The sequence below is a fragment of the Enhydra lutris genome, unplaced genomic scaffold (genome assembly GCF_002288905.1).
Source record: "Enhydra lutris kenyoni isolate GAN:26980312 unplaced genomic scaffold, ASM228890v2 scaffoldscaffold30, whole genome shotgun sequence".
NCBI lineage: Eukaryota > Metazoa > Chordata > Mammalia > Carnivora > Mustelidae > Enhydra > Enhydra lutris.
In genome coordinates this window covers 12,614,297-12,902,654 of record NW_019154114.1, presented here as the reverse complement: position 1 = coordinate 12,902,654, position 288,358 = coordinate 12,614,297, and the positions used below count along the sequence as shown (strand labels likewise).

At 45.2% G+C, this 288,358-nt stretch overlaps 1 protein-coding gene across 2 annotated transcripts; it reads left to right on the top strand.

Annotated features, from left to right (window-relative positions):
• Window positions 1–140,196: 140,196 nt before the first annotated feature.
• LOC111152950 (ADAM metallopeptidase with thrombospondin type 1 motif 18) lies at window positions 140,197–276,531 on the top strand. 2 transcript variants are annotated; one of them, XM_022511698.1, is made up of 23 exons: window positions 140,197–140,286; window positions 140,382–140,472; window positions 143,293–143,609; window positions 200,650–200,932; window positions 203,073–203,266; window positions 203,532–203,615; window positions 205,192–205,351; window positions 206,912–207,017; window positions 208,990–209,127; window positions 211,282–211,435; window positions 218,797–218,892; window positions 223,289–223,437; window positions 229,628–229,800; window positions 233,693–233,823; window positions 234,622–234,745; window positions 235,676–235,920; window positions 256,498–256,639; window positions 259,073–259,199; window positions 262,361–262,565; window positions 265,855–266,040; window positions 267,420–267,632; window positions 270,628–270,775; window positions 276,416–276,531. In XM_022511698.1, exons 1-23 carry the CDS (start codon window positions 140,197–140,199, stop codon window positions 276,529–276,531), a joined length of 3,672 nt encoding a protein of 1,223 aa, XP_022367406.1. The 2 variants fall into 2 exon arrangements, with proteins under 2 accessions (XP_022367406.1, XP_022367407.1); XM_022511699.1 differs by lacking the exons at window positions 140,197–140,286; window positions 140,382–140,472; window positions 143,293–143,609 and having other exon boundaries at window positions 200,702–200,936.
• Window positions 276,532–288,358: the final 11,827 nt, after the last annotated feature.

Sequence of the window (288,358 nt, the reverse complement as noted above, 5' to 3'; positions counted from 1 at the left end):
TAATAATTAACAAACAACCACTGCTCTTTGTATAGTAAACACTGCACTAAATGCCCTTTGGTGGGTATGGCTGGTATCAAGTGTGGACACAGTGTCATGGACAAAACCGTTCCAATTGCTACGTAGAATGGAGAATGGCAACTCTTCCCCCAATGCCATCACACCGCGACCTCTTCTAGAAGCACACAGTTCAGCAGCACTTGGAACTCGTGGCGGAAGGCAGCATTTCATTTTCATTGCTGACTGAAATTTTTAGTGAACATTAAAGATTAATGATGCCAGTGTCTTTAAGTCAATAAGAAGAAAAGGCCAGGACTCTGAAACATTTATAAACAGTATAAGGCTTTGTACTACGCAAATGGCCACAGACAGGGAAAGCTAATACCAACGCGGTAAAAGCCAAGGGCTAACCTTTCATGGCGTGTCTGGTGCTGAGCTCCCAGCATTTGATGGATGACTACCTCGTGCCAGGAGGTCACCGTGGATTGGCGGGGGCTTTCATGTGGTCGGGCAGCTGCGGGCAATCTGCGCATACGGATTACCCAGCGGAGGGAAACTTCGATGTGTGCAGGCAGCACCACGTTTGGAGGGGGCAGTCAGAAAAGAGAGAAACATCGAGAACCAGTGTACGTCCTGGGTGAAGTCTTTGTGGGATTTTCGACTTGATGGAATCAGCTCCTTGGCTTTTGATGTCTGCTCGAAGTGAGATCATTCTGTGTCTGGTCTGATAATTACGTGATGGGTGTGAAGCTTCACTGTACATTATTCCTGTCATCATCATAAGTCATCTGAGGTGGGCCCTTTTGCTGCCTTCTCCCTTTACGAAGAGGCTCAGAGAAGCCCAGTGGTTTGTCCAGGGCGGCAGAGCGGGTCGAGTGGCTGAGCTGGGACTTGAACTAAGTTCTGCCTGATTCCAAAGCTTGCATTGTCATGTAGCTGAAAGTGAGTCCTGGCTTTAGGTGAATATAAAGCTTACTGCTTTCTCATATAGGACTATTGCCTTTTTTGAGGGGGTGGGGGAGGCCATTGGTGTAGGACAGGGTGTGTCTCTTGACTCTGAAATCCGAAAAGGGCCACATATTAACCTCTATTTCCCTTCCGCTTTTGGCTTAGTACCCCCAGTTGGATCAGAAATCCATGGAATGAGTTTCCCTTCATTGTTTTTGAGAAGGAAATGCCTGCTGAACTTTGACAACAGTGTTCACGGTTGCCAGAGACCCTCAATTTATTATTCCTCTCTCAGGAGTCCTATGTAAGTTTCCTTTGAAAAGTGTCTCCTCATCAATATTAATAATCCCTTGATGCCGTGCTCATTTGTGTTGGTCAGCACGCCTTCGTGCGTATGAGCTAATTCCACCCTGAAATTTTTATGGGAAGCTGTCTACACATTAAGCACCATGTTGAGTGCAGAGAATATCAAAAGAGTTGTCTCCCCTAACTTGATTTTCTGCAGTAGACCAAATACTGTCTCCAAAATACACGCAATTCTGTGCCTCTGCATAACGTGCTGTCCCCATCCTTCATGACCTCCATGTCCTCTCTTCTCCTCTGTCAAGGTGCTCAAGGTGACAGGCCCTGAAACACGACTTGCTCATTTTTTTCTCCAAACTTTGGCTGATGTTCCATCTCGTCTTGATCTACTTTGCTGCCCCTTCTATATTTCCTCAAATCCAAGGTCCCATCTCGTCTCCGCGATGGCACTTCCTCGCGAACCAGATGACCTTGTCCTGTTCTGCACCGCATTGTCCGTGTTGCTGCCATCTTCTGTTTGGTACTTGGAGGATGGGGCTGTTGGATGCTAACACGCTTCTCCTCCCGTCTCTGCAGTTGGTTTCACGGCATATCTATGATAAGGGAAGGGAAAGACCCTTGATAGGTACTGTAAATAAATACATTAAATTTTATTCAACATGTACAGTATTTGCTGGAAGGAACACTTGGAATAATGCAGAGACCTGTGCCAGATTTAACATCAAAATATGTATTGTTTAGCCAGAAAAATGTTGCTGCATGCATGAAAGAATTTTAAAACCTCAATTGCCAATATCTAAATATTGGGAGATTTGACACAACAGACTGGACCTCTGGCTTCACTTGAAAAATCAGAAGTTCTGACAACACTCGGCTTATTTTTTGGGTCATGACCATCAGCTGAGGTTGAGAAGCGAGGGCCCCCAAGCCATGAGCCTCATACTCCCCATTCTCCCGCAGCCCCCACTATGGCCTGTCCATCACCTCCTGGATATGGAGGTTGATGAACATGAGTTTGACATTCGTCGACTGGGCATCCTGATGACTTCTTACACTGTTAAAATGAAGGTGAAGTATTTCTTGTTAACTCTGACTCTGTCTAAAGGGGAAGAAAAAGCCTGAAAGGGCTGTGTGTTTGAAGAAAAATGAGAGGGAGCAATATTATTATTACCGTCATTATTATTTTGGCAGAGTGCAAAATAGGAGTGTGGGTTTCACAGACAAAGGGTGTTTATGTAGAAACAGAAACTAAACAAACCAAGTCGCTGTCAGGGAATAAAGCTGTCTCACTCCACTCTCTGCCAGCTGGCCCTGGAAGGCTCTTGTGGGGGAGCAGGAAAGGCCTGCGGGTGGGCCGGGCCCGGCTCCTGGCCTGGCCAGGTTACTGGGGTGTGACCTTGAGTCGGTTGTGTCTGATCGACTCTTCCTCTCCACGAAACTGGAATGATGTCTGCAGAGGGGTGTGTAGAGACCCGCAGTGCAGTGTGTGAGGACACATTTGTGTCTGTTCTGGGCAGCCTTCTGCTACAACAGTGTGTCAGCTGTCCCTGCCTGGGGCTTAAGGAATGCCCACTGAATGGGTGAATGCCACCTACAAAGCACCTAGCACCAGACTTGGCTCGCAGAACGCCATTAGCGAATGTTAACCTGTTCCTAAGGAATGACTCATGCTTGCCAAGAAAGGCAAAGACTGGTCTCTTTCTTCCTAGTACCTCAGTCTGCCTCATGGCCAACAAGGAATACTGATCGGTGTGATGAATAGAAAATGTCTAGGAATCGGTCATTCGGCAATCCTAAAGAGCGTGGCCGCAGCTACACCAGCCTACCATTTTGGTTTGACTCCTTTTTTCTGGGATGAAAGGATTGGTCTGATGTGCCATGTGGTATAGGTCTACTTTATTTCCCTTTTTATGGTTCTGGGAGATGGTTAATGGAGGGTAGTTTCTTCTCAAAAATGTTTATTTCCCTGGATGAAGGTCCTTCTCATATTCCCAGCTGGCCTTCACCTCCCCCTACACCTTAGGGATAACTTCCCAGCAGGCAGTGGTGCTCTAGGTGACGCGGTAGCTGTCACAGGCATCTCTAGTGATGGAGGTCCCGAGTGGGCAGGTTAACCACAGAGTCACGGGGTTTATTATTAAATCCAAGCACCAGTCTTCTTTAGTGCTGGGGAGCTGGACTCGAGCAACATGTCCAGGCCACCTGTTGCCCTCTTGGCTTTTCTTGGTGTGTCTTTTCTTACTTGACATTAATAAGTGGCCTTTGAAATAAAGGTTTCGTTACCATATTAGTGAAAGGGAGAAGAGTGAGTTAAGGTCTGCCTCAATGGTTCATGCTTCTCACACTACACATGTATCAACTTCTGTAACGGTCTGATGCTTGTTATTAACCTTTCCAGTGCTCTCAAGTTCTTCGTGCACTTTGACTTTGATCTTTGGAGTTTGAGGCCCAATGGAGGCCACTGGGATGAGGCCTGTGGGGTGCCAGGCTTTGTGTTGGGAACGCTTGCAAATGATGACTTGTTGATTCATGCAAGTTGCATAGTTCCTTGCTTATAATGGCTACTGATAACTTCTCCAAAACAACTTTGGGTTCTCCTCTGTGCTTTGGTCGCTAGTCAGTTTTTTTTATCTCCCAGGAAAACATATTGCAGACTCTTAGGGACTGTGATGATGGGCTCGCTGGAACATTTAGTCTCTTAAAGATGAGTAGTTGTTCTTTTGTTTTATACAGTCCTTCTTGAGGTAGGTGGTAATGGTGGTGGTGGTGGTTTGTGCCGGTTCTGTGGTCAGGATATCTGTGAGGCATTAATTGACTATTTGCCATGAGTTTTGTACCATGCAAGGCTTCCTGGAGGCAGGGCGAAAATGGTGATGTGGGCACATAGTAGGTGGTCAATAAAAATGTGTTAAATTAAGCCTTTAGTTTCTGTTCTTTGATTGATAGACATTTTAAAATAATATGCTTTATAAAAGTTGTGACAACAATGTATGTTCCTCGTGGATCATCAGGCATATATAAGAATGTAATCACTTACTCAATCAACAACTATGAGTTGAACACTTACTACTTTCCAGGCTGTGTGCCAGGCACCAGGGATCTAACACTGAACAATAAACACAGTCTCTTGTGGTGTTTATATCCTTCTGGGGAGAAACACAAAATAATTCTAAGTAAAAATTTTATCTCTTTGTCCCCTTGTCTTAGCCTAAGGGCCACCAAAGAAAAACAGAACAAAAACAAGTGGTCGAGATAGACCACGACGTCCCCCCCACACCTCCCCTCAAGTAACTGCTGCTAGTACGTTGGTGCACTTCCATTTGGTGATCTGTCTTGCATTTTGTGTGAGGGAACATATACCAACATCTGGATTCCATTTTGTTTCATTTTATTTCAATTAATGACCCATGTTAGGTTGTCGAACAAGGTAGATGTGCGAGCACCAACCCGTGTCTTCATGCTTTCCGAGATTACAGGAGGCAGCGTTTCCAGCGAGACACCTTTGGCCCTCTCAACTCCCCCTCATTCCTCAAGCCCGCTATCCCAGAAGAAAGCCTGGCTTGGGCCCAGCGCACCTGGGACAGGCAACCTGGGGCAGCAGGGCTGAGCCCGGCCGTGCAAACGTGCCCTCCCCCACTGTCCTGATCTCCAGATTGAGGGCCTGCCATGGCTGTTTTCAGCTGAAATAGCATGAAAAATGAGTTCTTGTGGTGTTTTCAATATAAATAGTGGAGATGCCACAGGAATTCGAGCACTCAAGGGATGTGCTTTCTTACAGGGCTTCGTACGTCCTGAGAAGACCCTGGAGTCCCGCCTCAGCACGGGCGCTGCCGCCTCAGAGGAGGGAGCGGCTGGCATTGTCCCCGGGCTGGGAGTGTCCCCCCAGGGGGAGGGCTCTGTCCAGTGCCGCCAGCCCAGAGCGCCGGGGCTGCCCAGGCTGAGACCGTGAGCTCTGGAACAGCAGGCAGGAGACGTTTTCTGTAAAGAGCCAGACAGTAACTACTTGACACATTATGGACTTTATGGTCGCTGTCCTACTACTGAGCTCTGCTGTCCTAGCGTGGAGGCAGCCAGAGAGGGTATGCAAGCAAATGGGCATTTCACTTTGTGTTCCAGTAAACTTCATTTATTAAAAAACTGGGCAACATGCCAGATTGAGCCTGTGTGCCTGTTGGCTGTCACCTCCCCTGAGCCAAAGAGCCTGGGATCCCCCCAGGCTTCCTGCTGGGATGGTAGGTGCCTGTTCCAACTTTCGCATGGGTTCAGTGGCGTCAGTAAGAGCACTCCCATGTGGTTCTTACGGGTCTCCGCAGAACAGAGTAAGAAGGGCTCCATCCAGATCCAGTCTTCCCCTTGCTGTGTCCCATCTCTCTCTCTCTGGGGGGCTCTGGCCTCTGGGTGCATTACTTCTTCCAGTTGCTAGAGCTTTGACTCATTCTCCTCTTCCGGATGCAAGTCTTCTCACTCCTACACATGGGAGTCTTACTAAGTAAAGGCCAGCCGGTCCCTACGCTTTTCCCTGATTTCTTTCCTGCAGATTGTTATTCACTCACGTCTGTGTCTTCCCTTTCCCAGCCCTGGATGTGTGCTTCTGAATGGCCCCATTCCTTGTTCCTGCTTGAGCTGTTCAGTCATCAGACACAGGATGGAAACCGTCCATTTCCATCCAACTCAAGGTACTGTCAGCACGCATCTTAATTAGCATCTTAAAGACCAAAGGCCCTTTGAGGTCGGTCTGTCCTGGTACCCCAGAGCCTGGCATTTGGCTTGGCATGAAACACATCCTCAACAATGTGTTTTATAACGAGAGGAAGGCATTTAAATCCTTTTTCTTACGCGACTTTCCAGTCCTCACTGTTTTTGTCCCGCCGCCTTGCATGTAGTAGGCATCAAATTAACACACGGTGGTCAAGTTCTACCTCCATCTCATTTACTCAGTCTGTAGTAACGTTTCTTTGCTTGCAGAACCTGGTTGCCAATTGAGATCTTTACCTTTCACTGTGATGCTGATGGAAGGGCTGGACTTCTGGTTCAGAAGGACGTTCTACCCTGCGATGGCAGGACTCTGTGGGGTGGGGTGCGTGGAGGGTATGGATGGTGGCAAGGAGTCCAGAGTTCCCTCTGGGTGGCCCATGAAGCCAGACGGGCTGACGGTCCCTCCCACCAGTGCAGTCTAAATTATTTACATTCCCCAGGCAGGACACCAGACTTCTACAATCAGACTTGACTGCTCTGTTTCCCCTCCGGCTGACCTGAGGGCTTTTATGGATTTCAGAAAAGGGCATCATGCTTGGAATCAGTGAGCCTTGGGTTTGAACCCCAGTTTTGTGGTTTTGTATGATTACTTTATCGTCTGGGATCTCAGTCTCCCCTTCTGTGATATGGGAGGAATAAAAATACCTGTGTTATATAGATCTGTTGTTGAGGAAACAGCCCACCAGCCGAAAAAGCACACAAATAGAAGTGGGTTACCACACGTAAAGTGCAGTGGCTGGCATACACTAGGAGATCAATAAATGCACGCCGTTTTTCCTTTTTCTTTGTCTTGTTCACTAGGGTTTTGGATTCCTCCTAATCCTGCCCCTGGGGACATGCTTTGGGGGACACTGGCTTTATAGGAGAAGAAATAAAAGTTGGATGAGCCTTCAGTCCAGGGCTGGCAACCTTGGCACTGTCCACATTGGATCCAGTTCATTCTTTATTGTGGGGGCTGCCCTGTATGTTGCAGGATATTTAGCAGCTCCCCTGGCCTGACCCAGCTGATGGCTGTAGCATCTGCCCCCAACCCCCCGCCTCAACTACTAACAAAATCTTGTGCAGACATTGTCAGGGGTTCCCTGAGGGTAGAGCTGTCCCCCTTTGAGAACTACTGGACTAATGAACCAAAGGTCCCTAGCCAGTATAGGGGACAGAGGAGCCTGGAAAGGGAGGGGCGCCCTTAGAAGGTGACCTCCTTGCTCCTTCTCAAGGGAGATGTTCTCTGTGGGGTCCAAGTGCTAAAGGGAGCAGAGGGGCAGAGAGAAACAGGATCTTCAGACTCAGGTCTACACAGCCAACAGGTGCTATGTTTCCGGTCCCCCTGAGGGCAGTTACCACCTACCTAACCAGGAGCCTAGGAGCAGTGACTGGGCATTACTGCCCTCCGGTACACCTCACTGGTGTCCTGCTTGTGCTTTTGTCCCCCCCAATCCATTCTCCACACAGCGGCCTTAGTGATGACTGTAGGAGGCAGGTCTGATCATGTTTGTCCTTCAAAAGCTTCCCTGGGTTTCCACAGCCAGATCATAGGGCTCCTTTCTCTCCCATGATCCGCCAAGCTCCTTTCTGCCTCAGGGACTTTGCACTCACTGTCCCCTCTGTCTGGCTTTTTTTTTTTTTTTTTTTCACACATGAGCCCTTCCTACACTCAGCTCTCAGCTTAAATGTCTGTTCTTCAGGAAGAATATTCTATCCCAAACTCCCTTATCCCCAATAGGCATAGCTCCCTGCGTTTTTTTCTTTTATAGCACTTACGTGTTGGAATTATTTGGTTTGCCTAAGTTTCTCTTTCTTTCACAGGACAGACAGGTTCTGGGGCTTCATGAAGCTCCCAGTTTCATTGATTTCTGAATCCTTCACATTTACCCCAGTGCCTATCACGAAATAGTTAAGTGACCCATGTTTGCTGGATGAATGAATGAGTTTCACTCCCCTAATCTCACAGTGTTATCAAAATAACCTCCTGAAACTCAGAGACTTTGAGCAATTTAGCCATTTTTATGGTCAAAATTATAGCCTCATCAAACATGTTTCAGCTTACCAGATTTATGAAAACATACATTTACTTGGTCTGGGGAGGTCTAGTAAGGTTACTCTCTACCAGCATTTAGAGTGAGTAGAAGCACATCTGTTCTTTTTACATGTATATGTGTGTGTTTGTGCTCACGTATTTGATTGTTTTTTCTTTTAATCCCTGAACAAGCTGTGAAATTCCACTGCAGTTATAAAACTAGAAACTAATATAACATGGATGCTACTACTATTTGTAATAATACTACTTAATATGTGACTAGTGCTTTGCACTGAGAGGAATTCTGGGGTAGTGGCAGAAGACGACTTCCATTAGAATCTGCCCCCCCTCCCCCAGAACCATTGGATCAGAAACTGGGATGAGGCCTGGGAATGTTCATTTGTAACCAACCTCCCAAGAGATTGTGATGCTCCCACCCCCCAAAGCTTTAGGGTCCCTGCCCCATTGGGGAGGGTATACGCTTCGGGTTCATAGCTGAGTTTGTGGCCCCTCCAACCGCAGCCCAAAAGCTTGCTAGGTGTGTGATGAAGAAGAAGTTAGGCTGAGCTGCCTCTGGCCTCCCTGGAAAATCATAAGGACAAAATACAATTTTTTTCAGAGCACCCACTAAGTGTCAAGCACTTGGGTAAGCGCTTCTCATTGGTGATCTCAGTGCACATTTCTATAAACTTCCAAAGGAGGGCATCATTTCGCTTTTCGTCACAGGGTTCTGCCATGAGGAATATTAAGCCCATTTTGTAGATTAGGAAACAGAGGCTTGTGGAATCACTTCTTCACGGGTGACGCAGACCCCTAGCTGCTAGCTCTTGGGGTCATGTCCGGCGTTTGGCAGCATGTGGAGGATTTTGCCTGCTGATCTTCTCAGGAGACCGCTGTGCCTCATTCCCCCCGCCAGACCTTATTCAGTATTAATGTCCAGGATTCCGTTCAAGGATAACACAGAGAAGAATCTAATCAGATTACAACAGGACGATCTCAGCTGTGAAACCGGTGCCAACTTTCCAACACGGCGGGCCGGAAATGAGTCTGGACTCCTTTGCCACCTCTAGAAACAAAGACACTTAGAGTGATCATGAAGTGAAGGGATCTTCATTGTGTGTCCGGGGGTGGGGGTCCAGCTCCACTGTATGGTAACCGTCTTGATATCCCTTACCCCCAACCCAGTTTTCTTTTGGCTAACACCAAGGTGGGACCATTTGCCACCAATGTAAATATCTTTTCCGTGCCCCCGCTCCATGCAGGAAATAGCTGCTAGGGAGGGCGAAGGCAAAGGTCAGCTCGTGTCGCCTGAACTGCACTCAAGTACCTCTCGCCTTCCTGGGCCAATTAGCTGAAAGGGTTTGCAGGTTTCCCCAAGTGGAGCTGATCCCAGTCACTAATGGAGATGCTTCAGGAAACAGAGGCTGAAATGAATTGATGGAAGTGGGCAGCGCTTTCCTTAAGTTACTGGCTTTGCTGGAAAAGTCTGTTCAGGAAATTTATGGGCATTATTTTATAAATGTTTCTTTGACCCTAGACTTCCTTGCACTCATTGTGAAAACACCCAATTGGTGAAATGGGGTGATTATCTGAGCAATACAGGGTAACATGATGCGTGGTCATAAATAAAACCCAAACACTTGCACAAAGGCATGGGCGGGTTTCCTTCGAACTTCAGAACTGCTGAAGACTCTATCCCCAGTCGTCACGGTGGTGTGGACGTAGGGACCATAACTAGAAGTGGTCATTGGCTGGTGACACAGAGGAAAGTTTACCAACTCACTTTGCTTTTCCAAAAGGCTGGATACTTTGCCCAGGGTGGCACAGTTGGGATTTGTGACTGGAGTCTTCTGGCCTCTAAAGCCATGTTCTTTGCATCTTATCATAGATTCGCTGAACGGGAGCCCAGAGTTTCTTTCTCCACTCCCCCCACTTAGGATTTCCTTTCTGCCTTGTTTCATCAATATAGCTACGCTTCAGAGAATCTGCTGTATGTTCCAAGCCTGTTTCCATGAAAGGTGATTTTGTATCTTAGATCTCAGAATGGTCAAGGGGTGTTAGTGGTTCCGAGGCCCAGAGACCGGATATTTCTACACGGTTTCCTGCGGCAAATAGACTGAGAGCAACTCAGTGTGGCCTTTGGCTTTTCCCTGTCATTTGGCTTAGTTTAGGGTTACTTTCCTTGATGTAAGTTAACATACTTTGAAGTTTGAGGATTTCAGGCGCTAATTCTCAGCCGTAATTCTTAAGGGTAGGAAATGGGACAAAAGGATTAGAGGCAAGAAAACGCATTGATCTCTTTAGAACGCCAAGAAATGGCTATTTTCCTTCTAAATTGCCCTTTCGGCCTTTTTGGAAACTCCTTGTTACCCCTGCAGGCTCCCAGGAGCCCTAAGTGGTAAGCTGATTAGAACCCGTCAGGTTTAAATGGCCCTAGGATAGCATGCATGTTCCGGAGGTTGCTGTATGATGGTTGGCCACCAGGTGGCGACCTCTCCAAGGGAACGGAGACCAAAATGCGGTTGGTAAGCAAAGATTGTTCTCTAAATGTTTATTGGGCGGTTCCCACAGGCTTGGCCCCGTGCTGAACCCCGGAAAGGTTTCACCTCTGCCTTCAGGGAGCTTACCAAATAACCGCCTTCAGAAGTCCCTTGAATTAGACCATTTCTCAGCCTCTCGGTTCAAGTCAGTCTTTATGTTCCTTTTGTCCGAGTCCTTGAAAGGAAGAGTACCATGTAGGACAGACAGAAAAGAAATGTCCTTGAATCCTGCCACATGCCAGGGACTGAGCCAGGTGCTTCACACACATAATTCTCGCGTGAACCTGCGAGGACAGTGGTGACTGCCGCGCTGCACCAAAAGGGAAGCCGGACGAACGTTTTAGTATTTGGAACTCCAATACCGCGGAGCTAGTAAGGAGTAGAGGTGGCATCTGCTGCCGTAGCCTTTCCACTCCTCATCCTGTCTCACCAAGGGAGACTCAGGGAACACATTATTCCCGAGAAGTGGTCCCCAAATAGAAATGGCCACAGAAGCCTTTAGATATTTTCATGGATGTCACATCCTTGGGAGGTAGTTGTGAAGGAAGACTGAATTTTTGGAGGCAGGCCTCGGCCCTGGAACGGTGATGCCAAGGGAGCCAGACTGTGTCCTACACACTTTCCTTTGAGCAAAGGGATCCTATGATACTCTTTTATGCTTCGGCAGTAGGTTGGCTCCAAGTGTAGCGTTTATGTATTTTATCCTTCCTCGTTCATTTTATCTATTTTATAAAAGATTTTATTTTAGTTATTTATTTGAAAGTGGGAGAGAGAGCACACTAAGCATGGGTGGGGGGGGAGGGGCAGAAGGAAAGGAAGCAGAGAACCCAACTGGGGACTCGATCCCAGGACTCTGGGATCATGACCTGAGCTGAAGGCAGACACCTGATGACTGAGCCACCCAGGCGCCCCAGTTTCATCTAACTTTATTCTGTTTTATGTGTCCATGTGCACATAATGTAGTCTGAAGCTAGTGGGATGTATATGGACGTGGATCTAGATCACGTCCCTCCCGGACTGTAAGCTAACCAAGGGTGGGGTCCTGAATGCGTTTGATATTACCACACGTCCATTTGGGCCTTTATATGCCAATGGTAATTCTTTGAATTGTTTCTTATGCAAATCTATTTCCCTTCCCCCTCCCCCTTTTCAAAAAATCTTATTGTGGTAAGAATACAAGTCGTAAGTGTAGGATATATTATTGTTGACTCCCGGTAAAGCTCTTACAGGAATACATGGGGAAAGACAGATGGCATTGATCTTGGCAGTGAGTTCATGGATAGGACACCAAGGGCACAGGCAACAAGGAACGAAAATAGACAAGGGGCTATTTGACAGTGGGGCTGCATCAGACTGAAAAGCTTCTGCCCAGAGGAGGACACAGTCAAGAGAGTGAGAAGGCAACCTATGGAATGGGAGAAAACACTTGCAAAGCATATATCTGATCAGGGATTGTCTCCAGAATAAGTCAACCATTTCTTGCCCTCAACGTCTGAAAATACCGCTGCGGGGAAATGGAATAGGGCATCCGAGCCGGTGAAGCTGAGATGCCCCCAGAGCAGACCCTGGGGTGAGGACTCCTGGTCGAGGCAAGGCTCTCAGGGAGGTCATGAAGAGCAGGACAGGGCAGAGGACGGTGCCAGAGAAGACTGCAAGTTCCAGCAGAGTCCCACAGAGGGGAGCATCAGCCTGATTGCATCAGCGAACCTGGAACGTAGCTGAGTCTAAGAAACGGGGGCGAGGGAGGTGCGGATTTCCTACCGCTGCACCTGTCAGCTGTAAGCGTGTTAAAAGCCATCCGCGGGAGGATGGGAGTGGGCATAAATTCCGGGGAACCTGTGGCTCCCCGGGTCTGTGAGCAAAGTCAGCTCCACTGGAAGCTACAGTCAGCCTCTTAGGATCTCCTGTGGCTGGCGGTGTCCTAAGTACACAGAAGCCAGGGTGCACACCTGAAGCCCAAAGACACGAGGAGGGCTGTCAGCACTGTGATCTGTGCTGGTACGCTCTTAGCACCGAGGTGTTTCTGTGGATGGTCTCCCATTGTCACAGAGGCCCGTGATTTTGCTGTAGTGTCGCACAGCTGGACTCCAGCCACTAGCGTGGTGAGTTGGCGAGGCACTAGCTCACTCCTGAAACTGATGAATGCGAACCCCTTCTTTCCTGACCTGCAGTCAGTTTAAGAGTCAAACTCCATTGCTGACGTGAACATCCTTTCTCCCTCTCCATCTGTCTCTGGATGGCAAGAGGAGCCATCTGTCAGCGGCCCTGCTAGGATCAGAGTCCTCTGATTAGCCGCCAGACCACGCCCGCCACAGGGAGAGAACCACCATGCCCCAGAGGCGTAGGGGGGATGGTGACATTAACGACAAACATTAATGACAAACACCCCCCAAAGCTCATAGGTAAGAAGCAGGTGGGGCTCTCTGGCCCACTCTGTGCCGAGGCGGACCCCGTCACAGGCTGGTGCGTGGGCCGGGGACTTGGATCTCAGATGCTGCAGTTGGATGTCAGCTTTCCTGGTCACCCGTAGCCTCTAGGATTTGCAGCTTCAGATCTCTGCCTTTCCGTCATTCCTATAGGGGCTTCCAGACTTGGCCATAGCTGAGGTTGAGCAGCAGGTGTCTGGGAGCCAGACCAGAATCCTGCGGAAAACCATGAGCCACCACCGTTCAGGAAATCCTAGGTAATGCAGTGCCGGGCTGTGCTGGGGGAGGCTGCAAATTACATTTGGGGAAACCAGTGAAGCGTCCTGAGGCAGCTGCTGCCCATCATGCTGGGATGCCCCAGCGTCCAGGAGGAGCTGTTCTTCCAATGTCCTGGTCCGCTCTGCATTCTCAAGGTCACTGCTATGGGAAATACTCACAGGCCGTAGGACACCAGAAAAGTGCTGATGTCCTCGGGACAAGCACTTTAGAGGAGATAATTAGAGCTCCCTGTTCTCGTTTTGACACCCCCAGATGAAGGCTTGCATTCAGCCTGGATTGCTTAAAGCTGTAGCAGCCTCCCACTGCCTGATGAAAGCTCCTTCCAGGTGTGGACAGTCCGAGGAGCGCGGTAGGCGGGAGGATCGAGGGCTGCGTTTCCTGGCCTGTTTTCCTTGACTGACTGGCGGCAGTTTGCACTCAGCTGTCTCGAAAACAAGTGCTGATTGCCTGCGCTTCATCAGCCGACGTTGCAGTAACAGGAGGCGGCCCTAGGCTTCGTCAAGTGATTAGAGAGTCAAGTGCGGCTTGTGGACTTGGGGCCCCGACCCTGCTCTTTCCCAGTTTGGGAAGGGGATGCAGTCAAGAATCCAGTGCAGGGGCGCCTGGGTGGCTCAGTGGGTTAAAGCCTCTGCCTTTGGCTCAGGTCATGATCCCAGAGTCCTGGGATCGAGCCCCGCATCGGGCTCTCTGCTCCGTGGAGAGCCTGCTTCCTCCTCTATCTCTGCCTGCCTCTCTGCCTATTTGTGATCTCTCTCTGTCAAATAAATGAATAAAATGTTAAAAAAAAAAAAAAAGAATCCAGCGCAGTTTGGGATTTTGGAGTCTTTTAAGGTGGCGGTACTAAAACGCGGAGAGTATTGAAGGATTTGAGGCTCTCGGGGACCAGTCACAGGGGCAAACTCCTATACCTGCAGGAGAATTGAGGGGTGGGGCCGGAGCACTGAGGACCCTTGCTGTAAGCATCCCGGAATGGCTCCTGTGGAGAAGTGATGCTGGGGCCCAGAGACGTTGAGAACTGGAGGTAACTGTTTGCAGAGAAGGTGGGCAGGTCTAACAGGAGACGGACATGACCAAGGTGGTGAGCCTGGCCCCAGCCTGAGATGTTTGGGGAGTGGAGAGGAGCCCAGTGTGGCTAGAGGGTAATGCTTAGGGGGGCATGTGGGGAGCTATTGCTGGGAAGTCAGGAAGGGATGACCTTGCTGCTCACAGAAAGGAGTTTTATTTTCTCCCTGTGGTCCCAGGAAGTCACTGAAGAGTTTTAAGCAAGAGGATAACATATAGCCCTTCCCTCATCTTGGGTGGTATTGCCCTGGGATGGCAGAAGCCCCTCTCTGACCACGTCTTTGGAGTCTGCTTTGAGACTGGTGCCTTTCTGTGGCTACGGTTGACTGGCTCCTGACTCTTATCTGCTCCAGAGGAAGGGGCTTCCCTTGTAGCATCTCCTCCGTGAAGGAACAGCCCCGTTGCCCATGACAACTGCAGCCTTCCCATTGTCAGCACATGCCAAGATGGCGCCTCTGGTCCATCAGGATGACTCTGTGCTCTAGGCTTGCCTGCTCCCCCAGACTCCAGAACTGTGTGTGTCCTAGGCTACCTTTTAGTTCTTGGAGTCTTATCCCAGGCTGGGTATCCTTCCAGCAGGAATATGGAACCATTCCTCAGTGGAAAATCTGTGACTCCTAGTCTTCTTACTCATGTAGTAGTTCATACAAGGACAGTTAAGCATTTACATGAATTATTTCACTTAGTTCTCACACTGACCCCATCTGTTATCCTCCTTTTCCAAGTGAACTCAGGCTGGGAAAATGTGAGTAGATCAGGGCAAGGGGCCACTTCATGGCAGAGTAGAATTCAAACCCACATTCAGATCCTAAGCTCTTGGCCACTCTGTTGTATCATCTCATCTAGAGATCGATGCCGAGGCTCAGGCTTTCTTACTTCCTGCACAAACATTTAGCATCCCCCAGGGCCATGCCTAGCTCCACACCAGTCAAATCCTCTACCCTTCATATTCCAGATCTCTGGGTTCTCAGCACCGTTGTGAGAACATGTTGAACACCTCCTTGCCGTCTGGGGTCACAGCCCTCCTTCCCTTTCAAAGAAGTAGCAGTTTGAGTCTTAGAAACAAATGGGACCCTCTGGTTTAGGACGATTTGTTCACTTTCAATGTGACAATCTCTCAGGGTCAAGAGCAAGAGGAAAATGGAAAATCAGAGGAATTAGCAAATTGATGTCTTAGGTCCACCTGGAGGTGAGCCATAATTTGTGAATTAAGTTTACATCACTTAGATCACTTTACATACAAGCAGCTCAATCTTAGAAATTACCGGTGTTTATTTGCACAGATGCAGTAGAGAGAAACATTTCCACAGGGTCATGTTAGCCCAGCTGATGGAGTGATAAGGAAAGCCACGCCATCTGCCGACAGCCCAGCCTCAGTACTTGTAGGATCACTGTTAACCGCGTTTATGATAATATGAGAGGAAACGGATCATTTTGGTTTCTTCGCCATTCAAGCTCTAATTTATATTTTAAACCAAATGTGGGCCCCCTTTTTTTCTGCCTGGAGTCTCCTTATATGTCCCTGGACCTTCCCGTTTATATTTACTTCCAGGAACACTTGCCGATCTGAGCTGTTTATGTCTCTTGGGATGTTGGACTTACATCATGGTGTATGATGTCCCATCTGATAGAGAAGGCTTGTTAGGCCCCTTTTGCAACTGACGGAAGAGGAAGTATTAGCAAATGTGTAACAGAGATGCTGAGAGAAGGAGTTAGCCTGAATGCTAATTTCATTGGAGATAGACCGCAAACCCATCATTTCCATAGTCTTTGTAAACAGGGAAGGGAATCCATGCAGTTCCTCATACTGTCTGCATCTGTAGAGGGTGGGCAGGGCAGAGAGGGGTTAGGTCCTGAGCAGAATCATGGGATGCTTCCTTCTGAGCTGGCCAGGGGGGAAGTACACTGCCCTGGGAGCTGGATTCTCATCCTAATGCCTCTTTTTTCTGGCAGTGTGACTTTGGCCATTCTCCCATCCCCCTCAGCCTTGGTAACATGAGGTGAATAGTCTCTTGAGTTGGGATGATGTGCCAGATACTGCCTTTTGTACCTGGGCATGATGATAAGATTGAATTCAAGGACCACATTGTCCAGTAGAAGGACTGCTGTGTATCCCAGATCAGTGAGCAAGAATCACAAGTAAAGAGGTGATTTCAGTATCTCTCACCAGTGTGCATGGGAGGGAAGGGAGAGGCAGCTAGCTCTTTAGCCTAAAGGCTGAAGGAAGAATAAAGTGATAAAAAGTGCTTTATAAAGACCCTCTAACTAGAGCTGAAACTTGGACACTTCGTGGTTTTATAAAGACATATTGGTCAGGATAGGCTGCTTTATGATGCAGTAATAAAAACAATTCAGTGGCTTTACATAATAAAAGTTTGATTTATTTTTTTCCCCTGACACTCCCATCCAATTAGTGGGAGTGATGGCTTTGTCCACTGGAGTTCTTCAGAGACCAACCCGATGAAGGCTCCGTGGGATCTGTTCTCCATGGCAGGAGATAGGGCTGTGTGCTGACTCTTGAAGCTTCAGTCTGTAGAACACACTCACTTCTACTCATACGTTCTTCGTTGGCCAAAGCAAGTCACATGACCATGCCTAATTTCAAAGGAGTCCAAGGAGGGTGATCCCACCATGTGCCTAGAACATGGAGAGAGACGAGAAATTTGGGAAGACCTCTAAAGTCTTTAGATATCTTCTGTAGAAATACTGCTAGCCTGCTTGAGTCAGAAAGTGAATTTTGCTGGGTTTTCTGAAATCATTTAGTAACATAGCTATAAATATTACTTAAGGCTCAGTAATACCATTCCTAGGTGTGTGTGTATGTGTATATATTCCCAAGAAGTTCTTCCCTAGATTTTCTAGAATGAACACCAAGGCACTCTTTGATTCAGTAAGGAACTGGGAGATCTTTCATTTTCCTGGAGATAGAGCCTGGATTAATTAAAACATGGCAGGTATGCATGATGGAGTACTGTGGTGGGCAGGAAAATACTCTTCCCTACCACTGCCTCTCCCTCTCCCCCCCCCCCCCAGCCCACATTCTAATCCCTGGAAGCTCTGAACACATTACATGGCAAAGGGGGATTTAGGTTGCGCAGGGTGAGTTTGTTAATCATCTGATGTTAAAGTAGCTTATTTTGGATTATCCAGGTGGGCACAGTGTAATCCCCAAAAGTCTTTAGGTGCGGAGGGAGGAGATGGGAGAATCCATGTCAGGTTGATATGATTTGAGACTTGAGCTGTCATTGCCTTGAAGATGGGCCACAAGCTAAGGGACAAGGAAGTGTCCTCTAGAGCTGGAAAAGACAGATTGTCCTCTAGAGCTACGGAGGCTAGAGAACAGATTCGTGCCCGGTATCTTGTCTTTAGCCTGGTCAGACCCATTCCCGACCTCTGACCTCCACAACTGTAAGATAATAAATAGATATTAAGCCCCTACGTTTGTGACAATCTCCTGTAGTAGTCAAGTCACTGTGCAGCATTCTAAATGAAGTCATTCGATGTATAATGTGTGGATTTTATAAAAATTCTGATCGAGGAAAGTAGGAAACAGGATATGATTTTGAACACAAAACCCTCAGTGGGAATTAAGCACACAGGCATATACGTATACATAAAACATAATTTATAAGGTCATGAGCATATTGAAGGCTACATATTAAATATAGTATGGTTCGTGGGGGAGAGATTGGGAGTAGAAATCAGGGGTAAATGGAAGAAAACTAAAAGGACAGAGGCTCTGTCATGGACCAAGGAGGAGAGAGTGGGCTCAAGTGAGCAGTGGGGTTGAACATAGACCTTTACATTTCTATCTCAGGGGTTAGATGCTTTGAGTTACAGGACTTTTCAGATGCTGTGACTCACTCTCAACTTGGAGGGGCACTTTGAACTAGCGGCAAGTCTGGATTTTGGAATACCAAGCGTGGCCTGAGAAGTTTGATAAATAAGTTTGTTTCTGCTGCTCTGGGGCCTGGTGCAGCGCCTGGCGTCCACTAGGCCTTTTGGAAACCACTGCAGTGTGGCTACATTCGCGACTGAGCGAGGAAATGAGCCGAGTGACTGAGTGAACTTCTGAATCCAGCCCGAGCTAAGACGTGGTGTTGATGATTAGATACAGTTGCCTAATTTAACAATCCGAGCCAAGCCCCACCAAGCACCCGCTGGGTGTTGGACACAGAGTTCTGTGTTGGGGATTGAGGGGAAAAAAAGTGTGCAATCCGCTTTATGTCTTCAAGTGGCCGTTTAAAGTGTATATAGGTGACATCTTCCACACAGGAAACGTCACGGTCCAAGCCTCCGATGAAGAACAAAGTGGCCGGTAGTGAAGTAGGGACGATAAAGAACTTTCTGGATGTACTTCACTGTAGCAGCTGTTTGAATTGCTCACCTGGAGTATTTGAGTTAATGTTCAGCTCAAGGAAACCCTCTCCGTCTCACCCGCCGGTCTTTGAAGGCCGGGGCGAAGCGGAACCGGGACGATGACAGAGGGCACTTGAGAGTCTGAGGTGGGAGGAAGGAGAGGTGACTTGGCTGGTGTGGCGCTGGAAAGGCAGGAGGCCTCTGAGGAAAATGAGGGCTAGGCTTGCCCTGCCTCTCCCCGGGCCTGGCCTGGAGGCCGTGCCGCTGAGGCAGGGAGCAGGCGGCCAGCTCGGCCACGCTGGCCGGCCCCCGTCCTCCTCACCAGTCGGCCTCCGTCAGGCCGTTCTGACGAGCCCGGCCGCCTGGTTCGTTTTCCTCTTGGAAAGAATTGGGGGAAGTTGAGGGGCTTAGAGATAAGGAGGCCAATCTGTTACCTTGGCCACGGCTCCTGGCAGGTCCCGTCCAGGATTTCCCTGGGCCATGTGAGCGCTGGGGGAGAGGAGAGGTCAGGCGTGGGCTGGCTGGGGACTGGGCTCTCCAAGGCAACCCTATCTCTGAAGGAAGAGAGAAAGCCCTCTGGTGCTCGGCCAAGCCCGTCACTTGCGGTCAGTCATCGGGACTTAGACACTCTTTCCATTTGGGGGGGCGGGGGACAGATGACTGTAAAGAAACCACTGGTTCTTCAACTCACTTACGGAGCACCTTGTGGTAGACTGGTCTAAGGTTTTAAAATAAGCACAAACCAAACCAAAAAACAAGTATTTGCTATTTCGCTAAAATCAGCTCCCCCCCTCACCCCCTCCCCTGTCAGTCCTCCCATTCACTAGGTCTACCTCTTTCTCCTGAGAAATCTCTGTTTTCATTCTCTAAATCACTGGTTCTTAACTAATGAGGCAAGTTTGCGCCTCCAGGGGACATTGGGCAGTGTCCGGATTCATTTGGGGTTGTCACAACTGGGAGGTGCTGTTGGCATCTAGTCGGTGGGGACCAGCCGTGCTGCTAGATGTCCTGCAAGGTGCAGGCCAGCCCCACCCCCACCAAAGAATTATCTGGCCCCAAATATCAAATATCTCACTCCTCTTCCAGACCCAGATCCCACGTTGTTCCTGTTGCCTCATTGCGTTTGGCACCATGGCTCAAAGCGTGGGCATGTTGAGTTTAAGGGACAGTGAGCCTGCGTCCCTCCGAGGGGTACGTAGAGAAAAACAGAAGCAATGAAAGCAGACATGGGATTCGCTCTCTTTTGTCAGGAGCATTAATGAGCGCCCAGTGTATTGTTCTAGTTAACCCTCAAAAGAGATCTCTGATGGAAGTACGTCATGGTCTCCTTTTTACAGATGAGGAAAGTAGAACACACAGAAAATAGACTCTTGCTCAAGGTCGTCGCACTTGGAGCTGGATTTGGATCCACGTTTAGTCCTGGGCCTTTGTGGTGGTCGCCTTGGTGGTCTGCCCTCCCTCTGCACCACCCTTCCCCCACCTTCTCTGGGTTCTACCCCAAATTGAAATTTCCAACCTGGAAAAAGGACTTCTGTCTTACTTCTCTCTCGTTGGGACCACGCTTCAGAGTGGCAGCTCGTTCTCTCCTGCGGGAGCCTTCCCTATCTCCTGTGATCTTCACCCGCCCCCTTTGCCCTCACCCTCTCCAGTAGGTGTCTGTGCTCCATCTGTGAGCATTTTAAATCCAGAGGCGACCTTTGAAGTCCTAGGCCAGGAGATTCTGCAGGAGCGCCTGTCAGAGTCCAGAGCTTTGGGGGGATAAATTATCTCGGGGCCTCTCCTAGGAATGTACTGAGTCAGACTCTAACAAGGGATAAGTGCTGGTCTTGAAGGATGCCTGCCGCCAACCTAATGATCTGTTAGCAGAAAGGGAAACTGAGGCCCAGAGAGGGGAAATGAGCTGAGACCAGCCCTCAGGTTTCCTGATGGCCACTTCAGGTCTCACTGTGCATCTTGAGGCTCCTTGATCCCTAGGTCTCTGCCCTAGTTGCAGATAGAAAAGAAGCTAAGGAAACATTTCCTGGCTGAGTGATACAAAAGAAAAAAAAAGAAAAGGCCTTACACAAAAACATTTTTGTCATATTTGTCTTCTTCTGGCCCCACCCCCACCCTGAGTCCTGCAAGTGTTAGCATTTCTCGCGGGTCACGTTCTCCAGTACATAGGTCATCATCTGAAACGTCATTTTCCCGTTTTCTCCTGCAATGAAAGCAAGACACGTCTCTCACCACTCCTGAAAAATGTTTATTTTCAATCTTTTTGAAATCTTTCAGCTTCCCGAGGCTCATTAAGATGCAAGGAAAATACGTAGCCTTTATTGGCTGCCTTCTGCATGTCAGGGATTGTGCCTAGATCTTCTAATGCCCAATTTCCGATCCGAGCAACTACCCTGTAGCCCAGACCTTTCGTCCTGGTGAGAGTGAGACTCGGGCCGAAATAACTCACCTGACGTCACCCAGCCGGTAAATTCAAGAGGCGGGTAGTAGGTCTGACAACAAAGCCTTGTGGGTTGCCCATGCTGGTTCTTCGCATCATACCAAATTCAGGAGATTGAAGTCATGCTGGTGACGGCCAGATTTCCCCCCACTCCGTGCTCTGACCGTGACTCCAGTCTTCACATCTGGTGCACCTGCTCTGCTTGATCGTTTTCTGAAAGCAGGTGTGTGTATCAGCCAGCAGGTAGCCAGGAAAACAGAAACAGTCCAGGACTTTCGAACGGAGGTGAGACAGTAGAGGGAACGCTTCCACGGCTGATGAGCAGCAGCTCTGGGCCCTCCAGGCCTGGAGGAGTGACACACAGGTGCCGTCCCCAGAGCTGAGACCCAGGGCTGTCCAGCAGGAGTGGGCGCTGTAGCAGAGATTGACGGGAACCGGCAGTGCGGTGGAGACGGACCCAGATTTCTGCCTTCACTGCTGTGATCACCTCTTCCGCCAGTGCCTCGAATTGGCTAAACCCATCCAGGAGCCAGAGGTAGTGGGACAAGGAAGTGTGTTTTCCTAAAATACAGAGGCAAGTAGGAGACAGTGGGGCAAGGAGAGAAGAGACGAGGCAAATCACCAAGTAAGCAAGAACAACGAAGCTTTCCCCTCATCCCTCAGCAGAACAGAAGCAAACTCTGAAGCCAGAGTGTTAGCGGACTTCGTCTGAATCCTGGCCTTGCCATTTCTGTAGACGGCTCCTGAGCCCTCTGACTCCGGGTGGCTCCATCTTGAATAAAGGAGGAAGAGGGAATGCGCCGTCACAGCATGAGTAGGAGGAGAGAGATGTCAAGAGCAAAGCTCAGTTCCTAACACAAAATGGGCCACAGCAAGCAGAAACTATTTTTATTGCCTTTTGGAAAAATCTGGAAAATGGGGACTTGACCACAGTGTTCGCAAGGAGACTGGGTGTTGCCGGGAGCATGTCCTCTCACCGTGCGGGGACAGTGGTAATGACGAGCCCTTCTCTTCCTCTATAGACAAGCTCAGCAGACCTTCGAAAGCAGGGCTCCAAATCCTATTCAAGGAATTTTATTGCTTCTTTCCCCTGTGTTTTCTGCCACCTTCTCTCCCAAAACACACACATACGCACACACACACCCCCCCCGACACACTTATCCACACATTTTAAATTTAAGCCCTGGTAGATGTTGAATCCCGTACACTCACTGTACCTGAGTTATTTCACTGACACCTTAAGTTGCCCACTTTTCCTTCTGGGGCTGCGGGGAAGTCTAACTCCAAGCTCGCGGAGGAGGGAACTTCCTGAAGCTGTAATTCAGACGCTCATGCTGTCTGCCCCGGAGAGACACAGACAGTCTGACCTGCTGGGGAGGTCACCCCAAGCGTGAGTTTCTCGAGGACGGGTGTTCTTGTCCAAGAACAATACTCTCGCTCGTGACCCCGGTTTATGGTAAAGATGGAAATGATTCATTAGCGCTTTGCACAGGCGCGCTCTGGATGGCTCAGGCAACCGGGGGCATTTCAGCGCAGCTCGGTTCCCACAGAAAAGCCTCCGAAGGCTGTTTGTTCAGGCTCCCTGCTTGAAAGCCCTCTTTTGAACAGAGGTGCTTGTCCTTTCTCGGGAAAGGATGAGATGTTGTTTCTGCAAAGCAACAAGGTCAGAAAATAGAAAGGTAGCGCTGTTAACACTGGAATTCACGGAGGCTTGTGAAGGTCACCCGGCAGCCTGAGCCCCTGGTAGAAGTCGCCTCAGATTTGGAACTCTGCCTGCCAGCACGTCGCAGAACCTGGATTTGGGTGCAAATCTGAATCAGTCATTGACGCACTTGTTAATTAATTCAGTAAATATTTAGTGAGTGCGTCCTGTGTGCTGGTGTATTTTAGGGGCTAGGGCTGGAACAGCGGACAACAACCAAAAAACCCCCACCTTGGCCCTGCTAAGTGGGGAGACAAACGATACACAGGTGAAAGCTTACAGCATTTCATACATTTGATGTTTTTAAGTCTTAAGAAAAAAAAAAACCTCACTCGAGCAGAGAGGGAGCTGGAATTTTAGACCCGGTGGGCTCTGCGACAGGATGTAAAGACTTGGAGTGGGTGAGCGGAGGGTGGCTGGGGGGGGGGGGGGTCGGGGGGAAGGAGGGCAGGTCTGGTCGAGGGAGCCCCTGTGCACAAGTCCTGAGGGGGAGCGTGCCTGGGCTTGAGGAGACCGGTGGGCCCAGATTGTGTCTCTTCCTAAAATGCCCCATTCAAAACCGTTGGCGTGTTGTCCATTTACTCAACAGAAGATTTTAACCACCTACGCTGTGCTTGCTGTTGTGGACGGAGGCTGTTAAGAATCTTGCATGGCACAGTACAACTGGGGAAAAAACATCAGACTGGAGGGATTCTGAATTATTTAGCCAGTAGGTACCGGGAATAAGCAGAGAGTCAGTAAGTAGATGCTGCCCCAGCGGATGCCGTGTCAGGACATGCAGATATCCGTGCTACAAGTCGGTGGCAAATCTTGCTTTCTAGGGCCCAAGATGGAGGAGAAGCAAGAGCCCAGCATGCTTACGCTTAAAGAAGCTGGGGCGGAATTAGGGCCCCGGGACGTGCGCAGATAGAGCCCGGCAGCAGGAGCCAGCAACCTGTAAATAAAGCGGGGCCGGATGTCTCCGTCTTCCTTCTGCCCCCAGACGTCTTCCTGGCCTCTAGGGGCTGGCAAAGACACAAACAGGGAACCAAAAAGGAGCTTTTCTAGAGCAGCCCACAGCAGACCTGGGAGGTGGATGCCTCGAGCTTAGCTGGGCTTAGCGTTATGCTAAGATCCACTCACTGAGAAACGGCTGACGGTTTTGTAGACTTTTCCCCTGAGGCGAGTTAGGGCTGCATCTGGCACCCAGCTCCCAAGCACGGACCCCCTGCTGTGTTGGCCTGTGAGTTGAGTTCCAGGGGATCAAGACCCCAAACGCAGTTTTCCACGGAAGGGGGAGCTCCTTGTGGATTGTGACCAGCCCCAAGCCGCTGAACTTTCTGCAGCTGCTTCTGGGCTCACTGTGTGAGATGGATGGGCCGCCCCGGTGACTTCGTCTGTTTTCCTTTCTCCTCTCAACGAACCGCACCATCTCCTGCCGCTAACAGTGTTAAGGGCATTGCCGCGAGGGACTTAAAAAGTACGGATAAATATAAACAGTAAAAGCTAATTAACTAGGGGCACCTAGGTGGCTCAGTGGGTTAAAGCCTCTGCCTTCAGCTTAGGTCATGGTCCCGGGGGTCCTGGGATCGAGCCCCGCATCGGGCTCTCTGCTCAGCGGGGCGCCTGCTTCCCTTCCTCTCTCTCTGCCTGCCTCTCTGCCTGCTTGTGATCTCTGTCAAATAAATAAATAAAATCTTTAAAAAAAATTTTAAAGCTAATTAACTAGAGGCATGAATTTGAAAGAGAGTATATGTTTGTGTGTGTGTGTGTTTAAGTTCATCTGGGAAGTTTCTGGACCCCTAGGACAGAAGCCTGGATTTACAAGCATGAAGCTGTGCAAAGCTTCTCTGGATTGACCTTGCCTTTCTTTTCCCATCTTCTGTTTTCTTCCGGGACGTAAACATACACCCGCTTCTCCGAGCCCACAGAAATCCTGACTTGTCTCCAGTTCCAAGGGGGTAAAAGGACCTGCTAGAGCATAATGAGCACTGAAGAGGGGCTGCTGGCTGGGAGGTGACGTTGGGCACTGCCCGCCTGTGGGGAGGGGAGGGGAGCCCCATGGAACAGAGGGGTCACTTGGGATTCCCATTCGCAGTAGTGCTGTGTCCCATTCACAGTAGTGCTATGAGCTCCACCCAGAGCCCCTTTAGCCGATAAGTGGACCCTTCCCCCAGCTCATGGCTCTCATCTGTCCCCTTCTCTGGAGAATTTCCTTCCACTGGTAAGAACCGCCTCACCCGGGAAGCGACACTCAAAGGGCAACAGCCCACAGCTGATGGCCGACAGATACAGGAGCACCACAGCCCGCTCCCCTTGCTTCAAGAAAGACGGCCGGTGGTGTCATTCGTGCCCCAGAGCCTCCTTGGGCCAGGCTCTGGCTGGAACTCACCTGAGATCATGTGCTTATTCATTCCTTTCCTTCCTTTCCTGCCTCCCTCTATCCTTGCGGTTTCTCCTGAGGAGCATTCCCTCAGTAAACGGCACGTACTCAGATCTGTCTTGGGATCTGCTTATAGGGGACCCAACCTCAGTGGTCATCTGTATTAGCCGTATTGCTCTGGATGTAGGATCTCTCCTGAGGGTGCATTTGAGACATTGGCCAGAGCACTGGGGATCTGAAAGCAGGACGCAGGCTGGGGGGCCCTTTGGAGGGCTGTTGGCTCGTGACTGGCTCGTCCGTGCTGGCTGTGGACAAGAGATTTCACCCCTTGCCCTTGGACTTCACCATGGGCCCCGTGCGTGTTCCCCATGAGGTGGTGGTTGGCTCCCTGTGGATGGCGTGATGTAAGGGGGACACTGCCATGTTGGTTCTGCCCTCACTGAGGGAGGCAGACACAGGCATTTCGGCAATAGCATCTTGATGACACAAGTCAGCCCTATTCGTGATCAGAGGGAGCTACTCAAAGCCACAAACACCAGCGGGGAAGTGAGGCTCCTTGGAAGCCATCTTGGAACCTGGCTCTGCATTGGGAGACGGAATCCTCATGGTCTTGAGCTGTGCGCCCCTCCTTCTGGCTTCCTATGTATTTTCTGACAGTAAGCTTTTCTCTTCTTCCCGCTACAAAATGGACATCTTAAGTCCTAGTCCGGGGGACTCTGAAACTGTTGGTCTCAACCAGCAGGCTCACCTGACGTCTCCATCTTGACTGAAAGAAGCAATGGCATGAACCGGACGTTGTGTTTCAGAGGCTCTGCAAATGTGTCCTCACTCTAAACACCTTTTATTGGGGGTCATAGTGCTGCCCACACTAACTGTGAAACCTTATCCTCCCCTCAGGCTGCTCCGCTCGGGAACATTCAGTTTAGGCAATATTAAGTGACTGAGAGATAAGTCATGCCGGACCGAGAAGTGGGAAGCTTGGGCCAGGAGCTGTACTTCTGTTTTAGATACGCATCCAACGTACAGATACAGAGGAATGCTGCTAATTTATTGTGAAATAGATAGAACTCATTTTCCTATCGCCTTATCATTTTCTTCTCTTACAGGAATCTAGGGAAAAGGTTGCAAGAAAAATCCTATTAGAAATCTGTGCGAGTGGAGATGGGGTCTCTAGCATTGCAGTTTGGTGAGAATTCTGAGTTTTCAGCACATGCAGTCTGTGTGGGTTTGGTTGATACTGGGGGCATCGATCCTTAATTTCCTCCCTGCCTCCCCTCAAGGTCAGTCTCTTCCAGCCCCTTCTTTCTGATTTGACAGGGAAAGTTGTTGAGTTGTAGAACACAGGGCTTTAGGGTTAGGCACACCTAGGCTTAAATCCTTTCGTGTACCTGCTGTGTGATCTTGGGCAAGTAAGTGAACCTCTCTGAGCTTCACCTCCCAGAGTGGTTTGGAGGGTTGAATGTGGTTCCACCCGTGTTAGCCATGCTTGGCGCAGTGCCTGGTTAGGGACCATGCTTGAGGAGTAGAAGTTGCTGGATTTAGTCTCCATCGCCCATACCAGCTTTCTCAGCCACTTCTGGTGGCCCAGATCACAACGGCTGCACATCAGGGTAGAGCAGGGCTCCCTGACACCCTTGGAGCATTTTCACTTTGCTCTCAGCTGGGCCCTCTGTGCCTCATGTTGGCCTTGGCTCCTGCTGGCTCACAAGGGCTGAGGGTTGTTGGCCTCATCCCTGACTCATCCCAACTCTGAGAGCAGAGCTGGCGTTTCAATCGCCTGAAATTAGCCATGCCGACATGGATATACACCAGTGCCCTACAGGGCAGAGCTCCTCCCTTACTAAAGAGCCACTTACTAAAGATTTACCAGCCCATGTCTTCCCAGGGCTGTGTCTTCATGTGATAATCTGAATTACTGGTCTGCTTTGCTACCCCCGCCCCCAAAACTTTCTAAATGCCTCTTTAACCATCTCTTCTCTTTTTTCCTCTCCTCTGAGCCACTCCAATAGCTATTTTTTCCAGATGGCCACTCTCTTTCCCTCCATTTCTTTCCTTCCCCATGTCAGAAGAGTTTTCCAAAAGCACTGGTTTCATCACGCCCAGAGAGGCCTGCTCACGGTCCTTCTGTAGCATCTGTGCTGTGCTGATGGCATGTGCTCGATTTCCCAGAGCGGGATTTTCTTTTCTTTTCTTTTCTTATTTTTTTGAGAGACAGAGACAGAGAGAGCTAGTGGCAGGGAAGGGCGGAGGGAGCGAGAGAATCTCAAGCACGCTTGACACCCAGTCCAGAGCCCAATGTGGGGCTCCATTTTATGACTTGGAGATCGTGACCTGAGCCGAAATCAAGAGTTAGATGCTAACCAAGCCACCCAGGTGCCCCAGAAGTGGGATTTTAAATCTGCTCCACTCTTTCCCCTGGACAGACCCAGCGCCCAGTGGTTGCAGGGCTCTATATGGAAAGAGCGTGGGCTCTAACACAAGGAAGAACTTTGAATTCCAACTCCACCACCTTCCAGCTAGGTGGCCTTGGGAAACTTTCTTCCCATAGGGTTGCTGCGGGGTTATCGTGTTAATGAATGGACGGGTCTAAGAACAGTGACCGGTACACAGTAAGCACTCAGTAAGTGTTAGGTGTTTATTGTCCTTCTTCACCAACGTGCATCCTCCTCTTGAACCTGCCCGAGTTCTTCCCATTCCATGTAAAGGTCATACTCCGTCAGACCTGGTGCCGCACCTGTGGACCTCAGGGAAGGCATTCTGAGGAAGTGACCTAGGAATGGCGAGAACTGAAGAGTGTGGACATTATCCGGATGGACAAGGAAGAGGGATGGTAGGAATTGGATTGTTCTAGAGAAAGAAACAAGCAGGTGGGGGGGGGCGGCTGGTGCTTGGAAGCATCGTGACAGTACAGAGGAGCTGAGAAGAGTTCACTGTGGCTGAAATACAGTCTTGAGGCTGAGAAGATGAAGGAGACTAGGCTGAGGCTGGGTGTTTCAAAGCTGAGACGTTATCCTGAGGGCCGTGGGCATTGAGCAGAAGAATGACTTTATTTGATCTCCGTGCTATGTTGCTACATTTGCTTCTGTTACCCGTAGTCATCTCCCTAAATAAAACATCATATATCTGAGTCTTAATCTCTCCCTCTTGAAAATAAGGTAATAAGTTCACAGTTTTGCTGAGAAAACTACAGGAAATAATGTGTGGGAAAGCATATTGTGAACCTTTAAAGCTGTCTACACATGAGGGGATAATTATTAATTTTGGATGGAGGCGGTGGCCTCGTGTGTTTTGCTCTGCTGGAAAAAGCTGAGTCCACGTCCTAGCATTCCCACTACTTGGGAAAGCCGCTTAACTCTCAGATGCTGAAATCACTACTTCCACTGCACAGATGAGGGTAACACCTAATACAGAAGGTTCTAATGGAGTGTTTACAGCGTGTGATTTTAGGACGCACAGTAGTGTTTAATGAACGGTAACCTTGACGCACACACATGCACCCACATCTATGCTCCCACTTACTTCCCTCACCTCAGGACAAAACCCATGTCAGCATCTTAAAAAACAAAACAAAGAATAGCTCGTATAGGACTGGGCAGATAGTGGTAAATTATGTCTTTAATGTTAAACTAGGCAGTGAGATAATGATTGTCTCTCCTATTGTGTTTGGCGTTAGATCAGCTAAGTCCAAGCCCTGACCTCAGGTCATTTTCCCTCACCTGCAATGAATGCACACACCTGTGCCCCCTCCCACATATCAGACTTCTTGATCCATTCGTATTTGGAGTAATGGTTCATATTCCTTAAAATATGCATATAAGTTTCGGATTCCTTAATGTATACCACTGTTCTGAGAGCAAATAGAGGCTCATCATGGTCTTTATCCCTGGTCTTTTGATAATCAGCAACACTGGATCTGTGGCATAATTTCAGGCAGCAATGAAACACGCTCTGAGGTTTGAGATACAAGGATAAGGCATTCTGACGTTTGCAAAATGTTATCCAAGCTTTCCCGGGACCCAGGGAATTGCTGATAATTTTAGCACTTCTTCCTTTATTGTTAGGGGTTTTCCATTAAATTACACATACAATTTGGCACACATGTGTGTAGAATATATGGTTTTCATTTTCCGGGACTAGATAAGGCCAGAGCACAAGAGAGTAATTAAAAACAAAGGGCTAGAGCAATTCCTCTTCCCACATTAGCTGTAGGAGCAGCTTTGCACATCGGTCTTCAGTCTGTGCTCATTCACGTAATTTGGAAACACAATCACCCTCTCCTTATAGGTGGGGTACCACAGAGAAGATGGAGGAGAACTGCAGGGCCATGGATTTCTTATGTTGCTGGGAACAAGGGTCTTCGGAAAGAATAATCAGATTTGTCTGTTTACAAGCTTCCAGTATGGTTGCAAGTGTGACATTTCTTTCTTTCTTTTTTTTTTTTTTAAGATTTTATTTATTTATTTGAGAGAGAGAGACAGACAGAATGAGAGAGAGAGAGAGAGAGAGAGCATGAGAGGAAAGAGGTCAGTGGGAAAGGCAGACTCCCTGCCAAGCAGGGAGCCCGATGTGGGACTCGATCCTGGGACTCCAGGATCATGACCTGAGCTGAAGGCAGTCGCTTAACCAACTGAGTCACCCAGGTGACCCCAAGTGTGACATTTCTTAATTGTGGATTTCCATGGTATGAGCCTTTATGTTGGAAATCTGGCATTATTTAAACATTGACGAGCCTCATGCATGCCTTTGAGAGTACCTTCCAGATTTTTATCCATGAGTTAGCCCAGCTGCTGCAAAGCCTTCCAAGTACTACGCAGAGGCTCACTCTGTCCTATCTACAGTTCATTGACAGGCAGTGTTGATGCCAGGGTGGCCTGGGAGGTTGGGTTAAGTGGAAGTACTTACAGACCAGGGTCTCCCAATCACTGTCTTCTGCTGTGATCCCCACCCACCTGATGGTGACATAACCTAAGGACCTGGTCCTGCCCTCCTAACCTCCTGTTCTTCCTCCCTCCCTTCTGACATTGACTATGGGGAGCAAAACTTAGTGTCTCTAGGTGCAGAGATGATCCTTATGTCCTAGTGCTTCTCTTCTCTTGGAGCCATGCATAATTATCACAATTTGATTGTGGGCCTCTTGGAATCCAGCACTGCAGAAAGGGAGAGGGATTATTTTATGCTGAAGGGATTCGAAAACCCCTAATGGGAGAAGTAGGCTTTAGGAAGGACCTTGCATAACACAGTGACACAAGAAATGTAAAGGTATTTCACCAAAGAAGAGATGCGACTAGTTGGAGAATCTGGGTAGAAGTTCTACTTCAGGAGCAAAGGGAAGATAATATACATAAACTGTTACATTTTATATATCAACTGGCAAAGAGTCTTTTTTCTTCAATGCAGTTCCCCAGGGCTGGCTAGAATGAAATAATATGACCACATTTGGATGTTGGAGAGCGTCTGCTATGTCAGCCCTTCCGTTTTCAGTAATCTATCTGAAAGGTTAGGAAAAAAAAAAAGATGACCATATTTATTAATTAAATTATTAATTACCAACAAAGAAAATGGAAAATGATCTCAGTTACCCACGACCAGGGGATGATTTGGTGACTGTGTAGCTCTCCTAAGTGACACCTGTGAAGAGTTCATAATAATATAGCAAAATTCTTGGGAAATGCTACGTGGACAACTTAGGAGAAAATGTTTATACATATGTATGATCCAAACTGTTGTGCAAAGATGCGCACAATAAAGCATGAAGGAAATACACCAACGTGCCTCCAAGGGTTATTATCCTCAGTGTTTAATATTGACGCAGCATGGTTGGGAGTTGGATGGGGTGGTGCTTCAGGGGCAGAGAGGGAGCTGTGTGAAAGGAAATTCAGGGAGCTCTCATCTCGGGCCGCCCAATAGATACAGATCTTATTTAGAATGATTTTTGATGACTCAGATTTCTACCACCAAAGCCCATTTCAAGATTTTTTTGGTAGCAAAAGTGACAAGCTTCAGCTGAGCCCAGCAAACTGGGCATGGCACGCCTTGATCAATAAATGGTGGTTTCAGGTACAGGAAACAAGACCCGCCTTGTGCTGCCCTCCCTGGGCCGGGGACAGGGATTTGAATGATAAAAGCCGCCTGTGGAGAAGAACACAGCTCACAGGATGAGTTTGCCTCCCCACAACTACAGCTCGCAAACCCAAGAATATATCTGGAAAAAAATCACCCGTGATTTAAGACAAAGGGAAACCAAAGCCACATTTTCTCCTGCTACTTACCTTTTTCCTCCTTAATGGAGTGGGAAGAGTAGGACACCTCGTTCTGGGACTGACTCCCTTATCTGCTCACTGCATGACCCTGGCCAAGGGTCTCCTCGGTGTTCCCATCTATAAAATGTGCTGGAGTCAACTGCCGACAGCCGGCCATGGGGCCCGAGCCAGCTTCACTTAAGAGTGAAATTTCTCAAGGATGAATACGAGACCACAAAAATCCATGTATGTTTATGTTTATCCTAATCTAACATAACAACCACCAAGGAGAATTTGCACAGCAGTGGGATGCAATATAATCAAATTTCGCCCTGTGTCTAGTCCTATTGGAGAAATACGGGGTAGTCCACTGATCTACAAGGGACCTTTCTGTCCAGCACGCCTGCACCTCTGAGGTTTAATGTCTCACTTAGTCCCCTTTGAGCTCTGCACTTTGGAGACAGGCATCCAGATCCAAAGTTTTGTTTTTTGTTTTTTAGGGTTTTGTTTTGGTTTTGTTTTTGCAGCCATTGTGGCAAGCAGGAAAACAGTCCACATAGCTGTCTTTCTTCTCTAGACCAGGATCTCAGTAAAACATCCTGTGCATTTTAGACAAAGCAAGTGGTGTTTCCCCAACTATCCAGGATCTGGGGGTAGAGTAGGGGGATCTAGAATCTATTACCATGTACAGTCCCAACCCTATTTCTGTCATCCTCAAACCAAGGGCCCAGTTAAGATTTTTACTGGTAAGAAAGCTGTTAGTGCTAATACTAATAATATGTAATGAGTACCATATTCCATATTAGAAATATAAGTACTACCGCTAATGTTAGGTGACTCAGTAAGGCATTTTATTTAATTAATTTATTTATTTTTAGATTTTAATTATTTATTTGACAGAGATCACAAGTAGGCAGAGAGACTGGCAGAGAGAGAGGAGGAAGCAGGCTCCCCACTGAGCAGAAAGCCCGATGCAGGGCTCCTGGGATCATGACCCAAGCCGAAGGCAGAGAGGCTTTAACCCACTGAGCCACACAGGTGCCCCTGAATAAGGCATTTTAGAAGCAAGTCACTGAAACTTCCGTGGGCAGCCAACAGAAATATGTGGGCTAACTCATAGGACTGAAGGAGGAATTGGACAATCAATTCTGTAAGCACAGGGACTGGGAATTTTTGTAGGATGAGATAGCAGGAAGTAATCAACAGTTTCTTTGGGGTAACATGATTAATATGAATTATCTCCGTGCATTCAGTTTGATTTAAGTTGTCAGGAGGGAAAGTATACAGTGCTAGCTGGGTTTTCAGAGTGATTGTGCAGGAGAGGAAACACAGATTTCTACTTCTTCTGACAGCCTGTGTGACCCCCTGCCAGAGGATCTGCACTACCACTTTATGTAAATTATTCCTAATCTTTAGCACTGACTTTCAAAGATGCATTCATGTATATTTTCTGCAAAGCCCTCTAAGGTTCAGAGAGGTTAAGTAACTTGCACAGGGTCACATAGGAGAGCTCCTGCAACTGAAACCCAGGTCATTCTGATTCCAGCTGGCAATCCTGGGCTGCTCTCCATGGTTCTCATTCATCAGAAAATGATCCGATCTCTCTTTGGTTAATTCACAGTTTGTATTCTATGAAACCTGATGATCGTTCTCAGAAGCAAGAAATTCAATATGACTGCAAGTCTCTATGCCTGCCCACCAAACTCCTCCCTTTGCTGTGCCTAGCCCTTACTCCCTTTCATTCTAGAAACGGCCCAGCATCATACTGTATGTCCATTTATTTGCATTGTGTCTGATTCCCTCCTTGAATCGATGTCCTACAAGAGCAGGGGCTTTGCAGCCGTAGTTTTTTGTTTTTTGTTTTTTAAGATTTATTTATTTATTTATTTTGGAGAGAGAATTGGGCAGAAGGGCAGAGGGGGAAGGAGAGACAAACTCAAGCCGACTCTGTGCTGAGCTTGGAACCGGACATGGGGCTCAGTCTGATGATGCCAAGATCGCGACCTGAGCTGGAAGCAAGAGTCAGATGCCTGGCCAGCTGTGCCACCCAGGCGCCCTGCACCTGCAGTTTCTAACAGAGGCACTTCATAAATAGATCTTGAAGGAGTGAATGCACCTGGTAGGTGCAGGCCAGGGAGCGAATTTAGCTCCTCCCCTTGTGCGGTAACTAATTTGAAGTCTGTCCCGCAGTCCGGCTCTTCCTCCTACTTCCCTATTTCCAGTCGGTTCTCCATCCTTGCGATTAATCAGACAGACCTCAGTCTTGCTGGGTGTCCTTTGGGTTTCTGTCTGTTATTTTTTTATTTTATTTTTTTTTAAAGATTTTATTTTTTTATTTGACAGAGAGAGAGATCACAAGTAGGCAGAGAGGCAGGCAGGGAGAGAGAGAGGAGGAAGCAGGCTCCCCAATGAGCAGAGAGCCCTATATGGGCTCGATCCCAGGACCCTGGGATCACGACCTGAGCCGAAGGCAGAGGCTTTAACCCACTGAGCCACCCAGGTGCCCCTCTGTCTGTTCTTTAAGCCAAATGTCCATGCCTGTGGCCACCTGAGGGGGTCATCAATTGCATAAAATGGAGCTAATGGGACACACTACTCACAGTCTCATTTCTCAACCTCTTTTCCTTACCCTTTCTCCTATGGCGGAGTGTGATGGTCCTGGCAATAGACCTCACTGATCAGTCTTCGAAGTCTGTATTTGCTTCACTCTTCAGACTTAAAACTCGGCACCATCGTCCCACCAGGGACCTTGGTTCTTCCGCTTCATGTGGATGGCCATTCTGGCCTCCCGTGCTGGTGACATCACCTGTGGAGTGTGAAGGCGAGGGCCCCCTCCTCAGTCAACAGGCCTCCAGGACCCCAAAGTCGTGTGCAGCCCCATACTACAAGTACACCCCCATTTACCTGATCCTCTGAGTAGAAGTCAGAAATATCCCACTCACGTCCTCTCAAGACCCAAGTTCTGCCATCTTCATCCTGCCAGATCTCACCATCTTTCCAGTCCCAGGGCAGCTATGGTTCAGGTCTCCATTATGTGTCATCTGACCTACTCCGCCTTCATCCTTCCTCAGCTCCCTGCACCCAGGCACAGGGAGGACTAGAGGTCTTTGAGCAGGGAGCCTCAGACTGATTGCTCTGGGTGTAGAAGGTCCCTCAAGTAGCCCCGGTAGGACATTCGGAGGCCCTTCTTCTGCTGGAGCCAACTGCTTTTCACGTGTCTCCCTGTACCCCACAGTCTAGCCACACTGAGCCACAGTAGTTCCTCTTCTCCTTTGCTCTGATTTTTTTTATTTCAAAGGGAAAATATGAATAAAGAACTTCTCATACTGCCATTCCCTACCCTCTGAAATCTTACCCATATTTCAGGATCCAGCTCACTGCCACATTTTCCATAGGGCCTTCCCTCATCTCTGTGGTCAGAGTGGGTCTCTCTCTCTCTCTGGGCTCCTATTACATTCTGCTACCCGTAGAAGACAAACAGCAGCCGCCTTGTATCATGGCTGGCATCCGTCTGCCGCGCTAGATCAGCGACTCTCAAGCGGGATCCTTCCATCGCGTGAAAAAGAATCACCCGGGAGAGAGGGCTCCTGCAAAAATGCATATTCCTCAGCGCTACACCTCGCGGTGACTGGCACTTAATTTACTCCTGTTCTTTCCAGAAACAGCATCCTAACTTCCCTGTGAGAGAATTTCTCCCCTCCCTTCCCATTTGTATCAGTCTCGATGGGATAATTGTGGAAGGTGCTTTGCCCTCTCTCACTGAAGGATAAGCAGGTGACTCATTCTCTGCTCTCCCTCTCCCTGGCATTCTGAATTTGGAGGACCGAAAGGACAGAAAATTGTTCCCTGAAGATTTATGCATGAGTTTCCCCAATCTAAAACACCCACTGCTTTTCTGGCCAAATTAAACTTACAAAGGAAAGTGTTGGGGGAATCTGTGATACGTGATGTCATGGAGACCTATAGCATCGCATCTAATGGAAGAAAAGCTAAACATCTGGGCCTCAGGCCAGCGACTGTAGTCAGGTTTGGTTGCTTCCAACTTAAGAAGTAAGAGGTAGAATCACTGAACCAGTGTGTAAGAACCAAAAGATATGCATTTTCTTTTCAGAACATCCAATTCTTTCTTTTAAATAAACTTAATGTTTTGGAGTAGTTTAGGTGGATAAAAAAGTTGTGAAGGTTGTGGAGGGTTCCTTATACTCCACACCATCAACCCCATTGTTAACATTCTGCTTCTCCAATACTTCCTGCACCTGTGGTTCATTTATCAAAACCAAGAACCCAACGTGGGTACCTCACTGTTAACTCAGTTCCAGACTGGGGATTTCACTGGTTTTTCCGCTTCTGCCCTCTTTCTTTTCCGGGATGCAGTCCAGGCTACCAAATTGCCGTGTCCCCTGGTCTCCTTTGGCCTGTGACACTTCCTTAGCCCTTCCCTGTTGTCCATGACCTTGGCAGTGTTGAGTCACACGGGCCGGAGTCCCCCGTCTCTCCCAGTGATTTTGAAGCCACATTGGACTCGGGGCATCTTGGCGACACAGTGCATGTCTACCCTGTCACTGGGAGGTGTTGTGAGTCCAGTGTATGCCTGGCCTGGGCAAGAGCTCTGTGGTCACCACGGATGTCCTGAGCACTGTGGCCTGTGCCCCCTGTGTTGGACACCAGGCCTCGCCTGTCCCTGTGATCCACGCGCTGTCCCTTGGAGAAGTGCCCACCATCCTGCAGAGTTGAATGCGTTGGACTCCAGTTGGGTTTTCGAACAGAAGGAGTCCCGTAATGACAAAGGAGACCTCTAATTGCCATCACCTGACCATGTTGGACATCTCAGACTTTATTCACAAAGGCGCCACCCGGCAGCTCAAACCCACAAACAGAAAGGAGGGAAAGGGGACTCTGGGGCTCTCTCGTCAGAGCCGGGAAGACAGGCTGTTGCTCTGGGCATGTTTATAAATTTCCAAATATTTCAGATGCTTTTGCGCCCCTGCTTCTTCTGGTTCAGCGGGCAGGGGGAATGCACGAGGGGGACGGAGCTTCATCTCGCCGAGCCGCTGTTGGATTATGGGTGCGCCGTGTGCTGCCAAAGGCGGGGGGTGGGGAGGGCTGCCACCGCTGTGTCACCCCGTCCAGCTGACCAGACTCAATGCCAACACTGAAAACAACGACAAAAGCAGTTGTCGAGCCTGGCTGAGTGCATCTTCGTACTCTGTCAAGTGCGTCCCAGACATCAAGGTCTCATGCGGAGGCTCTTCTGAAAAGCAGATGATGTTAGCTCTGTCCTACCAGTGAGGAGCAAACGGGGACAGAATAAAGCCTTCGGAGGCCAAGGAGAACGCTCCAGACCAGGCAGAGCTGGCAGGGGAACTCAAATCTGTACGGTACAAGTCCCCTCTTGTGTGGCTTTTCACAGACCCCAGAAGCCACCTGCCTTCTTTTCCAGGTATCCGTGCACACATGCATTCACTATCTCTGGTTATTTCACTATTAAATAAACAAAATCAGTATCTTTGCAGTTATTTCCAACAATTCAATACACTTCAGACTCAGCCTTCTCTGGTACAGCCTTCTTCCAGATTTCGTTCCGTGAGACAACTGTGTTAAAAGCCCGTCGGGGGGCGTCTCAGAAAGGCCCATTCCTGGACCCCAGTGCAGCAGTCAGACCTCTGGAACCAGAGCTCGGGGCGCGGCTGGCGGGCTCCAACAGACCCACAGTTGACATAGATTCGTCCCGAAGTTGGCAAAGCTCTGCCGTGGGGGGAGTGCATGGGGCTAGGAAGCGCGGCTGACGTGGGTAGCTTTTTATTCAGTTAACCTTGGACAAACCGGAGCCTCCACTGTAAAAGGGGGAAAAAAATAGGGGTGCTTTCTCACTTCGCACAGTTGCTGTTAGGATTAGAAACAAAAACATGGGTGTGAGCCCGCTGTCCCCGGGGAAGGAAGCATCTCGAAGTTAAAATGCAGGAGAGGGAAGTCCAGGTGGGGACAGCATGATGCCGGCATGCTGTGTTTCTCCGCTGACACCAGAAGGCACGTGCAGTTTTGCACACCCTCGCAGAGCGCAAGGGGATTGAAATCAGTGGAGGGATGTGTGCTGCAGGAGAGCATTGATGGGAGGACCGAAGAGCTCGGGGCTGGGGAGGGCGATAGTGTCCAGCACAACCTCCGGACCAGGGTTTCTGAGCCTCGGGACTGTGTGGTCTCTGTGGTCGGGGAGCTGCCCTGAGCACGTTGGGAAGTTCCGCTGCATCCGTGGCTTCCCCCGTCCAGATGCCAGCAGCATCCACCCCCCTGGTCGTGACAACCAAAAATGTCTGCAGACATTGCCAAGTGTCCCCTGGAGGGCAGAACTGCCTGTGTCGGAGCACGGCTCCTCAGGAGGGAGGTGGAACTGGTTCAAATCCTGGCTCTCCCAGTTCACCATGTGTATGATCCCGGGCAGCGCAATGCATCTCCTGGAGCCCCGGTTTTCTGAGCTATAAAATGCAGGGGAGGGAGTCATACTCCAAGTCTGCACTCCACGGGATTGTTGTAAGAATGGCACGAGAAGGGGCGCCTGGGTGGCTCAGTGGGTTAAGCTGCTGCCTTCAGCTCAGGTCATGGTCTCAGGGTCCTGGGATCAAGTCCCGCATCAGGTTCTCTGCTCAGCGGGGAGCCTGCTTCCTCCTCTCTCTCTGCCTACTTGTGATCTCTCTGTCTGTCAAATAAATAAATAAATAAAATCTTTAAAAAAAAAAGAATGGCACAAGAAACTATCTCAAGAGTGGAACACTGTATGTTAACTCACTGGGATTAAAATAAAATCTTAAAAACATAAAAAGAGAGTGTAGCAAAATTTTTGGCTCTGTGATGTGTGTGTGTATGTTTTAATAAATCCTGGAATTTTGCCAGACTTTCAAAATTTGAAATACATACTCCTCTTTTCCCTCCTTTGTGCAGAAAGGGGTTTTCAAAATGCTGAGAATTCTTGAGTTTCAAAGTCATGAGCCGAGAACGTTGTCACTGGGGCAGGGGCAGCGACAGTCGTTGGAGCTGAATCAGAGACGTTCTTTTGCCCCCAGAATCCGACCGCTTTCGGCGCACGGACACACCATGTTCTCCAGAACGTTGCCATTTTGGACCTAGCGGCCGCCAACATTTTTCTTTAGGCTGCAAGTGAAAATCATTCATCTCTTCTCAATGTGAACTTGGTCGTTGGACGCACAGGCCAAGCTGAGCCCGAGGACGCATTTGGGTTAGCTCTCCCCTGGTCCGGCTGTTTGAACACGGAGTCTGCCGATGGCTGATCTTTCAAGAGGACGAGGGGTTTTTAACATTTGGGACAAATTAACCCGTTTGACAAAAGCAAAACAGTTCCCCCTTTTAAGATGAAGTGCTCCTTAAGTGCCTGTACAGTTTCCAGCCCAGACCGGACACTTCGCCCTGTCTGCGCCGAAAGGGACACTGGACCCCGATGTGTGAGCAGATAATCAGACGCGGTTCTCCCGTGGGCCTGACTCTGCAGAGTTGAGTGATTAGGCCCCCAAACAATGTCGGTGGAGCCTGAACTTGGCCTGAACCCGAGGCTTCCCGCCTTGCCTGCCGTGGCTGCGGACGACTTTGGTGTGCACCCCCCCCGCCCCCCGCCACTGTTCCACCTCCAGTCATTTGGAATACCTTCTCTTCTGTTGCTTCTCCCTCAACAATAACCATAATATACAGCTCGATACATGCCTGGCACGGGCCCAGTTTTCATGAATACTATCCATAACCCATGTCCTTCCCTCGAGAACCCCTCCTGTATCTCTAGGGAATGCCCTGTCCTGCTACAGGTGAAGTAAACATCATGGGGCCCAAGCGGATGGACATCTACTTCCCTCAATGACACTGGTTTCCTGTAGTGGCAGGAACATCTCTGGGTTGCCCACCCTTTGATTAAATACCTCCGGAGACATGGAGCTCATTACCTTACAAAATGATGTGTTCCCTTGTGGGACATTGTCAGTTCCTGTTCTCCACGAAAGGGGCCTGGTTATGCCCTTCCTAGCACTCGTCAACATCTACAGCTAGTAATACATTTCTCTGTTCATTCACTGCCTGTCTGGATCCCTGCCCCCAGTAGATGCAGGCTCGACGAGGACAGGGAACTTTCTGATCGAGTGCGTGTTTGGATCCTCTCCTGTTCTCCTTGAGTATGAGCTGAATCGCAAGATGAATCAGTGAATTCAAGGGTTTACTGCTGGAGCCAGCAGATCTCCTGGGGGGACAGAGTTTCTGTCTATAGTCATATATCAGCCCTAGCATTAGCTTGGGGGCCAAAACTGGGTCCGGTGGGAAGAACACAGATTGAGGAGTGAGAGAAATCTGTGTTAAAAATCCCACCTTTCGGGGCACCTGGGTGGCTCAGTGGGTTAAAGCCTCTGCCTTCAGCTCAGGTCATGATCCCAGGGTTCTGGGATGGAGTCCCACATCAGGCTCTCTGATCAGCAGGGAGCCTGCTTCCCCCCCCCCCCCACCGCCTGCCTCTCTGCCTGCTTGTTGTGATCTCTGTCTGTCAAATAAATAAATAAAATCTTTAAAAAAAAAAAAATCCCACCTTTCCCCCTTGCAAGGGTCTTAGGCAGTTCATGTTCCTGAGCTGTAATTGCTACAATTGCTCCAATTAGTGAAATAGTTTGATTCCAGGACAGTACCTAAATCACATGTTGTTGTAAAGATGGAAGAAGATTTTCCTAAAGTGCTTAGCAGTGCCTGGGACACAGTAGGTGTTTGGTAAATAGAATTTGAATGGCATAGAGAAGGCCTGATGGTTATCACCAGGGTGGCTAGGATAGGCACCCATGGGCGCTGAGGGAGTGGCATGTCCATCTTCCAGAGATGAACAGACCGAGATGACCTGTGTACTCCTTCTTTAAAGCCATTTTAACAGAGCAGGAATCTTCTGATGGGGTAGCATCTGGACCTCAGTGCTCTCTGGCCAATGGTCCCACTTAATTTATAGTATAATTGATTTCTTTTTAAGATTTTATTTATTTATTTGACAGAGATCACAAGTAGGCAGAGAGGCAGGCAGGGCGGGGGGGGGGGGCGGAGCAGTCTCCCTGCTGAGCAGAGAGCCCAATGTGGGGCTCGATCCCAGGACCCAGAGATCATGACCTGAGCCGAAGGCAGAGGCTTAACCCACTGAGCCACCCAGGTGCCCTATAGTATAATAGATTTCAAATGTACGTTTTTTTCCCTTTCTCTCCAACTTATGCCTGCCTGGACTTTTAAACCGCTTATTCCCCCAAATATTCCCAGGTCCTGGATGCTATACAAACACAGCACGCACACATGCACACACTTACGCGTGCACATGAGCACAAACACACAGACACACACACACCCCACTCTTCAGGCATTTGTCTGTCACTGCCCTAAATTGAGAACAAATCACAGTCAGTTTCAATCTCCCAATTTAATAAACACCAGATTCCCCAAATGTCAGAGAGTCTAGTCTTTTGCGAAGCCTTTAACTTGTGGCTCATATTTGAGACTCAGGAAAAAAGTGGTAAGTGACATGGGGTTGTGGGAGCAGATGGGTTACTCACTAGGCCAGGAATGCGAGGACAAGCGGTTTGGGGCCAATCTCTTCATGCAGCTAGACCATGTACAGGCCTTCTGGTCTCTGTGGACCTTGCCAGGTGTCTTAAATTCCAATTAGGATGTCCCGGACTTCTGGTTTACAACGAGCAGCTAGCTGCTGAGCAACAAGGATTTGCTTCACGAAGATGTTTCCAGAGTGGAAGACCTTCCAATTCGTGGGATGTCAGCTTTCCATGGCCCAGGCAAACCTCATCTGTGTCCTCATTTTGCAAATTACATGGCAATTTTGACCACGGCTTGTACCCTACTGAAGCTCTGCCCCTTTTTATTAGCGTTGATGTTGTTTGCAGGAAGACCTTTTGAAGTAATGAGGTTACAGGAAAGGGCCTAGGACCAGGAGCTGATCCTAGGTCTTGATCTTCCATAAACCTTTTATAAGTTTTTCACTTCCTATCTTGGGACCTTTCTTCCTCATCCATGAGCTAAGGAAGGCTTTAGGTCGGTTGCTTTAAAACCGCGGTCTGTGCTGTTTGGGGAGTTGTGAAGGAAATTACACTTGTACCGTTTTCTCACCAGAGCAACCTCACTGTGGTAGCCTGATTAACAGCCCCCGGGGATGGCCACATCCAACGCCTGGGACCTATGAATGCGTTTCCTTACATGGCAAAAGGGACTTTGCAGGTGTGATGAAGTTAAGGGTCTTGAGATGGGGGTTATCCTGGATTATCCTGGTGCATTCAGTGTAATCACAAGGCCCCTTGTAAGAAGGAGGCTGGGGAGTCAGGGGAGGCAGGGATGGGTGGGGGGAGAAGTAGGGAGGAGGAGGAGAGGCAGGGAGGAGGAGATGCTATGCTGCTGGCTTTGAAGACAGAGGAAGGGGCCATGCCAAGGACTTGGGTGGCCACCAGAAGCTGGAAACAAAGCAAAGGAATAGATTCTGTCCTAGAGCCGTTAGAGAGGAATGACTCCTGCTGACTCCTTGGCTTAAGGATGTGTGATCGCTAGATAACAAATTTGTATTGTTTTCAGCTACAGTGTTTGCATAATTTATTGTAGAAGCAATAGGAAACAAATGCACCCGAGTTATTGACTTACACATTGGGATTTCACCAAGGATTTTCTCTGAGGTGGGAATCTCAGTGTTTGAAATGTTTGAAAGTCATGGGACAGCTGAACCCTGAAGTTCATCTCAGCTTGAAACCACTGTGTCCTTAGCTGTCGAGGGCCAACTCTGGGGACAAAGACGTGAATTCTTGAAGTCTACGTGGGGACACTGTTCTTCAGTGGTCAAAATGATTTGTCACCTCCTTCTCCATGGTCAGGCCAGCTGTGCCTTGGGATCTTCTCTTCTCCAATCAGCCAACCCTTCAGGGTGTGGGGAGAACCTTTTGCTCTACCAGGATGCCCTCCCTGAGAGGATAATGGAAGCAGCGATTTCCTCTCCTCTTCAGACATTTCCTGAGACAGTGCCAAGAAGCAGCTCCTCTTTCAGGATAACCTCTCCGATAACTCTAGCAAGTTCTCTGCATGAGTGCAAACCACATGTGGTAATACCTGTGCTGGTCCTGCTCTAGAGGCTCAGTGACTATTTTTGGAATAAACGAATAAAACGAATAAAAGATCGGCCCTGGTGGGAATGTAAAATGGTACAGCCACTTTGAAGCGTGGCTTGGCAGTTTGTTACCGAAGTAAACTTAGCCTTACCATTGGATCCAGCAGTCACGCTCCTTGGCGTTAACCCAAGTGTATTGAAATCTTGTGTTCACATAAAACTTGAACAGGGGTGTGTATAGCAGCTTTGTGCATAATTGCCAAAATTAATAACCAGCCATAATGTCTTTCAGAAGGGGAATGGGTGAGGAAACAGGTACATCCAGATCAGGGAATATTATTCAGTGCTAAAGAGAAATGGACTATCAGGCTGTAATAAGATGCAAATGCATAGTACAGAGCGAGATAAGCCAATCTGGAAAGGCTACATACGATAGGGTTCCAACTCCATGACATTCTGGAAAAAGGCAGAATCGTGGAGACAGGAAAGATCAGTGGTTTTTAAGGATCGGAAGAAGGAGGGAGGAACAGGCAGAGCCCAGAGAAGTTTTAGAACAGTGAAATTTACTCCGCGTGATTCTAGAATGGTAGATACAGGTCATTATACATTGGTCCAGACCCAAAGAAGGGACAACGCCAAGGGTGAACCCTAGTGTAAACTATGACTTTAGATGCTCTTGATGTGTCTGTGTGGGTTCATTGATCATTACTCTGTGCCGTGCTGGTGGGGGATATTGGTAGGTGGGGGGCTGTGCATGTGGGGAGACGGGGTGGTATGTGGGAAATTTCTGTACTTCCTGCTCAGTATTTCTGTGAACTCAAAACTGCTCTAAAAAGTAAATCTAGGGGCACCTGGGTGGCTCAGTTGGTTAAGCATCTGCTTTTGGCTCAGGTCGTGATCCCCGGGGTCCTGAGGGTCCCCACCTCAGGCTCCCTGCCCAGCAGGGAGTTTCCTTCTCCCTCTCCCCCTGTGCTCACTCATTCTCTCGCGCGCGCTCTCTCTCTCTCTCTCAAGTAAATAAAAATATTCAAAAAAAGGGGGGGAGGGGAACCTGAAGATTTTAACCCATCATTTATGGAGCAGTTTAAATTCAGCTGTCTTAATGTGTAGAGATTTGTAAATAAATTATTTAAAAGAAATTCAGAAAACACAAAAATAACCAAGAGTCACCAGAATTGGCCGTGTTAAATTAATCCTGCCTTCCTTGTCTCAGGATACGGCTGTTAGAAATGCTACAGCTCTCAGATAGCTGGTTTTCAGCAAGGCGTATGATAGTCTTTGAGGAAATCAGAAAAACCTGGGGAGATTTATACATTGAGCCCCAGTGTTGATAGCCAAAATCAGGTTGACGGGCCATAGATAACTGGAGGTGTGTGGTCAGCCGAGGGAGAAAGCACTTGGCTAGAGCGTGGCAGAAGGGAACGGAACCTCCGATGGGATTTTGGAATAGTTGGGCTTCTGATCTGCCCTCCACTCCTAAGGGTCTATGATCCTATATAAATAAATATTTAATCCGGGTACCAGAATTGTCAGGAAAAAAAAAAAAAAAAAGAACTTGACTCTCACAACAGCCCAGTTCTTTAGTCTTTTAGGACTTTGTTAGCTTAATTCCGGCCAGTTATTTTATTTTTTTTAAATAGCTTTCATGAATCTAATTCAAAACACATTGAGAAGTCAAACCTTCGCTGGGTTTGAGAATGTAACTAATAAAAAGGCAAATACATCAAGGTTGCCAAACACTGCAAAAGAGAAGTATATGACACCAACTCTAATGTGAGAAATTGTAGAGCCTTATTTTTGTTCTCCTTTTGATAGGAAACATAAGGGTTGTTTCATACTCTTGGAGAAAGGCCCTCACGATACTTAGCAATGACTTAAAAAATATCATTGTTATCAAATGAGAAGACCCTTCACATCATGGCAACGATCGAGGTATAATCCAGGCATGGCCCTTTTCTCTGGGGAGCTCCATGCAAGGCTGTGCCTCTCAAGTTTAGTAGCCTTTGGCAGCCACAGAAACCTCAAATCCGTCTGAAAAACCAAAACCTCACGTCGCCGTCCCTAAGGCGATGCCGTGGTCATGCAGGTGGCCTCAGAAAAGCAGTCACGAGGACCAGGGTCGGCCTCTGGGCAAGGAGCCTCTTCTAAGCCTTCCTCGTCTGCGGCCCCAGCCAGGGCACTGTGTTTGGAATGGACAGCCAAACCCATGCCTTCTGATCAGAAGACCTTTGTGGAAACCTAGCAGACAGAGAATCCTCCTGCCCATTCCCTTTGCAGAGTGATGAGTGGTTTTGCCAAGTGAGCACGGCTCCTCTCATTTGTCCTAAGCGGGATCCATTAAGCGTATTTGAAGTATCTCTTATTTTAAAACTCTAGGGGTATAGATTTCAGTGTCCTTCTTATACCTAGTATGCAGCAAGATGTGTTCGGTCACATTTCCTGGGTGAATTTCATGGCGTTCATGACCTTCCTGGGAGGGTCTTCCTCTTCATCCGGCCAAATCCGGCACATTCCTCAGACCTCAGCACTGCCATCAGCTCTCTCCCCTCCTCACCACATCCACACCTAATGCTCTAGGGACACCACGGGTCTCTCCGTTTTAAAGCACAGAGTTTCAGTTTGTTATTGGCCTGGGTGGTTACTGATCAGTGACCATCACTTCAGTTTAGCTGTAACTGACGTGAGGGCTTCTGGCTTTTTGCATGTTTTATCTCTAACACGTTTCATGGTTTTTAATGTATTCTGGAAACTCAATAAACCTTTGTTAACTGTATCAGTATACAAATGAAGGAATTTCCTCCACTCAGTGCCCTCAGTTGGTAGATGCACACCTCTCTGGGCTTCGGTTTTGTTCCATGACCATCTGGATCAGAATACATATACTTCCTTCCTTGTAGGGTTTTTGTTAGAATCGTAGGAAGTACCGAGGGTTCCTGGGTGGCTCAGTCGGTTAAGTGTCTGGCTCTTGGTTTCAGCTCCAGTCATGATTTCAGGGTCTAGAGATCAAGGCCCTTGTGGGGCTCCCCGCTCAACGGGGTGTCTGCTGGAGATTCTCGCTCTCCTTCTGCCCCTCCCCCACTCTCTCTCACTGGTGCTCATGCTCTCTCTCTCAAATAAATAAAATCCAAAAAAAAAAAAAAAGAGAGAGAATCATATGAAATACTGCAAAGCCTTCAGCACACTGTAGAAACTCCAATATTTGCTGAAATAAATGGCTGCATTTGAAAACATTTAGCAGCGTCTCACGTTTGTGATGTACCTTACATCATATATTTTCTCTTCACCCAGAAAAACATCTCATCCTGGATCTTTCTTTCCCTTTTCCCACTACACCTTCACCACTTGATACTTTTTCCCAAGGCCTCCATCTCTTGTGAAGAACAGACTTACAGTCTGCTGACAATAACTTGCATTTGCTCATTTCCTGTAAGTTTATAAATTGCTTAGCAGCACTATTCATACATTCCACTTAATAGCTATGGATTAAAAAAACGTATTCATATAATAGAGTATCGTACGACAAGGAGAACAAGTGATGGAAGCTTCTCATGAACGTGGTCGAGTCCAATAAACATCACATTGAGTGAAAGAGAGGATACCAAAAGATACATATGACATAATCCCATTCGCGTACAGTACGAAAGGCATAATTATTTCTTGGTACTATTATCGGGACTGTGGTTACCCTTGATGGGAGAAGGTATTGGGAGAAGGCAAATGGAGCTTCCGGGTCATGCCCTGTTTCTTGAGCTGGGTGCTGGTCACGCAGGTGTACTCAGTGTGGGGAAATTCACAAATGTATGATTCTGAAGGCACATTCTTCTCTGTGTGTACTTTACCTCCATAGAGAGTTCTGAATTGCTGTTCCATACATGATTTAATCCCATTTTTGCCCCAACTCTGTGAGCTCAACGGGGCAAGTATTTTTTTTTTAATTTTATTTATTTATTTGACAGAGAGAGAGAGAGAGAGAGATCACAAGTAGGCAGAGAGGCAGGCAGAGAGAGGAGGAAGCAGGCTCACTGCTGAGCAGAGAGCCCGATGCGGGGCTCGATCCCAGGACCCCGAGATCATGACCTGAGCTGAAGGCAGAGGCTTAACCCACTGAGCCACCCAGGTGCCCCCGGGGCAGGTATTTTTTAATTCCATTTTGGAGAAGAGGAGAATGACACCTGGAGAGTAGACACTTACATGATGCTCGCACCTGTCCCATGGGTTATAGTGGAGATTGGAACCCAGGTGTTCTTAGCCTAGAACTCTCTTATGCCACCATATGATCCTCAGCAGGTGACAGAATACTCTTTAAATGTGCACACCTCCCAGAAGCCCATAAGGAATGGTGGGAGAGGTGGCAAACTTAGGTGACTGCTGAGAGTGTAATCTTGGATTATGGAAGCTTTTGGATATGCCCCAAAGCCCACCATGTTGGTGGCCACCTGCTTGGCTGTTCCCCATTTCCAGTTGAAAGACAGTAGAGAGGTCTTCATAATGGAGAGCTCTCCTCCTTACACTACTTCCCACATGAGCTGCTGATGGCTACGTAGGGAGATTCAAATGCGTTCCAAAGACTGAGGCAATGACTTTGAGGACATGTGCAGAATATGATAGTGCTGAGCAGATGTTAAGCAGCTGGAACACTCTCTAGCATATCCAGTCAGGTCCCAGATGAACTGATTCTCTATGTTCTTCTCTTCAGCACCCCACGTGCTAATCCTTGTAATGGGAAGGCGGAATTCTGGCTCGCACCTCATCACAAAGGGCTTAATGGAGGAGAAGAGATTTTTGCAGGGGTCTTTAAAGACGCAAGGGGCTTGGTGGTTGATGGGAGCAAAAAGGTTCCAGATGTAAGTACACTACAGGAGTGGTCCAAGTTACGGGAAAACTGGCTACAGGATTCCATGGGCTCAGAAGACACATAAAGAGAGAAAATGCTTCTAAAGAGAGAAAATGTTTGAATCTCAGGAGATTTTATTTTAAGGGGCAGAGCTTGAGTCTGTCAGCTCCAGGGCCAGAACCCAAGGCTCTAAACTTCTAGACCAGTGTGTTCTGCTTTAATCATCTGCTGTGTGACCTTAAGTAAGTCATTCCACTTCTCTGAGCAGGAATATAGTCCTTGATTAGAGCTTGTGGTTATGCCCCCGCTGGAGTTTGACAGTGCATCCTAGCAACCAAAGCCTGTTTGTGGATAAAGAACAAAAAAACAAGTTTGAGGGATCATAAAAATATGTTCCATTGAAGGAAAAATGAACATTCCACACTTTCTTCTACAAAAACAACGGACACATACCTCAAAATATTTGACAGAGCACATCTAAATAGACTTTTTATTAAAGATAAATGCAGAGCATTCTTTTGACTCCCTTTTTTAAGGAATTGAGATGATTTTTATTTGCTTTTGTATTGTTTGATTTTCTTACTATTTTCTAAAGTTGCATTGTGTCATGGGACTCAACTTGGACCCATTTCCATGTTGGCTTTGTTGAAGAGCAATATTTTTTTTGAAAATTGAGGTTTCCTGAAATCTGGTTTTATTTTCCCAATAAAAGCATAATACTCCGTATTTCGATTTTCTCTTCTTATATATCTTTTCCTTCTTCATGGATATTAATAAAAAATTCCCTATGTGATAAAGGAAAATGTGCTTTTGCCTCTTGCAGAAGTTCACTAATCAGAGTTCATATTCCTTTCACACAAATATTCTGACCTGCCAGGTTTTCAACGTTGTTAGAGCGGTCCAGCACACACTTGTGGTCATTCGTCTTATATTTTGAGTAGGATGCCTTAGCTGTCATCCTGAAGGCCCACGTATCTCAAAGGTTATGTTTTTACCTCTGGATGGCTTCAATCAGTGTGATAGACACAGAGCACTGGCTGTTGAAAGTGGGTTCTCTTCTGGTAGACGGCTGCTTATTTTGGCTTCGTCTCTCTTGCAATCTCATATTTTATCAAGTGCATAATTTCCTATCAGCTTCAGACACCAGAGTCACCAGCTGAGAAAAAGTTGGGAGGGCAGCCTTTGACAGTGGTAAATTTGATTGTGCTTTAAAAAACCCCCACCAGCACCCGCCATATGCTGCCATCCGAAGGAAGACTTATTTCATGGTCTCAACTTTACGGCCTGAGATTTCAACATGACATGAGTGATGTGGAAGGGAAGTACGTTTGGATGATAAGATGAGGATAATTTGTACGGGGAAATTATTTGCAATTGTGATAAATAATCCCTGGCTCATCGTAACAGAAAAGCTCAACCCTTGAACTGAATTATATATATTTGTGTCTCATAAACAAGGAGGAAAATACATTTTTTAAACTGCTGTGTTTGCAAAGTCCTTTCTTTCCAAGGCACCCTCATTAATAATCATAAAGGAGCACATTTCCAAGCTCAGAATCACATTAATCTCCCTCCACGTGACCTGATCATGCACTTTGGGGAGAATGGATGGGATGCAGTTGCCTTCGTGTATCCTATGTGTTTTTTCCTTGTATTCTTGGGATAGCTGGGAAATATGGAGTGGGGGAGACCAACAGGGGGAAAAAACAGTAAGATAAAAAATGAACCTTTCAAGAAAATTGGACATTTTCTGGTTAATCACTGAAGCAATGATAGACTGATGAAACGAGTGGCTTTTTTTCTTTTCCTTCCTACATTCAGGGAAGGTGGAAAGGGAATAATGTTTCTGTTCGTACTCGTGAACCTTACCATCCTATCTGGAAAAGTTGATAGGGAGACTTCACAGGACTTTTCTTTTGAAAGTGTGTGCTTATAAATGTTGCAGAGTTGGATTTTCTAAGAGAGGGAGGTTATCCAAGGGTTGAGGAGCAGGGGGATAACTATATGCAAGAAAGAATGTGAGGATTCCTCGAGAAGGTGATAGGAATGGCACTGGGGAAAGAGAAGGGATGAAGCAGAGGGAAGAGAAGATAAACAATCAAGATTGACTTGTGTCTCCCTTCAAGGCTGCTTTCTGGAAGAGGCTGTACCTCCAGATGATGAGTGAATGATACCTGTGGAGGTTGAACAGTAAGTGTGGAACCTTGAGAGAAACAAGGATTTACCAAGCTTAAACGTGCAGTCAACGGAGGGGTCTGCTGAGAAGAAAGTCTTTTTCTGTTGGTACCGCCATGCTGGGCTACTTAGGGATGGCCAGTATTCAATGGTGGCCTGGGTGACCTAGCCAAAGCAGCAATGGCAGTAATGGAAACCCTTACAATAGGTCAAAATCAGGTCCCAAATTCAACCTCTTGGGACCCTGAGTTCAACCACTGAATTCAACCTCCATATTTATCAGAGGCAGAAAATGAATCCTAGAAAGACTAATCCCCATTCATCCAGTGGAAGAAGGGGGTACAAGGCCACTGAAGCAACTTCAAAATAATGCACAGTGATAGGAGGAGAGAACCAGGAAGGTCAGATAACATCCTGACACCTCATGGGTTTTCAGGAGGATCAAATGAGATCAGTGAATGGAATCCCTTAGCACACGATCAAGCTTCTTACTTCTGTCAGCTCTTCAGTAAGCTCATCCCATGTGTGTTTGTTAAGCATTTGCAACTGTTGTATAATGTGTTCTGAGAGACCCTAATATCTGTCCCTAGAACTCTTATTTCTGGAAACTTACGGTGACCTGCTCACAGGTAGAATTCTATAGTCGGACAAGAAGGAAAGATGACTGTGGCTTGGTCTACAAAAGAACACAGTCGGGCTTCATAGGGAGAGCTTACCTCTGGTTTCAAGGCCAAGGGAAGTAAGGGAACTGAGAGAGGAGAGGGGATTAGAATCTAACCCTGAAGAGTTGCTAAGGTTTGGCCAGAATCCAGAATCCTAGGACTAGAAGAAAGTGTGAGAACTCTAGTTTCGTCTACACAACCACGGGAAGTTCCTGGGCTTCATCGCCCCAGGGATTATCTGCTTGAGCTCCCACGGAAGTCTTTCTTGCCTTCTCTTATCCTCAACTCCACCGACTAAGCTATGATGGTCTTCTTCTCCTGGGAAGACAGAGCTCAGGGACATTCAGTGACCTGCTGGGGGTGCCCAGTCAGTACGGTTATGCTCAGCCACTTTGCAGCTGGGCAATTTACCTAACGGCACCGAGCCTCAGTTTCCTGGTGTGTAAAGTGGGGATCATAACTAGACATCCCACACAGAGTTATCATGAAATCTCAACCAGAGCCACCAGACAGTGCAGTGAAAGTGTCAGGTGTGTTTAGGACTTGCCAAGTGTTGTGTTTTCAGTGTCAAGGGAGAGAGAGGAAAAGACACACAGACGGGGGCTGAGGGGACACATGGCCCTGAGGAGGGAAGAAAGGAGGAGTCAGGATCACGTGCTGGGGCTGGGGGTCCAGTGTTGCCGGTTGCCCACAGTGATGAACTTACACTTCTCCGTCAGTTTTGCTCTGTCTGTCGGCCTCAGCGCTGTCGATATCTGGGGCTGGATAAATTCCTTTCCTCCACGTGGATGTCAGGGTGGGGGTTCTCCCATGCATTGTACGATATTTAGCACCGCGACTGGCTTCTAGCTTTCTGATGCCCACGGTGCCTTCCCCCAAACTCTTGCCCATCAAAACGTCTGCAGATGTTGCTGAGTGTCCTTCAGGGGAACAGACCTCACGCTGGCCCAGCAGCTGCCCGTGCTCCCCTGTGAGGGTCCTGGCACAGATGTTGGTGACAGCTCACAGTGGAGAAGTCCTCACAGAACTTCCCGGGGAATATATAACAACCCGCCCACAACCGTCTTTTCCTTCCTTAATACCCATGATTGTACCGTGTTTCTTCTTCAGTTTTCAGCTCTGGGAATCTGTCTTTTCTTACTCGCCAAAGCCACAGCTCAGAGCAACCATGAGAAAATCATTAACACCATCTGTCTGTCCCGAAGCCGTCGGACCATCGCAAGGTGTACGTGTCCCGAGTACAGTGTGAACTTACTCTGTGACCCCAGTTAAAGACAGCATGGTTTATGTTTTTTACTGTAAGAATTTCGTGGGGAATATTTTTCTTCATTTTGTTTTCTTTTCCAGCTGTTAGAAAAACTAACATTCTTTGTCTTCATGTCCTGCTGCTCTTCTCTCTCCATCATTTAAAATAATCACAGGAATTTCAGTGAGGGGCTGGGGAGGTCTTAAAGAGGTCTCCTAGTTTAAGCCAGGTCTGTGTGGCTATTGAGTACGGTCTAGCCCCTGGGGGACGGGGCTGTGCCCTTCAGGGTCCCGGATGTGCCTCTTAGTGGGAAGAAAAAAACATGGATCTACATTTGGGGAGGAGCTGGAGGGCTTTGGTATTAAGTAAGCATCTAGCTAAGTATCTCACCCCATTGTCTCACCAAACCCTCACAAACACGTTCATGAAATGGGAATGATAGTAATTGCTCTGTAGAGAACATGAGTGGGGCTCAGACAGAGGCTCACTGATCCCGTGTCTCAGTCTGTAATCCCAGCTGGGATTCAGGCCCAGGCTCTCTGCTGCCGCAGCTCTGTGTCCTTCCAGGCAATGAACAAGACCTCCACGGCGAGGGGGACTGGTGTGTTAGGATTTTCCTTGACTATTAATACCATGTATAGCCTCTGTAGATGCTGTCCAGGAGGGCCAGGCAGGGAGTTTGGCTAAATCACAAGAGGCCTGCCGATGACCAGGCAGGCAGGTCAAACCTTGCCTCATCTTGACTGACTGCTCATACCTCAGCTCCAGGACGAACTGATAATAAATCAGTATTGGTTCTAATAAAGGAGCAGCCAGGGAAAGTGCAGGGACAGACAGAAAATCAAGGGACAGGGATTCACATCCAAGTCTTTGTGGCTCTGAACAAGTTATCTCTTAGTTTTTTCATTTTTGGAAGGGGAATAATGATCCCAATTCACAGGCTGGGAGAGGAGCTGGAACAAACGAGATGGTCCATAACTGGTTCCTGTCTTCTTCTGCTCTACCTTGTTGTTGTTCTCGGGCCCTGACATGGGCTTCTCCACCTGCTTCTCCACACCTGTGGGCTTGGACCTGTGCTTGGACCTTGGCCTTGAAGGCAGGGACGATGCATCCCTTCTTCCTTGCATTAGCACCACAAGCTGGGGTCCTGCCAATTCCTGGGGATGATTCCATGAAGCAGGGCTCTTTTCCCGTGACACACCGGACCTTCCACACTTTGTCCATTTCCAAGTCGGGGGGACCCTCACTCCCCCCAGGTCAGCCACTCAGCCAGGCTTCTCTGCACGCTCTCCTTCCCTTTGCTTCCCATCTGGAACAGCCTCATCTCTCTGCTTGGTGGGCTCCCCATGACCACCATATTGTTTTCTCCTTCTTGGGACTTGCGATAGGCAAAGAAGTACTGACCACTGCTTGTTTTTCTTTTTCTTGTATTTATACATATTTGAATGAACAAACCTTTCTTTTATTGTTGTTGTTTTGTTTAGTGATAGTCACTGCAGACAACAGAGGAGAAATTATGTCTCCTAATGCAAACATGTTGTAGGTAGGATATGACCAAGAAACACTTCCAACTTACTTTGATTTAATACAGAAAAGACTTCCACAGGGGCGCATTGTTTCTCCAGGCACTGTTCAAAGCGCCCGACCTACTTTAACTCATGTAATTCTCCAGTTCTTCTATACATAGCTGTCCAATTTTCCCAGCATCATTTATTAAAGAAAGGCAAGGAGGCAGGTTCTTTTAAGATCTCAGTTACGTAGATGAGGAAACAGGTGTAAGAGGTAAAATAACTTGTCTGAGGCCACACCACTAGGAAGTGACATCCAAGTCTGTGATCTTAACCACTGTGCGTGTTTGATCCTTGGGAAGATAGCTCTAAGGAAAGTCTTTCATTGGCATAAAATCCATTAATTTATTACCAGACATAAAATATGACTTCGCTGCTTATTAAAAAGGATAAAATTGCATGAAACTGAGGCCTGGCCCGTATTATCCTATTTCTTTAAAAAAAAAAAAAAGTGTACTTCTTGAGGGGTCTGCCCCAGCTCTGAGAACTTGTACCAGGGGAACAGTTAGAATTTGCAAGACCACCCTTGAAGGTCCCTTTAGCTCTGTGTGTCTGGGGGAGGAAATTAAGGCAGCTCCTCCTAATGGGCTCATTGAGTTGTTTCCCTTTTCATGGGGCTTGGAATGGAAGCCGAGGACTCCCGGTCCTGTCTCCACATCTCCCCCAAACATACACATTAAAAAACAGCCCCTGCTCTCCCCATTTATTCCCGTACTCTTCCTCCTCTGTTCTACCTGCACCATCCTGGCAAAACAGGTCCAGGATTTTGTCTGCTGATTTTGCTGGTCAGTCCTTTAACAAGATCTCCAAATAACTCCTGAATAAATTCTATAATAATTGAACAGTTACCTATTTAAAAATGAAATTATAAAATGTTGATTTTTACTTTAAAAGATATATGCTCCTTTTAAGTGTTTGGGAGGAAAAAAAAAAAAAGAGTCCTAAGAGGAGAATGAAAACGGACTATGACCAATCAGAAGTATTATTCACTGTTAACCTTTGGGAATCTTTTTCTCCCCAGGATTGATCTCCTTCTTCCTCTCGCCATACATATGTGTTGTGCACTTACACAATTTGATTGCTATCCCAGTGTATAATTTAGTTTGAATCCTGCTTTTTTTAATCCAACTTTTAATCAATAACACTGTTCCCATTTCATTAAATAGTCTCTTAAAGCAGCCTCAGATGACTACCTGATCGAATGAGCCACAGTTTTTAACCTATTGTTCTCCTTGTTCGGTGTCTAGCTTATTTCCAATGTTTATGCCAAAATAATAAACATTTTTCTATATATGTCTCTGTCTGAGTTTTTTCCTCTTTCTTCGTCTGTGTGAATATTTTTACTAGTACAGAGAAAGATGTAAGTTTAATTTTCTTAGGATAGATTTGGGAAAAATCACTGGGGAAAGCAAGGGACATGTGTTTTTGTGGTTTTTTTTCTGAAGGATTTCATGCATATTATAAAATTATTTTCTAGATAATTTGTACCAATTTTCATTCCCATGAGAAGAGAATTAGAGTATCTGTTCCATTTCTCCTTTGCCAAAAATGTTTGACTTTTAAAAGCTTGGTTTATTTGATAAGGAAAAAAGAAAATCTCATTTCAGTTTTCATTTTCTAAAAATTCCTGGTAAGGCTAGCCATTTATTCATATCATTAGTCACTTTTTATTTTTATCTTAAGGTGTTATTTAAAGGGTTTTTATTGTTGTTATTGTTTTTATTGGACACTTGTATGTCTAATTTGAAATGTACACTTTTTTTAATCAAATTTTTCCATTGGAATTTTTTTCCCTTGGGATTTTGAGGCTTTTCTTATAAATTTTTATGAAAATATTTCACTTACTTATTTTTAAGTTTTACTTACTAATTTTTTTTTTTACTTACTAATTTTTAGCACACATGTTTCTTGATAGGAAGTACTGCCAATGGTGTCTCATAGTGAATTCAAAAATACTTAGGCCTAAGCACATCTTGGTGAAATCTAGAAACAAGTAATTTTTTTGTTGTCTTTTTGAAAATACTGTAAGTTGGATATGGTACCTTCTCTGCAGATACTCCCATATGTCTCAGAAAATATGTCTCATATTGTCTCTGTGTCTTTTCAGTTGGTTTTCTTAGAGATTTTCTTAATGTTTCTGCAGACTTTTCTAGGGTGCTCCTTTTTTTTTTTTTTTTCTTTTTTGGTCTGTCTTATGGATATTATAGGTTTTCAGATCTCTTTAAGACATTAATAAAAATTTGCCTTTAAAATGGTCTTCTGTGCCCTGCATTATCTCTCTTTTCTCCAGGGTCATTTCTTTTTTATTTATCATATCTTCTCTAGATTTCAATACTAGACAATCTCCTCCACTGTGTAATGATTGATATTTAACATTGAACTAGGATTCTGTGTATCAGGGTAGGGTTTGTGGAAGGTGGGCTTTGCATTTGGGGAACCAGAAGACAGTGAGTGGCCGTCACACTGGGGAGTACAATATGCTATGAAGTGAACAAAGTTAAGGTGAGGTGGATGACGTCTGCAGATAGAATTTAAACAAACATCCCTTCCTATCCCAGCTGCTCCTCCATTTTTATCCCGTATCTTATCTTACTCCACTTCTCAGTAGTACCCGTATTTACAAGTCCCCCAGACTCCACAGGGCTCCATTTGACCAACAAACTCCCTCCTCCACGGAAGCCTCATTCACACACCTGGGCTGGGACTTCTCTCACGCTGTGTGGCAAGTGTTTCTGGAGCCTGGACTCAGAGCATTCAGCCTCCGCTAGTGTCCACTCTGGCTGCAGCTGCTGGTTCACGTGGGTTTGGACTCACTTCACACTGATAGTAACTTGCATCAAGCATAGAGAGCGTGAATCCCACGTTTTGTCCCAGAGTTTCTCTGTTAAAACGTGCCCCTCGTGAATCAAGCACGAGAAGCGTATGAGTTTATGGACATTTATGTCTCCACGACAGCCTCAAGCAGCGGGGCAATGGAAGTGAATGGGCTGGTACTACTCTCAGTCAGTCCTTGGGTGCACAGCTCGTTTGGTACCAGCCTCAGAAGATTTGGGTGAGACTGAGCTTCAGCTTCCCGTAGCGGTGGCCTTGGTAATGTCACTAATACATTCTTCCGTTGGCCTTTCATCTTTCTCTCTCTGTCTCTCTTTGGTTCCTCACTACTGTTCCCTGGATTTCAATCTACCTCAAGTCCTCTTTCAGTTTGACTTTCAGGAGAACCCAAGATTCCTCAATAATGACCCTTCTATCTTCTTTCTTGGTTTTTGTGTGTTTGCTGAGGACCCGCTCCCATTCTCTCCAGGATGGGGGGATTACATTTAGTGAGCACATGCGCTATCATTCTGATATGAACTCAGTAAGGAGTTTTGTGTTATTGAATCTATTGACCTCTCTCCCTGCATTTTAAAAATTGCTCTTGAGTTTAGGGTATGCATTGCTGTAAACTTTTCAAGGGTGGGATTTATGTCAGTTTCTATAGAGAAAGCAAATATATAATTTATTGTGCCTGATTCAGAAAGTTTGTTGAATAAATAAACATACTCACAATGCCCGTCAGCCGAAGACTACTAGAGATTCATCTGCAGTTGAACAAAATAGGATTTATTAACTGGCTAATAGGGAGAAAAACATGTATCATTGGAAATGGTGGGTTTTCTCAAGAAGAGGGTATTCAGAAGGACTCATTACAGGCTTGTGTTAGGTGATCGTGGGGAGGGCCCTAGGAAGTGGAGTTTTGCTCTCGACTGAATGCTGTCAGGATGTAAAAGGTAATTCTATGATTAGATATCATAATAATTTCTGTCTAGAAGGCAGGTGGAATAAAACATAGCTCATGCTGTAATTGGTAAAGAAGTAGTGGTTTAGATTTGACTTGGTCTTTAGCGAATGAATGAATATTATTATTATTATCATTTTTTTGTTTGAACAATATGTTTTTTGTTTTGTTTTGTTTTTGTTTTTGTTTTTGTTTTTGCACTGGCTCAGTCTTGATTATTGAGTGGACTTGTCTCTGTCTTGCTCCATCATGGTATTTTCCCCAGTACCGGTGCCCTGTGAAATTATCTGTGCTCAACAGGGATTCATGACAATCTGCCTTCAAGTGCCAGAAAGTTCTTACTGACAGTAAGGTGTGCCTGATAGTGCCAGCTCCCTCCCCAGCAGTCAGGAGCTGCCTTTCTCTTTCTCAGCCTTTGTGAAAGTTCTTTGTCAAGTAATAATGTGACAAAATTTCCATGCAAGTTTGTTGGGGCCATTGTATATGACTGATATGAACAGGTTTTGAACTCCAGTTCTGCCACTTGCTAATGTAGTTTCTTAATGATATTAAGCTCTATTAGCCCATTCTGTCACATGGGCAGGGTGATAGTGATCCTCAGAGAATCTTGTACAAGGAAGTAATTGGTAGAATAAGCACCTGTACGACTAGCTGACCCCAATAGGCACACCCACAGTGGACTTCTCTTCCCAACCTTTCCTCTCCCAGTTTCGGTAAGAACAGTCTCCTGAGAAATCATTGTCCTTAAAGGATCTCCCTGCCCCTGAATGGCTATGAATACATCCCTCTCAAAAAAAAAAAACAAAAAACAAAACCTCAAATAAATACACTTTCCTGCCCACCTTCTCCACCACTTTTCTTCATCTTCCTCTAGGTCATGCTCATGTGGCTAGTTTTCACTCTGACACATAGTTGGAAAGCAGAGATCTTGTTTTTTTTCTCCTAACTGAGATTTGTATTACATATGAAATGTTTTGGATCTTTCCCCCCCTTTTCTTTAGAAAGCTGGTAATAATTAATCCTGTTGTACTTGCAACAATGGAAAACTTGGTAGACATTTTAGAAGCCACAAGAACCCAAACACAATCTGAGGTGTTCTCTCGAAATACTGTCCTCGTGACCATAATGTGTTATATTTAACTTTAAGCATCAACTTCTTTGGCATAGTTTTCAGTAATTAAAGAAATACAGAAGAGTTTAGAAAAATGGGTGTGGTCCTGCAGTTGGGTGATGGAATTTATGAGCAAAGTTCACACAGTCACCAAATTTGCTCTGACGCTTTTCGCCTGCCCTAGAAGTGGACCCCGGGCAAGGATTTGTCAGCACTTTATATGGAGGAAGAGAGAAATACCAGTAGGGAACGGACAGTTGAGACAGGAAAGAGAAGATCGCGAATAAAGCCAGCGTTATCAAGCCTCTGACCACTGACTTTTAGTCTTGCTGGACTCAGTGGAGAATACACGCCTCTGTGTGGCTCTCCTGAGACACAGTCAGCCAGGAGGGCATCCATTCACTAACTCCCCCAGGTCCTTGGTCTAGGGATGTCCCTGAGGGAACTCATTTCCCAGCACTTACCGGAGGGCATTTCCAGGTGGGCCGGGACCATGGGCTCCAGCAGCCAGAGCAGATTCTCAGGCAGAAGCCAGCGAGTATTGAAGTAGTCAGAGTGAGGACATAGGGTTGGGTACTAATTGCTACAACGCTGAACACAAATTGAAATTTGAGTTCGATACAACTTAACAGAAGTGTCCTATTTTTAAAGGCAAATAGCTTTGGAAGGCACATTTTCAGAGTGAGAAAGGTCAATGAGGTTAGCGAGCAAGAGCTAGGATGTGAAGTCAGTCGGGCTTGTTGGAGGCTGCATTGCTTGACTTCTTTGGGTTCTGGTTCCCTTCGGAGGTCATAGCCAATGTCAAGTGCAGGTACCTGCCACACCCGGGATGGAGTAAGATACTTGGGAGACATTCAAGGAACTGTCACTTATCTTTTGCTATCTTCTCCGTAAAGGAAGTTCATTCGGCCCCACTTGCTTTCAGAAGTGGGTCAGGAGAAAATCAAAAGAGAAGAAGTTTGAGACAACAGTTTCACCTTCATTGGCCGTGATTGTTCAGCAGCCGGCTGCTCCCCGGGTGCTGCGGAGAAGACATCTGGGTCACGGGAGTTGTTTTGGGGAGCCCCTATTGCCAGCTGCCATGGGTAGAATCTAGTCATTGTGTAGGACTTTCCCTGTTCTCTCATGGCTTCTGATTCTTGAAAAAAGAGATACTCTTGGACCCACTGACTGCTCTGATTGGGTGGCCTCAGTCCTTTCAAACACACCGAACCTAGAAAAACTTTGACCTCTCTTGGTCTTTGCTCATGTTTACTGGTGGGTGGTCCCCCCTTTCCTTTCCCTGTGACTCGGTTGAGAGATCGAGTCTTAGAGCCACGGACGTGTTCTCTGACAGCTGCTCCCACCACCACCTCCAGTGTGACTGTGACTGTGATGATGGTGACTATTATTGCTACTGCTACTGCTGTTACTATCATACTGTTGCTATTTTTTTCCATTTTATTTTATTTTATTTCTTTTCCGTGTTCCAGGATTCATACTATTGCTATTTTAATGCTGCTGCTGTCGCTGTTACTATTAAGTCCTACTAGTGCCCCTGCTTCCAGGCCACCTCTAATTGCTGTTGTCCTTCAGTGCGGCCGGCACAGTGGCTAGCAGGAGACATATATTCTAGATAACACGTACACATTGTTTGCCTGCTTACAATGTTGATCCTCACAACATCGTGAAGCAGGCCCCCCGTTTTTGCCCCATTTTCCAGATGAAGATCTTAAGACCGAGAGAAGGGAACTAACTTGTCCACCAGCAAGAACGGGTAAATTCCAGAAGCATCAGAATTTGATTTTTGATCTGCTCAATACCATGCTTTGCTCTCCGTCTTTGAACACGCGCTCTCGTATTTCCTGCTCTTTGCAGAAGGCCAGGCTGTGTGCGTGCAAGGCCGGAGGGCGGGGTCTGCCGAGACGGGTCACCGTGGGGGTGATTCTACGCAATTCAGCCCCCATTAATGGAGGAACGTGGTAACTGGGATGGAAGGACCACATGACCGACGAGGATGGAAGCGTGCCACACTCTGTATTCTCTTCAACAAAGAACCTCTCTGAGCCTCAGCTTTCCAGATCTGTCATGCGGAACGTTTGGGGTATTACACCTAACTTCCACAGTAGCTCTGAGGACCGGAAGGATGATCTCTTTGTGAAAGCCTTCTGTAAATTATAAATATATTCAATCATAAGCAGTCATTCTAATAAATTTTGAGGCTGCGTGATGATTAGACAAAAAATGTTAAACAAAGCTCATAAATAAAGGCAATTAAGCAGTAGTTTATTTTTTTTTTTTTGCTCTTTTTTTTTTTTAAGATTTATTTATTTATTTATTTGAGAGAGAGACAGTGAGAGAGAGCATGAGCGAGGCGAAGGTCAGAGGGAGAAGCAGACTCCCCCTGGAGCTGGGAGCCCGATGCGGGACTCGATCCCAGGACTCCGGGATCATGACCTGAGCCGAAGGCAGTCATCCAACCAACTGAGCCACCCAGGCGTCCCTTAAGCAGTAGTTTAAAACAAATTTCTTTATTTTTCTACTTTGCTTCTTGTACAAAGGGCAGTCATCACATGAAAAATATGTAGGGAAACAGTCATTTGATGTTGCTGGCGGTCCTGGGCAGTGTGGGGATGGCTGAGTGGGGCAGAAAATATGCCCATCTTCCTTTCTAATTCCTGGCCTCTCTCCTGCCTCATCTTACCCACAGCAATGCCTGAGGGGTGGGGTTGCCTAGTTTCATCCAACACCATCCTGCTGGCTTCTTTTGCCCAGTGGGAGAGAAGGAGGCTCAGGGGCAAGGCTTCTGACTCTTTCCTTTCCCAGACCTCCTGTGTTGAAGAATTTTGGAGCTTCAGAAAGATAGTGTGGAGTGAGAGAGCTCCTAGTGTTTCTGGCACTTCTCACAAATTAATCCTTATTTATAGAATGAATGAATGAATGAATGGCTCGTGGCTTCTTTCTTTAAGAAGAGATGTAATTATCCCTCCCTTCCAATATTAAGCAACCTTATATTAGCCGATTAAATACACATGTGGTATCCGAAGAATACATAATGTAATCATTTATTTCTAATTCAGATCCCATCTTCTAGTCTGTACAGAATCTATGACAGGAACGGCCCCTGGATGTTCTTCAACTTGTCTCAGCTCAACTGCACCTTTAATGGCTGTGGGTTAGATGACACGGACTCTCCTCACCTGGGAACTCTTTTCCCATGGTCAGTGGAGGAGCTCTTTTTCTGGAAAGTTCCAACTTCTCTCTCTTCCTTTTCCCTCCCTGACCACTTAGATCATTTAGCCCCCTTTTTTCCCTGTTACCAGAGTCTTCTCTTCTAGGTGGGTTGTCCATCATTCTGTTCCAGTTTGGACAGAGCTGGGTTGGGGTGGAAGATGAGGCCTATACATCCTCTTCGTCACACACAGGCTCCAATCAGATTGCTTAGACTGACCTCCATTAAACACGCCTCTTTTTCCTTTTTGGACCTAAAGAATCATTTATTTGCTTCTGTCTCACTTATTTGCACCGCCTTCTCCACTACTCCTAGAGCCTAGATTTCATCTAGTGAAAGATGCATATGGAAGCTTGAAGAAGTGTAGTGATGAGGGCATAGTAAGTATTAGAAAATTATTTGCTTGATGAAAAAATAACAAGTGTACATGACATCTGAGTAGTGGAGACTCAGAACTTCAGTCATTTCCATGAAGAGAAGGAAGCTTTCTATCCCCTGGGAGGGCCTTTCTTCATCAGCCTGTTATTTCAATAATATTTGAGTGATTTCCTATTTTGATGAATTCAAGTCATGTTTGAACAAAATGAAGAAGTGACTTAAACTTTCTTAGAATGATTGGACACGTCACTCTTTCCAGGACAGTGTAATTTCTGATAGACATGGATGGTGTTAGGTCATAGAGCATATTTTGAGATTTCAATTCAGTTCCCTGATTTTTCATCTAAAGAAAGTGCCTTGTTATTGGGCATAGTTTGGCCACCATCAAAATGCATTTTATAGAGCTCAGAGGCTGAAACTTGTCCCAGAGTGAATTGACAACGACCTGACCCAGACACAGTGGACCAAGGTGTCTATTATGCCTAGCCCCGAGATCCCTCTCAGATGTTTTTCCTTTGTGGTAGGAACATAGGCCCAGATTTTTCACCATTAAGTTTTGTGGCATGTATTTTCCAGGTTCTGGTTAAATATGGATGCTGGTGAGAACTCACTGTCTCCCCAGACATCCTGGACTATTAGTCCTTGCTAATAGTGATTATGGTGGTAAGACCACAATAACTACCACTTATTTCATGCCTTCTTACGTGTCACGCCTGTCCTAAACATTTTGCTTTTATTAAGTGATTTACACACTGAGCAAGGTACTGATGTTATTTCCAGATTACAGACAAGGAAACTGGAGCTCACAGATGTCAAGTTATTTACCCAAGGTCACATAAGTTTAGATTTCTGAGCCTAGTCCCTAAACTGTTGCACACATTACACAAATTCCTACTCGTTCTTCCAAGCCAAGCCAGCGCCCCCTCCTGGTCACACTGTTGCATCGGGTCTGCGTCTCTGCTCTAGGGCCACACAGAGCACGCACATCTCCATCTTTTCCTACTTGCATTCGTTCTGAAAACATGTAGAGAACCCATCTGTTCTCCAGCCCCGTTTGCGCACAGGGTCTATGTTAACGGATAGGCTTCTCCTATGAAATACATGTTACTACTTTCATGTTGTTGAAGAGTAACTTCCAATCCTTTCTGTGATCTCAGCTCTGTTCAGAGATGACCAACAGCCCCTTTTTTTTTTTTTAAGATTTTATTTATTTATTTGACAAAGAGAGATCACAGTAGACAGAGGCAGGCAGAGAGAGAGAGGGAAGCAGGCTCCCTGCTGAGCAGAGAGCCCGATGTGGGACTCGATCCGAGGACCCTGAGATCATGACCTGAGCCGAAGGCAGTGGCTTAACCCACTGAGCCACCCAGGCGCCCCCCAACAGCCCTTTTGACACAAGCTTTCGTTCATCTAAGGGAAGGAGTAGCCTTGGCACATCCGAAAGCATCCATTCCCATATCCTCCTTTGTTGAGCATTTTATTTATTGTCTGGACAACATATGATAAAGCGTTGGCTAATCATCTCAGGGTTGATTAACTTTTTCGTGCACGTTGTACATTATTCTCTTGGCACTTAGTGTACACACATATGGCTTTGCCAGGAACTGTGTGTGGAAGACATAGGCAAGAGTTGACTCCTTTCTGTGCTATGGCTTATCGAGATTCTGATGTGTCAGATGGTTGTGTTTTGAAGAGGACAGATTAAGTTTTCTAGAAGTGTTCTGGGTTAAGGGAAGAAATGAAACAGTGGAATCTTGTCTGTCTCTTCCTGTTCACCCTAGAACATCATTCTGGACTTTGGTGTTGAATCCCCCACGTCTGCCAGCTTCTTTCTCTAGCAATGAAGTATCCACTACAGGTTTCAAGTCAACGGTTAGAGGCAGTAAGTCATTTTCCTACTGCTTTTCTTGGATTCCTCCAGTAGGCTAGGCAAGAGGAATTTCCCCTGAATGAATAATTTACAGTCCTCTCACAGATGATGGATTTACGGTTCTGTGGTGAAGTGGAGCCTTTATCCCAGCTACCATTTGTTTGGCGGCCGTGCTTTGGGAAAAAGACATGCATTTAAAATTATTTTAAGGTTATATGTAACCCACCTTCAAGTTTCAGGACTCACAAATTGTTTATATTATAATTATAATATTGTGTCGATAAACTATCACTAGTTTAAATATTTTGCTAGTTCTTTTATGGTGTTGAAGAGAGACTGTTCACTGGGGTGCTTGGGTGACTCAGTCGGTTAAGCATCTGCCTTCAGCTCAGGCCATAGCGTCAGCGTCCTGGGACCCAGGCCCATGTGATTCTCCCTCTCCCTCTGCTGCTTGCCCTGCTTGTGCTCTCTCTGTCAAATAAATAAATAAAATCTTTTTTAAAAGAGAGAAAGAAAGATTGTTAAGACATGGGGGTTTACTGGAGATTCCCTTTTCATAGGACATGGTAATAAAAAAAAAATCCTGAGAATGTCCTTTGATCTTAAAGCTTAAAAATCTAGTGTGGATAACACTTTAGATGATTTTCTCCTTTGATGTTCCCTGTCATTAGTCGATTTATATTTATTTTCCAGGATTCTTCCTGATATCAGGAGAACAGTTCATATGTTCATTAGTATATCATGGTGCTTACATTTACCGGATACCTTTATCATGTGACATTGAAAAGACAGTAAGACTAAATGCAGTCTGAAAAAAAAAATTCTGGACATTGAAGTTTATTTTTTCTGTTTTATTCTATGCACGAAACAGGGAATATCTCCTAGCAAAATATTAGGAGACCCTTCACCACCCACTGCCCAATCCCTGTAAGCAGAGCACCTCATGAAGTTGGAAAGACCTCATCCCATGTAATGCTCAAATAACTTGGGTCCTTGTGGAAAATAAGCCACTGAGCCAATAAGGAATAAAAATGTTCCTTCCTTTTTCTTATCATCCTAATAGCAATTATTCTAAGCCAGCATTTTTCAGACTCAGCACTGTTGACAATTTCAACCAAATGATTCTTTGTAGTGGGGGCGGGGTACTGTCCTATGTGTTGTAGGACACTGAGCAGCGTTCCTGGCCTCTACCCACTGTCCTCTCCAGTTGTGTCCACAACAATGTCCCAGGAATGCAAAATCACCCTTGGTTGAGAACCAGTGGTCTAAGCTCTTGTATCCTCTACCATTTTCAGTCCATAGGGGTGGCATTAAGAGCTCTTGGGATTGCTGGTAACCTGGACTTCCATGGTTAGAGCAATGGTTGATTGGGGAAGGTCAAGTGGTACCGTCTTTAGAGTAGGCACCATCACCTTTTAACTACTGAGTCTCTAGTGGTTTTCCTGACCTTTCTGAGACTCAGTTTCCTTTTCTTTTTTTTTTTTTAAGATTTTATTTATTTATTTGACAGACAGAGATCACAAGTAGGCAGAGAGGCAGGCAGAGAGAGAGGAAGGGAAGCAGGCTCCTTGCTGAGCAGAGAGCCCAATACGGGGCTCGATCCCACGATCCTGGGATCATGACCTGAGCCAAAGGCAGAGGCTTTAACCCACTGAGCCACCAAGGCACCCCGGTCAGTTTCCTTTTCTATAGCCTGGAGATAATAATCACTGTATTGGTATGCCTGGCTCATAGTCCACTGTGAATATGAAATAAAGGAATGCTTATGAAAGATCTTTGCAGACTCTAAAGGGTTGCCCCAGTGAATGGGTTCAGTAATGTTAGGTTGCTTGAGCAAAAGAGATAGTGATGATCCATTCATGAGGCCGAATATACCAGCTCATCTATTCTGACAAAGCTATGTAGAAATTGTTCTCATCCCCCAGTTACATACTATTTGCTGTAGCTCAGAAACAAACAGGTACACGTGCGTGCATACAACCCAAGCAATATATAACTTGGATGACTAGTTAGAAAATTAGAAAAAAATCGGTAAAGCCTGAATTTGGCCATTCCCAGGAACATTGGGAGGGTCTACCCCAAATGAGCTTTCAGAATTGAAAATTGCACCCTCAATGTGACACAGGAGTCCTGGGTAAGTGCTTTGTTCACCTTTGTTAGATCAAGAAAGGTGCTGAGACTATTGCCAAAAGCCAGGAGAATAGAATAAGGTAAAGGAGCTTTATGAAGACAGAGCTTCTTTAGGGGGGTAAACTTAGAATCTCATCGGTTCAAACAGTACTGAGCACTCATTTGTTCATTCCTTCAGGACAGATTTAGCAAGCCTCTCCTGTGTGCTGGGTGCTGTCCTAAGCCCTGAGATTATAATGGTGAATGAAAAAAATAAGACCCTTCCACTGTCCTGGGGCTTATAGTCAAGTGGGTTAAGACCAGGCAAGCAGACCCATCAACACAGAGTGTGATTAAACTTATAGCGGGAGGAAGGGGGCGGATATGTAGGTCACACGATGGATGGGAAGAGACTGAGCTGATGTGCAGTGAGGATTCCTGGGAAGAAGAACATTGATTTGACATGGGGCTGAAGGGGATGAGTGAATCCTTAAAAAAAAAAAAAAAAAAAGTGAGGGGAAAATACTCCAGATAGAGGGAAGGATAAATGCAAAGGCTGAAGAGAGAAAGGAGGTTGGCCCGTGAGTCAGGGTCAGTCAGTGTGGTTGGAGCCACTGGTGAAGAGGGCATGATGTCCACTCAGGAGAGCCTTGAAGGGCTATAGTTAGGAATTTCAATTTTATCTAAGAGCTGTTGGGGGAATCAAGAGCTTATTTGTTTAATGCTATATGGAGAGTAGATGGGAGAAAGCCAGCCATTATTCTCTATTGCCTGAACAAACCTGTCTCAGCTTTGGAACGTGGCAGTGGAGATGGAAAGACGTGGAAGGATTCTAGATCTATGTTGGAGATTAAAAGCCAGATTTATGATGGGTTGATTAAACTAGAGGACAAGAGAAATGCAAGAGTCAAGGATGGCCACACAGGAAGATCAGTGGACCAACAATATGAAACTGTCATTGGGCTTTCAAGGTCTGAAAGAGTGGGACCTGTGAATTACTTATAGAACACATGGTCTTTCAGTGGTTTGATCTGGATTATTTTTCATCACCATGATCAGCTTTTGTAAAGCTCAGGTGTCAGGAGCATGGTGTCCCTTCTGGATTGACTGTTGTTGGTCTACCTGGATGGCCTCAGATACAGGGTCACTGGAGCCTAGAATGCCCCTGATTGTTGAATTCAAAGATTTTCCAGCCCTGATCCTCAGAGTCATGGAATCAGAGAAGCTTCAGGATCAGGCATGGGTACATGGATTGTCTATACCACATGTTGGTACTCTTACTTGCAAAAGGACTTCCCCTACAGGATAAGAGCTTTGAAAATCACTTAGCCCAAACCATTAACTTTGCATATGAGGAAACCAAGGAACAAGTATGGCTACTTCCTCCCAAGCAGGCTCCAGAATTTTTGTTGGCTGTCTTCTTTTTTTTTTTCCTCTTTCTACAAGGATAATGAAACCACTTGGGTGATTTTAAAAGTAGATTTATATACACATCGCCCTTGATTTTCACCTCTATTTGTGTACAAGATATTATTTCCATTTCCTGGGTGGGGAAACTGATGCTTGGGGAAACCAAATGTCCAGCAACTTGAGTTTGGTGTGCACAGGCAGAACTTGCACTTTTTACTCCAGACTTAGTCTCTGCTCCTGTTATCCTAAGATAAAGGGGAACTGGCCTGGATCTTGCCATTGCCCAATTCATTTAAAATTGTTGGAGAACTTACTGAAAGGGAATGGTTAACATTGAATCCACAGTTTAAAAAAATATATATCTGGTTTCAAATCTCATCTTTTAGTGCTAGGGCATCACTTATCTCATCCACTAAATGAAGATGACACTGCATATTTTGGAGGGTCATTTTAAGGATAAAGGGAGAAAATAACATGAAAGACAGACGACTAATACAATAGCTACTCCTCAGGGACTGGACCATTGACGCTAGAACATGGTTCCAAACGAGACACTATCATAAAGGCAAATCTGAGTAAACTTTTTTTTTTTCATCCTAAGGTTTCTTCCTATGAGTGAGAGAGCTGAACAGAGAGACCACAAACTCTACTCCGGTAGGTCATTGTTAATAGTGCAATTATATGAAAAAATAATCATGAGGCCCCCCTTTATTTCTCCATGTCCTGTGGTAGCACAAAGGACGGACCATCTCAAGTGGGAGGGCTTTGGGAGATCTGGTGGAGTGGGCTGGAATGGAGGGGCAAAGGAGCCACCACACCTAAGTCAGACACCTTCATGCCTTGGGGGCTGTGTGAAGCCCGCCCGTCCTTGTGTTGCTTCTTGTTTGTGAAACAAAGTGAGGCATTGCGTGGTCAGCTGACGTTCTTCAGAATTGGGCTTTTGCCCCATAAAGGGCTTTCCCTGCCTTTCCTCTGGAATAGATCTTTTCATCTTCTCAGTGGTTTGTGGCATTTTCTTTGTAGAACTCTTTGATGCAGACAATGTGGTAAGTGCAGAATGTGTCTGCCCCATCTACCCCAACAGACCATAACCCCTTCGAAGAAAAGACCTCAGTATTTTTCATGTGTGTGTGTGCACGCGTGCGCACACTTGGTATAACATGTAGACCCTGAAGTCAGATGGCCTGGGTTCAGATCTTGCCTTTCCTTAAGCTCCGTGTCTTGTTTAGTTACTTCACATGCTCTACCTTCTACTTCTGTGTCTGTGCGAAGGAATGATGACAGAATGTGCTTGATAGCGGTTTAGGCGAAGATGAAGTGAGTTAAATATACAAAGCACACAGCTCTTCGTAAATATGTATTGCTGTGATTATGATTATGATTCTTATTTCATGTGACTTGGTTGTTCATGTTTCCTGAAATGCCCTTCTTCCTCGTATAAACTTAACCAAAGTCCTGCTCACTCTTCGAGACCAAACTTGGATGTCATCTCCCGAGGGAGGCCATTTCCATCCCCCTCTTCTTTCTCAGCTCCCAGCATCCCTACACTCTTTCCTCTTTGGGGCACCCCATGTTGTTTTGTGAATCTGAGGGCATTAAGCTTTTAAAAAAGGCACTTGGCACCGACTAGGGAGTCTACAAATAAAAGCACGGAAGAGTAAATGAATATAGAGGAGGATCTCAGTTAATTTTGTGCAATTGATTTCAGCGAATTGAAGTAAATGGGTTGAAGCTAATTGGTGGGCAGATACTCCAACTAACTCGAAAGAGTTTAAAGAAGTTGGCTCAGGAAAGGCATGTCATTTTTCACGTGCATGTGCCTTTAAGAGAACTAGCCAGTGAAACCCAAACCAGCAAGGATGCTAATTAACTCTGATTAGAGAATTTATTCACAGTACTTTGTAGAGGGATAGATAATTGTAATGTTTGTAGTGAACAAATTACTTATTATCTCTTTGAGGCATTCTCACTTGGCCAAGAGCTCTTTGATCATGGGGACAAATACACACAGGCGATCATGTATTAGTTCCTTTAATCCTTATGGGACAGAAAGATTTATCAGTGGAAAACAGATCTGAACCCTCCTGACCTCACCTCGACACAGAAATCCTTAATTCGGGTATAAGGACAGGCTGGAAAGAGCAAATGCTTTTAACTAACGTCAACACACTCTGGCACTCTTTGTAATTAATCAGGGCAGAAAATTTGCAGACAAGAGAGTAACATAGGCTCTGCAAGTCATATTCCTGTCTAATCAGCAATAGCACACACTTTTTCTTCACTCCACTTGGCGTTTCAAAAGGACCATCATTTGAAAATGACAACTGCTGTTGCTGGGGATCACTGGAAACTTGGTCAGCCTTTGAAGACCCAGTGTTTATTGTTGCAGGCAAGGAATGGTAATGCACTTTGGTTTCAATCAGTTATCCCAAATAATTCCCCCCTAGAAACCGCTAAATCCAGCCCTCTCACTGCGACAAAGCCTGTCTCTATTAAATCTATGTTTTATTTTATAACAAGAGAGTGTAAAAGAATGGAGAAGTGATGGCTGAGAATATAAATAAAAAGCACAAATGGAGGGTCGGGAGGGCAGAAGTGGCTGGTGTTAGGGGAACCGGGTCCGAAGGAGGTGACTTCACATTTCCAGCACGTGCGTGCCAGTCCCCGCTGTAGTGAGAAGGGGTCAGGCCTCGGCCTGAGTGGAGTCGAGACACTTTCCTGTGTTTATCGCGAGTTGGTAAACACATTAAAGATGACATCGGAAGATGAGATGGGGTCAGCATTTTTAAGTGAATTGGAATTGTTGAGAATGATCTTCATATTCTTAATTGAGAATTTATTTTTAAATAGCTTTTATTACTGAACTCAGGAAAGACTCAAGCTGAAAGAGGCCCAGATGTTGGCTTGGAGCAAGTTACTTACCCCCCCCCAACCCCCCGAGCTTCAGGCTCTTATGAAATGAGGCCAAAAGTGCCTACTCTGGAGGTTCATTTGGGGATTAAATGAGATTGTTTCCATAAAGATCAGAATATAGTAGGCACTTAAGTAATGATAGGGGCCATTACGTTTTTTAGAACCATTGAGGAGCTCACTTGTTTGTTAGTGTCTATGAGAATAGAAAGGAATTCGTAGGCCAGAAATATTAAGGAAGTGGATATTTTGAAATTAAATGTCTTCTAAAACATTTCTGTAGAAAGTGGTGACATTTATAATATTGAACAGCTGGTGTGATGTGGGCACCAATCAGAACGGATGAAGGTCACATCCCTGGGGTTGGGAATGAGGGGCTGTTTGTGCTAAGCCTTAACCCTCTGGTTTCTGAGCTATGTGGAGGTGTTGTTTGGGGGCTGCTGGGACAGCTGGAGACCCTATATGGTGGGGAGAAGCCTTGGAATAAATGAATGTTTATCGAGCCACTTGGTTTCTATCATGTGTAGAAATATTTCAATACATATATAACCAAGAGAGACATACCAGTGCCTACCGCCTATCGGCCATATCCACAGAGAAACCAGTCATGAGAATACTGCTACTCACGTGCTCTAGGGATCGTGTCATCAAGATATTGTGATATTAGCATAGAGATAAATATACATCAGTCAAATATATTCCTAAATCCAGAAATAGATCCACACAATTAAAGGTACTAGGGTAATTCAATGGGAAAAAAGATAACTTTTTATAAAAAAAGTGATGAGGGGACACCGCTTGTTGAATCTCCAAATGGAGAGAAAACCACCGTGACCCTTACCTTCCACCATATACAAAAATTAATTAAGTACAAGACCTAAAGCTTAGGACATAATGCATAGAAGACAATCTTTGTGACTGTGGCTAAATAAAGTTTTATTAAATAAGCAATAAAAATCATAAACTATAATTTTTTAAAAAACTCAAGGGACCTTTAATAAAATTGAAAATATTTGCTCTTTGAAAGGCATTGTCCAAACAAGAAAAAAACAAAAAATAAAAACGTTAAGCCACAGACTTGAATAAAAGACATATACCTAACAAAGAACCAGTGACCAGAATATTTAGGAACTCTTAACAATATAAGAAGATGAATAAACTAAGAAAAAGTGGGCAAAATAATTGAGCTGGCACTTCATGAAAGAAGACATATGAATAGTAAATAAACATTTGGGAAGGTGCTCAGCATCACCAGTCCTCAGGAAAATGCAAATTGAAACCCAAATGAGACACATCTCTCCACCTGCTGGATGTCAGAGATTGGAAAGACGGACAACAACAAGTGTGAAGTTACTGGAATTCCCATACATTGCTGGTGGGAGTGTAGAAGGGTCCGGCCACTTCTGAGAACACCTTTGGCAGTTTCTGGAAAAGTTAAACACGGACTTACTCTACAGCCCAGCGATTCCACTCCTAGATATATACCCAAGAGAAATGGAAGCCTAGGTTCACGCAAAGGCGTGTACACAAATTGTTGTAGCAGCTTAATGAATAATAGCTCAAAACTGGAAACAATTCATCAGGAGATGAATGAGTGAACCACAAGTGGAATATACCTGTGATGGAATGCCATCCAGAAAAACAAAAGGAAGGAATTACCGAGCTATTTCCAGCAGGAGGGAGGCTCCAAACCAGGGTCCTAAATGAGAAAAGCTTAATGCAGGTGGTTACGTGTTGTATGGTTTCATTTATTTACGTGACATAGCCAGAAAAGGCAAATTTGTAGAGAGAAAATCAAATTGGTGGTTGCCAATGTCTGGGGTCAAGAGTTGACTATAAAGAGAAAAGAGGGAAGGTTTTAGGGTAATAGAGGTGTTCTAGCATGATTATAATGATGATTTCTTACCTACATGAATACATTCATCAAACTCTGCATTTTATTGTACAAAAATTATAGCTCACCAAGCTCATCAAATATTTAAATGCATAGTAAATAATGCACAAAAGAATTAATACTGTATCTTGTTAAATGAAATAACGTAGCAGGACCCTGGAAACCAGTGGGCTCACAACATTTCTTTCCTTCTTACTCCTGCCCGCCTTCCTCCCTCCTAACTTTCTTCCCTCCTTCCTCCCCTTCCTCCCCTTCCTCCTCCCTTCTTCCTTTCTTTCTCTGTTCATTCCGCATTATTTTTTCTGCTTGACAATTCACCAGTGCTAGTCTTTGCTAAGGTGTGAATGGCCAATGGTGTGTCAACGCGTGGTCGCTCTCAGGGGTCTTTTAATGAGGAACTCTTGAGATGGTCTGTCCGTGGCCTTTGTGAGGGATCGGTCCCTGGGGACAGAATTTTTTTCTGTGGAGTAGACTTTGAAAGAAAGCTGTTATTAATTAGCTCAATGTATTCTTGGCTGGGGAAATGTAACCATTTATTTAGTAGAAAAACAAATATAAATCTCCAGATAGGCACTCTGTATTAATCAGACAAGTGGAATTTCCAGCTTTATTTCTCATGTGTAGTCTTTGTGGCTAGAGGAGGCAGAGTAACATTTATGGAAAGAGCATCACCTTTTAAGTCAAGGGGACCCCAGTTTGAATAATAACACCACTTGTTAGCTCTGGGACAGGGAGCTCCAAACTTTAAATTCTGACTACAATTCGGTGTTTGGAAACCAGGCATGAAAAGAGAGAAATGAACGCAGCTAAGGTTCTCACTGACATAAACAGAGACGGCTCAGTCCCCCCGGGGGGAAATGGTAAACTCAGGTTTAGGGCTTTAGCTAATCAGGGGACATATGGCTATTCTAATGGAACAGGGCCTAGAATCTGCTTTTATACTCATATTCTTTAGAGGGTATGTGAATGCAGTTGACCAAGAGCAGATTATAGGTGGGTTAGGTACCTATCTGGTTAGTTGCTTGGGGCTCCAGCTACCTGAACTGGGGGCTAATCCTAAAGATGCAGCATATATGTTAAAATTTCCCAAACATTGCATTCATAAAGCTCCTGCTTTGTTCTTTCAAAGGTGTCTTTTCATATCTTAATCTATTTGATTGTCACAAAGGCCCAAGGCAGAAGGGGTCTAAAGGTACCATCCATCTGTGTTTTATAGGCAAAGGCGTAGGAGTCTGGATATGGTAAGTGGTTGTTCAAGGTTCACAGCTGGTTGATGGAAAACTCTGGCCCAGAGTCCTCATCTTCCCCGTGGGGCTTTGTCATTGGGAGGAGACGTCCACGCCCCCCGGAATACAGTCTGCGGTCTCATCCCTTGCTGTGATCCTTGCGGTCATCATCGATGGCTCTTGGGTCATGTTGGACATTGGCAGATCTGGGTCCTGGGTTAAACATTAGGTCTTCTTTGCCTTTGCATTCCGAAAGGTCTTTGTGGAGGTCACACATCAGATTCCCAGGGAGGCAGCCCGGTTGAGTGAAAGATACATGGGGTTGGGAATGGGGAGAACTGGGCCCCACGTCTCTGTTCTGGTGTCTGGTGTTCTCTCTCTTTGGGTCACGGGATGCACATTTCTTACCACTGCTGGGTTTCTGTTTCCTCATCATTCAAATAAATTCCTGTGAGGAATGAAATGACGTCTGCCCGGTTCCTGGCTAGTAATAATTACCATCAGATGATGATCCGCCTTTTCCTCTTCCCTTCCTCTGCAGTTTTGGCCTGGTTTGATCCCACAAGGAAAGTCATAGTCAATAGGAGGGGTGGTCAAGTCACCAGAGGAACCAGGAGGAAAACAGAGACGCACCCCTGCCTTCTCTTCGCGTGCTTTGCAAGAGATCGTTTGCAGTTCATTACGGTTAATCTTCTACCACTGTTGATGCTGTTGAGGAATGTTTTAAACTTTAGAATAGTTTTTAAGGCTCACAGCAGAGGCTGAAGGGAAAATGAGACCACTGCTTTGTTTTCAGCTCTTGATTGAAACGTAGCCTCTGTTCCTTCTTGCTTTGTCTGCAGAAAGAGCTTGTTCTTCCATTCACACGCACACGTCAACATTGAACTATTGATTTCTCTCCGGGGAAGGCTTATCAGAACTTCTGGAGGGTCTGGGATGTAAGCATTCACTCTCTTATGTGCTGGAAGGAGCTTTAGAAATTAGAGGGCACGGTCCTTTTGCTTTACTGATGAAGACACTGCAACTCGAGATGGGGAAATGTCTCGCTCAGATTCACCCAGGGAGAAATGTTTCAGCTCCCCTGAAACTTCTCCTGGGGACTTACTCATTGTGACACCTTGACAAAGAGTGAAAATCCCAGAAGGGACTCTTCTTTGGCATCATTCAGTAAGCCTTCTTAGTGATTCTATCAAAATGGGAACTTTTCCATAAGAAACAAAACCATTTCAAACAAGTTTAGAGGCAGGAATTTTACTTATTTCAAAGAACAATTTCCATGCATAATTAATTTACCGAACAAACCTTTTCTTTCTTGAGGAAGGTCCGTGGGTGGTCTTGGAGGGAGCCCCGAATACTTAAAATTAAATGCAAAACTTCCTGTATGTTTCCTGATGAGAGGGTCAGGACGATTTTCAAGACCCCAGAGTCAGCTGACACAACCTCCCTTCAAAGCCTGTTCTACATGATAACAAAGGAATCATTTCTTGACTCTCTTGGGTTTTTAGTTGGAGAAAGCTCTGGGCTTTTGTTTTGTTTTGTTTTCTTTAAGACAGGCTTACACTTTGTGTGTTCATCAGTGGAGACTGGGAGACACGCAGTGGAAACTCCTGTCTCCTTTCCTGAAGCTTGGTTGGTTGGGCAGCATAGAACAATCTAGAAGAATCTTCTGACTTTCTCTCCCTGCCCCCACCTTCACCCCAGCACGCTTGTCCCTAATAGTCAGCAACATATTAACCCCAAGCCCTCAGCTTCCCTGGTAACAAAACATTACTTCTTCTCTCCCACCTATTTTCTTTGTCTTTTGGGAGTTTTTCAAGGGTGCTTTTCTATTACCTAGGATTTTGTTATTTAGGTCATGACTTTAAAACCTTATACTTGAATAATGTGTGACTTCCAGTGTGCATGTGAGTGAGTTTATCTCGTGGCACTCTCTCACTTCCAGATATGTCACTGTCTCCTTCCCTAGAGCAATCTTTTCCCAACCTGCCCTGATCTTTTCAAAGTGAGAACAAATGCAACGTAATATACTGTGGGAAAAACTAATCCCCAGGTATTTTGGACCCTGTGTATTTTTATCATCTGTGAAAAATGAGAGCAGACTAGACATTTTTATGCCACTGTAGGAATTACAGTTCCTTTTCCTGTACCCTGCCATTGGCCAAGCACCCACGATGTTTGATGGGCAGGATAAGAGGTAGAACCCCCAGGCCTACCTTCCACTCAGGGGCCGTGTTATAGGAATGCATTTGTATAAGAGCCAGTCGGATAGCTTAGGTTTCCCAAGACTGAAATGGTGTTGACAGATCTTAAATGTTTTAAAATGTGGGGGAAAGAGCTGCCGGTCATGATGAGAAACTCTCAAGTGCTGGAGGGTGCCATTGAAGAAACTTCCTCCCAGGAAGTGATGGCCCCCAAGGTCAGCAGAGATCCAGACTCACAAAACTGGGCCAAGAGTCCCCCTACTGGGGTCGCCTAGCCTCCCAAATGGGCATGCGCATCTTCCTCCCACCAGCCTACTGGTGGCCTGCCTCTGCTTGGTTTCCTAAGCTGGTGTGTCTGTTTCCAGATGGGCTTCTGGAAAGAACCTGCTGGTGTATGGCTTGCCACGGGTCCCATATAAAGGGTGACAGTCTTGTTCATTTTTCTTCCTTAGGTCTTTTTGCTGGAGAGAGATTTTAGGGGATTGATGTGAAGAGTAGGACGTAAGAGAGTTCAAAATTCCAAGATGCCCCCTGACCCAAAGGAAGAGCTCAGAACACCACAACAAGGCACACGCTACCTCCCCTCTCATCCTTTACTTCTCCTTCCCTTGCCCTCCAAACTTCACCCACTTTGAACTACTTCCTTCCTGTTCTCTTTGATGCTAGGAAATTGCACCCGTGTTCGCTTTATCTGGACTGTTTCCCTCTTCCAATCGGGCTAACTCCACATTATTCTTCATCATTCTCTTTGTATCTTCTCTGTTAGCAAGCTTTCTAGAACCTTCCAGATGAGATAAATACACTTGCTCTGTACTCTCGTAACCCTTTGTTCTTCCCCCAATGTAAACTTCATTCATCCCACTTAATTTTTCATTGCAAACTCTTATTTTTTCTTGCTTATTTTTCCTTGCAAACTCTGAATGAAAGAGACCCTGTCCTCAGTACAGAGCTCAGGAAGTGACTGTTGGACATGTGCAGGAGGAGGATAAGATACTAGGAAATATCTTAGGATGTAGGGTGAAGAGTCTGAACCCTACTTTCTGTGGGATCCTGGGTAAGTTACCTAATGTCTCTAAATCTGATTCTTTCTTTTTAAAATGGTGGTTGTTGGGACGCCTGGGTGGCTCAGTTGGTTAAGCAGCTGCCTTCGGCTCAGGTCATGATCCCAGCGTCCTGGGATCGAGTCCCACATCGGGCTCCTTGCTCATCGGGGAGCCTGCTTCTCCCTCTGCCTCTGCCTGCCATTCTGTCTGCCTGTGCTTGCTCTCTCTCTTTCTCTCTCTCTGACAAATAAATAAATAAAATCTTAAAAAAAAAAATAGTATGTCATTTTATAAGTGATGAACCTGAGCCTTAGAGAAATAAATAGGTCACAGCCTATAAAAAATATAGTAGCTATGGGACGCCTGGGTGGCTCAGTTGGTTAAGCAGCTGCCTTCGGCTCAGGTCATGATCCCAGCGTCCTGGGATCGAGTCCCACATCGGGCTCCTTGCTCATCGGGGAGCCTGCTTCTCCCTCTGCCTCTGCCTGCCATTCTGTCTGCCTGTGCTTGCTCTCTCTCCCTCTCTCTCTCTGACAAATAAATAAATAAAATCTTTAAAAAAATAAAATAAAATAAAATGGTGGTTGCACCCCCCCACCCCGCCTCCTTGTATGACTGTCATAAAGATCAAAAGGAGACTTTTAGGAGATGATGGGCGTGTTTATGGCATAGACGATCCTGGTGGTTTCACGAGCATACATGCATCTCCAAACTCATCAAATTGTCTGCATTAAATGCGTACAGCTTTCTGTATGTCAATCATACCTCAATAACGTGGTTTAAAAAAAAACTTGAAAAGACCATGAGCACAACATACTTTATAGATATTATTCATAAATATTAAAGCAAATTGCATGGGATGGGTAGCAAGAGTTTGAAAAAGTATATCTTGCCTGGGATAAAGGAAACAAGATTCTCAAATGTGGGCGCTATGAGACCTAATCAAACATCTTGCAAAAAGAAGTGCTTATTTTCAGAAGTCGTCTCTGAGCTGCATACTCACCGGCCAAGGGCCCCCATACAGTGTGTTTTGCACACATAATCTCGTCCGTTCCGACAGTGACCCGCAAGATAGGAGTTAATGTTTCTGTTCTTTATGTGAGAAGGCCGAGGCTCAAGGAGAATGTGCAATTTTTCCCAAAGGCACAACAGTTGTAGACTAAGAACCCGAAGCCATATTCGTCTAGTTTGCTGTTTTGCAATCGGGTGATTTTTACCAGCCCCTCCCAGGGGACCCGTGGCAATATCTGCAGACATTTCTCATTGTCACACACTGGGGCAGGAGGTGCTGCTGGCATGTGGATAGAGGCGTTCGGTGTCCTGCAATGCACAGGATGGCAGCTACCAGGAGGAATTACCCAGCCCCAAGTGTCTGGAGCTCTGACCTTGAGAAACCCTGGTCTAGTTTCATGACTTCAAGGTCTCCCTTCTTTCATTCCCAAAGAAAAAATGTGATTTCCAGCATGTGGTTTGGACAGAATGGAGTCCTTTCAGAGGGCAGTGTCATTGCAGGAGGCGCTCTGTGCCAGGAAACTCAGATGGCTCTGTGCCCTACAAAAAGTGATGAAATGAATGTGGCCGAGGAGACACTGACACCCTGAAAACCCAGTTAGAACTCTGGCCTGTTTAAGGTTCAGAAACACCACACCCAGGAATCTTGGATACGGAGGGGGATGGAGTGTCAGGAGGGGAAGGAATGCAGGCAGAGGAATGCTGTGTCCTTGGGAAATTGAACTCTTCTGGCAGGGTTTGTTTTCTACATCTGCAAAATGGGAACATTAATGCCGGATTCAAGGAGTCCGTGTGAGGATTATGCGAAATAATGTCGGGTGTTCGGTATAGGCTCTGGTACACAGGGAGAGTTCCGTGGCACACGGGGAGTGTTCCGTGGCACCCCCAAATGAACCTGTGCTATGAATATGGTTCTTGGTCCCATCCTCTATAGTTCAGGGGTGAAACTAGATTCGTACCCAATGTTGATTCTGTAGTGTATGTTCTCCTGCACGTCCCTGTCCCTGTCACCTTCCTGGCACTTACCCTTGTCTGGTAGGATTGTCACCTCTGGAATGGCAGTGCCAGCCCTCCTATCCCCATGAGCCCCTGGCAGAATGATGACCAAGAATGCTTTCCTGGGCTAATAGTCCCTCACATTCTCTTTCCCACTTAGCACTCTCACTGTCCTCCAGCTGCTGAGGGAGACTGCTGTGGTTACGCACCTAGGGAGAGGGGCACCTTTGGTCTCCTGAGAAGGGATTCTGGGGTATTTGGTCCCTCTGGTCATGTTCATGCTGTACCTGGCAAATCTCCTCCTTTGCTTTGTCGTTTCCTCTAAGGTGTTCAGTTGAGCAAAACGCCGCTTGCCCAACACCGCCAGCATTGCCAGAAACCTGTGTCTGAATGGCCTTATCCTGTTTTCCCATGGCACCCCAACAAGATAGTCAAGAAATATTTGTTGAAGGAATAATTTAGACGATAATCTCATGAAGCCAAACCACAAGTCCATGTTATACAGAGTCTCAAAGAGGCTCAGGAACACGGGGAGGGGTCCCACAGGAGCTGCGGGGAAGGAGCAGTGCTACGACCCCAGCTGTCCAACGCCAAAGACCATTTCCGTAACCAGGACCAAATACTGATGCGTAATGGGTAGGAGATGGCACACGCCAACTGGGGCCAACTGGAGTCATTCCTGGCACTGGCTGTGAGTGCACCCTGCTCTCTCTGACCCTCTCCCTCATACATTCAATGACTCGCAGGTGTTTATTGACTTTGTGCTGCATTCCACGAACAGAGACGGTGTGTACAGGATAAGAAAACAGACGACATCTCCTGCCGTGTACACTGGACACACCTGTGAGTGGGAGGTGGTGGTCCTTGAACAGAAAGATGTATGTGTGATGCACACAGGCTGAGTGTCACCGAGGAGATGAAAGGACTGGCCAGGGAGACAATGAAGGAGGCCTGCGGGAAAGCCTGACGGAGCTGGTGGTATGTGAGCAGAGATCCTGAGGAAGCCACACACACACACAGGCCCTGGGAAGCATGTTTCAGGCTGAAGGAGCAAAGACCTTAGGCTGACAGACTTGGCATGTTGAGAAAAGTCAAAAGAGGCCAGCAGGCCTGTAGTGTAGGAGAAAACGAGAGGGTGTAAATGCGCGAAAATGACGTTATTCTCCTTTTGTCCTACTGTAATAGATGCAGGGTAACTCTGTAGCTCTCAAACAGGCACTTTATCGTTCAGAACTGGGCGCACTGAACTGTGTCTCCGAAAAGCGTACATGGCAGCCATCACCCCTGGTACCTGTGAACGTAACCTGATTTGGAAATACAGTCTTTGCAGGTGCAATTAGGACATGAGTTACGATGAGGTCCCAGTGGAGTGGGGAGGGGTGGCTGAGCCAATAGCATCTATGTCCTGAGAAGAGGAGAAGGCACACAGACACACAGGGAGGAGAAGGCCATGTGTAGACACACACACACACACAGAAGACAACCGTGTGATGGTAGAGATGGGTCGGGGTTATGGAGCAGCTGGTCAAGGAAGGCCCAAGATGGCCAGCCATTGCCTGAATCCTGGAGTGAGAGCGTGGTTCTGCCGGTGCCTCGATTTCGGGCTCCCAGCCCCTGGAACCATGAGAACCAATGTCTGTGGTTTCTCCCCTGCCATTTTGTTACTGTTTGTCAGGACGGCCCTAGGAGACGAATACGGTAGCTTGTTATTTGCAGTGGTTCTCCCACTGATCCCAGTGCGTTCAGGCTGAGAGCCCCTACTTGGGACTTGAGCGTCTCCGAGGGGGGTTGAAGGGCTTCTCCTGCATCCCTCAGCTGGTGACCATTCCAGAGGGAGCCCACCTTGTTGACCACAGTGCCTGAGTGCTCGCTCCACTCTTCCAAAAGGGCTGCATTGTGCTTCTCAAAGTGGGCTTTGTCAGAAGGCAGGACACCTTGAGGACAGTTGGCACACTGGGGGCAGGCTTACAATTGCCCCTTGACCTCAGTCCTGACTGTAGCGTGAACTGAGGGCTCACTTATATCTCTTGGCCCCACACAAGGCACTGGGTCTCTGCTTATTGGCGTCCTGTCTTCCTTTGCTCCAGAAGGGTCACTCCCAGGTCCTCATATGTCCTGCAGTTGGAAAAAGGGAAAAATATGGAATGGGTTATACAGACTGCATCCTCTCTGTGGGGAGGTTTGGATTACCCTAACATGGACTTCAGATAATTAAGGAAAAAAAATAGTTTCATTTGCCCCAGAGAGCTGCTTTGCTTGAACAAGTGTTCTTCATTAACTAAACAGGGTTTTTTTCCCCACCCCAAATGGCAATTGCTTCTTCTTACTAGCATGTCGTTCTTTGTCTAAAGAATTTTTTTTTAAGGAATGGAAAGGGAATGTGTTTCAAGAATAATGAATTCGCTGGTGGCAGAGAAAGAGTCTTCTAGCATACTAATGGCATGACTGGGTTTGGATAGGTTTGGGCACCAGCTTTGGGAACCACATGAGTCAGTGACCTTTCTGAGAGCTATAATTCCTACTCTGGAGTTACTGTGAAATGAGATGAAATCATATACCTCAAGCTCTCAGAAGTGTGGGCCATTCTTAAGCCGTTCCTCCAGTGCCCGTAGTGTACTGTAGATGGACGGCAGCCCAGGGGAGAACAGTGTTCGTTCAGGCCCCAGGGCCTGGTGCAGTGGCTTGTCCCCATCCAAGAGTCTTGCAAGGTTGCATCACCTCAGGTTGTACTAGATAGCCGAACCCTTTCTGATATGCCACACAACGGCATCTGGATCTTGTTTTGGTGCCAGTAGACAGGATCTGTGTATGGATTTCTCGGTCCCCTCCCTGCTTCCCCGGGAAGTATCCAGTGCTGTAGGGTCTGAGCTGTTACCCTACATGCAAGCTAACAAGTGAGTCTGCCAAGGATTCATGGATGTTGGCTGGAGACAGGAGACCCAGGGGTCAGCAATAAAGAACTCTATTACCCCAGGCACAGCGACAGCATAAACCTCGTGTTTCTATCAGCTTCCTTTGTGCCAGCTCCCACAAGGCAATGCCAAGAGGGCCAGGGGCCACATCACAAGCTCTAGGGTGTGTCACAAAAGGGAACCATCAGCTTAGGGAACGTGAGTCTGCAAGTTGGCCGGTAAGCATGCCTGCCCACTGCTCTAGAAGAATACACTATCTGTTTTCCAAAGCTGTTTGCTACATGTCCTTCAAAAGATGGTACCTAACAAAGGCAGTCAGTGTCTCTGTTCACAAGATGTGTGAGAATGTGTAAGACTCATGCAAAATAGTCTTCTTTTTCTTCTTCTTCTTTTTTTAAGATTTATTTATTTGAGAGAGAGAGTACAAGTGGGGAGAGGGGCAGAAGAAGAGGGAGAGAATCCTCCAGCAGACTCTCTATTGAACACGGAGCATGATGTGGGGCTCAATCCTAGGACGCTGAGATCATGACCTGAGCCAAAATCAAGAGCCAGACCAACTGAGCCCCCCAGGGGCCCCACAAAATTGTCTTCAAATAGTGCGACCCATTGTTATTTTGTGTCAAAAACTATGAAGCACTAGGAGTTTAGAAACCACCACATGGCACTTTCTTCTCCTCCCTTGTTCTCAGCCCCTTCCTGCTTTTAATTCAGGGAGAGACTAGGGTGGAAAGAACACAGTCTTTGGAACTTGGTATGGCTGGGGCTGCTGCTGTTAAAATATTGATCTGCTTCTGCTTCATTATGAGACCTAGAGCAAGTGACTTACCTGTGAGCCTTAATCTTCCCATCTGTGAAATGGGGATAGGATTGTCTGCCTCACACGGTGAAAATGTTTGGCACGTGATAGGTGCTTAAAAAGTCCTGTCTTTGTTTATAATGTGAAGTGGCATGTGATTGCATTCTTGTCATGGATCATCTGAAAGAGGAAGATGACCTCTGGGTGCTCGTGTCTCTGCAAGAATGGTACCAGGGTGGAGGCCGGCCTGGGCATGACTGACATATTTTGAGCAAAGTTGCACAAATGGGAGCCCGCTTGGCCCAAGCTGCCCCCTGAGTTCCTTACAAAGAAAGCTCACATGTCATCTTGGTGGGAGGCTTATGAGTGGGCCAACCTTTTTGCAACCATGACCCGCGTGTATCGCTTTATGTTTTCCATTTCACCTCTATTAATCTAGCGCAAAACACCCTCCACATTCCCACCTTGCCCTCCCTGGCCTATTTCTGCATCATCCTCGCCTCCCCAAGGCCTGCCTCTCAGGTTTTTTCCCTTAGCTGCCGCTTTGACTGTGTCGGCAAGCTATAACTCACTGTCAGCACCTCCTCCCCCCGTCCCAGTGACTCTGTCTCTCTTCACTCCAAATGGGCCTTGGCCAGCCTCTGGAGAGTTTGGCGGGCTAGGCGGGAGGGAGTCAGACATACTCCTCCATGCTCAGCGTTCAGGACACAGGTAGCTGGATTCCTCCCGGTGGCCTCACTGCTGCTCTGCGAGTTTCCCGTGATTTGGATTTCTCAGGCAGGGAAAGCCAACTGAACCCTCAGCCCCTCGAAGGATCAGGAGGCGTCAAGAGGAGTGAGAAGACTGCTGACAACCAGGGTTCTGAGTCCACCCTCATCCTAGTGAGGACTGCACTGGTCCCATGGGAGTAGCGTCTTTCTGCGGGTTCCCATATTACTGTCCTGGTTGGTGACTACACCTGGAGAGAATGACACAGTTCCTCATACTGAAATCTCTTTTCTGATATTTAGCTGATGTGTCACGTCAGATCCCCTTTTAAGATGACTTCAGAATACTGGTAGTGATGGAGAGGCAAAATGTCAGCTCATTCAAACAAAAGTATCACTAATTATCTATCCGTCCATCCATCCACCCACCTACCACCCATCCATCCGTCCATCCTCCCATCCATCTGTCCATCCTCCCATCCATCCATCCATCCAACCATCTGTCCACCCACCACCATTTACTTATTTATTTCCTCCCTCCCTCCCTCCCTCCCTCCCTCCCTCCCTTCCTTCCTTCCTTCCTATCTATCTATCTATCTATCTATCTATCTATCTTTCTATCTGTATATTGGACATTCTATTCCAGGTGACCACATTACTGATTGAAACTGTGGCATTGAGGATGAGTGTCTGTGTAGTCTGGGTTTGTTTGGTTTTTTCAAATTTCTTTCCTAATGAGGAGAATCTATATGGTCTAAAGTTTTATGGACATGGAGTATTTGTTCTGTGGGTTTTGGATGAGTACTAACAAATATTCATTAGCCGTTGGGATTTTGCTATTATTAGAAGTCTCATTCAGAACCTTTTATTTAACTGGAAGCTTTTCTTTACCCCTTCAAGAAGAAAGTTTAATTTTTGCTCCAAGGAAAAAATGCAAAGCAGCTCTGAGCCCAGAGTACAACTCCACTCTTTTTTCTTTTTTTTTTCAATGAAAGCAGGGGATGTGATGATGGATCCCATATCCCTGTGTGTTCTCACAAGAAGAGGTAATTCCCAGAAACCCCAGCAGGCACTGAGCCTGCTAGAGGCATGACAAGTAGGAGGAGCCACTGCCAAAAGGGAGAAATGGAAAAAGAAAAGGCATGGCAATAGTCCTGGGGGTGGGCGGCTCATGTCTTTATCAGAACAGTGCTGGACCACGGGTGCTGGTTCATAGCAGAGGGCAGTGCAGAAATCTCATTTTCAGAGCGGGATCTGTCAGTAGAATCAAATCATCAAGTGTTGAACTGAAGCCTCCTTCAATTCTTTTATCAATGGCTTTGGAGGGGTCTGAGAGCCTGGGTGGGCTCGCATGGCCTCTGACATAAGAAGAAGGGGTCTGAGGGTTTGAGACGCCTACAGGGGCTTCCCCCAAGGCCCTGCAAAATCATGAAATGCCGATTTTCGAGTTCATTCTTTTTATTGAACAGATTTTTAAGACACGTGTATGGAAATAGAATGGGTTGTTGGTGACTTCCTGAAGCATTCCTTTTCTTAAGAACTGCCCTATGAGATGTTGAGGGGTATTTGTTTAAATTAGGCATTTTATCTAATCCTAGACAATGGACCGACACAATACTTGCTGCAGGAATGAAGGAATGAGTAACAGGACCAGGCTCTAACAGGGTAACAATTACCAATCCACCCTAATCTCGAGGGCAACACACCTGAACCATCGGGGCCATCCGCTTAGCAGGGAAGAGATGGTGCCTACCTTCCCCTTCAGTCATCCAGGGTCCCTGCTTCAACATCTGTCCTTCCTCCCACCTCATCCTACTGCAGTCTATCCTCAAAAATGACATAATTTTTGGTCACCTGTATCTTAGTGTGATTTTAAGTCATTGCTTCTTTAGCTTCACGTGCGCTTACTTCATTTCTCATCGGAAACAAAAGACTTTATCCCCAAGGATTATGTGTCAGAAGATGGAGTGGGGTAGGAAATCGGAAGGTGGCTTGCAACCAACAGCTGGGACCTGGGCTCCCCTAAAATTGACATCTTCTCTGTCGGCCCCAGACGCTTCTTTGAGCCTAAATGTTCTCATTTGTCAAGTATGTTAGTTGTATCAACCTCAGATAGTTTCAGAAACTACAATTGCAAAAAGACCGCATAAACATCTGTATACAAAGCACCTACCGTACAGTTCTTGTAAAGTGGTCTGTGCTCCGAATGGTAACAATTATTATTCCTGTCTTTATTATCACTATCAATATTAGGGGCCAGTTCAAAACACAGGAATAATGGAGACTTTCTAAAACATACTACATGTTATTTCAAAGCTTTCGAAAAGGCAAGTCTTCCCTACACTGAAACACCTCGGAGATTGCCTATAAAAAATGATCATAATGCAAGTTTTTACTTTAAAGCTTATGGAGAACCTGGGCAATGGAGTACTTCCTTTAAGAACACTGATGATGGTGGGGCGCCTGGGTGGCTCAGTGGGTTAAAGCCTCTGCCTTCGGCTCAGGTCATGATCCCAGGGTCCTGGGATCAAGCCCCGTGTGGGGCTCTCTGCTCAGCAGGGAGCCTGCTTCCCTTCCTCTCTCTCTGCCTGCCTCTCTGCCTACTTGTGATCTCTGTCAAATAAATAAAATCTTTAAAAAAAAAAAAAAAAAAGAACACTGATGATGGGGGCACCTGGGTGGCTCAGTCGGTGGGCGTCTGTCTTTGGCTCAGGTCATGATTCCGGTGTCCTAGGATCGAGCCCCGCATCAGGCTCCAGCCCCGTATCAGGCTCCTTGGGCAGCGGGAAACCTGTTTCTCCCTCTAACAGTCCTCAGCTTATGTTCCCTCTCTCACTATGTCTCTCTGTGTCAAATAAATAAATAAAATCTTAAAAAAAAAAAAAACCCAAAACACCGATGACAGAGTAGGAGGGCATCAGCCTGGGTGTTCCAACCGTATGGAAACAATCTTAACCAAACAGAAAAATTCACACTTTGGGAACCCGCCTTGTAAATGTGAGGACACTCTTTTCCTCCTGGACTTTCATGTTGGAATTCAAGTTCTTTTGAAGACAGAATGTATCCAATTCAGGCTGTGGTTCAAAAACCATAACATACTAAACGCTGTGACGCGTGAGGGGTGTTTAGGTTTCTAATTTCTGGGCGGACATGTTGGAACACCTCGCCAATGACGGGATGTCCGGGTACTGCAAACATTCCTGCTGGGACTCAGGCAGCCTGAAGTCAAGCTGGCGTTCACGTGAGCTGAAAAGGAAGATGGAGGGGTGCCTGGGTGGCTCAGTGGGTTAAGCCTCTGTCTTCGGCTCAGGTCACGATGCCAGGGTCCTGGGATCAAGCCCCACATTGGGCTCTCTGCTCAGCAGGGAGCCTGCTTCTCCCTCTTCCTCTGCCTGCCACTCCACCTACTTGTGATCTCCCTCTGTCTCTCTGTCAAATAAATAAATAAAATCTTAAAAAAAGGAAGAAAGGGAAGATGGAGCTGAGCGAGGACTAGCCCAAGTTAGACGAGAGCCACCCTCCTGCCTTCTGTGCTCTTCCCGAACGTTTACTGACCACCACTGCATGACCACCTTGTCCCCTACCCACTGAGGAGACAGCAGTAAAGGTGTACAGTGTGACACCAGGGTGCTCACAGTTTGATAAGAGAGTCACATTCACCGTGATAATATGTGCTACGCATGGCATCCAAGTTAGGTAACAAAAGGTCAGACACATGGCACGTGGATCTGCTTGAGTTTCTAGGCATTTGGGGAAGGCTTCTTAAAAGATGTTGTTATAGACTGAATGTCTGTACCCCCTCCCCCAACTTCGTATATTGAATCCCTACCCCAATGGGATGGTATTGGGAGGTGAAGCCTTTGGAGATAATTAGGTACAGATGAGCTCACGAGGCTAGGACTCTTGTGATAGGATTAGTGCCCTTCTAAGAAGAGGGAGCTTTCTCTTGTCACCATATGAGGACATACGGGGTGAGAAGGTAGCCATCTGCAAGCCAGGAAGAGGACCTTCACCAAGAACCAAATCTGCTGCCACCTTGAACTCAGACTTTCAGCCTCTAGAAGAGTGAAAAATAAATGTTTGTCGTGTAGGCCACCCATTCGCTGGCATTTTGCTTTAGTAGCCTAAACAGACCAGGACCTGGGTAGCACTGGATTTGACTCTTTTAAGGATGCCTATAAGTTCAACAACAAGAAGGAATGTTTTCCAGAGACGGAACAGCACATGGAAGGAAGGAGGGACACACAGCATGGGCACCATACCTGTCTCTTTCTTCTCTTTGTGACTGCATTATATTGAGAAGAAAGAGGGATGAAAAGGTATCAGCTGTGAAAGGTTTTTGTGCCAAGCTGAGTTCGGTTTCAACGACTGGGCAAATTAGTGGGTTTCTGCCAACCAAGTCGCACTCCCTGGTTTAGTACTTCTGCACCTCTCCCTGACTTCACCACAGCAAACTACAACGGGGTGTACCGAGAGCTAGTTATTCTTACTTGTCTCTTTCACTGAATAGGGAATTCCTTGAGGTCACAGATGCTGGTTTTCTGTTTTCTTTTTCTTTCTTTCGGTGGAGGGAGTCCCATATAATGCCCAACACATAGTAGGAGCTCAATAAATAAGTATTCAAAGGTATTAAAATTAAGTCTTTGAGACAAGGTGATATTTGAACAGGGGTCTAGCTAGAGCTCAGAGAAGAGCTTTTTAGGTAGTGAGAAGGGCAGGCACAAAAGACCTAAGGCTTTGTAGGCTTGATGTGTTTTCAGATGACAGAAAAGGCTTATGCAAGAAAAATGGTGTATGAGGATACTAGAGAGTAGTTTAGAGATATGGGATTGAATGCCTTGGTTGGGAATACTTTGCCCTCTAGTTTTCCCTCTGCTTCCAACACATCCCTAACAGCAAACTATGATTGTGGTAAGTGGACTCATAGATGGCCCCAATGATCCCCACCTCCTGTACTCACATGCTTGTGTAATACTCTCCTATTGAATGTGGGCAGGACCCGGCACTTGCTTCCAACCAACACAGTATGGCTAAGGTGGTGGTATTCACTTCCAAGTTCAGGTTCTATTAAAAAAGATTGCAATTTCTGTCTTGCATTTTCTTTCTCTGACTTTCTTTCTCACTCCAATGAAGCAAGATGCCATGTTGTGAGTAACCCTAACAGTGAGGCCATATGGCAAGACCCTCAGGATGACCTCTTGCCAACAGCCAGATAAAACTAAAGCCATCAGTCCAACAATCTTTCAAAACTAAATTCTGCCAACAACCACATGAACTTAAAAGACAATCCTTTTCCAGTTGAACTTTGAGATGAGATCCTAGCCCTGGCTGGCACCTTGATTGCAGGTGCCTTGTGAGAGACCTTGGTGTAGAGAGCCCAGCTCAGCTATACCTAGACTCCTGATTTGTAGAAACTATGAGATAATAAATACACGTTGCTTTAAGGCTCTAAGTTTGTGGTGATTTGTTTTGTAGTAATAATGATGTTCTAAGATCCATCAAGACAGAAGGGAGTATGTGAGATGGGTCAGAAGCCCCCACATGGCCTAGCTGTTGGCCAGCCACTTCCCAGAGCCCTGGGCCTGGCCCGTTTCTGGGTGCGGCCCTGTTGTAGACCCGCTGCAGACAACTCTGGCTCTGTGAAATGTGGACAGGAGGCTTCTCCTAGATTGAGTCAGTGAGTCCCTGTCTGAGCTCCAGCTTTCACAGTGCCTGACAGAGTATCTGGTGGAATCTTCCAGGATCACTCTGAAGTAGAAGCCACTATTGCAGAGAACTCTCAACATGGCCTACAGAGTCAAAGCAAGGACTTGGCAGGACAGACAGAAGGACAAGTCTCAGAAAAGTATAATAGAGCTCATTCAAGAAGTCTGTTTTCTGCTGAATGTTTTTAGATCTGAAAGAACCTGAAGACAAATGTGGCACATGGCTGTGGTCATTTTTGTTTTCTATTCTATTCTGTCCCCAAAGTTTGGCTGAATGGATCACTCTGGATTCAACTTGCTGTGTCATATGCATTGGACTTTAAAGAAAACCAAAAGCCCAACAAATGCCAGTTATTTCTTCTTGGTTCTCCTTTAATGCCCCTCTGAACTTGCCTCAGATACTGGGATTCTTCTTCCAAATCATGTTTAGTTGGTTTTTTAACATTTTAATCAGGGTTTATTTAGACTTGCAGAGCTTGACTTGGCTCAAGCAGAGTCTCTGGATCTGAAGCTAGACTCGAGGAGTATGCAAATGCCGAGTCGCATTTCTCCAAACCACACGTACTTGCTTTTATCTCTTTTATATATTGGGGTTCTCCATAATATTATGTGTGGAAAATACAAAAAGAGGCACAGTGAGGAAAAAAATAATAAAATAATCTTAAAGTGCCCCCGAAAACCACTGATTTTTGAGCATCTGCAAAAGATGCTGGCCATCTCCACCATGGTAGATGATATTCACATTTTTATTTAAAAAACAGTTATTAGTCTAATTTGTTCAGTGTTTACCCATGCCAGGCACCTGGGTGAATTTATTTCCAACCTCAGGGTGTCAATCATTCACTGCAAACATATTTTTTGTCCCTAGCAGAGAACAAAACATGCTGTCAATCAAGACAACCCAGACATCTTGATCCATGCTCTTTAAGGGCGTAGGGATGAGGCAGAGGACACAGTGATGACCATGATCTGTGATAAGGCTCACCGCAGGCTCCAGTTTGGCAGAGACGGCCTCTGTTGACTAGAATAAGTAGAAACACCCCCTCTTCACTTGTAAGAAGCCCTAATTTGAAAAATAAATTCAATAGTCCACTCTAGCTTAGGACAAAAGTCATATGTGTGTAAAAAAAAAAGTGCCTTTTGGTAAAATCAATCACATTTTCTGCTTACACTTAAACAAAAGTTGATCGTTGACATTTATGTATTCAATTTATATATTGATATTTAAGTTAAATTCTTGGGGTTTGTTATATCATAAATTATTGGTAATTTTCTAATTCTCTTGACCAATATATAAAATTAGTCTTGCTTTACCCAGGTTAAGAGAAAATGAATTTTTGTTGGCTCACTTCTTCCAGCTCTGAGAGTTTCCCAGTTGCCATGGACAACATTCATCCATTGGAAAGCATAAATATCTGCTTTCCTATATGGAGATGATGATTATCGTGAATTTCTGGGGAGGGAACCTACCACCCACACTGTACTTTCTTTTACTTTCTACTCCTCTAAGGAATAATCGTGAATCAGAGAAAAGCTATATGGAAATCAGAGCTGAAATAGCCTATAAATCAGCCTTGTCATCGTTTCCCCAAACTGTGGTTGATTTATGAAACACCCTAATGCCTCATTGCCATGGCCACACCATTCTCGTGATATGAAATCACACATACACACCATCAGGGACTACTTAAAGACTATACAAAGGGAGAAATAAAAACAAAACAGAATCAAAGCTGGAGAGCACTGAGACACGTATAGGATGCAAACACATCAGTGGGAAATCTGGGGGATGATGGAAATAAATGTTCACACTCTGAAGAGTAAGAGGGACGGTCATTTGGTCAACACAGGATTATCTAAACTCATGGAGAACGGGGGAGGGGTCATGTGAATGCCGAAATAATCAAATTTTTGTCTCTAGGTACAAAGGTGTCCCCAGGGGCTTCATCCTTGGGCACTCTGAGTTGGTTATTTCTAAGCTGAGGAATGGTCAAGCTTCACTCCCAGTTGAAGATGGGTAAAGGCTTCCCAGACATGCTGGTAGCACTGTGTGTCGAGGGAAAGTTAAGCATGTGGCCAAGGAGAGAAAGAGGAGAGGAAGTGGGACTGTCTAATCATCCTCTTCCAGGATGATTAACTAAGCCAGACATTGGGAATCCGGGGAGAAACTTGGGGACCTGCCCTCTATCCGTGTCCACCCAGATTAAAATCACGGAGCTGGGCTTTAGCTTCCAGTACCCATCCGTATTACCCCAAGAACATACTTCCTCGGATGAGAGCAATATTTAGGCTTGCTCTCAGTGGAATGTCCTTCATTTAAAAATATGTCCAAGTCCTATGTATTCCAGAAATCTGTCTGGGGCAATTTTCTAAAATACTTCAACAGAGAAAAATAGTCAGTGATGAAATCGTGAGGGAAGCTAACGTGAAACCTAATTGTCATCCTTTTGGGCCGCCACGAATGTCCAGGGCACATCCAGAATCAGCAAAAACCCATCACATCACAGTGGTGTGGGGAACGGGCAGAGACGCAGAGCGAGAGGGATCTGGAGTGTGCTTCCCATTGCCAGGGTGGCCCTGCCTCTTCCAGCAGCCTGTCTCTTCCAATTGTGGATGGTTTCACTGGTGATGGTTATTGGGAGGTGATTCCACACTTGTGGGTCTTCTCCCTTCACATGTTCTGCCACTTAATTTGTTGTGTTTTGCCCAGTTACTTGTCATCACTTTGGGAACTGAGCACAGTCTCGCGGTCAGATAGATTTGAGTTCAAGTTCCAGCTCTGTCTCATATGAGTTGCGAGACTTTGATCAAGTTATCTGATCTTTCTGAGCCTCAGTTCTCTCATCTGCAAAGTGGAGGTAATAATAGCTACGACATAAAGTACTTAAGAGGATTAAATGAATATAAATAAACCGGCATACAGCCTGATGTATACAGTAGGTCCTTGTTGTGAGTATGCTTGTGTCTGTGTGTGTGTGTGTGCGTGTGTGTGTGTGTGTGTGTGAGTTCTCCAGAGGACAGAACCAACAGGATGTGTGTCTGTCTGTCTGTCTATCATCTATTGATCGATTGATTGTTCAAAGGGAAATTTATTTGAAGGAATTGGCTCATGCAATTGTAGATGCTTGGTGCATCCAAAATCTAGAGTAGGCTGGCCGGCTGAAGACCCAGAAAGAGCTGCACTTCCAATTCAAAGGCAGCCAGCCGGCGGGATTCCTTCTTGTGTGGGGGAGGTTAGTCTCTGTACTATTGAAGCTTTCACCTGATTGGATGAGGCCCACCGGCATCATGGCAGTAATCTGCCTTACTCAAAGTCTACCAACATAAACTGCCAATTTATCCAACAGACTCCTTCACAGAAACATCCAGAATAATGTTGGACCAAATATCTAGTCACCATGGCCCAGTCGACTTTGACACACAAAGTTAACCATCACAGTGTATATGTATACAAAATGGGAGCTGTGTGGCTCCTCATATGTGTCGAATAATTATAGGCAGTGTAGACTTACTAATACCTTTTCAGTAGTCACTGACTTTATGTGGAAAAAAAAAAAGTTGAATAACTGGCTAGTCATTCCAGACCCCACATTTTGGATCTTTCAGAATTTATTCCATTCCAGCTGTCTGTGCCAAATCTTGAGTTAAGCAAAACTCCTCTCTCTGGCTGACCTGAAGCAAATCTTTTGGAAAAAAAAAATGAAGCATGTCTAGGCAGAGACATGCTAAAGAGAAAGAAAATCCAGTCACTCTCTCCTCAGAGAGACATGTGACCCCTTTTGGAACTGTAAACTCTTCATTTTGGCTTTCTTGGCACCATGCCACAGCTTTGATGGTGAGACCATTTAGCTTTGTCAGTTCCTTGAGGGATATGGGCCTTCTCGGAGTGGGCAGTGAGATATCCATCCTGTTACCACCCTAACCACATGGAACATATTTTTCACTCATGGCAATCCTTGGACCCCCTTGAAATGAGCCCTTTACATATAGAAGGGCGGGCCCAGCCAAAAGAACTCTTAGATGGTCAGGGGAAGTTACTAATATTGCCCACCTATGGAAGCAACAACAATGGTTCATGAGATTTGCTTTCCATAGCTTGCTTGCCTCTTGGCTTTTGAGGCAAGTCTTGGCTTCCCCACTGTCTCTCTCAGATTATGGTGTCTCTTGGTGTCACTAAATTATATATGGCTTCAACCATAACCATGAGCTGCCTCCACAGAAGAATATGGTTGAAAAAAAGAAATGCTCTGCTTCCCTGGTCTTCCCCCACTTTCTTCTTTTTTTCAAGATATTATTTATTTCGAGAGGTGGCGGGAGGGAGAGTGAGCACGATCAAGAGGGAGGGGCCCTCTTTCTTCTCGATGCCAACAGCTATCTTTGAAGATCACATTAATGTGAAGTGAGTTAGGGAAAGTTCAATAGATGGGTCCTTAGATATTTGAGGTTGTTTTAAAGACAGTTATTCCAGGCTGACCCCCTTTCCATGGATCCCTCTGGTAGGAGGTTTCCCACATCCCAAATATTTTTTGAGGTAGCCATTGTTTCTACTTTTTTTTTTTTTTTAAGATTTTACTTATTTGTCAGAGAGAGAGAGGGAGAGAGAGCGGGTGCAGGCAGACAGAATGGCAGGCAGAGGCAGAGGGAGAAGCAGGCTCCCTGCTGAGCAAGGAGCCCGACACGGGACTCGATCCCAGGACGCCGGGATCATGACCCGAGCAGAAGGCAGCTGCTCAACCAACTGAGCCATCCAGGCGTCCCTTGTTTCTACTTTTTAAAGCTTTTTCCACTTCTGTTTTTAGCACCCGTGGAGGTAAGGGCTCTAGGTCTCATCTCCACATAGCCTCTCACATATCTGTGCCATCTTGTCTAATGCACTGTTACTCATCCCACAAAGTTGACTTCAGACAGAACTCCTGGGATGGCTTTCCCTAGAAAGTTCATCTTCTTCTGTTTCTATAGAATCTATATATCTTTACTGCAGTTCTTTTCAAATTATGTAACTGTTGGATACACATTTCCTTCCCTGATGTGCCGTGAGCCCCCAACACAGGGAATGGGGAGTCCTCATCTTTCAAACTCCTCCATCTTGTATAGACAACAGCAAAGAAGACCTTTAATATAAGTTTGCCAGATGTTGGTTAGATGGATAGAAGGAGCCTTCAGGAAGATCTCAGAAACATCCCAGTTGAAATTTCGGTGCTGAGTTTACCACCAACATGCTGTGAGACATGGAAGCAATTTACTTGCTCTCTGGTTTTTTTCTCATAGGTCAAAGGAAGGTGACTTTTATTTGATAGCTGAGTCCTTTCCTGTTCAAATAATCTGTGCGCCCAACATGCTGTTAGGCATTTGTGTGGCCAGCAGCTTCCACGCCAAGAGTCATCACTTTTGTATGGTTTTAGCATTCGACAGCAAACCTGCGTCATATTGTCATACCAGCTAGGACCCAGGCAAAAGTCTTACACTTTCAATGCTGTTTACTGCCTGATTCACTGGGCTGAGAAAAGGCATCGCTGCACTCTCAGAAATCGTCCTTTCCAGAATTCACATACCCTATGAAGGCAACTTAGCAGTATGGTCAAGACATAAACACCTCGGTGACACCAAAATGGTTCTAGAGAGCTTTGCCATAACCATCTTTGCCATAGTACTTTTGCCCCATAACAACTTGGCCATAGGCAATTTTGCTATAAAAATTTTTTAAAAAACTGGTTGACAGTTTAATTTCATTTCTCCTTTGGCAGTATTTTTTCATTTTATATTATTATAAATCTCAGCCCTCATCATGGTCCACACAGTGGTGCAGTGTTGAATCCACATTTCTTGTAGAACTTCCAAACATCTCTTGGTGGACGGGATGCCAAGAACAGATGACAGTATAGAGGTTTCCACAGCACAACACAAAGCTCAGTTACAAATGTACAGCATAATATCTGGGAACTGATACCTCGCTTAATGAAGGAAGAAATTTTAGCAAAAAAAGAAAAAGTGGTATCCTGCCACCTAGCCACTGACTGGGTGGCTCAGTCGGTAGGACATCTGCCTTCAACTCAGGTCATGATCCCGGAGTCATGGGATGGAGTTCCACATCGGGCTCCTTGCTCTGCAGGGAGCCTGCTGCTCCCCCTACTTGTGCTCTCCCTCTGGGGGCGGGGGGAGACAGAATGCCAACAGAGAAGATGAATCCACAAGCAGCCCCCCACCAAATGTAGACCATGAATGAAAGACTTTGAAGACAAATGCTTAGGTATGGTCCCTAAAATAAAATCAGTTACTTGCAGCGTGGCCATGAATATACACTATACATTTGGAATGTATTCAGGTATTTTGCATTTTGCAATAGTCTTTAATTTTGTTCTTCATTTTTCATGTTTAATGATGCCCTTTTAAATCAATGTTCTTCTTTTACTTTTCATGATTTTTATCTTTTATGGCAAAAGTGCCTTATAGCCAATTAGTTACGCAACAGAAATGCTTGTGGAAAGATGCCAGACAGGCACCATGATCAGAGAGGTGTGAGTGGGAGAGCCAAGACTGATGGGTTAGAAGCTAAGAAGCAAGTCATGAGCATCATAGACACCCAATACTGGAAAACACAGGTCAGTGGTTTCAACCTGGATCAGACATCTTTTCTCAGTGGACATTCTTTTTTTTTTTTTTTTAATTTAAGATTTGTTTATTTATTAGAGAGGGAGAGAGAGAGAACAGGGAAGGGGCAGAGGGAGAAAGAGAGAGAGAATCCTCAAGCAGACTCTCCACTGAGTGTAGAGCCCAACGTCGGGATTGACCCAGGACTCTGAGATCATGACCTGAGCTGAAACCAAGGGTCAGCTGCTTAACTGACTAAGCCCCCCAGGTGCTCCTCTCAGGGGCATTCTATACCTACTTGATTCCCCTCTGTGATGTGCAGCTCACTACATGATGAGGCAGCCATGCTGTCATCAGACACTGAGAAGGAATAAAGGTCAAATTCTACCCAAACTCTACTCAAGCTGGAGCCCACATTCAGAACCCAAACAACTATGATCTTAAATATTCCTGTGTTCCAGCAATTAGGAGTATGGCTTCCGCATTCAGTTGTCATGAGTATCATGCAGAGTTAGCCATTTGTTAACTGTGTGACTTTGTGCAAAATACTGAGCCTCTCTCTCTCACCTGTAAAATGGGGGTATTTGCAGTACCCAACTTACAGTATTGTTAATGAGGTTTGAGGGAGATGATCATATCAAATGCTTAGCGCAATGATTAGCTCTATTGACACCTGCGAATACTTACTCTATCTAGTAGCATATCAACTGTCACTCAGAGGATCCCCTTTTTCTTCTCTTTAGCAGAGAGCTAATTGGGACAGATACCAAAACAGAATACTTCTAGCCGCCAAATCCAAGAACATCACAAGAAGGGGGTCGAGTTTGGAATCACAGTAAGGGATTCTGAGTCTCCGTTCTGCCCCCTCCACTGGCTGGATTGCTTTTTGCAAGTCACTCTGGGATCAGTTTCCCAGTCTCTTTTTTTTTTTTTTAATATTTTATTTATTTGATAGAGAGAAACTAGGCAGAGAGGCAGGCAGAGAGAGAGGAGGAAGCAGGCTCCCTGCGGAACAGAGAGCCTGATGCGGGGCTCGATCCCAGGACCCTGGGATCATGACCTGAGCCGAAGGCAGAGGCTTTAACCCACTGAGCCACCCAGGCGCCCCCAGTCTCCCAGTCTCTAAATGAGAGGTTGTTACTAAGTCAGCATAGCTCCCTTTTTAGTAAGCAACAGTTCAATCCCTTGAAATTCCAAAATGGGTTAAACTGTTTGAACAACATTCAATCTAAGCAGCGAGATGATTTTAAAATATTTTTAAGTGTGTGCATGAATTTTCTCCTGGGAAAATCTGATGTGTTCTTTGCCATTTTTCTCCCCCCGGCACAAGACTCATCCACATCAAGTTAAAATCCCTGCCCTAGACAGCCTCTAACTGTTCCCATCCAGCCTACAAATGTTTGCGTATTATGCTCATGAAAAACAACCAATGGAAGTTATTACTCAAAATTATCATAGACATTTGTTCATCTGTCAAAAAGTAACAAGAAAATTGCATAGAGGGGAACAGTGGTATGAAATTTCATGAGCTCTTTCAGTAGTATATTTTAAAATAAGTGAAAGCCAGCATGTTGTGGAACAAAAACATGGTGGATAAGGATTAATATCTTTAAAAAAAAAAACACTTTTGCACACCCTGGACTCTGGTACATTCATATTATCCATCCCACACAGAACTGAAAAATCATTAAGCCCGCAGAAATTCCATGTGTCCATAGTGCCTGCACTCATTTTCCTTCTTATCCACCCATGCATCCATGTCCCTGTCTTTGCCTTATCAGGTTCTGCCTCAGGCGGCTGCCCATCTCAGTCTGGATTAGAAAAAAAGCTGCCCCCCACCCAATACCTGAACAATGGGGCTTCCGGGCTGGGTGACTTCCTATCTCTGTCCCTGCCCCTGAAGGCTGCATCTTTGCCCCACACTTCCTTGGCTTCCACCCCGGAAGGCAGCAAAAGGAAGCCATAGCTGTCAGTCCCCGCCAGCCTCGGTCTTTCTGAGATGCAGCTGAATAATCCGTTACTGGGTCAGTGTATCTCAGTTTCCCTGGCTCTGGTCCACAGGCCTTCTCAACATCAAAGTCTACAGGCTTGGAGCTGCGGGGCCCTCCTCCCAGACTCTCGCACCAGCCTGCCACTCAGCCCCAGCCCGAGGCAGCGCCCGCCCTCACCAGCCTCGCTTTGTTTCCTCCATCCTTTCCACAAGGTGTCTGGAAAGAAAGACCACTGTTTCCTTGAAAAGGGACCCGTTGGAAAGGAGAGCTGGTGCAGACAGCACCATTCGGCAACTTGGTGGCTGGGGGCAAGGACCAGGAGCTATGAAAGAGACACCTCAAACAATTTTTATTTTCATTTTGGTATCTGAATTAAAATAAAGCCAACAGATCCAAACTGTGAGGTCCTTCTGCGAGAAACCAGGGCCCCGAATGCCCTCCTGTTTCCACGTACCCAGAAGCCACACAGTCCAAGAGGTGCCGCACTCCAGGCTTGTTTGCAGAGTTTAAGAGAAGTCAGAATATCAAGTGATTGAACAGAGGCATCTTGCCAGCTTGAGAGCAAGCTGGGAAACAGTTTAAGGAACAGAAAAATTCTTGTCTGTGAAGATGTCCAGTTTTCCTGAGTGTTGGTGTGGATATTTATGTCACTTTGGGGAAAATGATGGCACAGGCAGGATGCCTGATAGGAGGGTGGTTGGCGGGCAGATCACACAGCAGGTTGTAAGGGTTCAGCTGAAAAACAAATATTGTTTATGTAACGGGCCGCACACGCAGGCCGAAATAAGTCCGGCTAGCACAACATTTTCTCAGACTTGGGGATTTTGCGTCTTTTGGCTTGGCTAAAGCTGAGGTCTCACATCTGTGTTGAGCAAATGGGTCAACAGTTCTCAAAATCCGCCAGCGGGTGAAGCAGAGACGGACTCTGGTGTTCTCATCTGTCAAAGGGAAGCTGTGAGCATTCTGGTCCCAGAGGTCAGTGGTGGAGGGAAAATGAGTTCATTGCCAGCTGCCAGATAGTGTGATTTTATTTGTTTATCCTGAGCACCCAGAGGAAGTGATAAAGTTCACCAAAGTAGCAATATGTAGTTGGAAAAACCCTTGACAGGGAACCTTCAACCTGAGAATGTATGCTGACAGCAGGAAGACTTTACCTAGGTCCAGTGTATGTTTTTAGAGTGCCCACTACATGTGAGGCACTAGGGTGGAGATCTGTTGCTATTTCATGATTTGAAACATAGGAAGTAGATTGCTTGTTGTTTAGGGTTGAAGCAGGGGAAGAGAAAAGTGAATGACCGCTAATGGATATGAGGTTTCTTTTGGGTGGTCCAAAACTCTAAAATTAGGTCATGGTAATGGTTGCAAAGTCTTGAAAATACAACTAAATACATTGACTTGCCCATTTTAAGTGGGTGAATTGTATGGTATGTGAATTATAGCTCCATAAGCCTGCTTTTTAAAAAACGTAGAGATGGGCACCTGGGTGGCTCTGTTGGTTGGGCTGCTGCTTTCGGCTCAGGTCATGATCCCAGGGTCCTGGGATTGAGTCCCGCATCAGGCTCCCTGCTCAATAGGGAGCCTGCTTCTCTCTCTGCCTCTGCCCGCCGCTCTGCCTGCTTGTGCTCTCTCTCTCTCTAACAAATAAGTAAAATATAAAAAAAAAAGTAAAGAAACACTATTAAAAAAGAAAAGAAAAAGCAACAAAACCAAGGTGATCACAACAATGAAACCAGGTCTTGAGCAGGAATATACCAAATTGACTTGGTTTCTAGCCTCATGGAGCCTGATGTTTTGTGAGATAGCCACAGATTTGCTAATTGGCCAAATAAAGAAGCCTTTGGATAAAGGTTAAATGAGAATAGGGCAGTGTGGCCGACACTGGCCATCACCTCACAATATGCATGCATGTTCTTCTGTTTTCTGCTGCTGGAGGTTGGAGACTGTGCTTACAGCATCCTCACAGCCAGGTGTGGCCCTAGGGGCATTAAGTGTGTGGCTGGTGGGATGTGCGTTTTCCAAGTCAGGTAGGTTCCTTCCTTAGAACAAGCTCTCTTTCCTTTTCTGCTCTCCCATGGACTGAGAAACCAGCATCACCCCTGTGAACAGGTCAGCCCTTTGCAGACGGTACAGAAGAAGGCAGAAGGCATGGCCGACATCTTGCTCTGGACTGCCCTTCTGTCTCCTTCCTTGCCTTGTTCCCAATAAGAAGCTGCTTTCATTTTTATCTTAGCTTTTCTGTACATAACATGTGTCTTGTTCTCTGGCTGGTTTTAAGAGTTGCTGTTTATCACTGGTTTTAAACATATTTCAATTATGATTTTGATTATTTTGAGCAGGTTTTGTGACATAGGTCTTCATGTCTCTTGTGCTAGGAAGACATTGATTTTCTTGGACCTATAGGTGTGTAGCCTTTATTAAAATTGAGGGGGGATTGGCCACTATTTCTGCAAATAGTCTTCCTGCCCACACCTACTCTCTTTTTCATGGAATGTAATTACACATATATTAGCCTGCTCACAATTGTTCTTTTGTTCACTGGTTCTCCTCTCTTCTCTTCTCTTCTCTTTTCCTTTCCTTTCTTTTTTCTTTTTTTTCTCTCTGAGTTTTATTTCAATAGTTCTTATTGCAATAGCTCCAAGTTCATTAATCTTTTCTTCCGCAGCGTCTAATCTGGAATCAGCCTCGTGCAGTATTTTTCATCTTAACACAGCACACGTTTCATCTCTAGAAGCTCAATGTGCATCTTTTTTAAAGAAAGAAATATCTTTTATGTCTTTTTAAGTCAAAGCCATCTTCAATGAGAGCTCAAGTTTTGAGCATCTGGAATACAGTTATAATTGTTCTAATGTCCTTGTCTGCTAGTTTTAACATCTGTGTCAGTTCTGGATCACTTTTAACTCATTTGTTATTTGCCATTTGGGTTGTGTTTTCTGGTTTCACTGCAGGCCTGGTGATATTGGGATGCTAGCTGTGGTGCATTTCACCTTGATAAATGTTCTTGAGGTTTTCCCGAGATGCAGCAAACTTTCTTGGCAACAGCTCGATCATTTTGGATCTGGGCATGATGATTTGCTAGGCGGGTTTGAAGCACTGCTCAGTCTAGAGCTAATCATTCCCTGCTACTGAAGCAAGACCTCCCTGAGTAGTCTCCCCAGTGCCCATGAAATGAGAGGTCTAGCTGGGGTAAATGGCATTATCTCTGGTCCGGTGGGAGTCCCAGACAACGTTCCCTTTAATCCTTTCGGATGACTTTTTCCCCTCCTTTTGAGCAGTTTCCTCCCATGCATGTGCTGATCACGACTCTGCTGACTATTCAGGGACAACTGTCTTGCCGATCCTTGGGGTTTGCTCCACCGGTAGCTCTTTCCTCTCCAAAATCCTGCCCTGCATACTCGAGTCACAGCAGTCTGCACACTCTAGTCCTGTCAGTCTCCCTGGATACTCAGCTCAATGATTCAATGCACAGAGTCTCCCAGGTTTCCCCCGGGGTCCCTTCATCATGCCACAGACTGCAAGCCTTTTCAAGGAAGTGATCGGGGGGAATCCTAGTGCCACCTTCATGTTTCTCCATCTCTCAGGGATCATGGTCCTTTGTGGCTTGATGTACAGTGTCTTGAAAATAGTTTTTCCCTGTATTTTGCCTCTCTTCATTTGTTGGTATGTTTCAGGTGGGAGGGTAGATCTTGTTCATTTGTCTTCGCTGCAAGCAGAAGATATGCTTCCCAATACCTTACTTAACCTTATCAATGAGGCTTTGAAATAGCTGACCTATCCTCATTCGCAGGGGAGGAAGGGGGGGGCTCTGGCAGGTACATAACTCGTGCATGCTCACACCGCTTGTGAGTGGTAGACCCCAGATGCCATCCCAAGCTTGTGTCTTGAAAACAGTTGTTTATACTCTTTTCTGTGCTCTGCATTCCTTTCACTGGAAATGCTCTCGGGTGGGAGGGGAGAGTGGGAGGAGAGGGCTTGAAAATAGGATGCTAGAACACCATTGGAGCACTGCATACCACTTCCCTCCTCCTTTAGGGTGTGAGGTAAGTCGGGGTAGAAATCGGAACGTGTGGTTCAGACCCAGGGGCCACACCAGTATCGGTCACCACACTTCTGTCTCATAGCGAAGGAGCCTCTAGGTCTGCGGGTCTCAATGTGGAAAACAAACAAACACATGTACTCACGGTTGGGGAGAATATGCACCACCTTGGGTTATTAACAACAACAAATGGGAGAAAATAAAGATGAAAAGTTCATATACTTAGTTTCTTTCTTGAGGTTCTGGCTTGTGCCCCCAGTGAGAACTGGGGAGAGAAAGTTCTTCGACACAGAGAATTTGGTGATCTGAGTGACAGTGTCCAACTACTGCTCTCTCTCAACACCCCCTTTCTTCTGTGGATAGGCACCACTGCATTCAGTGTGGCTCAGACCGCAGACCCAGCCAATCATCAGAACCACGTGTCTCCCACCCTGACAACTGGGCCAACCTTTAGCTCCATGCCCCAAGCTGGGTCACTCCCAGTTCTTCTCTAAGACTTTATTATCTGGGGCCAAAAGAAAAGGAGTTTTGTCTTTTGGGCTGCAGAATAGGAAGGCATGAGTCAGAGCTATCTGGGAGTCATCTACCAAACCCTACAAAGACCTTGTGTGCTATAGGAGAGAATAAGACAACACATAAGGCAAACACAGGCAAGAATTGGAGTACAGTGGGGCTGGTTTTGGGGCGGGGTGGTGATACGTCAGAAAAAAGGAGATTATCAGGGTTTAGTCATTCATAATCTGCAGATCTGCCTGGATCTGAAACCAGTGCTTGGACTTCCCAGATGCACAACCCAGTAAATCCTATTTTATATTAAATTGATTTGAGTTGGATTTCTGTCACTTGCAACCAGAAGAGTCCCAGTAAATACAGAAAGGAAGTAATGTACCCAATACAAGGTCCAGAATTGTATGGAGGCAGGGATGAGACTTCTACTCATTCTATACCAAACATATCGGGCAGGAGAGAAAATTTAGGACCCTGTTCTTCACCTTGACCTGCAAAGCCTGCCCCATGCACAATCACTACTAACAGTTTTTCTTGTCATTGGTACCCATTGAAGCCATAAAAACTTAGTTCTGGGCACATTCTAAGGCTTTTATGTGATCCTTGCACAACCAGGGAGGAAGATCTTATTATAGTCTCGCTTTGGAAGGTGAGGGAATGGCGGCTTGAAGAATGTCAGCACCTCGAGTCCAGAACTGGCAAGTGTTGCAGGCAGCCTGACTTTTCAGCCACGTACTTGACCGCTGTGCTGTCTTGCCCTTGCACTGGTGCATTAACAACCTTCTGCCTGAGTACCAGGTGATGTCAGGAAATGATCTTTGACTGGTCTCAGACAGTATCGCCTGGATTTCCATTCTGTATAAGGCAGTTGCATCCAGATTTCTCCCTGAAGGATGAAAGAGCTGGTGGTGGCCACATTTTGGAGCGGAGGAAGAGGGGAACAGGATTGCTCCCCACTTGTAAAGCTGTCTTCTCACACTTTATCCCAATGATTCCTCATTTGAAGTTTGCTGCATTTCAGAGAGTGCTGGTCAAGATAGCTGAGCGTGAACCCTGGTGCACAAGGGACTAGACTTAAGCTAAGTTTCCGGAAACAGTCACTACCCCATCTCAGGTGTCATTCTAGCAGAAATTCAGATACAGTTCTGGCTGAGCCACTACATCAGGGTGTTTTTCCTTCAATGACACCAAAGCGCTTGATTTTAGAGAATTCCCAGTGGCCCTGATTACGAAATAAACGAGAAAAGAAAAGCCCAAGGGGAACAAATGGGGGCCGGTGCAGACCTTGCGATTTTCAGTCTCTGAATACAGAATCCACCTGTGATTCAAGAGTACGGATGTCACTGTATGTGGACAGATGCCTGTTTGGACAAGCAAGGCCAGGAAGTGATTTGCCTTACGGCGATTTTTCCTTTGAAATTCTTTTTGTTAAAAAGTAAGTAGGTTTTCAACTATCAGTGAGACCCAGTCTACTAAACAGAATGACACAGACACCTCGGCATTTTCTGGAATGGCTTTTGGCTTTTATCAGCAGTAGGGTTTGGGGAAGTTTTGCCGGGCAGACAGAAGAGAGCTCAGTAGGGGCTGCATGTTTAGACAGGGTGAGGCTGGGAAGCAACCACAGAAGGCCCACCCTGGGTCTGAGCTGTGGGAACAATAAACACGGGGGAGACTCCCATGTCACAGGAAGGAAGAGACCATCATTAAGGTCTTTGGAAGAATGGAACCGCGGGGTCTCCGGTGGCTTCAGGGCTGGTGTCACCCCGTCCCTGAGGTCATCATCACACATGTCTTTCTCACACACCAGATGGTCTCTGCCTTGGAGTTGGCAAGCTGAGGCGCCTCCTGTCCCAGTTGGCCAATACCTACAGGCTACAGTTTGTAGGAAGAAAGTACATTTGGAACCACGAAGAGGGGACTCTTGCCCCAAAACTGCTTGGGCAGCTTCACTCAGCAGATGCCAAACAGGGAGCCATGAGTCCCTGCTTTGGCTCTGCTACTTACTAGCCCTGTGAATTTGGGCAAATTCCATTACCTCTCTGCACCCCCCCCCAGTCTCATCTAAGCCTGAAGAAGCCTTAGAGATTATCTAATTAAAACAAGCTATGGTTCTAAAAATAAAGGGAATATCCAAGAGACCATTGTTCTGTTGCATGTAGAATTTTCAGGAGATTCCAAATTCCTCTTTCTTATTCTCTACCGTCAGGTTGCAAGTAAAGGGGCAAAAATGTAGATTCTAGAGAAACGTCAGAATCCCTCAGCACAAATTCAGGGGACCCTGTGTACTAATATTTCCTTAATATTTGTCTTGAAGCCAACTCACATTTTTTTTCCCAAATAGAAATACTTAAAAAGGAATCTTTATATCACTTGCCATAATAAGAATTTTAAAACATTGTATTATTTTCATTGTATTTTTTTCCAATTACCTTCTAATTAGATACTGTTGCCTGCCAAGGGTTCTAGCCCCTAGGCTTGTTCTTTCTTTAATGCTTGCTAATCTCTCTTTTTAATAGAGAAGTATTAAAGACCTACTTATTCTGAGCCAAAACACTTCCTCTTGATGTAATCAGCAAGTGAGAAAGTGAGTCCCTTTTGAGTAATGTTCAGCCCCTGAGATTTCATTGTCTTTTGTTCATGTGCTTCCGAAAACCGTCTCCAAAACTACCTGGTTTGCATTTTCTGCACCCGGGAATACGGAATGTAGGCTCTCTCATGCCTAACCAGGAGTCCAGTTAAATAATCTAATCCTGGGTAGGCTGAAATCAGTTGCAGCGATTTAAAGAGATTTCCTTGCAAAGGGCAGAACCCTGTGCCTTTATCACTGTGTGCTTTGGTGCAAGCTTTATACAGGTCTTCCAAAAAATAAACTATTTTCAAACAACACTGGCCCTGTCCAGTCCTTCCTAGAGAGAGAACAGAAGCCTCAGCAACTAGGACCAGGCATTGTACCGGCCGCCCCTCTACCCGCTTTGAAAAGTCAAGCTTCTTGGGAAGTTTATACTCAGATATGGCTGCGGAAGTCAGGCTGTGCCTATCCACACAGAATGTCCATGAGCAAGTCCGCGTGGGTCAAAATACTTAGCACAGCCATAAAATGTAAGGCGGATAGGTTTGGTAGAAAAAGTCCCTGCTTTTCTTTTTCTTTTTTTTTTTTTTTTTTAAATTATGCTCAGTTGACTACTGTATATTACATAATTAGTTTTGGATATAGTGTTCAGTGATTCATTAGTTGCATATAACATCCAGTGCTCGTCACCACACGTGCCCTCCTCAATACCCATCACCCAGCCAACCCATTCCCCCACCCACTCCCCTCTGAAACCCCCAGATTGTTTCTCGGGTTCCATAGTCTCTCATGGTTCATCTCCCCCTGTGATTTCTCCCCCTTCAGCTTTCCCTCCCTTCCCCTATGGTCCTCCATGCTATTCCTTATGTTCCACATATGAGTGAAACCATATAATAATTGTCTTTCTCTGCTTGACTTACTCCACTTAGCATAATCCCCTCCAGTTCCATCCATGTCGTGGCAAATGGTGGGTATTCATCCTTTCTGATGGCTGAGTAATCTTCTGTCATTTTCTTTTATAAACAGTAAATTTTAGGGATGCCTGGGTGGCCCTGTTGGTTAAGTGTCTGACTACTCAACTCAGGTGATAATCTCAGGGTCATGGAATTGAGCCTCACATCAGTCTCTGCACCAAGCTTGGAGCCTGCTTAAGAGTCTCTCTCTCTCTCTCTCTCTCTCTCTCTCTCTCAAAATCTCTCACACTCTGCTCCTACTTTCTAAATAAATAAATATATAAAATGAACAGTGCATTTTTTTTTATAAACATATATTTTTATCCCCAGGGGTACAGGTCTGTGAATCGCCAGGTTTACACACTTTACAGACCTCACCATAGCACATACTCTCCCCAATGTCCATAACCCCACCCTCCCTCTCCCAACCCCCCTCCCCCCAGCAACCCTCAGTTTGTTTTGTGAGATTAAGAGTCACTTATGGTTTGTCCCCTCCCAATCCTATCTTGTTTCATTTACTCTTCTCCTACCCCCTTAACCCCCCCATGTTGCATCTCCACTCCCTCATATCAGGGAGATCATATGATAGTTGTCTTTCTCCGATTGACTTATTTCGCTAAGCATGATACCCTCTAGTTCCATCCACGTCATCACAAATGGCAAGATTTCATTTCTTTTGATGGCTGCATAGTATTCCATTGTGTATATATACCACATCTTCTTTATCCATTCATCTGTTGATGGACATCTAGGTTCTTTCCATAGTTTGGCTATTGTAGACATTGCTGCTATAAACATTCGGGTGCACGTGCCCCTTCGGATCACTACGTTTGTATCTTTAGGGTAAATACCCAGTAGTGCAATTGCTGGGTCATAGGGTAGTTCTATTTTCAACATTTTGAGGAACCTCCATGCTGTTTTCCAGAGTGGTTGCACCAGCTTGCTTTCCCACCAACAGTGTAGGAGGGTTCCCCTTTCTCCGCATCCTCGCCAGCATCTGTCATTTCCTGACTTGTTAATTTTAGCCATTCTGACTGGTGTGAGGTGATATCTCACTGTGGTTTCGATTTGTATTTCCCTGATGGCGAGTGATATGGAGCACTTTTTCATGTGTCTGTTGGCCATCTGGATGTCTTCTTTGCAGAAATGTCTGTTCATGTCTTCTGCCCATTTCTTGATTGGATTATTTGTTCTTTGGGTGTTGAGTTTGCTAAGTTCTTTATAGATTTTGGACACTAGCCCTTTATCTGATATGTCATTTGCAAATATCTTCTCCCATTCTGTCAGTTGTCTTTTGGTTTTGTTAACTGTTTCCTTTGCTGTGCAAAAGCTTTTGATCTTGATGAAATCCCAATAGTTCATTTTTGCCCTTGCTTCCCTTGCCTTTGGCGATGTTCCTAGGAAGATATTGCTGCGGCTGAGGTCGAAGAGGTTGCTGCCTGTGTTCTCCTCATGAACAGTACATTTTAATATCAGAGTATGTTGGTGGGCACTTGAGAAAGATGATAGTGTTCACTGTGTTGCTACTGCAGGAAACACTCTTTTTTTTTAAAGATTTTATTTATTTATTTGAGAGAGATCAGAAGCAGAGGGGAGGGGCAGAGCAGACTGCCCACTGAGCAGGGAGCCTAGTGTGGGGCTCTATTCTAGGACCCTGGGATCCCAACGAGAGCAGAAGGTAGACACTTGACGACTGAGCCACCCACGTGCCCTGAACACTCTTGATGGTTAATGAACTTCTTATAAAGAGTGACTCAGGGACCTGGATCTTTAGGACAGTGGTTTCTCCCAGATCAGGGGCCATCCAGCAGGTGGATGAGCTTAGGTTCCATGCTGAGGCACAAGGGTCTTGGTTACAGAGCCAATAGTCTTCTGTATCCTCTTGACTTGATCAGGGAGGCAGTGGTGGTAGTGGTGAGGGTAGTTTAATGAACTGCCTGAACCAGGAGCTATTTTACTCATCTTCTCCTTTAACCCCTGCCATGATCAAGTGGTCTGGATCTAATGATTCCACTTTACAATAAAGACTCAAGTGCAAAGAAGTCAAGATGTCTACAGCTTTGGAGTCAGTTTGGAGGGAGCTCAGTCTTCCAAATCAGGCTTGTGCCATCGTGTTCCCAGAAATCTTCAGCACCGATTTGCTCTCGGGATGAGTCTGCTTCTCCATCCCTCCAAAAGACCCTCATCCCTGCCCCGTGTGCTCCTGCCCCAGGGAAGCTCCAACTAGAGCATTTTCAACACAGAAAGGTAATGTTTCCAAGACATTTATATCCTCCTTAAACACACATGCATAATCCCGAGACTAGACATGAATGGTAGGGGGGCAGGGTTTACTAGGGTTCCTTAAAGGAACTTTGAATAAATAATACTGGGCATTTTCCTACCCACAGTAGAAGAAATACATGCTATTTTGAGGATTTGGAGCTTAAAATATATCTTTGATGGAGAATGCCTACTGAAGATTGAAAAAAAAGCATATATCTTTGATGGAGAATGCCTACTGAAGATTGAAAAAAAAGCTTACTCTAAGTTGACGATTTAACATGGAGGTTTGATGTTCTGTATGAAGTTAAATTGCTCTAACTTATCATCATGCTCTAGAAGAGTTAGGATACTCTGGCTACCCATTAAGGGGTTTTTATTGAGCACCTACTACCTGCCACTCACTGTGATGGGGTACCAGCAAGAATGGGCATTATGAAGAAAAAGCAGGCCGTAATGGAGCCTTACACAGGAGCTGAACCTTGTCTGTGGCTTTAGAGAAGGTTCCTCAAGGACAATTTTGAAGCTTGCTTCCAAGGAAGAATATATGCAGGGTCAGAAGTCCCCAGTTTACAAAATCATAATGACATACCTCGAAAGTCATATTAGAAATAAAATCCAAGTAGAAAAAAAAAGGCTTCTTTTTTTTAAGATTTTTAAAAATTTTTATTTTGTTTTATTTTCAGTGTTCCAAAATTCATTCTTTATGCACCACACCCAGTGCTCCATGCAATACATGCCCTCCATAATATCCATCACCAGGCTTACCCCACCCCTCACTGCCCCCCAAAACCCTCAGTTTGTTTCTCAGAGTCCACAGTCTCTCATGGTTTGTCTCCCCTTCCAATTCCCCCCAACTCAAATTTTTTAAGTAATCTTGACACCTAACATGGGGCTTGAACTCACAACCCTGAGATCAAGAATCACGTGCTCTACCAGCTGAGCCAGCCAGGTGCCCCCCCCCTCCAAAACTTCTTAAATACAGCATCAGTTACATCAATTATTGGTAGTAGACGTCCAGTCTGGAAGAATATAAATGGTGGTATTAGAAATCTTTTATTCATTTTTTTCCTTTTCATGGCAAATGTAAGTAACCCTTGCCATTTAACCATTTTTAAATGTACAATTCAGTGGCATTACTACAGTCACAGTGCTGTCCTACCATGACCACGATCTATTTCTAAGGCTTTGTCATCACCCCAAACAGGAACTCTGTAACCCTTCAGCGATTACTCCCCCTTCTCCCTCCCCCCTGTCTACTGGAGACCTTTAGGTCTTTCTGTCTCTTCAAAAATGGACCTATCCTGGATATTTCATGCACGTGGATAATACAATATCTGTCCTTTTTGTGTCTGCCTGATTTCCCTTGGTGTGATATTTCCAGGTTTATCCACATTGTAGTACATGTCAGAACCCCATTCCTGTTGATGGCTGCGTGATATTCTACCATGTGGATAGACCGCCTTCCACTATCGCTGATTCTGTTTGTAGATCTCGGGTTGATTTCAGCTTTGGCTATTGTGAATAATGCTGCAGTGAACAAGGATCTGAATCTCTTTTCCGTTCTTTTGAGTAGATACCTAGTGGTGGAATTGCTGGACCTCAGTTCTATATTTAACTTTTTGAGGAATGTCGGCACCATTTCCCATGGCACCTGCGTCATTTTACGTTCCTATCCCCAGTGTATGCAGCTTCCAGTTTCCCGACACCCTCACCAACACTTGACATTTTCTGGTTTTTGATTATAGCCATCATAATGGGTATGAGGTGCTATCTCGTTGTGCTTGTCATTCGTATTTTCCTGATGACTATGTTGATCATCTTCTTATATGTTTCTTGGCCATCTGTCTGTTTTCAGAGAGACATCTAAGTATTTTGCCCATTTTTAAAATTGGGCTGTTAGTCTTTTTTGGTGCCAAGTTTTAGGAGGTATATATATATATGTGTGTGTGTGTGTGTGTGTGTGTGTGTGTGTGTGTGTGTGTGTGTGTGTGTGTGTATACACACACATATATATGTATTCTGAATATTAAACCTTTGTCACATGACTTATAAATGTTTCTCCCTATTTTTTCAGTTGGGTTTTTTTTTTTTTTTTCATTTTCACTAATGTCCCTTGATGCACAAAATTTTCAAGTTTGCTGAAGTCCAGTTTATCTATTTCTTGGGTCATTGTAGATACTTTCAGAGTCTGTACTAGCTTAAGAGTGTTCCCATCACAAAACACTCTGGTTTTTAATTTTCCCCATATCAAGAATACCTTTGATTTCCTCTGAGGCCTCACTCTTTGGTTGGCAGATGACTTCATCTTATCATCTCTACATACGGTCTTTTCTCCTCCCTTGTGTCTCTTCATGTGTCCCAATTTCCCCTTTTTCTTTTTAAAAATTTTATGGATTTATTTGGGAGAGAGAGCATAAGTGAGCATGAATGAGGGACCGAGAAAGAGGGAGAAGCAGGCTCCCCACTGAGGAAAGAGCCTGATGCAGGCCTTGATCTCAGGACCCTGGGATCATGCCCTGAGCCAAAAGCAGACGTTTAACCAACTGAGCCACCCAGGCCCCCCCAAATCACATAAAATTTAAAAAATGAAATGCCAGAAGAGAATAGAGAGTGACTTGGGCAGAGAGACTGTACTTCAGTGATCCAAGAAGTCCTCTCTGAGGACTTGCTATTTCCTTGGCACCTGGACCACTTTTTTAAAGATCTGGGAGACAATTCAGTCTCATCACCCAGGATACCATACACTTGAAGTCAGTACCTTTGCTCGCAGTGGCACAGCCAAGATTTGCATCCAGATCTCTCAACTAACTTCTGAAACAAACTATATTGTGCATTTCAAGATTAATAAGCCAAATGGAGTGACTCAATCAATATCTTGTCACTAGTGAGAGAAAAGGTAAAGGGTAAAAAAAAGGGGGGGTGCGTAACTGATTGATTGATTTATCAGATGTATGGATTTTTTTGCAACCGTGAGGAGGGTAATCAAATGACATATTAATTTGACCAGTATTTTGACAAGCTGCCCTGGAATGTCGGTCCCAGAATTATGTAAGATTAATAAACAACATTTCTTGCTGGGTATGGTGGCAGGCACCCCGGTCACACTATCCTGGAAAGGAATGCGATGCATACATTCCATTCTCCAGACCCACGGCTGGCCACAGTGGGATCTCCGAGCTGCCAAGGAGAACGAGAAATTACAGATGCTTGGTTTTGGGTGGACTTGCCTGATGAATATCGAAATGACAAATTGTCTTTCACAGTCCCTAGAGTGGGATGACAAAACACGGTGGTGGGTCAGAGTACAAGGCACATTCCACTCTTCTAGGCTTGCAACAAACCCAGCCCAGTTCTCGAGGTCCTTCTGGACCCCAGACCAAGCTCTCCTCCTTGGGAAAGCCCCACCCAAGTGCAAACACGTCCCAGACACACTGCATTCTCCCACAGCACAGCTCTCCAAGAGTTGCGTTGCTCAGCACAATCTCAGCCTTTAAAAAACACCATAGGAGAAGACCCTTCTCTAGGGAGAAGAGTCTATTTCTGAGTCCCTAGGACTTGGCCTTATTTGGCGCTCTTTTCTAACTTGAGCAGCAGGGAAAACAGCTCTTTTGCGTTCTGATAAGTCTTTATCACCAGGAGGCCCACCTCCCCTTCCTGCCCCCACACAAGGAACTTGAAATCCCCAATTCATTTCTCCAGTCTCTATCCATAGCATCTCATACACTTGGGCATTTTCCATATTCTGCCCCTAGTGTCCATGCTTTCTTTATTACCTTTTCTCAGTTACATGTTTCTGAATATAAGCATCAGGTTTTACTCATCTCTGCCTGTAGTAGCACAGCATCTACCAAGCTTGGAATAAATAAATTCTGAATAATTTTTTTTTTTTCAGGAAGATCATGTTAGTTTTGAAAACCGTTTCCTATTTTGCAGGTATTTTTACAAAGTCGAGAGCTGCCCTTGTTGGCTTATGCAGAACTGTAATAAGGCTAGCATGAAAGCCAACTCTGATAAATGTACCAGATGGATATTGGAGAAAAAAATGACATAAGATGGCCATGTCACAAAATCTAATTGCAGTATTTCAAAAGGAAAGGAATAAAACTAAACAGAACAAGTTCCTTTTTTAGTTGACAGTGGGTTAGTTAATATAACAAGGGTCACAATTTGTAGACTGTCCAGATACTACAGCCACAAATGTAAGGTTTGATGGGACAATATAAAAGAAAAGACTCCCGGGGCGCTTGGGTGGCTCAGTGGGTTAAAGCCTCTGCCTTCAGCTCAGGTCATGATCTCAGGGTCCTGGGATCGAGCCCCACGTTGGGCTCTCTGCTCAGCGGGGAGCCTGCTTCCTCCCTCTCTCTCTGCCTGCCTCTCTGCCTACTTGTGATCTCTGTCTGTCAAGTAAATAAATAAAATCTTAAAAAGAAAAGAAAAGACTCCCTAGAAGAACAGAACACTCGTAAAGTTAACAGTACCTATAATGCAGTTGTAGTTTTCAACAATGCATCTGGTACACGAGTGGGAGCACTGTAAATTATTTTATTATTATTATCATTTTTTTTAAAGATTTTATTTATTTGAGAGGGGAAAGAGAGAGAGAGAGAGAGATAGCATGAGTGAGAACACGAGAGCAGGGGAAGGGAGAAGCAGACTCCCCGCCAAACAGGGAGCCCAACACGGGGCTCGATCCCAGGACACTGAGATCACTACATGAGCCAAAGGCAAATACCCAACCAACTCAGCCACTCAAGTGCCCCTAATTATTTTAAGCTAAACAGTAATATCCATTAAAAAGAATGAAAATACTCATTCACTTGAACTCAGTTCTCTGTCTCACAGGAATTGATATCAAGGAAATAATCCCAATAGATAAAAAGCAATTCTTTACTAGTACAGATCTTCCTCAACATATGACGGGGTGATATCCTGCTAAAGCCGTCATAAGTTGAAAGTATCGTTAAGTCAAAAATGCGTCTAGCAAACGTAACCCACTGAATGTCACAGCTCAGCCTCACTGACCTTAAATGGGCTCAGAACACTTCCGTTAGCCAACGGTTAGGCAAGATCATCTCACACAGAGCCTATTTTATTATAAAGTGTTGACTAGCTCCTGGAGTTTATTGAATACTGTAGTGAAAGTGAGAAACAGACAGGCTGTCTGGGTACAGATGGCTGTCCACGTACCGGTTGTTCCCGCTCGCGGCTGTGCGGCTGACCGGGATCTGCAGCGGCCACCGCTCGGCACCAAGAGCATCGTGAAAACACTCATTCACTTTGAATGAGCATCAGGAGCAGTGTCAGACCACAGGTCACTAGCCAGGGGACAGATCCTGTCCAAAATTCAAAGTACCATTCCTGCTGAGTGCCTATCCCATTCACACCATCGTAAAGTCCAAAGATCCTAAGCTGCGTCATTATAAGTCAGGGACAATCTGTATAGACAAGATATTTTTCCTATTTACCCAGAAATTAAATTTAAAAATTACATGGTTGTTAGACTTTGAGTGTTTTAAGATCTACCTTAGCGTCTAGGCAGCCAATATGTGACACTTTGCTTAAACGTTGCTGCTAGAATGGATAACAGCACAGACTAGGATATGCTTTTTTTTTTTTTTTTTTAAGATTTATTTTTTTTTTTTTTTTTCATTGAGAGATCACAAGTAGACAGAGAGGCAGGCAGAGAGAGAGAGAGAGAGAGAGGGAAGCAGGCTCCCTGCTGAGCAGAGAGCCCGATGTGGGACTCGATCCCAGGACCCTGAGATCATGACCTGAGCCGAAGGCAGCGGCTTAACCCACTGAGCCACCCAGGCGCCCCTAGGATATGCTTTGATACTAGTTTTAAAATGGGAATGGAAAAACGTTTCAGTGATTGCAGATAGGTAAAATATTTATGCATGTAGACAAAAACTGATTTCTTGTAGTTATTGGGGCTGAAGTGACTGACTCAAGAAGCTTGTGGAAGTGTAAAGATTTTTTCCTAAAGCTTTGTAAGCCAATTTTCTGAATTCTAAAGATAAATAAACTAAAATTGACATAAGGAAGAAGAACTAAGATTGGTTTGATATTAAAAAAAAGGTATTTACTTTTGTAGGATATTTATTTTAAATAAGGTACTTATTTTATATTTATGTCCATTCCTCCCTTGCTGGTCTGAAATGAAGCTCTATCACTTTGTCTTCTAACAACAAAGCAAAGATCAAATAAATTTTTGAAAAGCGGAAACTTTCCTAGATAGGAAAGAAGATAGTAATCACACGCATAAAAGCAGATACTTCCTTCAGGCTTGTGAAAACAATTCTAGGGTCTGAAGACTCATTAGCGTCATTTTCTATAAATTTTGCATTTTATTAGGGAATGGGAAGAATGCCATTAGACTAGAAATACCGAAATGTTCTAAAACGGAGATTATTTAAGTCACTGAAAACTCAAGAAGTGACTGAATCTTTTTAAAGAGATGTAATTTTGTCTAAATAGCCCGGTTCCAATTGTGAAATTGATGAGCATTTACAAATGTGTGTTGAAACTAACATGGTTTTTATTTTTGTGCCAAAATAACTACAAATACTCTGTTGATGCCTTTACCTTGAGGCTGGAGGAGCAGGGAAGACTTGCATCCTGGTTTCAGAGAAGTGTTTGATGACATTTCTCTGATAGTAGTATGTGCAAGGATTATGACATGGGAACTAGATTGTAGGGCTTCTGAACACAATCCTACATGACTGAGGAGGTTGATTAATGATTTCTTGTCAACTTGGTGGGAGGTCTGCAGCAGAGCGACACGGAGATCACTCCCCAGGTCTGTCCTGTTCGTCTATTTTTTATCAGCCACTTGGGTTGAAAGTATGCTTATCAAATCTTCAGCTGCCACAACGTGGGGAGGAATGGTTAATTGTGTAGACGACAGAACCAAGTACACGATGAAATCAACAGGTGGGAACAGGGTTCACCAGTGGAATGTGACAGGGAGAAAAGGAAGCCTTACTCTTTGGACTAATAGTACAATTAGCAGGTTTACCATAGGAGACATGAGTCTTGGTTGGAGATCAAAGAAAAGAGGTGTGTTTTTTGTTTGTTTGTTTTATCCATTTCTAAGGCAAACAAGGGTCTTTGGAATGATAAGGACATTTAAATAAAAAGTCAGTGTTTATGCCCTGGGGTCTGACAATTCTATCTTCCTTTGAGTCAGGTACATCTACAGTATTATGTCTAGATGGGAGCCTCACAATTGAAGAGGTTCATTTAAAAATAGAGAAATCAGAGGAAGGTCAACGGAAGAATGAAAGGGGGAAAAAAGCCAAGAGGTACTAGATTCTTGTTCTCTATCTGGCACAGTTCTGTGCTGGGAACTCTGTATTTTACTCCCCAAATGTCCTATGGCATGGACACTGTGTTCATCAATTTATAGATGAGATGAGGGCCCAGAATACAAGGAAGTTGCCCAAAGACTAATAACCAGCGAAGGGCCAAACTGAAATTTGAGTCCAAGACTATAAGTTGCCTAAACCTAAACTACTTTCTCCTCCAGGAAAAACATCCAGATTTATTGAGAACACAAGCATTGTTTTTGTACATTTCAAGCATTAGTATAGAGAAGAGGAAACAGAAATAATTATATGCGTTTCCACATACAAGAACTAAGGCATTTGGTATAGTTTCTTAGAGCAACCAACTTTGCTCAATTTAAGGAAGAAGTTTTGTGGGTTTTTTTTTAAGATTTTTTTTTTTTTTAAAGATTTCTGTCTGTAATCTCAGACAGAGATTACAAGTAGTCAGAGAGGCAGGGAGAGAGGAGGAAGCAGGCTTCCTGCTGAGCAGAGAGCCTGACGTGGGGCTCTATCCCAGGACCCTGGGATCATGACCTGAGCCGAAGGCAGAGGCTTTATTTAACCCACTGAGCCACCCAGGCACCCCTTAAGGAAGAAGTTTTAACGCATAGAATTATCCAACAGTGTGAACATGTGTCCACGCGAATCTTGAATTTCCTTTTACTGGCACCATTGAAGCAAAGGATAGAAGGTCATCTATCCTGGATATATGGGAAAAGTTCTTTAATCTGTTTCTGAGAAAGAGGGTGAGCTCAAAGACCTCCACGATCCCTTCCAATGCTAAAAACCCTGAGCCTCTAAGTCAAGCCCACAAGAACTTCAAGTATATTCGGAAAGGATCAATTTCTGTGCTTCTGTGCTTCAGTACTTTTGAGTTCCCGTGTTTTGATCCCATGTTGCATTCCACATGGCTGGGCATTAGCTTCCAGCTCTGCAACTTGCTACCCCTGTGACCACAGACCTTACCTTTCCACTATCATCTTTTCCCACCCTGCAAGTGGAGGTCATAGTAAGGCCTTCTTCAAAGGTTGTCCAAACCAGAAATGGGACATTCACTTAAGAAAAAATACTAAGCACCATTCCTAGATCACTGTGAACTCTTAATAAATATTAGTGATTGACGTTAATCGCACTGTGATGATCCTGAGGATAAGCAGAGTGACTTACAGGTCCTTTTTCTCTTGTATTCTTAAATTCTTCAAGCGGGGGATATCACGCTGCTCAATGTAGCAACTTGAGGCTTGGATGGGCCAGAACATCTGAGGTGCTTATCTTTCCTTTTACTCGCTGCACACTTTCTTCAGGACCAACTCAGCCCCTGGTATGGTGCCAGCTGTCCTAGGGAAGGACACAGATACTGAATTCTGCTTAGTGTCACTTGATTCAGGATACAAATCAAGGACCAAGAATCCCTTCTCTGGGCGCCTTTTATCTTCTTGCTATTTTCATTCTTAAATGTCTTTTTTTATCATTGACATGTATACATGAAGCTCGTTCATTTTTAACACATTCAAATGGTTTGGAAGTATGTGAAATACAGACAAGGAGTCCTCCGTCACACCCAGCCCCACGCCTCCACACCATACACATTCCCTAAAGGAGAGCTTGCTTGAGAACTTGATGTTCTATTTTCTAATTTTCTTTTTCTGTCCAACCATAAAGAGTTCCAGATTTTCTATTTCTGTCCAACCATAAAGAGTTCCCCCTTCACTATTTCATCAACAGCCTCAGCAATCACGGGAGGTGTGACCACTTTACATATGGTGACTGTAAAGATCAGAGAGGCAGAGTGGAACGTTCTACAGGTAGTGAGTAGCCGTTAGGGTTGGAAGTGTTCTACTCTATTGACTTCTATCCCAACAAAGGCTGCCTTGAGGTGGCTTAAACCAGACTTCTGGCTTCTGGCACAAAGAATCATGAAAAAGATTATGAAATCAAAATCAAATTCACTAGTATTTGCTTGAAGCTTTCACATTTAAGAGAAAACTGATTTATAGGACTCTGTAAAGAAATATATAACCAAACCTGTATCATCCAAGAATGTGTCATAATTCTTTTCTTTAAAGTGTAAGACAAAGCAATTACACTTACATTTTTAAGAGGCAATTTAGATATTTTGATATCTTTTATTTGGAATCAAATATGATGTGATACAACCTCAGTTTCTAACTAGTTTGTCTTTTCCTACCACCAACTCGTGGGAGGAATTCAAAACGCTGCAATTCAGGGGAAGAAAATGTTTGTCTTTCTTCATAACGCTTCCTTTTTTGGGAGTTGTTTATTTAATAATCAGAATCAGGCTTTTCTTTTTCTTTTCTTTTCTTTTTTCTTTCTTTCTTTCTTTTTTTTTTTTTAACAAGCTTGGCAAGTGGCTACCTGTTTTGGATCCATTCTGAGTTGATTAACTGGACCACAGAGAAGACACTAGAGCAGAACTGACTGGATGTTTCCTTTATTCATAACTAAATATTTGGACTTTGCTGCGTTTTTTTGCCTATATACATGAGACCACAGTGTTATAGATTCTTAAATCCACTGTTGCATTTAGAACATTTTGCATTTTCTTCAGTGATCCCTTCTCTTCCTGCCGGGTAACTTTCTGAAGCTTAAATTCAGAGCTCATGGTACGTGAAATGTTCAGACTTTGGGTAACATGTCTGTGACAGGTCCTTGGTGTGGCCAGCAGGGCCTCCCATATGTCACAGGATGACATGTGGTCAGGTTCTGCAGACCAGAGTTTCCCAGGCAACCGAGTCAGTCATGCCCTATGGGGATTCCTTGGGAAGTTGAAAAAAGAGGATGGAGATGAGAGGTCTGGAGCCACCACGTCTCCAGGCCATTGTTTTGCTTTCTTTGTCCGCTCTCCTGCCTTCCCCTTGACTCTAGCCTGAGAGTCTCCAGTCTCCAACGTGGGACATGCATTCCTCTGCTGGCCAATCCAGAAGCTTCTCTGGGTGGGGAGGAGGGGGCAGGGGAGACACACAGAATTTTAAAATTATTTTACATCTTTATGTTTTAAACAGTGAATATATTCTCGTTTGATAAAATCAAGGCGAAGTTTGTAAAGTGAATCAGGTTACATATATGTAAGTAAATAGTTTAGGTGGCACACAGTTTTGGCTAATAAGAAAGAGGAAAAAAATACGAGGTGGCAAAGAAACCATTGGGCAGTTTTCAAAATTTCTACCATCTCTAGTTTTTCTGTTTATAGGATTTTTCTTATTTCTTAACAGCAACGGTGATAATGATAACTAATACTTTATTTTCCTTCAAATTCACTTTAATTTTATTAATTAAATTATTTAATAATTAAATAAATTAAATTTATTTTTAATTTATTTATAAATAAATTTACTTATTTATTTATAAATAAATTTGTAAATTTATTATGTAATTAAATAAATTAAATAAATTAAATTATTTAATTAAATAATTAAATAAAATTATTTAATTTTATTAATTAATCTTCCTTTAATTTTTTGTTGTTGTTGTTTGTTTGTTTGAATAAGGAGGAAGTTACTATTTGTTGGCTGGAGGGTGGGAGAGAGAGAAACACACAAGACTACTTCCTGGTTTGTGTTAAGAGAGTTTAGTCTGGAGTCAGATAAGCCTTTATCTTAAGCCCAACTTCATGTTTCACTAGTCAGGTGGCCTTGGGGAAGTTCTTTGATGGCTCTGGGCCTCAGTTTCTTTCTCTGTAACAAGGGGATGGAGAGGGGTGGGGGGGTGGGAGTGTGTGAGGAGGCTGGAAGCAGTAGTACCTTCCTTGTAGGATTATTGAGAGGATTCAATGGCGAAGGCATACAAATGCTTAGCATGGTTCTCAGCACACAGGAAGTATCTGCTAAGTTCTAGTTATCATGTATTCTTGTCATTATCATGTTTCTAAGATGCTCTTAATTCCATAACACCTTATTTCACAATGGTTCCAAGGTGAAGAGAGGTGTGTTTCAGAAGGATGGTCTGTGAAATTGCCTCCATGAAGCTTTTGGAGTCCTTACAAACACCTTTCCAGGTTGCATCACTCATTAGGATTAGCCCCTTGTCACTGAGGAGAGTTCCAGAGCTATCCCTGATTCCGAGACTTCCTCCCACTCATGGCCATTGCCTGGGGACATTTGGAGTTAACCATCCTCCCACCATATCTTAGGACATGGCATTCGTGGTGTGCTGCTCCCATGTTCTCTGAGGGCTAAGTAAAGAGAAAGTGAAATTGCTTCAGTTGATCCCAGTAATAAACTTATTTCTAACCAAAGACATAATAATGCCTTTAACCCTTTTAAAAGTTTGCCTTCTTGTATCAATCCTGGTTTTTTTTGTTTTTAAAAAGCAGATCCCAGATCACTGCTTAGAAACGTACCCATTTGTCCAGCCATTTTAGTATCTCTCTCTCTCTCTAAGATTTTATTTATTTGCAAGAGGTGGAGAGAGAGAGAGAAAGAGAGAGAGAGAGAGAGCGCGCACACGCAGGGTGGAGGGGCAGAGAGAGACGGAGAAGCAGACTCCCCCTTGAGCAGGGAGCCTGACACAGGGCTCAATCCCAGGACCCTGGGATGATGGCCTGAGCAGAAGGCAGACACTTAACCCAGGCACCCCCCCTTTTTTTTGGAGTCTCTTATAACTCTTGATAACTGCCTTCTGATCTTATTGTGAAAGTGCATTAAAGGGATGCCTGGGTGGTTCAGTCCGTTAACCATTTGCCTTTGGTTCAGGTCATGATCCCAGGGTCCAGGGTTGGACTCCCTGCTCAGTGGGGAGCCTGATTCTCCCTCTGTTTGTGCTCTCTCTCTCTGACCAATAAATAAATAAAATCTTTTTTAAAAGTGCATTGCAGGTGATGGTTCTGAAAGAGATGAGATCTTCCAAAGTAATACATATTTTTTTTTTCTTTTGTGACAGAGAGAGTGAGCACCTGTGTGCTGGGGGCCAGAGGGCAGGGGCAGAGGGAGATGGAGACAAGCTCAAGCAGACATCCATGCTGAGTGTGGAGCCCAGCTCCCATCTCTCGACCCTGAGACCATGACCTGAGCTGAAATCGAGAGTCAGGTGCTTAACTGACTGAGCCACCCAGATGCCCCTATAGTACACATTTTTCAAAATGATGAGTGTAAGGTGAGTGAGAAAGGTCAGATAAAGCAATTGGCATAATCCATTCTGATACACATAACACAAGGAGACACTTCCTTAGAGAAAGCAACATGATAAAGAGAGCTTAATCTGTCTTTTTCTTTCTTTTCTTTTTTCTTTTTCTTTTTCTTTTTTTAAGATTTTATTTATTTATTTGACACAGAGAGAGAGATCACAAGTAGGTAGAGAGAGAGTGGGAAGCAGGCTCCCCGCTGAGCAGAGAGCCCGATGCGGGGCTCTATCCCAGGACTCTGAGATCATGACCTGAGCTGAAGGCAGAGGCTTTAACCTACTGAGCCACCCAGGCGCCCCTCTTTTTTTTTTTTTTTTTAAATTTTGCTAGAATGAAATCATGCCTCAGTCTTTTCTAGCTTCTCTAATAAGGATAGAGGCTCAGAGTGACTGGAATGCAAAGCTCAAACACACTCCCTTCCCTGCCCGCCCCCCACTCCATTACTACACGTTGGATCTCAAAAACAGGTAATTCTATGAGAAGGAGATTGAGAACATTATTCAGCCAAGGATTCATTCATGTAATGATCCCATCAATAACATGAAGAGTCTTTCCTGTGCCTTGCGCAGGGCAACAATCACTCAGGTTTGCGGTGTTTGAAATGTTGCATCAGAGAATCCTGGAAATACATATGTGAGATACCACGTTCCCTCCATTTCACAGCTGGAGGAACACTCTTCTCTTCGCACTGGAACCAGCTTGCAAGGAATGAGTAACTTGTCTGAATGGCAGCACCAGAGTTTTACTCCAGTGCGCTCTACAGTATTCTTATTTTTTCTACCCTTTTCCTCCTCTCTTCTTCATGTTACTATACAAACAGTCATGGAGCGCTCCCTGTTGAGTCCCACATACTAGCATCCCTGTAGGATGGATCTTGACTGTCTTCTCGATCTTACTGTCATTGGCACGCTTCAACCCTGAGACACCAATGTGGGTGTTGTCTCACAATTTTGTTACTTCCAGCCTAAATCTTCTCTCTCAGATCCTACTCCAGGCTGACCACCTCCCTCCAAACCCCACACCCCACCTATAATTCTCAAGAATAGCTAAGACGTGGGGCACCCAGCTGGCTCAGTGCGTTAAGCTTCTGCCTTCAGCTCAGGTCATGATCTCAGGGTCCTGGGATCGAGTCCCGTATCCGGCCCTCTGCTCAGTGGGGAGTCTGCTTCCCTCTCTCTCTGCCTGCCTCTCTGCCTACTTGTGGTCTCTCTCTCTCTCTCTCTGTCAAATAAATAAATAAAACCTTAAAAAAAAAAAAAGAATAGCTAAGATGTAGGGTGCCTGGGTGGCTCAGTGGGTTAAAGCCTCTGCCTTCGGCTTCGGTCATGATCCTGGGGTCCTGGAATCGAGCCCCACATTGGACTCTTGGCTTGGTGGGAAGCCTGCTTCCCCCTCTCTCTCTGCCTGCCTCTCTACCTACTTGTGATCTCTGTATGTCAAATAAATAAATAAAATCTTAAAAAAAAAAAAAAAGAATAGCTAAGACTTGACATTTGGAAACCTTACTTCTTTGTGTCCCCCCCCACCCCCACCCCTGTCCCAAACCGGATGCTTTTCAGAGATGCTGTTTCACTGAATGGCTCTCCATCCCTCCAGCTGTGCAAACTGGAAACCACACTCATTCTTTTTTTTTTTTTAAAGATTTTATTTGACAGAGAGAGAGATCACAAGTAGGCAGAGAGGCAGGCAGAGAGAAGGGGGAAGCAGGCTCCCCGCTGAGCAGAGAGCCTGATGTGGGGCTCCATCCCAGGACCCTGAGATCCTGACCTGAGCCGAAGGCAGAGGCTTAACCCACTGAGCCACCCAGGCGCCCCACCACACTCATTCTTGACACCTTTGTGTCCCTCCTCTCGGAACTTGTGATAGATTGGCATGGATCTCCACATTCACCACCCTGATGATCCCCTCCCTCATCTCTGGCCTGGAAGACTGCATGGCCTTCTAAATCAGTCCTCTTCCTTGGTCCCTTTCCAATCCATTCTCCACACATCAACCAGAGTGGGATTTCTCCAAATGTCGATCTGCTGGTTGCCTTTCCCCTGTCTTCTCACTTTTCCATGGAATACCATGGATCTGGTAACAGACCAATATTCTAACACGGTTCCAAGTCTCTTCAACACATCCTGTATCATTAATCTTTGCCCTTCGATCTCTGTACTTGGGCCACCCTGATTCTCTATCAGGTGCTTAAATGAGCCAGCTTCAGCCACATGCAAGGCTTTGACATATTGCCGATGGCCTGAAAAACCACCTCCATTCCAAAGTTTGCTGCCGTAATGTCCATGTTGCCTTTATTTCCCTGCTCGAGTACTACTTGCTCGCAGAAGCTTTTCTTAATTTCCCGTACTGGATCAGGTCTGTACATTTTATTCAAAACACTTTAAATAAGAGCCTATATGCTTAGCTGTGTGTTTCTTTGATTAATATCATCGGTTCTCTTTACCAGAAGATAAGCTCAGAAGAACAAGGACCATGTCCCCACGTTTACCATTATGCATGTCTATGCTTAGTGTAGAGCCTAGAACATACTAACAGTTGAGTACGTATTTGAGTACACCGTAATGGAGCAGAATAGGATTATTACATGATTAAACTACCTTGTTTTCTAATTATTGATGAAAAAACCATCTCTGTCTCTAGAGTAGGGATTCGCAAATATTAGTGATGATCAGAAACACCTGGAAACCTCATTGAGCATCCTGGCTCCCTCCCCAAGCATTTCTGATTCAGTAGGTATGGCTGTGTCTGAACTTTGCATTTTCTGGTGAGACCGTTTCTGCTGGCCTGGGGACCAGACTTGGAGAAGCATCGTACTGGCCCATACACATTTTAGAATACAATTCTTACTTTTTTGAGAAATCACGCCTTCTTCCTCAACTGCATTAGGCCCAGCCTCGGACGCTGCAGGAATCGGACAGGTTTGCTCTTCCTTAGGCATTTTCTAGCCCTTCCGAGAAGCTGCTGTGTTTGGACAGCCATGCCTGGCATCGTTCAGGGGTTCAGTTTCCAGCAGGGATTTACTCACTAGCAGGACTCTCATGATTCTCAACAGGGACAAGTGCCTGCAACTGAAATGAAAATGGGGAGGGCAGGCAGGGAGGCTTAGGTTTCAAACATCTTTCACTGAGGAATTAGTTATAAAGAGACACACAACAATAAAGCATGAACTGAGCCCAGACACCGTCATTCAGAGCAAGCTTACCCTCCGAAACTGGCCCCACGCCAGCTTGGAGCCAGGTGCCTCGCTTGGATCAGAGTCAAGTGCCCCGCGGCCACCTACAGAGCACTCAGGTAGGATCCTGAAAGCCCCTCACCTCCGTCTGCCCCACTTGATTACTATTTCAGGTCCCCCCAAAGGACTCCCAGCTGGCTGGCTGGGGCCCAGCTGCTCAGGCTCGCCCATCCCATCATCTGCACCACCGTGGGGAGGACTGGCAGGACCTTTGGGAGAGGAATGACAATTGGGCCACCTTCTTTGCTTGGAGCTCACCTCAGAGAGGTATTGTTTACACCTGATTAGAGTGTTTATGGCTCATTATATCCTGGGTCTGTCTGGGGGCTGCAGAAAGACAGGAGGGCCACAGACCATCAAAGCTGAGATACAAGTTTTCCTAAGAAACAAAGCAAAAGATGAGGACATTCTGGTGGGGAGGCAGGGTGGAGTGGCGAAGATCAAGTGTATCTAGAGAAGGACATTTATAACAAGTCCTGCAAGCCGATGAGCTCACGGGCGGGCGGCACAGAGCAGTGCTCAAGTGCAATGCCGAGGGCAGGCATGGTGTGCCCCGAGGGCATGAGTCTGAGTACTGCGCCTCTAGTTGAACTGAAGGCGGAGAAGTTGCGCTTGCTTTAGTAAACATTGGAAAATGCCTAGCATGACGGTCATGGGAATGCCTCACACACACTCACCTTGAGGCAGGGTAATGGACCAAGGGCCCAGCTGCTGGGCCCCAAATTCCGTGGCTGCATTTGTGCCCTGGCCATGCTTTCTGTGGACTGCTCCTAGCCCATGAGTGAGTGAGAGCAGCACCCCTGCTAAGGCAGACCAATCCACCCCACCCCCACCCCCAACGACACACACACACACACACACACTGCTAGGAAACACAGGACTCCTCTGCTGGCTCTGGCTTGAGGTCACTTCAGCGGGCTTCTAGAACCTTCCTAACATAGCACAGAAATGTCAGTTGCTTCCCCCCAACCACCCTCTGGCCTTCACTTGGGGTCAGACCCACGTCGCGGGCTGATGGGTTTGCCAGACTTCCTGGCTCCTCCCCTTTCTTCTCACCAACGATACCCCTAAGATTCCGTCAGTTTCTTCTTCGCAGAGGATCCTGGTTTCATGGGAGGGCACAGAGTATTTATTCTTCACCTGGGTGAGGAAGCAGGGACTTCTACTGAAATGGCCGGATTGAGGTTCTAAGAAATAGAGATGTTTCTTTTGTCCCTTGGTCCAGTCCATCATTATCCACATCATCTTCTCCGATTCTCCCTGTTTTCTGCCCTCTGTTATGTTCCTCTCTCCCAACACACACACACACACACACACACACACACACACACACACACTCTCAGTCTCCTGCAGAGGGTCTTCAACAAAGGTCATCCCTGGAGAATAATTTGACATTCAAGATCCCCTCCATTCATAGACTTCTCATCCTCTCTCCTACCTCAAATGGCAACCTAGCATCTCTGAAAACCACCCACCATAGCAAAGGCCATCCTTGAGTTTCCAGCCTGAAAACTGGCTCCATTTGTGGAGTCATAAAATACAAAGAGTGAAATAACCTAACAGTCCTATGATGTATGTACTATGATTCCCAATTGCTTTTTTTTTTTTTTAATCTGGTAAGCCATTGTGTGAGATTGTTATGAATCAGGAAGCCTAAGTCAGATGCTGCATTGCCTTAGGAATCTTACTCTCTGGGCTTCCATTCTGTCATTTGAGATGGTGACATTACAGAGCTATTGTGAAGATTATAGAAGATCATATTATAGGTGGAAAGAATTATATGTGGAAAGAATATGTGGAAAGAATATGTGGAAAGGGACCCTACACCCTTTAATGCTTACTGGGGGCTAACTATTATTAATACAAAAATAGTTATGGTAAAGAAGCAGGAACATGGTGATTCTAACCCTTGGCACATGGGGTGATATATATACAGCGCTTAAAATTTGTTAAATGAAATGTCCTTTAAGATAAGGTTTCTCAACCTCAGCCCCATTGACATTTTGGACAGGATAACCCTGTGTTGTGGGGGTTCTGTTCTGTGCAATGTAGGATGTTGAGCAACATCCTTGGCTTCCATACACTAAGTGCTAGTAGCAACCCCTATCCCACTTATGACAACCAAAATGTCTCCAGACATTGCCAAATTTCCCTTGGGTATAGGGAATGCCTCTAGCTGAGAACCATCAGTTAAGATAGAATTAACATAACTCCTAAACCTAAGAGGCTTAAAATCCAGCAGGGAAGCTAGACCACATTATTTTAGTTTTTGGTTTAATTTCCTATGTCCTGTGACAGAACAAAATACTGGATGTCTGAAGAGCACAGAAAAAGTTCATTGACCCAGTCTGGAGGGTCTGGGGGTAGTTTGCTTCCTGTGAGCTCAGCCTCATGCCAGTTATTGGATTGACCTTTACAAATGGACCCATTAGGTCAGTCTGAGCTCATGATGAGAGCTGGCTTGGTTTCTAGCTCCTTCGTTGAGAGTAGGTATTCCAGCTTTTGTATTTTAGAAATTGACTATGTGAAAATTAATAAAAGGAAAAAGGAAACCACATTTAGAATGGGACCGGGAGGCCTGCAGGGGGAGCTCTCCCACCTAACATTCCATGGCAGACCCAACAGGAAGAGAAGAGATGGACCTTGGGGTGGTGCTTTACTATCTATCCCAGCTGGAGGAAGAAAGGCTTTCCTTCTGCCCCAGCAACAGCCCAGCCAATGAGAGAGTGTTATAACTCAGCCAGTGAAAAGCCACCATACTTCAACCTCCCAGTTTACTCCAATGGCCTTTTTGTTTACAACAACCTTCCCCCGCGGCCACCTTTCCTCTAAAAAGAGCGGCCCTCCATTTGTGCTGTGGATTTGCCTCTGGTGTTGGCTAGCTTGGCATTTGAGTTTTGCCGTTCTCCGCTATTCTCAAATAAACTCACTTTTTTGCTGGTAAAAGAACTGGCAGTTTTAATTCTCGAGTTTAGCAACAGCAGCAGCACTTGTCTTCCACCTAAACCGAAGATGAATGCTTCTGCTTTGTGAGGTACGGGCACTCTCTATAGCGTGAGAAAATCATTCTCTTTTCACCTTCTTTTCACTTGGAGAGACTGGGTAGGCAGACAGGGGTCTGAAACACCCTCTATTAGGGGCTCTGAGCTACTGATGAGTGAAGCAAGGGATAGACAACCTATGATTTCTGCGGAGCATCCGTGAGTCATCTGATAGGCTAAGACAGGCCTGGTTCTGCACAGGGGGTGGGGGCTAAATAGTTCGGTGTAAAAGACAAGGGAAAGGAGAGGAAGGGAGAGTCTTCGGGTTTATGGAGGCCTCCAGCAACATGGTGGGTGGCCTAATGACTTGTAAGAAAAGGCTATCTGATACTGCCTTAAATCAGTTTAGTCTCCACTGTAAACCCATTTGATGGTGGTGATGCTTGGACAATACTGAAAATGCACTTAATGCTACCAAATTATACACTTTTGGATGGTTAAAATGGTAAACTTTATGTTACATGTACTGGTGATGGTTCATTTCATGTGTCAGCTTGAGTGAGCTAAGGGATGCCCAGATAACTCATCAAATACTCTTTCCAGATGTGTCTGTGAAGGTATTTCTGGAACAGATCAGCATTTGAATGGGCAGTCGGAATAAAGATGATCACCCTCACCAATGCCTGTGAGCATCACTCAATCCTTTGAGGGCCTGAACAGAACCAAAAGTCCAGGAAAGGATGGATTCATTGTCCCTGCCTGAGCTGGGACATCCGACTTCTGCACTCAAACATAAGGGCTTCAGGTTCTTGGGCTTTTGGATTCAGACCAGAACTACATCATGGGGTTCCCTTGATTCTCATGTCTTCAGACTTGGACTGCAACCACAGCACTGGCCTCCAGCTTTCAGATGGCACACTGTGGACTTCTCAGCCTCCATAATCAGGTGAACTAACCCCTGCTAAGAGCTATGTTTTTATATGTCCACAAAATTCCTATTGGCTCTGTTTCTCTGGACTAAGACAGTGTTTCACACCAAAAACAAAAAGTCATCTGAGTCCTCACACTTTAGTAACAACTGCTGTGGAACACAAATGGCTCTCTTGAGTGGTTTGGGATGAGGCGTGGTGCTCTCTGGTCGATGCAGGACAGAGAGGAGAGTGGAAGAGGTGAAAGTTGGTGACATTGAGAATTTGGTGGGAGCCAAGGGACATGTGAGAAAGCACATGTCTAGAAGTCCTTCAAATTCTGGCAAGGCCACTAGATGTCCTATAGTAGAAGGGATCTAGGGGCCACACCCATTTATGTTCACATTTTAAGGGATGGGGTGAATTCAGTTGTAATCTGGCTTCCATAAAGATGGAGCTTAAAAGGTTCAAAAAGACTGTATCTATGTCCTAGCTTAGGGCTTATCAATTGGTATTGATATTAGTGATCTCATGAGGCTGTTTTAAGGGTCAAAGGAGTTAAATAACTACAAATTTGATACATACTGATTTTTGATGTCTGATCCTACCTTTCCACATTCTGTTCCCTCCCTTTGCATCTGTTAAATGATTTCCTAGTCTTCAAATTACATCCATTTGATAGTTACTGTCTTTGGTTTCTGTCACGTTTTCAGCCTTCTAAATGTCTTCCTCCCTCTGGCATGCCCTGATTTTTGCCTCTCTTAACTCCTTTCCCCCTAATTTAAGGATATACATGCCATGTTGGTTCCAGCCTGTGACTTTCCCGGGTGAGCTTTCTGACACTCAGGGATAGCCCATGTGAATGAGGAAGGTCCTTTTTAGTGTAACTCGGAAAGTTAGGGATGAATTACAAACACTGCTCCTTTGCCGCTGAGGTCTGGTCCGGTCAAGCCTTCAGGGGTGGTTACACGGACATCTGCTGGTGGACTCCAGGAATACAAGGTTTCTCTTCCCACACAAAGATTCCCTAGCAACCTCAGCTACTGCTGGCATGATGGGGGGTGATTTGTACACCCCAGCCCAATGTGTCATGCTGGACAGAAAGGATGGTGAGATGGGCCTCATGTGTGCTTCCACCACCGCCACTTACCCAGATTTTGCCAGCTGGTAATTTCCCAACTTCTTTGTGCATTGGATGGTTTCACTTTCATTTTCCAGTTTAGAAAACTGTTTGACAGAGTATTTTGATGTTGCTTTTCTTTAGTGTTCATGGTGCTGGGCCCACTACCAAGGGAGGGATCAGTGAGTGGGAGTAACTTTCCCCATCGCTGTTGTCATGCCTATTCATTTCTCAACCAAACTGGAGTCTCTCTCTGCTATCTTTCTGAGATATATGTATGACTTGTGCCTTTGTTTTCCTAGTTCTGCATCATTGATTAAGCCTATGCTATCCTTCGTATCCAAAATTGAATTCGAAATTGTGGCTCTTAGGTAAAGATACAACCTTGTGAATCTAACATTTGTGGGTGCAGCCCCTGGGTGTGTGAGTGATGGTAGCCCTAAGAGAAAGGTCTTTGTGCAATCTGTATCCATTGGGCACTTATCTTTTGCATGGTCTGCGACAAATAACTCTTGGGCTCCCCACCTCCCTTCGCCATTATAGAGGCAATTATACAGATGTTCCTGTTGCTCTGTAATTTATTTTTTGTTATTTTTGGAGGTTTTTTTTTTTTAAGATTTTATTTAGTTGAGAGAGAGTGAGCCTTTGCGATTGAGGGGAGGAGCAGAGTTGAGAGGGAGAGAGAATCCCAAGCAGACTTCAAGCTGAGCGTGGAGCCCCACCCGGTGCTTGATCTCACAACAAAGGGGATTCTGAATTTTTGCTAAGTGTGTTATGTTATATTCCTCCGATGAATTATGTCCCAGTCATTCACACTGGCGGTGCAGGGAATCTTCGTATCTGCCACATAGTCTCTCTATAGTACCAGTCAAACAAAGCAGGGCACAAAAGTGTATCCAGCCCAGTCTCAACTATGTAAAATGCTGCTTACAGCAGGAAGATACTGTGTTATCTGTGGTCATCTTTGAGGGGTAGCTAACAGATTATTCCAATTCTTTTGTTACATTTTTCTTTATTTCCTCAGACTTTCAAAAAAGAGCTTGTACTGGTACTACTATTTTTAATTTAAGTAATTTCTTCAGTCCCTCCGCAGTAGACCTACTTTGCCAGTTCCATAGCGTTGGAGGGGAGGTGCTGTTTTTGTTTTTGTTTTGTTTTTGTCTGTATTCCCTTTACGTGCTTTTAAACCAAGTAAGTGTGGTATAATTAAAGCAGTGTGTTCAAAGCTGTGTGTCTGTGAGAGAGCTCTCATTTACTGTACAGTGAACTTAATGAACAAAGCAATATTTAGGCAATTCTGAAAAAATGGGTTTTTTTTCTTTTTTTTTTTTTTTAGGCATGAGGGAGCATGGGGTGGGGGGAGTTTCAATTGTAATGATTTTCCTCCGTGTCATTTAGCAGTTTTCCAGGGCTTTTCATTATGGCAGCACCGGGCCATTTGAGGTTCTTGCTTTCTAATCAGCCCTGGACGCCTTCCAGTGAGCCTGGGCGGAAATTCACCGGGCACTGGGTTTAATTGGGGCCACCCACCATGGAAGCGCTTCCCCCCTTTGTCCGGAGAGATGGAAGCTCTTAACGTAATGCACATAAAAACGTCCAGTGTTGCAGGGCAAGAGCAAGTGGGCTCTGATGTCCCGAGGCTGTTATTATGTCCCAGTTTAATGTTAGCTTTTCAGGGAGGCTCCATCCAATCACGGGGGATACGAGAACTCTCCAGAAAGAGAGCAATATAAAGTATTAGGTTGCAGTCTGAACACAACCCCTGATGTTTGGAACCTCTCTAAATAGATCCCAGACTGCTTTAAAATTAAGAACTAGCCCCCTCTCATCCCTTCTCCTATAATCCCTCTGGCACCTTGGATTCCTTAAATTAATTCGTTGCAAAAGCCGGTTGAGTTCCAATAATTGGTTTTAAATGATCTGCCTCTTGAAATTGTGCCTCACAGTCTAGTGGAAACGCCAGCCTCGAGCACGGTGGGGCCAAGTCACCACGCAGCTTCTGGAAACAAATTGCCTGTGTAATGGGGTGCAGGCTCCATACAGCACTCCCAGCGGGATGGTGATTGTGTAACTGGGGAAGGCAGGGTGTCTCGAAGGCCAGCTCATGGTGGTGTTTTGGATGCTGCAGAGAAATCAAGGGAGCTGTGACCTCTTTGCATGCTTAAAATTGGAAATGTTTAATTTGGATGTGACTATGGCATCTGCAAGCTTCTTATTGGCTGTGCTTCCCAGGCTAACACAGCCAGTGTCCTGGGAATAAAGATTATTGTTGCTCTCCCCTCCCTTACGGAAGAGGGTAGAGGGATGAAGAAAGAGAGAGTGGTCAGGAGGCTACTGCTTATCGAGTATTTAATCTAGCGCTTAACCTGATAAACGGGATGATGCCTCTTACCCCTCCCCCTCTCCCTATGAGACGGCGCTGTTACTACTAACCTCTCCGAAACTGAGGCTTACATGGGGAAGAGACTAAGTCCATCCGGTTAGTGTTTCTGTCCTGCCTGTTTGACTCAGCTGCAGCCCTTGGGAAACTTAAGGGGCGTACAGGGCAGACATACACCTGGGGATCTTGATCTAATGCCGCTTTTGATTGGTTGGGGGGAGGGGGGCGGCTGGGGCGTGGCCTGAGACTCTGCATGTCTAATGAGCTCCCAGAGGGTGTGGATGTTGGGGGTCTGGGGACAACCCCCTGGGCCTGCGCGCTCCATACCATGGCGGCACCTCAACTGGCCGCACATCCTATTCACCCGGAGCCCACGGGCTCCCATGGATTCAGAATCTTGGGATGAGGGGACCTGACCACCGAGCACCCAGGCTGAGAACATCAGCCAAGGTGGGGAATTGTATGGCTTCAACCCAGGGAGGGCATCGAGGCCCTTAGACTTAGTAGAGCAACAAAATGCAGGAAGGGAAGGAGGAAAAGCCCACCGTGTATCCCAGGGTGAGGGAAGAAATAACAATGGGCCGTGCTGGGGGGTGAGGGAAGGAGTGAAAACAGCAGGAGCTTGTGCACAGGCAGGTGTGGGACCTGCTTGGTTGTGCGGTGCGTTCCACACCGGAGGCCCTAGAAGCAAGGTTCCCCAGGCCGGGCTGGTTGAAGAGGCGAATGTGCCTGTCTCAGAGGTCTGGATCCGTTTCCTTCTGGGTAACGAGGCCTCCACTCAGGGCCTTTCCCAACGTCTGTGTCTCAGCCCTGTTCTCAGTACTAGAAACGGAGAAGGCAGAGATGGCCAGGAGTACTCTGCTCTCGGCAGCTGGGGGAGGCAGCCAGGGTTGGGGTGGGGCGGTGGCCTCTATAGCCCTTGTCTCCTGGAACTAACTAGCCCCCCACTGCCCCCCCCCAACCAGGGTGATCTGGGAAGTCTGGCCAGGATGCTGAGGGCCTGAACCAAGGCGATTGTGATGAGGGTGTGAGGGGCTGAGCCTGTGGCATTTCTAAAGCAGGTTTGGTGACCAACTGAGCCCCCATTCTCTCCCACATCCTGGGGGGCTCCCAAACTTCCCAGCTTGGGATTTGGGTCAGATAGCAGCAGCTGGAGAATAACTAATGGCATTTGTTTGGTGCCTTGTTGAGTTTAAGGTGACTCTGGCACATCCATTTAAATACATCCCATAAGTGGTGGGAAATGTATGTCTAGAGCTTGGGACTGAGATACAGGCTGGAGTAAGAGCTTGGGAAGTCATCAGCCATTCTGAGGGGATCCGAGTACACAAGGGGAAGAGATGATCTAATTAGAGAAAAGAGAAGTGACAGGGATGCAAATCTGGGGAGCACCAATATTGAAGGGACCCCAAAAGGGAAGGGAAATAATTGATTAGTAAAAATTAAGAAAAAAAAAAAAGCCAGTGTATAGTAATGACCTAGAAGCTGGGGAGGTGAGTGCTTTTTGAGAAGGAAGCAGTGATTATGAATGCTGTAACTACTTTAAAAAGATAAACACTGCCAAGGGCTTTCCCTCTCTAACATTTTTTTTTTTTTTAATTTTATTTATTTATTTGAGAGAGAGACAGAGTGAGAGAGCATGAGAGGGGAGGTCAGAGGGAGAAGCAGACTCCCCATGGAGCTGGGATCCTGATGTGGGACTCGATCCCAGGACTCCGGGATCATGACCTGAGCTGAAGGCAGTCGCTTAACCAACTGAGCCACCCAGGCGCCCCCCTCTCTAACATTTAAAAAAAAAAAAATTCTGAGTAAAGGGAGCAAAGTCTACATCTCTTATGTTTCTGTTTATTTTGAAAGAGCTTTATTCTCATTCCACAATTATGAAATTATCCTTTGCAATCTGGCTACCTTGGGGACTATTCCAGGGGACTTGGGGCACAAGTGAGGGGTAATTCACCAAGGTTATGATGAATTTGCCTTCAGCTGTAGAGCCCAGTCTTTTGAGGGGCTCCCTGACACCCAGGAAGGATGATGGGTAAGTGTGGGAAATGATAAAATTGGTGATTTTGAGGGGCGCCTGGGTGGCTCAGTTGGGCCATTAAACTTCTGCCTTCGGCTCAGATCATGATCCCAGGGCCCTGGAATCAATCCACATATCAGCTCCCTGCTCAGGGCGCCTGATTCTCCCTTTCCCCTACCCCTCCCCACTGCTCCTGTGCTCACGCTTCCCCCCTCAACAAATAAAAAAATTTTTTTTTAAGTTAGTGATTTAGAAATAGTAGCAGTACATAGCGGTAGGTGGGATGAATCTTTGCTTCTAGTCAATTTCCCAATTCAAGATAAGAAAAGGCCCAAGAAGAGATTGCATCCCAAGCTGGGTGCCTAGAATGGTTATGTCCTGCCTGGGGGCTGAATTGAAATGAAATCCACTAGGTCCTAGGCTTCTAAATCCTGTCCCAAAAGGTGCCATTAACCCAGAGGGGCATCTCTTATCCTAATTTGCAGAGCTTCCAACTTTTCGCCACTTTTATGTGCCTGACTGTGCAGAAGGGAGCACTTTTTTCTTTTCTGTTTTTTTTTTTAATTTATTGAGATGTAATTAGCATTAATATTACATTAGTTTCAGGTGTTACAACATAGTGGTTCAACATTTGTATATGTTGTGAAATGGTCAACACAGAAAGTCTGTCATCTTACAAAGTTAGTAAAATATTTTTGACTATAGACCTCATGCTGTACATGACAGGCGCCCGACTGTTTCATCACTAGAAGTTGGTACCTCTTAATCCTTCTCACCCATTTTGCTCCCCTGTCCCCCGCTATACCCTCACCCTGCTCTGTGGCAACCACCAAGCTGTTTTTATGAGTCTGGGTTTGGTTTGGTGTTGTGTTTTAGATTGCACACATAAGTGAAATCTTACAGTATCTGGCTTTCTATCCAATTTCTTTCACTTTGCATAACACCTTTAGGTCCATCCTTGTCGCAAATGGCAAGGCTGCATGCTTTCCTATGGCTGCGTGGTAGTCCCCTGTATATACACCACATCTGTATTGGTTCATCTCTTGGTGAGCTTAAGTTGTTCCCATATTGTGGTCATTGTAATTAATGGTGCAGTGAACACGGAGCGTGTAAGTGTACTTTGGATTTAGTGTTTTTGTTTTCCGTAGCCTAGCAGTGGAATTGCTGTGTCCTCTGGTAGCTCTATTAAAAAAAAAAAAAAAAAAATTAGGGACACTCCATACTGTTTTCCACCATTGCTGTTCAAGGGAACATCATTTTCTTAATGCACACATAGGCACTATATGCAAGAGCTGCAGCCTGGAATCGGATAGGAAATATTGGGGGTTCCGTCTGGGGTTTGGATGGAGGAACATTTGGAGGACACCGTCTATGAGCAAGAGTTCACAGGCTCAGGAATTGGGATGGCCACAGGAATAAGGCTCAAAGGAAGTTCAAAAAAGGGAGAAGAACTGGGTTCTGCCTCAGACATTTTGTATATGTTGCTCCCTTCAGCTCTTGTGAAAATAAAAATAGGTGAAGGAGGGATTATCTTCTCAGTGTGAAAAATGGTGATGGGGGCGCCTGGGTGGCTCAGTGGGTTAAAGCCTCTGCTTTCAGCTCGGGTCATGGTCCCAGGGTCCTGGGATTGAGCCCTGCATCGGCTCTCTGCTCAGCAGGGAGCCTGCTTCCTCCTCTGTCTCTCTGCCTGTCTTTCTATCTACTTGCGATCTCTGTCTGTCAAATAAATAAATAAAATCTTAAAAAAAAAAATGGCGAGCACATTAAGACTTGGGTGTCCAAGATCCCAGAGCAAAAAAGCACCAGGACTACTTTTGCTGGAATTGATGGAAACCCAATACAGACCAACTTAAAGGGAGAAAGAGAGTTGGAAAGAGATTTCTTAGCTTAAATGGTAGTGATGTCAAGGATTAAAGGAGAGGGGACAAGAATCTTGGCCTCTGACCAGAGGCTGTCTAATTCCCTCTTTCCTACCTGAGGAGTTTCATTTTTGCAGGTCAGAGGGATGTCTGCTGACAAATCCAGGCTGTAATCACGCACTGTGATGACCTCAGCTGAAAGATGGGTCCGTTCTCCCAAATGGTGTGGATAAACGCCAGTGAACCATTCTAACAGGTCATGCTTGAGTCCAGATCCCACCTCTTAGGCCAGTACTTTTGGCCCCTCCAAAAGTGCTATGACATGTTTGGGCAGTTCTAAATCACAGATTAAACCAGAACAAGGGAGATGGAAATGTTTAGAAAGCAAATTAGCCTCTCCCACCCAAAAATCTAATCAAACAAGCAACAAATACTTCCTGCTTATCCCTACAGCAAGTCTTCAGCCCCACACCTGCCTTTTATGATTTCTACTATAATTTGATTCCTCCCCAAGTAAGGAGTAACTCAAAGGCATCCCAGAAGCTTTAAATCTTTTTGACTCCGAAATAGTGCTGGCATTTTAGGGAAGGCTTAAGTACAGTGGGCCACAGTGTGCTGTTTGTAATACATTTAGTGACATCAGAAACTACCAGGTGTTGGTTAAAAGACAAATGCCGGGTCTCATCCCACACCCGCTTAACTGGAATATTCGTAGGGATGCCCAAGAGTGTGGTTCTGACGACTCCCCAGGAGATTTTGGTTCATAGTAATACTTCCCAATCCTGGCCATCCACAGAGTGAGGACACACTGGCCTTAGAGAGGCGAGATTGGGGAATCATTGGGGCAGATGTCTGAGCCTGCGTGTGCTCAGATCCTGGTGGTGGGGAAGGAGGAGAGAAGAGGTTCCATAGACAACAGTTACTTCCTTTTCTTCCATGTCCTGATTTTTTTTCCCAGAGCTTTTGCAAAGTCTCTATTCCACTCTTCCCCTGTGCAGAGAGCTCATAACTTGGCCTTGAGTCCAATTGTGGAAATCAGTAGTCTAGTTCCAATACAGCCTCCTGGGTCTCAGGCAAACAAACTACTTTTAATAGTAGGTCTTGGGAAAGCACTAAAAATAGAACAAGGGAGCCCCATGCATAGCCAGGGCGGGATCAACAGAGGCAAGTGGAGGGGAGGAATCTCATCGCATGGATAAGTTAGGGCACGTGCAGGTTGTAAAGCAAAAAAAATCAAGGTCCATGTCCTGAGAAGTGCAATGAAAGACTGAAATGTAATGCTAGAGGGGAGGAGAACAGTTGTCAATTCCTAAATGGTGCTTGATGACAATCTGTTTCTAAAGCTAGCTATTAAGCTAAGAGTGTCTACTTCCTAATCTGTCACTGACAAATACAAAGCTTGCTACATGTCACTTGTTGGAGTTTCATTCTTTGTGTGGCACGCACCTTGCCTTTCAGGTTATCTCTAAAGAAAATGGAAAAAGTGGGGTGCCTGGTGGCTCAGTTGTTAAGTGTCTGCCTTTGGTTCAGGTCCTGATCCCAGGGTCCTGGGATCGAGCCCCGCACCAGGCTCCCTGCTCAGCGGGAAGCCTGCTTCTCCCTCCCACTTCCCCTGCTTGTGTTACCTCTCTCACTGTGTCTCTTTTTGTCAAAAAATAGATAAAATCTTTAAAAAAAAGAAAATGGAAAAAGTTTGGACCTGCCATTCTTTATTCTTCCTTGCTTCCTTCCTTCCTTCTTTTTTTTTGGTTGGGGGGGCAGAGAGAGAGAGAGAGAGAATCTTAAGCAGGCTCCACGTCCAGCACAGAGCTCATCATGGGGCGTGATCATGACCTGAGTCGAAATCAAGAGTCAGATGCTTAACTGAGACACCCAGGTGACCCACAAATCTTTCTCTTGGGACATGAAATTACCTTCTACAGGAAACTGTCAGAAATCTGTTGGGTAAAACCTGATGAACTACTCAGTGCAGCTTTGAAATGCCAGAGGACAGTGCCCATCTGCTCTCTGCATGGGAAGGAGAGGAGAAGCCAAGGGGTTGGTCATGGCACAGAAAGTCAGTGATGGTGGGAGAAGAGTTAAATGTTTTCACTTTGCGTGAAAGAGACACTTGTATCTTCCTAAAGCAGAGACCAAGGGAAAAGTGGGTAAGTAAGAGGAATTGCCGTTGTTTCTTACACTGGCTAGGAAGAGACACATGACTTAAGGTATATTCTGTTGAGAAAAGGTGAAACTTATGCCCATGCAGAAGGAAGAAAAACCAACATTCATATTCATCATTCATATTAAAGAAGGAAAAAAGGGAAAGTATTTAACTACTTAAGAGTGAAACCCTATGATCTCTCTGTCTCAAACTTTCACACCATTTCCTTCCTCCCTCCCTTCCTTCCTTCTTACAAATATTTATTGACTGCCTGTGTGCCAGGCTCTGGGCTAAGTTCGACAGACTATATCACCATGGATTTTTTTTTTTTTCTTTTTCCCCCTTAGATGTATGCATTGAACTGAATGTGCCCATGCCCCAAAACCCACATGTTGAAACCGAATACCCAAGATGATGGTATCTGGAGATGGGGTCTTTGAGAGGTGATTAGGCCATGATGATTGTATGAGTGCCCTTACAAAAGAGATGGAAGACAGCTCCCTTGCCCTTTCCACCATGTGAGGACACAGCAAAAGGAAGGCACCCTATGAACCAGGAAGCAGGCTCCCCCAGACATCAGATCTGCCAGCATCTTGATCTCGGACTTCCCAGCCTCCAGAACCGTGAGAGACAAATGTTTATTTTTTTTTTAATTTTATTTATTTATTTGAGAGAGGGCACAAGAGTGGGGAGGGGCAGAGGGAGAGAGAGAAGACTCCCCACTGAGCAGGGAGCCCAAAGACCCCAGACTCAATCCCAGGACCCCAAGATCATGAGCTGAGTGGAAGGCAGATGCTTACCCCACTGAGCCACGCAGGTGCCCCAGTGTTTGTTGTTCACAGCAGCACTGCTGTGGTGCTCCCTCATAGCAGCCTGAAAAGACTGAGACAGATGACTGTGAACTTCAGATATTCATTATGGTGCCTTAGATTCGTAGTTTTAAAATCAGTAAGATTTTCTTTTTAATATTTATTTATTTATTTATTTATTTATTTATTTGAGAGAGAGGAAGAGGGAGCAGGGGGAGGGGAGGCAGAGGGAGAAGCAGACTCTCCGCTGAGCAGGGAGCCCTACACGAGGCTCCATCCCAGGCACCTGGAATCATGACCTTAGCAGAAGGCAGACACTCAACCAACTAAACCACCCAGGCGCCCCCCAAGTCAGCTTAGATTTGTATTTCCAAATAACTTAGAGAGGAGCTCTATTTTGCACTTAGGGCTGGACCTTGCGCTCCTGACTCTCTGTCACCATCTAGAGGCAATTTGTACATATTGCAGGGCTAGTTCTGGGAATATTGAATAAGCACAGTCATGTCAGAGGTTAGTTATGGCTGGCTTTGGCCTGTTTATTTACTGGCCCTACAGAAGACAGTGGACCCAGTCATCCGCAAATGGGTGGAAATGGAAGTTATGATCTCTCCAACTGTGAGTACATGAGAAATGGGTCTCAGTTTCTGTACCAGACCATGGAGGGTGGGGATCTACAGAGTGCAAAAGTTTCCTAGGGTTTGGGAGGACAGCTGGAAAACCAGTGGGGGAGAAGCCACTTACATCAGGTTCAAGAGGAGGCCTCCACCCTCTTGGTGTCCAGGTCTTTACTGAGACCACATAAAGCACGGAAGTCACCAGCATCAGGAGGCCCCCGCAGGTGCTTGCTACAAATGCATATCTGCCCCCGCCACACACAAAATCTGCTGAATCAGGATTTCCATGGTGCATGGCCCAGGAATGTGCACAGTAAGCCAGCATCACAGGTGATATTGATGCACATTAAAATCTGACATCAGATGTATGAAGTAACAGAAATGCAGTGTATCCCCTGTCCTCACTTTTAAAGCCCACATATAAAGTGCTTAGAAAAATACAGTCAACCCTTGAACTATCTTTCTGATACCTCGTGTTTACTCCCGTTTCACATTATAGAGCGGAGACCACTAGAACAGAAACATTATGTTGGGAAGCCCTGCTGGTTTGTTCAACCTGGATTTCCTCACTGTGTGGCCTTTCCCAAAGGCATTCCCCAGCACGAGGGCTCTGCTTGGGCAGCCTGGGGGTCGCCTCGTCGCTGCCGTGTCCAGGGAAACAGACTATGCGTACTGAGTTGTCACTTGTCCTAAGCTGCGACCTGGACCTCATCTTAACCACCTCGGTACTCTTAGGACTGCAGCAGGGTCCACATCCCCCTCTCCTGCTACCATCCTGGTCCAGGACGCCTCATTATTCACCTTGACTCTAGTGAGTTTGCTTACCCCTCTGGCCCGACCTTAGCAACTCTAGTCCTGATCCCCACAGATCAGAGACTCTGTATTAGAGATAATGCTGCCCTCCCCCCTCTCTCTCACACATCTTAAATCTAAGACTCCTGCATGCTTACCCCAGTCTACAAGGTCCTGGCGACTTGGCCCCTCCGCTCTCTGCCTCTCCCCCTGGACTGTAACTCGCTCACCAGGGCGAGCACTTTTCACGCCCAGAGACCTTCACTTCTGTTGTGCCCCCTCTGCTGACACACAAGACCTTGTTCCTCTCTTCCCTTGTAGAACTAGCACTCTCTTTGGTATTATTTGAAATGTCAGCTCAGAAGAGACATCTGACACACTCTTATCCCTATTCCTAGCTAAATTAGGTAGAGCTGTTATTCTTTCTACTTTAGGAGCCTGTTCTGTTCCTTTATAGTATTTCTGATCATCTGGGTTCTGGCATGTGAGAGCCTTTCCTCCCGGCCTAGACTATATTCCGTTCATCTGTGCACACAGTCGGGATCCAAAGATCAAGTAAGTGTATCGAGTAGATGAACAGGCACGCGGGAAGTGAGCCGCACATTCACGGGGATGGCAGCACGGTTGTGGTGGTTGAGTTCTGGGAGTTGTAGTGTTTGGGGCCAGGGCTCAGTCTTGAGAAGCTGGAGGCAGGGTCACAGGGAGAAGAAAGAGGAGAAGCAGCTAGGCCACCGCCATCGGTGCAGGCTGCGACCAGACTCAGGGTTCCAGCCTTCCGGGCTCCCCTAGATTTGCCAGCGCCCACGGTTTCCTTGGGTAGCTAGGCTCCCTTGAGCCCAGCTGAGCCTAGGTTCCTCGTCTTTCTCGAGGGGTTAATAATTCCCACCTTGCAATAATAGGGCCCGAGGTAAATGAGACAAGGGGGCTGGGTAGCACCTGGTACTTGGGAGGCTTTGCGAACGCCGAATACGAGGGCTGTCTCGCCGGAAGACTTGTCCAAGAGAAGTCTGCACAGGCACCGGGAGGAGTCGCGCCACTTACCTGAGCCTGCCCCCTCCGCTCAGCCCGCGGTGCGCTTAAATTACGTTTTCCAAGCCTGACCCAGGGCGCTCCCCCCTCCCTCCCCTCCACTCCCCCACCTCCCCTCCCCCTCCGCCTCCTCCCTCGGAGCGGGAGCCGGGGATCCCACGCCCTTGCACCAGCCCGGGGGCTCGGACGGGCCCGGGAGCCGCTGGTCGCCAATCACCGTGCGGTGGAGAGGCGGGCGCTCGGCTCGGCGCGCCGGGGGAGCCAGCTGGCGCTGCTTTCCCCGGGAGCCTCAGACGCTCACACAGACAGACGCACAGACTGGCGGGCAAGCGAGCGGGCAGGCACGGACAGAGTCCGCCGGCCGCCTGCGCTCGGAGGCGCGCGCCAGCCCGGGCCCGGGGAGCCCCCGTGCCCCCCGGGAGCCGCAGGCAGGCAGCTCCGCGGGCCGGCGCCGGCAGAAGGGAGGGCGCGCGGGCGGCCGGAGGAGGGGAGGCCCCGGCGCGCGCGGCCCGCGATGTGAGCGGCGGCGGCTCCCACCTGGCGCCGCACCTGGGGCGCCGCGCTCCGGGCCGGCGGGGAGAATGCGCGCGGCCAGTGCGCTCCGCCCGCCGCGTCCGGCCGCCCGCAGCCGCCGCGCCCGCACCTGACCATGGAGTGCGCCCTCCTGCTCGCGTGCGCCCTCCCCGCCGCCCGCTCGGGCCCGCCGTGGGGTCCGGCGGGGCTGGGGCGCGTGGCCAAGGCAGGTGCCCGCCGCGGGGCGCGCCGACAGCGGGGGGCGCCCGGCGCAAGCCCCGCCGCGCCTCCTCACGCGCGGTGTCCCCTTTTCTCTTGCAGGCGCTCCAGCTGTGCTGCCTCTGTTGTGCGTCGGTCGCCGCAGCCTTAGCCAGTGACAGCAGCAGCGGCGGCGGCGGCGGATTAAACGTTGGTTCGTATTTGCTCCCACCCCGAGAAGGACCTTTCCAGTCGCTTGCCCCTTCTTCCCCCCCCGAAAAGAGAGAAAAGTAGAAAGGCGCCTGCCACCGCCCTCCTCCCCAACCTGGCAGGTGTGCGCGCGTCCTGGAAGGGGCTCCTGTTTGGGGGCGGAGGGTGGTGGGGATGTGGTCAGGACTCTGAACTTATCAAAAGAATCAGTGCCTCAAGCTGTAAGTCCCATAAATGAGAAAACAGTACTTTCCTTCGTTCACAGATGGCTTGTTTAAAAAAAAAAAATCCTTACTATGGTGAGAAATTAGGAAGTGGACGAGATGGTTGATATCAAAAGGCACCTTCCTCATTCCCTTCCTCCTTTGGGAAAGCCTGCAGGAGCTACTTTTTTGGTGGAAGATGAAAAAACTGTGAGCCCTCCCCTCCCCCCTCTTGCCTCCTCCCTTTTCTGCCCGTTTGTGTTCCTGATCTTCCTTTGCTTTTCTGCTTCCCCTGCCCTTGTGTCACGAGTTCCCAAAAACTGCTTTGAGAGAGAGGAGAGCAGGTAGCTTGAGATCTCTGGGGCCTTTATCTCTTCTGAGGCTCCCAACTGTGGGGTCCCAGAACACCTTCCTGGTCTGTCATTTATTAACTTCTCGTTGGCACCCACCAGCTACAGGAGAAGAGCCGATCCAGGTGTCTAGCAAGACCTTGATGTCCAACCCAGATTCTAGAATTTTTAGCCTTGCAGGGTTATCTGCCGCTGCAGTGGGAGAGAGCAAGGCATACTGGGGAGGCAGGGCATGGCAGAGTCATGGAGTAAAGGCTAGGGAGATGTGGGTGAGTGAGGGGACAGGAAAGAGCCAGGAATGAACTCTTGAGAAATTCACTTTTTGTCCACCCAGGGGGGCTGACTGCATTTTCTAAAACAACCCCTCATTGTTCCATGTATAGTTTCCGGACCGCATCTTTACTTAGTCCCGGAGCTGACCGATTAGATCACTCCCTGCAGGAGGCTCTGACTGCCTCTCTCTGTCCAGCGCTGAGTACCATCCACCTGCTCATTCTCCCCTTGGAAACAAACTTGTAGCTGTGTCTTGGGCAGGGGTCTTTGTGGGCTGAGTGCGTGGACGGTTGGCTGGAGAAGGCTACCCCATGGCCTCCTGCGTAGAAGCAGGCAGAGTTTTGGGTGGGTTTGGGCAAGGAGGTAAGAAATAACTTCTTGTACAGTCTAGAGCACGTGCAGGCGGGGTTTTCACACTTAGCTTTTAGTATGGTGGAGGAAGGAGGTGTTTTTTTACTAAGAAAAAGTTGGATTTAATCAAAAGTCGCCTACCTGTAAAGCAACGTAGCCGATTTTTGAAAGAGAAATTGTCTATGGCGTGCTTAGTGGGTTTTTTTTTCTTTTTTAAGTTTAAAAGAGGAGAAAAAGTTTTCCAGTTGTTTTTAAAGACGTGTGTCAGTTAGATAGTATTTCTAGTTAAAGGACTCAAGGAGAAAATGGGAGAGGCAAGATATAAAGTCCATTGTGAGAATGGGAATTGCTCAAGCAATAAGGGTCACACATGGTTCATACAGAAGAAAACAGCTGAAGTTATGATCCTGTTGGGATCCCCCCCCCCCCCCGCAAATGTAGGCTCAATTAGAATATCCCACATCGATTCCTGTTAGCTACAGGGCTTCTGTTCATTCCTGAGCTTTTCTTATTTGGTTGTTGACTATTTTGGGAAAAGGGAAATTCCTCTTTCTCTTCCTCCTCCAGTAACCAAGGACCGAAGTGACTCAAACATGCCTCTTAGTTATTTGGAATCTTTCTAAACACTTTCCAAATTAGTTTCCCATTCTGTGCCTAGAAAGTGGAAACGCGGAGTGTGTCTGAACACGCAGAAGGCATGCTCCAAATCATTTTGTGATGATACTTCTCAGTTTCCACGTTTTGCGATAGAAAACAGTGTGCGTGCTTCAATTTTCCAGCAGCAAATAGTGTTGTTGTTTTTTTTAAGCTCCTCCCCTTTCGAACAAGCAGCAATTAGTGCCGTTCTTGAGAGCAAGGGGGAAAGTATTTTGAAACTTGCCTTTCCAGGTGTCCCCTGACTGACACTCCCCCACCAACATGTCTGAGCAATCTTAAACATCAGACACTATAGGAAAGTTCTGACAATTTTGAGGCATTTTTATGCATCCACTGTATTTTATGTCTACAGCGAAATGGGATTGTCCCTGTAAAAGCTCGGAGTGAAATGTTCAGAGCTGTACAGGTGCTGGGGTTTTATTATCACATATAGTTAATATCGGAAATATGAAGCTGCTGGTAGGTGCTCGTTATCTGAGATGGTTTCAAGTTACTCAGCACTGTCAGTTACCATTTGAAATTTAAACTCAGCCTCCCCAAATGCTCCCAATTCAGTTTAAACACGAAGATGTTAATCTCCTCAGGGGGGAAAAAAAAAGTTCTTTTCTCTTCTTTTGTGGTCTTACACTTATTTTCTCCCCTCCCCCCCCATCACTTTTTATGTATGGATGGCTCTGACTCATGTACTCACTCCATCTGTCTCCGTGCAGACCATGAGAGAGAGTTGTGGCATTTTCCGCCAGCATTCTTGACATTCACGAAGCCGTGCTTGACTTTTCATTTCTGTCGGAATTACCATCACAGAGCTCATTTGCACAGGCCACAGAGCTCCCTTCGTCCAGCCTCTCTGAGTTGTCGTCGATCTAGGTGCATGGAGATGGGAACAAAGCCACCTTTGAGCTGCGCGTTTGCTCTCTGCCAGCCTGTGGCAGGGGGACCCTCTGGGGCTGTGGGTTCTGGGTGCTGACAGCGAAACCTTTCCCATTGCAGATTACGTCTTTGTCACGCCGGTAGAAGTGGACTCGGGCGGGTCATATATTTCACACGACATTTTGCACAACGGCAGGAGAAAGCGATCGGCGCAGAGTGCCAGCAGCTCCCTGCATTACCGATTTTCAGCATTTGGACAGGAACTACATTTAGAACTTAAGCCCTCGGCGATTTTGAGCAGTCACGTTATCGTCCAGGTACTTGGAAAAGACGGTGCTTCCGAGACGCGGGAACCCACAGTGCAGCGATGTTTCTATCAGGGATTTATCAGAAATGACAGCTCCTCTTCCGTCGCTGTGTCTACGTGTGCCGGCTTGGTAAGTACCCCACGCTCGGGGGCGACTCCCTCGTTCGTGGGTTTTGTGTAACTTGAATGAACAGATGTCTGCAATATTAAGCGTTCTTCCAGCCAACTCGGCACATTCACACTGTCAGCTTTGATACTTATAATATTCTCAATTGAATTAATCTAATCTGCTCCCAGAAAAAGAAAATAGAATAGAACTTTAATTACCATTTAGAACATTCTTTTGATGTTTAATGGTCTGGGCTTCTTTATTCTCCATGTTTGAGACGCTCCCCAAGGAAATTAACTTGATGGATGCCATTCGCTTTGTAAAAAGTCTTGGGAGACCCAGGCATTATATAAATCTAACAAGCTGATTGCCTCTACATTGCTTTGAAATGGGAAAACTGTATTTCAATGCAAAATTGTGTTCGGCCGCCCCCATGAAGCCCAACCTTCACCGTGGAAGGGAAGCCTTTTGTTTTCTTTTAACTAATCTGTTTGTGTCCTGCGCACATAAGGCATCCTTTTAGAGTGTGATGTGGTGTGCTTGAGGGCTGGCGGGCTTGAGCATGGCATCCGGGGTGCAGGGCACTTTAAGCGTTCTTTCCTCTCGGTGGAATCCTCAACAGTGGAGCTCCAGGCCAAGGGTATTGGTGTAAAGGATGCTTGTCTCAGGGTTCAGTGAAATCTGTGAGGCTGTAAACGGGGTTCCGGGTTCATTGCAATTGACGAGCGTCTTGAACAGACGTCAGAGTGTCTCTCTGTTGGGACCCCCCGTGGTCATGCTCCTGGCACGGCCGGAAGAAGGAAAGTGTGAGAAAGCCCATTTGAGAATGTAGTTGGTAATGGACTTGGTGCATCAGGACACAGACCAAGAGGGGCTGGTGTAGGTTCCTGTGAATGAAAACTCCCACGTCCTTCACTAGTCAAGACTTTATTATTTAACTTCTTTTTCACATCATGGCCTGAAATTTAGCTAACACCTTTCGTCACAGAGTTCTGATAGTCTTTGGTGTAATCTTTGAATTATAGGGCAAAGCAAAGATTTAAGAAGTCTCAACAAAGCTTGATCCATTTAGACGGTTAGTATGACTCGTTGATGACCTATATGTTCTGACATGGTTACACACACACACACACACACACACACACATACACACACGTGAATCCTGGGAGTTTTGTTTGACTTGGTTGTGGTTGTGATGAGTCTCCTGCTCGTTTCTGGGCATTCTACTATTTCTCCCGCTCTCCTGTCTGTTCCAGTACCCTAGCACCTTCAGGAGGTTGGGCATCTCACCACAGTGGCTTGGACTAGCCCAGTCCACGTAACACACTGGGTGAGAGCAGTCTGTTCTGGGCCATTGCACGCCAGCACTCACTAGTAGAACCTTGGGCGAGTTATTAACCTCTGTGCGTCTTAGCGTCTTCATCTCTAAAATGGGAATAATAAGGGGGTTTACATCACAGGGTTGTGGGGACTAAGTGACTTCTTCCAGGGAAAATGCTTCCAGGGAAAACAGCAATTCCTGGCAGGGAATAATCGCCCTGTCGCTGTTCTAGTTCCAGCAAAACTTAGCCACTTGATGTTGATTTCTCTTGGGATTCCACTTTCTGCCAATGATCACTTGCCTCATATTAATAGATGTCAGGTGATTTCTCCTAAAGAGGAGATTCATACGGAGCAAATGATCCCAGAACACCTAGTAATGAGGCAAATTACAATTTTCCATCGTGATGTGAAAATTGTGATGGTGTCTAAGAAGTAACTGACAGCCACTTCTGCCTGTGTATAAGGCCGACATGAATTAGAATCATGAAATTCAGATTCTGTCCCCACTGCTCAACAGACCAGCCACATGTACTTCATTAAATAACTTCTCTAGGTCTCAGTTTTCTCTCCTGAATTACGTAGAATAATTTCTCAGACTCCTGCCATCTCTAGGCATCTGACTCTGATGATCCGATTTGTTGACCCTGGCCAGACTGGCTTGCTGTGGGGCAGGGCAAGAATCCAGCTTCTCCCCACTGTATTACCCACGTCTCCATGCCCCTGCCAAGCAAGGGTGAGACACAAACCCATAGACCCATGCTCGATAAGAAGAAAACAACAAGAAAAAAACAGAAAAGAATAGAAGCCCAACTGAGAAACTGGTCACCACTCGGAATTAAGTTTTATAACCTTGTGTTGAGGTGTAATGTATATACAGAAAAGTATAAAACGTATATACAGAAAAATACAAAAATCAAAGTTCACACCTATGTAACCACCAACGAGATGAAATAAGATCTTCATTACCGATGCCCCCGCGAGACCCCACTGTGTCCCCTTCCCAGTCCCTTCCCCCCTGCCAGGAGGTAACCACTATCCTAACTACTAACTTAGCTTAATTTTGCCTCTTTGAATATTTTACGTAAGTAAAATTATACAGTATTCCTCTGGAGGACTATTTCACGTGTTGCCATTTATTGTCGGGAGGCATTTAAGTTGTTTTTGGTGTGGGTGCTTCTGGAGTACTGCTGAGCATTTTTGTATATGCCTCTTGGTGAGCATATGGACATTCTGTTGGAAGTCTGCCTAACAGTGAGCTGTTGGGTCTAGCTGTACTAATTTGCCCTGCGATCAGAGCGTATGGGCGTTCCAGTTGCTCCACTGCCTCACCAACACTTACCATTGTCTGTGTTTTCCATTATAGCTGCTAAAACAACGGGTGTGAAGTGGTACCACATTATATGGGTTTAGTTTGTGTTGTCTTAATGGTTGCTGAAGTTGAGCCATTTCTTACACTTCTCAGCCATTTGTGTATTCTCTTTCGTGATCTTTCTGTATCACACGGACATAGCGTATAAATGTTTCCAGCCTACATTATGGTTTTATTTTCCTTTTCTCTGTAAATGGATACAAGAGTTCTGAGCAAAAACACTGCTTTGCTGACTTAAAATCTCTGTTGTCGTGGCTCTGAATCTCTAACAACACATTGATCTGCTTGTGAAACACTATCAGATAGCAGCAGTGAACACCCTGAGATCAGCTGAGCTCAGGGAGGGGACACTTGACTAGGAACATTGAGAGATGGTGATAGAGAGAAAGAATCATGGCAGGAGCAAGAATGTCTTCATCCTTCCCGCCACCTAGAACACTTTGGCCCTGCTTCTTTGGCCAAACAAGGGGTTCATATCTTCGCTAAAGTTAATTAGCAATTACTATCACGTATTCAGAACAGTGAATGATTGAAGAGTTCAGGAGAGCAACAAACCTCTAGATGCTTTTTGGAGAGACTCCTCGGAGTTAACATGTTAAAGGAGACAAGCAGTTCTTATATTGACCCAGAAGCTGACATGAATGATGGAGACTGAGAAGTAGAGGCTCTTCTGTTGGAAGTGTCTACACCAGGGTTCCTCCTGCTGTGGAGCTGGGCATCTGGCATCTGAATGCCTGTAGGGGTTACAGCAACCTCCTGGAGGGCATGCAGGTGTATCAGGCCAGTAGGTCACCCTTCAAGAACAAAGTACCCGTGGGAGAACTAACGGTGATCTGGATTGCCAGGGAAGCCCCAGGAGAGAGTGGGAAAACAAAGGAGGGTCATAATAGTAAAATATATGTGTAAGTACAGGCCTGCCTACCTGTATACCTATGTATTCCAGTGAGGATTTCTCTGGCAGCGAATTTCCATCGATAATTCAGAATTAAACTGTGCTCAAAATATTTTCTTAAAATGCCCTCCCCTCCCCACAACTGAAAGGGCTAACTTTATTCAGAAGTTGAGCAGGTAGTTATTTACTTAGAATAATAGACAAAACAGAAATTGCAAACTTCCCTGAGCGAATTCCGCCCACTGTGACTCTTGGACAGGATAATTTTTTAAAAATTTCGAGTGCCTGTCCTCGGGGGCTTGTGCGCTCCAGCTCACCAACGCCCCCTACAGCAGACTGTCTCGCACTCTGGGAAAAGGTGTCCGGCTTTGCAGCCTTTGGCTGCAGAATCTTGGGGTCACAGTTAAGCTAACCTAATCACCACCTGCCATGTACCTCCCTTCTTCTGTATCTCGCCCCTCCTTGACCACCACAGTGAGGAGAAGGTCATTACCTCCAGGTTCATTGTTGGGATAGTCTTCTTGATGTCGAACCACCACCGACCTTCTCACGACTCTCCCCTGTATTTCTTAGTCCTGTCTTTTGAGATGATTGAATAAATTTGTGTCTGTCTTCCCATATCCTGGGAGATCCAAAAGGCCTTTCTGCCCAAAAAACGTTTCACCCTAGAGCTCCTTTTCATTACGACTGTGTTTTCAGAGTGCCTGCGATCAGCTGCCTTGACTTTGCCTGAGGTGTTGAAAATGTGAATTTCTTTACCCACAACAGAAGGTCAAGGAGGCTAAGCTCAGGAATGCGTGTTTTCAATTCTCCAAATGACTCCTAATGCGTATGAACATTAGAGAACCATTGGATCAAGACAATGAACGTATAGGCAGATTTTTTTAATGATTGCTGTTGGAAAAAAAAGAAGCTGTTGGTTTGAGACACTGATCCCATTTCTGAAACTTAATGGAAATGTCCTATTTTAAGAGCTGACTAAAAGGACACGCTGAATTATTATTTTATTCAACAACTATTGATGAGCTTCTGTTCAGGGCACGGTGGGTAGAGTCATAAACAAGTTGGATACCATATTCTAATTTGTAGAAAAAGTTCATGGAGTAGGGTTTTTAAAAATGGGGGAAGCATAGTCAAATTAGTGCTAACTCCACATCTCCGAGCTTTACCGGTGCGTATTAACATATTAGCAACTTAGAAATGCCCTACTTTAAAGACCTTTGTTTACACCTAGCACCTTCCTAACTTATTTGGTCACAGAACCTTTTTTTTTTCCCCCCAAGGAGTATCTCTTCATAGGCTAGTAGTGACAAGAAAATCAAAGTGATGCTTCCCCCCCACCCAAAAAAAGATAGATCACGTATTGATTTCTAACTGGTGCGAGATGCTCCAGGGAGAAAAGGATCTCATGACCATGTAACAGGTTTCATTGTCAGATACTTCCACAGAGTAAGGGAAACCTTAGGTTTAAACGCAGTGAGATAAGGTCTTCCCTGTGATACATTTCACACCTCTTACTATGCTAATATGCACTGTGGAGCTCCAGGAGGTGGGACTGTAATACTAATTGGGCTGCACCTCCCTCCTTCAAGGCACTTCATCAGCCACTTGTGCAGGTTTCTGCATTCACCATGAAAGAACAACTTTGAGATGCATCGTACTTTATTGATACCCGATAGACCTCATTACCAGGGCAATGCACCTCTTGCTTAACAAACCCTTAACACCAGACTCCATTCACCGTGTGAAGAGCGAAGGACCAGGCATACCGAAACGTCCCCCATCTTGCTTTCCTGCCCAGATCTGTACTGACGGTACTTGGTACTTTACCGTTGGTACATAACCTCCGCCAACACCCAGCCGGCAAGAGTGGAGGCATGGTCTGTTGGTGTCTTCAGTTGTCTCTGGTCAGGGGCCTCAGAGACGCAGCAGGGGCTCCCTGGAAAGTGTGCCATGATCAAGTCTGCAGGAGATCCCTCCAGCCTCCATTCCTGACACACCGCCTGATTTTGCCTTTTAGTTTTTCTTTCGTTTCTCTTCTCTTTGTCCCCAACAATGAAACCGTAAGTGGTGTTTCTCCTGCATGGCTGGCTGCCCTAGTGTCCTCGTGTCTTTCTCACCGGTGGCCCTTTTAGATGGTGACTGCAGGGACCCATCCTCCGGAGAGCCTGGGTCCCTGCAAGGAGCTTTGGAAGCAGTTGGGTTTCAATAGGCGGGAGGGACGCTTTGATCTCCTCTTTTCAGAAGTATTTTATGACTCACAAGTCTCGGCCGTTGAGGTGTCTGGTGCTGGTCACTGCCTGCCCAGCGGTCTTTAGAAAGCTGGTTTCCATTCATAAAAGGGTTGAAGTTAAATGACCTTAGTCCAGACAGGCCGAAAGAGACCAGGCTCTCCTGCTTTGTGGGGCCTTTTTAGCTAGGCGGGGGTTTGCTGAATTACATACACTCCCTTGGGACTTGAGAGGAACATGTGAAATGAAGGGTTAGACTGGGCTGTATTAATAAGTTTTTTGGGTACAGGCTCTCCCAAATCAGAGATGTTTTCTTAGGTTCCTGATTCATCAAGGGTAAAAAGTGGTGTTTTTGTTTTGTTTTGTTTTGTTTTTGGCTACTCTTCAGAGATGATTTACGAAGACAATTATTTGCTGTTAGCAGTACTTTTAGCAAAATGCTGGCCAATCTCTTTTTTGAACACCTAGCTGAGGTTCTTGCCAGAGAGCAGGATCCCAAGGCTGATTTGGGGGGGTGCTTCCACAGGAGGGTGAAGTGCTGACCCTTCCCCCATGCTCTCTGCCTGTTAGAGGGTGGCCCCTGCAGGAGCGCGCCCCCAAGCTCCAGAATTGTGAGTGCCACGCTCTCTGCCTTGCTCCACACCTGTTTTCTCATCTGTAACGCAGACAGTACCTCTTTCCTTCTCTCCCTCTTTCTCCGGGGGCTGTGGCGACTCACGAGGAGGGCTGAGCCTGATATGCACTGGGTGCTCGGTCCTTGGTTACTCTTGACTTTGGACTAGGAGGGGGTCTGGGAAGGAAATGGCTGTCGTTCTGGAACCTCCTCAAGGAAGAGGGCTCCTGGTGGTGGTAACGTCCTGCAGAGGCTGTCTGGAGATTTTGTCAGGGGAGGTCACCCCAACGTTATCTACCATGAAGGAAGGAAACGAGAGAAAGCTAAAGAATCAAAGAGGAAGGATCAACAGATCCATAAAGGTTGGGCTCGGGGCGCGTAGGTTATAAGAGTGCCGTGTGCTGGCTTCGAGCTCAGACTTAGAGAAGTCCCGGCTCTGGCCTCTGCTCACCGCATAGCTCAGGTCAAATTCCTGATCATCTCTGTGCTTAATTCCTTCATTGGTAAGATGAGGATAACGGGGTTTATGGATGCTGAATTGGAAGAAAAATGCTCTATGTGCAGTGCTTGCAACAGCGCCTAGCCCATAGTCATAATGTTAGTAGTGGTAACGCGAGAGGCGTAATCATCATGTTTGCTAACCTCCTTCCATAAAGGAGTTTCCAAAGCTGGCTAATGCCCATGCTCCTTACCACCCACAGGCGGGAAAGCTTTCGCCAAGATAATAGTAATAGTTTCTATTTATTGAGCACTTCCTGAGTTATTAAAACTGGAGCCCTGGAGAGGAGAATTCAGCTAAGACACGGGCTGGGGCCTTCATAACATTTAACTGCCTATGAGCATACGGGTATTCAAGGTCTTAAGTGGCCTTTATACCTCCACGCGTTTCCAGAAGACCCAGGCACTTGGAAACAAATCCCCAGCCTCTGACATTCGGGCCCTCCCTCAGAGAATTCCGTGGGTCCTGGGTAGAGCCTAGGTGTCCATTTGAGGAAAGGAAAGGAAAAGCTTCACAGATGGTCTCAACCCAGCAGGCGCTGTTGACTGCATTAATGCCCTAAACGCATCCCCGAAGAATCTTTTCAGGGGAAGCAGGACCGCTAGACCCTCTTTGGGGCAGTCGTTTCTGCTTTGCGGAATGCACCGCGACGCGGAATGTGACTGTCCGCGCTCTAACCCCCATCCACCAGTGTGTATGCTAATGGGGGGCAGGCAGGGGGGGCTCCTGTGAATCGAAACGGATTGTTCTTGTTTGTGTGTCTTGGAAGTTTCCCAGGCGAGTAGAATAACTCCTTCTCAAACTAGGTGAAGCATTTAAAAAAGTACATTTTTTGGCTCTGAAATAATTTGAATTCATGCTTCCCACCTTCACCCCCTTTGCCTTGTGTTAGGATGGCTGGCTTTCAGCAAGGCTGGGTCCACGGTACCCAGGGATGTCGTCACTGTTGTCTTTGTCTGACTCGGCTCTTTGACCTTGCTGGTCTTCCTTCTGCAACCAGGACCTTCCGCGCTCGGGAGAGGAGGCCAGCCTTGCCGTGGGCGCCTGGGGTCTCACGTGCCTTACTCAGCGGTGACGCCCCAGTTGTAACCTCTGTCCCACGTGAGAGCAAGTGTCCAGAGCTCTGGACTTTATTTGCTCTCTCCTCTCTCTCTAAGCCTCAGAGGGCCATGCCCATTTCATCTGCATATCTGAACAAGACCAAGTTAGGTCTTCACTTACGTATTGATATGGGAATTCATGCATGGAAGGAAGTCAGGGATGGTGGACAGCGAGCCAGGGACTGCAGCTAATGCTTTGAAGTTCCTTTCGAAACCCGAGTTTATTACATCTAGGGGTGTGTGTGTGTGTGTGTGTGTGTGCACGCGTGTGCACATACATGTGTTCACATTTAAAATGTACATAAATTGTATTAGCCAACACTTTTCCTGAAGCATGTTTTTTGATGGGAAGGGAGAATGCATGAAAATAATGTATATCTTGGAGTTCCTTCTTTATCAGTACATGTACATCTGTCTTATTCTTTTAACTGCTGCGTATTTAATCATTCCCTTCTGGTTAATGGGTTTGCGTCCAGCTTTTTGCTGCAGCTGAAGAAAACACGTACATTGGTCGGTCTTCTTAGTTGTATGCAATTCTGTATTCCACGAAAGAGACAGACACCGAGAGACCTGCTTTGTGGAAAAATGGAGGTGCCAAACCCATACTAGACATTAACTCTGGCCAGAAATTTCCCTGTTGAGAGTGACATTAGCCACCCAACGTCACTGGCTATCACCTTAGTGGAAAATCATGCCAAGTTCCCATGAACTCATTTCACCTTTGTTTTCTATGACCCTAAGAAAGTCACTTAGGAGAATGGTTCTCTCCAGCGGAGCAGATGTTCTGGTAAAATTGCACGGTTTCCCACCATTGACCAAAACAAACAAACAAACAAAAACCAGTTGATGAGGAAGTGGTGCTGATTACTTCCTGAAGTCCAAACAGAAACAGGCCCAAGGAGCACCGCCCATTAAGGCTTTCGTGACCAAAACCATTTTCCCGGGCTTCCCAGCCATCTCTGTCCGCAAAACCAGGAGTTCCCTGTCAGTTACATCCAGTTATTTCCCTGAAAGCCTGTTCCCACGGTTTCTCTACCCAATTACGGGGCAGGGTACACTCAGAGGCCGGAACACAGGTCTGGTGAGAGCGTTCCCTCTGGACGGCAGGCTCACCTCTCCTGAAGGGACGCCTTTGAAGTAGCCAGGGATTTCATTTGCAGCTGAATTCTTTTCATTGCTTATTCATGCCGCGGAGCTCCAGAATATTTTATCTGCCCTTATTACCACTACCCGTCAAGGGGGCATGCTTTCTAATATAAATTATGTCACGCACACCACTCATTTACTGGAAGTCGGCCACCCTTACTTGAGAGACGGCACTTGAAAGGGACTGACATAAACTAGTAAAAGGAGATTATCTCTCCAGTGATTTCCCAAGTTCTCTCTCCAGCAGTAAAAACCTGACACAGACACTGCTTTTTAGTGTCTGTGAGTTCATTCTGTGATTTTATGATTCCTTGTCTCCCTTTTGTAGTGTTCTTTGCCACTTCCGGGAGGCAAATGAAGAGTTACCCCAAATTAATTTCTCTGTTGATAAGCAATGAACACAATTATTCCCCTAGTTGATTATGGAGTATAGGTCTGTTTTAGGCAGCACAGTGATGTGGTGGAGGGAAAAGACTGCTTAATTGCACTCTTATTCTTTATATATATGCTTTATATATGTGTGTGTGTGTGTGTGTGTGTGTAATATTATACACACATAATACACATACACACACACACACACACACATATAGATGTGTATGTCCTATATTTTCCTATGTCTTGGTCTTATCTCAGGGCTTTATAGACATTTTTCAGTGAGATTCATTAAAGCAAAACAAATTCCATGCCTTTAAAAGGATTCATTTTGCGTGTAAAGCAAGTACTAATTTTTCTTTAATCCTGCATATGTAACAATGATTAAATCATGTCTAGGTCAGTGATTCTTTTTTTTTTTTTTAACTTCAGTTAATTAAAATATAATGTATTATTAGCTTCAGAGCTAGAGGTCAGTGATTCGTCAGTCTTATAGAACACCCAGTGCTCATTACATCACGTGCCCTCCTTAATGCCCATCACCCAGTTACCCCAAACCCTCACCCCCTCCTCTCCAGCAGTCCTCAGTCTGTTTCTTAGGATTGAGAGTCCCTTACGGTTTGTGTCCCTCTCTGATTCTGGCCTGTTTTATTTTTCCCCTTTCTTCCCCTGTAATCCTCTGTTTTGTTTCTTCAATTCCACATAGATCAGTGATTCTTGGCATAGAGAGCTTTAAAAAAAAAAAAAAAGATGCCCCGATCCCACCCCAGAACAATCGAAGACGAAGATCTGGGGCTGGGGCCCGAGCATATGTGTTTCCACAGCTCCCCACCTGGTTCTCCTGCACAGTCCAGATCGAGAGCCCCGGTCCTGACAAATGCCAGTGGCTCCAGAAGCGCGGTCACTTTAGAAATGCCTGTGCAGTAGTTTAAGAGGGCGGATGGCATGTTAGAATGAGTGAGATTTTAGAAGCCCATCGCTTTTCCTTACTAGTTATGGGATCTTGGCAGAATTATTCTTTCTGAAGGCATTTTTATATTTTGAGATATGTTTAGACTCACAAGAAGTTGTAAAAATAACACAGAGCATTCCCATGTAATCTTCACTCAGCTTTGGGAAATGATCAAAATCTGGGAATCTAGCACACACGCCCTCCCAGTTACTCATCCAGTCGCTAATTCAGGTACTGCTGGGAAGAGGTCTTGCAGGTGTCCAAGGCTTCAGATAAGTTAACCTTAAGATGAGGAGATTTTCCAGGTAGGTTTAACCCGATCATCGATCATCGTATGATCTTACAGAATCAGGAAACGTCAAGGAGGTTCATAGCGAAGGGGATTTGATATGGGAGAGTCTCCGTTGCTGGCTTTGGAGATCAGGGGGTCCACATGGTCAGGAATGCAGGCGGCCCCTAGCAGCCAGAATGGCCTCTAGCTGAGTGAACCTAGACGTGGATTCTTTCCCAGAGCCTCCAGTGAGGAAGGAGCCCCCTGGCTGACCCCTGATTCAGGCCTTAAGAAACCCAGAGTCGAGAACTTGGTCACGCTGTGCCCAGACTTCTGGCCTGCAGAACCGCGAGCTGATCAATGGCTGTGAGTTTTAGGCTGCTACGTATCTCGTGATCTGTTATGCAGCAGTAAAAACGTAACACAGAGATGTTCTCCAATGCTGACTGTGCAGTGGGTGGGTCACATGGTAAGTCCCTTCTGGTTCCAGGGCCATAGTCTTCTTACATCACCCCCAAACGCTCATGCTACCTTGTGGAGCACGTGAGACCATGGGTTCAAGGAGAAGCAGTGGGTGTCCATAGATACTGCCTGTTGAAAATGGCCTAGGAAATTGTTTCACGATTTAGCTCGGCTTTCTTAGCAGGAAGCTACTCACAGGGATCGCTGCTTGTGAGAGCTGTCCTGTGCATTTTAGGATGCTTGACTGTTATCCAGCAGATGCCAGGAGCACTGCACAGTTAGGACTGATAAGTGCTCCTAGGTATGGCCACTTGTCCCTTGGGTATGATTGTCCCCGGCTGAGGATCATGGATAGTGCCCGGTCACACACTGGGTTCTTTTATAGAATGTATTCACGTATGTTTGTCTTTCTTCCATAGTGTGCTTGCTATTGATTTTGGAGTCATTAAGAGTGATGATTTCAGGGGTGCCTGGGTGGCTCAGTGGGTTAAGCCTCTGCCTTCGGCTCAGTCCCTGATCTCAGGGTCCTTGGATCGATTACTGTATTGGGCTCTCTGCTCAACAGGGAGCCTGCTTCCCTCTCTCTCTCTGCCTACTTGTGATCTCTGTCAAACAAAGAAATAAAATCGTTTAAAAAAAAGCAATGATTTCAGTAATATGATGATTCAATAATGATTTTTGCTTTTGAGGCATGTTGCTGGGGAGACCATCTGTGAATGGTGCTTGGGGACTGGGCGTGGATTGGACAATAGTGAAAGATAGTCTGGAAATCTTTTTAAGGATGTGTATTTGCTTTTGAGTTGCACAGAATGCCAACCCAGACTGCTGAAAATAAATGGATGTCTGAAGAAACAAATATATATATGTACATATCCATACATATATTTGAGAGAGAGAACGTGTGCACACAAGCAGAGAGGAGGGCCAGAGGGAGAGGGGGAAGCAGACTCTCTGCCAAGCAGGGAGCCTGATGTGGGCCGCCATCCTAGGACCCTGGGATCATGACCTGACCCAAAGGCAGATGCTTAACCGACTGAGCTACCCAGGCGCCCCATAGAAACAGAGATATATTTATAATAAATTTTACCCTTGTGTTCTTACAAGGAAAGAGGGAGGGGGAGTCTATGCATGTGGATTCCGTTTCGGGGTTTGCTGCCAACCTTCTGTAAATCTCTGTATCCTGTGGATCTGTAACAATGGGGACAGTGGGTGGCTCTGGAATGAGTTCTGGAATGTTCTCTATGTTTTATGAATGTGTGCTCAAGCCTGAGAATCTTGTCAAGGTATGCTGGATTTTTCTATCTACTGCATGTAGTTGGACATACTTGAACTTCACTGTACTTGAGGAGGCAAAGAGCTCTGTTTTAATTGGAATGCAACATAAGGGAGTTCATTCTTTCATATGCAATCAACTCATCAGCTGACCTGATGATGGAACCCACCACTTTTACCCCTTCCTTGAATAGACCTGCCCTATGAGAATGTATAGCACACTGGTACCTGGTACTTTTATAATAACCACATCCTTTAAATTACCCAGCTTCTTTAAGGTCATTTGTAGGTTTGTATGCCTGGCGAATTGCTTGACATTTCTTCTTTTCCCTCTGTTCCTTCCTCCTGCCTACCACCCACCCATCTCTATGCCCATCCACCCCCTTCTACCCACCCACCTTCTAAGCCAAAGCATTTATTTCCAGCCTCCTATGTGGTTGAGTACTATGATAGATGATGGAGATACAAAAATGGTAATATGGTTCCTAAATTCTAAGATATTCCAGAGTGAAGCTGGAGAGTAATGGCGACTGGAATAGAAACATATAAGAGTGCAACAAAATTAATCTTACAATTTAAGTATCATTTAAAGCACCTTGAGAACACAAAAAAGAATCGAATGACTACTTTTTAATATGGTGGGCAAGCATTTAAACGCAGATGTGTGTAGCGGGTGATTTTATGCACCTGTCCTTGTTCATTTCATTGCTCATGGGCCAGCTGAATTGGGTATTTAGAAAATATACCCAGTTCCAACTACCTGATATCCCCGCTCCTGCCACCACCGTGATGCACGCCGCTCTCCTCTCTCACCCGGATTCTCGTAGCAGCTTCTAGTCTGATGCTTCTTCTCTCTTGTGTCCCTATAATCTGTCCTTCTCAAACTTGTTCAGTTTATTTCACCTTTTTTCCTCTGGCAACTACTGGCTTTCTGTGACTCATAGTTTGTAATCCAAATTCCTGACCACGACCTGCAACGCCCTATGTGATCAGGCTCTTTTGGCTTAATTTCCTATCTTTTCTACCATCGTACACTCCCTGCCTGCCAGCACTTCTGGCTTCTGTCACCTTTCATGGCCCCAGATGCCCCTATTGCATTGACTTTGCTCGTTGGATGCTCTTCCCCTAAATATTCGCCTACTTCCTTCCTTCATGTCCTCTGCATGTCTGTGTAAATGTCATTGCAGGAAGCTCTTCCCTGCACTGGTCACTCTGCCATCCCCTTAACTTGCTTTCTTCTTCTTCATCCTCTTTATCACTCATACAGTAAAGACTTTATTATCTTGCATATACCTCCCTCCCTGCCTGAACAGCGGCTGTCTGAGGGCTGTACTTTGATTCTGCTGTTCATAGCTGTGTCTACAGTGGCAGGAATGGACCCTGAAAAATAGTAGGCACTCAATAAAAATTTGTTACACGAGCGTATGTAATTAACATCCTGGTCATTTAGAAATACACACATCATTTCTGTTGGGCATGTGTGAGGAATTGGGTTTTCCTTAGGCATCCATGTAGGGTTCATTGGAAAAACGCATCAGTGTGTCTCCTTATGTGCAGGTTAGCTATGGGGATTCAGAGAGAGCACTGGCCTCCTGTGATTTCTTGTCTCTCTGGCCTCTCTTTCCCCAGTCTTTTGGTAAAAACCTTGCAGTTTTCCTTAGGGACCTACCTTCTTCACCTCTGCCCCAAGTCCTCGGAGTTTGGGTGGAGGTGCCATGTTTCATAGTGACCAGTCAGCAGATCAGATAGCCTTGACTACAGTGATTGGTAAGGATTTGCATGTCACGGGATCAGAGCCAATGAAATAAAATTCTGGGACACCTGGAGGTCTCACAGAGGATGGAACATAAGTCCAGAGTTGCTGGCCACCTTTATGTCCCCGAGAATAGTCATCACAGGCTTGATGCCGGAAATTAAAGTACTTCGGACCTTTCACTCTAATGAAACATAGCCCGCTTTCTTGTTCCTCTAGTTTACCCTTAGTTTTGGTCCCTTTGAAATGAAAGTACTAACTGTGATAGGACTGTAGAAGTCATGGACACCTTCTGCCAAGAATCTCCACGTCCCGCAGAGGAAGCAGGCAAGCCAAATGCAACAGGGGCCTTCATCCCGTGCCGGCCATCACAACAGTGCAGTGACACCTTGCCTGCACTTTGTGAACTGGCATTTCGTGGGCGCAGAGCCCACTGCACAGAGCATGACCACATCTACCACTGTCGGTAGTCGTTTGTGATGGCGCATCTTGGCTGTATCATCTGTCTTCTTGATTCACTACTTTGTCAGTTGTCTTGTTCTTACACACCTCTCCATGTCTGCCGACAGTAACTGCAGATGGGTTGACACAGCAAACACAAGAGAGCACGCCCCAGGCCTGTCAGTGAGCAGCTGGAGAGAGACCGCTCTGCACGGTTGACTTAGAGGATGACTTCACACTCCATAACCGCTTTTAATTGATTTCTTTGATTTGTTTGGACGATGACATGTGGGGAAATGTTGTAAACCAAGAATGCTTATTGATGGATGACATTGCCCAACGTTCATATGCAGCTCATTTGCGTCTTTGAAGATATTTTTTTAATGAATCTAATTTTAGTAGGCAGTGAGTTTTTATTTTTAAATAATGACAACAGAAGTGTTTGTGTGTGTTTGTGTGTGTGTCTCCTCCCCCATGCTCTGTTTCTTCTTTATGACGTAAGGAATTCCATCCCCTCTTTGCTGTGGCACAGTGCTGTCCAGTAGAAACGTAACACAAACCAATATGTGTCATATGTCATTTAAAATTTTCTAGTAGTCTTATTTTTTAAAAAAAAAGGTAAAAAGAAACAGGCAAAATTCATGGTGGTAGATTTTATTCATCTAAGATATTGAGAATGGTATTTCAAAATATAATCATGAAAAAACTGAGATAGTTTGCTTTTATTTTGTACTCAAGTCTTCAAAACTCAGTGTGCATTTTCCAATTACTGCACATTTGGTTCAGACCAACCTCATTGAGTGCTCAGGACCAGAGCCCGTCCTGGACAGGATAGCTCTAGTCCTCTCCTATCTGGAAGTCCTCAGATGTATACAGTGAAAGTAAATGGGCAGAAGAGAAAGGTTCCGTTTTTATCTAGCTTGCTAAGATGGTGTATCTTCCAAAAAGTACTTCCCCAGTGTCATTAGTTTTCTTTTGAATAGTCTCTGGTATATACAGTTTGATAATTGGGTTTGGAGGCCCTTAGTCATGACATAGTTCCTAGACAGTTGGGTAATTCTGATGGTGGGATTCAGATGTAAAATAAAGTCAATTATTTCTTTTGAACATAATTGAGGGTAAATAGGTTTTGAAAAATTTCAGAATTTATGCATGGATTTTCTTCTAATTATATTTGATCAAAACTTGCTAGCTTACTAACTTCTGCTTTTTTTATTTTTGAGTGGAAACCTCTTTATTAGGTCTCATTTTTTGGATCTTCATAATAACCTTCGCAGTTCTGCTCATTACCATATGTAGAAACCGGAGCAAAATAGAGTTTTAAAAAGATCCATGGTCAGGTCAGGACATTAAGAGGTACTGTCACACTATAGTGTAAAGTTCCATCTCTCACAGAAGGGTTCGGTGGTAAAAATAACCCAGATCAGTGAACAGTCAAAAATGCCTTGTATCTGACTTACGATCATATTTAACGTATTAGAAAATTTAGTTATCTTGCTATATTTTTCTCACATGATATCTAAGCACATTTTTCCTTGCCAGTGGCCATGCTCACAGAAGCCGGCAACCCCACAGAGAGGCAAGAGATCAGCTGGCAGATGAGGTCTCCATGCCCTTCCCAAGCTGGGCCTGGCCTTCCTTAGGCCAGAAGAGTGGAGGAGAGTTTTCTCAGGAACAGTTGAAATGAGGAGCCCATGGCTTCCATTCTCCAGAAAGGAAGGAGACCTTCTCAGTCCAGGAATATGGCAGTGACTGCTTTTCAGAGGAGCCCCCCTCCCCCTCCATTCTTGGTGGTAGACTGAGCATACCTGGGGCTGTGTTAAGGTTTCTGGACAAACAGAAGCAAGGGTGTGTATGTGACATATATTATACACGTGTAGTACTAATATGTATGCATATCAATATTTTACTAGATAGTAAGATGTTGATTAATTCATAATTATATAGTAACATAATAATGTATGTGTGTATTTTATATGCATATATACGTGTGTGTTTGTATTTGTACACCCATAATAAATTATATGTGTATAAATAAAACTATGAGATTGACTCACATATTATGAGAAGTCCCAGGACCTGCAGCGGGGGAGCTGGAGAGCCAAGAGAGCTGAAGGTGTGGTTCTGGGCTGAGTCTGAAGGCAGGAAGAGCGCAGTGCCCCGGCTTGAAGACCAGAGGCAGGGGGCAAGTTCTCATTTCCTCCGCCATTTTGTTCTGTTCCTGCCGTGAGTGACGGGTGATGCCCACCCACACTGGGGACGGATACCCACCTTATTCAGCCTACTGATTCAATGCGATTATCTCAGTAATGCCTGTCTCCTCCACTCGATGACAAGTGTCACGAGGACATGAGCCCTGCCTGTACGATTTTTTTCCCCTCATCATTGTATTTCAAGCATCAGTCACAGTGCCTGGCACTCACTCATTCACACTCTCTCTCTCGTAGTGTGTTTGTGGAAATGCATAGCTATGCCAATACGCCTCTCCACATTGCATATTAATATAATGAAATAATAGTATTCCTTCAAGTGAATTTCCTTACTTACCAAGTGTGTACTGACTACCAACCAGGACAGATCCTGGAGCACTGAGCCTGGTAGTTCTGAAGAAGGGAGTTAGCATCCTACCGCCCCTACCGTGAACCTCGGCACCTTGTGCCCGTGAGCCGAGAACCTCGGGGAGACCTTGAACTCTGTGTGTATCTTGTTTTCCTCATCAGGAACATAGGGATAAGACCTCTTCCAACTGTGGTCAGTCTTACGTTCTTCATGCAAAACCCATATCACAGTGCCTTGGAGAGACAATAAACATACAAATGAGTGAATATAAAATAAATTAGAAGGTCCAAGTGCTGTACGGTGGGTGAGGGAGGTAAGGAATGCCTGCTGGTGCGGGGGTGTTTGGTGCTCCCTGTTGGCTCTAGGAGCCTCACATACTCAAGGAGCACCTACCACCACAATGAATTGTTGCTGCCGTGCGCCGTCTTCAGCTCATCCCCTAGAACAGGTAGGCGGTGGGCATTTACACGTCATTGACGCCTTGCAGGAAGATCTGGGTTTCAGCTGGAATAAATGAACCAGTTTGAAATGAAGCGAGGATCTTGCCAAACTGCTTGCTAAACAGAGTATCTGAGAAGCCAGAATATTACATTCCTGGCCACGTTCTGAGGTTTGAGGATCTAAGGGAGGGTTTTGGAAAGATTCGCTGAACACATTGTGTTGCCATATTGATTAGAAGGGAGACGAGCTACCTGTACTCGGTCCTGGGTTTGGCTCTAGCTAATTTCTGCAGAGACCTCTTCCGTGATTAGCTTTCTTCCCTGCAGATGCTCGGTTTTGTTACTCACTTTCTCAACAGAGGCGGAAATGGGAAAAAGTGGTTGCCTGTCTGCTGAGATGGTCTAGGACCCTGGAGATTTGGTTCTAGTCCCAAGGCTCTTACTAGCTCCTTTGTAACCTTGTGCATATCTGGGCCTTGGTTTCCTCACCTGAAAATGAAGGGATGGGATTGGAGAAGCATTTATCAAACTGTCATTCTGGGTCTCCTTACAGAGGCATTGCTTGGATGCTTGACAGAAGTTCAGGTTCCTGGGCCCCATTCCAGCTCTCATAATCTCTGGGACCCTGTGCTTGGGTCTGCACTTAAAAAAAAAAAAAAAAAAATTTACATATTTTTTGGTGGAGAATGCATAAGTTGGGGGAGGGGCAGAGGGTGAGAAAGAGAGAGTCCCAGGCAGACTCCTCCCTGATGCAGAGCCAGGGGTGGCGGTTTAGATCAGGACCGAGCCAAAATCAAGAGTCGGATGGCCAACTGACTGAGCCACCCAGGCGCCCCAGAAGCTGCATTTGAGTCATTCCCATGTTCATCGCATTTTGAGAATCTATGAAATGTAAAACAAACAAACAAAACCTGATTCCCACATTTGGAAAACAAAATCTGCTTCCTTATGTAAGATGTCCTTTTCCAACCCAGGGTTGCAACTCATCGGTGAGTGGGTTGTGAATCTGTTCAGTCGGCTGCCGTGAGCATCAGTAGGAAGGAAAATACAGAGAAGCCTAAAATAGAGTCAACTAGACAAGACCAGTTTATTATCTAGGAAAAGTATTCTGTGAAATTTTACAGTGTGGGTGTGTACGTGTGTGTTTACTCAGCCACGTTATAAAATGTGTGGAGGTGTGTAAACTGATGTTTGGGACCTGGCTTTTAGTCAAGGTGATTTAGGAAATGCTCTCAAAGAGGATCTATATTTAATGGGTGTGTGGTGTGGTCTGTTCTGTCGTCCCTCGAGAAAGTCGTGTTGTGTGAGGCGCTTGGAGCCAACCCGGACAAACACTGAGAATCACCCTGTGGTGACTTTGACAGGAGTTCCGGAGTCACCGAATAAGTAAATCTTTTCTAAGACAGACGGGTCTTAAAGATTACGTTCATCTCTATACGTGGGTGCCATTTCTTTTTTCTTTATCCCAAAAGCACAAAAAAGATTTCCATTAAGTATTTGAAGAGACATGGAGCCTTTTTCCCTTGCATGTGAGCAAACGCTTGCCTTGGAGATCCCAGCATTGAGCTGAGCCCAGATTCAAGACAAGGCTTGTTGGACGAAGCAGACCTGTCAGAGTTCTTCACCATAAATGCCGTTACCTGTTGATTTAAGGGTTTCAGTGTACACTGTAGGTCATCAAGCGCCGAACAGAGCACATGGGTTTTGATCTGAGGATTCAGTTCTCCATTGTAAATCTGTCAGCCTCCCCTGTCGAGTCAGCTACCGAGAGCGGAATGTCTGTGGTACTATTTATCCTGTCATATCAGCTTAGGTCAACAGTTTTTTGTTACTCTCAGTGGAATAAGCCAGCCCCCCGTTAAATGCTACTTTTGACTCTAATGTAAGTCTCTTATCTCTGCTTTCTTGAGTGTCTGCCTCAGCAGGGCAGGGCTGCAGGCAATGAATGTAGCTTTGGTCTAGAGGTTTTTTTTTTTTTTTAACTAACACGTGACCCCTCAGCTCACAAGGTGCTTCTGAAATCTTGCATACCACCTCTGTCCCTTCCAGAAGGTTAGGATTTCTGCTTTAAAAAAAAAAATCAATTGAAATAGCATAAATATAGAAAGATGCGGGAGGAGGAAGTAGAGAGCTCATTTATCTGTTCCGAAGTGGCCACATTCGTGTAACCGCCAACTAGATCAGAATATAGACTATCTCCTACACCCCCCGGAGCCCTGCTCACACTTGCTCGCAGTCCCTAAATGCCTCACTCCCAAACATAACCATTATCTTGGCTTCAATCTCGGAAGATTAGTTCGGCCTGTTCTTGAACTTTGCATCAGTGCAATCCACAGAAGCTCTCAGCTGACGAGCTGCTTCTCTCCGACACCGTGTGTGGACAACCGCTATGGTTGGTCCATTTTTATGCTCTGAAGCATCCAATCATTACATAAAGCACTACACCTGATGCATTCTGTTGTGGATGGACACTTGACTGTTCCTAGCTGTGGGCCGTTACCAGAAATGCTGCTGTGAATACTCTTTTGCAGGTCTTACGGTTCAAAGATGAACTCGTTTCTGTAGGGTTTCTAGAAATGGAGTCTCTGGGTCGTAAGGCATGTGCAAATTGGTTCTACCGATTTGTTTTCAGAGTAGTTCTACCAATCTGCATTCTTACAGGTTAGCTTGTTCTTATCTTTGCCAGAACTTGGAGTTCTTTGTCTTCATTTTCACAAGTAGGGATTGTACGTAGTATAGCACTGAGTTTTTGCCTTCCCCTGATGACAAAAGAGGTTGAGGGATTTTCCCATGCTTAATGGATATTTCAATGTCTCGCGGTTCATTCGTCTTTAGCATCCTATCTCAAAACCCTTTCCTATACCCAAGATCATAAAGATATGTCTTCAATGTAAAATTCTAGAAGCTTTATGGATTTATGTACCTTCTTGGGTAGCCTACAAACTACTTGGAATGCGTTTTTGTGAATGATGTGAGGAATTGGTCAAGATAACGTTTTTCTCCCAGTGGATATCCAGTAGATACAACCCCATTTATTTCAAAGATGATTCTTCTAAGCATACTGCTTTCCATTGTTATCTTTGTCATGAATCAGGTGATGGTGTATGTGTTGGTCTAGTCCTGATTTCTCTGTTTTATTCCATTTTAAAAATTATTTCTATTCTGGGGCACCTGGGTGGTTCAGTAGGTTAAAGTCTCTGCCTTTGGCTTGAGTTGTGGTCTCAGGGTCCTGGGATCGAGCCCCACATCGGGCTCTCTGCTCAGCGGGGAGCCTGCTTCCTCCTCTCTCTCTGCCTAACTCTCCACCTACTTGTGATCTCTGTCTGTCAAATAAATAAATATTTTTAAAAAAATTATCTTTGTTCTAATACCACACTTTTATTAATTACTGTAGCTTTATCATAGTTCTTGATAGCAAGTAGTCTAAGTCATTCATCTTTGTTAATTCAAGACTCTCTTGGCTATATGAGGTTTACATTTTCTTCTGCATTTTTGTATCAGTTTGCTAATTCCTACCAGAATGCTGCTGGGATATTTACTTGGCTTTCATTGAATTTATAGGTTAATCTTTACAATAGTATTTTTGATACATGAATATGGTATATCTCATTTGCAAGTCTTGAAATTCTTTCCTGAGGGAAATTTCTGTCCTGTGAGATCTTGTTCATCCTTTGTTAGATATTTTTCTTGACTGATATTTTTGATGCTACTTAAAATGAAATAATTGTCCTTGTTTTCTAAATTTCTGCTACTGTTCCAGAGAAATGAAATTGATTTTTGTATATAGACTTTCATCTGGAAGTTCTTCATTGTCAATATTAGAAATTTACCTACAAATTATTTTTTTAATTTAATTTAATTTTTTCATTGTTCCAAGATGCATTGTTTATGCACCATACCCAGTGCTCCATGCCATACCTGCCCTCCTTAATACCCACCACCAGGCTCACCCAACCCCCCATGCCCCTCCCCTTCTTTCTTTTGATGCCGCTCTATAGAACCATATCTTCTGTGAATAGTGACAGCCCCCCCCCCCCCAAATCTTTATTAATTTTTTTTTGGACCCTTGCAAAGTCAAGGAACTTAAGTATGATGAATAGATGTGATAATATTAAACATCTTTGTTTCAGTCCTGATCTTGTGGGACAGTTCTACTCTTTTACCATGAAGTATGTTCTTAGCTGTAGGATTCTTTGTAGATACCCTTCATCAGATTGGTAACATTCCCTTCTATTTGTAGTTTGCTAATAAATTTTATTAAAAATTCTTCATCTATTGAAGGCATATGGTTTTTCTATTTTTTTTTCTCATTAAGTATATTGACTGATTTTTTTTTTTTTTTTTTTTTTTTTATTCCCTTTTTTCTTTTTTTGTTTTTTTTTTTTTTTTTTTCATGTTAAGCCCACTTTGCCTTTCTGGAATAAACCTTGTTTGGCCATGATGTACTATCACTTTTAGTGATGGATGCATTTGATTTCCAAATATTTGTTTAGGTTTACCCATGCATGTTTATGAGAAAATTTGGTCTGTAATTTTATTCTCTTTACATCCTTATCAAGTTTGGGCACTGAAGATAGGCTGGCTTCATAAAATGAATTGAAAACTGTTTTTTGGTTGTTGTTGTTTTTTTCTTCCCTTGCCACTTTCCGTGGTTTTAATTGGTTATTATATTTTTTGTTATTTTTTTATATAGAATCTTATCTCATTGCTTTTCAGACTTTTGTCTTTTCTAATGTATATGCTTTTAAGCCTAAACATTTCCATATAAACATTCCTTTAACTGCATATCACAAGTTTTACTATGTGAAATCTTTATTGCCATTTATGAACAACATTTTGTAATTTCCCTTTGGGTATATTTTTTAACTCAAGGATTACTTAGAAGTGATTTGATTAATTTGGAGCCATTTGGGGTTATCTTTTTGGTTTTGATTTCTAGCTTAATTTCACAGTGGTGAGAGAAACTCCATCTACTTTTCAACCCTTTGAAATATGTTGAGTCTTGCTTCATGGCCTAGAATGTGTTCATATTTAAGGTGAAGATAAATATTCCATAAGCCCTTGAAATGTAGGTGAATTGAGTCCTTGTGTGTACAGTGTGTTATATATCAATGTTGTCAAGTACATTAATTGTGCCGCTCGGAGTATTTTCGTCCTTAGTGATTTCTCTGTCTGCTCTATCCATTAGCTTTTGAGAGATGTACGGTAAAGTCTCCCTTTACGATTGTAAAGTTGCTATTTTTTGCTGTTAGTTTCAATGTCTCTTTCTGACCAATTATCCCCATTTAAAATATGCAATGTCTTGCTTTACCTCTAGTAATGCTTCTTGCCTTTAAGTCTGCTTTGATGACTATAGTAACAGTGTCATCTTGGTTGATGTTTTCGTGGTATAATTTTGTACCATCTTTTCAACTTGCATCCTTTTGCTTTTAGTTTTAAGGTGAGTCGTTTATAAACAGCTCATAGTGGAGTTTTGAAAATACATTTTAAATGGAGTATTTTACCCCTAGTCTCTAAATATGATTACTTGCATGTTTTGGTATTAAATTTAGTGCCCATTAGTTTTTGATTTATTGGAGTCTAACAAAAATGAATACCATTACCACTTGGATTACAGTGTCATAAAGATAAGATATTTGAAATTCACCTACTCTCACCGGGGTAGGTTATTGTTGCCATGTATTTAAATTTTATATTTAAATCTAAGTTATCACTATTGCTTATAGAATTCATATTTATTCAGATTCCCCCCATGTTCCCTTCGTTGTTATTCATTCTCTTTTATTTCATTCTTCCTTCTGGGAGTAAGTATGTGTGTGGGTGGTCAGGTGGGAATGTGCATTCATTTATCCATATTCTGCCTGAAGAAATCTCATTAATATTCCGTATACATCTGATGGTGACAGATACTTCTCTTAGTGTTCATTTGTTTGGACATGCCCTTAATTTTTCTTCCTCTTCCCTAGATCTAGAATTCTAAGTTAGCCTTTAGCTCTTTAAAGATGATAGTTCTTACTTCCTGGCCTCCATCCTTTCTGTCAAGTGGCCCATTGCCATTCTTGCTCTTTGTTGTTCCTTTTAAGGTAATATAGCTTTAAAAAAATTCCCTTTGGATTTTTAAGGAATTTTTAACACCTTTGGTTTTCAGTGCTAGTACTATAATGTGCCTAGGTGTGTTTTCTTTTTTATTTTAACTTCTTGGAGGGGGTTCCTGGGTGGCTCAGTCGGTTAAGCGTCTGACTCGATCTCAGCTAAGGTCTTGATTTCAGAGTTGTGAGCTCAGGCCTCCATGTCTGTCTCCACGCTGAGCATTATATTTACTTAAAAATAAATCAATAAGTGAACTTCTTGGGGCTTGTAGTGCTTCTTGGATATGTGGCTTGAAGTCATTTTCAGTGTCGGAAAGTTCTTGTGGCCGTTATCACTTTCAGATAATTCATCTGTCTTCTGCTGTCCCATCTCTTCTAAGACTCCAGTTGCATATGTTATACACATGTTTTCAGATAACCAGTAACATGTATGTTATGCATTTTCTACTTAACTGTTTTTCAAAGATATCAATTCCCCCTTTAGCTGTGTCTAAATTTTTGTTAAATCCATCTGAATTCTTTTTTTTAAAGATGATTTATTTATTTATTTGAGAGAGAGAGCGAGAGAGTGAGCGAGCATGAGCCAGGGGAGAAGCAGAGGGAGAGGGATCAGCTGGCTCCCCGCTGAGCAAGGAGCCTGATGTGGGGCTCGATCCGGAGACTCCAGGATCGTGACCTGAGCTGAAGCCAGATGCTTTACTGACTGAGCCACCCAGGCACCCCAAAGCCATCAGAATTCTTTTTTTTTTTTTTAAGATTTTTATTTATTTATTTGTCAGAGAGACAGCACAAGCAGGCAGAGTGGCAGGCAGAAACAGAGAGAGAAGCAGGCTCCCTGCTGGACAAGGAGCCCAATGTGGGACTCAATCCCAGGACCCTGAGATCATGACCTGAGCCGAAGGCAGCGGCTTAACCGACTGAATTCTTAATTTCAGTTATTATAACTTCCATTCTAAAATATGAATGTTAAAATAAATTTTGATTTTCTAGTTGAAATTTCTCTCTCCTCTCCTAGTGAATTTTCTCAGTTGTTACTTATTTTTCTGAACAAGTTTACCCCAAGTACTTAAAGTCGGTGGCCAACACTGCCAATATTTGCATCATCCCTCTTTGGTCCTGTTTCTTGTTACGTCTCATGATTTAAATTAAATGGTGAACATTATGTAGGAAAAATTAGAGAGATTCTAGATAAGCCTTTAGCTTCTTGAGGCAGTAGATTCTATCAGGTAGATCAAGTTAATCTAGTCAGCTGTTTTGAGGCTGAACTTCAGTCTTTGTAAGGTGTGGTCTACTTCTCCTTTTCCTATACTTCTAGGAACTGTCCCTCCCAGTGTCAGGTGCAGACTGGAGATGGTCACCAGTGTTTCTTCTTCCTTGGTCAGTTTTCTTGTTATCTCCCCTTGAAAGTACCAAGACCCTGGTTGGACACCTCCAAATTTCGGGTTGTTACTTTTCTACTTGGCTTCCCTGGATCAGCACCATTTAGGACATGTCAGAGTCCTCAAAGAGGGAAGCATCTCAGACTATAGGCTTCACGTCTGTGTACTGCTCTTCTCTACGAGATGTTGGCCCTTCTAGTCCTAGATAATTTGGTAGCACCAAACACAGGTTTCCACCTTTCCTAGTTTGAATCAAAAGAATCAGGATGAGGTTTCTGGGGTTTTTTGTTTGTTTGTTTGTTTGTTTAGCAATTGCTTTAAATTGGGCTTTCAGCCTCTTCATTGAATGCCTTGAGGGGACAATAATGTCAAACACTCAGATCGCCTAACTGTGTTTCCCTTCTCTCTGGGATCTCAACCCTTTTGGTCCTGAATGTCTAGATAGTTATTTAATATCTTCAAACAGATTTTTGGGGGGAAGGGGGAGTAGAAATCTTAGAAAGTTTATCTAGCTGTTCTCAATGGAAAGAATGGTCTCCTGCAAGATAGTCTTGATTTATGTCTTTATTGTTATACTGTTGAGTCATTGAGCGCACTAACAAAGAGAGAAAAGACAATTTTGGCAATGATGGGAACAGCTAACATAAACATCTACTGTGCCCGTGTTTCATGGCTGGCACTGTGAGGGGCAGATAGACAAAGAAGCCACATGCATATTGATAGAGAAGTGTCATCATTTCTCTTATAATGCCACTTAATTTTTTTATGAAAGGTTGTCCTTAAGAAGGTAGTGGAATATTCCATTCTCTTATCAGAATTCCTTCTACATACACCTAGTTAGTTTAGAAATATTTTTCTTGGTCCAGGGCCTAAGATTGTAAGCACTATACTGTATTACCTTTCATTTGATAATAATAGTGTCTATTTCTTTTTAAAAATATGTTCTCCATGCTTCACTTTGTTACTCATTTAAGTCTTGTAATGCACACATTACAGAGGTTCATTATATCACCATTTTACAGAAGGAGAAACTGTGAGAGGAGTGTCACAGACTGAATGTTTGTGTCCCTCTCTGCCTCCCTGAATTCCTATGTTGGATCCCTATACCCCAGGGGGATTGTTTTCAGAGGTCAGGCCTGCCAGGAGGTGATAAACGTTAAATGAGGTCCTAAGAGTGGGGCTCCCATCTGATATGGTAGCCTTATAGGAAAAGGAAAAGACACCAGAACTCTCTCCCCTCCATGGGAGGACACCACAAAAAGGCAGCTTCTGGAAGCCAGGAAGAGCGCTGTCACCAGAAGCTGAGCTCACGGACACCACGATCGCAGACCCCAGCTCCCAGACCTATGAGAAAACACGTTTCTGTTGTTGATGCCACTGGTCTATGGTATTTCGTTATCTCAGTCCCGGTCCTAGCAGACCAGTCCAGGAGATGAGTCATTCAGGGTCTCTGATCTGTTGAGGCCGAGGAAGGACCTTTATAGAACGCTGCTTTCTTGTTCCTGAAAAGCAGTGCCTAAGACACGCCGAAAGTGCTCATGTCCTAAGCGGTCTTCTTCAACATCAGTGGGCGCTGAAGCCTAACTATCGTCCGTCTGCTCACTTAAAGCCTCAAATGTGTTCTCGTGACCTGTGAAACTGGGGCTGTGCCAGACTCTGGACTGGACATTACGAGACGTTCTCCATGGTGGGCCAGAGAGGTGCTCAAGGTACCAAGAATAATTCTATTCTTTCCATCTGGTTTTCATTCAAGATTGAAAAATTGGGGATGCCTTTGACCAGGAGCTGCTTATCTGGACATGAATTTGGACTTAGCTGTCAACACACTGCTGAGGTGTCTAGAGTTTTCTTCCCCCAGTCCCAGCACAGGGGTGGCCAAATATTGCTTGACGACAAGGTCTTACATGAAGTCTCTTGCATTACCATGGTGTGGATTTCAATGTCACTTTTGGTGACATTGAGCTGACGAGCCCAAATCACTTGACATTTTTTTCCTTACCAATGGCTAGGGCACTTAACAGCAGGGCTAAAAATATTTTTCTGGAGGCTCCGGCCTTCTTCTTCCCTTAAGATGTTCAAATATCCTTTTCACCAAGAAATCTCTGATGCTCCCACACGGAGTGAAGGGCTCCTGCTTTGTGCTCCCGGGGCTTACCTTTGCCATCATGCGGTGTTGCAATCACCTATTTTCTTGGCCATCACCCCCATGAGATAGGTAATTCCTGGAAGAAAGAGACCAGATCCTAATCTTTGCAGTTTCAGAACCTGGCATAGAATCAGTCACATTAGCTGAAAGAATCACAGAGCGGACTGTGTGAGATATACTTTAGAAAAGCAGATCAGCAGGAGGACCTGGACTGGGCTTTGAGAACAAACAAACAAATGAACAGAAAGCACGAGCGTTATTCACTAACCCATCTACCAAGTATTTGAGAGTCGTAGTATGTTTACTATTTTCCATGTGGATTTTTAAACAAGATTTAGCCAAGGAGTTTACAGTGAACTCTCCATGGTTTTATTTTTTCTTATCATTTAAGACTGTCACTGGTTAGGGAATGTTCATAGCAGCAATGTCCACAATAGCCAGACTGTGGAAAGAACCTAGATATCCATCAACAGATGAATGGATAAAGAAGATGTGGTATGTGTATACACACACACACACACACACACACACACACACACACACACACACAATGGAATACTATGCAGCCATCAAAAGAAATGAAATCTTGCCATTTGAAGAGATGTGGATGGAACTAGAGGGCATTATACTGAGCGAAATAAGTCAACCAGAGAAGGACAATTATTATATGATCTCCCCAATATGAGGAATTTGAGAGGCAAAGTGGGGGTTTTAGGGGGTAGAAAAGGAAAAAAATGAAAGAAGATGGGATCAGGAGGGAGACAAACCATAAGAGACTTTTAATCTCACAAAACAAACTGAGGGTTGCCGGAGGCGGGGGTAAGGAGAGGGTAGTGGGGTTATGGACATTGGGGAGGGTATGTGCTGTGGTGAGTGCTGTGAAGTGTGTAAGCCTGACGATTCACAGACCTGTACCCCTGGGGCTAATAATACATTATATGTTAATAAAAATAATTAAAATCATTTTTAAAAAAAATATTGTCGCTGGTTAGGTTATTAACTAAAAGAGGAGCCGGGGGTCCATATGATAAGAACGTGGAATAGAGCTGAGGCTCACACTCAAAATCCATTTCCTCTGAAACCTAGTTTTTTGTGGTACTAAGTTCTCCCCCAAATCTATTTTTGGGGGAGAAGCTCCCCCTTCTCTTTGGTCACAGGTGTGCATCCATTTACTCATGGAGTTTTATGATCATTGTAACAGCACTGCCGAATCATTTCAACTTTTTGATTCATTCATTCACAATGAAGAAATGAGTTTACTTCCTCCTCCTCGGAGACGCAGTATACTTGTCCCGTATATTGGCAGATTTACTTTCTGGGGTTTCAGTTACCCACGGTCAGCTGTGGTTCAGAAGCGCCCGGTTGTCCTTCTGACGTCATGTCAGAAGGTGAGTGGTGGCCTGATGCTATGTCCGAGTGCCCACAGCGCATCCTCTCATCACGCGACCACGGTGTCATCTCCCGTCCTCGCGAGAGACCACATTCACATCAAGCCTATTGTTCCAATTGTTCTGTTTCATTATTAGTTGTTGTTCATCTCTCGGTAGGTAGCGTCGTTTATAAATTAAACTTTATCATAGGAGCATAGAGGAAAGAACAAGGTGTTTATAGGGCTTGGTACTGTTGTGATTTCAGGCACCCCCTGGGGGTCTTGGAACGAACCCCACCCTGCAGATAAGAGGAGGCTGTTGTATTCTTAAAGGTCAAGGGTTTTGATTCACAAGAACCACATCTGAAGAATTTTCAGAGGTCCCACCCTGAGGAAAGCTTTCCCCAGATATAACCCCCGTGATCCCTCAGAGCCCTGTTCCAAGGTCACTCTCTAGGACAGCCCTCTTCCCAAGTTGGGTTCATTGGGTTTCTCCATTTTACACTCTCAAAGCACTGTGTGTCTTCCTTGCGGATTATATCTCTCCATTGGTAATTGTACACTTAATTGTGTGATTGTGTGGTCATTGCTTATCTCTTCCACTAGACCTCAAGAACTGTGAGTCAGGACTGGGTCTGACTTTGGTCACAACATCTGACCTATAAGTACCCTTCCCCCATCTCTACTTCGAAGGGAAGGAATGACTTTGTCTCTCCTGCTGAGATAGGAAGAGTATTGGCGTGTTGTTGAGACACGAAGTCAGACAGCAACAGGCTGTAGTCCATGCAGGGGGACCTGGATATCCAGAAACAAGGGGACTCTTGACTTCTAACCATATGGGTCCCTGAGACCTCCTAACACCCCCTCCCCCCATTTCCCAGCCTCCTCAGTCATACCATAGTGTAAGGTGATGGGTTGAAAGCAAAGGCTCTGAGTGTAGACAATCTTAAGTTCAAATTCTGTCTCCGCCATTTAATAGCATTGTGACATTGTGACATTGGGAAAATTGCTTAAACCTTCATTTCTAAATGGGGATTAAAATACTCCCCACATCCAAGTACCGGTATACGGATTAAATAAAGGGACTCAAGGAATGCTTTCTTGATACATGCTTGCCATGATTATTGACAGGCATGTAGCATCTTAGCCCAGGAACTTCCGTTTATTAGAACCCCTCTTAATGACACCAGCACCTTCTTAGTGACAAATTACTGTATCCTTCTCTTACCATCCTGTGATCTCAGCAAGTTAGCCAGCCTCCTGGTGTATCAGTTGTCTTCACCATGAAGTTGATATTGTTACCACCTATCTCATAGTCCTACTGAAAATAAACCTGGGCTCATGCACATAGAGAAATTTAAGCAGTGCTTAGCCCATGAGAAACAGCATAGTAGCTTTGTCCTAATTTACGGTAATGGTGATGCTAAAAAATAATCATTAATAATGTACCACCATGTGATTGGGGCCCAGCCATGGCTTCACGTGTCCTTGACAAAGATTGTGTTTTTGTGACATCGTGGGGGCATTTCCCATGAAATGGGAACCTTCCTTTTTTGGGTGGCCCACAGTGCATATCCAGCCAGACTTTCTTTGTTTTGTAGAAATGCACTTTCTATTGTTAGTGTCCAGATTGATTATCCGTGTTGATCAAATGCAGGTTTGGGTACCAAGGGGTAAGGAGGCACATAAACATTCTCCTACTTAAAGTTGACTTTTAAAGTTGTTTACATCCTGCTTAGATCTGGGACTTGAAATGTACTGTCAGAGTTTAAAGGCCCAGGAGTAATTCAGCCAGAACTCAGGAGTGGGCTCCGTTCTCGCTCCCCGTGCTTGAATGCTCCTGGACACACACAGGGATCCACGGAAACCTGGGGCAGCCCCCCCTCTGTTAGTCTCTGTGCTTGGAAAGTACCCCCAGAACTGTCAGGATGAGGAGAACTGCCGGCGCCTAGGGCTGTCTCCAGGAAGAGAGAGCAAGAGAGATCAGAGGTGAGGGACCGGGCATGTCCCAGTAGAACAGCCCTTGCTTTGGGAAGAAAACGATGGGTCATATTTTGCACTGTAACAGGAAATTTAGGAAACTGAGTATCTCGTTATATAACTGATGTTTTTTATACCTGTGGTTTTTTTTTTTTTTTTTTTTTTTTTTCAGTTGTTCTAGAAGGAGGCAAAGCTTGTGAGTTCTAGTGTCTGATGAGGACACTTGCACTGTGATTAAAGCTCAGAGCCACCATTTGAAGGCAATTTTCTTGAACACTCTGTGGCTCGATTTCCACACCTCCAAAGCCAGGTCAATAATATCATGGACCTCAAAGAACCGGAGAATGAATTTAAGTAAAGGCCTGGATATGGCATTTGGTACGGTTGTAATTAACAGCGGTGGTCATTGAGTCATGGTTGCGTACTGAATTGGGGTTGTGGTCATGTGGTCATGTACGTGTGGAGTGCTTGGTATAACCCAGGCACTATACTTTGGGCCTGACAACATCATCTCACTTTCAGCCCCAGACGGCTCTTGGAGTATGTGGTATCTTCTCCCCCATTTTGTGATTGAAGCAACAGAAGGTCAGAGAGATTAAGCAACTTCCCAGTATCCGAACACCAAGAAGGAGTAGAGTCGCTTGCTGAGAGTTAGAGGAAACAGCAGACATCACTTAGTTTTATCTTCCTTTGGGAAAGAAAATGCATAAAGATTTAAGATCCCCTCTGGCTTCCCTGAAGCTCTCATCTCAGGAGCGAAAAGCTTGTCTCTCCTGGTTTAAGTGAAACAGGGAAGTCTGGCTTGGGCTCAGCTGGATGGAGGAGACCTGGCCTCTCTCCATCTCTTACATGTCTCCATCTCCCTAAGTGACAGCAAGGATGGTCACACACACGTGCTACTCCTCCCCCCATTTAACAGTCTCAGACTAAAGCCAGACTCGATCGCATGTGATCCAGCCAAAGGTTCAGGGCTGGCTCTCACTTGGGGGACACAGATGGCCTTACTGCTAAACCCAAGCAGAGTGGCAGCCCCCGGAGCTAGTGGCGGGTCCAGGTGACATCAGACCAACATGCAACAAAACCAAGTAGAAGGTGCTTTTCCCACCAAGAGCGGTGGCTTCTGGGCCTAGGAGAGCTGCTGGCCAGGTCAGGGTGCTGGCGGCTGCTCTGTGGGTTCAAGGCGTCTCTGTTTCCATGTACGTACGGGAACAGAGAGGCTCTTTTTTTTTTTTTTTTAAGATTTTATTGATTTATTTGATAGAGATCACAAGTAGTTAGAGAGGCAGGCAGAGAAGGGGGGCAGGAAGCAGGGTCTCCGCTGAGCAAAGAGCCCGATGCATGACTTGATCCCAGGACCTGAGATCATGACCTGAGCCGAAGGCAGAGGCTTAACCCACTGAGCCACCCAGGCGCCCGCAGAGAGGCTCTTTTTACACACGGAGTGTCTTCCTGCAGCCGTCATTCTGTGACTTTTTGTGCCCATCAGAGCAGAACTCCTAGATACAGATTTTCAGTTCTCCCAGTCTTTGGGTCTTAAACCGTCACTTCTTGGCCCCTTTCCATCTGCTTTTGACCTAGAACAGGAGTTCTGAGCCGTGGACAATTTTGCCCCCCAGGGGACATTCGGCAAGGTCTGCAGACATTTTTGGTTGTCCCCGTTGGGGAAGGAGGGATGCTGCAGGCACAGAGCGGGCTGCGGCCAGGGTGGCTCCCGAAGTCCTACGATGCCCAGGAAGGACCCCAGCACAGACTTGCCCAGAGCAGCAGAAGTGCAGAGGCTGAGAAAGCAAGCTTAGAGAAATGCTTTCAAACTGTTGTGACCAAAGTTAGTCATCCACCTCGTTCCTGAAACTGGTATGTCGCTCTCTGCCCTTACATTGTCTGACCTTCTGAACATATGGGACAACTTTGATGACGGACCCTCCACTTCCTAGGAATATGGTGCACCACCCATGGTTTCCTGCTATTCTTTTGACTGCTGCTTCCCTTTTCCTACCATTACTGGTTTGTTGTTGTTGTTGTTGTTGTTTGCCTATCTTAACAACTTTGTCTTATTATGTTCAGTTAGCCAACATACAGTACATCATTAGTTTTGGATGCAGTGTTCAGTGATTCATGAGTTGCAAATAATACCCAGGGCTCATCACAACACAGGCCCTCCTCGGTACCCATCCCCCAGCTACCCCATCCCCCCAACCCACTTCCTTTCTGTCTTTATACCCGGTGTCCCGAGTGCAGGATGTGCAAATAAGTATCACAAATAACGCAGTCTTGTGCATGCTGCACATAGGAGGGCCCAGAGGGGCTGTGACAAACACGGCTGCCTGCCAGCTTCTCTTGGTTCTCTAGACAAGTCATGCATCTCGGATGTGAAATCTTCACGTGTTTAATGTAGGCAACTCTATAAAGATGCTCAATGCAGACAAGACAAAGCGCCTCTCTGTGCTAGCAGCGTGTGTCCACCTCTACCTTAAATCCCAGCATTTCCTGGGGATTTTGTATTTTGGGGAAGATTGGAAAAATGAGCAAGCATCCTGCCCATTTCTCTTTCACCACCTAGGGAGACATAAATGCACAGAGTTCCTCTTCTCTGCATGGTTGATTTTTCTCCTTTTCGCTGTCTGAATGAGGTGCCGAACCTACTTTTTCTTCTTTACTCCACTTGTGGAATGAACAGTCTTAGAGTTGGAGGAACAGGAGTGTCTTAAACTGCCATGGAGGCTGGCACAAATGTAGAGGACAAAGTCGAGATAGCCGCTAATGGGCAGCTCTCTGCAAGCAGTAATGCTTTTGGAATTCACCTGATGTGTGACTTCGGCTTATAAAATAAACCAGTCCCCGTTCCGTACACGCTTTCTTGAAACCCAGATTTCCCCTGTGTGCTGGAATTTAGAACTTGTTCTGTGCAGGTTTTCTCGTGATCAGTTGTCGTACCTTCCACATTTGTTTTTTCATTAAGATTTTTACCTTCGAATATTTCCTGCGGTTTGGTTGAAAATGGTTTTTCGACTTTGCGGTTCTGATAACAACTTCCTTCAAAAATTATACTAATCCTATGAAACTGGTACATAACCCATATGACGTCTGGAAACAGTTATTTTTAAATGACTTTATGCTGAAGTGCAGTCATATTTTTGTAAAAAAGGCTGCGATCTGTTTTTAATTTGCGGCAGTTTGAAGCCATATTGATTTTTTTTCCTGCTGATATTTCAAATTTCCCTTTGTAGCAAACACAGTAAGTCGATTAACCTCTTGGCTTCCATTACCGTCGAGTGGCAATAGCTTTATTTACTCAATTGGAATGTCTAGAGGTTAAAAATTCCTTGATTCTCTGTAAAACTTGGGTAGAATATGGTAGAGAGGGACTGCCACGGTCTAGGGCTCGGGCTTGGTACTGAGGTAGCTGGTGGAAATTCTGGTTTTCCCATCCCAGCTGGGTGGCCTTGGGCAGGTTGCTTAACTTTTTCTGAGGCTTGGTTTCCTCATCTACAAAATATTAATGGAATTTTTCTTACCCTAGAGTATTATTAGGACAGTTAAGCAGCCTGGCGCTCTGCCTGGTTCATAGTGGTAAGTGCTTCCTAAGTATAAGAGAGTACCTCTACTAACACTGGTGCTTGTAGTAACAGTACTTGTAGTAACAATGGTAGTAATAACAGCCGTAATCCTGCCTATCACCTTATTCTAGAGTGGGTCTAAACATGCCAAAAGGCTTTGCCAAATACAGACTCTCATTTGCCATTGTCCATTCATCCTTTTGTTATCATTTTTTTTTTTTTTAAAGATTTTATTTATTTATTTGACAGAGAGAGATCACAAGTAGACAGAGAGGCAGGCAGAGAGAGGGAGGGAAGCAGGCTCCCTGCTGAGCAGAGAGCCCGATGTGGGACTCGATCCCAGGAACCTGAGATCATGACCCGAGCCGAAGGCAGCAGCTTAACCCACTGAGCCACCCAGGCGCCCTTGTTATCATTTTTCTTAACTCCTACTCAATGCCAGAGCCTTTGGTAGGTGCTAGAGATGGAATGATGGACTTTTTAAAAGGGATATTTGTGCCCTTGTGGAATTATAGCTTATAACCTTGCTCTAGTGAAGATGCATCCATAACGAATCCTCAAGATACACAATTACATTGGTAAGTGCTTCAGGAGACAAGCGTATGGTAAAGTGAAGACACGGTTGGTGGAGGGGAGTTGAGAGGACATAGCCCTAAAGGAAGCAGTGATTAAGCTTAGAGGTTAAGGGAAAGACCTCTTAATTAGAAGGAGGGAATGGCTTGTGGACAGGTTCTGTAGGAAGAGGAAGCATGGCTCGCTTGAGGAGCTGATGAGGCCACGTGACAGAGCCACAATGGATGGGCCACTGGCCGAGTCTGCCCTTGGTGAGGCTGTGGAGTAGGCAGGGCCAGACACCATGGGCCTTATTGGGCTTTCTGAGAACTTTGGCTTCCCCCTTAAACATGCTTCCTACTCACCTTCTAATCTCATCTCAAATCACATTTACTAGCTGATGACTGAGTTGGGAACAAGACCTAAGCGTGGTTTCCAGCTTCCCCAAAGGTGACTTTCGTAAGCCTTCCTTAGGTCTCCTCTGGTGCTATGGCTCGCTCTATGCTTCCTCAGACCTACTTGGACCAGAAGATCATCATGAAGCTCTGCTGATGAGGGAAGGTTATTCATGTTCTCACGAGCCACGGTTAGAGCCATAGCAACATTGCCAGTTGTGCCGTGCACGTAGTATGCAGTCAACAATTTGCTTAAAGGATTCGCCTCACTTTTGCTCAGTTTTCTACACAATGACTACCCATATGTGAGAGGAGTTTTCTGTGGTACTGAAGTTTCTGTGGACTTAGGTAGTCAATGGGGAACGTATTTTATCAGTAGCAGTATGAATTACATTTACATTTCTCAGAGTTGGGGCACCTCTGTCCCATCCACCAGGCCACCTTATCCCTTTGTGAGGCTCCTTTGAAAACTCAGAAAGTGAGGTGTCCATTGATTTGAGATGAACCTGAGTCCCCCTTGCCTACCCTACGCTTGAGGAAAATGACAACTTTTCCTTCTGTTCAGTTTGAAACCAAATACAGTTGTAGTAGTTTTTGTTACTGTTTTTGGATATTATAATTCCCATTATTTTTTAACCCCAGCAGGTTACAGATTATTCATAAAGATCCTCACAGATATTCAAGAGAGATTGAGGGGGTAACTGGATGGCTCAGTCGGTAAAGCATCCGACTCTTGATCTCAGCTCAGGTCTTGATCTCAGGGTCTTGAGTTCAAGCCCTGTGTTGGGTTCCATGCTGGACATGGAGCCTACTTAAAAGAGTGCGAGAGAGAGAGAGAGAGAGAAGATTGATAGAACTTTATTGTTGACTCCTCCTCTCATAATGGCTGTCGATAATGTATCAGGAACCCCCAAATCACTGTTACCGGACATTGCCAGGTTCCCACTTATTTGCAGCAATTGTCTTCTATACTGATCTAAGACTGAGAAATCCTAAAAGATTGATTTCTACTCTTAGCACCTATCTCTTCCAAATGCCCATATACAGTGGCATTTAATTCATGCTTGTAAGCAGATGGAGGTTCCTATATGTGCAAGTAGCCTGACATCTTTTAGACTTCCAAGGAAAACAAAATATAAATCTATAAGATCAGGGACAATTTATTGAATAAAGTTGATGGAAGGATGGTAGCATGGTGTGTCCAATGGAACTTTCTACACTGTCCAGTGTGGTAGCTGCTAGCCACATGTGGTGGATGAGCGCTCGAACTGTATCGCTAGCATGACTCAGGAGCTGCACTTTGAGTTTTATTTCCTTCTAATGGATTCACTTTAAATATCAATAGCCACATGTAGCTAGTGGCTATTGTATCGGACGGTGTAAATTTGATGGGTTCAAAGGGTTATCCTCAGGAAGTAAGCAAGGCTGAGTGATTCTTTGTCTGTGAGCCAGCCCCGTTGTCTACAGAAAGGATTTGAGTAACTTCCGTAACTACCCACTCCCAATAACGCAATCTTCTAAGTCTACATTCTGAATTTTTAAAAATGTGCTTACTTCCTCTTTGCCATCATTGCTGGGTTTCCGTCGCTGTTCCGTCGCGCAGAAACCCAGGCAAAGCTTCTGCTGGATGTCGGAGTCTTGATTTCTTGTCTTCCTTTCAGTCAGCTTCCACATTTCAGCCCCACTGACTCTCCTTGGGATTAACATCCCTGATGACTCTCTAATTTTCGCAGGACAAAGTTCAAAGTTGCCGGCTTTAATGAACATAATGGCTTTGGGGGTTTTCTCTCAACTTGTGAAATTCTGGCAGTTTCCATGTCAGCTGATTGTAAGTTTTACTAATAATGTGATTTTTTATGCCTAATAACATACAGGTTACACATTATCTTTTTATATTTAGTTAGGGCTTTTTAAAAAGGCTTCCCACCCCCCACCCCCCCCAACCCAGAGCACATACATGCCAGTGCACATAACCGTTCTATGCTTGGCGAGTCAAACAGCTGTCAGCAAGTGAGCCTTTCGCCTTTGCTCCCCCACCCGGATACCCCTCCCCACCCCACCCACCTTGCCAACTCCCTCAGCTGCTAATTCCCCTCCCCTGGTCACCTGGCTGACACTCGCTAGCCTCATTAGAGACTAAGCTTTGATATGCTCCCTTTTAAGAAGGCTTTCCAAGAATTCATTAGGTGCCCCTTCAGTGATCTCCCCAGCTCCGTGGGGGGCTGGGGGTGGGGCAGAAGGAGGCTGTCTTGTGATGTGTGTTTAGCAGGTGGCCTCCTCCGTCAGAACCTGAGCACCCTGAGCCCGGGGCCGGAACGGTCTCATTCCTTATCTCTAGGGACTAGGTCAGTGCCGAACCCCTTAGAGATACCAAAGAGCTGTGGAATGAATGCATCTGATGGTCGTATATATGCTGCCACATGGGGAGTTTTCTAAACCCTCCTTCTCCCCCTCCCCAAAAGTAAGAAAATAAAGCTAAATTCCTCCAAATAGGCAGGCTATAATCTTACATCTGTTTTGTGGAAATAGAGAATGCAAAGGTTGGGATACTCTTGCTTTCATTCACGTTAAATCGTGTCCTCAGTGCTCCAGCTCCTGACTTCTTTACTTAGTGGACTGCTGCCAGCCTCCTGAGTGGCTGCTGTCTCATCCCAAAAGTGCCGCTGGGACATCATTCCTTCAGTCCGTAAGCAGTCATTCAGAACCTGTTAAGCGTCAGATGCCGCTCTCGGTGCCTGGAAGCTAGGGATAAAAGATGGGACAAGAACATACAAGGGCCTTTCTCTCCGTGACCCCACATGCTAGTGGAAAAAGATAAAACCACCGGTCAGTGGAGAAATAGGACACTTTCAAGCAGTGAAGCAACAAATGAGATAGGCCAGCCAGGCACTCACTGCATGTCAGACACGATCCCAAGAGGTTTACCTGTATTAATGTCTTCAGTGCTCACAACAAGCCTGTAACCTTCATTTATCCTCCGGAAACCGAGGCCCACTGGGCCAGGTAACTCAACCAAGGGCACAAGCCTTAGAACAAGTAGTGGAACCGGAATTTGAATGCAAGCATCGGGTTCTAGTCTGTGGCATGACCAGAGTGTTGCCCACAGTCCTGACTTAAGGAGCCGTGTTTCTGATGATGTGGTCAGGGAAGGGACTTCTGAGAAGGTAAACCCAGCCTCACAGAGAGCTTGGGGATTAGGGTTTACTGGGTTCCTACTGAGAAACTCAGAAACAGGTTTGGCAGGTTTAAAGAAGAGCTGGAGGGCCAGACTGCTTAGGAAGTCTTCAAGGGTGGGGGTGGGGGTAATGGAGAGAGAGAAGGCCAGATTGCCCACAAGAGTGAGCAGGCAGTAGCCTTCTCACTCCAGCTGGGTTGCTGGATCTGCAGCCCCCAAGTGAGGACCGTCGTCATGAAGTACATCAACTACTAGTTAGAAAAGAAACTGGTTTACCGATAGTCCTGGTCGCTGATGGATAAAAGTAAGATACTGGGGCGCCTGCGTGGCTCAGTGGGTTAAAGCCTCTGCCTTTGGCTCAGGTCATGATCTCAGGGTCCTGGGATCGAGCCCTGCATAGGGCTCTCTGCTCAGCAGGGAGTCTGCTTCCCACCCCCTCGCCCCCTCTGCCTGCCTCTCTGCCTACTTGTGATCTCTGTCTGCCAAATAAATAAATAGATAAAATCGTTAAAAAATAAAAAAAGTAAGATACTGCTTGTCATCTCAGTTCACATGTTATCTTAGCTACGTTGGAGAATCAAACGAAACCCCTTTTCTGGCCGAAGTCAAAGAACTCAGCATCTTGCCAGTTTTCTCCGTATGCTCATGGTAGACCACTGATAAGCAGGGTGCAACCTCGTATTAAAGGAGAGACATGGCAGTGGAAGCAATTCACTTTAAAATGCTTTATGTTAAGAAAACGGGTGGGTATGTGGCATGAGTGGCTGGGTTGCCATGGCGCTTCCTTCCTCTCTGGGCTCTAGAATAGTGCATTCTGCGATTGCTTCCAAGACCTGGCTGTCCATTCGTATTAGCGATCGGGAAGCCTACGCATACTTGATTTATTGAACCCCAGCGTATCCTAGGACAAGGGTGGCCTGAGCCATCTGACATTTTGAACGACTTTGTAAACCGATCTGTGACCCATGACCAACTAATGTGTAACTATCGATATCAGATGGAAGTGACCCGACATTTGGCAAGAAAGCTACTTCTCCTCTTCCTGTCACACTGTGCTCGTAACAGGAAGGAAACTTGCATGACAGTTGGATGAGCCAAGGAAATGTATGAGAGCATAAAGAAAGACTTGGAAATCGCTGCCCACATTCAATTAATCCCTCCGTTACATGTTAACGAGTTGATAGCATATGTGTTTGTCTAACATCCTGTCTTATTTATGTCTTTCTGAAGGCCGATCTGGATGGAGGGTATTAGTCTAATTTAATGCAAAAGGTCATTTGCTATTTTTGCCCCAGGCTCCCCTCCTCCATCCCTAGTGTCTGTTTGGAGTAGGAATCTGGATCCTGCAGAAGGCGAGCTCGGTTCACAGAACAGAAATGTTTACCCATGGCAGGCTTCTGTAGTTTGTTTCTGCATGAAGGCACCAAGTATTTGAAACTCACAGACTTCACAAGGTAAATAAACGACGCTGCTTTCCCAGCCTTCCAAGAAAGCTGTGTTTATCTACCTGCCTCATGCCAACAGTGACCGCTCGGTGATGTTTTAGTGAGTGTCTGTCGCCAAGCATTGTGCGGGGCAGCCATTTCCTGATAGATCCCAAGCGATCCTATAAAAAAAAAAAAAAAATAGAATTCTGTGTTATTTTCATTCTACAGTTCAGGACACTGAGGCTAAGGTAGGGAAGGCACGTGGTGCAAAGTTGCAAAGATTTTAAGGTGTCGACTCTGAACTCAAATCTACGTCCAGACTCCCAAATCCCAGTTCTTTTTCCCTTTGCTCCCTCTAGACTCTCCATTCATAACCAGATCCTTTTTCCTAAATAATTACATTTGTGTGTGACACATATGTGGAGTTGGCATTGTGCTGGGTGATCTGGCAGATACAGAAAAAGGAAAAAATGCCTTGGATAATGAGATGGCACTTTTACATAAGTAGCACATCAAAGATAGGACTGAATTAAGGCAGAGGTCTCTAAGCCAAACGTCCACAGGCACCAGACTAGTCATGTAAAGGGACATGGGATGGTGGGGAAGGTTGGGGACTGTGCAAGCATGTCCTATGTGCTTAGGGGACAGCCACTCCTTAGCTGCTGTCTAATAGCTGTATAGACAAAACAGAATTTCTGACTTCTCTTGACAAATGGGATGAAATGACATTAACACAAGAGTTGAAAAACCTACTGAGTAGGGAGTTCATCAGCAAGAAGGTGGAGAAGTTTCCATTGCTTGTCCCCTCGGAGAAGCATCAGTTTGGACAACTAGCCATGCATGAAAATACCTTTACAACAGTGCAGCTAAATGAATTAAAGGCTTAAGCATAAGACTGGAAACTGTGAAGCTGTGTTAGAAAACAGACATTCAACTGAGTAAATTTTAAAGATCTTGTTGGCTTCATTCCATGATTCGGGAATTAGGCAGCAACCCATGTAGTGGATAGAAAGGCGCTCCAAGAAGCTATATAAAATGGAAGACTTTTATAGGTGAAAGGGAGCAGGATATGAAAGTTAAATTGGCAAAATGTGGAGTGGTTGTGGCAAGGCCGCAGTCCTTTAGGGGAAAGAAGGGGTCTTTCAGGAAGATTATGTCCTTGGTACTGACTAGGTAATGTCTGACTGACTGGTTTAAGATTCCATTCCTGAAAGAGGCTGATACTGTAATTAAGTTTGGGGACTTGGGGCTGAGGATAAGTGACACCATTTGGGGGCCTTCCGTCTCTTTCTTAACAAGTACTAGAAGATAATATAGGGAAAATGCTTTTGGACATTGGTCTGGGTGAGAATCTTTGGATATGACCCCAAAAATGCAGAGGATAAAAGCAAAAATCGGCCAATAGAATTGGGTCAAACTGAAAAGCTTCTGTACAACAAAGGAAACAATAAAGTGTGGAGACAACTTATGGAATGAAAAAAAGTTGCAAATCATATATCTGCTAAGTGATAAATGTCCAAAATACATAAGGAATTCAGGCAACTGAATAACAAGAAAACAAATATCCAGATTTAAAAAATGGGCCAAGGACCTGAGTAGGCCTGCAGATGGCCAAGAGGTAGCTGAAAAAATACTCAACATCACTAATTATCAAGGAAATGCAAATCAGCACTACAATGAGCTATCCCCTCACATCTATTAGAATGGACATTATCGACAAGACAAGATAACGGGTATTGGCAAAGGCATGGAGAAAAGGGAACGCTCGTACCCTGTTGGTGGGAATGTGTAGTCACTATGGAAAACTGTATGGAGGTTTTTCAAACAGAATAGAATTATCCTATGATCCAGCAATTCCACTTCTGGATAAATATCTAAAGGAAATGAGATCAGGATCTCAATGAGGTTATCTGCCCTCACATGTTCATTGCAGCGTTATTCACAATAGCCAAGATAGGACACCAACCTAAGTGCCCATCCATGGATGAGCAGATAAAATGTGGTATATGTGCACAATAAAATATTATTCAGCCATAAAAATGGAAGGAAATCCTGTCATTAGTATACCATGGATGCACCGGGTGGACATTAATGCTAAGTCAAGTTAGGCAGAGGAAGACAAACACCACATTGTGTAGGATCTACAAGAGTCAAGGGTAGAATGGTGATTGCCAGGGACCAAGGGTGGGGGAAATGGAGACACGTTGGTCAAAGGGTTCAAACTCTCAGTTACACAAGATGAATAAGTTGTAGGGATCTCATATATTGCATGACAACTATAGTTAATAAGACTGTGTCAAATACTTGAAATTCGCTGAGAGGGTGGTTCTTGGAGTTCTTGGCGCATATACAAAATAGATGGTAACTTTGTGAGGGGACGGATCTATTAATTAGCTTGACTGTGGCAATCATTTCACAATGAATGTGTCTATCAAAATATCACATCGCACAGCGTAAATAGATACAACTTTAATTTGTCAGTTATACGGACCAAGAGGCCAAAAGCCTACCAAGAGCCGGGCTGGGTCTGTGGACTTCAGTTTGGGGTCTCTGTTCTAGAAGACGGGTCTTGAAACCCTGGAAATCCGGACTCTGAAGGTCTGAGTTGATAGCCACATCCTTAAGCTTGGTGTTCACCCAGGTCACAGATGGGCTCGAATGCCCATACCTGGGCTCCAATGTTACACAGCCCCATCCACGGACTTTCTTGTTGCTCTGTAAGGGCCATTTAGCCAAAGTGGCCCCACCTCGGTTGAACAGCCATTTTGTTGTTTATGCAGTAAAACTTAAATTGACCCCGCCCCGCCACCCCACCCCAGGGGAACTTATTTAAAAGCAAGTCCAGGAAGCCAGTCCCAGGTAACAAAGCCCAAATACAAGGGTGGGTCAGGTCAGGTGGAGACATCTAATCAGTAAAGCGCGCATACTGTCTCCCTAGCTACCAAGGAGTGTGCGCCCCGCCTTTTGGGCGCCAGTTCTCACCAAGGTGATAGGCTAGTTCAAATGTCTACTATGGGGTGAATTGTAGTTCAACTGGTCACTTGTGTGTGGCCTAGCAGGACTGCGGCTTTCCCTGTATGTTACAATCTCACTGGCCACCTGTGTGTGGCCAGGCCCAACCACATGGCCTTTGCTCTATAAAAGTTAGTCTGTGAGGCAGGGAGGGGTCTCCGACCCCTCCCTGTAAGGGGCAGCCCTGACCAGTCTGTTTGATGGTCGGTTTGATTCTCGATGCTTGGCGCGAAATAATGCTTTGCTTGACCTTCGCTTTGTATCAGTCTCGCTCCTTTAATCACGGACCCATTATTGGGGGACCCAACATTGGGGACCCAACAGCTCCATGTGTACCAAGCTCTCAAATAGGTTTGCCACCTGTACAGTGATTGTACTTTGCATCACAGTAAGTTACCTGAGTGTCATCCCAACTGATAAAAAGAATAGAATTCCAGATGTGGAAAGGCCCTTAAATTAAGATCAAGTCTAGTCTCTTTATTAAGTAGATGAGAAAACTGAACTCCAAGCATGAAGCATGAATGATTGGCTGATCAGTTGTGAGGTTTTGGGCAATGCCTTTGTTCTCCCTGGATCTCATTTTCTTTCTCTGTAAAGTCGGGGGATGGAGGACACAATTGCTAACATCCTACGAATCTGTGATTATTTTCTTTGGTTCTACCTTAAGGCAGGGGGTGAGGAAGGGCAGGAGAAGATAAACAGAGAAAATTGGGACCAGCCGTGTCCAGCATGGTGTTCGTCTCCGGCTCTTCCACACCACCCCTGGGAGAGCTCCGGAAGTCCAGTTAGCCGCCCCACCCCTCTGTGCAGCGACCCAATGAGTGGATGCCACGTGGCATATGTCATCACGTCTCGGACAGCTGGTTACTGGCTTGGCTTCCAGCTCCAGCTGTCTTTGAAACAAATGAATGTTGTCAGTTCCAAGGGAGGCAGGGCAAGGTGGGGTGGGGAGCTTGACATAACCCATCACCACTGCAGAAACAAGTAGAAACATATGTCTTCCTGGTGCCACACATCCGTGGGCAGCAGCCTTGGGAATGAAGAGCATCATTTATTCAAAAAAAGCGACTTGTACTGTCTTGTAAAGACAGCAGATCCTCTTTGTGCCGCTCCAGATCGGTCCCAGGGCCCGTGTCAGTTGTTCCTTCAAGGAAAATCACTATTTTCGGCAAACACGTGGGAGACATCAGCCATCTGCGTTCCCTACTCTCCAAACTCAGACACCAAATAAACTTGGATGGTGAGAATTTAAATAGCGAGAGGGACCATTCACCTATTGATTACCGATTTTCAGCTAGCAGCGAGTTAGAGTTTGGGTAGCAGTACTTTTAGGAAAATATTTATCTGGGATGATTTGCTAATGAGAGTTTAGGTCAGTATTCGAAAACCTATATCTGGAATGCTGGGGCTCTTTGATATAGCAATCTGGAGCAATGGTGGTATAATGAGGTGGTATAATGAAAAACAAGTTTTTACCGAACGTGTAATGTCATCATTTTTTTAGTCTAAATTTTTGGCATATCTCACCAAAATGACAGGTAGACTATACTCTATCAAATTAGCACACATCCTTTGGGGTGCCAGGGTGGCTCAGTCGGTTAAGGGTCTGCCCTCTGTTCAGGTCATGATCCCAGGGTCCTAGGATGGAGCCCTACATCCGGGTCCCTGCTCAGCAGGGAGTCTGCTTTTCTCTCTGCCCCTCCCCCCACCCAGGGCTGCTCGCTCGCTCGCTCTATCTCTCTCTCTCTCTCTGAAATACATAAATAAAAATCTTTAAGAAATTAGCATATCCTTTAGTGTTATGGGAGCCAAAGTCCCTACCCCTTGGGTTCAGCCATTTTTCTATCATATAGATGGGTTCTTTGGGCTTTCCCTTTAAAGCCCTCAGCCATTTCTCCCTGTACAGGAGCTTGATATCATTCTCAGAGGTGGTCTGCCTTTGCACTCCTATGGAATTTTGAGCATTCCTTCATTCCTTCAGCATGATTTGAGTGTCATGTTCATACCATCTGAGTGCCAAGAGCATAAAGTCAAAGTACATTATCTGTCCTTGCAGGGATTCTGCATTACAAAAAGAAGTTGTCTAACTCCCTTCAGTAGGTGCGGCAGTCCAGCGCAAGGTGGTAAGCCAGCAAGAAAAGCCTGTAAATCGTAGTGATGAACCAGGAGAGGAATGTAACGTGTCTGATTCATTTGTTGTGGTTTGTCTCCCAAGGGAAGAGCATCCTTAAGGGCGGGTACCAATGTCTTGCCTATCTTTAGGCCTCTCTTAATCCCAAGTACGTTGCCTTTTTTCTGGTTCCTTCCTTCTGCAAATATTTACAGAGCACCTACCACGTGCCAGAGGCGAGCCAGAGCAACACAAGCCCCAGGCTTTATGATGCTAATAGAAGCAACAGACAATAAACACAAAAGCGAACAACAGCAAGGTAGACCATCAAGTAACGATAAGGGCCATACAGAAAAATAAAACTGACTGAGATGGAGAATGACAGTATTTGCTTTATTTTATAGGATGGTACGAAGAGGTGGCCTTTGGGCAAGGTAAAGTGAGATATCTGCAGACAGAACATTCCAGATGCAGGAAACCATAGTCAGAAAAGTCCAGGGTGGGAGCCCAGCTGTTCTGTTGATGGAACAGCAATGGCATCATTGCACCTAGAGTTCAGCAAGAAAGGGTTGAAGATGGTTAGAGGGGCTACTGGGGGCTGGATTTGGATGGGACTGGACTGCAGAGTGGTTTGAAATCCATATTTCTTGGTTTGCTACTCATCTTGTCCTATTAGAGCTTGAATGTGATGTGTTTTAAGTGATGCTTTAGAAAAATAACTTTGGAGAGAAAGAGAGGGTAGGGCTTGCCAGCAGGGAGACAAGATAGGAGGCCCCGGCTTTATCCTAGGCCCGTGGTGATACATGACCAAACTGGAATGAGAACAGAGGGCAGGACAGGGTTAGGAGCTCAAGAGATCAGCTGTGCATTGAAATTTGTCAACATTGTTAACCCATAATGCCACATTCCTTGGGACGTTGTGGGAGAAAGTGAGGACTGGAGGTTGGAAGCCTAAGTTTGGATAAAAAAACATGACTTTGATGGATATGAGTTATGACCATTTCCTCTCAGACATTTAGCATGCCCCTCCCTCCAGAGGATGCTGACACGACATGTGAAGAAGGAAGACTGTTTATTAGCAGACACAGTACCAAAGCCTGGAATGATGTAGAGGGAGAGGCCGGCTGCGTGGTCCCATGTGAAACTGGCGGAGAGTCTGGTTTCTATTAAATCCAGACCTGCTAGCTATCTCCACTTGGTTCCTCACAGTGGACCAATAGCCATTATGGTAGTCATGTGGTTTCCAAATGACATCCTTCCTTAAGCTTCCTTTGAAACCATCTGATGCTCAAAAAGAGACTGGAGCAGAGAGGATCATGTGACACAGGCTGTCAGGTGGCTCCTTCCTTAGGTTTCCCTAGATGAGAAAGTCTTCATGACCAGACTGCTTTGTGAGGGTCATGCAGCTCTGATGTCCGTTCTTCCTGATGGTCAAGGTCTGTCTAGCTTTCTGAGGAGCTGGGAAGATGTGGTTTTTCTTCCTTCTTATTCTGTGCATATCTCTCCCAGAGATGTGTTGCATGCCCCTGGCACGTAGGACATGACGTGGTTGGTACAAAGCAGCGTGTCCCAGTCTTGCCCTGAAATTACCCGTGGTTCACTAGACAGAATGAAATCTACCAAATTAGTCGTGTCCAGTAAGGCCACATTACAGAGAGCGGTAGAGCCGCTCACCTCCAGATCCACCGAGAAGATTCCTCTGTGACACTGGTAACGCCCCCCCACCATCCCTTTGGTGTGAAAATTGAGAGGGGAAGCCAGAAGGATGACTGATTTTGGTGTCACGTGACCCCCACCATCATTTCTGGAGTTTGAGTTTATGGGTGTTCTCCCAAGTCCTTTGGGTCCATCTAAATGACAGGAAAAGTTCATCACCAGGACGTTAGGACCTACATTAAGCCAGCTCAGAAGTATTTAGTTCTTCAAAGCCCATTATTTGGGATGCTACCCTACTCCCCCCGGAAGTCCTATCTTCTCTGGAGCCTTTGTTTTTTTCAACCTTTTTGAGGTATAATAAATAAAATTGTAATATATTTAAAACCTACAACATGATTTGATAAACATACGCAATCCCCCCCATTGATTTAAACATCGGTCAGCTCCTGTATATATTCATGCCCTGATTATGTGAAAATATTTGAGTTCTACTCTTAGTAGATTTCAATTAAACAATACAGTATTTCTGGAACTTTTCCTGAATCCAAGTAACATGTGTGGTTAAGGGCGAGCAAAGGCTGTGTGTTCAGATAGCCTCGAGATACAGAGAGGTTAATGAAAATACCCATCAAATTGAGCTGTGTGACTGGTGGGATTTTGCAGCCAGAATGCCTTGTACAGTGGTACAAAGGAAACAATGACCTCTTCCTCCAGGTAAGGTAATAAAGGATGGGGGAAAGGGAGAGAAGGAGAGAAATTCCCTAACCTCTGTAGATCCTGATTAACCACTTGGACTAATTAATAAGTGTTGAAACATAGGTTGTATGACTTCTTATAAAAATTGTGTGCGTTTATGAGCATTTGGGCATTTAATTTTTTGAAAATAATACTAAAATATAGACAATAGGCCATGGTAAACCTGTCCACCATTGGTATTAGGGAATTGTTTTGTTTTGTTTAAAGAAGAGTATTTTGGAGGTCTGTGTCCTACTGAGAATGGGCACGGGCATAAATTAGAACAGAATGGGGTTATACCTCCCAACCCAGTGTTGCTTTGGGAACCATTGTGCTCTATTCTCAAGAGATTTGGGCTGTTGAACTCATTAAGTGTTAATTTCAACAGATATGTTAATAAATAAATTAATTAAATAGGTTTCATCAGTATATTATTAATGTCTTTGAAGAGCTGCTAGTGTTGCATCTTCTATACAAGTCCAGATAGTTACACTTTAAGCACTCTGAGGAAAGGGTCGATTCATCTTTGTATCAGGAGCTTAAACCATCGCACAAGGTCAAAGCCATGTTAGTCAATACCGTCTCGGAGCCAAATTTGCTTAGTGTAAGTGAAAGCAAAGGATAATTCCTTTCAGCCTCCTGGAGTATTTGAAGAAGTAGCCCAGTATCCCAGGCTAGGAAAGGGATAAAAGCTGGGCAATTTGAAGAACTTCTGCAGAAAGATTTTTTTAGACCTTTTTTCAAATCCATCCTTATCAGTGTGACTCAGAAAGCCACAGAGACTGACAGGATATGGAGACTCTACCTGCCTAGTGGAGGTCAGGGGTCACCTGGGAGAATGGGTCTCTGCCCAGTGATGCATCAGTGTGGACCGCAGGCAGGATGTTTGGTGAGCCTCTGGAGTGAGCTGCCGTATTCTCCAGAAAGTCAGCTTCACCTTTTTTTTTTTCCCTCCCAGCAGTAACCTCCCAGTTGTTCTCGTGGCCACTCAAAGTGTCCTTTTCCCCATGAGGCTGCCTTTTTTTCAGTAGAGGGCAAGTGGATGAGAGATCGGGTCTCCAAGATGGACCACGGCTGGGTTTCACATTTAACCTGTGAACTTGTGGATGAGAAGTTAATGGATCCAAAAGGATCATTGAAGAGGAGCAGTCTAGCAATTTCCTCTCTACCCGTCATCTGTCTTTCCCATCCCCATCCAAAGAAACCAACAAATAAGTCAAAACTAAAACCTGGAGCCTTTGGGTTAAGCAGCTCTCCAAGGTAGAAAAACCCATGATGTCTCCTCTATCTTTAAATACCTTCAGTTACATTTGCAAGAATGTCATTAATACGTCTCTTCAACAGCCTCAAAACCTTGTGTAGTCCTTTCATTATTTTCTCAAAAAACGGAATACTTAGGCCATCTCCCAGAATTTCAGGTCCAATCAGAGGGGAAAATCATAATAGCAAAACACTACCAGAAAACAGCATGACTTCTCTTCTTTGTTCCCTCAAATAGTCAAATGGAATAATGATAATAATAAACATGTACTGGGTGGTTCTCTGTGCTAAGTGCTACTCTTAGCCCTTCAGAAGTATTAACTCACCTAAGCCTCTAAAAATCCTCTAAGGGATGTGATAGTATCATTCCCATTTTACAAATCAGGGACTGGAGTATCTGAGCAGTTTGTAAACTTCAAGAGAAAGGGAAAAGATGAAAGTGTCACTTAACCATTATAGAATTGAAGAAACTTTGTGGCTTTTGGCTTCATGGTCCCTTCTCTCTTTTTTGGTTTTTTCCCTTAGGATTTTATTTATTTGATAGCGAGAGAGAGAGCACAAGCGGGGGAGCAGCAGCGGAGAGGGAGAAGCAGGCTCTCCACCGAGCTAGGAGCCCAGTGTGCGGCTTGATCCCAGGACCCCGGGATCATGACCTGAATTGAAGGCAGATCTTTAACTGACTGAGCCACCAAGTGCCCCCGTGGTCCCTTTTCTTGCCAGGCAATTTGGGGATATTGAGAGTATCTGATGAAATTTGCACTGAGTGGGATTTATAGTTTTTTGAAGGAAGATTACTGTGTGTATGGCTCTGGAAAGCCTTCCTCGCCTCCTAAATCATGTTTGTACTGTGAGTCTAGTTGACAGTAGTATTGCCCTCAATGAAGGAACAGGAAATGCCAGATTTTTGTTGACATGTGTTTTTTTTTTCCCCCCAAAATGTAAGAGATTTTTCCCCCCACTGACAGTAGTTGGGGATCCTGAATATACATTTGTTTTTTCAAAAGGCATGTCTACGTGTGAGGGCCTGTCCAAGTTGTCTGTTAAACCACCTCTGCATGGATAGATGCAGATGGCAGAAGATTCTATTTCGGTGTCAGAGAATTGTATGCTTTGGAGAGAACTGAGGATATTAGCAGCGTCTACATGCTCTCAGCATAATGCCAGATTTTGTCCCCTCAGCCTGCTCACTGGTCCAGATCATTCCCCTTCTCTCATCTCGAACCTGGTCAACGATTTTTCTGTAATCTCAAGCTTCTGATTTCTTCTTGGGAAGCAACTATGGCTCTCGGTTTTATGTTCATAGTTAACTGGGCAGTTGGCAGCTTCGCATGTTGCCTGATGGATAAATACTTTCTTGATCCAAGAGAAAAAAGGTGGGGATCCCTTCGTTTCCATGTCACAGGTAGGGGGAAATAGCAACCAGAAGTTGAGAGTACTTAAGCCCAGCTATCAAGCAGTAAAGCTTGAAGTTTACCTCTAAACTGTTTAGGTTTTTTAGAGAAAGAGAGCAGAGAGAGGGGCAGAGAGAGAGAGGGACAAGCAGACTCTGCACAGAGCGCAGAGCCCGACACAGGGCTCAATCCCACGACCCTGTGATCGTGATCTGAGCTAAAATCAAGAGTAGGATGCTCAGCCCACTGAGCCACCCAGGCACCCCTGAAGTGTTGTTCATATGTTGAGCATTCCTTTACGTCATTGCCTCTGTGCCGTTCCATTTTATCTTAATTTTTGTCACTTCTGACTTTTATCAGTTCTAAAACATCCTTGTGCTGATGGTTTTCCTGTTAGACTTTCTCAGCCTTTCTTAGTCCCTAGTCCCTCGCTTCTCTGATGCTTCCTTTCTCTCCTCCTCCAACCCCTGGACCGTGGACTCCTGTTTCACACTGAGTGCATACACTTCCTTAAGCCCTTCGCTCGCTCTAAGCTGAGACTTCTTCTTTGGGCTATCCTCATACGCACTGGGCCACAAATCAGCTACTTCTTCTTTAGTGCTATTGTTAGGACAAAATATAGTTAAAAAAAATGTGATGTCTTGACTGAAGTTGCAATATTTTTTTGTCACTGTTGTTGACGATGGGCTAAAAAATAAAAAATGAAAATCAATGGATTTTTAGTAACCACAAATATCTATCTTTGCCGATATTTTCTCCAGCCAGCCTCATGGGGGCAACTTTGTTATTCTATTAGCCTTTCCTAAAAAGAGAAAGAGAATGTACATACTGCCCCACCTTGGAGATTCCTTTTTTTTTTTTTTTCTTTAATTACTTCAAGACCTTTCTTTAAGGTATATCATCTCACTTTTAGCAAACTTCATCAACCCATTGAATCAGTTTTTGATTATTTAATAGGATAAAGGTCACTTAAGACAAGGACCTTAGGGGCATCTGGGTGGCTCAGTGGGTTGGGCCTCTGCCTTCAGCTCAGGTCGTGACCTTGGTGTCCTGGGATGGAGCCCCGCATTGGGCTCTCTGCTCTGTGGGGAGCCTGCTTCCCCCTCCCCCTCTGCCTGCCTCTCTGCCTACTTCTGATGTCTCTCTCTGTCAAAAAAAAAAAAAAGTTTAAAAAAAAAGAGAAAGAAATCTGTAGTCTCCCTTTTTCTGTCAAGTCTAAATCCTTTAGTAGAATTTAAATATGACCTAGGGGGAGGGTGTTTTAAAGGGCAGTTTCCTGAAGTATGATTTATACCCTCCAGAGCCCTTGGTGTCTTACTTGGCTATTGAAATCTAAAATAGAAACAACTTTCTAACAAGGTGTTTTATAGTCGTTCCTCTCTGAACGTATGAATTGGTGAACTGTGATCTGCGTAGAATATTGACTGTTGGTCTGTATCCATTGCCTCTTTAAGTTTAGCAGTTAAATTATATGATGACGGGGTTTCTAGGTCTTTGAAACTGGGAAAGGTTGACTCTTAATGTGGGAACAGTATTCAGTCCAGAAGGGGGCGCTGCCAGGCCTTTATCTCTGGCTCCCTCTGGCTTCTGAGGGAGAGGAGTCCCCTTGGGTGGGGCATTGGGGCAGCCCTCCCTAGGGCTTCTCAGGGACTTGAGGCCTTCCCTGTCCTTCCCTAGCCTAGGGGAAGCTTCAGCGCATCCTCAGTGGTAGGCCACTGGGTCTCTGTCCCCTCCTGTCCCCCCTCACCAACTTCCTCCCTCCTCATGAGCCAGGTAAGGGCTCTGGTCCCCTGGCAATGCCTGTCCTCAGGAAACCCTCCCATGATCTCCCACTCTCCTCATCCTTGTTTTCTCTCATGGAACACTTTTTTCCTTCATACTTTGCCCAAAGGAATATTCCATACCCATCTGTGATCTTGTTTAATCTCTCCCCTCCCCCGGCCCCCCATTTAACTGGAAGCCACATGAGACCACGGCTGCATCTCGCTCACCACTGTTGGAGCCAGAACGTCGCGTGTGTTCTCTAACTCAAGACGCTTCACACATTCTCCACACAAACAGATGTCTCTTTTTGGAGGTGCTGGGTTTGGATTTTTAAACTATAAAATGTATTTATTTGGTCAGACTCCAATTTTTTTTTTTGTTGTTAAACTACACCCAAAAAAGAATCTTTCTTCCTTAATATCCAGCACTGTAAAATTCTTTTTTCATCCTGAAGAATTATTCTAGATTTTTGTTCTTGTCACTCTGAACTGAAAAAGAGAGGGCCGTGTGGGACCAGTATGTTTGTCCTGATATAGGATGACAATTCTTTTTTTTTTTTTTTTTAATGCTTTCTCAACACAGAAGCTTTCACTGTGCCTTTGAGTTGCTTAAGGTGCTCAGGAAACGGGAAGAATACAGGAAAAGTTTCCCAACCGGTTAGTCCAGTTAAGGCACTGAAGTGGCTTAAGCCTTTGATATTAGTTTAACCAAGTTAGGAAGTTAGTAAGGCAGGAGCGCTTTCAGGGATAAATCACTCCTCCCTCCCGCCCCTGCCTTTTAACTGTTCCTTCTGTCTGCAGGGGACTGTAAATGGTGTCTTTTGTCTTCATGCCTCTGGAAGGAGGGGGCACTGGGAGATGGGGTTTTACATCAGGGGACCCCATTCTCCCTGTGCTGCTAGCTGAGATCTCTTCCCAGAGTGGTTATGGGGTTCAAATAAAGCACCCCAGGGAGTGCTCGGGGCTCGACAGCTGGACTTTGGGAAGAGTGCCTGGTTTTTATGCATTGGAACATGTTGCTTCCTACCTCTGGTGTCTTCTGCTGAGCAGGGAAGGGGTGCTGGCTGGTCTCCTGGACCAGCAAGCCTGCGGTCAGAGTCTTTCATTCCCTTATTCCACAAACATTTATAGACTAATAAACAAATGTTGATGGGCCGATAACATGTGACATGCAGCAGGGATGCCTGTGAGGCTCCTGCTGTCACAGAGGGTACGTTAAAACTGTACACTCTGCAGGGGAAGGAGAGGGTGGCATTTCGTTTGTTTCTGTCACTGTAGATAGACATGAGCAAAGACACTGGGACGTCAGAGCATTTGAAAGTGGGGGAAAAACAGGGCCACGAGTGTCGTTTCTTGGAGGGGAAGGTGAAAAAGCAGTGAGCACCAGAAGCCGAGCTAGTCGATGGGAGGAGGAGATCATAGGTCAAAGAAAAAGTGTGCAAGAGTATGTGGGGGAGGAAAATTTCCCTCTACCCTACTAGGTTCTTGGCTCAGACCTCTCTGTTATAAAAGATCAACAGGAGAAAACAAAGTGTCTAATAATATGTATACTTCCTGCACACATGGAGGGCCCCAGGAAGACTTCGGGATCTCCCCCAAAGGGCCCAAGACAGTGCCCTAAATACCATCTCCAGCTAAATACAAAAGGAAGTGTTGAGGGGAGCAGTTGTGGGACCTTATCAGGCCAAGTGCCCTCAGCAAGGGTATGGTTGTTATGCAGATTTAAGTCCACACCTCCCTTGAGAAGAGTTTCCCGATTTTTGGTCATCTTCCTATTCCTGGTACACAGAGAGACACTCTTATACATAGAGATTTCCTTTATAAATGTTTACATTTATAAAGGAAGGGTAACTTCTCAAGGTTTTCAGAGCTTCTCCTATGTGGGCTGATTCTTTCCTTTTTTTAAAAGATTTTATTTTATTTGACAGAGAGAGTGAGCACAAGTAAGGGGAACAGTAGGCAGAGGGAGAGGGAGAAGTGGGCTCCCCGCTGAGCAGGGAGCCCAGTGCAATGCAGGGCTGGATCCCAGGACCCTGAGATCATGACCTGAGCCTAAGGCACCAGCTCAACGGACTGAGCCACCCAGGTGCCCCTGCATGGGCTGATTCTTAAAAATAACCAGCTCAAGATAATCCTTGTGCCAAGAGACATATTCTGGGGTGAAATTTCTGTTCCTCTTCAAGTAAGAGAACATAGTAGATTCAGGAAATGAAATGTCCTATAAGAATGGTGGGGAGGGAGGAAGGGAGTGGGGACAGATAAACTGTCCAGCTCCACACAGAGCAGGTTATACAGGGGCTTATGGGCCAGGAAAAAGGGTTTGGATTTGAGATCAATACCGGAGTGCATGTTAAGAGCTGATTACATTGGACTCTGGCCAGTGTGAGGAGACCCTATGAGAGGATGCAGGTAGTTTTGGACACTAAACAGAAAGTGTCCAAACGAGGGACGAAAACCTCATCAGCATGTCCCTGGACTGGGCGGAGAAGGGTGGGTTACTCTGAGACTCAGCCTGAAGATATGATGGAAAGGATTCCGACATTGTGGGATTTTACTCAGCTGAATTTTGATCTTGCCAATCGATTTATCTTCTTCCGGAATCTGCATGAGAACATGAACGTGAACGGTTCTCTTGACTTGCCATGTGCCTCTGTTCTTTATGCCAACACCTGGCACAGGGCTTCTAATTAGGTACTTGGTGTGAGTTCGCGGAGCCAATGAAAGCATCTGCCTGTGTCCCGATTCTAGATAATAGGTCAATGCTGAAGTCAGTCTGGCAGTCGGTCAGAAGGCAGCACCCGAATGAAGGGGGAGGGAGATCGGCACCAAACCACGGATTCTGGGGCTTCTTTTGAGAACGAGAAGCTGAACCGTATCAGAGAGCCCAAATTAGGCCTAGGCACAGAGCCCTCCACCCTGCAGGGAGTTGTGGGGGGGTAGGTGCCAGGGCCTTTGCGTTCCCATAGTAATCTGTGCTTGCCAAGATGCCCCCTTAGCATTTGGTACCACCCTTGAATTTTTAGTTGTCTGCTCCCTAACAAACCACATGTGGTTTGTGTATCTCCTGCCCAGTGCTGTGCCTGGCCCTTCCCCAGCATTCAGAGAGTGTTGATTCAGTCACTCACCCTCCCTCGCCGCCTCGAGTGCTGTAGCTGAGAGTGGGTAAAGGCTTCTTCAGTGGTTATTCTGTCTCCCCTTATAAGGTAGTCAGGGAGGGACGAGTCTCCCCATTTTGCTCGTGAAGAAGGGGGGTGCCTAGAAGACTGGCCCACGAAGCCCTTTGTGCATGGCGGTGGTCGTCAGAGCAGTTCAGAACCAAGGGTCTCATGCGTGAGTCCCAAGGACAGAGATCTGGTTTCTGGTGGGGCGGGATCCTGCCTGGGAGTGAGGAGATCCGTGTGTGCGTTCCATTTCCCCGCGGCTTTCTGACGTTTGGCAAAGTTGCCGGTGCCTATCAGGGCTTCTCCGACTTTCACAGACACACACATCACCTGGGGACCTAAATAAAACACAGACTCTGATGGCGCAGATTTGGGGTGAGACCCGCGTCTGCATCCCTAACAAGCTCCTGGATGGGCTTAAGCCACAAGGCCAGCAGACCAGACGTGCCATCCCCGGGCCCGGATGTCCAGGACCTTCTGAACCAAATGCAGGAAGACAGAGGGCAGAGGTGTAGACGGGAAGGCAGGGGTGTGTTGCAGCTGAAATAGCAGGTACCAAGATACACACTTTGTGCCGTGAACTTGGAAAGCGAAATTGCAGTTGGATGGGTTTGCCGAGTCCCTTTTACAGCTGGGACGCAGGGGTGTGAGAGCGCCTGGCTCTGGGGGATCCCGAAACAGACCAGGTCCGGCCGCTTGCCGCTGACAGAATCCGAAGGCAGAGAGATGGGTGGGGGGATTCGTTTCAGGGAAGCCAACACCGGGAGGACAGTGGACTCACGTCTCGAAGGCGGCCTCCACAGTGCCAGAAGTCCTGCCAGGTTCACTCAGGGAAATGTGGAGCGACAGTGAGCGGGTATGTGCAGTGGGCACTGAAGGTCAGGTCCGTCGTGGTGTTGGGGTCAGTCACATGGGGTCTGGCTGGCTCAGGACAGTCACTGTTGCTCGAGGAGGTGGTTTCAGTCCCCATCAGGGGATGCGTTGCCTGCTGGGTCTTTTGCCCGAGTTAAGAGATAAGCTGGCAAGAAGAACGTGATCAGGGAGAAGGTACAGAATGACGTCCAAGTGGAAGGGGTTCAAGTCCCCGTTCACTCCTCCTTCCCCATTGAGCAGCTCTGTCTCTCGAGAACGCAGCCCCAGGCCCCTACATGGAGTTGACCGTAACCGCTTGCCCCCACTGCCACCCAGGCTCGCCCTGTTATTTAGCCCTTGTGGAACCAGGGTGGAATGGCGGCGTTTCTCCTGCCCACGCTGGGGGGTCCCTCAAGGGCCAGGCTGCCACGAAACTGCCCCCTCGGCCCTATGTTTGCCGCAGTGTCCCCTGCGTCCTAGATGCAGAGGCTCCAGGATGTCACGTGGTTCATCCCTCAGTCTCAAGAATCCCTGAACATCAAGATTAGTAGTGAAGAGTCTGGAACAGTAGCTGAGGGCACTGCCTCTGAAGGTCAAGTGCTCCAGATACCCCAAAGCCTGCCTCTTTAGCATCAGGATTATTCTAAGCTGATTGTTTTTAAGAAACAGCAGACATGAGGAAAGCTCGGAAAACTGAGTAGAAGTTACCATTTTACCTTCACAAGGGAAATCTCTATTCACGGGGGTGCCTTCTTCTGTGTGCCAGGGACAGGACGGTGACCAAATCTTTAGCAACTTGTCCGTGTAGAAAGCCAGGACTTAAATCTCTGTATCAACCGTATCTTTTCTCTGTGCTTTTCCTGGTAACCTTGCATTACTGCCCTTCCCCTGCCCCCAATCACCCCTCAATATCTTCTTATACCTTTAGCTGGAGATAGTATTTGTAAGGTGGTGTCTTGGGTCCTTTTGGGGAATTACTCCATTTTCCTGGGTAAGTTCCGTGCGTATGGAAGGTATACATGTTATTAAAAGTCTGTTTTACTCCAGGCAGTGTTTTACTACAGTGGGGTCAGAGCCAAGAACCTAGAAGGGTAAAGGGAAAATTATTTTTTTCCTTCTCTACAATGCCATTGCTAGCTTTTCTACTGACTACCTTGGCCTCAGTTTTGTCCTCTGTAAAATGGGGATAAAAACATTATAACTGCTAATGGTACATCTGAAATAGATAATACACGTCAATTACTTAGCACAGTGCCTGCACATAGGAAGTAGCCGATAGACAGTTGTTGAAAATCACCACGTACAAAGGGGATGCCTGGAATCATTCATATTTTCTGTGTGTTTGGCTCTTTAGTCAGGTCTAATAAGGACACGAAAAAACGAATTCCTCATTTCACCGTTACCTCAGCTGCTGGCCCAGGAGCATAACTACAGCGCACCTGCGGGACACCATCCTCATGTACTGTACAAAAGGACGGCTGAGGAGAAGGTCCAGCGTTGCCATAGCTACCCGGGCTCCAGCGGGCATCATCCTGGTCACTCCCCAGCTCACACTCCCCTCACATCTCGGAGTCAAGAGAGAGAGCATCACCACCCAAGGTTGCAAAAGCAGCATTTTTGTGGACGACGCAAGAAATGTATGTAAGGAAACTTTTTCTTATTCTGTTCTTATGTGGGCCCTCAATAGGCTCTCTTGAGTGTAGTCAGGTGTGCTGACTTTGCAGGTTAAAATGGGGTGACCTTAAGCACCCCTTGAAATTTGTCTTGGAGATGGGCCAAGATTCACCCCTGTCAGGCAAACCTGGGTGATCAGTTCTCAATTCTTCTAGGTTAAACTAGGAAAGATTTTGATATGCTTTTGTTTGTTTTAGTCATGGGTCGCCATGTTATCTTGGTTTCTGTGCTCCTGAGAAAGGTACCCAGTCTTCCAGTGATGAAGGAAATCAGAGGTGAATCCTCAGGTGTGGTTGGATGTTTGTTCCTTTTGAGCTCTTAAAGGATAACTTCACAGGAAATGAGAACATCAACACCTATGTGGATGTAGCAGTGAGATACAAGGCCTATTGGGCATGGTTTGTGACCCAGGCACAACATTCTGCACTTTGTAGATCAGCAGCGTGTAACAGAAATACAGCATCAGCCCCACAAGTAGTCTTAAATGTTCTAATGGCCACATTTCAAAAATTAAAGATAAATTAATTTTAATAATATGTTTATTAATTAATAAATATTTACCTGATATAGTATAGAATATCATCTCCACATGCAATGTTGAGTATACCAAATTATGAATCAAGTATTTTATATTAAATTTTGGAATTCTGGTCATTGTTGGACAGAGCACAATTTCAAATGTAGACAACAAATTCTCATCAGAAATACTTAATCTGTATTTCAAGTTCATAAAATTTAAGGTTGGAAAAGTAGCTTTGCATATTCCAATAGCTCCAAACTTATTTTTCAATGACCCTACCAAATATTGCTTGCTTAATTTAAATTGAAATTAATTAAACTTAAAATTAAAACTTTGGTTTCTCCAGTGGCACCAGACACATTTCAAAGGCTCCGTAACCACGAATGGCGGGTGAGTGTGAGTTAGAGCAGCCAGATGGTGGTTCTACCTGAGGAGAATGGGAACTGCTATCCCTGAGCAATAATGAAATACCATGTTTCTACCGTTTTAATTGCTCTTTGGGGTTTGGGGTATTAACAGAAATATCATCTTTAAGGAACATCTGTTTGACATGGATTTATGATCATAGTGGTAATTATAATTGTGCTCCCCATAGTGACAATGATATGTATTTGATATCAAAGCTCATCTTTAGAGCAGTCTTGTGATTGGTATTGTGGGCATTAATGCCGTTTTCCTTGATAAACTGAGACTCAGGGTCACTTATCAAAGTGGCCGACTTGAGGTTTTTTATCTAACTCGACATAATTTGATCTTTTAATTTCACTTTCTGGAGAGTTATAATGACTTTACTCTGAGGACTGTACTAGTTGTTGAAGTATTAAAATAACTCTGTGTTAGTATTACAGTGTCCCATTCCCTCCCGGCAATCCTTGGACTTGTCCCTCTCTATTAACTGAAGGGATCGTGCCTGGCCCAACATCTGGAGACTTCCAGGTCTCTTCTCAAAGGCATGGCCAATATCCACTCTGTTAAGGTGGTGCCTGCACTTTACCTGCTAGGAAATACTTACTGTCATTTTAAATATCACCCCTGACTGTGCTCTTTTCCTCAAAACTAACTCAATATTAGTCAAAGAGTCCTTATTCAGCACTTACTTTGTGCTATATTCAAGTTTCTGTTGATGAAACAAGGATATTAGACATGGACAGTATTCTGTAGGACGTATATTTCTAAATTTCATTTGGAAATAATATATGAAGTGTTACCATGAATTCAGATGCAAAGGATAATGTCTATTTCTGCAGTGTTTAAAATAAAAATGAGCATGTTCTGTTTTTAAAGGCTATTTGGACAAAATTAATTTTTGTTGACCTGCTGTACCAACTAGATTTGTAGTGTGTGTGTGTGTGTGTGTTTTACCTGGTAGAGTATTTTTGAGTTGTTGAGTCCATCCATTCACCAACCTCTTTGACTGAATCTTTCTTGACCACAAACTAGGTGCAAAGCCCCAGGACAAGCACTGAAGTCACCATTTATCAGTACATCAGTCAAGTGTTGGTTACAGACTCTCTCCTTGCCCTGTTTAGATTTCTTTTATCTCCACTGATAATTCTTTCCAAATGCTCTTATGTTCATTGTAGATGCCCCTAAGCCTCCCACGGAGGACACCTATCTCAGGTTTGATGAATATGGGAGTGCAGGGAGACCCAGAAGATCAGCTGGAAAATCACAAAAGGGCCTAAATGTGGAAACCCTTGTGGTAGCAGACAAGAAAATGGTGGAAAAGCATGGCAAGGCAAACGTGACCACGTACATTCTCACGGTCATGAACATGGTAAGGGAGTTTGTTAGACTCCAGTGCTCTAGTTCTCCAGAACAACCAAAATCACAGAATATCCTTGTGTGGATTGAGTAGCAGATGGAGCCACATGATTTTATTGGAAAAAGTTGAGTTTTGAGGAAATTGTTTCATACGTACATATACGTACATTCAATTTTGTAGAATTGAAGCGTGCATACTTAAAAATCTGATTGATACAGAGAGTTTTGGAAATTTCTAGATTTTCTTTATTTTTGTTTGATTTCAATTGCTCCAACAGGTTTCTAGCCTATTTAAAGATGGGACCATTGGAAGTGACATAAACATTGTGGTGGTGAGCCTCATTCTTCTGGAACAAGAACCTGTACGTGCCAAACTTCACTTACTTCTTAATTCTTTCTGCCATTTGGGATCTACTTATTGAATACTTACTGTGTACCTATCCATGAACTAGTCATTAGAAATTCCAGCTTGAAAATAGGCTGACCCTATCCTCAAAGAAAGTAAACTTAATAGGGTTATGTATTCAAATAACTAAAACATCACAAAATAATTATATATATAGATATATGAAATTATATATATATATATAATGTGTATATACAATGGCATAAATATTAAATGTGCATATATAATATAAATACTACATTATATATAAAAATACAAATATTATTTAGGTTTCACAGGGAGGGTGCATTTGATAATAGATTTAAGGGTTGGTTGCATTTTGCACATCGGATATGTTGGGTAATTTCAGGTAGATGCGAAAAGATATTTTGAAAACCTACTGAAAAGAAGTCATCAGAAAATTCTTGTAGTTAACCTGCTGTCCCCCCAGCACCATCTTAGGTACTACAGGGACTAAGTAAAGACTATTTAACTGCCCTTGAATTGATTACCTTGAGGTGCAGGACACAGGCATGGAGTAAATCATTTAACCAGAACATATAATAAAGTGTTAATTGCATGGCACTCACTGCTTTGTAGTGTTTTGGTACCGAAACTGTATTTTTCTGAGGTGGAGATTACCAAGTTTTCTAAGTCCCGCTGTGGCTTCTCCTCTTCATCTGTTACCCCAGTAATTATTGTACAAAGCGAGGAGTCCGAGACAGAAATTAATCTCATTGTCCAGGTGTGTAGATCTACAGAGGTTAACCTGTCAAACTGTTTCTGGAATTTAGGAAGGTAGAAAGGAGGGTGTGTCATTGGGAGGCAATTTTGTGTTTAACCTACCACTTATACTTTGCCCAGGGACACTGAAGCCCGAGGCATCCTAATTTACGGATAATTAAAGACCTAGTCTAAAACCCTCAACTTTACCCAAGTCAATAGTTTTAAGCAAAGATTTGGTAAATAATTATCTCAAAGCGAGGTCCTATCTTACCCCTCAGAGTCTTATAATTATTTGTTTCTACATCCATTCACTGAGCTTTCATTTTATTGATTGATGGATGGATTGATTTTAGTCTGTGATGTGCCAAGGCCTTTGCTGGAAATTCTTACACAGGGGTAGGTAAGTTGTGGTCAGTACCTTCCTCACACTGTATTGAAGAAGACATTGAACTTTCTCACCACTAACTTACAATCAGGTTCTAAAAGCTGTAACAGTTTTATAAGGGTGATACCAGCATGAGATGAACACAGATATTCCTAACTGATATCAGGTTACTACTTTTTTTTATAGAAAAAAAACTAGTTATAAAGTATACTACTAAAACCCTGTAGTTACTTTAAGTATTGTGAGCATTTACCTGAAATAGTTTTAGGGTGTTATTTTTTCTTTTTTAATTAGTCCTCTCCAACCTTAGCTCAAGTGTTTTTCTCTACTGATCTTTCTCCCTAGAAACATGATGTTTTCTGTATTTGCCTGTACAAATGGAATGATTCACGGTTCTCACCTCTGACAAATTCACACTCTGATTTGTGTGGGTTTCCCATAGGGAGGATTACTGATCAACCATCATGCAGACCAGTCTCTGAACAGTTTTTGTCAGTGGCAGTCCGCCCTCACTGGAAAGAATGGCAAGAGGCATGACCATGCCATCCTGCTCACGGGATTTGACATTTGTTCCTGGAAGAATGAACCATGTGACACTCTAGGTAAGGCATGAGTGGATGCTTCACTCACACCTGTGGAAGCATGGTGTGGAAACTGTCCACCAGGTGGGTGGCCCTAAGAATTCTTCATAAGAAGACCTAATATTTAAATGGTGGAGTAGTATCTTCACTGTACCCTGAATATTGTTCTATTTAACTGAAGTCAGGGTGGAATGGTGAGCTCATTTCCTTTATTCATTTTGTATTTTTCTTTATTAACTCTATTGATGATCATTGAGGTAAATTGTTTAACTAGACAAGTTGTGGTTTATTCCATCAGCACAACTGGGCAGCTGAAGAGAATTTGACTGAAGAATTCAGAATATCTCCATGCTGCGTAACTGTGCCCTTGGGTAGCATAGCGGTGCATCCTTTAGAAAGTTACTTGACCTTTAAAGGACTCTGCTATTCTGTATTTGCACAAGATAGTGAGTAAGGACTGTGTCTTCTATGTCTAAACTGTTTTTTCTGGTATATTCCATTGCATACAATAGGAACCCAACAATTTTTTTTGATGAGTTAATGATCATCTAGATCAGTGTTGATGAGATGGTGGTGGTGGTGGCAATGGTGCCATTGGTCATATGTGCTTATAAATTATGTTTCTCAGACCATCTCATGGACCTTATAGCAGCAAGGTGGGCACGGTCCATCCACAAGTGTGTGTATTTCACACACACTGGACACATACTCTCATTTCACATATGAAGACTGAAAACTGGGAAGAAAGATGTTTAACACACAATGTGGTTCAAGATAGAATCAAACACTGGCTAGAATGATTTTACAGCTGCTCTTAGAAGGAAGTAGTTTATGAAAACAGAAGCAATCGTCACGGTCTAGTAAATAGGAGAAAAATGCATTTACTCTGTTCACATTGTTCAGGCCTTTTCATGTTGTCTGCTTCAGAAAAAGACCAGGATGTATGTCCTCTTAGAAAATATACCTTGAGCTTTAATGCCAATAGCATTGTTTAGTGTACATTTTGCATTGGTTTAACTCCGATAAGGCATATATAACTGTCATGCAGCTTCCTATTCTGTATGGAAAATGGAAAATACAACACTTGTAGTGATTTCACAGGGTTGTGAGGAGGATCTGTTGATGACGATATGTTTTGTTTTGTTTTTTAAATTTATTTATTTGACAGACAGAGATCACAAGTAGGCAGAGAGGCAGGGAGAGAGGAGGAAGCAGGCTCTCCACCAAGCAGAGAGCCTGATGTGGGACTCAATCCCAGGAACCTGGGATCATGACCTGAGCCGAAGGCAGAGGCTTCAACCCACTGAGCCACCCAGGCACCCTGATGACAATATGTTTTACAATGCAAGAAAATGTTAATTTTCTGCATTTATCTGGACGAGACAGATAACCAGATAACCCTATACCTTTAGTGCTTTTCTGAAAAAAAAAAAAAATTAAGTACCTAAATCAATTGAACTGAAATTAATCATGTTAATCAATGAAACTAAAACTGTGCAGAACATTTTGAAGCCATAAGAAATGAACAGGTATCTGTACATGTGCCCTTTGGACTAACACTTGAAAATGCTCTCTCCATAGGGTTTGCCCCCATCAGTGGAATGTGCAGTAAGTACCGAAGCTGCACCATCAATGAGGACACGGGGCTTGGCCTGGCCTTCACCATCGCTCATGAGTCAGGGCACAAGTGAGTGAGCCCTCGATTCACCACTTGAACGAAAACCGGCTGGGTGATTCACTGTGATAGTGATATCACTATCCCCTAGTGATAATTGTTGGCCTAGTCAGAATAGATAGGCTGAATCTTGGGTCAAGCTTGGAATCCTGCCTGACTCTAAGGAGAGCTCCCTCAGTAAAGGCCGGCCATCATGGATGTTGCTTTTTTTGAACAACAGTGTTTTCCTGCTACACAGAATTACATGGTGGGCACAGATGGACTGCAAGTCACCTAATGGACCCCCTCGTCTTTTAGGAATGTCTTCCAGGCTCTGCTACAGTGAAGATCCTTTTGGTACATTACATCGAGGCAGACATGTAAATTCACAAAACATAATGGCATGTTAATTGTTCAAAGGCTTTCAGTGCACACACTGGATATTCTTGGAGTTGGTGTCATGGCGTGTTCTTAGTAGTCTCTTCCCCAGCGTTAGTAAATTTTTCTCTTGTGAGAATAGAGTTCGAAATGAGGGATGAGAAACCTGAGAGCAGTGAGCTAAATGGATAAGGCATGACATATGGTGCTGACACAGTTCTGTAGAGGCTTTTCAAATACTCCTTGAATGGTAGCAACCACATTGGAATGAGCCCACTGCTTTACAAAATGGCTGCTTCGAAAGGCAAGCTGTTTGGATAGATGAGTTGAATATTGGTGTGTGTGTCTTGCGTTCAACACTTATCTCAAATGCTCATATTCAGAGCATCTAATTGATTTCTGGCTTAAAAGCAAAATCATCTCCTCTACAACTATAATTTATATTTGAATATTTTGGTGCTCATGTCTCTCATGAGCATATTATCTTCTGGAAATTTGAATCCGGTTAATGTACACAGCCACTTTCTTAGCAAGGTATGAATGAACCAATTTTATTGTGAACACTGGTACAAAAATGCCTGTCATGCACAAGGCCCCTTTGTACAGAGCAGGAAAGAAGTATGAATGTCAAACATGTCTGCTTAAATTTGTTTCTGTACTTATCACCTGCTGACCCTGAACTTCAGTATCACAGTTTCACAGATGGTGGGAAGAAAAAAAAATGTGGTACTTGAAATGAAAGAATTTGACTATCCCATCATTTTAAAGTAGCTTAGATATCTTGACCAAAAGTTTCTCGTCCTTAAAATATATAGCAGATGTACCATTCTCTGATTTTGTGGGCAAGACATAATGGAATAAAACCCATAGCATTCTTTACAATTTTCTACATGAATTTTATAATACGACAGTTGCCTTTTTTTTCCTTAAAAAAGGTGGTTTTTTGTTTTTTTTTTATTTGTTTTAGAGAGAGAGAAGCATGCAAACAATGGGAAGGGACAGAGGAGAGGGAGAGCGAGAATCTAAGATTCCACACTGAGGGCAGAACCCCACACAGGGCTCAATCTCACGACCCTGAGATCATGACCTGAGCTGAAACTGAGAGTCGGACCCTTAACCTACTGAGCCACCCAGGCCCCCCTACAGTTGACTCTTAAACAACATTGTTTTGAACTCTGTGCAGGTCCACTTACATGTAAATTATTTTCAATAAATGCCATATAGTATTTTAAGTGTATTTTCCTTATAATTTTCTTAATAACATTTTTTTCCCTAGCTTACTTGATTGTAAGAATATAGTATATAATGCATGTAACATACAATGTACGTAGTAATTAAGTTATTAATAAGGCTTCCAGTCAGCAGTAGGTTATTAGTAGGTAAGCTTTGGGGGAGGTAAAAATTAGACTTGAATTTTCAACTGCAGGTAGGGAGGGTCAGTGCCCTTATCCCCTTTGGTGTTCAAAGGTCAATTGTATATAGTAACTAATTTTTGTCTTTCTTTTTCCTTACAACTTTGATAACTCTGTCTCTCACTTGGGTTCGGTGATCGTCAATGCATCTTCTTTCCTTTGATTATAATCTGGAAAATGGCTCACAGAAAGATGTTTTCTTCTTTCTACTGCAGTTTTGGCATGATTCATGATGGGGAAGGCAATCCCTGCAGAAAGGCTGAAGGCAATATCATGTCTCCCACACTGACAGGAAACAATGGGGTGTTTTCCTGGTCTTCGTGCAGCCGGCAGTATCTCAAGAAATTCCTTAGGTAAGACAAAATAAAGCAGGGGTATTCCCAGGGTGGTGACAATAAACAGTGCTCAACATAAGCTTAAAATACTCGGTGGTTTGATGATGATGGCAGGGTTAGTGACAGTGAAGATGATGACGATGATGGGGCTGGTGCTGGTGATAATGGTGGTGGTGGTGGTGGTGGAGATGGTGATGGTGGTGATGAAGGTGATGGTGGTGATGGTGATGATGCTCATGATATTGTCATCACTATTGCTATTGAAAAAATACATTGAAGGTCTAATACCATGCTAAATGCTCTGCACATGTTGCCTCATTCAATCTTCATGGCATTCCTATTATGATTCTTTGTCTCTGCTTGAGGAAACTGAGTCATAGGGAAGTTAACTGTGTTGCTTAACGTCCTACAGCCAGTAAGATATAGACATGAGCTTCACAGTTAGGTCTGCTATGACTCCAAGATCTACGCTTATAACTATCTCCCGTTTATGACCTCCAGAGGCTGCTATATAAACATTTAACTGTAACTCACTATTTTAATCTGATCATCCAGTTTGGTTATAAGAGTATTAAAAATGCTAAAATGGTGTGCATATTTATAATGAATGGAATATTGTCTTGCTTAGCTAATTTTGTTTAAAATGGCCATGAGCTAGACATCCAAGGGAGAAGATAGATACATGAAATCCATTTGATAACTCAAAACTCCTACATGGCATTTGTAAAATGGGAACTAGAAAGGTAGCACTGTGTGATTCATATTAAATGATGAACCCAAAGTTGGAACTCTTTGAAGTTTCCTCTAATTTTATTTAACAACAATATATATTTGACCATTGTAATTATAATAGCACTCCTAGTTTTTATTATCTATCTTATCATGCTATGTTGACTGACAAAAACGAGAAGTTCTAATCACATTTCCCTTTGACCAAATGTTAGGGAAACAAACAAAATATTTTTGGGAATTGATAATTTTGATACTTTTTTTTAACTGTATTGCATACTATTTGTGAATGTTCCTAGAATTAGTAATACAGGCAAAGCTGATTAAATGTAAAGATGTCTGACCAAACAGTATCCAAAGAATAGTAAAAAATTGACAAACTTTTTGCTAATTATAAGTTTTATCAAATAGAAGATTGTCTTCATTAGTTTTAAATTTATGATTTGAGCTTTAAAAGTATCTTTTCTATCTCATGAGAGAATAGAATCAACAGATATTATAAATAGAGGTCAACTTAGTACAGATTGAGTTCCCGTCATTAATATGATACAATTAAATGTTTGGGGATGATGGTACCAGTTGACTTTGAATGCTTACCATGCTGGGTTGGCATGTTGCATTTTCTTGCCGGATCTGTTAAACTCTTGAAATCACTGTCCGTAATGAGGTATATTAGAGTTGATCTTGGTCTCATGGTTGACTCGGATTCCCATCTGTCTGCCTCCACAATCATACTTCACCACCATGCTATTTTAACTCTCATAGTTTAACTGTTTAAGTTAAACGGAGGGAAGGTGCTTTTTAACAATATCCACCATCCAGACTGACTTTTGTTTTTTCTTAATACATCCCAGTTGAGTACACTTCGGGGAATTATTGGGGCTTATCGCCCCAGTGCATCCTTTCTCCTGATGCTTTCAAAAACCTCACTCATCTTTTGCTTGTCAAGATTATTTGAGGTAAATTACATTTTTGACCATCGCCCCATTACTTATAAAAGATGCAGCCTGACCTTCAATTCCGTGAAGACAGGCACCAGCTCTGCCCAGTTTATTTTGTACCCTTAGTGCTTGGCGTGGTACTCAGCACCTGGTAGGCACCCCAGTAAAAATCTGTTGAATATTGTTGAATGCAATTATTGGGAGAGTTTTCAAATACATTGACCTTTCCCATCCAGTTGGCCAAACCAAACCACTTGGGTAGCCGTAACTTCCAGTGCCAGATGAAACGTTCCATAGCTGTGTAAATTCCATCTTCTCAGACAGGAAGGGACTCACTCTCTGCAAAAAAAATAAAAAACAAAAATCCATTTTAACTTTCAGTATTATCGATATCTTTTGCTATGCTGTATTTTCCTTTGCCTGAGTGAATTCAGAGACGTCGTTTTACGTGGAAGGATCAAAGATAAACACAGGAATTAACACGGCTGTGTTTTCACGGCAGCACACCTCAGGCTGGGTGTCTGGTGGATGAGCCCAAGCAAACAGGACAGTATAAATATCCGGACAAACTACCAGGACAGATTTATGACGCCGACACACAGTGCAAGTGGCAGTTTGGAGCAAAAGCCAAGTTATGCAGCCTCGGGTTTGTGAAGGTATGTTTGCGTGTGATTGCAACCTTACATTAAGATTCTGCAACGTGTCTGTGTCCCTAACAGAAATGTAAACATTTGGTTTGCGAAGGCCGAGGGTTAGAGTCTGGGTTATCTCTAAGATGTCAGTTGTTTGGCATGAAAATAAGTGGCGGTTTTACTGTCAATGAATTATCCAGGCTTATCCCCCGTAGACCGTGCCTGGTTTCAATACCATTCGACTGCATCCCTGGGAGAAAATCCCTCCTGGCGAGTTGAGGATTTCATCACAAGCAGTCAATCTGGGTACAGTCACGTTTACCTTCTCCTCATCCTTCTGTCTATTATCACTGTATCCATATTCCGCTGCGATGTGATATGTTGAAAAAGCGTCACCCCCTCGAATATATCCCTGTACCTTTCTGGAATATGAAAACTACTGTTGACAGGCAACTTTTTGTGTGTCCAGTCTTCCCTTCAATATTGTGAGAAACATGGATGGGAAAAGGAAAGGTCCAGGATGTAGAAGTGGGAGAAGTGTCAGACCAGTTGGTCCAAAACTCCGTCACAGAGCGTGTCAACATCGGTACAAAATGGAATCGGTTTTAAGTGTTTCTTCCCTAGTATCCAGAGAGAAATGTGGCATTCCTCGGTATCTGGAAACTGGGAAATGACGAAGTTTTATAGCTCCTTTTCCCTGCTCTCTTCCTCTTCTTCCCCCTTTCCATCTCTCGCTTTATCCGTTTGTCCTCCTGCAGCCGCCAGCAGCCCCACCGTGGGTAACCTGCCTCTCCCGCCGCCCCCAGCACTTGCCACGTGAGCGTCCGTTCCACATAAGGCATCGTCTCAGAGACATATTTTACTTCTTCTCAGTCTTCATGAAGACCTTTTGAAAGGGGCATGATCATGTCCTACACAGAACTCAGAGAATGTATATTCCATTTGCCCAAATCCTCAAAACTTTTAAACCTGTCCGTCACACTGATGTTAAGCTTCCTTCTCTCCAAGTAATAGGTGTTTCCCAAGCTTCACTCACTAACATCGACAGTCACTGATAATTACCTTCATTCTGTGTGCTAGTCTCTGTATTGTTGTGTTGTTTTTTTTTTTTAAGATTATTTATTTGAGAGAGAGAGTGCTCAGGAACAGGGAAGCAGAGGGAGAGGGAGAAGCAGGCTCCCCACTGAGAAGGGAGCCTGATGCAGACGCGTGACTTGATCCCAAGGCCCCGGGATCATGACCTGAGCTGAAGGCAGATGCTTAAGCCACTGAGCCACTCAGGCGCTTTTCTGATGAATCAGTTTGCTTAAAAATATGTAAGTCCAGTCCTAAGAAATAACCACCAAATCCCAGGTTTTGATATGGGATCACGTCTTTCTCTAATGCTCCTTAAACGTCTCACCGTTAGAAAAGTTGACCCATGCACCATCCACAGGTTTCTTGGCGTATCCTCCATGGAACACAGAACTGATTTTGGCAAATGCTGGCGTATCGTGTATACGCTAGCACGTTGACAACTGTTTCTGATTGCCTGTTACGTTGATGTGTCTGGCAGAGGTCAGTTGACATTCGCTTGACCGACAAAGCTTGTCGAACTCTGTCTCCTGTTTGCTTCATTCCTGAAGGTTTCACAAGCTCGTGCATTCATTAATTAAACATTTACTAAGGGCTTACTATGCGGCAGATGCACAATGGGTAACAAGTTTGATTTTCCTTGGAAATATCAAGGAAGTTTTAAAAAATGACCGTGATTCCTGCAGGATTAGACATTCGACGCACATGTGTGGGGTGCCTGTTCCGTGTCCGACAGTGTGCAGTGTCCCACAGCCTCTCTGCCGCGACTGATCTTTTCCTGGAACCATACCCTATTTTTGGGAGCAAGTGCCTCAGTCTGATGGTCTTTCTTGGGGAGCAGGGCAAGGGGAAGTGGCTGCTGCACACTAGAGAGCATGAGGAAGGCTCAGGGATGGGAATGCCTGGTGGGGTGGGGACATTTCCTTAAGGGAGAGGTTTGAGACAACCATGAGGCAAGACAGGGAAGGCGGTAGATCCCGAGGGTGGAATTTCCCCCCCACAGCCTACAGGAGCGGAAAATACCTGCTTGTAACCAACCATGGTGATACCTCTGAGAATCACAGATAGTTCCTCCCTGGCCCTATGTGGAAGGGGTTTTCCAAACATGCAAACCTCTTGTTCATCCTGCTGGTCTGGACAGTGTAGACCCATTTCCAGCAGCCCAGGAAAAGGGTGGTGGTGGTTTTCTGAGTCTTCACTGTCCTCTCATTGCTTTCCCTTACAAACCTGATCTCCTCACTGCCTTTTTTTTTTCCCCCTAAACTTTATGCCTCCTGGAAAGGCAGTTTTGCATAATAGTTAGAAGTGCGTGCGCGTGTGCACACACACACACACACACACACACACACACACACACAAAGAGAGGGGAAGAAAGAAAGAAAAAAGAAAAGGAAAGAATGCTCAGGTGTCTTTGGATCCAGGGATGCAATTGTCAGTTTCCGCTGGAACTTGTTAGAAATGCAAATGCTCAGGTCTCATCCCAGCCCTAAAGAATAAGAAGGTTTGGGGGCGCCTGGGTGGCTCAGTGGGTTAAGCCGCTGCCTTCGGCTCAGGTCATGATCTCAGGGACCTGGGATCGAGTCCCGCATCGGGCTCTCTGTTCAGCGGGGAGCCTGCTTCCCTCTCTCTCTGCCTGCCTCTCTGCCTACTTGTGATCTCTCTCTGTCAAATAAATGAGTAAAATCTTTCTAAAAAAAAAAAGAATAAGAAGGTTTGGGGATAGGATGGTCAATGCTTGAACAGGGGCTCAGGTGATTCCGATGCTGACTCAGGGATGAGAACTGCTGAATTAGACAGTCTTTAGTTTTTTACACACACACACACACACCCACCCACCCACCCAACTTCTGGAGTTAGGTAGGCCTGGGTTTAAAACCTGATTCCGCCACACCCTAGAACCCTGAGTGAGCAGCTGAACCTCCCTCGGTTTTTGTGTCCCCATATGTACCATGAGGCTAAGGAAAGTTCTTCCCTGCTAATTGTGAGGGTGCAGCTCTAGGGGCTGCGGGACCCCTCAGCGGATACCCAGGCTTTTCCTCCTCCTATCCCAGCAGCGTCGTCATCCCAGGCTCCTTTCTCCCCGTGGCTTCCTTGTCCAAGGTCTGGAGCTGGCTCTCTTCTATCCCTGTCTCTTCTTCCCTCCTCTCCCAGCCCCGGGTTTTCTGTCTTTGGTATATCAAGCCTGATCTCTCTTCCCTTGCAAAATATTCGGGGAAAATGAGTTGGCAACTGATGGGTCCCCGTTATTTGGACAGATGGAAAGGGGGGTCCCCTCCACAGCTTCTGGAGACTGTGCCTTTGGTTATTGCACATGTAGCAAAAGCTCCACAACATGTTCATTTTTAGAGGCACTGAGAGGGATTGAATCCGAATAGCAATTACAGGGAATTTGAATTCTAGTGTAAATGTTTGTGATCATCACCTCACAGAATGCTTCCTTTAAAAGAAGAGGCATGTTAGAAACAGTAGGATGGAGATATATTTCTTCTTTCAAGAATCTGACATTGCAGTGCATGAAGGACGTCAAAGGAAACAAAGTTCTAGAAAATAAGTCACGGACATGCTATGTACAGCATGGTGACTGTAGTTAATACTACGTTGCGTGTTTGAAAGTTGCTGAGCAAGTAGATCTTAATAGTCCTCATCACAAGAAAAAAAAATTGTAACAGTGTATGGGAACAGATGTTCTCGGATTTATTGTGGCGATCTCTTATAATAAATATAAATATTGGATCATTATATTGCGTACCTGAAACTAACAGAGTCAGTTACACCTCACATTTAAATATTATTTTAAAAAAGAACTTGACATTGGGATAAAAGAATGGAGAATAAGGAGAAACTTCCTAGAATCTAAATCTAAAAGTAATCAGTGAATTGTACCTACTTTGCCATCTACTAAACTTGCTACATCAGGTTTCAACTCTTACTAACTCCCCCCATGGACTCATGTTCCCGTGTTGATATCCTTGTATTTTCCCAAACCCTACCTTCGTACACGTCTATAAGCCTTTTAAATTGTGCTTCCCACCCTAGAATGCACGGTCGCCCATATGACAAATACCTAATCACCTTTTACCGTTGTCAAAGATTCAGCGCAAGTCGTACCTCCTATTTTCCCCAAGGAGATTTAAATGTTCCTCTCCCCCAGCCTCCATCTGCACACTCTACGGACCATCATGAACTCATGGCACCATATTATAACTGACGAGGTGTGCCTCTCGCCTCAGTGGATGGCAAGCCCGTAGTGTCTGCCCGCCATGTTGGCGGATACCCCAGAATCGTTTACTGAATTTACATGGTACTAAAGCTAACATTTCTCTAGCATTCCCATTTTCATAAACTGGAAGATTTTGCCTCTGTCCCCTTCTCATCCCTCCTAAAGGAAGGGAGAGAGAGAGAGAGGAGTCAAGAATGTCTCTACGATTTTTGGCTTGGGCAGCCAGAAGCATGGAGGTGTCATAACATGAGCTGGAAGATGTTGAACAGGTTTGGGGGGGCAGATGGGGAACTTTGTTTTGGATGTGTTTGGTGCTTCATAAAATTCGATATGCAGAGACCACTAGCATTTTTAGCTCATCGGTTTTGCTTGATGGGGCATCCTTCAGAATCTTTGAACTACAACAGGACAACACGGGTCAACCAGTGACTGGACAGAGGAATGCGTAATGTCGAGACTCTCCTTAAAGATCACATCCAGGCGACATGAGACCTTGGAGTCTCTGTGGTTATTTCTTTTCCCCTTAAATTATGACTTCAATCTAGGGAATTATAGATAAGGAAAAGCTAGTCGAATATGCTGGGGGGGAAGAAAGGAGGGAAGAGCAAGCAAAAAAGTGCAAACTCCCATTTCTGTTTACTTTGAAAGGGAGCTTTCTCAGAGGACTCTCATGGTCGTCAAGGCATGTAGTTGGCTATAATTACGTTTGACTTATGTACTTCACCACAAAAGAAATAACATGTTCATACTGCCTGTCTGATTTCACTCTGGAATCCTGTGTTTTTTGCCTCATTTTCCTGGTCTTCTCCAGCTGCCCCTTCTCCTTAGCCCTGTGGCTTGGCATTGGCCATGGAATCCGGGTCTCCTTTGCTTGGGTCTGCCCCAGGGTCATTTCGGTGGCTGCCACATAGGCGAGGGGTGTGGGTTATGGCTGCCCGCTGGCTGTCAAGAGGAAACGGTTTAATTCTGCAAGCTTTCCTAACTGTGGCTGGGTTTCAATGGTTACCTCTCCTTTCTCCATCTTGATGTAGGACTGTCTTTTTCCACATTAAGTTGTCCCCCTCGGCCCCAGGGTGATCCATGGAGGGAGAGCAGACAGAGATGATGAAGCTGATTCACTTGTTGGAAGGCTGCCTCCTGCTTTCTACTGATGTTAGCGGCAGGGCCATGTCTATGGGAAACACTGACATACCGTGTCTTAGGAGCTGTTTTGAGATTTGAAAGTGGTATTATGGAATGTGGGGCACATGGCTGGGGCCATGGATGGGTGGTGGTCCCCAGCAGCATCTTGAATGTCCTTCCATTCTCCTTTGGAGGGGAAGGACTTTCTGGTCCACACGATCAGGCTCATTGCCCTTATCTCTGATTTCCTTGTGTTTCCTCTTCTTGGTTGTGTGGAAAACTTTTTTTGTGAAATCACTCTGGAGCTTGCTCTTGCCATGTTGTCTCACCATGAAATCTGCATTAACCGGAAGGCTTGGGGAATTGGGTGCCCAGTTAATGGAATTTTCAGGGCCCCACCAAGTGACCACAAAAGTCATTTTGTTTCCTCCCTGGTTGTTAATATTTTCCCCCAAATCGTACACGTTCACACGTCTATCCCAGCAAATAGAACGTGGCAAACAAAGTGGAATGATTTTGACATTTCATGATTTTGACATTCTCTTAATGACATAATTCTGAGTAGCAACTTTAGCTATTTGGGCTGGAAGGAATCTGGTTCAGTCCCCTCGTTTATAGATGGGTGACTGAGGCCCAGGAGGTTGAGAGCTTTCCAGCTTCCACTAATGACAAATCCAGGTCCAGAGAGCTGGGGTCAAGGACTCTGGCTGGAATCAGGCCAGTGCAAGTCCTGCCTTTGCCACTTACCAGCTGTGTGACTTGGCAGCTTTGGAAGTGTCAACGGTTTGCTCAGTCCCGTCATCTAAATTAGTTTCTCTGGGAAATTAGTTTAGTGTCCGCCACTAAATGCTGTTAGTAACACTATTAGTTTCCCATAGCTGCTCTAATAACTTTCTGTGAACTTGGTGACTTAACATAAATTTATTTTCTTACAGTTCAGGAGGTAGACATCTGGGATGAGTCTCATGGGCTGAGATCAAGTGTTGGCGGATTGTGTCCCTTCTAGAGGCTCCAGAAGAGAAGCCATTCTCTTGCCTTCTCCAACTTCTAGAAGCCTCCTGTGTTCCTTGGCTCATGGCCCCTTCTCCCCATCTTCAAAGCAGCAACATCCCCCTTAGTCCTCCTCACACTGTCCTCTCTCTGGTTCTCTTCCATCTTCCTCTGCCCTATTTAAGGTCTCTCATGATCATCTTGGGCCCATCTGGAAAATTAAGATAGTTTCCCCATCTCAAGGTCAACTGATTAGCAACCTTAATTACGTATGTGATTTTAATCCCCCTTTGCTATGTAATTGCACGAAGTCACAGAAGTCACAGGTGCCAGTGATTTAGATGTAGTCTTTTGAGGGGGTGGGGGGAGCAGTATTCTGCCTACCACAGTCTAGCATGAGAGTTCAATTCTTTCATGGTTTAGTGTGAGAATTGTCAAAATGCTTGAAAATTACTATAAAGAGGAGGAAGGTGATGATGGTGATCATTTATACCATTTATCCTTGGGAACCAATCTAGAGAGTCAAGAGCTACTTTTATCACTATTTGCATAGGGGAGAAAACCACAGATCAGAGACTTCTAGAACTTGACCATACAGCATGGAACCTGGAATTCTGGGGCAAGGATTTGAATCAGATGGGCTCGATTCCAGTCTTGGCCTCTTCTGCTTCCCCGGTGGTGGTATGGGTGGTGGTTCTTACAAACCAGGTCTCTTAGTTTCAAGCCAAATGGTCCCTCCATAAATTATTATTACTCCCCCATCATTACCAAACACACATGCAGGTAGCATAGAAACTTCCTGATGTTACATTTGCTACTGCACGTAACTGGTTACCTTGCCACTACCGACTTCACTTGCCTCTACTTCCTGGATCATGTCTCATTCTAGCCCCCTCAGAACACAATATTGTGAACAAAAGCTTTGGGTATTTTCATTTTTATTGTATCAAACCCTGACGACCTGCTTCTTTCCTTTCAGGACATTTGCAAGTCACTTTGGTGCCATCGAGTGGGCCACAGGTGTGAGACCAAGTTTATGCCTGCGGCGGAAGGGACCGTGTGTGGCTTGAGTATGGTAAACTGCATACTTGTTAGTTTTTAGTTCTGGAAACATGATAACACATAGAAATAAGTCACTGTATAAACTGTTTGCAGTGGGACCTCAGAATGGAATGCCTTGGCTGCATATATTTTCTGACTTGTCTTTAAGTCAACCAACCTTATTTAACAGCTCTTATCAAAACTCAGTGCTAATATCACCCAGTAGTCTCAGTTATTTAGGATGAGGTGTTTTTTTTTTCTGCCTTTGATTTCCATTTTTAGATGAAATATTTCAACAAGGTGGAAGGTTTCATTGTTTACTGTTTGCCTTTTCAACTTGATTCAGTATAGAAAAGCCTCAGGGAGGAGATATTCCCTTTAGTGGCAAAGGAGAGACTGTCCCCCCATACAAGGCCTCTATCGCTTACCTCACAGGACTCATCACTGAGTTTCTGACATGCTCAGTGGAGTCCCGTCACTTAGAGGAACTCCTAGCCAAGGGTCAGCTGGGTCACTGTCTAGGTTGTACCAGAAAGCCATTAGCCAGCAAGTATGGTCAACCCTCAGAACCATCGCCGATATGGGAGATTTCTGTGTTTTGGACAAAGAGCATTCATATATTCGTTTCTGGGTTTTTTTCTCCTTAGTAGCCTCTGGAGGGAGAGGTGCATTTGATATCACAGTAAATGACCCAGATTTGGTGCATTCCTTTGAAAGATCATGATCGAGAGCTAGAAAAGGGAGCATGGAGATGCTCCAGGTTCTTTGATCTCTGCTTGAGCCACAAGAAGTAGAGAAGACTCGGTCATTTATAGTGAATTCAATCACACAATAACTTACCGACTTTTAGGCATCAGAGACAGGAGACTCTGGAGATACAAAGATGAATAAAATTCCATTTTATCTCTTCAAGAACTCCCAGTCCGGTGGGGAAACCTGTGCAGAAGCTGATAACCTTGACTTTCTCTTTAAACGGACCTCCTTTAAGCCCCAGGTTGCTGTCAGTGCTCAGGGTTAGTGCGCATTTAAAATGAAGTACCGTGAGCAGGTACACTGAGATGGGTGTTGGAATGCAAATCAGAACTCCTCAGTTGGATGGGAGAGAGACTTTCTGTGAGAAATTAACGATAACGGCAAAAATAGAGGCACACAAAAATCAACGTGTTCAGAAAATGCTTACTAATATTTGTTGAGTCCTTTATTCCGAGTCTCTTAAGAGATTTGCATTTTTTAACTCTCTGATTTTAAAGAAAATAAACTTCATAAAAAATTGAGGTATTATGTGCAGCTTTCCATCAGAAGTACCTGTCTTAGAAAATTCCAGTAAGGATGATCATGGAAAATGTGCACGGAATGTTTTAGGTGTGATGAGGCAAAATAGTGAAATAATTAATTAGACATACAGGCACTGCTCAAGGCATTTTAATTTTTTTGTTTTTTTAAAGATTGTATTTATTTATTAGAGAGGAGCATGAGTGGGGGTGGGCAGAGGGAGAGGAACAAACAGACTCCCTGCTGGGCGGGGAGCCTGACTAGGGGCTGGATCCCAGGACCCTGGGCTGAAGGCAGCCCCTCAACCGACTGAGCCACCCAAGTACCCCATCACTTTTATCTTTATAGCATCATAATTGAGGACTTGCAACTCGAGGATTAGTGGGTATCTTTTCATTATGAAAACAACAGCATTTAACATAAAGGGAGTGTACAAGAACAGATTGATCCGCTAAGTGAGGAAAGTAAGTGCCAAGTGGCACAGGGCTAAAGTTTTATGACCTAGATCACCAGAGATGTAGTTCCACGGGCAGGAAAGTGCCCCTGGATTAGACTGGAGTTACTATAACCTGAGACAAATAGGGCCAGAAGTAAGAAAACAGATGTCCTCAAGCCACTCCCTACCTCATTATATTAAAAAGACCAGACGACAGTTCTAAATACTTTAGGAACGCCCCTTGACTGAATGGGGGAAGCCCCCCTTAGCAGAAGGCGTTCAGATGCGTCCCGTCCATCATCGCCCCGGCTTAATCATCACCGTATCCACATGCGAGGTTCTCGGACTCTTCCTCCACTAGGGGCCGAACCGGCTTTTCATTAGACCGTACACCCCGTGAGGCCGGGACCCTGTCTTATGCTTTCTCTCAAGTGTGCCACGGAGCAGCAACTACTCCCTGTTTTGTCCTGTTGTCCCTGGAACCTAGCGGAATCCTTCCCCTTCTCTCCCGAGTCCCTGGTCATTTAGTGCTGTTTGGACCATGAATGCTCAGTAGGCGTGTGAGGATGTGAAAACCACCTACGTTTATCTAGTTAGATGTGCAGGGAAAGAAAGGCTTGTGTTTGCTATCAGTCATAAAAGGTGTCTGCCCAGTTATGGCCACTCAGTTTGAAATTAGAAGAAGTGCATATTTACGTTTGTATGGAGAGAGAAAATTTTATGTGTGGAACTTTATAAATGTGGATTATGGGCACCCATACACACTCGTATATATAAAATATGTATATTATGAACATAATATATACATATTATGTATGTGCTACGTGACATAGCACAACTTCACACTTTCCTAAAAGCCTCTGCAGTGAGATCCAGAGAGGATGTGTGTGTGTGTGTGTGTGTGTGTGTGTGTGTGTGTGTGTGTGTACGTGTGTGTGTGCATTCATGTATTTACTTCTGATTTCTGTACTGAATGAAGGAGCCAGAGGAGACAATCTCCTAGCAACCTAACCTATGAGGATGCATCCTGAAATAAAAGAAATTTAAATTAATTGAAGGTTTGCAACAAATCTGAAAACCATATTTCTTAAAAGAAAAAAAAAATTAAGGTTAAGATCTGTATATGTGGGGGGGGGGGGGCGGGAGGGGTTGCCTCTGAGGCATGAAGGTTACGTGTCCTGTTCAGCAGCTTTGGTGACTGAGCTGAAATCGAGCCCCAGCTGGCGGTGTGGCTGCCCGGGTAGCCGTGTTAGCATTTCTTTGCTACATTTCTCTCATCCAGAAAATAGTTATTAACTCCTTAGCGCTTTGGGAGGATTATGTTAGAAAGCACGGGAAGTCCTCCCGCTCCGCCTGCCTGTGCCGTTTCTGGCACCTGGAAGCAGCTTCGTCAGGGGCAGCCTCTGTGCTGTTTCTGGCTCTTGTTCTTTTGTGTCCGCCGCTGAGCTCAGCTGGGAGAGTCCCGGGGATTCCGGGTCGGGAAGATTCTGATTCCTGCTCGCAGTGGCCAAAAGCCTCTCGTGACCAGTCGCTTTCCCCCTAAAAGTGCTCAGCGGTGTTATATGAGTTCATGCAAACTCTGAAAGGGCAATTAATCCAGGGGAAAGACAAATGAAAAACACAAGAAGTAATCTGCACATGGCGAGAATTTGAAGAAAGGAAGCCGGATCTTGACCTGGGCAAAGTGCACTCGCCATGCAATAAACAGCCAAGGAGCCAAATGTATCCCAGGGGAGAGCAAAGATTGGAAAGTCAAACCGCCTCCCCCTGATTCTGTAACTGAAGCCCCACTCCTCGGCAGAGCCCAGCATGGTCCCAACCCCAACTCTTTGGATCCCACCGCAGTGGCTTTTAGGAACGTGTGCTGTTACACTAAGTCATGCAGAACTTGCTCATAATAAAAGCACCACAGGAATAAAACCACTACCAAGGGCTAATGCAAGCCCCAAGGACAGAGATGACCAGCCAAACCTGGAATGTATTGAAAAGAAAAAAAAACGCAGGGGTTAGCCCTGAAAACCCTTCTCGCCCTGGCTGGATCAGAGCACTGGGCAAAGCAAAGACCGAGAGCTAATTTGTAAAAGGTACTCGGAGAGCTCAAAGTCATCCGAGGGTCTGGAGTTGGGAACTTTCCTACAGACAAAAGGTCAAAGCGTGTTATCTACAAGCCCAGTTTGCCTGGACTGAGAGCTCTGGGGCTTCCTACGAATTGCTCCGTGGGGATGGTTTGGGATACACAAAAACGTTTGCATAATTGTATCTGTTTTTATGATGAGCTCATCAGAATGATGAATTCTGTGTTCTCCCTAAAAAAACCCGCGTTTGTCCCTGAGTGAATGACCCACATTGTTCTTGAAGCAGCCTCATTTCTAGATGGCGGGGGAGGCTCGGTTGTCCCAGGGTCGGGACTCTCTCCCTTGGCTGTTGGGCGGAGTCTTATCTGAACATGTCCCTTCAACAGCTCACAAAGCATATGATCCTCACCTGCTGCTGACAGATGCCCCCCCCCGTCCCCCGAGGTCAGCCTTTGAAAACGCACACAGTAGATGCTGGGTAGCCGGGCCTCGATCAAGGGCCCCCGGCCAAGGGCGTCTGTCAAGGTGTCGTGCGTTCTCCCGTTCGCCGACGTGCTTGTGTTTCCCGCTAATGTGCAGGTGTCTGCCTCTGTTTCCCTTCCCCGCGTGGACTCTAACAGGCAATGTGTCCCGCCTTCTTTTCGCAGTGGTGTCGGCAAGGCCAGTGTGTGAAGTTCGGGGAGCACGGCCCCCGGCCTATCCACGGCCAGTGGTCCGCCTGGTCCAAGTGGTCAGAATGTTCGCGAACTTGTGGTGGCGGAGTCAGGTATCAGGAGCGACACTGCAATGACCCCAAGTAAGGCTCCTGAGAAAGCCCGGGTTCGTAGAAGGCCAGAATGTACCGTTTTGGTTTTGCTTTGCTTCCATGCTGGTCTTTAAGTGCAGTTTCCTTCTCCCTCGTGAATCGCAACCAAGCTGGGGTTTCACGGTTTGCAGATGAAGGCTGCGGGCACTGGGGAGGGGACAGGGGTGTGATGGCCAGAAACCCAGAGCAACAAAGGAGCTGCTGTGTGTGTGTGAATAGGACGATCAGAGACTCAAGTGATAGTCTGAGCTCCCTTCTGAGTCTAAATTCAAGCCACGTGGTCACACGATCAAATGCCTGTGTCGTTGAGAGAGAAGCTTGGCCAGTGGAATGTGCGTGTGTATGTGTGTTTGTGTGTCTGTCTGATGAACTGGAGAAAGTATGCTGATTTTTGCCTTGCAGGAATGTACGTCAACACGTGCTGACAGATCTGCCTGACTTTTTAAGAGAAACCAGAAATCCTAAAAAAAAAAAAGAGTGTGAAATTCCCTGACTGTGAAGACATTGACAACAAATTCCGTTTTCTTTAAGCAGAACACGGTGGGGGCCGATCGCAGCATCTGCCAATGGAGACTGGCCTGCAGTCGCCTGCGGGCACACTCGGGCCCCGGGTGTCCCGGGATTTTGAACCGCTCTCTGTCTTCTTTGAAAACGGAGGTGGTTTTAGGTTCCTTTTCTCTGGTCTCGTCCCCATGTGCAACCTGTGGGAGACACACACTTCCTGATTGTCACAGGGGAGTGGGGCGAGCCCAGGGTTGAGAGTGGGATCGGACTGCACATCCTGGGTCTGCCTCCTGTTGACTATGTGACTTCGGGAAATCCACTTGAACTCTGAGCTTGAGTCCGTGTGTGAGGTCGAGATAGTAATGCCTCCTCTGAAGGTTTGGGAGGGATTAGAAGTGGGCCTGTAGAGCACCCCCTTCCAGGGAGCATCCAGTGGGCAGTCAGGAAAAGGGTCTGGGGTCTGTGTGGCTTTCATCACTGTCATCCTAAACTCCAGGGGGAGTACAGGGTAGCAGAGGATGGGTCCTTGAAAGCGAGGGGCGCAGGGAGGGAGGCCTTAGTGATGAAAGTGGACTTTGGAGAATGTGGTAGAGAGAGAAGAGTGCAAGGGGTCCTCGGAAGATGAAGATTTCACTTCGTGGCACTGTTTGAGGGGTGGCTTAGTGCGAGGGGCAAAAACGCAGCCTCCTAATCCCAGAACCCTAGGTTTGCCTCCTGGCCCTGCCTCCCTCCAGCTGTGTAGCCATATGCAACTTTCCCTCCCTGCTCTAGGTTCCTCACTGGTTAAAGGGGACAAGGAGAGTGCCTACGCCAGCTGGGTTAATATTCGCAAAGCGCTTCTGCAAAGTGCCTGGCCTGTTATAAGCATCGAATGAATGTTTGGTAGATTCAGAATTAAAATAATGAAACTGGAGCAAGAGGAAAATTTAAAGGAGACCTGGCATTTCATCTGAGTTAGCAGCCTGAGCTGAATCTGGAAGGCCAGTTGGTTCCAAAATACGAGAGGGTCAGAAGACACTTGGGCTGTGGTTTGCTAGGTGCTCTTTGGGCTAGAGCAGGCTAACGGTATTTTTCAGCTTTGACACTATTGACATTTTGGGTTGGAAAATTTTTGTTATGGGGTTTGCCCAGGACACAGCAGCCCCGACCTCTCCCCACTAGATGCCTGTAGGATGACACTTCCTCCCCGATAGCCCCATGATAACCAGAAATGTCCAGAGACTATCCGATGTCCTGGAGGGGGCAAGTTCAGAGAGAGTAACTAGGTGTGATGGCAGACAGGCTTGTGATGCATTTCCAGTTTATCCCAGATTATTAAAACCACCCTCCTCGTACTTTGAATATAGCCCATATCTTGGATAGGATTCTTAAAATCATTATATTACTTTTCTTTTTTTTCAGCCTATTTCACGGATCTGGTTTTCATACCTCACAACATTTTACAGCTCCGTATTTTCCCAAGAAAGAAATAGATTACCTAATTTAATAGCTCTGCTGGTAAAGCGCGTGAATGACACCCCTGGGATTTAAATTAAAATCTCTCATATCTGTGGGGCCGAGCACTCTCATTATAATAGGGCATTGTTCACGGGAATATTGTACTGTAATTTTAGAAATGCCTCATAAAAGAATCACCAGTGTAGTTCCATTTGGTGCCGTTTTATCATTTCAACAAGCGTGAGGCTCCTCGGACACTGTTTACTTTAATTATGCCTCACAAATAAAACAAGAACATGAGCAGCCACCCCCAGGCAATTGAATTAGTTGTTCTCTGTTCTTATTTCACTTTGTTGTAGGAAAACTGAGGGTTTTTTTCCCCCGCCCTCCATTTTAAATTACTGATTTCTTCTTTGCTTCAGTTGAAACATTCAGTCCGTTCACATCACTTCACCCAACCAGCTTCATTTTCTCACGTGAGAAGCAGGGGGACCTTTTATTTCACGTTAATGCTGATTTTCCCAGAACATGTGTTGTTTCATAAAAGTGAACTCCTCCAGGCTGATTCATGGACTTACCCAGCTTTTCGGCTTCCAAAGGGATTAAAGGTTCCCTGGTTCTGGAATGACTGGTACCACACACACATGGCGCTTCTTTTTTCCCATGTCTGGTGTGGACCTTTTTGGTTTTATTTATTGATTGATTTAGAGGGAGGGAGAGCGAGTGAGCCTGCGAGTGGGAGGAGGGACAGGCAGAGAGGGAGAGCATCTGAAGCAGGCTCCAAGCTCAGCACAGAGCCTCCCATGGGGCTCGAACTCACAACCCTGAGATCATGATCTGAGCTGAAACCAAGAGTCAGACACTTAACCAACTGAGCCATCCAGGCAGCCCTGAGGTGGACATAATTTTTAATGGATAGAAGCTCTGTTTTCTCCTGAACCCTACTATGCCTCAGGCACCTGGAAACATTTCCCAGTCTACCTAGAACAGACGCAGGAGTTCCAGCCTGTTGTCCAATCCGGTTATCTGATGAGTGAGTAACCAGGGCAGGCAGAGGGTCCCAGAGCAGTGATCTTTGCCGGGGTCACCAAGCTCGTAGTGGTAGAGTCGGACCAGGAGCCAACAGTTTTCATCCTTTGACATTCTTTCTGGTTGCCTGACTAGTCAGTTATCACAGTCTAAAGGAGCCTGGTAGAATTTCTATAAAGTCTGTTCCAGAAAATTAATTGCAAAAATTAAAGTGAAAACGAAACATGCAAAGGCATTCTAGAACTTTCCTAAAATGCAAGTCTATTTGAGAAAAAAAAAAATAATATGCCACTAGAGTCCTAGCTATGGAAAAATAATTGAATTAAATCTCCAGCCCATTTTTCAACCAGTGATTTCCAGGCTCAGGTGGTTATCAAAATCACCAAGTGTGCTTTAAAAAAACACTGATTTCTGGATCCTCTTATCATATATTCTTATTAAGAAAGTCCGGAGGGACCCAGGAGTGAGTCCATCTGTCTGTCTGGCTGTCTGGTTCTGTTGATCAGCCAGCCAATACTGTAACCATTTGTAGCCAGGACGTGATAAATTACGCAGAAGTAAAAACGAATATCCTTTATATCGGTCTCATATAAGGATAAAATCATATTCCCAGACATCTGTTTTCTGACTGTTTATATTTTTGTTTTTAATCTTGTTGCACCAAAGAATGTCATGGTAGAATTTTCTGTCAATTTATCCTAATACTCCTGTTTACAGCTGCAGAAAAAAGTACGTGTATTTGAGGATTTGATGGAAAAGTACAAATTCTTGCTAGTCATTAGAACCAGAAAGCACTTTAAAGTTATGATTGATTTGTGCTAACTCTGCCCTAGATTCAGCCCTGAATTTTTTTAAAGAATGTGTCTCATTTATTTTGTGACCTTTGTTTGTTTTTGTCATTTTATTTTTTTCATGATGATCAGTGTAGTCTTTAATCCCCATCGCCTATTACCCCCTTCCCCCTACCACCTCCCCCGTGGTAATCATCAGTTTGTTCTCTAGAGTTAAGAGTCTGTTTCTTGGTTCATCTCTCTCTCTTTTTTCCCCTATGATCATTTGTTTTATTTCTTACATTCCACATATGAGTGAGATCATATTTCTCCGCATTTCTCTGACTCATTTCCTTTAGCGCAATACCCTCTAGCTCCGTCCACATCATTGAAAATGCAAGGTTTCATCCTTTCTGATGGCTGAGTAATATTCCATTGTATATATACCCCCCCCTTTATCCACTCATCTACTGATGGCCTCTGGACTGCTTCTGTACTTTCTCAGCTGTGAAATCTTTACAAACATTATCTCAGTTAATCATCATATCTGCCCCCATTTTCAGGTTAGGAGGTTAAACAAAATTGCCTAAAGATAAGCTGGGAAGAGGCAGAGAATATTTAAATCCAGATCGGTCTCATTATAAAAGGCCAACTCCCTAACGATCGTGCCTGACTGTCTTCCTCTCCCCTGCCGGCCCCTACTGCCTAACTCAGCTAAATCCAGGTGGAGTGGGGCAGGGAAAGGATCCTGGGGAGTCAAAGGTAGAGGAGCTTAGCTGTGCCCTGTGTCTTGCTAGCTATGTGACCATCATTCGGCAAGTTTTATGAGGCTTCTCACCCATCTTTCACCTCGTCTACAAAATGAAAGGGTGGTATGGAGGTTTTGAGATCGCCATGTTACGGTTTCTGAGTCGAAAAAGTAACCCATGTTGTCCTCTTTTTCTTTCTCGAAACTGAGGAGTCTAAATGAAGATTATTTATAAAATCGCAGACAGAATGTCTTAAACTAAGAAAAGTTTTAAATACGCTTTGTAAAGATGACCAGGAATAGTAAAGCTATGGTGGGGCCCTTTAAGGTTTTTCTAAGTGCTTTTCAGATAATGATTTAAGAAGTCTTCTGGGATTTGATGTAGCACAATGGCTGCTGAATGTTTAAGTAGTTGCTCCAGAGTGTTTTGAAATAGCAAAAAAAATCTTGCTCTGGCGGCGTGACACTTCCCGTTTCTGTTGAATCCATCTCAGCAAACAGTTGCATGAGGATTTGATAAAATAGGTTGAAGCAAATCCAGGGGTGTTTTATAGCATTCTTGTGCTTCCTAAAGAGACAAGGAATTTTAATCACACAAATTTATTAACCTGGAGCCTTCTTTCATGTTACATGTTTGTACTGAGCTTTTGTATGAGATGATCCATAGTTGGGTTTTAGCCTTTGGAGAAAAGCACAAAAAAAAGCAATTGCTTTGGGCCTGGAAGAAGCTGGATAAGCTTTTATTGGTCATTCTCAGTTTGGTTTATGCTCCTTTTTCCTTTAGATTGCTTTCTGGTCTTTGCAGTCTACCTACCAAGAGCTTAAAGAGCCGGCCATTAGATCATAATTATTTATGTTCTACTGGGATTCCCTATTCTGGAAATCCATTTCCCATTGTGCTTGGCAGGCGAGGAACAGGCCACCTACAAAGTTAAAAAGTGATTATGCAGATGAAAACAAGGGAATTTCTGTTCACAGTTGAGGATCGACCAGGGTGAAATATACAATAGTCAGCCAGTAATCAGAACATGGGCTCGGTGACTGGCAGAGCTGGATGGGAGGACATGGCGGATGGGGCTTCCCACTCTTTCATTTCAGTGCCCTGACCTTCTGCGTGGCAGCAGGTGGACAGCACCCTGGAGGAAGCTGGGGGTGTTTAGAAATGGGAGGAAAGCTGGGGAGTAGGTTGGGTCCACATTTGAAGAGCTGTGATACCAGGTTGGGTTGTGTGTGTGTTTAGTGTGTGTAGCACGCAGACACACATCTGTCTACATTAATGAGAACACTCGGGTGCATTTATAAATTTCCCTAACACAGGTAACACGAGGAGTGTCAAGAATGTGCTTTCATCATTCTTTAAAGAAATTGCCAAAATGTAAAACTGGCATCAGTTTTCTCTAATATGCCAGTTCCGGTTGCTGAATAGTGGTAATGCCTCCCTAAGAGCTGTATCGGGAAAAGAAAGAGCGGGTCCCTGATGGACGGGTTCTGCCTACCATGGATACAAGGAAGGACACGGCATATTGTGTCCTCCATTATTTCCTTTCCTGTAATAGACTGTATACATGCAGTGTATACAGGTGGTCACCTTGACTATATACAATGGTCACCTTGACTGTCCCTCCTTACATTATTGTTTGTGACTCATAGCCCGCTGTTTGCTTGCATTAAAGCCCTTTCATTTTATTTTTAGGCCTCAGTATGGTGGCAAGTTCTGTCCAGGGTCTAGCCGTATGTATCAGCTGTGCCATATTAACCCTTGTAATGAAAATAGCTTGGATTTCCGAGCCCAGCAGTGTGCAGAGCACAACAGCAAACCTTTCCGTGGATGGTTCTACCAGTGGAAACCCTATACGAAAGTGGAAGGTAATTTGGTCTCTGTACCTCCAACAAATAGGGCTCTACGGGGACAGTAACGGGGATGAACACACGGGGAAATTGCTGCGTACATAAGAGTTTTGGTGTTGACGTCATCCCCTAGACCCGTCCTGACCCAGTTTTGCATTCACTTCCATAGGTTTTGTTTATTTTTCCATACTTTTTTTTTTCACAAGATAACCCTTTTCCCCCACATCTGTAAGCCAAAGGGTTCCTGTGTTTGGAATGTACTTATGTTTCTAAACTTACCTTTGACATTCTGGCAATTAAGTCTCCCAGGGTTGTTAATTGCAATTGGTATGAATTGTCCAGACCAAAAACCTGTGAAACCATATATGCCCCATAGAGAAGCCATATTCAGCAATTGACAAGTAGATGATTGCCCACACGGAAGGCCTGTTTGCAGGGTATTACACACCCACGCACGCGCGTGTGCGCGCGCGCACACACACACGCACACACACACACACGCACACAGCCAAGAATTTAAAAATGTCTCCATACTGGGTTCCTAGTGCTTATTATTACTTAAAGTTGTGACTTATATTTTACCTTTTAAATTGAATTGTTTTTGTTTTACCAAAGTATCAAAGCATTTATTTTAGTTGCAATGTACACATTTAATGTGCTTCCCATTACCTTCGCAGACAAAGCTGTCACCGTTCTGATTGTTTGCCTTCTATTATTGCCATTCCCTTGCTTTATCAAAACTCAGCCTTCCTTGCTTGAGAAAGGATAAGTAAGAACCCCTAGGGGACACAGGTAGAATGGGAAGACACGGAATGTAGTGGGGGAGATAAGACTAGGGCCATCGCTGGGCAAAAATCTCAAAATGAACGCATGTTGTCGATCACCATAGAGAAGCCAGTGGAGTTAGGGGCATAACAAGGGGGATGATAGTGCCGCTCGGCCCAGGACCAGCCCAGCCATCGCAGGAGCACTGTGTGGTTCTGGGTCATCAGTGGGCATCTGAAAGCACAAGAGGGACAAGCATGAAAATTCAGCAACCGCAGTGAGCAGTCTGTAAGTGTCTACTTTTAGGTGCGTCTTTCTTCAAGTAGAAGCTCAGCCCTTTATTGTTATTTCCAGTGTTTCGAGTTGCAGTAAGAGAGAATATGTACAGGGTTTGTTTATGAGTTTTCAGCCATTTTTAAAAGTAATACTCCATGGTACGCCTCTTTCTTGCTTGATGGAACAAACGTGTGCTTGCGAACTTAGCTTGTCTGTCATTTCTCTCGGACCTCAATGACAAAGCTGCGAAGACATGCATTTCAAAAAAAAAAATTCTTCAGTAGACTCATATGGAAACTTGCCAAGAAAAAGAGAGAAGAAAACAGGTACCTGCAAATATCCAGAGGTAGTAAACTAGAGAAGGATTTAGAGTAATTGGAAATCACTTCAGAGGACAGACAGGGTTAATTCAAGGGCTAAGACCTTCCCCGCCATGACACCTCCTCAGGGAGGCCTCCCTTGCTAGTTTGCTCAGAATATCCTTCCTTCAGGTATTCCTCCCGTTCCTAAACTGCTCTATTCTTTGTAGCTCTTACCCATGCCTGAGTTTACATCCCATCGTTGCTATTCATTATCTCGCTCCCCATAAGAATTCACGTTCCACGGGATAAAGCCTTCGTCCATTTTGAGCATGCTTGGGCCTCCAGCATCTGAGAACAGCCCTTGGCACGTATTTGTAATTTTCAGAATGAATGAGTGAATAAACAAGCATCAACTGTCCCTAATGGAGGTGTTTCCCGTCTCTGAGTGGCCGGCTCTCCATCACTGGAGGCATTCTATCAGGAACCGTGCGCTGATCTAGGCAGGGCACTGCACAAACAGGTGCCCAGGGACCGTTAGATAGAACACCTGCAGTTGCTTTCATTTCCAGCATTTGAAGATTTCTTGTCTCTTGGTAGAACACGCCCGTCATTCCGTGATTCTTACAGATGTGTGGCTCTTTCCCCCAGACCCTGCTGTCCTTCCTTTTCACTTCCCCTTCTGCTCTCTGCTCTGTTTTCTTGGGTATCCCTTGGTCTTTCCCACATTCATCGCGTCTTTCATTCAAATGCTGTGTTTACACAATGTGTTTTTTGTTAGCACCCTTTAAATAGGTTCTGTGTTCACGACACGAGACAGTGAAGCACATACATTTTGTAACATGTAAAATATTTTTTGGTTTCAAAAGTTTTTCACTAATTTAATGGCAGCCTGACTGAGTAGGGAGCATGCCACTTCATTCAATTGCTCAACGGAGGTTTACTGAGCACTTCTCCCATGGGAGACATTCTGCTAGATGCGGGGGGAACTACACCAAGGAGAAGAGACCCAGCCCAGGGAGACAGAAAAATTAAGGCCTTTTGTTTCTCCCTCTTCTCCTTCTGATATGAACTTAGGATAAGGAAACATTGACCATGGCTTGAAGGTCTGGTGGCATTCATGCAGGTTGGGAAGAATGAGGGAAGACCATTTATAAATTAGACAGTCTTTGTCTTACAGTAGTGAGGTTTTTGTGTTTCCAATAGACCAGTTGAGAAACTTGCCCCAGAGCCTCTGTGGGTAAAACTGAACTTTTTAGAACTTGTTCATTCCTGGGCATGACCGAGAAAAAGAAAGGGCATCGATAACGTCTTCCGTAACCTCTGATGCAAAAATTACGAGGTGTTTAATAAAGCTATTCAAAGAGATTTCTAGGTAAAGGAGAAACTTTCACTCTATCGACCCATCTGCATATTTGGATCACGATAATCTAACTACTTTCACATTTAAGTTTTGACTTTGTCTTTTATCGAGAGGTTTATGAAGCCCAGCGGTTTGCAGACTGTTTACACGTTCGTTGTACAAATGTTGTCAGGGCTGTTGTGTGGTGTCGCCCACGGACGGTCTCTTGGGAGAAATGTCCTCTGGAGCTGCTGGCCAAGAAGAACGCTTTGTATTTAGGAAATTGGCATAACTCCTTTCTGATACAAGCGCTCTGTAGAAATACTGCATTTTTTTTCTTTTTGCCTGTGATACCAGAGACTTCTCAGGGACTTTATAGTCAATAAAAGTTACATTTTTTAGCCTTTAGGTTTAGTTTATTTGGGTCCTCTTCCTTTTCATGATAGGATTATTCTCTGTATGTTTTATAAACATAAACCATATGGCCCTTTTTTTCCCCCAAAGGACCTAAAATTTTTTCTCTTAACTGCCTGAATAGATTTTGAAGTAATCCATGTCCCTAATCACGGTCAACAAATTATCGCCTGTGGGCCAAATCTGACCGGTTTTTGTTTGTTTAAAAATAAAGTTTTATTGGAACACGAAACACTCCTTCCTTTACATACTGTCAACAGCAGACCATAAGTCCTATGAAGCCTGAAATATTTGCTAACGAAGGAGAGTAGCTGTATAACCCACCAATTATGTGTATTGTGGCTATTACGAAGCGTTAGAAAAATACAATTTTGTGTGTCAAAACAGTTTTATCTAAATCGCAAACAGGATTCCTGCTTTTAAAAGCACATATATGTACATTTGTACATGCACACCCACACCCACATACAAAACTAGTAACATTTCCCATTTTAGTCATGATCGCTTTCTTTTTTTTTTCTAATTTTTTTTTAAATTTATTTATTTGACAGACAGAGATCACAAGTGGGCAGAGAGACAGGCAGAGAGAGAGGAAGGGAAGCAGGCTCCCGGCCAAGCAGAGAGCCCGATGTAGGGCTCGATCCCCGGACCCTGGGATCATGACCTGAGCTGAAGGCAGAGGCTTAACCCACTGAGCCACCCAGGCGCCCCTCATGATCGCTTTCTAAAGAAATTTAATTCATCCTTCTGCCATCATGTCATTGCCCTGTGATTTCCTCCTGATCACGTCCTGTCTTGATCTCTTTGCTTCTAGAGGCAGATCGATGTAAACTGTACTGCAAGGCGGAGAACTTCGAATTTTTTTTTGCGATGTCTGGCAAGGTGAAAGACGGAACTCCTTGCTCCCCAAACAAACAGGATGTTTGTATCGATGGGATTTGTGAAGTAAGAGGACCTTTGTTTTCTGGGCTGTGTCATCACGCTTGTGTTTCCTCCTACCAAACGTGTACCGTGAGAAGTGGCACAAGAGATTCTGTGTCTGGAGAAAAGGCAGCTTAGGGGAAAAGGCCAGTGTTTGCAAACTGGATGCGTAGACTGTCTCTAACGTCCCCACTGTCGCTCTGCAGGACCATCTGACATTCTTAGCTCCTCTTCCCCCGTCTCCGCAAGTATGCAATGGAGAGGATGACGTATTTATTACTCCACGCAGTAGTTGCAAAAATTAAATAAGAATGTAAAGGAGAGCAGTGAACTTCCACTGCATGTTTGCTAAGTGTGTTCACTGTGTGGTCAGAGCCTCACAGACGTGTTTTGACATAGGACTACTATTTCCTGCCAATTGGTCTTCCTTTTAATTCCATTGTGTGTGTGGTGAGGGTGGAGGGATTATGTGGGGGGCTCAGCATTTTATGTTTCAGCAGGAGAGCTGGCCCAAATCAGCTCACCTGCCACTAGTAGCAGCAGTGACTTGGGGTTCCAGTTTTCCCGATGAGGAGTCCCAGCAAACTTTTGATGCATTCTGCAACTGCCCTAGTCCCGCATCTGGTAAAGGCAGAGGAGTGATTTGAACCCCCAGACTTGAGGCTCTGCTTTTAACCCTAAAGCTGTACTATCTTTCTAATGTTCTGAAGGTAGAGCCCCCATTATCTCTTGGTTATTCGTAGCCATTGGCTTTTCTGATTTTTCTCACTTTGTTGTTGTTGTTATTTTATTTTATTTATTTTATTTTGTTTTTTGTCACAGCCAGTGGGATGCGATCATGAACTTGGCTCTAAAGCAGTTTTGGATGCATGTGGTGTTTGCAAAGGGGATAATTCGACTTGCAAGTTTTACAAAGGCCTGTACCTCAATCAGCATAAAGCCAACGGTAAGAGATGCCTGTGGTTTCATCACTGTGGCTTTGCCACTGAGCAAGTTCCCGTCAACGCTGGCCATGACCGAGCTGTTTCCCAGCTCCCCTGACACACACAGGACAATGGCTTTGATACCTCCCAAGAACAAGGAGGATGGGTTCTCAGTGTGAGGAGTTCCGTCAACACGCACAACTCTGAGATGTGTCGATCAAATGCCCTTTACTTTGCCGTGTGTCTAATGTCCCACAGGCCTTTGGTAAACACAGAACGGATTTTTTTTTTTTAAAGATTTTATTTATTTGACAGACAGAGATCACAAGTAGGTAGAGAGGCAGGCAGAGAGAGAGGGGGAAGCAGGCTCCCTGCTGTGAGCAGAGAGCCCGATGTGGGGCTGGATCCCAGGACCCTGGGATCATGACCTGAGCTGAAGGCAGAGGCTTTAACCCACTGAGCCACCCAGGCGCCCCACACGGAACGGATTTTGAAACTTACAGTTCAAGATGTGAATCATGATCCCCACTCACGACATCAGATGACTATTGGAAGCAATGATCTAAACGAATCTTGAGTAAAATGAAACCTGGAGCCCTGTTGCCCAAGTATCACTACTGAGGTCATGGCGCTAAGTTTCTTCCGAGTAGATTAAAGATAAAAAGGGTTCTTGAGTTTCGTGGCCTTGGTTGTTCTGGAAGGAGGAAGTGTGTACCTCTTGTCCACACACACGTGCTTGGGAAAGGAGCACACACTTTCTTTCTGGTGTTCCTTCCTCCTGAAAAATGAAAAAAATTATTTATCTGTACTCCGTAGAGTAGGAATGAATGTCCGTTCATGATTCAACAACTCTGTTCTGTAAAAGTGGACATCGCTGTTTCTCTGCACATTTTCAGCCCCATTTCTGCAGTGTGCATCATGGAAAACAGCACTGTTCTGTTCTTCCCATTTAGCATATTATCCAGTCGTCACCATCCCAGTGGGGGCCCGAAGCATCGAGGTCCAGGAGCTGCAGCTCTCTTCCAGTCACCTTGCAGTCAGAAGCCTGGGTCAGAAGTACTACCTCACGGGGGGCTGGAACATCGACTGGCCCGGAGAGTTCCCCTTTGCTGGGACCGTGTTTGAATACCAGCGGACCTTCAACCACCCAGAACGCCTGTATGCGCCAGGACCCACCAACGAGACGCTGGTCTTTGAAGTAAGCCCCTTCTGTTCGTTTAGCGCTCTACACCTCCTGCTACGTTTACAGTGATGGCCCCCCTTCGAGCTAGCTTGGAGAACGCCTCTCCCTTTAGCTCAGATTTGTTTCCTAATAAGCTAAGTTGCAAAGTGCAAAGAGGAAGAGACAGGATCCCCATTCTGGGGAAGACAGCAGGAGGCCAGTGGATCTCAGAGAATGCACAGATTTTCAGACCTACATGCCTACCACTCAGCCTTGCCCTTGACTGCCGTGAATGCTAAGGAACGCAGTAGGAATGCTTTTTAGGTAATTCCATATTGTCCGCGTCTGCCATTCGGATAGCCCATTGGAGTTACTCAGCACACCGGTCGCCTGGCCTGGGACCAGTAGAATGATAGAGTAGAAAGAACACTTGCTTGAATGCCAAGAAAGTTGTTTTTTTTTTTTTTTTTTTTTTTAAGATTGTATTTATTTATTTGACAGAGAGCTCACAACTAGGTAGAGAGGCAGGCAGAGAGAGAGGAGGAAGCAGGCTCCCTATGGAGCAGAGAGCCCGATGTGGGGCTCGATCCTAGGACCCTGATAGCATGACCTGAGCCAAAGGCAGAGGCTTTAACCCACTGAGCCACCCAGGCGCCCCTGCCAAGAAAGTTTTAATCAGAGCAAATCACCTTCCTTGTGTGGGTTGGGTTCTTGTTTCCTTCAAGATAGGAGAAGAAAAATGAGTGGGTCCTGGTGTGCCAGTTGTCTGCTGGTGACTCTGCGGACAAGCATCTCACGTTCATTTTCCTCATCTGCGTCGGTGTCTCTGAGGTTGCGTTTTCTGTGCGCAAAGTGGGGCCGATCGCTGCTCCCAGAGGCAGTTCCGTTTGCCTCAGGTGGTGTGGGAGCCGTGCTCGCGAGGGCCGAGGTTACCAGACACTCCAGATCATCTTCCTGTGTTTCAGTTTCTCACCTAGAAATTGGGAGAGAAAACTTGCCTCGTCAACTCGCTAGAAAAATAAGCAGTGAAGTGGGAGACGGGTGAAGAGGCTTGCCTAACACACAGCTAGGGAAAAAGCAGAACTGAGCTGGAGTCCGAGTGTTTTCCATCTACGAGTATTTATTTATTTATTTTTTTAGATAGTGAGTGTATGAATGCGGGGGAGGGGCAGAGGGAGAGGGAGAGAGTCTCAAGCAGACTCCATGTCCCGAGATCAGGACCTGAGCTGAAATCAGGAGTCAGACGTTTCCCCGACTGAGCCACCCCAGCACCCCTCCCTCCATCTATAAGTATGATGTCTACACTCCAGTCATGCCGCTCTCTTCTCAAATAAAGGAAACTTCGGCTTAATTTAACTAGTAGTATTTAATGCACTGCCTTTAAACATTTACTAAGAAAGACAAGTAGAAGACCGTTGAGGAAAAAAACATGTCTCTTTGGATTCTAAGTCAGATGTTGTATACCTAGTATGGTTAAAAGGAACAATCTTTTTTTTTTTTTTTTAAGATTTTATTTATTTACTTGACAGAGTGAGCGAACACAAGTAGGCAGAGCGGCAGGCAGAGGCAGAGGGAGAAACAGGCTCCCCGCTGAGTAGGGAGCCCAAGGCAGGGCTTCATCCCAGGACCCTGGAATTATGACCTGAGCCAAAGGCAGACACTTAACTGACTGAGCCACCCAGGAGCCCCAAGAGGACAGATTCTCAACTAACTATGTAACTTGAACAAGTTATCGGGTTAGGATTCTTAACATCCTTGTCCCTTCATGTCCATATTTATAAAATGGGTGGACAATACTAGCTAAGTGTTAGGGTTATTATAAGGATACTTGAAGACAAGTTCAGTGCTTACAAAGACCTTGTCACATAATGGTATAACCACTCATCACTTTGCATTCTGAACTTCTCACATATGTATTTTTTTGAAGTCTAGATCTCAAGGGGGTGCCTGGGTGGCTTAGTTGGTTAAGCATCTGACTCTTGATCTCAGCTCAGGTTTTGATCTCAGGGTCATGAGTTCAAGCCCTGCACTGGGCTCCATGCTGGGTGTAGAGTCTGCTTAAAATAAATAAATACATAAACAAACTGGTAAAAATCGAAATCTCGGACCATGGCTAGCAAACTCATGACTACCAGCCACATCCAGCTCCCACATCTGTGAAATACTGAAACAAAAATGGATAGATGCTTTAATATCAGGTGATTTCTTACAAAAATCAAGATTTGAACATCTCCTAACAGCAGGGAACTTCTGGTCCCAGTAGCTACTTGAGTTTGCAACCTTGGTTCTAGATGGTGACTATGACTTAATTCATTTAAATTCCTATTATTTTGTCACTTGAGATATTAGGTCCTGTCACCTCTGTCTGTGTGGTGGGACATCCCTCAGAGACCTCCCACCACTTACTTGAAGAGAAGCTGCATACAGTTAGAAAAAAGTCTCCCAATCCTCTCAACTCTTCCATTTCAGAGATGAGAGCAGGAACTCCAAATCAAACTGGACTAAAGGGGTCCTAGGACAGCTCAGTAGGTTAAGAGTCTGCCTTTGCCTCAGGTCATGATCTGTGGTCCTCCTTGGGTTTCTACTTCCTGCTCAGCAGGGAGTCCGCTTCTTCCTCTCTCTCAGCCTCCTCCCCGCTGCTCATGCTCTGTTTCTCTCTCTCTCTCTCTCAAATAAATTAATAAAATCTTCAAAAAAAAAAAACCTGGACTAAGGGTGGTTGGAAGCTCAGCAGTGGGTTGAACCGCTGGAATTAAACTTTCATTAAACCTAACGCACAGAAATGGAATTCTGATTCAAGATTTCTGGATATTTTTTCAAAACTTTTTTTTTCTAAAGTTCTTTTTTTTTTCTATCAAGTATTTGAGCAGGAAACGTCTCTTCCTTCTCTGCAGGAAGGTTGTATTTTCTTTCGAGAGGTGTATTTAGCTTGCAAGGTATTCGTTTTAGAGCAACAACGCTTCATTAGTTTTGCCAAGAGGCCTTTGATCCATCTATGAGCAAATGTACACAAATCAAGGTCTGTGGCTGCAAAAGGACCTAAAGTCAGGAAGTGGGGTGAGATGCCCCTCACGGCGCCTGCCGTAGCGATCAGAACAAAGTGCAAATCACTCCCGGGGAGAAAGACATGTTTTACTATTTCATGACAAGCAACCATTTTTGGTCATTGTTTCTCTCTCCAGTCTTGTTCATAAACACAAAGCTTCTCGAGGAGGTTTTCACAATCCTGCCTGTAATTTAAGGTTTGCCATTAAACATATATTATCTGCAGGAAAACCACAACAAAGAATAAGACAAGAAATAAAGGAACAAGCAAAGCAGAATAACAGAGTTCCCTCTTGCTTTCATCTTTGGGACCTGAAATAATATCCCCTGGCTTTGTCTGCAGTGATGAAATTAACCAGATAATTGACATATTGTCACTGAACATTGTACCAGCCTGGGGCTAAGGATTTTTGTTTATGCTTTGCTTAATTTAAACAACTGCTTATCTCATTCATCCATATTATGTTGCCCTGACCCACAATCTTTGGCATGTTTATCAGGTCTTTAATTTTTCCTGATGGAGCGATTTTTGAGAAAGGGAAGGAGGACCTCAATTGGTGATGGAGTTCTCCAAAATTGGCCAGGTCTGTCACCTCTCTCCTTGCAAAGACAGACACCTCCTTGAAAATAGGTCAAAATAGGGGCACCTGGGTGGCTCAGTGGGTTAAAGCCTCTGCCTTCAGGCTCAGGTCATGATCTCCGGGTCCTGGGATCGAGCCCCTCATCGGGCTCTCTACTCAGCGGGGAGCCTGCTTCCTCCTCTCTCTGCCTGCCTCTCTGCCTACTTGTGATCTCTGTCTGTCAAATAAATAAAATCTTTTAAAAAAATAGGTCAAAATATAAGGAGAAATACTGGCTAACTCTAACTAAAATTATAAAAATGTAAAGTCTTTCCTAGGTCCAACCACATATGTATTATTTTAAATAATTCTTTACTATTACAGGGATAGAATAAGAGCAATAATATCTATTAATACAAGGCTATAGTTTTGCCACAAAGGATTAAGGTCACATTTGCTAGCTATTGTTATACAGAATCTTGTTTTATGGACTCATTCTACTTACAGACGGGAAGAAAGCTTAAATTAACATCTTAGGAATGTGACCTGTCTGAAAATAATCTAGAGGGAAACTTGTATGATTAATTGGACATGCCTTGCTTGTATTTTTAAAGGAGTTATGGTTTCATTCAAAAGTTGCAACTATGTTAGCAGAAAAAGAGAAAATCAAATCTAGTAACCTAGTATTATGTCTATTTTATCTTTTAAAAGAATTTAGGTTAATGACTTTAATATTTAAATTATACTTTATTGCACTCAGGGGGACATCGTCAAATTTCTGGTCAATTTTTATCACATATTCATACCTTTCCAAACTCAGTAGAACACAGTGATTTTTTAAACTTAAAATCACAATAAGCAATAACTTACATTTTCCAAAATGAAACTATATATCTGTATCCAAGTAATCCATGACTATATTCTTTAAAGGAAGTTAAATAAAGTTCACGTGCCTTTCCGTACAGCTATGGATTGAACCAAAATGAATACTTTGGGAGCCAAAAATATGTTCACTCCAATATAAAAATGTTGAATGTGTTTTAACAGCCCTGTGGGATGTTGGAATCAAAGTGTGGGAACCTACCAAAATGAAAAATGCTATTCCATCCACAGAAAGTATAAGTCTATGAAAAAAAGCACTTTCTCTCTTGGCCTCTTAAAATTACTGAATGTTCACTAGGTTCTTACTATAGTATAAAATTTAGCAGAAGGGTATGTTTGTCAAAATACGTGGGGATGGCACTGGGGGGGAGGGATGGATAATGTTTCTCTCCTTCATATGTCTCAATCAGATCTTCCCAGTATCTTAGCTAGCTCCCATCTTCAACCACCCTGGTGTGTGTTGAGCTAGATACCTACCTTCAGAGCAGTTTTCCTTTCTTTGCTTCCATGTCTGATAAAAGGAAAATTAAGCCAACATTCATTGGGTGCCCATTATATGCCCAGTCCTGTCTGAGGCATTGAAGATGCACAAATGGTTATGACATAAATTAGGTTGCCAAAGCATTGTGGTCTATAACGAGTGAGTGTTGATGTGGATCCCATTCGTGTTGGAAGCAACATGGGTTAGAACAGGGATATATATAAACCGTGGGTTCTGTTATTCCCCTATGTTGCTGTGCATGAGTCAGTCAAACTCCCTGGGTCCCAGTCTTCTTATTTGAGAAATGAGGCTAGGCTCATGTCTTCCCCTACATCCTAGGGCAGTGTCCTGAAAGGCTTTTATAGCACCCCAAGCCCCATAAGAACAGAAAGAAGACTTGCTCCTCTTTGTGGCCTCCCAACTGGCACGATATCTGGGACATTGTAGATAACCCCTCTCCCCCGCAAAATGTTTACTGAATAAATGGCATCCAGTGATAAAATATATTCATTCATTGAAAGAATAGAATCTTCTTTCCAACTTGAGAAGTCATACATGCAGGTGAGGAAGAAAACACATGACTGGATGGTGGCTGCGTTTGGGAAGGGGGGAGCAGAGCATAATGAATGAACTTGTTGAATAGTTACATTGTACACTTGAAAAAATATAACATCATGTGCCAGCTATACTCAAATAATAATAATATCAATAAAGCAAACCAAAGGAGAACTTCTGACCAAAGTCAGGAGGGATAGGCCGAGAGGCCAGCCTTCTCCTTCACCTGCTTCCAGCCCCTGCTGTCCCAAACCACGGTCGCAATCCGAAGTTCTCTAAAGAGATCTGAACTTCTGCAGTTCGCGTTTTAAAAACCACTGGATTTCATCATCTCTTAAGACTAGTCTTAAAACTGTACAGTTTCAAGTTAAGTAAAGTGAATAGCACTTAAAGGATTGAAATTTGATCTCCTAAATTATATTTGAGGAATCAGTAGGCTTCCTAAAGTGCTGGCCTTTCCCAGAGTGGATGATGTGCATGTAAGAAGTTGCTGACCGGTTAGTTTACAACAGATTTAGCTTAATGTGGGACAGTAGCAACTTGCCCTCCCTGGGTGGTGGATTTACCAGATCTTTTCACTTTTTTTTTTTTTTTTTTTTTTTTTTTTTGTGGGCATAGCCTAGTGCAAGGCAAGGGTAATGCAATCCTGGGAATAATTGACTGCTGTCAGTTAACCTGAAGAAATAAGCACATGGCCCAAGACCAGAGAGAAGTGTCTTCTGTGTCTGGTTCTTTTTACATGTCGAAACCTTCTAGAATGTCTTCATAGGGGAGCTCAGTTTAAACTAAATGGAAAACAGACCTTCAGTTCTATCACTGAGTCACCCAATTTAAAATGCAGTCTCTGTTACATTCATTCTCCCTGGAACCCTGACTCCACATGTTTCAATGTTTGCAACAGGTGGATGTCAGTTTAAACAGAGCTGGCCCCATTGATTTCCTCGGTGGCCAAGGGAAACTCCTAAGGGTAATCAAGGATTTATATGATTGTCTTAGGCCTTAAATTTTTAAGGCATTATTTAAGTCAATCAATCAAGTTTTTATTTTGAAGTACATTTACATATATACATGTAAATGTCTGGAAGAAAAGAAGCTAATTTTCAGGACCGTGTATTAAATTTATGCATTGCCCAGGAAAAAGTACTCATACACACACACACACACACACACACACACACACACACACACCCCAGAAAAAAAAATCAATATTGATTTGGCAATCATATGCTTTCTGAGATCACTACAGAGACAGATATTATAAACTAGATAATTTCCACATATTTCTTCTATTCAACTATTCCCCACAACATAAGTCTGGCATAAAATCTGAAGACTTTCTTATTGAACTAGTGTGCTCATTAGTCTTCCGAAGGATTGAAAAGTCAGCTTGTGTGCTAAGTCTTTTGGACATTATGTATGGACTGCACCAACTTGGGTTTATTTTATTGGCTTTGGGAACACAAGGAAAGCTAAACGTATTACTTCTTTACCCCCATGTAGCTAGTTTGGGTGTGTGAGTATGTGTGTGTGTTGTGTAAGGAATTTTTTTTTTTTAATTTATTTGACAGAGAGAGACACAGTGAGAGAGGGAACACAAGCAGGGGGGGAGTGGGAGAGGGAGAAGCAGGCTTCCCACTGAGCAGGGAGCTGATGTGGGGCTCGATCCCAGGACCCTCGGATCATGACCAGAGCCGAGGGCAGATGCTTAATGGACTGAGCCACCCAGGCACCCAAGGAATTACATTTTGAACAATTTCACAGAAATGTGAAAACGGAACATCAGAGTTGAAATTCACACATGCTTTTGTTGAAAAATAGTCACTTGGGGCGCCTGGGTGGCTCAGTGGGTTAAAGCCTTTACTTCAGCTCAGGTCATGATCCCAGTGTCCTGAGATGGAGCCCCGCATCGGGTTCTCTGCTCAGCGGGGAGCCTGCTTCCCCCTCTCTCTGCCTGCCTCTCTGCCTACTTGTGATCTCTCTCTCTCTCTCTCTGTCAAATAAATAAATAAAATCTAAAAAAAAAAAAAAAAGAAAAATAGTCACTTAATCTGAGGTACACAGATGTCAGGCTTTTTGAGGATAGATGGAAACTTAATATTTTTTCCAAGTTGAGGTTGAGATAGGAGTCATGTAAGGTCATAGATTCTGTACTTTGTCCAAGCACTGAGCAAAAGGCCCGTTTAACATAAGTTATAAAAGACCTTGGTCATAAGAATTAAAAACACAAAAAATTGGGGCGTCTGGGTGGCTCAGTCCGTTAGGTGTCCGACTTTTGGTTTCAGCTCAGGTCATGATCTCAGGGTCTTGGCATCGAGCCCTGAACTGGGCTCTGAGGTCAGCGTGGAGCCCGCCCGAGATTCTCTCCGACCTTCCTCTGCTCCCCACCAGCTCACACACACTTGCACACTCTCTCTCTCTCCCCCCAAACAAACAAATGAATCTTTTAAAAAACACACAATTTTTTCATGATAAGGTGTCCCCTTAGAGATGACACATTTTTTAGAAGTGACTGAAATTTAGCTTTTTTGCCAGTTGATGCATCCTCTCTCCCCTCCTTCTTCCTATTCTCCCTTCTGGCTCTTTCTTCGACTTCCTGTCTCCCTCACTTTCTTTCTCCCTCTCTCTTTCGAATACACACACAACAACCCAGTCATACTCGGCATCACACCTCCCCGCCGTGGGAGGGAAGGGGAGGAAACTCATCGTGACTGTGTCATTGTACAGTCGCCTCATCTCTGCGCGACAAACAGGACTCAGGATGATGTGATCACACAGGTTGCTCTTTGGAGACTGAAATAGGATCCCCTGTGTTTTGACGGCATTCGTTCCTTTTTGAAAATTCTTAAACATAGAAGCCCTCTTGCATGTTGAGGACTTGCTTCCTCCGTGGGAAGCAGCACAAGGGATGTTGAATTCGTGGGAAGCCCGTTGCATTTAAGAGCGTGACAGGGGAGAGTCCTGCCACTGACAGCGACCGCTGCCTTAAGTGAGGCCAGCGAGGGAGAAATCCGTGAGCCACAGGCCAGTTTCAAGGCAGAAAAAGACACCTCAGGAAAATTACTATAATACACAACTTCTTCCACGCTGAGGCCGACGGGGATGGCAGGGCAGCGGGGAGCAGGTGGACGGGCGCCGTGATCGGTGAGGCGGCCGGGGTGTGACCTTGTCATCGGGCTCCTGCCTGGTGTCCCTGCTGTCTGAATTCTCCACCACCACCACCCCCTGCCCTGGGGCGAGTGGTGGATGTGAGTAAAAATGGGCCTCAAGATAAAAACAGCATAAGGGAGAGGAGAGGAGCCAAGAAGCATGGACTTGAGGGAAGACACAAAACCCAAAAGAGGCAAAGACCTAATGGAGAATTAATTCGGAACAGATGAGAGAAACCTCAGGCTCCTGAGGACGATTCCGAAGGGCTGTCCTGATGCCACCTCATTTGTCTAGAGGCTACCATCGGCTGTTTGAAGCGTGGGCCCCCCGTTAATTCCTGGCAAATACTTGTGTGACGGGTCGGAGGACACTATTTCTCTTCATTCAACTCCGAGGAATGCAGGCGGGTGGAATTAGACCTGTTGTCGAGGCTCGGGGTCGAAGCTGCCTCATAGATGCATTTCCCAGTCCCTGGCAGAGCCTTTGTGCTACTGCCGTCGTCCAAGCTGAACCCCCTACCCCAACCCGCCAGCATAGCCCTGCTGATCCCCAGTGGTGTCCTTCCAGCCTGGAACAAAACAAGGCAGAGACAACAGGCAGTGCTGTGACATCACAGGGGCTTCCAGAAATCACAGCCCCTTACAAAACCAGGACTCCACACCACAGAATTGTCCCTTCCCCAAGTGTTGCTCAACAGGTAAGGTCCCGTGCGAGTCACAGTTCATCCGGAAGGGCCAGCCTACAGAACCTATCCTAGTTCCGCTGTCACAACTGCGGGTTCATAAAACGTCCAGATAAACCCAGGGGAAGATGGATTGAGGAGATTAAAAGTCACATGTGCTTAAACCACACCGGAGCACGGTCAAGAAATCCAAGTTCCAGGTTTGAACCCAAAGCGCGATGCAAATGTTCTAGCATGCTGTTGAAGCCCAGGGACAGAATGCTTCCCAGGGCTCCCACAGTTTTTAGAATTTTGAAGTGTGGTCCTAGACATCGTGTTTCAGAGTTGGAGAAAGAATGTGGTAAGAGATAAGGTGTCAAGTTTTGGAGTCAGACCTTATCAGAGACTTGAGTCCACGGTTGCACTTCAGTAGCTGGTGGCCCTGAAATGAGTCGAGACGCGTACAATCCTTTGGCGTGGAAGAACCACACTAAGCACCGCTCTTATTTCAAAGCCATCAAAGCCTATCTGCAAGTCTCCAATTTACTTGAGAGAATTAGGACTTTTTTTTTTTTTTTAAGGCCTTGAATGAAGAGTGTCTGGGTGGCTCAGTGGGTTGAGCCTCGGACTCTCAATTTCTGCTCAGTCCTGAGATCGAGCCCCACCCGGGGCTCCATGTCCAGCGTGGAGTCTGCTTGGGATCCTCTTCCTCTGCCCTCACCACCGCCCCCCCGCCCCGCAAACTAATGAATTAAATAAATCTTTAAAAAATAAAGATTAAAAAAATAAAAGGCCTTACATGAAAAAAAAAAATTACAAAACGGATTAAAGGCATTTCTAGTTTTAACATTGTAAATGAAAAGCGGGAGCGAAAGAAAGCCGTTTATCCAAGATGACTCGGTGGGTCCTTTGTTTTAACATTGTGTGCCCTAAGCAGACACTGAGCCCCCCACTTCAGTGGACAGTTGGTAGAGTCCAGTCTGGCTGTGGTTTTCCAAGTTAAGAAGCTGTAAATTTTATAACTCTGCACCCTGCGGTCAGAGCTGCTGAATGTTTTGTCTGAAGTCAGGTGGTTCGTGTGTTAGAGGTGGACATTAAACAGTTCTACTGAGGACCTGGAAGTAGTTACAGAGGTGGCTTGCCAGCTGTAAATTAGAGATCCAGTGCCAGTTGGCTGGAAAATTCTCTGGACTAAGTCCAGTTAAGTAGACTGAATCGCTGGCGGTCTCTGTAAATGTGTGCGTTCACCAGCTCGCCCAGCAGGCTGACACGCGGCGTGGGGGGGCTCAGAACAGAACTGTGACCTTGTGCCGCGGGCCAGGGTGGGGTGGCATTCCCGGGACCTGGAGGGTGGCTGTGTTCTCCGCTAGTGCCAAGAGCAGTTTCTGACTGCTTTCAGCAAGGTCACTGAAAATGCTTTAAAATAGATGGGAGTGGCAGGAACGGTGTTGATCCTCAGGTGGAGTCTCAGCTGTTTGGCTGGTACCCGTCTGGCCCCGGTGGGACAGTCTGTGCTCAAAGGCATGGCCATGGTCACACTGAGGTCCTTAGGGGCAGGCTCTCCTGACCAGAGGCTATGGTCTCTGGATAGGAACGGCCGGTGACATCAGTGTTAGACCACAGGGTCATTAAAAATTTGGACGATCTAAAATCGTGTCTTGAAACAGGGGCAGGTAACCACCGGAAGGTCCGGCAAAGCTGGGCTCGTGGACGTGGGACCAGCAGCGTCCACAGAGCCTCATGCTCAGAAGGACTCTGTGTTCAATTTAGTGCTCTGCTGTCACTAACTTGAAATTCTTAATTTTTTAAAGACTTTATTTATTTATTTATTTATTAGTGAGAGAGCATGAACAGGGAGAGTAGCAGAGAGAGAGAAAGAGAAACAGACTCCCTTCCCAGCGCAGGGCTTGATCCCAGGACCCCAGGATCATACCCTGAGCCGAAGGCAGATGCTTAACCAGCTGAGCCACCCAGGTGCCCCCGTATTTTTTTTTTTTTTTTAAACAAGAGGCCTCGTGTTTTCACTCTGCATCAGGCCCCACGATTTATGCAGCCGTTCTTTAGGGTAGGATTGATTTTTTTTTTTTTTTTTTTTAACAAAGTTCTGTTCTCAAGAACAAGGTGAAAGCCTGACCAACAGAGATTCTATTAGCTGGGCAGATGACCTGTTTCCAGAGGATTAACTATTTACAAGCACCAAACTGTGAGAGACACAATGATTGGTGTGTATTCTGCTCTTGGTCACTTCGTTCCTTGATACAGCATAAAGAAAAGGGCAGAGAATACCTTAATTATCCCTGAGAAGCAAATAATATGCTATAATTGGCAAATACTCATCTCTTATGTACTTGGCCTTGATGTCTATTTGTTTAAATAATTACTGCCTTTCAGAGGCCTGTATGAGCTGATGTTAGACTCTTAAATCCGCTTTCTGCTGGTTTGTACAAATATTGTTTTTCAGCCTACGTGATTGTGCACATGACTCTGCATGTGACTTTACAGCTACGTAGACATTATAGTCAAGCCTTAAGTCATTTCATTTTTTAAAGTGGAGAATCTTTTATTCATTTATGTGCTCACTGCATGCATTAATGTGTTCAGCAGACAAAATATAAATGATATGTCCTATATGCCACATAATCTTGTGAGTATTTATAGGAAGTTATATAAGTTATTTCTCTTCTTGCTTTGGCTGGCTAAGTAATCTTACTTGATAATATGAAATGGATTAGTTGCCTTCTTGGAATCCAGTCTTCTGTTTGGTGCTGTTCTACAGAAAGCACAAGAATTTTACTCTTCAAATGAACACTTATTCTTGATCTATTCCGAAAACTAGAAAAGGAAGGAAAACTTCCAAATTCATTCTATGAGGCCAGCATTGCCTTGTACCAAGACTAGAGGAAGACCCCACTAAAAAAGAGAACTACAGGCCAGTATCTCTGATAGGTAGGCAGAAAAATCTTCCATGAAATACTAGCAAACAGAATCCAACAAAATATTTTAAAAATCAATCACCATGATCAAGTGGGATTTATTCCCGGGTTGCAAGAATGGTCTGATTTTGGCAAATCAATCAACATGATACTTAATATTAATAAAAGAAAGTGTAAAACCGTCTGATCATTTCAGTAGACACTGAGGAGGCATTTGACAAAAGTGCAAGCACCATTCATGGGGAAAACCCTCCACGAAGTAGGTTTAGAGGGAACATGACTCAACATACTAACAAACATATGAAAAACCCACAGCTAATATCATCCTAAGGGAGGAAAAACTGAGGGCTTTTCCTCTATGGTCAGAACAAGACGGGAATGTCTGCTCTCAGCACTGGAAGTTCTAGCCACAGCAATAAGACAACAAAAAGAAAAGGCACTCAGATCGCAAGACAGAAGTAAAACTTTTGCAATTTGCAGATGACATGGTACTATGTATAGAAAACCCTAAGACTCCCCTCAAAAAACTACTAGAACTGATAGGCAAATTCAGTAAAGTCATGGGATACAGAATCAACATACAGAAATCTGTTGCATTCCTATACTCCAGTAATGAAGCAATAGAAAGAGAAATGAAGGAATCCGTTCCACTTACAGTTGCATGAAAAATAGTAAGAGAGGGACTAAGCCTAACCAAAGAGGTAAAAGATCTGTACCCTGAAAACTGTAAAATGCTGAGGAAAGAAACTGAAAGTGACAGAAAGAAGTAGAAAGACACTCCATGCTCATGGATTGGAAGAACAAATACTGTTTAAATGTCTGTATTACTCAAAGCAACCCACACATTTAATGCAATCCCTATTAAAGTGCCAACAGCATTTTTCACAGAGCTAGAGTAAACAATCCTAAAATATGTATGGAATGTACACATTTGTATGAAAGGACCCTGAATAGCCAAAGCAATCTTGAGAAAAGCAAAGCTGAAAGCATCACTATCCTGGACTTCCAAGTTCTATTACAAAACTATAGCAAACAAAACAGTGTGGTACTGGCACAGAAATAGACACATAGGTGAATGGAGCAGAGCAGAAAACCCAGAAACGATTCCACAATTATATGGTAAATTCATCTTTGGCAAAGCAAGAAAGAATATCCAAGGGGACAAAGACCATCTCTTCAACAAATGGCGCTGAGAAAACTGGACAGCCACCTGCAAAAGAATGAAACTGGACTACTTTCTTACACCACACATGAAAATAAATTCAAACTGGATTAAAAACCTCAATGTGAGACCTGAAATCATAAAAATCCTACAAGAGAACATAGGCAGTAACTTCTTTGATACTGTCCATAGCAACATCTTTCTGGGTATGTCTCCTGAGGCAAGCGAAAAAAAAAAAAAAAACTATTGGAATGACATCAAAATAAAAAATTCTGCACAGTGAAGAAAACTCAACAAAACTAAAGGCAACCTACTGAATGGAAGACGTTTGCAAATGACATATCCGATAAAGGGTTAGTGTCTAAAATATATTTTAAAGAATCATAGAATTCAACCCCCTAAAACCAAATAAGCCAATTAAAAAATGGATAGAAGACATGAACAGACATTTTTCCAAGGAAACCTATAGATAGCGAATAGACACATGGATTTTTTTTTAAAGTTTTATTTATTTATTTATTTATTTGAGAGAGAGAGAGAGACAGTGAGAGAGAGCATGAGCGAGGAGAAGGTCACAGGGAGAAGCAGACTCCCCGTGGAGCTGGGAGCCTGATGCGGGACTCGATCCCAGGACTCCAGGATCATGACCTGAGCTGAAGGCAGTCGCTTAACCAACTGAGCCACCCAGGCACCCGACACATGGATTTAAAGATGTTCCATGTCACTAACCATCAAGGAAAGCCAGATCAAAACTACAATGAGGTATCACCTCACACCAATCAGAATGACTACAACCAACAACACAAGAGACAACATGTGTTGGCGAGGATGCGGAGAAAGGGGAATCTGTATGCGCTATTGGTGGGAATGCAAACTGGTGCAGCCACTCTGGAAAACAGTATGGAGGTTCCTCACAAAGTTAAAAGTAGAGCTACCCTATAATCCAGCAATTGCACGATTATTTACACAACGAATACAAAAATATTAATTCAAAGGATACATGCACCCTGATATTTACAGCAACATTATCTACAAGAGCCAAATTATGGAAACAGCCCAAGTATCTATCAATTGATGAATGGCTATATAAGAGGTATGTACATAGGATGGACTATTACTCAGCCATAAAAAAGAACGAAATCTTGCCATTTGTAAGGACCTGGATAGAGCTAGAGGGTCTTATGCTAAGTGAAATAAGTCCATCAGAGAAAGACAAATACCGAATGATTTCACTCGTATGTAGAATTTAAGAAACAAAACAAATGAGCGAAGAGAGCAACAGAGAGAAAGAGGGGCAGACTCAGAAACAGAGTCTTACAGCGATAGTCACCAGAAGAGAGATGAGTGAGCAGGAGCCAAACAGGTGATGGGGTTGAAGGAGGGCACCCGTTGTGATGGGCACCAGGTGTTGTATGGGACTGCTGAATTACTATATTGTATGCCTGAAACTAATATTATACTGTATGTTAACTAGAATTTAAATTAAAAAATTTTTTAATTTAGAAAATTTTGTCCTTCAGAAGATCCTTACATATATCTGTTTGAAGTGTGAGGGAAGGTAGATGGGAAACCCAACATAAAAATTTGCCCCTTTGAGGGGAATAGAAATTCTCAAAGAAAACTTAAATTCTTTTTGTGATTCTGTGGCTTCTTGGCAGAAATTGTCACAAGATACTTGATTAATTAAGTGATGGCTACAAAGCTTCTTTAGGGAGTCATGTGATCTGCCCTTCCCCCAACCCACCCCAGATTTCACAGCAGCTTTTGATTTTCCTTTGATTTGACTTGCAGGTTCGAAGGCATTTTGGTTTTCATCCCTCTAGTAACTGTCAGCAAGTGACTTTCAGAATGCTAAAATGGCGCGGCCTTATCTTCTCTCCTGGAGAGTATGGCTTCTCCTCATCCCTAGAGCGCCATGAGCATGGAAATCAGAAGAGGTGATGAGGGAAGCTTAGACCAAGGAAGCCACAGTGGTGACAGGCAAAGGGAGACAGGGTCAGATTGGAGGTGCACTGGACATGAAGAGAATGCCATTTCCTGGTTGACGAGACAGAGGGTGTGAGACCAAGGAGATCGGGGTGCTTCCAACTTTTTACCTTGGCCTGAACAATTGAAAGGACTGGTTGCCATTACATGGGACTGAGAAGAACAGGGTACCGGGAGGACAGTCACGAGTTCACTGTCGTATGTTGATGTGCCTTTTATTTTTATTTTATTTTATTTTTTTAAAGATTTTGTTTATTTATTTGACAGACAGAGATCACAAGTAGACAGAGAGGCAGGCAGTGAGAGGGAGGAGCAGGCTCCCTGCTGAGCAGAGAGCCCAATGTGGGGCTTGATCCTAGGACCCTGGGATCATGACCTGAGCTGAAGGCAGAGGCTTAACCCACTGAGCCTCCCAGGCGCCCCTTGATGTGCCTTTTAAACATTCAAGGAGAGATGCTTCACAGGCGGCTGAATGTGTGAATATGGACCTCAGAGGATGGGTTTCATCTCCAGCTCTGCTGCCCAATAGGGCAGCCGCTATCCACACATGGTTATTTAAGTTTAGATTTAAATTAAATGCAAAGGTTTACTTAGTCATAGTCGTGTGCTATGTTCAGAAACCGCGTGTGGCTTGTGGCTTGTGGCTACCACATGGAGCAAAACGGGATTCTGGTCCGCTATCATCGTTGCAGAATGTTCTCTTGGAAAATACGGTGTGGAGTGATGGATTTGGGAATGGAAGCATGTGAACCGCACCTAAAATCAAAGCACTGGATGAAATCCCATGAAGGCGTGTGTAGAGATAAAGGAGAGGTCAAGAGGTTGGAGGTCTCTTTCATAATGATAGGAGATAAGGAGGATTCTCCAAAGATGTGAGGAATGAAGTTCTGTGGGGCAGGAAAAGAACTGAGAGAATGGGCTTCGGGTGGCAAACCAGGGAGGAAGTGATCGATTGTGTCTGGTAAGACGAGGCCCATCAACTCTTGGATATGGCAGGACGCCCTTGAGAGCACGGTTTCAGTGATGTGTTGGGGGCGACGCCTGATCCAGAAGGATCATGGAGGGAGGAGAACAGATACGGAGACAGAGTCAAGACAACTCTCTGAGGGATTTTTACTATAGGGAAAATAGCCTGGTGGAGAACTCAGACTAAACAGGGGCTGGGGTCAGGCGTCGTGGGTGAGAGTAGGAGGGCTGACGTGTATGGGTGCAGATGCAGAAAGAGGTCATGGGGGAGATCGTGGAAATTCTCTTCTTGTTGGCGGCACTGATAATTCTCTATGGCTAGCTGTACTGGAGGCTGAGGGACACTTGATATCTTGATTGGCTTTGTTTAATAGTAATGACACTTTAATGTGTCATTTGTTTTCCCTAAGCACATCCTGCTGTTCACAGCAACATTTTAAAATGGTTTTTTAAAATTATTATGTTAGTCACTGTACAGTACATTCGTGTTTGATCTAGTGTTCCATGATTCATTGTTTGCGTGTAACTCCCAGTGCTCCATGCTCTACGTGCCCTCCTTAATACCCACAACCAGGCTCACCCATCCCCCCCGCCCCCCCCCCTCTAAAACCCTCAGTTTGTTTCCCGCAGTTCATAGTCTCTCATGGTTCATCTCCCCCTCTGATTTCCCCCCCTTCATTTTTCCCTTCCTTCTCCTAATGTCCTCCATGTTATTCTTTATGTCTCACATGTAAGTGAAACGGTATGATAACTGTCTTTCTCTCCTTGACTTACTTCACTCAGCAAAATCTCCTCCAGTCCTGACCGTGTTGATGCAAACGTTGGGTATCCATCCTTTCTGATGTCTGCGTAATATTCCATCGTGTCTATGGACCACATCTTCTTTATGCATTCGTCTGGTGAAGGGCATCTCAGTTCCTTCCGCAGTTTGGCTACTGTGCACATTTACAGTGAAACCACAATCCATGTATGGCTTAGGTTCTAGATTCTGTCTAAAAGCTGAAAGTAGAATATATTTTTTCTGCCCACTGAAAGTGTATTAAGCCCCTCTCAAATCATCAGAGCGTCAGTCTTTCACACTCAAAAGGCAAGAACTACTATTTTCAATTCTTCTCACATTTCAATTGGGGACCCCTTTGCCCTTGTGGTAGTCAGAGTCAGGGTCTAGTTTGAATGGCAGACAATGGGGTAGTCTTAGGAAGTAGAGATAAATTAGTGGATTTCTCTATCATGCTTCACACTTGAACATGCGTCCCTTCCCCATGTGTGTGATACAGCTCCATGTGTTGTAAAATCATCCTGCCTTGTGAGCCTGACAGCTCACTACAACCCCTCACTACCACTCCACTGCCCCAGCATTTTATGGCCACATGTAGGGAGGTGCCCTCTTTTACTCTCTCCCTCTGAGATCTCTGTACAAAGAGATTCCGCTTAAAGGGATGCAGCACAAAGAAAACAGACACCCAAAGTGTTACATACGAGAATACTACTTTAATTAAAGAGGAAATTGAGTTGAAATATCAATGAGCATCAAGATTCTTTTCAGAATGAGGGGCGCCTGGGTGGCTCAGGGGGTTAGGGCCTCTGCCTTCAGCTCGGGTCATGATCCCAGGGTTCTGGGATCGAGTCCCGCATCGGGCTCTCTGCTCTAGTGGGGAGCCTGCTTCCCTCTCTCTCTGCCTGCCTCTCTGCCAACTTGTGATCTGTCTCTCTGTCAAATAAATAAATAAAATCTTTTAAAAAAAGATTCTTTTCAGAATGAAAATTCTGACTTTTCTGAGTTGTATGACATAGCCATAAAATTGTATGACATATCTGAAAATTCTGAGTTGTATGACATAACTATAAAAAGAAGAAAAAGACTAGAAAGATCTTCAAAAGTAAGACTTCTAGGACCTTGATTTTGAGGTTTCCCTGAGTGACTAAGGAGAACTTGGCATTTGTCCATCTTAATGGTAGTCACCTGTTGTGTTCTGTTTTGGATGGGGGCGCGGGGAGCAAAGACCCATCTCTCAGCCTGCTGGCTGTTTCTGGGAGGTACCAAGTGGTGGTCATACCACGGAATCTTCAGAGTAAGGCATAATATTCCTGGAGATGCTGAAACTAGCAGCGAAGTGGAAACCATTCTGTAGCATCCTGGGCAGTGGTTGGTATAATGAACAGCTACCACCCACCCAGCTCTGATTGAAGTGGGCTCTCACCAGACAGGGAAAGAGCCAGGGTTGCCTATTTTTAACTGGAAATCTGCTTTGCTTTGGGGGCACAAATGCCAGTCCTAGTGGTAAAGATTTTTCCACAAGACTCATGGGCCAGGAGAGAAACAGCTACTTATACTCATGTTTGAGATTGCAAGAAGGAAAAAAAGAAAAGCAGTACTTAAGAGTGCATCAGGAAGGGAGGCAAGCAATGTTTGCCTGCACCAGAAACAAAGTGATAGACTGCGGTATTCAGGCAAATTTTGTTGGTGGCCCTACATTCTATTTTAAGCTTTTTTGGGCTAGTCATCTGTGTGATCTTGTACAAGTTCTTTCTTGTTGGTTTTTTTTTTTTTTTCAATGAAAAAATGAGCAACTGCATTGTAGAGTTGTTATAGGACTGGTTTGAGATAATGCCTAGAAAGTGTCCAGCAGAGGGCCTGACATGTGGGACGTGCCAGTAAATGATGGCTCTTATGTTAATGGCCAGACCTTATAGGGTCAGATTTATGCTAAGTCCTTGTCCTTTTTTTTTTTTTATTCAAATTCCAGTTAGTTCATATACAGTGTAATATTAGTTTCCGGTGTACAGCATAGGGATTCCGTACTTCCATACATCACCCCATGCTCAGTCCCATCCCCTGTTTCATTCCCCCCCCCAACCTCCCCTCTAGTAACCCTCAGTGTCTTCTCTGGAGTTAAGACCCTGTTTCTTGGCTTGCCCCCCTCTCTCATTTTCTGCCCTTTGCTCATTTGTTTCTTCAGTTCCACGTGTGAGTGAAATCATACGGTATTTGTCTTTCTCTGATGGACTTATTTCATGTAGCACAAGACTTTCTAGCTCAGTCCATGTCCCTGAAAATGGCAAGATTTCATTTTTTTTTTTTTTAATGGCAGAGTAACACTCCACTGTATATGCATACACCATCTGTATCCATTCATCTGTTGATGGACACTTGGGCTGTTTCCATAATTTGGCTCTTGTAGATACCGCTGCTATAAATATCAGGGTGCATGTATCCCTTTGAATTAATATTTGTGTATTCTTTGGGTAAATAATAGTGCAATTTCTGGCTCATAGCTCTATTTTTAACTTTTTGAGGAGCCTCCATCTGTTTTACAGAGTGGTTCTACCAGCTGGCATTCCCACCAACAGCGCATAAGGGTTCCCCTTTCTCTGCAATCTCGCAAACACCTGTTGTTTCTTGTGTTGTTGATTTGAGTCATTCTGACTGGTGTAAGGTGATATGCTGTTGTAGTTTTGATTTGTATTTCCTTGATGATCAGGGACGTTGAGCATCTTTTTATGTATCCTAAGTTCTTTCAAGATTAAATCCATTCCAGTATATATATTACCAACCCCTACTTCTGATCCTGTTTCTTTTGGTCTTATCTGTTCATCCTGGTATAAAATCGACAGACACATTCTCTTTGGACAGACTCTCTTTGAAAATCCTACTGGAAACCTGCCTGGATTTTAAAATTGATGATAGGCAACTCTAAGTGGGGTATTCTGTGGTTTTTGGAGTGCCTCCCTCGTGCCCAGCTTCTACTGGCACCCAGGAGAAGGACTAAATTGTGGCCCAGGATAAATCTTAAAAATATATATATGGAGATTCAGTTTCAACATTATCTGTGAGGCACCACTGTGTGTTAGTACCATGCTAGGCTTTCAAGTTTAATCGGAAGGTTGAGACCTCATAATATAACCTTATTCCCTTCAATATATTGTAAAAAAAATTTCTTTTTGCTTTATTAATGGATATACATAGACTTGAGGGTTGTGGGCTTACGGCAAATGTCAAGTCATGTTTCCCTATTTAACGTCCATCTAATCACAGCTTTGATGGTAGGGAAATAAACATTTTAAAGTATCTAGGGAAAACTTGAACTCAACATAGAACATACTTGGGAACAATGGCATGAGCCAACTTTAAGGTCGAAATGTCATAAAAATATCTTTAAAATGTTCGGTGAGATTTCTGGAATTCCAGGGTCTGACCTGTCTCTCTACCTCTGGCTTGTGTCTACGCTGTCCAGGTCCTGATGCAAGGCAAAAATCCGGGCATAGCTTGGAAGTATGCACTCCCCAAGGTCACGAATGGAACTCAGCCGGCCTCAAAAAGGCAAAACCACGCCTGGACCACAGTGCAGTCCCCGTGCTCCGTCTCTTGTGGTGGAGGTAGTTGATTTTCCAATTCTGCCTTCCAAGTCTCTTCTCAGAACAGGTTCTGCAATCTCAGACCTCTTTAAATGGTATGATTTAAATAAGCAACAAAAGAACTGTCTTTTAGGGGACCCATCCCTGTAAAAAGCAAATATTAGTGTCCTCTTTAAGGATTTTCCTGTGGAGAAAGGCACTGAGTCTCAGAAAATTCCGGTCATTCATAACCAGGACTCACACTCATCTATCTGAATTTATGGGGAGGGGAGGAATAGACAAAAATATCTATTTATATTTTTCTTTTCAGCTTACAGTTTAGTTTCTCCCTGTGCTGACTTTTGTTAATGGTAAGAACCGCCCACTGAGGCTTGAGGTAGGCAGGGTGAAAACCAGTGAGAACAGGCACGAGGCAAACGTAAGCGTCTGTATTGTGTCACTCCATCCTCTCAGGGGCAAGGCTAGCAGAGTCTCTCTCAGGAGGGAAGTGTGGTAAATCTGAGAAATCACCCTCCTGAGGTTGGGAAAACAACAGCCAACTTCTCAGTGAGCAGAGGGCAAGCATTTTATTTAGATCCAGAAATTTCCTGTATTTCCTATATATCTGTGTAAGTCCATCTTTGTTACCCTTGCCCCTATGAGAAGAAGAATGAAAGTCTATAAACGGATCCATAAAACTGAAGCATGGAGGCCGGTCACTCATTTTCTCATTACCGAGCCTCTGGTGACAGTGGGTCTCCCAACTGTGTCCATCCCCCTGAGCACAATGGGGCATCTTGAACCAGACACAGAACAGAAATAGAGAAAATGAAGAAATTCTTTGGTCTGTAAGGCTTCCTCAGGTGCTCATGCTAATTAAAAAAATACAAGGAAAGACTTCTTTTTTAAATATATTAGATACTTGAGAAGTAATACATTTTTACAGAAATAGGTAAAGGGGATTAATGGGTGTGGTGCAAAAACAATGAATACTGTTACGCTGAAAAGAAATAAAATAATAAAATAGAAAAAAAAAGTACATATATCATGACAAGCCCCAAGTAATGTATAACATTGTTGCGTCATTATGTTGTACACCCGAAACTAATACAACACTGTATGTTATATGGAAAGAAAAGAAAACGTGAAATTACTGAAAGAAGTAATACATTTTTAGTAGTTCACATTTTAAAGGCAATATGCCATGCAGAAGAAAAAAAATTTACCCTAATCCTTGAATCAGCACATGCCAACATGGATACTTTTGTCTATGTCATTCTATTACTTTCTTATGCAAATGTAACAACACGTGTGCTAGATGTTCTCCTTTTGTATTCTTTTTTTTAAGGCACAGAAACCATTCTATCCATACGTGTTTATAATGCACTCTTTTTCACTTAGTCTTAAATTACAAGCAGTTTTTCCTGTATTAAATGCTCTTTGAGATCATTTGGAATAACTTTGTGGAATTCCAGGGAGAGCCCAGTTCCTTGAGAAGGAGAGAGATTCAGTCCATTTGCCACTTAGCGCAAATGAGTCCAACCAGAGGGAGGATGCTGGAGAAGAGCATTGTGGGATCCTCCCTCTTCCCTTGATGTAGCTGTCCCTTCGTGTGACTCGCAGAACGTAGTGTGTCCGAGGCATAGGAGAAGGAGAGTTCAAATGAATAAATGCTCTGGAAGTAAACAATTAACTTGAGGGAATCCCAGTGTTTGTATGTGCCTCCTCCAGGCAGACCTCCTTCAACCTAATCATTATCACAGGAGGGACTTTTCATTGTTTCTCAGATTCAATTTTAAGGAAAGGTACCATGTAAATATAAACCAACAGAATTCAAAGAGGAGGCAGCATTCCTATTTGGAGAGCCGACAGACAAAATTATTCACACACATAAAAAATATGTGCCTCTGATAAGTCCGGAGACGAACACTGCAAACCAGGCATTAAGTACCATTAAAGCAAAAAACCGGAAGCCCCAAGTCCTAGCTGACAGGTATGATTCCATATTCCGAGTTCAGCTCTTTGTTTATATCTACTTCTCATGGAAGTAGAAGATGCTTCGTGGAAAAGCAGGGTGTTAGAGTTTCCATTTACGAATGGTTTTTCTTTGAAGAACATTTTCCAATAGACAGCTGCAATGTGAGTTCAAGTTTGTGGGATGTGCCCCTGTATAAACACCCTGTTTTCCAAAGGTTGTGTTAATCACTTCATGGTTCAAGAATCCGCAGTGGTCTTGAAACTGAAGAAGCTACATATTAAAATTATTAGAATATGAAAACTATTATCTCGGTGGTGGAGGGATGGGATTCAAATTAGTTGCAGATTTTTATCAAAGGGAGGTGTTCTCAACACCCTATTTGGATTCCATACCTTAAGTTAAACATCAGAGTCCTGGTAAGTCAGAAACTGCCTTTGGAACTGAAATTGAATTGGTTATCTGTAATTTTCACTTTGTAACTTTCGATGTCTTACTAGGTTACATAAGTGTAAAGGCCGTTTGCTTACGAGATCAAAACACTCAAGTCAGTTCCTCATTCTGCAATGCAAGAACCAAGCCAGCAACTGAACCCAAAATATGCAACGCTTTCTCCTGCCCTGCTTAGTAAGTCATCTGGAAATTTCTTTCTGGTTATATCTGTGCTTGTATGCTCTCCTTGTTGATATGAGAAAATTAAAACCCACTGCCAGTGCTTCTACTTACAAGTGACCCAGAGAGAGAGAGAAAATGCCCAAAAAAAGTAACAGAGAAAAGAAGACAGTTGAGGTTACAATATATAACTGGAAAAACACAGATTTCCTTTAGACATTCATTTGACTCCAGCTAAGCAAACCTAACCTTGGGATTTAAAGGTGCTTTTTTAAAATTTTTGTTTTGTTTTGTTTTTTAATCTTTACATAAAGCCTCCTCTGAATTAAATCAGACAGATTTAAATAATACAAAATCCCATATTAGTTAAATTGACATGTGGTTGTTTGCCTAACTTTCATATAGTCATCCAAGAATTTAAAAATCATAATACTATGCAGACCGTGAAACCCCAAATGCAAATTACACAGTAGCAAGACACAAAATGAAAAGAAAGAGGTAGAGGCCAAGGGGTAATCCGCTTCTGATGATGGCACTCTATGGGGAGCTCAGCGGGTGTGTTTTGGGGATGGATTTTAGCCACACTATTGTTTGAACACTAATTTTAAGTAATCTGCCCAGCCGAATGGAGTCTTGTGTGTGATTGATCTTCTGCCAGATGTATTTATAGAGAATCAGCAGAGTTTCTTCTAAAGCAGTGCTGTGTTCCCTAATGTCTCAGATCATCTTAATAAGTAGTGTTTGCTTTGGGGTGATGCAATTATATTGCACAATCTTCTTATGCACAGATACTTTTTGCTTGTCATAGTGCAGTTGTCCTCATTGTCTGGGGCTTCAGCTACTCACCAATCCATCTGCCTGGTCGTCCACCTCATTTTTCTCCAAGAATCTGGAACCACCTGTGTCCTGAACACAAAGAGGAGAAAGAAATCTGGTGGGCTTCCATGGATTTTCCCATTTTGCTAAGAAATATCTGGTTCTAAAAAATGCCCAGTGGCTCTAAGACATGATTACCAACCGGTGTTATGGATGCTTGTGGAGTAATGTCTTCTTCAGATGGGGTGTGTGTGTGTGCGTGCGTGTGCGTGTGTAATCGTGAGTCTTCTTGAATGGCTAGCTGATGTTTTGCCTCCTTCCCATTGTTGATTATTTCTGCCAAGCCAAGAAACGGACCCCATTCATACGTCTATCCATGGAAAAGGAGGGAGCCTAGCTTGTGCCTGACTTCTAGAACTTCCGTGATGACCCTGTGTAGAAATGAGACTCTGCAGTAACCAGTTACTGGCTATTTAAAAGCAGAACAGCCCTCACAATGACAGCAGGGCTGGAGCGGTGACACGGCAGGCTCTGTTGCTCCCTTCCTTTCTTCTCTACCTTATCATTCACATCTTTGTATTTTCTGTTGGAACAATGGGACCTTCAGGGACTGTTGTCCCCCAGACATGGACTGGAAATAAAGTCTTAGGTTATTCGAGTTAGAAGGACAAAGGAGTCCATCCCATCTAACTCCATTATCTTTCTAAGCAACAGGCATGTCATAGGCACCTACTGGATACCAGCCTTCGGCTGACAGTAGGGATCTGGAAAACTTGTACTTGGTGCCACCAGTGAACTCACAGTCAAGAGGAAAAGAGGGGTGCGTAAGGAAATAATTGAGAGGCGGTGAGATATGCACTATGAAGAGATCTTGTGTAAAAAAGCCAGGGCAGGGGGGATGGACAGTGTAGGAACTGGGCTCTGAAATGGGATTGATAGGGACTGAGGACAGATGGGGAGTGAGCCCAGGGCTCAAGGGTGTGAAACCATGCCTGGCATACAAAAGGTCTACCTGCTGTGCTCTTCTGTATTTTAATGGACTCATATTTGTTGCATGAAGGAAAAACTTGAATTGGGTAGACAACGATGCCATCTTTATAGGAAAATGGTGAAACTAATAATGTCAAAATACGAAGTATATTTTCTCTGCATCTTATAAGACACAAATAATTACAAAAATAAGGAATTACTCTATTTTGCATTCTCTTTCTTGAGGAGAATATGGATCATGTAGTGTTTTAGAACCAAATCATCTAGAACTCACGTGCCACATTCTCTGGACAAAAGGAAAGGATTTTAACTTCACACATCAGGCTGGGGGGGGAAACTGGGGGAGAAAATTATAGGACTGGTAAAGGTGGTAGAAATGCAAAGGTAAAACAAAAATGTATTTGGTCTCAGTGAGATTGTGTTTCTTGAAATGAGATTTAGAATACTGGTAAACCAAGGTCAGTCTCAGACATCGCCCCTGTGACTGAAATGCATAAGGTCATCTAGGGGAGGGAAGGAGTCTCATTAATGCCAGGCCTTCCAATCCTAGAGTATCTACTGGTCAAATGCAGTTGCTGGAAAGGATTAGTGGGTCTCACTGCCTCACCCTCACATGCACACCAAGTCTCAGAGCACCGTGAAAACTGGGGTCTGGCGATCTTTTAATAAAGAACATGAGGTTGTGTGTCTAACTCATCCATAAAGTTGAAGTATAAGCAGAGTAGTTGGGGGAACTTCCTCCTTAGAGTTTCTGTAGGACCAACTGCTGAGTGAGCCCTTCCCTCCTGCAGGCCTGTGTGATGCGTGTGTACCCTGCCCCCCCACCCTCCCGTTCCCTCCCCTCTTTCCCTCCCCTTACCCCCCCCATTGATCATTCTTCCCTCAGTCTCATTACTGCACTTTGTATTAACGTCCCTTATAGCAACCATCCCATAGGGTTGTCCCTTTGTGTTCACACAGCCATCTCGTCACTGTGTTGTAGGCCCCTTAATGGAAAGAACATTGCCTTGTTCGTTTTTCCAACCCCGATGCCGAGGAGAGTCCCTGGCACAAAGTGAAGATCCCAGTAGATCTGGCCGAATGAATGACTCACTCGGGCTTCCAAATGGCACATGTTTCCTCCCTTGCAGAGAGCAGGAACGTGTTTCTGCCCAGAATCGGGTGGTGATTAAATGTGACTCCCCCTCACTGGACCACATTCGCCTGGGCTTCAAAACCCGGACAAGAGTAATTACTAGGCATCGCCCTTATCGGTTCTAAAATCGATCGGAGGCTCTCATCAGGTGGTTAAAGCTTATGCAGTCACTGCGGTGGAAGGGAGGTTGCCAGGCCGCAGCCTCAATGGAATTAATCTTGTTTTTCACTCCAAGCTGGAAGCCGGGCGAGTGGAGCGTGTGCAGCAGGTCGTGTGCGGGGGGCCAGCAGAGCAGGAAGGTCCAGTGTGTCCAGAAGAAGCCCTTCCAGAAGGAGGAAGCCGTGTTGCATTCGCTCTGCCCAGTGAGCACCCCGACGCAGGTGCAGCCCTGCAACAGCCATGCCTGCCCCCCCGAATGGAGCCTTGGGCCCTGGTCTCAGGTAAGACTTGGGAGTCATGAGTCTTGTTCCTTCTGGGACAAAGATGGTGGCAAAAATGGGGGTGGTGTCCTGGCTCCCACCAGGCCCTCCGCCCTTTGTGCTTTCCTGGGAGTTACACGGAGTCCACGTGATGAGGCAGTTCAGCTTGTATCTGTGTCTGTGATGTTTATGTGTCCTGCGGGTCGGGAAGCCCGGCCCCACAGCTCAGTCGTCCTTAGAAGCCTAGGAAGGAGTGCATGGGGGCCACTGGGGCTAGACTCACGAGCACAGCTAGAAGGGATGTGAATGGGGGTGGGTAGGACAGCGGAACGGCTGCTGAATGCTCCAGAGCAAACAGAAGTATAAGGAAGGTGGTGCAGAATGATAGTCACTCTCGCTTCGGGGGGAGAGAGCTGTGGCGTCTGAAGGATCCAGAGGGGACTGGGGCACAAAGTTTGCTGCCTTCACAAACGCTCGGTGAAAGGTAGAAAGTGATGAAGTCAGAAGAGGCACAGACCTACCCACCCTTCACAGCTCCGAGGGGGTCAGTGGGTCACTGGGGGCTGGGATGCTCAGGGGTCCTCTCAGATGGCATTTGTCCCTGTCCTAATGCGGGGGAACAGTGCTGCGGGCATCTGTTTGGGGGAGAGAAACATGCTCCAGTGTCAGGGACGGCTCCCCGAAACAGAGATGTATCTGGTCCAAGATGTGCTGACGGTGAGGAGCCCAGCCTCTGCTAAACCGCGGAGGTCAAGCCGGTTGGATGGAACCCTCACAAGGATGCGGGGATTCCGTTGCCTGAGCTGGGATGACCACATTCCTACGTGCTTTCCTTTAGGGAACATTATCCTGGAGCATTGATTTCTTTTTTATATTTTTTTAAGTGTTTTTTTTTTTTTTAATTTATTTTCAGAGAGAGAGAGCACAGGTAGGCAGAGAGTCAGGCAGAGGGAGAAGCAGGCTCCCCACTGAGCAGGGAGTCCAATGCAGGGCTCGATCCCAGACCCTGGAATCATGACCTGAGCTGAAGGCAGATGCTTAATGACTGAGTCACCGAGGTGCCCCTCAGAGCATTGATTTCTGATTAAGGATAGCTGTGTACTGTCACATCCCCAACAGAATTCAGATTAAGGCTTTTGTTTTAATTATAGGACATGGGATTTTTTTGAAGGTTACAACTCTGTTAGAGGAATAAGGAGCTAGCAGTGGGAGAGAGTATTTTTGACATGCATTGGTAATGCTTTAAAATGAAGAAACAGGGTGCCTGGGTGGCTCAGATGGTTAAGCATCTGCCTTCAGCTCAGTCGTGATCCCATTGTCCTGGGATCAAGCCCCATGTTGGGCTCCCTGCTCAGCTGGGAGCCTGCTTCTCCCTCTGCCCCTCCTCCACTTGTGCTCGCTCGCTCTCTCTCTCACTCCCTTTCAAATGGATAAAATCTTAAAAAAAAAATAAAATGAAGGAACATATTCATTTATATCAGAAGGTCGAACTGAATAGGATATAGGGTTATGTTTGGTCTCTTTCTCTGCAGGTAGGGAAGTCTACTTTACAAGAGGAAAGAAAATTCACGAGGTTGTTTTAGCCAAATGTGTGTGGTAGGCAAGGGGGAAAGAATTAGGGGACGCAGCAGTTCCAAATGTGACCTCATGAAATGGAGTTTGCCCCAGATCAGACATGGAAGTATCTTGAGAGAGTATTTTGTGTCCTTAGTTTTTTGTATATTTCATTATTGTTTACTAAGACCAAATGTGTCCCTTTGGGAACATCTTCATGACAAATCTGAAAGGAGTCCCTCAAAATTTGTTACCTCAACTTGTTTTTAGAGACATGTCTCTCAAACCCTCTGGGAAGCAATTTTAAAATATTTGATCATTCTTAAAAAATAAATATATAGGGGCGCCTGGGTGGCGCAGTGGGTTGAGCCGCTGCCTTCGGCTCAGGTCGTGATCTCGGGGTCCTGGGATCGAGTCCCACATCGGGCTCTCTGCTCGGCAGGAAGCCTGCTTCCCTCTCTCTCTCTCTGCCTGCCTCTCCATCTACTTGTGATCTCTGTCAAATAAATAACATCTTTAAAAAAATAAATAAATAAATATATAAATAAATAAATAATTTTAAAAATAGGGGGAAAGACCCAGAAAAACATAAAATAAGAATTCTATTGAATGGGGTCAACCACCTAGAATCTTGAATGAACGATGATATGCGTCAGTGGTATACCTCCCCGTCTGATATGCCCAAATCTGTCTGCCCGTCTCCGCTTCATGACAGCTGCCTGATTGATCTGGGTCAAGTTCTCTAAGTTCTCAGGTGGCCCTTCTGGAGAATGGGACGACAGCAGGGATCTCAGAGGGTTGGTAGAAGGTTGTGGACACAAGTCAACACGCATGCTTCATCACATGGAAAGCCATTAAATCTGCTGCTGTGGTTCGCAGATTTTGGTAGTATTGTCCCTGTCATCCCTCTCCCTTCAGGGTGTGAACAGCCAGAAGTCCTGTTGCTCTCGGAGGAGGCTTGCAGTTGTGCCCAGATGTTTGCGTGTTGACCAAGAGCCAAGGCAAGAGGGTCACATCTCATATGACCCTTCTGCTCAGAAACCAAGGCTGGGGAGGGGGGCGTGTCCCTTGAGGGCAGACCCAGACCTGGAGCCAACAGCTTCCAAGTGACTCTGACCAGTTTTCAACCGCTCATCTGAAAGTCGGGAGGTTCTCCCCCAACCCTGTCTGTTTGACAGAGTCCTGGGGAAGGGCAACAAAGTAAGAGCGCGGGGGTGACTGGCCCAACACACGGGTTCATTCCGACATTGACCGAGTGCTTTGCCCATCCCCCAGGCAGCAGATCGTAAGAAGAACTGGACCCCCTCCACCCATTTTTATCAATGTCACGGTCTCTCGCTCTTACACATGTACATCTGTTTCTATTACGCTTCCATCAGATGCACAATAAGCCTTCTTAGCAAGTGCCCAGACCAGCTCTGCCTTGTGCCAGAGCGTGAGCCACTGCTGGACCCAGAGAGCAGGCACGTAGCATTCTCCCAGGAACCGTGCGCGCCCTAGAGAGAACCTCGTCTCCGGCCCGGGGGCAACCGGCAGCTCCTGGGCATTCCGATGCTGAAGGGAAATGCTAACCTTCATTTAAGGCCTCAGAGGGAAGAAACATTTCTCCTACTGTCTGCAAGGGATTTTACCAGGCATTTGGTTTTAAAGCTTAAGAAGAATTTGTTGAATACCTCATTTATACGTTCTCAGCGTTCACCTGGAGGAGAATCATTTGGAACAAGCAGGCAAATGACTTTTTTCCCCCCATCTCCAGTGTTCCAAGAGCTGCGGGCGAGGGGTGAGGAAGCGTGAAGTCCTTTGCAGAAGCTCCGCCACCGCAGAGAATGTCCCAGAGACCCTGTGCTCCAGCAGCCCGAAGCCAGAGTCCCAGGAGGGCTGTGTGCTGGGACGATGCCCCAGAAACACCCGGCTGCAGTGGGTCGTCTCTTCCTGGAGTGAGGTAGGAGTTGAGAGTTGGTACTGCTGGGTTGTGGGTTCGAATGCTCCGTTCACCCGCTGGCGCCCAGATGCTCAGGCCTCCTTCCTGATCCACACACACAGGTGCCGACTAATGATCCATTCTTCCCGCCTCACCTTTCCCCAAACCCCGCATGAAGCACCCATCGCACTGAGCAGGCCCGTGCCTGGGCGTGAAAGTGTACAACTCCCCCCTGCATGTGTAGGGCACCTCGGGGAGGGTGTGCAGAGTGCTGCAGCGTGTGGGGGTCCGTGATGCCACAGGGGAGCTTGGAGTCCCCCAGCCCTGCCACCAGGAAGTGTCTCTGACAGGAGAGACTTTCCAGGGAGTGCGAGTCGGAAGGATGAACAAGAACTGGGCAAGGATGGGGTCAGGGAAGGCTGTTCCAGATGGAAGGTGTGCCCCATACCAGGGTGAAGGGAGAGAGGATGACACAACCAGCACAGTGGGGTGAGGGGGCGGTAGGAGCTGAAAAACCTCATCGGACCCCGGTGTCAGGGCCACTTAGGACCCAGAACAATCCAACATAAAGCAGACAGCCCTTAGGACAGGCAAGTACGTGCTCACAAGGAGGTTGCTGTGATGGGGACGAGAGAGGAGTGTTTCTGGAGTGGAGAAAAGCAGAATCTTGAGTTCCTAAGGAGGCCACTGCCACCTTTGGGCACATGTGGGTGGAGGGAGAGAACGCTGTGAAGACGTCTCCTGGACCTGTGCTTGGGAAGCTCGGGCGCACGCCCAGCCAGAGGAAATGTGAGACGAGGAGCCCAGCCTGAAGTCTGCATCAGTAACTGGTGGGACGAGGTCTCTGCCCAGGAGGAGATCGCAGTTCGGGGTGGAAAACAGGCCAGGATGGGGGTCAACGGTGGAGTCGGTGCGGTGCGGCAGAAGCAGGACTTCTGGCCCAGCAGCCCCTGGGTCTGGCCATCCGTGTCCTTTGATTCTGCCTAAATGATAAGTAACATACACAGCAGCACGTCTACCTCCCTTCCTGCCCCTTTTCTGTGAGACGTTAGAGCCTGATGGCTAAATGTGTGGGTCCGTCAGACTTACCCCATTTCCCTGCAGTATTCACTCCGGGTATGACCTTGAGCTAGCCACTTAACAGCAGAGCTTTGCTGCCGGACAGTGCCCCATCTTATTTCTGGTGCTGATAAGCTCTGAGACGTGGGGACAGTTACTCAAATTCTCCAGCCTTTGGTTTCTTCGCAGTAGCAGGAGGGACGCGGTCGCTGGGCCTTTAGGGTCACACGTGGTTGACCTGCCGTGATCCCATTCCTAGAACGTCCCGCGGATGGTGCATCTGCTCAGCACGCTTGACCGTGGGGCTCTGCACACCTAACGCCTCCCTTCTCGGCTCCTAGTGCTCGATGACCTGCGGCTTGGGCGTGAGGAGGAGGGAGATGAAATGCAGCGAGAAGCCCTTCCAGGGAAAGCTGATCACCTTCCCGGAGCGAAGGTGCCGCAGTATTAAGAAACCAAACCTCAACTTGGAAGAAACCTGCCAGCGAGGGACCTGTCCCGCCCGCCGCGGCTTCGGCGTGGCTGCTGGGTGGTTCCCATCCCCGTGGCAGCAGGTGAGTGCGGGCGGACTTCCGTGACATTCCCAGAACGGGGGCAGCCCCCCCCCCCCGCCAAGGACCCATCCAAAGGTCAACAAGAGAAGCTCAGGTTCGGGAGACCTCACGATCTCGGGGAGCTGCGCCACCTGTGTGGCCCGGGCTGCTTCCATCACCTGGGAGCTCCAGCTGTCACAGCTGGAAAACCAAGACGCTGCCGAAGAGCTCATCTCTTCACGCGCACCTACGATAACATAAAGCACCTAGACCAGACTGGTCCCATGGCCCCAGCGGTTCACTCTTGCTGCTGCCCTCAAGATCCCCGGGAGCCTCCTGTATTCTAGAAACACGACTCTTCGTCTTGACACCTTTGGTTTTTACGTCCAGTTGCTGAATGACGTAGTAGCCGGCATTTATGGAAGCCGCCTTGTTTGTGGGTACTTCGTGCCTGTTCTGTAGAGGAGGCAGGGAAAGCTCGGCTTGGGGCAATTCAGGCAGGAAACCCCCCGGCTCCTAAACACATGAGAGGTTAGAGGCACCCTTTTCTCAGAAGACTCCCGTGAAATTTTGGCTAAAGTTGCTTGGTTCTGATCGGCGAGGTTGGCGTGTGAAGCAGAGTCTGGGAGAGAAGCTGTGTTGTGTCCTCACCCTTCCCGAGCAGCAGAGGTCACGGAGCTCTTTACAGAACCTGCCAGCTCTGAAGGGGTGCTGCCCACCCCATGACAGACACAGGGGCTGGGTTGGGGCATGTGCGAGCACAAAGGTAGGTCTGTAGATCCGTGTCTCTGTAAGTAAACGTACATACACACGGTGTAGAATGTGTGTGTTTATAGGCATGCATATGTTTTTTTAATTAACATATAATGTATTACTTGCCCCCGGGGTACAGGTCTGTGAGCCCTCGGTCTGACACACTTCACAGCACTCACCATAGCACATTCCCTCCCCAATGTCCCTCACCCAGCCACCCTATCCCTCCCCTCACCCCAGCAACCCTCAGTTTGTTTCCTGAGATTAAGAGTCTCTTATGGTTTGTCTCCTTCCCTGGTCCCATTTTGTTTTTTTCCCTCCCTACCGCCACCACCACCCACCCTGCCTCTCAAATTCCTCATATCAGAGATTCATAAGATAATTGTCTTTCTCTGATTGACTTATTTCGCTCAGCATAATACCTTCTAGTTCCATCCACGCCATTGCAAATGGCAAGATTTCATTTCTTTTGAAGGCTGCATAGTATTCCATTGTGTATATATATATATATATATATATATATACCACATCTTCTTTATCCATTCATCTGTTGATGGACATCTAGGTTCTTTCCATAGTTTGGCTGTTGTGGATATTGCTGCAGTGAACATTGGGGTGCATGTACCTCTTTGGATCACTACATTTGTATCTTTGGGGTAAATACCCATTAGTGCAATTGCTGGGTGATAGGGTAGCTCTATTTTCAACTTTTTTAGGAACTTCCATGCTGTTTTTCAGAGTGGCTACAGGAGCTTAACACCTTTCATTTCCTGACTGGTTAATTTTAGCCATTCTGACTGTGGTGAGGTGGTATCTCACTGTGGTTTTGATTTGTATTTCCCTGATACCGAGTGATGTTGAGCACTTTTTTATGTGTCTGTTGGCCATCTGGATGTCTTCTTTGTAGAAAGTGCATGTCTTCTGCCCATTTCTTGATTGGATTATTTGTTCTTTGGGTGTTGAGTTTGATAAGTTCTCTATAGATTTTGGATACTAGCCCTTTGTCTGATATGCCATTTGCGAATATCTTCTCCCATTCTGTCCGTTGTCTTTTGGTTTTGTTGACTGTTTCCTTTGCTTTTGCAAAACCTTTTGATCTTGATGAAGCCCCAGTAGTTCATTTTTGCGTGCATACGTATTTGTAAGTACACATACATACACATGTATAAATGTCTAAAATGTGTATGTGTGTGTGTGTGTATTGGGGGAAGATCTGAGAACTAAACCATGAAGAAAAGCAAAGGAAACCAGTGTGATTGTGTATCCCTAATCAGCTAGACTCCAAAACCAAACCTCGTATGTTTTCCATCCCTGCCTGTTTTCCCCTCCCAGATACCAGTCCCTATAACGATGCTTGTCCCTAGATAAACACTTCACCTATCTGCACTAAGAACAATGTAGTGCATTTTTTTTAAAAGATTTTATTTATTTATTTGACAGAGAGAAATCACAAGCAGGCAGAGAGAGAGAGGAGGAAGCAGGCTCCCTGCTGAGCAGAAAGCCCGATGCGGGGCTCGAACCCAGGACCTGGGATCATGACCTGAGCCGAAGGCAGCGGCCCAACCCACTGAGCCACCCAGGCACCCAATGTAGCGCATTTTTAAAAGCAAAACAAAAGATAATCCATGTATAGGGGTTTTTTTCCCCTGATATTTCATTTATTCTTTTGGTACAAAATATATGTCTGAGGGGAAAAAAAGGTGATAGTCCTTGTTAGTCATCTATTTTTGTTGTTGTTTTAATGGAACAGCAAAATCACTGATTTCTAGGAAGCACCACACCCACCGTACCAACTCAGAATTTGGCCAGGCACCGAGGACAGAATTCCAAAGCTGCCTCGGATAAAGTATTATTTCTTCGCTGTCCTAATTCTGAACCGTCTCCCATGCCCCCCTCCCCCGCCCCACTGCATCTGCGGAGATTATCTGGAATTCTTTAAATACTGGGATGATTTGTTCTGCATCCTTGTGGCAGCTTCTGTATTTCTGGAAGCCCTCTTCTTTACAGTCACTTAACTGGAGACACGCTCTGGGGCCAGAGAGAGGACGTTTGCCGAGGACCCCCTTCTAATCAGATCACGTCTGCCGCGCGCTCGACCATGGACGTGAGCACACGTGCCGGGCTCTGGCCACTCTTGCTTCATCAACAGGGCGCCCGGGTCGTGGCACGGAGCGTGGAGATGCCTTCTGTTGGACATCTCTGACCGCCACAAGCACCCTCCCTCCGAGGGCTGCTGACTCCTTCCTCTTGCCCCCTTCTGCAGTGCACGGTGACCTGTGGAGGGGGTGTGCAGACGCGTTCGGTCCACTGCATGCAGCAGGGCCGGCCTGCCTCCAGCTGTCCGCTCCACCAGAAGCCTCCGGTGCTGCAAGCCTGTAATACCAACTTCTGTCCGGCTCCTGACAAGAGAGGTAACTGGCCCCCCTCCCCAGTCCATCGGATTTGTCCTCTGAGAACTTTCCCAAAACCCCTCCGGTCGGGTGATGCAGCTTATGCCCTGCAGCGCCACTAGGAGGTGCTATTCACACCCTGTCTGTGTGAACGGCGCCCCCCACAGGGGGTACAGGGCACAAATCTGGGACGTTCCTGCTCACGATGATCTTGTTTGCACACCCATGCAGGGAACATTTAATTCTACGATAAGGCTTGTGAGCCCTTACTTCTTACTCTCAAAGGGGGAAATAGCAATCATGCCAGTCAGTTTTTTTTTAACACGGTTTTAGTTACATAAGAAAATGAAAAAGTAACTACCATGAGCCCAAGATTAGGGTTGTCAGTGGAAACCCAAGCGTGAAGGGGGATCGTCCTTGAACTCACGTGTTAGCGGAGGAGGCAGGTAAATTACAGTCCGTCAGGGAACATGCGGCATCCTCAGACCACACCTTGCGTGCTTTCTTGGTTACAGTCCGTTCCCACGCAGTGCGGCGTGTGCTGGACGCACAATGGGACACTGGATTACATGCGCAAACTACTAGACTGGGTTTCACTGGCTCAACTTCCTTTTCAAAGGCACCTGACAAACACACCAGGAAAGGTCTCCTCCTCCCCTCAGATTTCCTTGTGCTAAAGAATTAGGTTCCCGCCAGGTACCTGCTACATTTTCATCCCATCGCGGCTTTTCCAGGGCTGTTTAATTTCTTACCCCACGCTCTGCCATCTGTGGGGAATCAGATTCAGGACTCTGACTCCTTGGGTCTCCCCATCCCTACCACTTTGCGTTTCTAAGTTGTTGTCCTTGTTTAGCTTCATCTTCGAGCCTTGGCTCCAGACTCTGGGCTTCTATTTTCCCTCCTCTGCCCTCTCTCCTTCCTTGTCTGAGGCTTGCAGGAGACAAAAGAACTAGTAACATGCCAGCTTCTCCGAGTCCCATCCCTTCCAAGGCAATTTTGGAATTCTCCAAACCTCCAGCCTCACATTTGGAGCAAGTGGTCATGTACTTGCAAACTGTCTCCCCCTTTCTTCCCCCTTGGTGACCTCTCCTCCCCCCTCTTCAGTCAGCTGGCCCCGGACACATGCCCGGAGTCAGAAATGCATGACCCCTAGGTACTCGGAGACAGGCTGTAGGGAATGGCTGATCATGACCATGGCTCAGCAGTATCTCCTGGCAAGAGTACAAGGTGGGGAGAGCCAGACAGATTAGATCCAGGATTGAGGGGAGGCCCTTGGTGTTACTATTCTGTTCATCCGGCACCCCGCCAGGCACACTGTCAATGCTCAGCACGTGTTAGGTGGGAGATTTGCGGTCCAGTACCATGAGGTTCTCTTCTTCCTTCCAAGCCGGGTCACTAAGCACCTGCTGCATATCCCTAGCATTCTTCTAGGGATAAAAGAACAAGGTAACGTCCTGTTCTTAAGGTACAAGGAGTCAGTGTCTCAGCGGAGGAGGAAGACAGGGCAACAGATGCGCGTGGTGGAGTGTTACCAGTGTCACGGTGGAGGTCAGTTCTCCGTGGGTTGCAGGGATGGGGGCAGTGGAAGATGGCAGGACGAGAAGGGGTTCTGAGAAGGACCTCTCTCCGTGCCTCTTGAGTAACTGAGGTCTCTTTTGTAAAGAGGAGTATGGTAAGAAGGCAGATATGAAAGGCATAAGCCTGAGTATTTCTTCTTGGCCAAAATGTGGCCTGTGGTTTTTATGCAGTTGAAGGCCTCCTCCCGCTTCTCGCATTCCATCCCAAATCCGGGGAGAGGGCTGTGCCCAAACTGCTGTTGGGTTAGTCTTCCCCCTTAGATCATTGGCAGACTGACCACAGGGGGAACTGGAGTGTGTTTTCTAACACTTAGTTCTCAACAAACATTAGTGGACAGTAAGCAAACCCATGGTGCCAGAGGGAAGAAGGTTTCATTCTTGGAATCTTCTCTGAGACTCCCATGATGCACCGTGCTTTTGAGGCACCACCTTCCCCTCCAAGAGTTGAGAGTAAACAGTCTTGCAGGACAGCCAAGTGTGTGTGCCATCGCTCGGACCCCCTGCCCCACCCCCGTGCTGGTAGCCAGTCTAGGGCACTCACTCGGTGCTGTCTGCACTGTGGGAGGCTCTGCCCGGGTCTTCACTGGATCTGTACTTCGGGAAACCATCCTATGAGCTGGCATTGTGTCTATTTTACATGTAAACCTTATTCAGAAAAGAAGGAAGCCTCGGGCAGCGACATCAGTCATTGCGGTATTGTGAGTGGTTGTTGACAGTTGGGACGAGGCCTGGGCTACAGCCTAATGGGATTTGGCGTAAGTTTATTCCTCTTGGAATCTCCCCTCCTCACATGGAGAGGGGCCAAGAAGGGTGGCACTGCACAGCGGGAGGAGCAAGGACTCTGACGTCACAAGAAGGATTTGCGTCCACACACAGCCATTGACTAGTTTGTGGCCACAGGCAAGCTTTTGAACTCTTCATAAAATGAAGAAATAATGCTTACCTGAAAAGATCACTGGGAGTTAAGTAAGATGATTCAGGGTTTCCATGTCTATTTAGGACTCACTCTGAACCGGGAACTGTTCTGATGTCTGACTGTAGATAGAGCAGTGGACAAAATGGCCAGAGTTTCCACCTCCTATCTGGAAACGAACAACAGGCCAACCAATAAATATACAATGTCAGATAATAAAGTAGAAAATAAAACCAAAGCAGGGTATAGAGAATGAGAAGGATTAGGGGGTAAGGGGTGGGGGAGAACTGGTTTAGAGAGACTAGTCAGGCAAGGATGATATGATACAGATATGGATCTATAGGAAGGTGAACTATGCATGTATCCAGAAGGACAGTGTTCCTGGCAGGGGGACCAGCACATCCAAAGGCCCTGAGGTGGGAATGTGTGAATCCGATCAAGGAACAGTAAGACACCTGGAGTCAGATGTCTAAAGTGGACAGGGGTTAGGTGATGAGCAGAAGCTGGTCCTAGGGGCCTTGTCAGTCTTTGTAAGGACTTAAGATTTACCTCTGAGTGAGATGGAAGCTGATGGAGAACTTGGAGCAGAGGAGCCATGCGATCGGACTTGTGGGAAGGTCCCCGGCAGTTACCCAGAGAAGAGCACAGGGGTCCAGAGCGGGAGGAGGAGGTTCCATGAGGGCAGTGGCCGTACTGGGAGAGGCTGGGTGCTGGTGTATTCTAAAGACTGAGCTCATGTATAATACTTGTCAGTGGTCTGCATGCGGGATGTGAGGCAAAGAATAGGACACCAGGGTCATCCTCAACAGCACACATGAAACATGTGACAACAGAAGCTCAAATAACCAGCTATCGGTAATCATTAGAGTAGCAGTAATCAAACCCAGTGCTCATCTCGATGGCTCAGCGATAAACCTCCCTTCTGCTTCCAGACTTAAAATGAGCTCAAAGCCGCAGCAGCCAGCCGAGATCCCATTCTTACCTCGAAAGGAGTAAGCGTTGCTACAGTACTGCAGTTAGGGTCATGCTTTTAGCGGTCTGTTTTCATCCTGATGCGGTATTTCTACTACATCAGTAGGATAATCTCTACAATTTAAGTAGAAAGTGATTCAGGTGTACATTCTGATTGAGGAGGCTGCATGCTCGGTGGCTGGGATAGAAGACACTGTCCAAGTTTGTATTAGACACAACCGGAGATGAGTACAGAGATACATGGGCCAGAGGATAGACGAGTGTTCCTCTCACGTCTGACTTGTATCTCTGAGGTAAGGGATCGCACCGCTGCCCCGTGATGGTCCACCTCCGTATACCTCCTAGATGCCCAGGGCAAAAAGCTCATCATCGTTCTTGATTCTTCTTTGCTCTCTCCTGTCTTTACCAACCCGTCAGAAAATTCTTTAGGCTCCATATCCAGGAGTTACTGAAAAGAAAAGAAAGATGCTCTTAGTTCACCTTTCTACCCAAGCTGTAACATGTAGATTTCACATTGGTTGTTCTAGCCATGATGATTACAGGGAAACTGGTATATTTTTTCAACAAATATTCCCTGAGCAGCTACTTTGTGACAGGCACTACACGTTGGGAATGAAGTAATGAAAACAGTAGATGAAACCTCTGCTCTCAAGGATCTTACGTTCTAGAGAGGAACAGACAGGCAGCACAGAATGGGATGAGCACTGATAGCCCCAAGGTAGGAAAATAAAGCAAGGGTGGGGAGTAGGGAGTGTTTTCTGGGAGGCCGCAGAGCACTCTGCTTATCTGGGGGAGTCCCGGAAGGCCCTGTTGTCTGCCAGTGACCTCTGAGCAGAGACATAAAGGAATAGAAGGGGTCTGGGGAAGTAGATGGCTGGGGAAAGCCACCATGTGCCTGGCACATTAGGGCATCCCCCAGGTGGCCCATGTGGGGGAGGGGACGAGAAGAGGAAGACGAGGTCAAGCAGTAGTGGGGGAACCAGATCCTAAGACCTTGTCAGCCATGGTAAGGACTAAACCTTTCACTGTGGGTGGATGGAGGGGCCAAAGGGAGAGTCTGGGGCTGAGACATGCATGACATGAACTGACTTGTCCGTTCAAAGGATCAGTGGTGCTACTATGAGATGGGTGCGGAGGCTGTATTTTAGGCAGAAGAACGAAGGCAGGGGAAGGAACTGTAGGTAGTTCTGAATCACAGAGAGGCAGAATTCAAGTCAGGAACAGCAGGAAAAGGAAGGAGAGCTGAGAACCTGGCCTGCCATGTCCAGGGACATAGGGCACAGAGAAGAGGTACTTCAGGATAATTTTAAAAGGGAGCTGGGTGAGTGCCTATGGGCAGTGGGGGGTGTTGGGCAAAGTGAAGGTAAAGTGACTTTTGAGCCTTGCAGAGAGGAAGGGGAAAACACTTCCAACCATGACTGAGAAAACTTACGTATAGGGTAGACCATAAACACTTCTGAAGTCAAAATTCCTTGAGAATCTGGTAAAATGGCTAAGACCTTGACTCCTAAAATGGGCACTGAGGTTTACTTGAAGAACATCTTACATACAGCTTCACATGCCTTCTGTACCTAATGAGGTCCTTCTGCGTGAGAATCCCTGGTGTACCGAGTTCTGCTTCCAGCCCGTAATCCCATCTGTCAACAAGAGAAGTCAGGCCTGCTGTTGACTTAAATTCACTCCATTGCAGATGGGCTGGGAGATTTATTGAAATCAACGTAGAGCACTGCAGCTGAGCCATCAGTCTCGGTGTGCTGACTCCTGTATCGTAGGCCTCCTGTTCCCAAAATAAGGTCCGTGGACCAGGTGGCAGCTGCTCCCAGCCCACCCCAGACTCTAGGAATCAGAAGCAGTGGTTTAACAAGACCCCCAGGGCATTCCTCCCAGGCTGGGCTAAGGACACAACATGGTGGCTCCCAGGCCCCTGGGGAGGATCCAACAGGAATCTTGGACTGGATGTAATGCTTTCTTTTAACATCCACTCCACTCCCACCAGCTGACATTTCACCAAGGGCCCTAGTCCCTTTTGATGTCTTAATCCTGCTCCCCCTCCCTCCCAGCCAAGTCCTAGTATAGGAGCAGAACCACTCAGAGGCAGGAGGCAGGTACGTCCAAGGTCTTTGACCCACAGGCTCTCACCTTAAGGAAAAGGCTAAGCTTCCTCCTGAGGAGTGAACAATTTTTTTTCTCTCCCTGCAGAGGATCCATCGTGTGTCGATTTCTTCAGCTGGTGTCCCCTAGTTCCTCAACATGGCGTCTGCAACCACAAATTTTATGGTCAACAGTGCTGCAAGTCATGCACGAGGAAGAGCTGATCTCAACGACCCACCCCACCCCCCACAACACTCGAGGGCGAGGACTTCCCTCTCACCTCTGGAGAGACCAGCCACCATTAATCCCCCACTGAAAGCCAAACACTGCAGACCACCCATGCGCGGCTGCAGCCATCAGTGGAATGGGCTCTCGAGGACAGGCTCCCTATCCACTTCCCCAAAGCACATGGTACTCCAAAGCACTTGAAAATGGGAAGCAAGGGCAAACTGGACTTCCACAAGAAAAGACAAAATAACTTCGATTTGCACTGTGACAACGAAAGAAGTGATGGATCCCACTGAGACGTCACGTTTTAATTTTGACGAAGTGAGAATCTGGTCACCATGGGGAGGGTCCCTCTTTGAACTTCAGAGGGTTCCACGGCAAAGACATCTGGGTTGAAAAGGTGCTTTCAGACTTCGGGTCCGAGATGGAGCCTTGGAGCAATCAAATACAAATGGAACCCCTTGCTTCGCTGTTGCCCGGAGCTCACAGTGTGACGGACACTGTGGCCAGCCCCAAGGAGGAGTTCCACGGGAAGCAAAAAGGTGCTCATAACTGTGCTTGCTGCTGGACTAGCAAGCCTCGTGTTACTTTTATCCAGTGTGCGTGTGTTGTTTTTATTATTTTGTTTAGACTATATTCTGCTTAGAGAGTCTCCAAGACTAAAAGTCACACTTGAAAAGTATGCCAAGGAATATTCTGGAAACAGGGCAACATGAATTATTTAAGATCCCCAGTTAAGTGAACTTCAAGACTCTGAAAAAACAAAAGCCCACAAACTCACATAAAAGGCATATGTTGACATCCTACACAGTACGTCAACCTCGTAACTTCCAGTGCTAGCTGAACAAGTCCACGGGAGCCCCTAGTCTGCTCTTTGGGAATCAGAACTGGCGAGACGTTCATTTCTGGTAAAACTCTAGGAGGAGCTAAATAGCAGAACAGCAGTGTTTTGAAGGAGAGCAGACCAACATTTATAAGACTCCCTACATATTATCAGAGCTGCTTGGAAAATTAAAGACCACTTGTGGTTCTTTCTTACCAATGGTCATGTTTAAATTTTCCCTAAGATTTAGTTAAGAAAAAAAGACTGGCAACAGAGAAACCCATCTGTCTTCTTGCTAAGTTAATATTAATAAATCATAATAAGCTAAGATCCTTCGATGAATGAGAATATTTTATCATCTTTCAGATGATATTTTCAGTCATCAGAAGCCAGCTGTTGATAGGCACTAATGAGCTTAAAATTGTTCTCAATTGGAAAATACCACACTGTTTTGCCCAAACCAAAGTAACTTACAAGACTGAGTCCTTCTGTAATTTTTTGAGATGCGGTTAAAATGGGCATATTTATATAATTCTACTCTACTCCTCAATTTCTTTGATGAATGTAACCCAATTTTACTGCTTTATAAAGTCACAATTCAAACAGGGATTTGCCAGCTCAGCACACCCAATCAGACAGTGGTTTGTTAAATTTAGAGCATCCTTTGTTCCCATTCTAATTAAAATCATGCGTTCTTGAATCTCAGAGAAATATGATTAGAATAGTCTTTCAATCCACTTGGCTTGGCCTAGAGTAGTGGCCATTCTATCATCAGAAACACACAGTTCCACATCACCTACCCCCTTGCCCTCCGAAAAATTGCAAGTTATTTCTTTATATAATGATCATTTTATTATTTTATGGAAAAATTAATTTATTAATAGCCTATTCTTATGTGTTCTCACTTGCTTCTCTGAGTAAGTGATATTAATTCTGAGGAAAATGTTGAATAAAACAATGGGTTATAGAGAAAAGTCAAAATATATGTGTAATATTTAATTATTTTATAAGTTTTATAATAAAGTGTTCTGTTTCTTTATCTTTGAAATTTGTTAAGTTCTTGAATAAGTTAGAAGTCCGTTACTTCCAAGATCATGTAACTGATAAATGTTGATGAGGGCTCTCAGTAATTTCTCAAGGAGAAGTTGGGAGGAGGAAATACTCATTAATTGATTTTTCTTGCTTGTGTCTGAGAAAATTAGAAACCACCAAAAGTTGGGGTGAAATGGAGGATATGTTTAGCATCTAACAGAGATACAGAATTATTTTTTCCTGCTCTAATGCTTTGTCAACATTTATGGGAATCGTCCAAGTTAGATAAACCATAAGCATAGTTGGCTTTCTCCTTCATTTTTTCCATTTGAACGGCAGTCTGGTGAAATCCTTTTGCAAAAAGCAAGAGGGAGGGGAAGGAAGGAAAAAAAAATTAAAAAGCCACTATTTCAGGTTTTTCTGAATGGAATCATCAGACCAGTGGAGAATAAAAATAGTCTGGGCAAAAGTCAGTCCAGTTGATGTGAATATATAATATTTTCCCTCCACATGTGATTATATACACATATATGAATATGCCGTAAATATATACATGAATGTATGTGTACACATGTGGATCATTTATGCAAGCAGATCTTTAAAACATATTTAGGAGAATTTTATATGAATTATTGCTATTTGGCAAACAAAAAACTGATTAAGAATGAAAAATAGAATAGCACATAAAATAGCAGAAGAGGAGGTATCCTTGTGCTTTTTGATGATAAAATGTTAATGAAAGCAACCACAGATTTAGTGTTTGGTGTTTTAACGGGTGCCAGAGATGGGCCAAGCTCTTCATGTATGTTACCCCTTTTAATCCTCCCAAGACTCTAGTTAGGGAGCAGGGAGTCTGATTCCAGGCTCAATCCCAGGACCCTGGGATCACGACCTGACCCAAAGGCAGACGTTTAACCGACTAAGCCACCCAGGTGCCCCAAAAAGATACTATTTTTTTTTCCCTTTGCAGGTGAAGACTCTGGGATTCAGAGAGATCCCGTATTTCATCTGAGGTAGCCATAAAAGTGAGCTCTATAAATAATACAAACATTTAAATTGTTCATTTTCATTGAAAATAGTCACTCTAATTGGTTTACAGAATTCCCACCTAGAAAACAATTTCCAGCGAGAACAGGGGGGCTGTTCAGAGCTTCACAGGAATGTTCAGTTTTGCATCACGAAGAAGATAAAGATGCAATCTTCTCACTAAGATGATTTTTATCTTTAATCCTAAATTACCTTTGTGCAGAGAAAAGGAAACTTGTATCTAAATATTTAATTGTACCTTTCCTGATGGACACTGAGGGTCATGATGTAAGTGACTGTTGTTCAAATTTCTGTGTATAGAGAAGCCAGCACAAGCAATGTCCAGAATGTGTTTTTTCTGAATGTATAATTTGTTTCTGCAAAGTAATGGCTAATTGCCTCACCCCTGCACACAACCACCATCCTGTTGGAACATGATGAAGCCGTACATCCCAGGTATGGTTGTTTTCCTAAATCACATTTAGTGAGGGGCACAGCTGAGTTCATAATCAGGTCATTTAGTAGCAAGAAGTGATTTATATAATTGTTAGTTGTTCTAATGGACAAAAAGGTTGAAAGATTGTTCCTAGTATCCTAACTGGGATGAGAAAGAAACAGTAATGTCCAGGAAAAGGAAAGCCTATAGGCCATGTCTCCCCAACCCAACCCCCGCTGTTTCTTTCCACCCCTCTTCCCTGCATCGCCTTGGCCTCCCCATCCAGGCTGCCTCTGCCCCATACAAGTTAGGACATCACCTGACATGAACTAGCATTGCCCCGCAGTGCCCTTACCACGTGTCAGAAAACACAGGACAAACACTTGGTTCTCCTTAATCCTCCATCTTACCACTAATGGAATTTCTAAACCAACTGCTCAGTAGAGAGAGGCACTCTCACTGTATAAAGTTAACCGTCAGAGCCCTTGAGACATGGTCTTTGAAGGAGAACCAGGGCCAGAGGCTGTTCCTGCTGGAGACGAGGCCCAGACATGCCTCCCCACTGATTCCCCTCCTGCCTCTTTTTTGTGGCTGGAGCACAGGAAGGACCAGGCAGCCCCCTCTTGTCAGGAGACCAAGCCAGCTCTACTGTTCCTCTGCGGGCTCCTCTGTTTCTGCAGACCCATGCCACCTACCGTGGGGCTCAGCAGCTCCCCTTCCTCAGAAAGAAGGTTCTCCCTGCCCTGCCCCATCCCTTTTGAAAGCCAGCTTGGGTCTAGAGGAAGTTTGGGGACACAAGTTTCTAAACAATTAGCTGTGTGAACAATCACTTGAGGCTACTTTATACATTCCTAGGCCCCATTCCAGAAATGTAATTTATTAATTCTGGGAGTAGGGCCTGGGAACTTAGAGTTTAAAAGGCATTCAAGTTGCTCTAAGGAAAAGCTAGTTTTGGAACCACTGGTCTAGGGCAAAAAAAGAAAGTAGCTCGAGTCCGTCTTCCTTGTCCCGATGAAGGAGTTCCGTTGGCACTAGGCCCTCTGGTACGGGTCTGCTGGGGTCTGAACTAAACTCAGCCAGTGATAAAGGGGGCCTTGCCTGCTCTCATCCTCTGTATGGAATTCACTTGGGACGCTCTCGGGGCTGCCAATAATGGGTCACGAAGAGGACTCCCAGGCAAGGACCAGGTCCCTGGGCATCTTTGTCTCATTTTCTCATTCCCAACCATGCTAGTAGCCGAGAGCAAGGTTTGGTGGGCGGGCAGTGGGAAGGTTTGAGGGAAACCGGCCAGTTCTCAGTCAAGCACCCACATGCACGAATTCGTATACCGTGTGTGTGTGTGTGTGTGTGTCTTTAAAGAAGAAAGAAAGGGCATTCAATAGAGAAGCCAATGAAATCCCCGTCGGAAAGTGTCTCTTGGCAAATTACTCCAGGGCCTTGTGTGTGTGTGGAGAAACCCACAGCACATGACAAAACCAGTTGTGCTCCTGAGACCCAGAGTCAAGGCAGAATGAAAGCTTCCAACCTACTTCCTGCCAGGACACTGGGTGCCAAGAGGTGAATTAATCCCTTTTATGCATCAGGCCAACTGTCACTTGCTTACAAATGGCCAGAAATGCGTTGGCTGACTCGAGTGAATGAAAATTGTAACTTCAAGCTTTGTACGACAGAAGAAAAAGAAACAAAAGACTTTGAAAGATAGGAAAGAGCAGCCAGAATGGTGCTTTTGGCCGCACCAAGGTATAAACAAGGTAATTTCGTGTTCCCTAGAACTGTGCTGTTCTGGGACTCTGATTTTTCTCATTTGGTGGCTCATTTCATTATTTACAGCGGCTTAGGTTCTTTTTTTTTTAACTATATATTGGCCCCAGATACTTAAAATGAACACATCTATTTCTGTATCAGCATAGTCCTAAACCAATGAAGGCCTAACCGTTATTGTACTCGGCATTTCCCCCCTTTGTTGGGATGCCCACATTGTCTAGGGCCTTTATTACTTGCAGATAGGTCTGCGGAGGGTGCAAACATTTCACATTTTGTTAGAGGTTAGCATTTGCTTTCAGGCTAAAAGTCCCCCGACACACAGAGTCGCGACCAGCCTTTCGTGGGCTCTGCCTACCCTCACAGTTTTTTTCCTGCATGCTTGCTATCCAAAATACATCCGTTCTTTCAACCAGCATTTATTGATCTGTGAGATCCAAACACTGAAGCAGATCTTGTTCCTGACCCGAAGGGATTGGCAGTTAAAAAACAGGATGCGTATCCATGCAGTCAGGCAATGGTCCAAGGTCACATATAGTCCTGAGATTTTAATTCCTCACTGTTATATCCACCCCAGTCAATATTCGATAATGTGTGTTTTTAGGCTTGTATTGTTGTCACTTATGGTAAGATCACATACGCAAATGAGGGTCATACAGACTGCAGACTTCTTTTCCCCATCAAAAACAGTAAAGTCACAAAATTATACCATTAAGCAGAGAGTAGCCCATTTGCAAATTTTTGTATAGAAAGGAATAAATGGGGCGCCTGGGTGGCTCAGTAGGTAAAGTGTCTGCCTTCAGCTCAGGTCATGATCCCAGGGTCCTGGGATCGAGTCCAGCATTGGGCTCCCTGCTCAGTCCGCTTCTCCCTCTACCCCTCCCCCTGATCCTGATCTCAATCTCTCTCAAATAAATAAAATCTTTGGAAAAAAGAAATGAAGAAATGGAAGAGGATTTTGTTATTTCATTCTCTCCCCCTCACAGATGTAGACAGAAATATTTGAGGACTCTTCCTAAAATTACATAGTGAGTTAATGGTACGTCTAGGTGTAAGGCCGGTTATAATAATTTTCATGTAAGTATAGTTTTCACTGGATTGTAAAGTATTTACTGATTTTTTTTACTCGATAGATAAACACTTTTATTGTACTTAAGGACAATTTTAATGAATAGTAAGTTTCAGATAGAAATCTAATAAGAAACATCGCTGACCTCATGCGCTATCTATAGTGTTAACTTAAATTCCCCTCCCCCCCCAAAGAAATATGTATTCTGGTACCATAAAAAGCATAACAAATGTTGTCCTCTTTCCTCTACATACAGCAAAGATGACCTCATGAAAGTACCAGTTTTAAAAAACAATTGACCCTTTCCCTTTCCAATAGTCTGGTCTCCTAGGGAATCGAGCAATAGCTTTGCTTTAAGCCTAGACTTGAGAACAGTGTTGAAGGCCACAAACTCTGCCAATATACTAAAAACCACTGGATGCTTTAAATGGGAAGGTTTTGACGGCATCTAGATTACATCTCAATAAAGCTGCTTAAATTTTTTTAAAATGTGCAATGTGGGATCAAGATGGTGGACTGGGAAGTTTCTGACCTCACCTCCTCTTACTGACACACCAAAACTCTACACAGAGAACAACAGTCTCTGAGAACAAAGGGAAGACCAGTAGAACGGATGATAGATATAAAGATGGGTGGGGCTGGCAGAGACCCAGTCTGGTCAGGACACATGCCCCTGGCACAGCAGCCCGCTGGCAGGAGGGACATCACAAGTGCAGAGGCCCTCTCTAAGGAACAAGGGTTCTGAGCCCCACATCAGGCTCCCAAACCCGGGGAATCTGCACAGGAAAGATGAGCCTGCACTCCGTCTGCTTTGAAAACCAGCAGGGCTTATGTCAGGGAGAGCCAGAGGGCACACTGCTCTCAAAGGGCATCTCCCTAGTCTCACTCCTGGTTCCAGGGCAGAGGCAGCAGTTAGAAAAGCAGCTGGGTTATGCATCGCGTGGAGCTTTGCTGGCTCGTGTTGGGGCATGTGCCAGAGGGACCTGTTGGAATGGTCACCAGGGACAGAAGAGCTGGTGGGCACCATGTTTTGTTCATTCCCCAGTCTATCTAGCTGGGCCCAGTTCTGACACTCTCCATCTACTGTGCTAGCACCAGTTGCCCTGCCAACTGGCTTGCCCTGGATGGCACCACTTCCTAGTGGTTCCCACCAAGCCATGCCCAGCAGACAGCCTCAGCCAGCACTGATGTTCCCCCACCCCAGGCAACCAACCTTGCTCAGTCAAGTCCGGGTCTCACAGACAGTACACTGGGGGACAACCCCACACACCAGGGAGTCTGCCTCAATCATGGGGCAACCACAATAGGGGACACACCTGGCTCAAGTGTCAAAGGGAGAGAACTGTGCTACAGGCCCCACAGGACACCTACATAAAGCCACTTCTTCAAGACCGGGAGACGTAACTGATCGGCCCGATACACAGAAAACTAGAGACAGCTAGGCAAAATGAGGAGACAGAAGGGTATGTTCCAAATGAAAGAATAAGACACAACCTCAGGGAAAAGAACTACAAGAAATGGAGATGAGCAAACTACCAAATCAAGGGTCAAAGTAACGGTCATAACGATGCTCACTGCACTTGAGAGAAGAGGAGATGAACACGGCGAGAACAGGAAAATGTCAAAAAGAACCAGAGCTGAAGAACACTGTAACTGACATGAGAAATACATTGAGGGAATGAACAGCACATTAGATGATGCAGAAGAATGGATCTGCGATCTTGAGGACAAGGTAGTGGTAGCAAAAAGAATCATAGCAATCAGAATAGCAAAAAGAAAGAGAAATTTTTTTTTTTAAGATTTACTTATTTGACAGAGAGAGACAGATCACAAGTAGGCAGAGAGGCAGGCAGAGAGAGAGGGAAAGCAGGCTTTCTGCTGAGCAGAGTGCCCCACAATCCTGAGATCATGACCTGAGCCGAAGGCAGAGGCTTTAACCCACTGAGCCACCCAGGTGCCCCGAAAGAGAACTTTTTTTCCAAAGGACTATAGTTTAAGTAGCTCTGGGAAAACATCAAGCAAGCTAATGTTAGCATTATCTGTAATGTATCTCACTAGAATTAGCAGAGAGAAAGGGACAGAAAACTTATTTGAAGAAACAGTGGCTGAAAACATCCTTAACCTGGCAAAGAAAACAGATATCCAAGTCCAGGAACCACAGAGAGTCCCAAATAAGATGACTCAAAGAGCCTCACAACGAGACACATTATAACCTAAGATAATCTTCAAAGCAGCAAGAGAAAAACACTAGGTACATACAAGGGAATGCCCATAAGACTATTAGCTGATTATTCAGCAGAAAATTTATGAGCCATAAGGGAGCACCACGATATATCCCAAGTGCTGAAAGGAAGAAGGAAAAAAAAAAAAAACCCAACAACTTACAACTAGTAATACTGAACCAGCAAGGTCATCACTCAGAATTGAAGAAGAGATAAGCAATTTCCCAGACTAGCAAATGTGACAGGAGTTCATCACCACAAATTGGCCTAACAAGAAATGTTAAAGCCACTTTAAACTGAAAAGAAATGGCCAGAACTAGAAATAATTATGAAAGAAAAACATCTCACTGGTAAAAGTAAGCATATGGTAAACGGAGTGCATCAACCACCTCCATAGCTAGTAGGAAGGGTAAAAGACAAAAGTAGCAAAACCATCTAGACCTACCATAATTAGTCAAAGGACACACAAAATAACGAGCTGTAAAGCAGGACAACAAAAACATAGGGGAGTGTACAAAAATGCAGTGCTTGGAGAATGTATTTGAACTTCAGCGACCATCAACTTAAAAGAGACTATCATACACATAAGAGTATATGTGAACCTCATCATAACCACAAAACCAAGTGCCTATAACAGGCACCCAGAAAATAAAGAGAAAGGAATAAAAACACTAAAGAAAGTGACCAGATCACAAGGGAAGGGAACAAGAGAAGAAGAAAGAAGCGGGGATAACTACCGAAACAAACAGAAATCAACAAAATGGCAATAAGTACCTATCTGTCAATAATTACTTTCAATGTCAATGGACTCAGTGCTCCAACCCAAAGACATACGGTGGCTGAATGGGTAATGCCTGTATGCTGCCTACAAGAAACTCACTTTGGATCCAAGGACACATACGGACTGCAAGGGAAGAGATGGAAAAAGATATTCCATGCAAATGGAAATGAAAAGAAAACTGGGGTAGCAACACTTATATTAGACAAAACAGACTTTACAACTAAAACTGTAACATAAAACATGGGAATTACAAAATGACAAAGGAATCAATCTAATAAGAATATATAACACTTGGGGCGCCTGGGTGGCTCAGTGGGTTAGGCCTCTGCCTTTGGCTCGGGTCACGATCTTGGGTCCTGGGATAGAGCCCCACATCAGGCTCTCGGCTCAGCAGGGAGCCTGCTTCCCCCTCTCTCTCTGCCTGCTCTCTGCCTACTTGTGATCTCTTTCTGTCAAATAAATAAACAAAATCTTTAAAAAATAAAAAAAAAGAGTATATAACACTTATCAATACATCCAACACGGAGCACCCAAATAGATAAAGCAAATGTTAACATAAATAAAGGGAGAAATTAACAGTAGTACAATCATAGTAGGGGCCTTTAACACCCCACTTATCAAGGGGTAAGAAAATCAACAAGGCCTTGTCCTGAAATGACACGTTAAACCAAATGGACTTCACAGATACATAAAGAACATTCCATCAAAAACAGCAGAATACACATTCTTTTCAAGTACATAAGGAACACTCTCCAGGATAGATCCTATGTTAGGCCACAAAACAAGTCTCTGTAAATTGAAGTAGATTAAAATCATACCAAGCATCTTTTCCAAACACAATGATATGAAACCAGAAATCATTATAAGAAACCTGGAAAAAGACACAAACATGTGGAGGCTAACCGATATACTACTATGCAACCAATGGGTTGATTAAAAAGTCAAACAGGAAATCACAAAATACCTGAGACAAATAAAAATGGAAACATCAGTCCATGGCAATACAACAGTCTATAATCTGGGGGGCACAACAAGAACAGTTCTAAGAGGGAAGTTTATAGTGATACAGGCATCCCGCAAGAAATAAGAGAAATCTTGAACAATCAAACCTAAAGGAACTAGAAAAAGAAGAAACAAAGCCAAAGTTAGAAGGGAGGAAATAATAAAGATCCCAGTGAAAATAGTGACTAAAAAAATAGAAAAGATCAATGAATCTAAGAACTGTTTCTTTGAAGAGATTAAAAAAAAAACTGATACACCATTAGCCAGTTTCATCAAGAAAAGAAGAAGGCCCCCCAAAATAAAATCAGAAATGAAAGAGAAGTTACAACTGATACCAGGGAAATACAAAGGATATATGTTATATGCCAACATTTAGGACAGCTTAGAAGACATGGATGGATTCCTAGAAACACAATTTCCCAAGACTGAATCACAAAGGAATAAAATCTGAACAGACCAACTACTAGTAATGAACTCAAGTCAGAAATTTAAAGTTCCCAACAAACAAAGTCCAAGATCAGATAGCTTCACAGGGGAATTCTACCAAACGTTTAAAGTTAAGTTAATGCCTATCTTTCTCAAACCACTCCAAAGAATTGAAGAGGAAGGAATGCTTCCAAACTCATTCTATGGGGTTAAAAACCAAAGACACCACAAAAAAATAACATTAAAGATCGATATTCTTGATGAACACAGATGCAAAAATCCTCAACAAAATATTAGCAAACCAAATTCAACAATAAAAAGACTCCTATGCCATGGTAATGTGGGATTTATTCCAGGGATGCAAGAATCGTTCAATATCCACAAATTAATATGATACACCACATTGACAATAAAAGAGGCAAATATCATATGATCATGTCAATAGATACAGAAAAAGCATTTAATAAAATTCAATATCGACTTATGATTACAAAACGCTCCACAAAGTGGGTATAGAGGTTACATATCTCAACAAAAGGCTACAGCTGACAACATACTCAATGGTAAAAAGCTGAACGCTTTTCCTCTAAGACAGGTAGAAGACAAGGATGCCCACATTTGCCACCTTGGAAATCCTAGCCCCAGCAATCAGACAAAAGAGAGAAATAAAAGGCATCCAAATTGGAAAAGAAGTAAAACTGTCACTATTTACAATTGACATGATACTATACCTAGAAAACCCTCAAGACTCCACCAAAAAAACTATTAAAATAAATGAATTCAGAAAATTGAATACAAAATTCATATGCATACATCTGTTGCATTTCTATCAGAGAAATTAAGAAAGCAATCCCATTTGCAACTTCATCAAAAAGAAGAAAATACCCAGAAATAAACCCACACTTATATACCCGATTATTCCTCAACAACGCCAGCAAAAACATACAATGGGGGGAAAGATCAGCTCTTCAACGAACAGTGTTGGGAAAACAGAGCAGCTACATGCAAAGAATGAAAATGGACCGGCATCTTATACCAGACACAAAAATAAACTCAAAATGGATTAAAGACTTAAATATCAGAACAGAAACCATAAAACTCCTAGGAAAGAGCACTGGTATTAAACAATCTGACATTGGTTTCAGCAGTATTTTTTTGGATCTGTCTCCTCAGGCAACGGCAACAGAAGCAAAAATAGACAAATGGACCTATGTCAAATTAGAAAGTTTTTGCACAGAATTTTCA

What these genes read in the sequence shown, in the direction of transcription:
- LOC111152950 (XM_022511698.1), top strand. Translation starts at nt 140,197, where the DNA reads ATGGAGTGCGCCCTCCTGCTCGCGTGCGCCCTCCCCGCCGCCCGCTCG. An exon ending in CCGTGTGTGGCTTGAGTATG is followed by an intron (nt 218,893 to 223,288) that starts GTAAACTGCATA and finishes TTCTTTTCGCAG; the next exon opens with TGGTGTCGGCAAGGCCAGTG. An exon ending in TCCGGCTCCTGACAAGAGAG is followed by an intron (nt 270,776 to 276,415) that starts GTAACTGGCCCC and finishes CTCTCCCTGCAG; the next exon opens with AGGATCCATCGTGTGTCGAT.